The sequence below is a fragment of the Macaca thibetana genome, chromosome 4 (assembly GCF_024542745.1).
Source record: "Macaca thibetana thibetana isolate TM-01 chromosome 4, ASM2454274v1, whole genome shotgun sequence".
Classification (NCBI taxonomy): Eukaryota; Metazoa; Chordata; class Mammalia; order Primates; family Cercopithecidae; genus Macaca; species Macaca thibetana.
Window position 1 is genome coordinate 53,371,268 of NC_065581.1, and position 240,169 is coordinate 53,611,436.

Consider the following 240,169-nt stretch of genomic DNA (forward strand, 5'->3'; position numbering starts at 1 on the left):
TTACAAAGAAAACAAAAATTGACCAATGTGATTAATTAAACTAAAGAGCTTCTGCAGAACAAAAGAAACTATCAAGAGAGCAAACAGTGACCTACATAATGGAAGAAAGTATTTGCATAGTATGCATCTGACAAAGACCTAATATCCAGCATCTATAAGGAACTGAAACAAATTTACAGAAAAAAAAAAAAAAAAACCCCATTAAAAAGTGGGCAAAGGACACAAACAGGCCCTATTCAAAAGAAGACATGCATGTGGCCAATAAGCATATGAAAAAAGCTCAACATCACTGATCATTAGAGAAATGCAAATCAGAATGATATGAGATACCATCTTACCCCAGTCAGAATGGCTATTATTAAGAAGTAAAAAAATAACAGATGCTGGTGAGATTGCAGAGAAAAAGGAACATTTATACACTGTTGGTGGGAATGTACATTAGTTCAGCCATTGTGGAAAGCAGTGTGGCAATTTCTCAAAGACCTAAAAACAGAACTACCTACCATTCAACCCAGCAATCCCATTACCAAGTATATACCCAAAGGAATATAAATTGTTCTATCATAAAGACACATGCATGCATACATTCACTGAAGCACTATTTATAATAGCAAAGACGTGGAATCAATCTAAATGCCCATCAATGGTAAACTGGATAAAGAAAATGTCATACATACACATTGTGGAATACTACACAGCCATGAAAAATAGCAAGATCATGTCCTTTTCAAGAACATGGGTGGAGCTGGAGGTCATTGTCCTTAAAAAGCTAACACAGAAACAGAAACCCAAATACTGCATGTTCTCACTTAAGTGGGAGCTAAGTAATGAGAACATATGGACACATAGAGAAGAAAAACAAGTGCTGGGGTCTACTTGAGGCCAGAAGGTGGGCGAAGGGAGAGGATCAGAAAAAATAACTATTGGGCACTAATCTTAATACCTGGGTAACAAAATAATTGTACAACAAACCTCCATCATACAAGTTTATGTATATAACAAACTTGCACATGTATCCCTGAACTTAAACTAAAAATGATATAAAAAATTAGGCTTTTGAAAAATTTATGACATGAAAAAAACTCATTATGATTAGGTATTAATAAATAATGATGAAATAAAATGGTAAATTGAATGTGATCCTAATTTTGAAAAGCATTATTTTTCATAGAAAAATGTACTATCTTGGTATTATCTTAAATTAATGACGTTATAGATGACTTTAATTTTGTTCTTTTGTTTATTGTGTTTTTCAAAAATTTTATAATCAGAAGAAAACAGTTTTTTAAAAAAAGCAAGGAAGGAAAAGTAAATGAATCACCATTGATTCAGTTCCTTTGATAATGAAATAAAAGCCTCTCCATGGTTGACTGCAATTTCCGTACAATTTACTCTGGATACTAAAATAAAGAAAACAACGAGATACAGAAGAGATCAAAAGTCAAATGCGTACTTCTATGAAGAATCTCATGACACACCTTTTTTTTTTTTTTATAGACAATTCATAAAGGCTCATCACTGTGATGTTTTGTCAAAAGGAAAAGACCATGAAAGTTGCATAAAATTCTGTACTATTTCTTCCATGGAAAGAGAGTGGGGAGATAAAAGAAAAAGCCGAATCCTCTACAACAACTCATTTTTATCTTCTTTCTGGAGTTCATACAAGATGTCAAAATTAATCCAATCTGGGATCTTCTGGAGGGAACCCAAAATCCTTCTAACACCCACATAACATGATTACATGCATAAGCAAACATCTAACCTGCTCTTTAACAGTTTTAAGTTCCTTATCAAAGAGCAAAATATGAGACCAGAAACTTTGTATTCCCTGGTGGACCTTGAAACAACTCTCTGCTTCATTTTTGCTGGAAGTTAAAGGGGGAAAAAATAAATTTACCAAACTCTGTACAACACAATCCACATGGATGGAACAAGATTTTAGAGTTTAATTGATATTTATTTTTATGTCACCCTTTAATGTTTTCTATTCTCTCTGTGTACAGAATACATCAGCACAATGGTACATCTATATAACTCTCTCTCTCTATATATATATATAAAACACACACACACACACACACACACACACACTGGGGTGTGTATACTTGCATTTTTTTTAAATGATGGGGGTACATAAAAAACAAATTGGAGACCATCAGTCTAGACCAGAGGATCTCAGCCTCAGCCTTCAATGTGAAACATGTTGTAATTAATATTTTATTGATAATAGGAAAACACTGTATCAGTTTAGGATCTTAAACAATCAGAGCAGATCCAAGATTATCCCTTTAATGGAATGACTGTCACTTCTTACATAGTTTATATGCTTTCTTCAGTGGAAAAGATAAGCATACATCTTGCCCAATTTTCTCCAAAGCCCCAAATAAGACCTCACTATTGAGGTACTATCAATAATTAAGAAAATTGAAAATCCTTGTAATGCATTGTAGTTTCTCATTTCTTTTAAATGAGACATGTAGATAGATGTATAACAGGAATAAAGGAATAGGCAAAAGATGCATAAGTGGTTAATTAACAAGAACGATGCCATGAACACTTATATTAATAATAACAACACATATCATTACTAAACCAAAGCAATGATACGAATGAAATTTGCATTAATGCTAATTATACTAATGCTATTACTTAAAAATTCAACAGATGGAACATTAAAATGATTAAATAAGTTTTGCCTAAACTTATTCTTCAATTATATTACTTCTTTGCCTGATTAATATACCTGTGGAGAAATGTACTGAAAAGCAACTAGTCATGATTTTTAGAGTTTAAAAATTAGACTGGTCCTGTGTTTTACCATGTTTTTGTAGTTTTCAAAATTCTAAATGACTGACAGATATGATGGATAAAATGCTTTTATGAACACCAACTTAAGAGAAAAGATCTGGGGCACTATTTTCTTATTTTTTCTATAAAACGTTTCTAGATTTTTTCAGTATCTGGATAGATCATGAAAGAGTGTCATGATTGTGGCATCATCCATCATTTGCATTGTAGGAGGAAAAAGACAAGAATCTTAGGCCTATTTTTCAGTCCCATTTGAAGAGGTAATTCCTCCATCAGTATTCAGGAAATCCAGACTGCTTCTCCAGCTCTAGGTAGGTTATGTGGACTAGAATTACACAGGTGCTGATCGTGTCAGGACCTAGAGAGGCCCAGAGGTCAAGAATGGAAAGGGAGGCCAGGAGTGGTGGCTCCCTTTCCACCTGTAATCGCAGCACTTTGGGAGGCTGAGGAGGGCTGATCACTTGAGGTTAGGCATTCGAGACCAGCCTGGCCAACATGGTGAAATCCCATCTTTTCTAAAAATACAAAAGTAGCAGACATGGTAGTGCACACCTGTAATCCCAGCTACTTGGGAGGCTGAGGCACGAGAATTGCTTGAACCCGGGAGGCAGAGGTTGCAGTGAGCTGAGATCATGCCACTGCACTCCAGCCTGAGTGATGGAGCAAGACTCTGTCAAAAAACTCAAAAAAAAAAAAAAAAAAAAAAAAAGAGGAAAGGGAGAACTGTGCAATCAGGGACAGACTATGTCCACAGATAGATCAATGTGTTGACATTATTCAAAGCTTATTCAAAGACAGACTGGCTATTTGTCAGAATAGCATCCTAAGTCAACACTTTCAGCTACTCATGGTCTACCTTAGCCATTAATGGGATCACAAAACATGGTATTAAGGTGAGAGGTCATTTCATTCCATTTAGATCTCACAGTGGTTTTGCCAAACCTAGAAAATAGTATGTGTCAGAAAGGCAAAAATCAAGAACCAGAGGAAAAAAATCAATCTACATCAAATCAAACCCACCAACCAAACAACAAAACAAATAACAGGAGCTTTCTAGTCTTTGTACTCAAAATGGTGAACAGACGTTCCTCAGATCCACTGAGAAATGGCCTGAAGTTGTAATAATGGGAATTTAGACAGATCATAAATTTGGTACAGATGGAATGGAGAACCCAGGGGGTTAAAAGTCTCATTATAAATAGGAAAGCAGAGGTAATGGGTTGGGGAAGGTGGGTGAAGACATTTTCAGAGGAGAGTTAGTTAACATGGGAATGGGTTATTGATGGAGATTGTTCAGAGAACATTTGCTCTTAGCAGACATTAAAATAAGATGGACTCTCACCACTCTGGAGCAGCATAAATAAATTCTTAGGCCTCTCAAGATTTTGCAACTCTAGGATTATCTGTAGGGTGTAATTAAATATTAGTACCAGAGTTTTTTTAATGAAACGTCATGAAATGGACATCTCTCAGAAGTAGGTCTTCCTGGTCAAGATAAACCCTATTTTCCTGTCCTTAACAGGACCACATATGGACAGATTACCTAAGAGTTGTGATTTTGGGGACAATGAGAAATGCTCCTCATCTTTGGGAATTTAAGCAATGCTCCTCACCAAAGGCTGCATATGGTAATCACCTGAAAAGCTTGAAAAAGAAAAAATGGATGCTGCAAGACTTATACACTGAAAACTATAAAACATCACTGAGAGAAAATAAAGAAGGCCTAAATAAATGGAAACATGTCACGTTAACGAATTGGAAGGCTTAGTATTGTTAAAATGGCAATACTCTCCAAACTGATTCAGCACAATTCTGTACAAATCCAGGCTGGCTTTTTTTTTTTTTTTTTTTTTGGTAGAAATTGGAAACCTGATCCTAAAATTCATAGGGAAATGCAGGGACCCAGAATAATCAAAATAATCTTGAAAAAGAATAACAGGTCGGGTGTGGTGTCTCATGCCTGTAATCCCAGCACTTTGGAAGACCGTGGCGGTCTTCCACCAGAGGTCGGGAGTGCAAGACCAGCCTGACCAATATGGTGAAACCCCTTCTCTACTAAAAATACAAAAATTAGTGAGGTATGGTGGCATGTGGCTGTAATCTCAGCTACTTAGGAGGCTGAGGCAGGAGAATCACTTGAACTTGGGAGTTGGAGGTTGCAGTGAGCTGAGATCACAGCAGCCTGGGAGACAGGGTGAGATTCCTCTCAAAAAAAAAAAAAAAAAAAGCAAAGTCATAAGTCTCACACTTCTCAATTTGGAGCTTACGACGAAGCTACAATACTCTAAACTGTGTGGTATTTGCATAAGGATAGAGATAGATCAATGGAATAGAATCAAGAGTCCAGAAATAAGCCCATGCGTCTATGTGGGCAACTGATTTTTGACAAGACTCCTGAGACAATTCAATAGGGAACGAATAGCCTTTTTTGCAAACAGTAGTGGAGCAATTAGAGAATCCACATGCAAAAGAATAAAGTTGGACCCTGACCTCATACCATATATAAAAATTATCCCAAAATACACCGAAGACATAAATGTAAGTGGTAAAACTATAAAACTGTTAAAAAGAAAACATAACAAGATTCTATGAAATTAAAAAAAACCATGAAAAAATATTGATGCCTAGTCTCCACTGAGATCAATCAAATTCAGATGTCTAGGAATGAGGGTTGGGCATTTAAATTTTTCATCGCTTCCTGGTGATTTTGAAACACCATGAGTTTGCAATAAACCATCAGCCTGTTTTGATTGTGTATTTGTTGGCAGAGATTAACATGATTTTTGACTCCCATTGCACAAGTAGTTAATTTTGACTGGGGACAGACAGCAAGAAAAGGACTCAAGCAATCCTAGCAAAAATCAGAATTTACCAGTACCATAAACAGAGGAACATGTCAATTGCTACATTATATTCTAATGTGTGTGTGTGTGTGTGTGTGGTTTTGGTTTTTTTCTTTTTTTTTTTTTGAGATGGAGTCTCGCTCTGTCGTGCAGGCTGGAGTGCAGTGGCAGGATCTCGGCTCATTGCAACCTCCGCCTCCTGGGTTCATGCCATTCTCCTGCCTCAGCCTCCCAAGTAGCTGGGACCACAGGCGCCTGCCACCACGTCTGGCTAATTTTTTGTAATTTTAGTAGAGACGGGGTTTCATTGTGTTAGCCACGATGGTCTCGATCTCCTGACCTCATGATCCACCCGCCTTGGCCTCCCAAAGTGCTGGGATTACAGGCATGAACCACCGCGCCTGGCTATTCTAATGTATTTTTTACAAACAAGTTTTCCCTAGAGCTGTTCAGTTAGCATGTTCCCTCACATTCTCCGTGTTCCCTCATATTCTCCATATCGTAAGGTTTTTCAAAGGATGCAACATTAATGTAACATTGTCCTTTAATGACAGTGTCAGTATAACAATCTGTAAGGCCCTTCTTTTAAAATTTACTCCTGCTTCAAAGTTCCCCCTGGTATACCATGGTAGACCCTAGCTGTCACCCCTAGCTCTTTGGACCCAGGAGTAAGATGCAGCCTTCAGACCGTAAGTGGTCCAAATGGTGAGGTGGGAGTACTTTAAGTGAGTAGAGCCGAAACTGTTTCACTTAAGTGAAGGCAAGAACTACAACTGTCCAGTGGCTTTAAATTTTACTTTATCATTTGTTTAATATTCCCACTTAATTCCAAAAGGGAAGTTGAAGCAATCTATTTCATTGTTTGTCTAAGAAAGTAGATTTAGGCTCAGAGGAGGCCTGATAAGCAAAATATTAGGTTTCCAGCATGGTTCCTTATGCAGAGAAACTTGAGCCTAATAATTCCCCCTTAACCGGGGTATTATATATCATTTTGGAAAGTGATTGTTTTTTACAGGGTATAATCCTATGACGAGAAGCAGCAGGGACAAACCCATGCAGAAGATACAAACATAATTGCAAAGTTCTTGTGCACTCTACTGGGAAACACCTTTTTTTTCTGATAAAATGCCAGAATCATACACACATATGTTTTTTGTTAGAAAAGTTTTGTATATTTAAATGATAACTTTTCTGAAACATGTAAGTCTCTAAATAATGGGTTTCAAATGTTTAATCTGTTGTTAATAAGCATAGTGAATGAGATGCAAAACATGCTCCTGGGCCATGTCAGAGTTACACAAAATAACTCTATCTTTAACTTTACTACTTTTTATTCCATATAAAAAAGCATTTTAAAATTGAAGTGAGTAAAAGTAATGTTATTTATTAATACTTGAATCTAGGTGGCAGGTATAAGACTGTTGGTCATTGTGCTAGTCTTTGCTAATACTGAATTATATAGTTATATGAGTAATTTGGGGGTAGAGTCAATGGAAATGCAATTAGTATAAAATATTGAGGTAGTTTCAATATTGGGATGATATTGCATCTGTTGAATCTAAAATTACCCTAATAATAACATCAACTTAAACATTTTACTACAGACTTCTGGCCTAGTTGTGATGAAGTAACTAGTACCAGACATCCCTCCACTCTCAACAACCACAAAACCACGCATAATATATAAACTAACTATGATAAGACACTGGACGGCATTCAAGGAGGACTGTGATTCCTTAAAGAAGGGAAATAGGTAAGCTATACATAAAAAATGGCTTCACTATAAATTATCTCAAACATTTAAGGAAAAAATAATAATTCTACAACACTCATTTTAGAAACACTTAAAAGCTTAAAAAAAAAAAAGGTAAAGGAATTCTGAAAAAGCACAAAAAAACAAAAACAAAAACAAAATCAAAAGCCAAAAACCAAAGTTGGAGGATGTATACTATTATTAATTTCAAAATTGCTATAATGCCATGGTAATCAAGACAATGTGGTATTGACATAAAGACAGCCAAATAGATCACTGGATAGGAATACAATATAAGAATAGTCCCATATATTGATTTTTTTTTTTTTTTTTTTTTTTGAGACGGAGTCTCGCTCTGTCGCCCAAGCTGGAGTGCAGTGGCCGGATCTCAGCTCACTGCAAGCTCCGCCGCCCGAGTTTACGCCATTCTCCTGCCTCAGCCTCCCGAGTAGCTGGGACTACAGGCGCCTGCCACCTCGCCCGGCTAGTTTTTTGTATTTTTTAGTAGAGACAGGGTTTCACCGTGTTAGCCAGGATGGTCTTGATCTCCTGACCTTGTGATCCGCCTGTCTCGGCCTCTCAAAGTGCTGGGATTACAGGCTTGAGCCACCGCGCCCGGCCATATATTGATTTTTGACCAAGGTACCAAAGAAACTAAAAGGGGAAGGAAACACTTTCATCAAACGGTGTTGGAACAAGCTATCTATGCAGAAAAAAAAAAAAAAAAAAAAAAAAAAACCACTTGAAATTCATCCCTCACGCTAAACACAAAAATTGATTTGAGATGAATCATATTGCTAAACATGAAAGCTAGAACCACGAAGCTTCTAGAAAAAAAAAAAAACACAGGAGGTTATTTTTACAACTTACAGGTAGGCAAATATTTCTTTTTCAGGACACACAAAGCACTAATTGTACAAGAAACAAATTGAAGAAATGAACTTTCATCAACATTCAAAACTTCTGTTCATCAAAAGACACGGTTAAAAATTGAATAAGCAAGCTACAGATGGGAAAAAATATTCACAACATATACATTTGACAAAGGACTTGTATCCAGAATAAAAAATAGCTCCTGTGACTCAATAATAAAAAAGACAAACAATCTAATTTTTAAAAAGCCATCAAGGAGATTTCTGCTTCCAGAAAAATTGAGTAGACATACTTTTCCTTTATTCTTTCTGCCGAGGACAGCTAAAAAAATCCCTGTACGTTTTATATGAGGCAAAGAAAAGAAGACTCTGAAAGGTGGAAAGAAGGCAGACCAGCAGTTGACCTCAGGATCAGAGGAACAAGAGGGTGAGCTCCCTGGGCCTTCTTTTTGCTTCGTATACATATATCCCAGACTGGTTGCTTGAGAAGCCAGCAACCTGGAAATATCAATGGACACACACACACACACACACACACACACACACACACAACAATCACCTAGAAAAAGCCTGCTCACTCTTGCCAAAGGATCAGAAAGGGACAGCCTAGGGAGACAGAAAACTATTAGACAATAATGACTCTACTCCAGCTAAACACCACAGAAAAATCTGTGACCTCACCCCCATCCCTGCCTGCTAAGACCACCTGGGGACCCTACACTTGTGAGGTTATAATGAGGCACCCTACGCATCCTTCCTTCCTGCTTCCTCGCTTAAAGTGGTGTCAGAAATCAGAGAGCTGGAAAAAAAGTCCTGGCTTCACTTGACTGTCTGATTTGAGTTGTTCAATCTTTTAAAAAACCTTCTATGAATTGATGAATCACCATTTTAGCCTAAATAACTGTAACTAGATTTAACTGAGAGCTCTAATTCAACTTAAAACTCTTTTTTTCTAAGATCTAAACTCTATGTACTCTCTTATCTCAACTTTCTATCCTTCCATGCTTCTGACTACTTGATTCTTGTCTTGTCTTTAATTGTATCAGCCATGCTTGCCCCACTTCCTGTAGTGCCCAATCTGTATCCTATACTGCATCTCCTCAGTAATGCTTTTTGTTTAAATGACTTTTATTGAGCTATAATTTGCCTGCATTATTCAGCCCCTTAAAATGTTTAATTTGTTCAAATGTCTTACCATAAAAAATGATAGGTAAGCAAGGTGAGGGATATATATATAAAAATATGTATATATACATACATATACATATACATTTTTTTTTTTTTTTTTGAGACGGAGTCTTGCTCTGTTGCCCGGGCTGGAGTGCAGTGGCACGATCTTGGCTCACTGCAACCTCTGCCTCCCGGGTTCACGCAATTCTCCGTGCTTCAGCCTCCCAAGTAGCTGGGATTACAGGCGCCCGCCACCATGCCTGGCTAATTTTTGTATTTTTTAGTAGAGATGGAGTTTCGCCATGTTGGCCAGGCTGGTCTTGAACTCCTGACCTCAGGCGATCTGCCCACCTCAGCCTCCCAAGGTGCTGGGATTACAGGCGTGAGCCACTGCGCCCAGCCGGTGAGGGATATCCTAATTGGCTTTGTTTAATCATTCCACATTGTATACATAAATCAAAACATCATATTGTACTCTGTAAGTGTATACAATTATGATTTGTCAATCAAAAGTAATATTAGTAATACATTTTTTTAATGTAAAAAGCCAAACAGAACAAAATATACAATTTGATGAGTTCTAAGGCGTGCAAACACAAGTGAAACTACAGCTACAACCAATATATGAATATTTTCATCACCCTCAAAAGCAACATCTTGCCCGTCATCACTCCATCCCACCCTCCACCCTCAGCCCCAAGCTTTTTGTGACTGTATTTGCATTCTTACTATAGTTTGTATTTACATTTTTATGTCTGGCTTCTTTTACTTCTCAGAATGGTTTTGCATGTATGTTGCGTTTATCAGTAGTTTGTCTCCTTTTCATTGCTAAGTAGCATTCTATTGTACAGCTCGACAATACATTTTGTTTATCCACTCACGAAGTGAAAAGCATTTGGGCTGTTTCCAGTTTGGGTGATTGTGAATAAAGCTGCAATGAACACTCATGTATTTAAAAATGATGGCATAGAACAATATTTAGTGATAGGGAAAGATGTTCATGACCAATTGAATTATTAAATGAAAAAAGTTAAAAAATGAATCCTTTTTTGTAATAAATATATTTGCATAAATAAGTAAATACACAGAAAAAAAAATCCAAGACGTTAATGAGGGTTATTGCTGGGTGTTGAGATTATATGATTTTTAAGTTAAAAAACAAAGTGGGCAAAAGAGTTGAACAGGCACTTCACAAAGGAAGATGTGCCAATAAGCACATGAAAAAGCACTCAACATCACTAGGCATCAAGGAAATGAAAATTAAAGCACAATGAGATACCACTACTCATAGCAACAAATATGGGCAAGGATGTGGAGCCATGAGCACACTCATCCATTACTGGTGGGGATGTAGAATTATGTAAGCCCTTTGAAAATTGGTCTGGCAGTTTTTCATAAAGTTAAACATGCACCTACTCTATGACCTGGCAAATGCACTTCTAGGTATTTAGTCAGGAGAAATGAAAACATGTGGACACAGATAAGACTTGTACATGAATGTCCATAGCAGCTTTATTCATAATACTGAATACTCCAGGAAGAAAATCAGATTTCAAGAAACTTTATTCTTTTCTCTTTTCCCAGCCTCAGCCTCAACAAAAATAACAAACTAGAAACAACCCAAATGTCCATCAGCAGGAGAATGAATAAACAACATGGTATTTACATACAGCAGAGTTCTGCTCAGCGATAACAAAAACACAATAGCTCCTGATACATACGACACATGAATGGCCCTCAATATTGCTATACTGAGTGAAAGGAAGTCAGGCACAAAAGGGTGCATACTGTAAGATTCCATTTATATGAAGTTCTGAAACAGGCAAATGCAATCTATTGCAAAAGCAATCAGGACAGTGGTTTCTAGTGGGGCAGGGAGTGGACAGAGATTGACTGGAATGGCACGATGAAAATTGTGGGAGTTATGGCAATATTTTATATCTTAATGGAGCGTGGGTTAAACAGATGTATGTAAACTGTTGAAACTCGTCCAACCGTATATTTGAGACCTGTCACTTCACTATATAAAATTATACTTCAATAAAAATAAGGAAAATTAAAAAGAAACAAAATCAAAATATTTTTATTATGAAAGTTTTCAAACATACAAAAAAGTAGAACGTATACTGTACTGAGCACTCAGTCACATTTGAGTAATCACTTGCTACCTTCAGTTATTGGTAATAAATTGCTTAAGACATATGTCACAACAGTTCCATACATGTTTGTGAGCCAAGAATGATTGAATGTTCACTTTCTAATGAAAGGCCTTTCTTCTCCCCTTGACAGGTCTCACGATTTGGTAGTATTTTCTTGCCTTCTCAGAGTTTTCAATGGAATATCAGAATTTGAGTCATTGAGACTTATTGAATAAACTTGGTCATTTTCAAATATCAAGAGGGCGTCATCTTTTAGGGTTTTTCCACTAGTAAACATTGCCTTTTAGAAGAAAATGCCCAGGATTTATTCATTTATTCTAAAATAATCTCAATATTTTTGCTATTTCACCAAGCAAAGAATTACAACGATAGTTTATACTAATACTTCATCATGTTTTAGAAGATAAATAAATAGAGGGAATGAGGCAGATCTGGGTTAGAATACTGTTTTTTACCCATCATATTCTATGTGAATCTGAATAAGTTTCTTTTCTTTTTCTTTCTTTTTTTTTTTTTTTTGAGACAGAGTGATTTCACTCTTGTTGCCTAGGCTGGAGTGTAATGGTGCAATCCCAGCTCACTGCAACCTCCACTTCCTGGGTTCAAGTGATTCTCCTGCCTCAGCCTCCCAAGTAGCCGGGATTACAGGCCTGAGCCACCATGGCCGGCTAATTTTGTATTTTTAGTAGAGACGGGGTTTCTCCATGTTGGTCATGCTGCTCTTGAACTCCCAATCTCAGGTGATCTGCCCGCCTCAGCCTCCCAAATCGATGATTTGTTCAGAATTGGTTCTTTCCAGTGGGTTCCTGGTCTCCCTGACTTCAAGAATGAAGCCACGGACCCTCGCGGCGAGTGTTACAGTTCTCAAAGATGGTGTGTCTGGAATGTGTTCCTTCCAATATTCAGATGTGTCTGGAGCTTCTTCCTTCTGGTGAGTTCGTGACTTCAGGAGTGAAGCAGCAGACCTTCGCAGTGAGTGTTACAGCTCTTAAAGGTGGTGCCTGTCCAGAGTTGTTACTTCCTCCTGGTGGGTTCGTGGTCTCGGTGACTTCACGAGTGAAGCCGCAGACCTTCCAGTGAGTGTTACAGCTCTTAAAGGTAGTGTGGACCCAAAGAATGAACAGCAGCAAGATTTATTGTAAAGACCAAAAGAATAAACCTTCAACGGTATAGAAGGGGATCCCACTGGCTTGCAGCTGCTGGCTCAGGTGGCCGACTTTTATTCCCTTATTTGGCCCCACCCATGTTCTGCCGAATGGTCCATTTTACAGAGTGCTGATTGGTCCATTTTACACAGTGCTGATTAGTCCGTTTTTACAGAGTGCTGATTGGTCCATTTTACACAGTGCTGATTGGTCCGTTTTTACAGAGTGCTGATTGGTGCGTTTATAATCCTCTAGCTAGACAGAGAAGTTCTCCAAGTCCCTACCCCACCCAGAAGCCCAGCTGGCTTCACCTGTCACTGGGACTACAGGCGTAAGCAACTGTGCTTGGCCATGAGTAAGTTTCTTAATCTTTCTGACTCTCAGTTTCCACATTGATAGGCATAAGAATACTTGTTTCAAAGTGTCATAGTAAGGATTAAATACTGTCTGTGAAAATGTCTCATGTCTGTAATCCCAGCACTTTGGGAGGCCAAGTCTAGAGGATCCTTTGAGGCCAGGAGTTAGAGAGCAGCCTGGGTAACATAGCATGATCCTGTCTCTACCAAGAAAAAAAAAATTAGCTGGACGTGGTGGTCCACCTGTAGTCCCAGCTGCATGGGAGGCTGAGGCAGGAGGATAACTTGAGCCTAGGAGTTGTAGGATGCAATGAGCTATGATTGCACCACAGCACTCTGGCCTGGGTGACAGAGGGAGACCCTGTCTCAGAAAACAAAAATCAAACAAACAAGAAACAGAAAAAAGAAAATGTCTTGGCATATGCCAGGAACTTTTATATATTACTACCTTCTCTTAACTCCTTAATAGAAGGTAAGAAGGAAGAACATTCTTTCCTCTGTATTTCAGAAGTAGGTACACTCTTTGGGGGAATTTATACAAGTCCAATTTGAACTCTTTTACAGGTGAGGTTGGGAAGGATGGGTCAGGGTAGGTGGGGATGGGTGAGGGGTGAGATATCCTTACCTTTTATCTCCCTAGAACATCATGAATATTTTATAACTACTAATGATGAAAATATTGTTTGTACTCTCTATTTTTCTCTGTGAAAGAGTGTTTGGAAAGTCATTTCTTGTTGTTATGTTTGGTTTCTAGTGCTCCTTGGGAAGCATCGATCTTGGATTTGGCTGCTGTGTGGGAGACCAGTGTTCCTCTTAGCTGATGGTGGAGACTCACGTCAGTGCAGGCTGCAGCGATGACTCTCAAACTGTGAACAATGCTCCCCAGTGTGTGCTTGGGAGGGCCGGCATATGGAGAGCTCGCGGAGAGCCAAATGCGGGCTCTCTGCACTTCCTTCAGTTTTGTTTAAATACAGGATCCGGTTTGCCTTTGTCACCCCCTGCAGCACCACCAGGCCTCATTCACTGTGAAGCCTTGCCAGATCTCTGTAATAAATTACCTGGGAGGCCAAGGCGGGAAAAGAGGAAAGAACAAGGTAAAGCGCTTTGAAATCTGACTTTCTCCCTGGAGTGTTCAGTGTCGCCTATTCAGAAGGAGCAGGGTTGTGCTAAGGTGTGTGCTGGGAGCTTTGTAGGCTAAAGTTTGTAGGAAAAGTTTGGTTCATTTCAGTCATCACTTACAAATGTTTTCTATTAAGTGTTTAAGATTTCCAAACATTAAAACACACACACACACACACACACACACACACAGACACACACAGAGACACACACAGGTTCAGAGTATTTTTTAGAAGGCATTGGTCATTTATACAGTTTACATTTCACTAAATCTTTACAACAATTTTGCAAGGTAGATAATACTAGTATCCCTCGTTTTATACCGAGGAAACTAAGGCTCAAAGAAGCTCAGTGTTTATCTCATATCATACAGACAGTAAGGAATAAAACCAAATCCTCAACCCTGGCTTCCTGGCTCCATTTCTTTTCCTAGCAGACTGACCATCAAGGCTGAACATCCCTTTCAGTTCTTTTGAGAACAGAACTAGTTGGCTAGATGCGAAGAAAACAAGCTTTGGAGTAGTCTTCCCTCTGCACAGCCTGTGATATTGGGATCTAGTGAGTGACGGTGAGAAGTGGAGATGTATGAACGAGACCTGAGATGTTGGACCTGAACATCACAGCAACCACTTGCAGATCTAAGATTCAGGGCCAGCCATCAGTGAACTCTCCCAAGTTGGATCGTCTTTCACACATCTCCTTCCTGAGGTTACATCTCTTTTCCAGCCTGGGAGCAACCAATCAAGAGCAGAGAGCAAAGAAAAGCAGATACACAAATCATCTCTAGACTATGTTAAGGGTATCCCCAAAATGGGAAAGAAATTCATGAATGTACACACAAAATATCACAATTTTTTTTTTTTTTAGATTAAAAACACTGTGTCCCAGAAGTAAGGAGTAGAATGGTGGTTGCCAGGAGCTGAGGAGTTGGGGACACGGAGATGCTGGTCAAAGGTACAAAATTTCAATATGCAGAATGAACAAGTTCTGGAGAGCTAATGTACAGCATGGCGACCATAGGTAATCATGTGGTATTGTGACATTTGCTGGGAGTAGGTTTCAAATGGTCTCACCACAAAAGGGAAAATGGTAACCATGTGAGGTGATGTTTATGCTAATTAGGTTGATTGTGGTAGTCATTTCACAACATGTATGTATATCAAAACATCTCATTGTATACCTAAATATATACAATTTGATTTGTCAGTTATACATCAGTAAAGCTGGAAAAATGTATTCAATTCTGTGTAACAGATTGGGAAATTACATAGCCATATCTGATTATGAATTCAGCAAAGCTTTTAAATATGTTTTTATTTTACTACTCACAAGAGCACCTTGGTGCATTTGAAATTAAATTCTTCAATGTGGAGAAAACAAAACACTGTGTTCCACTGAGCACAAAGCTTGTTCAATATTTTTGTCAGCGCAATGTATTTTTGTTAGCAATGTTGACCACTGAAATGATTTCCTTAGCAGATAATTTTCCAGTAAACCTCCCACATCATTGTGAACTTCCTGTTCCCAGCTGCTCTTCCTCTTCTTAAGCCCCTCATTATAGGCAGTAGGAGAGCTGATAATCAGCAGAAAATTAAGCTGGCAGGGTGTGTGCTTAAAGGCATCAGTTTCCAAGGGAAGGAAGTGTTCATTTTGTTTTGTTTTATTTTGTTGTTAGGAAGCATTGCTTTTTACTTGTGTTGTGCCTTTTGAACTTAAGCATTATTTTTTGACAGAGACTTTTGGTTTAGTGCAGTTCTCTGTAACTGGACAGTACTCAATACAAATTGTTGAATTGAATGTTTAACATATGCTTCTCTTTGACCAAATAAGGAATATTTTATGGGCCATTTTTCATTTTAGATGAGCTTATAGGAATAGGTACTCTTTGGAAATTGGGGAAATTAGTTCTTAGGGACTGTAGTCAAAGTTTAAATTCTGGGTCTTTGAGCGATACTTTTAAAACAAGGGCCTTTGACCCTTGATTAAGTACAAAATGAGCACATAGCTAATGTAAACCTCTTAAATCAGTGGTTATCAGGCTTGGCTGCACAGTGGAATAACCTCAAGTGGGATGTGTTGGAGAATTTTTTTAAAATACTGCTTCCGGGTCTCAGACTCAGAAATCCTTGTGTAATTGGTCTAATCTACAGCCTGCCTTCAGGGTTTTTAAAAGCTTCCCAGGAGATGCTAATGGATAGTCAAAGCTGACAACCATTGTCTTTAATGAATGAACACATTTAATCAGCATGTACTAAGTACTAGGCACTGATGCTAGGCTGTTTCTGTTATCTGTCATCAATGTGGAAATTGGCACTCATAGAAGTTGATTTGTTTACCATCACAGAGCAGAAAACTGTTGAAGATGGAAAGCAAACAGCAACAACAAAACCTAACAGTCCTATGGTCTCCCCACACTCTTTGCCATTTACATCATAGTAGTTAAAAAATATGCTGGTGACTGCAGAAGCCAATGTATCAACCTTTAAAATGAAGAAACAATGAAATGAAAACTAACTTTGTTGAAGATTAGGACAGTGCTTGGGAGGGAATAAAACCTGAGTGCAAAGCCTGTTGGATATATGTCTACTTCTGCCATATTCTATTTTTCAAAACCCAGCAATATCTTCTACCGAAATGGAAATTGTAGACTAATGTTAACAAGGGCCCAATGTCAGCCCTCACTGAATTAGGCACCAGAGATGTGTTTAGCCGCTGAGAAGTGGGACCTGGGTAACCACCACAGAGAAAACAGGGGCTGAGCTGTCCACACAGTGAAACTCACAAGGCACATGATGGCAAAGTCAGTTCATCCAATGGCCCTGTTGTAAACTGGTAGGCCACAGCACTGAGATTGTGTATCAGTTACAGATATCCAAGCTGCTTTGAAATCCAGGGAGCAGCTAATCAGTTAAAAAGCATTGAACTGAGAAAAAACAAAACTTCAACCATACTCAACTGTGACTGTGATGGAGAAGCCCAGTGCCTGCCTGAAGGTGGTTTGTGACATTAATGTGTGTGTGTGCTGTGTAGGTTTGGCCTGAATAATCCCTTATTCACAGCACTATGCTTCAGGTGCCCCGTCCATGCTTCCTTCTTCTCTCTAAATTCTCCTCCTTCAAGGTCTTGCCTCCATCCTCAAACACTGTTGGTCCATCTGCTGATAAATGTATGGAATAAGCAGGCCTTGTAGACATTTTTAGACCTTATCTGGAGCAGTGAGAACTGCCTGTTTCAGAAAAAGATGGAGACAAAGGCAGATGGAGAAAGGGAGGCAGACACAAAGAATGAAAGTGCCAAATAAAGAAAGCGACAGGCAGGTTCTTGGAGACTGAGGTAGAGAAGCACAGACAGGATGAGACAGAGGAAAAATAAGGCAGAGACAGGGAGAACCCCAGCAAGAGAGAGAATAGAAAGAAACAGAGACAGAAACTCTTGAGAGAGCTAGGCAGACAGTTATGACAGCTTCAGTCAGTCAGTAATGGAGGGAGAGAGGAAGAGAGAGAGGTAGCAAAGGAAGTGAGATAGGAGACAGGGGTAGTCAAAGAGAGACACATTCTGAGCAGAGGCAGACAGGGTGAAAGGGAGATGGAAGTCAGCAGAGAGCTAATGCCAGGCGGGAGTATGGAAACTTTTATGTGCATTTCTCCTAGAGAAATGAGAAACGGGACTGGTTTGCCAGGAGAGACAGCCTTTCCAGTCAGGACTCTTGAAGTGTATGATTATAGTCATCCTAAATGGAAACGGGATTCCTTCCTCCCCAAGTCCATTCCTGCTCCATCTGGAGGGCAGTCTGCTGAATGTGGTTTTCTATGCCGGCATTCTGGGCCATAGGAGGGCCTCACAGAACTGCAGAATGTTGGAACTGAGATCTGCATGGTAGATGTGTGTTGTTTCTTGGCCAGTCCCTCTTCACTTACCCTGTTTCCAGGAACGGCCTCCAATGTTTGTGGGGGATCCACCCTTCCCCACTTTCCATCCCTGTGGTTTTTGTGGAGTTGACAGTCCCTCCCTACCACCCCGCATTCCGGGATCGTGTTCAACCCAGGACTGGCATATGATCCAGAGTGTCAGTTTCTCCTGTGGTCAGTGATTGGTTCAGGGATAGGGACATAACTCAAGGGAGGCAAATCACAGCCAATCAGTCTCATTTTGGAGGGTTTGTTTGGGCTTCTGGGTTTGCCTTCAAATCCACATTTGAACCATGGAGACATGTTGGCTGGCACTGGGGCTGCCATCTTGCCGCCATGCATGGTCTGAAATGAAGCCAAACACACGGAACAGCAGAGAGTAAAATAAAGAACAACTTGGTTCATGTGGCCTCTTTGGAACACTGTTCAAGCCGTTTCTAAAGTTAGAACTATCTCTAGATTTTATTTGCAAAAGCCAATAGAGTAACTTTTTGCTTCACAGTTTAAACCAGTTTCAGTTGGATTTTCTGCCACTTGCAACTAAATCCTAATTGATGTAACATCTTAGATACCATGTATCACCACATTTTATAGAAACTGAGTTTAAATAACTCATCTAAGACTATGGCTAGTTAGTGGCAGGATACGAACTAGGTTTTTTCTACTATGTACTCCCTCAAACCCACTCTTTTCAATTCTCTCCAGTTTATTTTATTTTTAAATTAAGATATAGGGCTCATTTCAAATATATGTTTTTACTCCAGGGACTTCATACATTCTAGAAACGCTAGCTCTAAGCAAAATTGCCACCTGATACGGTTTGGCTGTGTCCCCACCCAAATCTCATCTTGAATTGTGGCTCCCACAATTCCCATGTGTTGTAGGAGAGACCTACATGGGGTGGGTCTTTCCCGTGCTGTTCTCATGATAGTGAATATGTCTCATGAGATCTGATGGTTTTATAAAGGGGAGTTTCCCTGCATAAATTCCTTTCTCTTGTCTGCCACTATGTGAGACGTGCCTTTCACCTTCCACTATGATTGTGAGGCCTCCCTAGCCACGTGGAACTGTGAGTCCACTACACCTCTTTCTTTTGTAAATTGCCCAGTCTTGGGTATGTCTTTATCAGCAGAGTAAAAATGGACTAATACACCACACTAGGCAATACCTATGTTTGCTCAGCTATTTCCCCTTTCTGTGTGTCCTCTCTCCCTGCCTAAGCCACGGTAAGCAGAATATGACAGATATCATCGATACTTTTATGTGAGCTTCCATACAGAACATTTACCTTTTAAAAAAGAACAATAAAAAGATGCCAAATAAATAAATTTCTAATGCAGGAATTCCAAATATTGTAGCATGTGGTTAGAGGACATGCTTTGGAGTTGCCGAACCTTCTTGGAATTCTTTGAACTGTCAGTTCTGAGCACTAGGTCCAATATTTATTTATAAGATTATGAGAGAAATTACTGAAGAATCCTGAAATGTGTCTCTCATATAACAAAGTTTAGAGCAGTGGTTTTCAGACTTCAGTGTACATTAGAGTTACTGGAAAGCTTATTAAAACACAGATCAGGCCTGGCGCGGTGGCTCACGCCTGTAATCCCAGCACTTTGGGAGGCCGAGGCGGGTGGATCACTTGAACCCAGAAGTTTGAGACCAGCCTGGGCAACATGGCAAAACCCCATCTCTACTAAAAACACAAAAATTAGCCGGGCTACTCGGGAGGCTGAGGCAGAAGAATCACTTGAACCTTCTGCTGCCGTGGAGATTTCTGTGAGCTGAGATTGCATCACTGCATTCCAGCCTGGGCAACAGAGTGAGACTCGGTCTCAAAAAAACAAAACAAAACACAGATTGCTGAGCCCCATCCTAGAGTTTCAGATCTGGTGGGTCTGGAATGAGGCCTGAGAATGTGCATTTCCAACAAGCTCCCAAGTGATGCTGATGCTGCAGGTCCGGGCACCACACTTTAAAGATCACTTTTTATATGTAAGAATAAACTGAGAAAGGTCGACCATGTGACGTCAAACCTCAACACTGCTTTGCTACAGTCCCAGAAGTTAAGCCTCACCCAGCAAAGATATGGGCTAGGGCTCCTTGAGACACAGCCTGGGCAATGGAGGGTGGGGGCTGGTGTCCTGCAGGTGAACCCACTTGTGAATCACAAGCCAGACTACAGCCAGGAGTCCATGAGTGCTCGGACCGGCTGAGGCTTGGGTGGTGGGAAAACTTTTTGAAATACAAATTTAGGGTTTCCCCCTTTCCCATAATTCCTATTACTCTAGAAGCTGTCCTACCTGTGCTTCTTTCCCCCAACTCTCTCCATTCCAGGCCACAGCTAGAATAGCTCTATTCTCGTTGCATCAGGGAAGGGATGATGTAATACAAGTAAAAGAAGAAGTCTATTCCCTGGCTTTTGTATATCTAAGTATGCAGGCAAGCTGGCTTGTGAGTGTATGGACAGGGCACCACACTCAGAGGGGCTCTGAGCCTGGGGTTTAATGCTCCTTGGTGACAGTCTGGATATTTTTAATGCTTTAATCTTTGATTTTGTATCTTGTAAAATCCAATGGGACAATGGCATGTGCTCCAGGGGCTTGGAGTCTTGACTTTCCTTCAGTCTTGGCTCCCACTTCCTCCAGGAATGGGTTCTCTGCCACTCACTCCCCTGTCTCTGGGTGCCACAGGCCCTACCTGCTTGGTCTGCCTCTCCTTGAGTCCTGCTCTCTGTCTCCTTCAATGCCTGTCTGTGGCCTTTTGGCCCCAGGCTGCTGATGCCACAGCAATTTGGTAGACAATTCTGCAGACTCTCTTGCCATTTCCAACCCAGGGGCTAAGTGTGTGCAAGCAGGAAGGTTGCAATCCCTTGGTGTTGCCTGCCTGCCCTGGGTTGGTCCTGTGGGTCCATGGGAAGGGGAGACTGATTTTGTAATCCCCAACCTGAAATTTTCATTTTTCACCAGTTTCAAAAATGGCATAGCTGGCCTGAAACAGCCCGAGGAAACGTCTGCATGTTAGAGTGGCAGTGATGTAACAAAGTGTCAGCAATAACTCCACTGAGATTTTTCACTTTTCTAGTATTGCATGGCAACAGAAGACTCATCCTTTCCCCCTCAAAGAAGTAAAGAAATGAGCAGAGAGAGAGCTGGAACTACGGAGCCTTGGGTCAGAGATGACTTAGCCAGACTAAAGTCAAAATAGAAAGAGCGATGTCTCAGGGGATGCCAGCATGGATAGAGAGTGACTCAGACAAGGTGAATCCCACAAGTGTGTACATGGTGTAAATTCCATCTTGACAGATTAAATTCCTGCCATCAGATGAAATGGGGGTTTGAAGTAGAAAATAAGTTGCATTACAGAAAAATAAGGAATATTAAATTTCTTAGCCAGGCATGGTGGCTCATGCCTGTAAATCCCGGCACTTTGGGAGGTTGAGACAGGCAGATTGCTTGAGTCCAGGAGTTTGAGACCAGCCTGGGCAATATGGTGAAACCCTGTCTCTACAAAAAATACAAAAATTAGCTGGGTATGGTGGTGCCTGCTTGTAGTCCCAGCTACTTGGGAGGCTGAGGTGGGAGGATTGCTTCAGCCCAGGAGGTGGAGGCTGCAGTGAGCTGCAGTTACACCACTGCACTCCAGACTGGGTGACAGAGCGAAACCCTGTCTAAAAAAAAAATTTAATTTCTGCCACGCTTGCCCCCAAAATGGGAAGAGGAGTTTTCATGCGTTAAGAGCATGCAAGAAAAGGAGACCTCTTACAGGCATGAGAGCTAGGAGAGATTGGTCAGACCTGGCAAGAAACCACTGTTCAGGAGACTTAAAAGAGAGCTCTAAAAGTCAGCCACAAAGGCCAAATTACCCCAGGGGTCCAAAAACATAAAGACTGAGGCTGGTCAGAGGAAGCCTACCAAAGAAGCAGTAAGTATGGATGCACAGTTTTCTTATAAGAGAGCTGTGTAAATTGCTCTTTAGAATATTTTGTTGTATTACAGACATATGTTCCTTTTGTACTTATCTGGGAGGAAACTTTCCTTAAAGCCAAGTAGATAAATGGTTTGGAAAAAAAAAAAAATGCTGGTTGCTAAGGGCAATGCCGGGACACAGGGGAAAAATATTTGAAGAAAATTAACAAGAACTGAGTCTCAGAAAGACTGAAAAGAGTGAAGTGACCAAGAAGCCTGATTTTTATTGGAGAAAATTTTGTTTGATTGATTTTTTCTTTTGATCAATATCTTCTAATTTTTTCTTTTTATTGATATCTTCTAATTTTTCTACAACAAACATGCTTTAGTTGTGCAATTTTTATAAGCAGAGAGACCTCTACAGTGCAAGGGGACTCATAGTGCTTGTGGTAAAGAGGCATTTATGATTCTAATCTCCCTTTCTCTGCATTTGAGAGAAGAGAAGGAAAAAAAGGAGGAGAAAAAAAAAAAAAGACAGAAAAAAAACCCATAGTTTCATTTTCTTCCCCATTATCTGAGTCCAGACGTAAATGAAAGAACAAACATCTCCAGTGAGGAACCAGGAAGAAAGCAGAGGCAGGGAGGTCCCAAAGGGGACCAGGTCTTTAGAGGCCCAAATCCTACCCTTAGGAGCCCTCCTCAAGGAGTTACTGCAGACTCAATAACAGCCTACCTGGAGGATGAACCACAGCAGGTTACTGTGCTTTTGGGATTGTACTGGTGGTGACAGGAGATGGATTTTGTGACCAGACTAATTCCATGCCAATAAAAATTCTCATATAACCAAATACGTTCCAGATTGCAGTAAATAATACAAAGCTCAGATAAAACAGAAACCACTGCATTGAAAGTGCAGGAATGGTTCCCTGGAGCTCCCTGGAACTGGATTTGACTAATGGAAGGTTTTAACTTCTCCAATGAGTGCCAAACCAGCCATAAGAGAGAACTCCTGATATGAACGCAATGCATACCTGTGATAGACCAAGACAGAATAAGCCATTCCAAAAGCCGAAGCACCCAGGGAAAACCAAAAGGTAGAAGAGAAATACAGACTCAGAAAAAAAAAAATGGCATTTGATGACTCAGAGTAGATAACTGATTTGTTCTTAGGAATCAGGTAGGGTGAAAAGAGGTTCTTCAGAAGGGGGTCAAATCTTGACCCATTCGAGAGTGTACACGCTACTTGGCCAGGTGCCCTTCTGTATTGGGGTGGCCTCTATGCGAAGAGAACTGGATTCTGGCTCTCAGAAGCTCATATTTCCTCTCTGTCAGGGATCTTGTTTAGCTCATGATGGAAATTTTGTCCTCATCAGCATCAGTTTTCAAAATTCTACACACTGATACAAAATCAAGAGGGAGGGAAGAGTCCCTTTGGGATGTTTCATATCATGAATCATCAGTCCCTTCCTAACTTTCCTGGGAATTTCATCCACATACAGAGGTCCCATTGACTTCTGTGGTTCCTGTCAAAGCCAAATTCAAGGCTGGAAAAGATGAGCTGGAGTCAATTTCATGTTTTGGACTCATCAGCTAAGTTCTGTTGCAGTCGGGGGTCAGAGCAGCTTAGCTTTAAAGAGGCAGAAATAAAAGAGCTTGCTATTCAAATAGCTGGGGGTTTTTAGCCTGCTGATTGTAAATGGATCCAATGATTTACATGCAGACCATTGAGCAGGGGATGAATGAACAGCAGAGCTCTGCAGTGTCTTTTTAAATATGCAGTTCAGCCTGTTTTGGTGGTAAATGTAAACATGTGCAACTAAAGGAAGTGCTGGTGTCAAAAAGCCTTGCCAATTTTATTTTATTTTAACTCTACAACACACAAGGGAGAAACAGAGTTTAAGAAAGTTCATTCAAACGTGTGCAATCCAAATGCTTTCTAGAGACATAAAACATAGGGGTTTTGAAAGACTTCTCTGACTTAAAGATGCAATAAGAAAAGTTATAGTTTTTTATTCACTTAGGCTAAAGCCTCTCTGTATAATATTGCTCACTCTTCCAGGAAGAGAATGGAGGAAAATTGACCATGGCATAGTTATCATAAATTTGTCCCTTGGAGGCATGTGTTCTATGTTATCTGTAAATAAGTCATAAGACTTTGCTTCATTCACTCGTTCATTCATAGATTCACTTTGTTCATTCAAAGAACATCTATTCAGTCCCTTCTCTTTACCAGGCACTGTGCTAGGCACAGGACATACAAAATTAAATAAGATGGATTCAGTTTCATGTAAGATAGAGTAAGTAATATCTCTCCCACCAAATGCAGCTATAAAACCTGGATACATTGAGCAGGTATTTAAGTATTATGGGAAGCAAATATTAGCAGGTAGATTGAGGAAAAGACCATAATTTGAAGTACCACTAAACTGATGGTGAGCTTGTGACTTTTTTTCTTCTGGTATTCCCTGGCCTAGATTTAAGGCAGCCTAAAACCTAGACGTGAGCATTGCCAAGAACAGAGAGCGAGCTCCAGGAAAACCTTTTAGTCCTGACATGAGGAGTGCAAAAGGAGTCTCCTAAATTCTCCATTTTCTTTTGTCCTTCTTTTTCTTTTTTCTAATCTCTCACATCACCCAGCCTGTAATGGACGGTAGGCACCTACAACTCAGGGAGAGGAACTTCCTTTCTGATTGGAAGAACTGTGGTTCCCAAAGGGTGGCGCAAATGCCTGTTGTTTTTTTCTCTATCCTCCCACCACTTGGCGCCTGTATTAAAGAGTCTGACTCTATATTTGATGTTTGACTGCTGACAGCTTTCAAACCTCACCACTCCCCCTTCCCCTTTGGCCCCACATCTGGGCAGGCTGATGTAAGAGCTCAGCTACTCCCTTGGCACTGGATAGAAGTTCAAACTATGTAAGAAACTCTCACATGCAGAAACTCTCACCCAGCCTCGCCCGCTAGCCATCATAAAAACAAGCCTGTACTCTTTGTTGGCTCTCTCAAGCCATTTTCAGATCAACCTGGGGACTCTTTCTGCTTTCCTCAGAAAGCTTCATTATGTGTGTATAAACCTCTTCTTACTCTCTTGTTGCATGTGTGGCATCATTGATCTCAATATCCAAACTAAATTTTGTTTTGGGGAGGAGCCCATTTCATTTTGGTTGAGTGACCACAACAACCCTAGACACAGGCCCAGTTATGGGAAATGCAGAGCAGATTAGGCTCAAAGAGGGATACTTTAGGGAACCAGAATGTACCAGGGAGATCTCAGAGAGGAGAGAGCTGGGAAAGCAACCCCAAAAAGTTGTTTTACAACTTGAGAGTGGGTGCAGTGGCTCACACCTGTATTCTCAGCATTTCAAGAGGCTGAGCAGGGAGGATCCCTTGAGTCTAGGAGCTCGATACTAGCCTGGACAACATAGTGAGACTCTGTGCCTACAAAAAAAATTAAAATTAGCTGGGCATGGTGGCTTACATTTGTAGTCCCAGCTACTTGAGAGGCTGAGGTGGGAGGACTGCCTGAGTCCGGGAGTTCCAGGTTGCAGTGAGCTATGATCATGACATTGCACTCCAGCTTAGGTGAGACAGCAAGACCCTGTCCCAGAAAAAGAAAAGGCAAAAAAAGAAGGAGAGAAAAGAAAAGAAAAGAAAAGAAAAAGAAAAAAAGAAAAAAGAAAAGAAAGAAAGGAAGAAAGGAAGGAAGGAAAGGAAGGAAGGAAGGAAGAAAGAAAAAAGAAAGAAAGAAAGAAAGGAAAGGAAGGAAGGAAGGAAGGAAGGAAAGGAAAGAAAGAAAGAAAGAAAGAAAGAAAAGAAAGAAAGAAAAAAAGAAAGAAAAAAAAGAAAGAAAGAACAAACTTGGGCTTATTCCCAAATGGTGCATGCATAGATCTGACCATAAAAAGCATATCTTTAGACTTTGAGAACTGAACTATGGGAGAGACGTGGGTAACCACGTGCCAGACTGGCCACTAGGTGGCATATACATCAGCGGGATCTGCCTTGCACTGCAAAGCCTTTGCAAACAGAACTGACATTGAAGCTGCAACCCACAGAAGGCTGGTCAGAACTTGGAGCTTGAAATCAGCTGGTTTGACTGATGGCTAACACAAAAATGTCAACATTCCATCTGATTAAAATAACACCAAGAGTCTCATAAGATAATATTCAAAATGTCCAGGATATGATCCGAAGTTATTCAGCATACAAAGAACCAAGAAAATATCAATTAACATGTGTTAAAATTCACAAAATTCACAAATTGTACACCAAAGAAAGTCAGTTTTACTGTATATTAATTTAAAAATAATGCCATTTGCTTGCAGGAAGTACACAATCTAGTTAGGGAGATAGAATCATAAATGAATAACGATATGATGTTTAGAACCTTATGATGATTTAAAACAAAAACACGGATAGGATAATGCAGGAGCACAGAGGGATACCTAGCCCAGTCTGGGGTGTGGGGATCAGGAGGTTGAGATCAGTTTTCAGGAGGAACAGATGCTTTAGTTGATTCTGAAAGAACAAGTAGAAGAAGTTAGGTAAAGTAGAAGGTATTCACACCTAAATGAGGGGAAAAGTAGGGGTGGGAAATACAAACGGTTCTATTTTATTGGGATACTAGCTGACAGGCAGGGAGTGACAGAAAAGATGGAGGACGCCCCAGGACCAGGTCATGGAAGGCTTCAAATACCGTCTTATACCACATTTAACCCTATTAGAAATCCTACTGGGAATAAGTTCTTAGTTTTGTCAACATTAACATGATGGTCACGACACAATCATGGCACCCCTGTGGGCCTTGATCTCTCGTGGCAGAAACTATTGGTAAGCACCAGCATCTGTTTGGTCTTCTCTGTTTTGCAGCTTCCCTTGCAATGAGGCTGGCTGTGTGATCAATCCTGCCTATGGATGTGAGGGAAAGTGCTGCATGCCATGCTCTGGGTTTGGATGATAAGTATCCAGGGTGCCTTTCCAGAAGTTTGTTGCCCTTTCACATTGACCTTAGAGGCCATGTGTTGAAGGGCCATGAGACAAGATGGAAGGAACCTGGATCACTGAGTCATCACTTGACTGACCAGGAACATCTATGAAGTGGTTTGCACAAGTGTGCAATAAACTATCCTCCTGTTAAGCCACTGAGATTCCATACTTTGTTTTTTTAACACATTATAGCCCAGCTTATTTGACTAATAGTTTCTCCATCTCTTTTTCAAGAGCATGGATAGCCTTCCTCCAAAGTCTTTTCCAGCTCCGTAAATCCAACTTATTCTAAGGAGGCCCTCCTCCAGTCAGCTGGCTCCTTCCTGGTGCTTTGCTCAGGCTTCTTGGGATCTGTCCTGCCTGTGTTCTTCCTCTCCAGGATAGTTCTATATCTTACCTTGGAGAAGGATCATGACACCAGAGGCACTCAGGATTGGATAGGCTCTCAAAGCTCACCTAGTCTACCTTAGTTTCTAGTTCCCGAGTCACCTCTATAACATCCCTGCCAAGTGGTGGTCCAGGGTCTGGTTATTGAAAACCTCCAGTACTCAGAAACTCATTGCTTTGACCATACAAAAGTTCTTTCTCTCTCTACATTCTAAAAAGCACATTACACTGCCCATAATGACTAATCACCGTGGACTGCGCCTAAGTTCTCCTTATTTTACTTTTTAAACGAATAAATAGTGACTCCATTTAAATGAATGAGTAGTAATTGCATTTGACATATCTGAGCCTATTCCTGACCTCTTCCCATTATAGTGAGATTGTTTCTTTTTGTTTGTTTGTTTACACAATGGCTGTTTCTTTGATGAATTTGTGTGGCCTGTGGATGAATTCAGAAATTATCCTTTTTTTTTTTTTCGAGATAGAGTCTCACTCTGTCCCCCAGGCTGGAGTGCAGTGGCAGGATCTTGGCTCACTACAAGCTCCGCCTCCCGGGTTCACGCCATTCTCCTGCTTCAGCCTCCTGAGTAGCTGGGACTACAGGCACCTCCCACCACGCCTGGCTAATTTTTTGTATTTTTTAATAGAGACGGGGTTTCACCGTGTTAGCCAGAATGGTCTCAATCTCCTGACCTCATGATCCGCCCACCTCAGCCTCCCAAAGTGTTGAGATTACAGGCGTGAGCCACTGCGCCCGGCCAGAAATTATCCTTATGTCCATCAACTCCATGTGCCCACTAGCAGAGAGCTCTTTCTTTGAGAATATCTTGTCTGTAATGTCAAGGACAAAGTCCGATAATAAGTCATAGCTGTCCTGCAGTTCAAATCTTTGGAATCTTTAAGTCTCTATATGTCCACGGGAAATCTCTAAAACCACAAACATTTTTAAAAAGTCAATACAATGGAAGAAGAAAACAATAATGAATATCCTTATCTGGATGGAAAGTTTTAACATGAAAGCTTTTTGTAGTGAAGGACTCTCTGCTATACAGGCTATTCAGTTCATAATGCTGGATAATCAAACACAAAAGTACAAAAGGAAAAATTGACCTGGCGCATCAAAATTTCAAACTTATACCTTGCAAAAGGCTGCTGACAGCATGAAAATACAGACTGGAAGAAAACATTTGCAAACCACATGTGACAAAGGACTAGTGTTTAGAATATATAAAGAACTCCCAAAACTAAACAGTAAGAGAAAAAAATCCAGTTAGAAAATGGGCAAAAGACATTAATATAGTTTGGATATTTTCTCCCACACGAATCCCCTGTTGAAATGTAATTCCCAATGCTGGAAGTGGGGTCTGGTAGGAGGCGTTTGGATCATGGGGGCACATCCCTCATGGCTTGGTGCTATCTTCATGACAGTGAGTTCCCACGAGATCTGGTCATTTGAAAGGTGTGTGGCACCTCCCCTACCTTGCTCCTGCTTTTGCCAGTGAAGCGGCTGCTCCTACTTTGCCTTCCACCATGATTGTAAGCTTCCTGAGGCCTCCCTAGAAGCTGATGCCGGAGCTATGCTTCCTGTACAGTCTGTAGAACTGTGAGCCAATTAAACCTCTTTTCTTTATAAATTACCCAGTCTCAGGTATTTCTTTAAAGCAATGCAAGAATGGCCTAATGCAGTCATAAAGAGACATTTCACTGAATAGTGGCAAATAAGCCCACGAAAATCTCATCGTTAGCCATTAGAGAAATGCAAATTAAAACCACGATGAAGTCTTCTTATAGTGCAGCTGCCATTACTGCTGCCCTCTGCCCTCTGGCCCATCAATCTACCTGCAGACGAGCAGCCTGCACCTCTACAGCACATCGGTCACTGGCTCCCATAAAATCAAGTCCCAGCAGAGTGAGGTGACCTGAATCCTGGATAGGAAGCGTATCCAATACCAGCTAGTGGACATCTCCCAGGACAATGCCGTGAGGGATGAGATGCAAGTCTTGGTGGGCAACCCCCAGGTTGCCCCATCCCACATTGTCAATGGGGACCACTACTGTGGGGACTTTGAGCTCTTCGTGGAGGCTGTGGAACAAAACATGCTGCAGGAGTTCCTGAAACTGGCCTGAGTCAAGCTGGCCCACAGTTCCCCTGCTGGACTCCATTACTACACTCTACTTACAGCTCTCACCTGGCCATGAAGGACCTTGTGACCAACTCCCTGTCATTCCTAACTTGACCTTAGAGTCCCTCTCCACAACGCAAACCACTTCTCCTCCCTCTTTCTAAATGTAGTCTCCTCTTCTCCATTCAAAGGCAACATTCCTTACCCACTAGTCTCAGAAATTGTCTCAAGCAACAGCCCCAAATGCTGGCTGTCCCCAGCCAAGCGTGGGGCTGCCATCCTGTCTGGCACTGGCTGATGGGCACCCCTATTGGTTCCATCAGCCAGAACTTTGCCAAAGGCCCCGCAATGCCTCTCCCAGGAGGACCCTAAGGATAATTAAATGTCCTGTTCCACTGGAAAACACACATACACACACACACAAACATACAAAACAAAAGAGAAAACCATGATGCAATATCACTACACACCTAGCAGAAGGGCTAAAGTACAAAATAGTGACACCACCAAATGCTGACAAGAATGTGGAGGAACTGGATCACTCATTCATTGCTGGTAGGGATATAAAATGGTACAGCTGCTCTGGAAAACAGTTTGGCAGTGTCTTAAAAAACTAAACATGTACTTGTTACATAATTCCACTCAGAGACATTTATCTCAGGGAAATAAAAATGTATCTTCACAAAAGCTATCTGTACACAAATGTTTATAGCAGGTTTATTCTTAACAGCCCAAATCTGGAAACAATTCAGATGGTTAAACAAACTGTGGCATATCCATACAGTGGAATACTGCTTAGCAATAAAAAGGAATGAACTATTGATACATGCAATGACCTGGATGAATCTCCAGAAAATTATGCTGAGTGAACAAAGTTAATCCCTAAAGGTTGCTCGTAGTATGATTATATTTATATAACATTCTTGAAATGACAAAATTATAAAAATGGAGAACAGATGAGTGCTTACCAGAGGATAAAGAGAAAGTTGCAGTGGGTGGGGAAGTGGGTGTGGTTATAAAAGACCCACAGGAGGAAAGGATCTCTGTGGTGATGAAAATGTTCTGTATCTTGATGGTATCAATGTCAATGTCCAGTTTGTGATATTGTATTAGAATTTTGGAAGATATTAACATTGGGGGAAACACCACTGAGGGAAACTCTTTGTATTATTTCTTATAACTGCATATAATTCTGCAACTATCTCAATATAAAAAAATTAATTTTAAAAACACTCCCCAGCCAGGCACGGTGGCCCACGCCTGTAATCCCAACAGTCTGGGAGGCTGAGAAGGGTGGATCATCTGACATCAGCAGTTTGAGACCAGCTGGACAACATAGTGAAACCCCATTTCTACTAAAAATACAAAAATCAGCTGGGTGTGTGACAGGCACCTATAATCCCAGCTATTCGAGAGGCTGAGTCAGGAGTACCACTTGAACCCAGGAGAAGGAGGTTGCAGCGAGCCAAGATTTCACCATTGCATTCCAGCCTAGGCGACAAGAGCAAAACTGTCTCAAAACAACAACAACAAAACAAAACAAAACAAAAAAAACCCCACTTTTCACACCTAGGTTGCAGCCCATACCAATTAAATTACAATGTCGGGAGAAGAAGTTAGACATCAGTATTTTAAAAACATGTCCAGGTGATCCCATAGGCAGCAAATTTGGGAACCACTGAATTAGGCATCTCAGAAGCCTCTGAGATGTTTAAGAAGAGAAAGAAACAAAAGTTTTCCTAAAGTTCTCTTTATAGAGATATCTTTGTAAAAAGGAACAACATAGACACATCCTATTACATTTTGGCCATAGCCTCAGTCAGTATGAGGGAGAAGCCTGGACATTTCTTATTCATCTGACTTCACTAATTAAAAACTTAAGCCTAAAAGTCAACATTACTAACTACTTTGCTACTGGAATAATTTACCAAAAATGTTTTGTTTATTTATTTATTTATTTATTTTTTGAGGTGGAGTCTCACTCTGTGCCCAGGCTGGAGTGCAGTAGCGCGATCTCCACTCACTGCAACCTCTGCCTCCCAGGTTCAAGCAATTCTCCTACCTCAGCCTCCCCAGTAGCTGGGATTACAGGTGCGTGCCACCACACCCGGCTAATTTTTTCTTTTTTTAAAATTTTTAGTAGGGATGGGGTTTCACCATGTTGGCCTGGCTGGTCTCGATCTCCTAACCTCAAATGATCCGCCCGCCTTGGCCTCCCAAAGTGCTGGGATTACAGGCGTGAGCCACTGTGCCTGGCCCCAAAAATGTCTTAAAAAGCCATTTCATGAATAATGCAATTTCTTCCCCTTCATCTTCATTCCAATACAGTAGATTTACAGTTTCTCTTTCTGGGGTTTTAGCCAATGGTTGTCCAAAAAATATTAAATGGGAAAATTCCAGAAATAATAAGTTTTAAATTGTGCACCATTCTGAGTAGCATGATAAAATCTCACACCATCTGCTCCAGTCCATTTGAGATGAAAATCATCCCTTTGTCCAGCATATCCATGCTGTATATGTTACCCTTTGTTTAGTCACTTAGTAGCCCTCTTGGTTACCAGATTAAAAAAACATAGTAGACTGTAATACAGTTCAATACTATTCAGTTTCAGGCATCCACTAGGGGTCCTGGAATGTACTCTCCAAGGATGAGAGGGCTACTGTAATCTTTATGAAGTGTAGCCTGAGAGGTGAGCTATAAAAAGGCTCCTAGGTGTTCCACAGCCTGCGTAAGGTGCTACAGGTGTGTTGTTCTGTTTTAAAAGTAACACCTCATCTACACCTGGCTGGCATTTCAGATCCCTTTAATATTCACTCCCCTTCTTTCCAAGATATTTTCTTTTTCTTTTCTTTTAACACAGGGTCTCTCATGGAGTGTAGTGGCACAATCTTGGCTCACTGTAGCCTCATCCTCCAGGACGCAGGTGATCCTCTCACCTCAGCCTCCCAAGAACCTGGGACTACAGGCGCATGCCACCATGCCCAGCAAGTTTTTGGTATTTTTTCTAGAGACAGGGTTTCACCATGCTACCCGTGCTGGTCTCAAACTCCTGGGTTCAAGCCATCTGCCCTTTGGGGGCTCAGCCTCCCAAAGCTCTGGGATTACAGGCGTGAACCATCATGCCCAGCCCTTTCTAAGAAATTTCTTAGAGATCCCGCTTAAACTTGTTATAACAAGCAGCCCTCTTAGAACAAACTATAAAAAGAAAGGAGAGAGAAAGGGACTGAATCGTTTCTCTCATTAAACTTGTACCCAATTTGACCTTAACAGGGAGCGCGTCCTAATGCATTGTTGAGAGGATTTTAGAAGGTTCCTGAGTTGCCTATTTTCAAGTAGTATCACACTCTATTTTTCAGTCTAAGCCTTCTCTTGGAAGTTTTTCTTTTAAATTAAAAACATTGTTTAAAATGTGTTATCAGAGTAACATTAATGTAATGAGAAGAGGCAACCTTATCAGATAAGATAATCTGTTTTTCCTGAAGGATGCCATTTTCATTGCATTAGGGTTGTTTGCTCATAGAGACCTACAGACACATAGATTAACCCTGCACACCAAGTCTTCTTTCTCACCAAGCGAATTTTCTGTTTGATTTTTATACTCCAAGAATCACAAGTACAGTAGCATCTCCACGGGGACAAACAGAATAGGAAAGATTGAGTTATCCTTAATATTTGTTTTTTTTTTATTATTTTCAAGAAAATCTCTTTTAGAAAAGATGAAGTTGTTTTGTCCTTACATGCCAGTGAATGCATGTAAATCCATTTACCATAGAGAAGAACACAATTCTTTCACTGTTAAAGCCAAATAGAAGAGTCAGTAGTCATCTAAGACAGAGGCTCTTCTGGTCTTCAATGCACAGAAACATGTTGCTTTAAATTCAGTTAAGGGTAACCAACGAAAAACAAGCTACACACAAAGATTACCTCTCACCCCATCATGCAAAGTTTCCATTCAGCAACATCTGGAGACTGCACAGCCCATTTGATGTAAATAGAAGACTCAGAGGCAGAAACCATATTCAGCCCAGATTCTTTGTGAACATAGCTTGTTGCTGAACCAATTCACTCTGCTTCTAATTCACAGATCTTCAGCCCTAAGTAGCCTCATTTGGTTCTTATGAGGCACAGAGCTCTTTCCTCACCTAGGGCCTTTGCTTGTGCCATTCCTGCTGCCCGCATTGTGGCTCCCCTGGCTCCTGGCCTGCTGGCTCCCTCTCAGACTTCAGGTTTCAATTAAAATAACAGCCCTTCCCACTCCCCTTACTTCAGAGTTAGTCTCTGACTTGGCACCCTGTTGATTTCTGAGTCCTATTCCAGGGCTTGGCATCTCATAGTTACTTGTTGAATTAATAAACGTTAACTCCAAAAAATAATAATAAATACTTCCTCCAGTTAAAAAAGTAGATATTATACCATTTCTTAACAGAATATTAGTGACAAATAAAAACTGATCATCTTAGCTGGGTGTGGCAGTTACAACCACTTGGGAGGCTAAGGTGAGAGGATCACTGGAGCCCAGGAATTTGAGGCCACAGTGAGTTATAATCTTGCCACTGCATTCCAGCCTGGGCAACAGAGTGAGGCTGTGTCTCTTAAAAAAAAACCAAAAAGAGTGTATTTTAGTTAAACATACACATGCCTGTGGTCATCAAATACCAAGACTATAATGATTAGCTCAAGCCGTTGAGAAACAGAAGCTGCCTTCTAATGGTGACACGCAGTATGCTCAGGCAGAATTGTAAATGGGTGCCACATTGAATACCTGACCACTCTATTTCACAACTCTTCCTCCTCTGGATGCTTATATGCATTTATTGTCTATTCCATTCATCCATCCAACAAGCACTACTACTGCTTTAAGGCTCTTATGAACCTCTTCCACTAAATTTTAAGCTTCTGGAGACAGGGACAGCTCTTTTTAACAATAATGACAAATACTATTGAGTATCTGCTATGTGCTAGTCATAATGTTATGTGTTTTCCTGTATTAATAATGTATGTGATGGAGCTTTGACTTAAACCTGGACAGAATGACAGCAAAGCCTGCACACCTACACTTTTCTTAAACCTGGATCTGGGCCAGGCATGGTTGCTCAGGCCTATAATCCCAGCTCTTTGGGAGGCTGAGGTGGGCAGACCACTTGAGGTCAGGAGTTCAAGACCAGCCTGGCCAACATGGTGAAACCCTATCTCTACTAAAAGTACAAAAATTAACCAGGCATGGTGGTAGGTGCCTGTAATCCCAGCTACTCGTGAGCCTGAGGCGTGAGAACCGCTTGAACCTGGGAGGTGGAGGTTGCAGTGAGCCGAGATCACACCACTGCACTCCAGCCTGGGTGACTAAGTGAGACTCCATCTCAAAACAAAAACAAAAACAGAAAACAAACAAAAAGCCTAGATCTTAGCTGTTTGCATGATCTTTGGTGAGTTGCCTCAGTTTCCTCCTCTGTAAGATAGGGAGGATAGAGTATCTACCTCAAGGGTTGTTGTGAAGATTAAGAGAATTGATACTTGTAAAATGCTTAGAATAGTTCGAGGCACACAATAGGCATCATTAAATGTTTGTTGTTTGCTGTTGTTGTTATCATAACCATTATTGCTTAGAGGAAAGTCCCCTGTCTGGGAAACCCTCATTCCTTGTTTTAGCATGGAAAGCCCCATGTCCTTGGTAAAAGTTCAAAACGGGTCCATATGACAGAGAGTCAGCCTGGTCCGCTGGTGGTCACTCTCCACTGTCCTGCATCTTTTTCAGAGCCAACCTCTGAAAAACTGCCGCTTATGTTTTGGAATTGCCACCCTCCCAATATTTTCAGGACACTGTACTACTTAGCCAACAGGGTGTGTGGAAATCATACACCTTTTTTGCACATTCTTTTATGTAGTAAGCTTGTCCAACCCGCCTTATTTTGTTGTTGTTGTTCTGTTTTGTTTTGTTTTAGGCTTTTAGCAGCCTGAAGCCATGGTTTTTAGTTTCTGTCTCTAGTGAAGCTGAAAAGAGGGATGAGGAAGGGGCTTTACTGGCTCAGCCAGAAACAGAAACTAAGAACCCATGACTGTATTCTGTCTCTTTAACATCCCTGATTGTAGACCATCACTCTATTTTCCCCATTTCCTGTTAACTTTTATAATTATCTCTGAACTCTGAGAGAACACTATTTGGTGTTTGCAAATAACGTGCTAAAACGCCTTTCCTAGCTGAAAGAAACACTAGCATCTAGTGCCCCCTGCTGCCCTTTCATCGGAAAGGCAAGAAGAATGAAAGTTTGATTCATTGATAGTAAAAGTTTTACTTGTAGAGATTTCAATAGGAATCAGTATAAATATCCTAAATTATATTCACGTTTCATCTTTTCTTTGACCCTACTCCTTGACTTAGTTTTTTGTCTTGCTTTTGCGAACATTCATTTTTGCTTAATTATATTTTTCTCATTTATATTTGCTTTCCTTGAATTTCCTTTTGGTTGTTTTGCTTTTGGGAATTGAACTTGTCTTGGCTCTTTTTCATTTTGGCCATGCCTTGACACGGACCTGCGGGGGCGAGAGGCTGCGGGCTCGGCGGGCGGAGGGCGCATGGGAGCCTTTTGGCCCCGGGCCTGCACCTGCAGTCCTCCCGCGGGATCTCTGGGACCCTCTGCAGGGCCCTGGCTCTGACACGTTGCTAGAGGACAAACCCGCCGGGATTTAGAGCGCGGCCAATGGGACAGCGGTGCATGGCGGAGAATCGGGCAAAATCAGCCAATAAGCATGTAGTTTGGGCAAGGTGGGTCCGTCCCCTAACTCGTACCTTATGAAGTCCGGCAGCTGCTGCCACATAGCTGGGCTGTCCCAGGCTGAGGCGGTTACCCGTCTGCAGGGTGTGTTAGAAGCAAATGAGAGGAAGAAGCTCTTGGGGACGCCGGGCGCCACTGAGAACCCATACGAGGCCGCCCCAGACGGCGGGTCGCCAGGTGGGGACCAGAACGGCGCCAAGGCCGACCAGAAGAACGGCGGCAAGAACGAGGGGGACGCGGGATAGGTGCCGTGAAGTTGGCTGGACCTGTGGGATCGACGTCTGCGCCGTCCAGGAACCGCCCAGGAGAGAGAGCGGAGCCTCGGGAGGAGGATGTGCGCTCCGACCCGGGCAAGGTTCCCCATCCTTCCCTCCCTCCTCTCTCCTTCCCTCCACCTGGGCTCCGAGTCAGGATCTGACCGCGGGCTCTGCCCAGGAAGAGTGAGTTCCTTGAGAGTGACACCTGGGCGCCGGGGAAGACAGGCAGAGAAGAGACGACAGCCCTTTGATAAGAGGGTTTTTAGACTAACTTCCAGCTGTGCTGAGTGCATGGGGCCTGCGCCCTGAGAGGTTGCCTTTACTTTTCCTCTCCCAGCCTGGGGGTTTGCGGTGGTGTTAAGTTCTGTTAGGGCCAAGGTGGATGCAGTAAGGAGATAGAGTAGATTTGTGAACAGCTGTCGGAAGTAGAATCTTTGCAGACCCAGAGTGGGTGGGTGTAGACACTTTGCCATGGGTGGTGGCTTTATTTGTAATCCTCCCAGGGAAAGCTTTGGGAAATCCAGCCCTCCTAAACTCTTGGCTTGCTTGTAAGACTTTCTTGTAAGCGCATATCTGCGTCGTAAGACTTCTCGTGGCTATGTGTCTTATCCTACCGTTGGTCTCACCAACAAACCAGAGCTGGGATACCAGCAAACAGGACCCAATTTTTTTTTTTTACCACTTTTTTTTTTTTTACCACATATTTTATTTTACCACATATTTATTTTACCACATATTTTATTTTACCACATTTGAAGAGGTCGTTGACCATCTCCCCAAAATGAATCCCAGCACTGGAAGACCAAGAGGGTTGACCTTTGCTATCTTGAAAGGTGCAGCCTGTGTAGAGAAGGTAAGCTGTGTATTCCATCAAAGGTCTGTGTGTGCGGGGTTGCATTTCTAAGAGAAGGCATTCCTGGATCATGATCATTTTGTCTGAGCTGCATGTGGCCAAGTGCACTGGGGGAAGCAGAGTTTAGGAACTTGTTCCTGTACGGAGTAAGTGGGAAGTGAAAAGTATTAAATATATGGGCTGGAGTGGTCCAAGAAGAGGAGAGTGGACATTCAGTACCTGTTTCTGTGCCTGTTTGGGCCCCTGCACTAAATGCTTCACATATGAGAATTAGAAGAACACTCAAAGATGCCTGAGATAGGCATTTCAGTGCCATTTTACAGACGGAAAAACTAAGATGCGGAGAGGATTAAGCAACTTGAAGGGACCACATAGTGAGCAGAGCGTGGAACAGCAAGGATTTCAACCCCACTAGCCCAGCTTTATGTCTGGAGTAAGCAAGTCTTAGATTGGGACTGTCAGGCCAGGAAGAAAAGTCATAGCATGGACAAAGGCTCTGACGGAGTGAGGACCGTTTTATATGTGTTGAGGTAAACCAGGTGGATTTCCATTTTGGAGGAAATTGGGAAGTCAGGCTTGGGTAGAGAGTGGTGTGTTTGGAGGGCGTGAAATATTTTGTGCATCTGTATTTTGTGCATGTGTATTCCACCTGTGGTGGAATCTTGTGGCTCAGAAAGAAAGAACCTCCCTCGGGTAATGCTATTAAGAAATGCCAAAGAGAATTAGAACCAGAGTCTACCTAACCCCCTTCTCAGAAGAAATTGTTCAGGTTTTAGCACCAAAAGTCTTACATCTTGGAAAACTGCACCGTCCCCAGTTTTAATGCTAAAAGTCCCTCATCCTGGGAAATCCCTTAGTTGTGGTTTTAGCACTGACAGTCCTGCTTCCTAGGAAACTCCTTACTTCTGGTTTTAGCCCTGAACGTCCCCAAACCCCTTAGTCCTTAACAAATCTGGATTTGATCCACCTACGCTTCTATTGGAACAGATCCTAGATCAGGAGCACAGGCTGGGTGGCCATAGCATGGACCCCCAAAAAGCCACTGTCATGAAGAAATATTCTGTGAAGAAAATCTTTGCAGGGCATTTGAACTCCCAAAGCCACTGAGGAGAAGGTAAGGGAGTACTTTGGTGAGTTTGGGGAGGTGAGTTTCTCCCCAGGATATGGTTTATTGTTCCCCAGCAGCCACCAGTGGATGCTTTTTTCTTTCTTCCTTCACTGGTGGCGTTATCAATGGAGCTGCTTTCTCCTCCTTTCTTGCCTTTGGAGGGCCGCCTTTTCTGAGTTCCCTTTAGGGCCTGAGCCAGGGAAAGGCATTGGCCCTGAGCTTTGCCTGTGTTTCCAGATGGAGGCCAGTGACCTTTCAGTGGATCTGAAGTCTAACAAAAGACAATGTCTTATTTTCATCACACCCCAAAGAAGAGGAATCTGTGAGAAATATTGTGGAGAAATTTAACACTATCAGTGGAAGCAAGGTGAGGAGTCTCTGCCTCTATGTGCCTCCCCTCCTACCTCTGGAGTGGTAGCCCTTTGGTTAATGGCAACCCAATAGGGTAACCAACTATCCCAATTTTAGCACTGAGAGCATTGTGTCCTGGGAGACCCTTCCCTGGAATGTAAATAATCCTGGTTTTAGCAACAAGTGTGGAAAGTTGGAGGAAATGTACAAAACTCATAAGTTTTAGAGGGTCTGAAAGCAACATTGTCTTTAGTATCAAATGGATATGGCACAGGTTATCCATCATCTTTAATTGTTGTCACCCACTTGACCACTGATATTGGCAACCATGATTTGTAGTTCAGAATGGTCATCCATCCATGGTTGCATCATTCAAAGTGATGTGGCTTAAGTGTATATAATGAATATTAACAGTTCATCTTTGACTTTGCCTGTGGATTAATTGGTGTGCTTTGTAACTAGATAGTGCCAGTTTAATTTTTTAACATTGTGAATATTGTGACCATGTTTTCTAAAAGGTCAGATGAGAATGATTATAATATCAATGCAGCCATGATCCCATCACTGAAGAAGAAGGCTAAACAACTATGTAATTTTGATGATGGATGGAAGGACACATACTATTGAACTGGGAAGGTAAATAACCAAACAGAGCATACTGCATAATATGCAGAAAAAAATTTGAGATTGTACATGGTGGAGAAGGGGATGTGCAAGCACATGTGGAGAGCAAATCTCACAAGTAGGATGGGACGAGTGGATGCTTCTAAACCAATCGAAAATACTTTTGTTTCCCAAAAGACACCAATGTTCAGTCAAAAATAGCAACTGCTGAATTAGCATGGGCATACCAGGCAAACAAGCATGCATTGTCATAGCGTTCCTTTGATTGCTCTATGAAATTGAGTAAAGTTTCGTTTCCTGATTTAGGAATTGCAGCTAAAATACCCTCTGGACAAAGAAGAGGGGAAATTTTGATAACAAATGTGTTGGTCCCTTACAGTGTAAAGCGAATTTCTGTCATATCTCACCAACAATTCTGGTTTCTATAGTACATCAGTTTTAAGTAATATGCTGAATCATGGCAGCAAAAATATGTTTCCTCCAGCTGTTAGGTACTTTGACTTGAAAACAGAAGTTTCAAATCATCTTCTTCATTTCTATGAGGATTTTAATGAAACTGCTGAAATCATAAAATATTGTTGATATTTGTCTAAATACAAACTAGACTTAGCTCATCTATCTGCATATTTGTCAGACAGTACAGATGTAAATTTTGGCAAATTCTATTCAGTCTATAAACTTCTTACCAAAGAAAATGAAAAGATCTTATTCATTCAATGCCTTGTACATCTTATATACAGCACTGCTAAAAAGGGATGTGAGTTGCTTAAATGTGATATTGAGACTTTCATAATGAAAGCTTTTGGTTACTTTTCAATTTCCTCAAAAAGTGCTGAAGCACTTAAGGAGATTTTTGACTTCACAGAAATGGAAGGTGATAACCTCTTTAGATGTGTGCCTACAAGATGGCTGTCATTGCAGCGAGCCATAGAAAAGATGCTAAAATGTTGGCCTGCCATAAGACCATATTTTCAAAGGACAAGAATAATGTCCTTTGACATTGTTTGGGATCTGAAAGGAGAAAAAAATCCAGAATCTGAAGTGGGCCTTAAAAAAATCAGTAAGTCCCTTGTGACTTTGATTTTTATGAATCTGTCTCTCAAAAGCCAGGGTGCCCCTGGAAGAACTGAGACAAACTGAGTTTCTGAACATTTGAAAATGAGGAGCAGGCTCAAGATCCACAGGGTGTAACCATCCCGTGAGGCCCTGCCTTAGCAGCCAGTCAGTGAGGCTCTTCGCCTTCTTTCCCTTTCTCTGATTCCACCTATGTACAACTTATGAAAACTTGCATTACTATAGACTGGGAGTTTTTAAATTGGAAACTGTGAATCTAAAGGGGCCAGAGGATAGAAATCAGGAAATCTGAAAACTTCAATGGAGAAAAGTTTTCATTTCTTTCCGTCAGGAAAATAGGCAACAAACCACAGCAGTATTAGTACCTGTGTCTCTGTCGTCACTAGGAATCACAGATATCCATGTTACAGATATCTTAAAATATTTACGTACAGCACCACTTTGAAATTATGGTAATAATTAGATCCACCCCCTAGGTCTTGTAATCTTTAATATGCTAATAAAGAAACACATCTATTATATGACAGATTTAAATGTCTAACAATTTGATTTCAATAAAATCGCATTTCAATAAAATTGAAATTTGCATTTCAATAAAATTGGCTTCCTTTGCAATCCTGTGTATTGTATTTTGTGCGTTTCTCCAGACTGCCAAAGGGGTTGGTGACACATTGAAAGTTAAGGGTCTTGGCCGGGCGCGGTGGCTCAAGCCTGTAATCCCAGCACTTTGGGAGGCCGAGACGGGCGGATCACGAGGTCAGGAGATCGAGACCATCCTGGCTAACACAGTGAAACCCCGTCTCTACTAAAAATACAAAAACTTAGCCGGGCGAGGTGGCAGGCGCCTGTAGTCCCAGCTACTCGGGAGGCTGAGGCAGGAGAATGGCGTAAACCCGGGAGGCGGAGCTTGCAGTGAGCTGAGATCCGGCCACTGCACTCCAGCCTGGGTGACAGAGCGAGACTCCGTCTCAAAAAAAAAAAAAAAAAAAAAAAAAAAAAGAAAGTTAAGGGTCTCTTGTAAATTTGTTTGAGTTCTTTGTAGGTTCTGGATATTAGCCCTTTGTCAGATGAGTAGATTGCAAAAATTTTCTCCCATTCTGTAGGTTGCCTGTTCACTCTGATGGTAGTTTCTTTTGCTGTGCAGAAGCTAAGTGGGCAAAGGATATGAACAGACATTTCTCAAAAGAAGACATTCATACAGCCAACAGACACATGAAAAAATGCTCATCATCACTGGCCATCAGAGAAATGCAAATCAAAACCACAATGAGATACCATCTCACACCAGTTAGAATGGCAATCATTAAAAAGTCAGGAAACAACAGGTGCTGGAGAGGATGTGGAGAAATAGGAACACTTTTACACTGTTGGTGGGATTGTAAACTAGTTCAACCATTATGGAAAACAGTATGGTGATTCCTCAAGGATCTAGAACTAGATGTACCATATGACCCAGCCATCCCATTACTGGGTATATACCCAAAGGATTATAAATTATGCTGCTATAAAGACACATGCACACGTATGTTTATTGCGGCACTATTCACAATAGCAAAGACTTGGAATCAACCCAAATGTCCATCAGTGACAGATTGGATTAAGAAAATGTGGCACATATACACCATGGAATACTATGCAGCCATAAAAAAGGATGAGTTTGTGTCCTTTGTAGGGACATGGATGCAGCTGGAAACCATCATTCTTAGCAAACTATCACAAGAACAGAAAACCAAACACCGCATGTTCTCACTCATAGGTGGGAACTGAACAATGAGATCACCTGGACTCAGGAAGGGGAACATCACACACCGGGGCCTATCATGGGGAGGGGGGAGGGGGGAGGAATTGCATTGGGAGTTATACCTGATGTAAATGACGAGTTGATGGGTGCTGACGAGTTGATGGGTGCAGCACACCAACATGGCACAAGTATACATATGTAACAAACCTGCACGTTATGCACATGTACCCTAGAACTTAAAGTATAATAATAATAAATAAATTAAAAAAAAAAAAAAAAGAAAGTTAAGAGTCTCTGCTGCGGATCATGCATAGAAAGCTTTACAAAATGGATAAGGGGAATAGGCTTTCCTGCATCCTTACCTGGGCTGCAGCCTTTCCATCAGCTGGAGAAGGCAACAGCTAGTGCCTATGAGTTGAGAGGGCAGTGATCCCTTTGCGTAAGAACTATCCTGTTTCCACATATTCAAGGGTATGCAATTCCCATAATATACAAAGTTTTTCTTTAGGTTTAGGTGACACGCCTTGAGTAGGAATATCATGAGGCTGTTTCCAGCTTTGAGTGTGCTAGTGGCAGGGTGGAAGGGATCTGAGAGCATCTAGTCTTGGCCTATCTTAAATCCAGGCACTGAGGTCCAGAGGGGAGTTATTTACCCAGGTCACATCAGATGAAGATGCTGAAGTATTCCAAGAGGGTTTTAGTTTTATTCCAAATAGGATAAGTGTTCTGAGAGTGTGAGGAGAGAAGGGGAGGAGGCTGGGGTAAGGATGGACATAGAAGGGGATGGAAAAGAGTGCTGAGAGAACTCAGAACCAAATTTCAGGCTATCACTTTCTCCACGCCACATTCCAGTGCGTTGCCATCAACTCTTCTGTGACTCTTCAGGAATTCTATTAATTCCCCAGGACCAACTCAGACTTTCATAACTTAGATGTAGTTATATTACTTCCCTGAAGCACTTTTACGCACAAAGAATAGATGTAACAAACAAACGTCACAAGATTTAATTTTTGAGTTTCCTCTTTTATTCTGAGGAATTCTGCTGTAATTCTCAGTGACACAGAACCTCTAGAGCTACTTCACTGTGACAGCCTTCTTCAAATCTCCGAAGGGCTGTTACATAAGGAAGAGGGTTGGAGTTCTGTATTCAATCAAGAAGGCAGAAGAATAAGATGATAAGTTGCTACAGAGAGGCATAATTTAAAGTCAATTTAAACTGTAATCCCAGCACTTTGCAAGGCAGAGGTGGGAGGATTGCTTTGAGCTCAGGAGTTCGAGACCATCCTGGGCAACATAGTGAAACCCCGTCTCTACAAACAAAATAAAGAATTAGCTGGGTGAGGTGGCACACACCTGTAATCCCAGCTACTCCGGAGGTTGAGGCTGGAGAATCGCTTGAACCCAGGAGGCAAGAGGCAGAGGTTGCAGTGAACTGGGATGGCGCCACTGCACTCCAGCCTGGGCAATCAACTGAGATCCTGTATCAAAAAAAAAAAAAAGAGTCAATTTAAGGTTCATTCCTAGGATTGAGCAGATCGCCTTGGATTAGGCAAGATTTTAAGTGCTTTCCAACTCTGAAATTTATACCTTTCCCTGTAGATATCTAAGCCCAGCAAATCCTGGGCCTGAAGTTTAAAACTAGGATCCTGATCTCCCAACCACATTTAGATGATCCTATAGTGTAATGAAGGGTGCTTGGGCTTTGAAACCAGGCAAACTTGGATTCTGACCTGGGACAACTAAGTCACTGGACCTCACTGAACCTTAGCTCCCTCCACTGACAATGGGGACAATCTGCTGGAGGGTGTGTAGGAGACCTCGCGTTGCCTTTTAGAGGTTCTGGAAATGTCCCTTGAATGATGAATGGAGTTAACTTAAAAATCTTCGCCTTCTATCAGTCCCGCTCCGTCAGGCGGGAGGCAGAAAACCCCAGCCCTGGCTCCAGGACAGGGCCGAAGGTAGTATAGACGGAGCAACGGGTCCGGCTACCGCCGGGATGTCGCAGCGCAGGGCCTCCTGTTTGCCTGACCTATAGGCCGACCCGATTCAGCCGAAGGGAATGGACAGGGCAGAGCCCTGCAAGGCTAGAAGGGACATAGCGCATGCGCGCGGCAGGGAGGGCGTCTCCGGCAGGGAGCGGCCTCTGCTCAGCGCGAGACTGCCGGGCGCTGGGTGGGACAGCGCTGGCGCGGAGACTGCTTCCGGATTCCAGGTACCTCGAGTGGCGGCAGCTAGCCCCAGACTTCTGTCTTTTCAGCCGCAGTGAGGGCTCGGGGCTGCAGGTGAGCTGTGCATCCCGCAATGGAGACCTTCCTGCTCTGAATTTTCTTACAGAACCGCAGAAATATAAGGGGCGTTGCTTACCGGGCATCCCCTCCCCCGCGCCAAACCTGTACAGCAAACGATGATGCAGAGGACCTTGAGGGGATTTTGCAGGCCATCGGTCTTACCTCCCCGGTATCATTTTTCTCCTCCTCCTGGGAATTTCCCGAGTTTTTGCCTTCTGGTATCCCTAAATATCCCACCTATGCTGCCTCCTCCCTTCCTGGAGCTGGGGTGGTGGGGTGGGCTCATGGACCATTGCAAAATGCTTGGCAGGATTTTAACTTTCCCAGCACTACCCAGACCCCACTCGAAAATGTGCCTTTTGTGCCCTCCAAGAGCTCACGGGTAGGTAACTGTTATATCTTTAGCATGTGAAAATGCTTTTTATATAACAGTTGACTGAAAATCTCTTAGTTCTCCAAATTTTGGAGGATTTGGGGCGGTAGGCCTTGTTTTTTACCTAGTATAGTAAATCGTTTTGCTGCATTGCATCCCAGATGCTTTCTAGCCCTTCCAAGGCTTGAGCATCGCATTTGTGATGAGAGCGTGTGATGTGCTGTGCACATCCTCTCCCACCTTATCCCTTTCATGTTAACACAGCCTCTGGCTTTAATGTGTGCTTCTGGCCTGGCCACATGGCTCCGCCATGGAAAAGGTGATTCTTTTGTCTAAATATCCTCTCTGAGAACAGAACCTTCTTACAAGCATTGGGAGTAGATTTATTTTGCCTCCTTAGAACAACAGTCACTTCACTAAGGAGATTAAGGAGCTGCCTGTTTCCTGGCAATAAAGCTGTATTGGGTAGATCAGTTACAGAATGTTTTCAGGCAGAAGCTGTTCCTTTGGTTCACTCACTCGTTTATTCATTTAACAAGTATTTTAAGTACCTGCCTTGTGCACCCTCGGTTTGCCCTCAAGGAGCTTGGCTGACTGAGAGGCGAGAGAATCCCAACCAAGTAAAAGAGTATGGATCCTCAAGAGAAGATCGCAGGAAGAGCTGGGAGGCTCAGGATGGAGTGGAATTAATTTTCACAACAGCTACTTGGCTTTAGGAGACAATTAGGTCTAAAAGTTACACCTGATATTGAAAGTGCTCTCATAAGCCTCAGATCTGTATGTAATGGTGTTTTCCTGTGTGTTGGGCGTCTCAGACTGAATACATTCCAAACACGTCCCATCATTCCTAACCACCTCCCTCTTCCCCGCCCCGCACACCTGCTGCTGTTCCCATGTTCTCTGTCTCAGAGAATAACATGAGGCTCCCTGACTCCCTGCTTCTCCTAATGGTCTGAGCCAGATACCTAGGGGTGAGTCATCTCTGATTCACCCTTGACTTTCCCTTCCCTCCTCGAATTCAATTCTGCTGACTCTACCTCCTGAACCTCTGAAATCTGTCCACCTTCTCTCCATTCTCATTGCCATTTCTCTAGATAAGCCTACCCTTATCAACTAAGCTCTTGCTTACTTTACTGCAACAGCTTCCCGATGTATCTCCCTGCCTGACTTCACAACCCATCTTCACTACTGCAACTGGGAAGTGCTTGTTGGAATTTAAATCTGATTGTGAGGCTCCCTTTGGTGATCCTTCTCTGCCCCTAGGACAGAACCAGACTCCCTTTACAGGGCTTATGTGGGTGTACAGCCCTGTCTTTCTCACCAGCTCCCTCTCTTTTCACAAGCCCCTTGTACTTTTCATTTTGAGAACATGCTTTCTTGTGCCATGAGGGCCTTGCACACACGCTCCCTTCTGCCAGGAACACCCTTCCCTGCCACCCTCTTCACTTGACTTATGCTCCCCTGTAGGGTAAATGCACCTGACAGCAATAATTAAAGCATACCCTTAGAATGACCCTGTGTGGCAGATGAACCTGAATGCGTTTTCTGAACTAGGGAACCCAGGCCTGCCCAACCCAGAGATTTGTTTCTTGTCTATGAAGAACATCTGAGCCCTGCCCCACCTGTCCCATAGAACAGGGGCCATATGGGGAATTGAGGCCTTGAATTTTGAGTTAAATCAAGGTTGCCAGGAGGAGGTCATTGAGGGGAGGGTGTTAAGTGAAAATGCTACGTAAATTGCATGATGTTTGCAAGCGGCTGTTTTCCTGCCCAGCTCACCGCCGCTGGACTCCCTCCTCTGTATGAAAGCCCCTAATGAAACCCCATGTCTCACTTGCTGGCTCTGGGTCTCTTTTGGCCTCTTGAACCTGTTGCCTTCCTTATTGAGGTTAATAGGGGTTTGGCACAACATCTCTCCAAGGTCCCAGCTGGAACCCTGTGTTATCTGGGCATCCTTCCTTAGGCTCCCAGTCCTTGCTGGGTGCCACTCCTTGTTATGGTACCTACACCTCTCCTCTTAGGGCTCATTCACACATCTGCCTCCTACAGCTGTGTTGTACTGGACCAAGGCCATGTCTAAGCACTTACCATTGCTTCCTGCTGCCTTGCACAAAGAAAATGCTCAATAAATAGCTGTTAAGTTGAATTGAGTACAAATATATGTTACGATACTATGATATGATTCGTTAAGTAAATCATAAATTCACTCTACCTCAGTTTTCTCAGTGTGCTGAAATAGTAATAGCCTTACACACGTCAAGCTCAAAATAGATGTCAGGGTGAATGAGAAGAAGAATCATTATTATTGGAGCAGCTAATATTTGTTGAGTGCTCAGTATGTGCAAGGCACTGTTCTAAGTGCTTTATAGTATTAACTCATTTAATTCTCAGAACAATCCTATAAGGTAGATATTTTTGTTATCCTTATTTTAAAGTTGGAGAAACTGAGTTATTGAGTTTCCACAGCTAGTAAGTGGCAGTGTCAGGTTTGAAGGTAAGCATACTTTAGAGTATATGGTTAGCTCCTTTAGAAAGTAGTAAGTAGGACCAAACATGAGAAGTTCATGGGGCTGAACATTGTAAGTTACCAGATGGAACACAGTGCCCCGTGGTCACAACTTTAAGCTGTGAAGAGCATGTGATTGATCCAGAATTGAAAACTCTGAAGAACATGTTTGGTTTACATATTCACTTTTTTCAGCAGCTAACTCAGTTACCGGAGGTGATGTTGCATAGTGGTTAGGACTGAGACTTCCCCGAGTCAGAAATCTTTGTTTTGCTGTATAACCTTCGGGCATTGCTTGCATTCTCTGTGCGCCAGTTTCCTCATCTGGAAAATGAGGATAATCATGATAGTACATACCATAGGGTGTGGTCATGATTACATGAGTTGATACATGCAAGGCACCTAGAATGCCTTAGAATGGCACCTAACACATAGTAATTGATCAAAAACATTATAACCTCTCTTATTATTATTTGTTTAGCCATCATTCAGTCAGCAAACGGTTTTTGGACCCAGCTTCTCCCTACATGTTACATCCTACTGTACCACCTCTCGGGCACAGATGAGCTCTCCTGTTTCAGTTCTCCTTCCTGTAGATACTGAGCATTTTTTACTGTTGCCTCCTTTTTGGTGCTGTCATCTCCTGTGCCTGAGATTCCCTCCCCCATACCCTTCCTCATAGTAAGTTCTGGTTGATGACTTTGAGATCAGCTCAAAACTTCTTTTCTTCTTCTTCGTCTTCATCTTCATCTTTGTCGTCGTCATCGTCGTCATCATTGTCTTCTTCTTCTTTCTTCCTTCTTCTTCCTCCTCCTCCTTCTCCTCCTCTTCCTCCTCCTTCTCCTCCTCCTTCTTCTTCTTCCTTCTTCCTTCTTCTTTCTTCTTCTTCTCTTTTTTTTCTTTTTTTTTTTTGAGATGCCCAGGCTGGAGTGCAATGGCACAATCTCAGCTCACTGCAACCTCTGCCTCCCAGGTTCAAGGGATTTTCCTGTCTCAGCCTCCTGAGTAGCTGGGATTACAGACATGCACCATCATGCCACACCCGGCTAATTTTTTGTATATTTAGTAGAGACGGGGTTTCACCATGTTGACTACACTGGTCTTGAACTCCTGACCTCAAGTGATCCACCAGCCTCTGCCTTCCAAAGTGCTGGGATTACAGGGGTGAGCCACCTCGTCCGGCCCGTTTTTCTGTTCTTCTACATTAATTTGTTACCAGTTGCTGTGGGAGATAAAAGGCCCATTAACCTAAATGATAAGCAATGAGAAAATTGTAAAAATATGCAAGGAATCTCATGTACCATTCCTTATATTTACAAAGATAATTACCTTCCCTGTGAAGGAAATATAGATGTGAGAAAGCTCAGAAATAAAGGCACCACTAGGAATCTTAGACCTTAAAAAGCTGTATGGAACTCTACAACTCTTTTCATCTATTCTCTTAACTTGCAGGGAGAGTTCAGGGTGAGGGAGGGGCATGGTCTGAGGCCTGGTAGCCACATCTCTAGCCTGTGGCTGACACACTATCTACTGCATCTGAGAGAATTGTGGGCAGGGTTTCAGTGGGACTTCTCACTACTGGGTATGTTTCAGCTGCTGCTATGATGCACAGTAGGATGTCATTGTCATCCATCTAACTTCATGCTGGGGCTATATTGTATTCTCTAGTGATTTGCCATTGATTAAGTGTGGATGTCTCTGCTACCACAGAAGAGTTGTCTTGCAAGGAAACTAATGACAAAGCCATTGTTTAAACTGAATTATTCAATCTCTAAGAAGACATCCATCTGTAAAGAATGAGAGGACTACTATCCGTACAAACATAAAAGAATTACAAGATGGAGTTGTGGAAGTTAAGGAATTTAGAGGAGGAAGAAGCCATTTGCACCAGATCACTTTGATATACAGGCTAGAGTTAAGGAAATTAGGAGGTAGTTAATAAGGGTAGAAGTCAGGGAAGAAGATTCAAAGGGAGGTGGGGTACAGGGGATAGTCGGGCTTTTGGGGATGGACAGGGAGGGAGGACATTTCAGGCAGGAAAGTGAAAAGTGAAGATTGTAGTGTCACGGTTCAGTGAAGAGACCTGGCTGACCAGAGCAGAAGTTTTATTTGGGGAAGTAGAAAGAATTAAACAGCTGAGAGTATGGCAGATCTTGAAGACAGGCAGAGGAGAATCAGCTTGAGGTATCCCCCGGAGTGTGCTTAACAGTGATGAGGATGAAGGGGATAGTAGAGGGTTGGGAGAGGTGAAGTTTGAACCTCTTTTTTCCCTTGAGACAGGGTCTCACTCTGTCACCCAGGCTGTAGTGCAGCGGCACAATCATGGCTCATTGCAAACTCAACCTCCCGTGCCCAAGCAGTCCTCCCAACTCAGCATCCCAAGTAGCTGGGACCACAGGTGCTTGCCATTACACCCCGCTAATTTTTTGTATTTTTACTAGAGATGGGGTTTTGCCATGTTGCTCAGGTTGGTCTCAAACTCCTGGGCTCAAGCCAAATGCCTGCCTTGGTCTTCCAAAATACTAGGATTACAGGCGTGAGCACCATGCCTGGCTGAACTTCCCTTTCTTTAGTAGATTAGAGAAATTAATTTCTGTAATTCTGTGGAATGCCTTTGTATTAGTCATTCTCACACTGCTCTAAAGAAGTACCTCAGACTCGGTAATTCATGAAGAAAAGAGGTTTAATCAACTCAACCAGGCTGTATAGGAGGTGTGGCTGGGGATGCCTCAGGAAACTTACAGTCATGGTGGAAGGCAAAGGGGAAGCAAGCATATCTTCACATGGCGTCAGGAGTGGGAGAGAGCATGAAGGGGGAAGTGCTACACACTTTCAAACATCCAGATCTTATGAGAACTTTATCATGAGACAGTACTAGGGGGATGATGCTAAACCATTAGAAACCACCCCCATGATCCAGTCACCTCCCACCAGGCCCTGGTGGATCACAATTCAACATGGGATTTGAGTGGGGACACACAGCCAAACCATATAAGCATATCATTTTTAGATACATTCCGTCCCCAAAACTTTTTATTTTGTATAATCTGTCCTTTTCCCCTTGCTTTAGAATTGCAACCTTGCCAATGGACCTGATCGGTTTTGGTTATGCAGCCCTCGTGACATTTGGAAGCATTTTTGGATATAAGCGGAGAGGTAAGCCTAACCCAAATTTTCATGAAAGGGAATTAGTGGGGGGTTTGGAGGTTGTGCTAGGTCATCTGAGGGTCTGTAAGTAGGATGAGAAGCTAAAGATGCCTTAGAGGTGGCTGAAGACCAGCGTGTCATGGAAGGGATTCATGAAAGGAAGAGGCTTCTGTGGGGTTGGGCATTACAGAGTGTTCCAACCTGGGGGTTCTGGGCCTCTTTTCCACCACAAAACTTTCACTTCACTTCATTATCGGTTGCATAGTTAATTGATTTAATTTCCCTCAGGACCATTGCTTGTTATTAAATAAGGATTTTTTTTTTTTTTTTTTTTTTTTGCTTTACATAATCGTGATACCAAAAAACTGAGTTCTGTTGATCCTGTGTGTTGCAATGAAAGCATTGTTAAATATTCAATTATCATATCCAAAGTTGTCTTTTCACCTTTGTCCAAAAGAGGGGGAAAAAAACTGAGGTAATCAATTAAAGGGTTTTTATGGAGAAAAAGGAAAGGTCAAGATTTTTTATCTTACTTTTATTTTAGAATCATTTATAGTCATGATGTCTCCTAGTTATGTTTCATATATATATATGTACAACCTTTAATCGTCTTTCTGACAAACCGTCTCTTACATTTTAATGAAATTTTTTAAATGAAGCTTTTTATTTCAAAGGGTATTGTATTTGTGGCAGTGGTTGACTTGAATTTGAGTGAAAAAGCCAGGTCTGCATGGTTACCAGTTAGCTTCCTTCATTAAAGGCTGCTAAGAAGTCAAAGACCAGAAGCACAGTATAGCTCTTATAGCTGGGGGGCTAGCAGGGTAGAAATGACCATCATCTATGATTCCTTAAAGCCTATAATTCATCTTGGATTTTTGTTCATTGTTTCCATCTTAATGTATGTATTAGAGGTATGTATTTGAAGAAGAAAAAGATAATGGCACCAAAGTAAGACCTATAAACCAACTACTCAGAGGTTGACGTTTCATAATCTACTTTAAAGAGGACTCAGTTTAAAATGCTGATAAGATTGTTTTTGAAAAAAAGAATTTCATTGTCAAAGACAATGTCTAAATAACTTCTATTACAGAATAGAAAAGAACATCTGGGCATTTTTGCCTGTCTTTATGAGAGGTAGAAAGACAGTGGGCGGAGGGGGGAGAGAGAAAGAGAGAGAGTGTGTGTGTGTGTGTGTGTGTGTGTGTGTGTGTGTGTGTGTGTGTGTGTGTGTTGGAATGGAAGGAATCATTTTACTCTAACTCGCATCTCTTCAGTGTTTACCAGCTGGTGGGAACAAATGAAATTACATTAGCTGTGAGGTCTCTGATTTCAAGGGCTTGCTGTTGTCCACCTGCACAATATAGTTCCTTGGCCTCCTGCAAGAGCCCCCCACTAAGTGATCCTGGAAGCCCCCAAGGGTATTATGGGTTCACAAGGAAGCTCACTTTGTAGTATAATGTGAGTTAAAAGCACGGGCCACAGAATCAAGCATTCCTGCATTCTAGTCTTGACACTACCACTTACTAGCACTGATACTCAGGTGAGGTGTTTCAACATCTGGGCCTCAGTTCCTCACCTGTAAATTAATCTGTTAGGATTAAATAAGATGATGCATGGTACACATTTCACATGGTGCCTGGCATAGAATAAAGTTTTAATATTCTTTTTTTTTTTTTCTGCTGCTGCTGCTGCCCTGCCAGTGGGTGGTCTGTGAACCAATGAGGCATAATACCTTTTTCTAGTTTTGTACTCTAGTTTTATATTATGTTCTAAGCTGCCAGTGGCCCAAATGTCTTAGAATGTGTGTGTAAGGTGAGTTAACTCTCCTTTGACTTAGAGCTTCCCTAGGTATGAGTCCTATGTAGCTGGGCCAGGAGACCCTTCTACAGGATAGTTATTGAGAATAATCTTGGGTGGGTGAAAGATGTGATGTTGAAATGGTATTTGGTGGGAGGACATGGATGTATCTAAATCCTAAACTAGACCAGCTGTGAGACACAAGTGGGGTTAAAGGGAGAAGCTGATAGATTTTTATTTTGGTGGGGGTACAGTGGGGAGAGAGGGGAGCCAGTGGCGGGACACAGGATGCTGACCACTGTGCTTGCCTGGGCTCACCCCTCCTCCCAGGTAGGTCTCCAGAGAGGTGGATGACCAGGAAGACACTATGATATGGAGGCTCTTCTTAGGCCAGGTAACACTGAGTGCCCAGAGCGAAAGAGGGCCAGATGGCATTCCCTGCCTTCTCCCACACTAGGGCTGAACCAGACCTTACACCTTCCTACTCCAGTGGAAGGCAAGGGCACTGACACAGCCATCCCTCCAGAGAGGCTCAGGTGTGCTTGCTGGGCAGGCCGCTGTTCTGAGGACCACAAGAGCACCTGCAGGGAAGCTCCCAGAGGCATCTTTCAACTCCTTTTAAAACTCCTCTTCCAAGACTGCCCCACCCAGATCAGGCCTCCCAGGAAGTGGGAAGGAAAGAGTTTAGAGCTGCTTTTCTTGTAGCCCCCACTGTGGGGTACTGAGCTTGTTCTCAGGATCTTTGCTTCCTTCCAATAGCATGGCTTTCTTGTAAAACAGCTCATAGTCCTGCCACCTTCCTCAGGCAAGATGAAATTTCTCAAGAACCTTCCTGGTTCTTGCTGCCGGTGAGCCTGCCTCTGCTGTTTGCTGTCTGATCTCATCAAGACTGAAGTGTAGACACTGCCACTTTCTCCGCATACTTAAGTGTGTGTGTATGGTGGTGGTGGGGAGGGTGGGATGGGGTGATCCTAACAGTTCAGAAATCTTCAGGGTATACAGAAAAGAGCATCATAGAATCTCTAGGTGGGAAAACACCTTAATGGTCACCTAGTTGCGCATTTCAGAAAATATTTTAATCTCTTTAACAATATCCTTATCTGGTATCTTCTGCTTGAACATGAACCATAACAGGGATGCATTAAATCAGTATATATCAAGTGCTCCTATGTACCTGGCCCTGTGTCTCCCCCTGGGGAAACAGCAATGAGAAAAAAGAATGGCGCTCACAAGTGGGTAAGGGCAGACTGACATTCAATCCATGAACAGCATATAAACGTATGATCAGGAATAGTGGAAGACTATGATGGGGGTCCTCGTTCAGAATGGTGGGTCAGAGAAGTCAACACTTAAGCAGACATCCGAAGGTGAGCTGCACTTGGCCAAGTGAAGTGCAGAGACAAGCAGTCTGCACAAGGAACAGTATGTCTAAAAGCCATGAGGAATAGAGTTTGGTATATTCAGAGAACTGAAAGAAGGCCAGGGTTCCCACAATATAGCAAACTGGATTATTTTTCCTAAGAGCTTTGGGAAGCACTGAGGGTTTTTAATTAGGAGAGTGACCTGTCCAGATGTATGTTTTTTAAAAGATCATCTTACCATGTTTGAAGAATAGCTTTTGGGGGAAACAATGTGTAATTTAACATTATCTCCAACTGTAACATTCTAAGCCATTTTATATATATGTCATGGATGATTGACACACACACACACACACATATATATATATATATATATATATATATATATATATATATATATATATATATGGCATGGATGATTAACCCTGTTTTACAACTGCTAAAACTTAGGGAGGCTAAGTGACTTAGCCAGAGTCCTTTAGCCAGCAAGTGAAAGAATTAGGACTAGAACCTAACGTGTTTGTCTTCTCATTCAGGATGCTGCTCTGGTGTGTGTGTGCGTGTGTGTGTGTGTTGTGTGGTGTGTGTTGTGTTGTGTGTGTGGTGTGTGTTGTGTGTGTGATATGTGTGTGTTGTGTGTGGGATGTGTGTGTTGTGTGTGTGTTGGGTGTGTGATATGTGTGTGTTTTGTGTGTTGTGTTTATGTGTTGTACGTGTGTGTTGGATGTGTATGCATGCATGTGCTGCAGTGGTTTTTAACCCTGGCTGCACATTTGAATTTCCAATGGATATTTTAAAAATAGAGATACTTTGACCCTACCCCCCCAAGGGATTTTAACCCAATAGATTCTAAATAGGGTGAGTTCCATGAAGCAAGGATTGTGTGTGTGTTATTCATAGTGTCACTGGCATGTAACCCACTGTCCAGTGCACAGAAAGTGCTTGGTGTTTGTCACAGTGCTCTGGGGCGGGTGTATGGGTTGGGGGCTGGGAGTGTACTGGTGGGGTCAGTGCATGGGATAGGGACTGGGTAGCTGGGGTCAGTACTCTGGTTCTTCCTCTTTCTTGGTAGGGCCTCCATTAGTCCTTGAGTCCTGACATCTTGAGGCTTGAAGGTTTGTTAATTATTCAGTATGGAACCATTGCTTGGTTTGTATAGCACTTCTGTCTTTACCTCTATAAACTAAAAATACCTTTGCATCTTAGTTTTTATCATCACAACCTCATCATAAAAAGGAGGCAAGGAGAATAGAACAAATTTAAAAAGAAGGGCTTAGGAAGTTAAATAATTGCCCAAGACCATGCAATCAATGTCCAAGCCACCAGCACAAGGCAGGTTTTCTTATTCCCCCAAGTGACATCTGACCCCCTGCACTGCTGCGCCCACAGGGCTCCTCTGCCTTGCGTTTGGGTTCAGCAGGAAACAGTCATCTCCTAGAAAGTATCCATGAAGAGGTCTATTCTTAATTTGGCTTTGTCCAGTTACTGTGCCCAAGCAGGAATACATTTGAAGGTACCTGTATCATGCTAGAAGTAATGGAATGAATTCCTTTCATTTTGGGATTCTCTTTGTGAGCCCATGTTTTTTTCCCCTCCCAGGTGGTGTTCTATCTTTGATTGCTGGTCTTTTTGTTGGATGTTTGGCTGGCTATGGAGCTTACCGTGTCTCCAATGACAAACGAGATGTAAAAGTGTCACTGTGTAAGTAAGGCATTTTTTCCTGGTTACAGAGACTCAAACATTGGAGGTGGTGATCTTTTTTGATACCCTATGCTAGATATACCTGAACATATTTAGTCAAATGGCAAATGGCCATCTGCATGTGTTGAGGCTGAATACAACACTTACTCCTTTCTAGAAAGACCTGATAAAAAATGATGTTACTGCTACCAGGCCTTCCAACTGAGAAGAATATTTCTATAAAAACCTGTTACCTGAAAAATTGAATTACGAAAAGCAAGGAATTATTTTCAGATTTTCTGCTAACTCTCCTAAATGCATGTTTAGCATAGTTTTCACATTGCTGTGAGAATAACTAAAAAAGAGACAGCCTTGCATTGTTTCATTTAATTCACAAACAGCTTTTAGATTCTGCACTGCCTTAAGACTTAACCTAAAAAAGTAAGGCTGACACTTTTTTAGTTTCTTCCCTTGTTAAGCTTAATGGGAGAATATCCACAGAAAAAATGGAAACCTGTGTGTTTAAAGTCACCAGGACACTTGACTTTCATCTCACTTGAAAGAGATATACAGTGAAGGTTTAGAAAACTATGCCAAGGACATTTTCTCTAGTTGATTTATTATTCAAAGTGCCTTGGTCATGTATGGAAAAAAATATAAATGAAGACAAAATTGTTCTATATTTGAAGGAGAGAGAGATTTGGGTTTTTTTTTTTTTTTTCTTTAGTCATTTTTATAAGGGGGTAGGGATATTTTTAGTAATGAGGTTATGTTAGATGTATCAGCCAGATATAGTGATATTAGGATTTTTATTGATGTGCATTTAAATAGTTCACAAGTATTTGTTGTCAGTCATTTTATTTTTTATATCAATAAACAGTTTTTCTTTGAAAGCTGTTTTTAAACTGTGGCATTGATGTCCTAATCTCTTACATAAAACTACCTCTCCCTTCATAGGCACAGCTCTAAAAAGGCTGACATGATGCTTCTGAATAAATACTATTGCTTAGACTATTTAGTCTGCAGGCATCAAATTCTCCAAAATGGAATGCTACAAAACAAAACCAGTCTGCCTTCTTTTAAGTATTTTTTTATTAATCAGATCTTACTTGTAAAAGATACATTAACTGTTTTCTTCATATTCAGTTAACTGAACATTATTGAGTGTGTCCTGTGGGTCCAAGTGTACTACTTAGTGTTTCTGAGGGAAGTTGAATAAAGCTCAGTGCTAGCCTTCAAGGAGTGTTCTTTGAATAGAAATTTAGGTTAGTTAGAAAAAGACTCTTAGCTAGGCATGGTGGCTCATGCCTATAATCTCAGCACTTTGGGAGGCCGAGGCTGGTGGATCACTTGAGACCAGGAGTTCAAGACCAGCCTGGCCAACATAGCAAGACCCTGTCTCTACTAAAAATACAAAAATTAGCTGGATGTGGTTGTGCATGGCTGTAATCTCAGCTACTCAGGAGGCTGAGGCAGGAGAATTGCTTGAACCCGGGAGGCGGAGGTTGCTGTGAGCTGAGATCACGCCACTGTATTCCAGCCTGGGTGACAGGGCAAGACTCTGTCTCAACAACAACAACAACAACAACAACAAAAAAAGAAAAAAAGTCTTTCTCTTTTGAAGATATTTCAGGAATTGATTTTAACATGTTTGTTGACCCAGAAACCTTTTTGATGAGGTAGATTATGAAGTGTTTTTTTTGTTGTTGTTTGTTTTTTGTTATTTTGAGACGGAGTTTCATTCTTATTGCCCAGTCTAGAGTGCAATGGCACAATCTCAGTTCACTGCAACCTCCACCTCCCCGGTTCGAGCGATTCTCCTGCCTCAGCCTCCCAAGTAGCTGGGAGTACAGACATGTGCCACCACGCCCTGCTAAATTTTTTTGTATTTTTAGTAGAGACGAGGTTTCTCCATGTTGGTCAGGCTGGCCTCGAACTCCCAACATCAGGTGATCCGCCCACCTCTGCCTCCCAAAGTGCTGGGATTATAGGCTTGAGCCACTGGCCCACGAAGTGTTTTAATAGAGCACTTTATCTTTTCCAGACAATGGCAACTCAGTACCTATCCATTATAGTTGTAATGTTAGAAAGCTTTAAATGGTACCCACTGTTTTCCCACAAGCATGGATAACATGTTTGAAACTCTGGTTTATGAATTAGTTTGGTTTTCAGTTACAGCTTTCTTCCTGGCTACCATAATGGGTGTGAGATTTAAGAGGTCCAAGAAAATAATGCCTGCTGGTCTGGTTGCAGGTTTGAGGTAAGTAAAGCTATTTTGATCAATACTTTCCTGTGCTGTTGTTTTGAAGTGCTGAATTTTTGGGAAACATCAATTTTAATTTGAAAGATCAAAGTCCTTTTTGTTACAATAAGCATGACAGTAAAAACCTTAAGATAGCATGGATTCAGTGGGTCTTTGATATTGATGTACCCGTGAACATTCTTACTGGCTATGCATAGTGCTGCTGTAGTACGGAGTCACAAAGCCATACTGGCCTTTTTCAGAAGAAAGAGCTAAACTCAGCCTCATTTTTCCTCAGGATTCACCCATCTGCAACAGTAAATGTGTTCATTTAAATCTAATACTCAGTCCCTTTTAGAAAGTTTGACAGAGTGACAGTGTGATACAGTTATTTCAAGTTTTTAAGGGAGAGAAATTTAATATTTTTAAGAGTTTTTAAGAGGGAAGTTTTAATATTTTTTAAAAGATAAACAGAGCGCCTCAAGTTTCTCTTAATTTGATCCAGTAATTCTATCCATGAGATTAAGCATATCACCAAATAAAAATTTAGAGATAACATTTTACAAATTTCTCCGGAAAGTTAGCTTTATATGTTGAAAGCTATAAACATGTTTATTTCCTTCGATAGACATTTTCACTTTTTGGAATTTATTCCAAAGCAGTGAGATATGCACAAAGACTGATGTTCATTGTAACTTTATTTCCAATGGAAACACGATAGACTGAAAAATTAGGAACAACCTAACAGTTCACCAGTAAGGAGATGTTTGAATAAATGTTTTGTCCATTTAATGGAATATTGAGTGAGCATTACATTTTTATGTTTTCAAAAATGATTTGGTGGCATTGGAAAATCTTAGTGACATAAGTAAGGTATAAAAACAGGATAAAAAACAACCAAATACAGTGTGATTAAAAAAATGTTTGTGTATAAAAAAACAGGAAGGAAATACTTCAAACTATTAGTAGTGTTTTTCTGTGGGTGGTAGCATGATGAATAATTTTAATGTTCCTCTTTCTACTTTAGTCACACTACTACTTTTTCTACTCTAGTCACACTAGAAAATTCTAGTGTGACTAGAATTTTCAGGGAGGGGAGGAGGAGTGTGATTACAAAAGACAGCTTTCCAGTTATAGCCCTGTTCTAAAAGTGATACTTGGTGGTAGGAAGAATCAGAAGTAGGGTTTATGGGCTGGGTGTGGTAGCTCACACCCGTAATCCCAGCACTTTGGGAGGCTGAGGCGGATGGATCACTTAAGGTCAGGAGCTCAAGGTCAGGACCTCAAGACCAGCCTAGCCAACATGGCACAACCCCATCTCTACAAAAATTAGCCGTGTGTGGTGGCAGGCACCTGTAATCCCAGCTACTTGGGAGGCTGAGGCAGAATTGCTTGAGCTCAGGAGGTGGAGGTTTCAGTGAGCCAAGATTGCATCAGTACACTCCATCCTGGGTGACACAGTGAGACTTTCCTGACTCCCATCAGGAAAAAAAAAAAAAAAAAAAAAAAAAAGTAGGGTTTATGCATCCAGAAGGTGGCCTCAGTTAATAGAAAGTAGCTGAGATTAAATTAGTAACTCCCCCAAGTTGGTCCTTGATTATTTTTTCAAGTTGCTTTATTTTACTAGCTTTTGAAAGTTTGTTTCTTCCCAAACCTTTCTCTCATAAACCCTCATCCAAGGTTTTCAGGACAACAGGTTCTGATTTTTCCTTATTCATTTAGCGAACATTTTAAAGTGGCTAATTCAGTTATGTCTGGGATATTTTAATCCTCCAACGGGTTGAACTGGGAGAGTCCCCAAGCCAAGATTAGTAACACCAATGGATAGGCGAGTGCATGGCCCTTTCTGTCTTATGCCAGATAAAAGTGACTCACTCTCCCTTTGTCTTTGTTTTATTTTAAATCCAGCCTCATGATGATCCTGAGACTTGTCTTGTTGCTGCTCTGAGCATCTGGAGGAACAGAAAACTAAGTTCATGTCATCCTGCTGTAATGGGCAGAGCATATTTTTTTTGTATTTAAAAGATAAACTTCAATATGGAATGCTAGAAACACAAATAGCACTGTCACCTCTAATATGAACATTAGTTTGAGGTAGTTTTTTCCTAAAGCAAAAGTTTTAACTGTTTTCTAATTGTCAAGCGCTGTTTTCATTAAAAGTGTCTAATGAATCATGATACGCTCTTCCATTTGCTGTGTCTATTTTCTATATATTTGGCATTTTTTGAAAATTCCAAATACTCATGTCTCAAGTAAGCTTAAACTACAACTTGTCACATAAAGCAGTTCTTAAGTGGAGTTCACAGAATGCTAATGTATCTATTTGTCATTTGTGTTATATTTGATATTATTAGAAATTATACTTTTTCCATTTTAATTGTATTGCTGCCAGTGCTATTTTTTTCTTTAAAACATTTTATTCTTAGCACACTCTTACGTCCTAACAGAATGTATTCAGTATTCAAATAAAAGACATTTTGGTTCAAACCTGTTTCTTTCATGTTAGTTTTTCCTCTGAATACTTAAATCATCTTTGACATTTAAATGTTCAATTATTAACGAAAAGGGTTGAGAAGGAGGGTTTATTTAAGCCAACACTCTACTTCCTCAGGAGTAGATATTTTTTCTCTCTTAAAGAGTAACAATTCTGAAACAAAACCAATTTTGTTTCAAATTACCACTTTATTTTTAGGCATAGTTATAACTTTTAACGTCCAAGGCACTTTTAGGGTCCAAACTGAACATCAGGAAACCCGAATCCCAGCCCAATTCTTCCACCCATCTGATGCTCTTTGGAAGGTCATTTCCTTTCCCTCTGACTCAGTTTCTCATCCTTAAGGAGGAATTGAACTAAATGCTCGACCCCTTAGAGCTCTAAAAATCTATAGTTCCTATCCTGTTGGCTCTGTGCAGTGGTGTCATATTTCACACCCTTTCTTGAAGTGAAAGTGTAGGGTCCTCAACTGATAACAGCAGAGTTCATGTGGTTCTGTTCCATCGGTTACCTTTCCCAACTGACTTTCAAGGAGGTTGTTAAACTTTCAGTGATAAGTAATTCAATTAAGGGCAGAAAAAAGCTCTACCAGTTGAACTGACTAGGAAATCTAGATAAAATTCTTTGACGTACTTAAAACCCAATTTAAAGAAGAAGAAAAAAAATCCCTTGAATCCTAATGATGGCAAAGAGGTTGTTACCACAGGCAAGGCTGGAAAAAACCGTCATCATTGAGGTGCTCTGCTCACTCACTAGCTGTCAGAGATGATTGAGGAGAATCTTCAGATTCCGACTGACAGCAGCTTATAATAGTCAAAACCGATTATGATACTGAAGTAGAAACTAACTGTGAAATTGATCCTAGAAATACATGCCGTGTCTGCAGAATATTCTAGTGATTGAAAGTTTAAGAAACTAGTTTGAAGCTATGCTGTTCCCTGGACTTTTCCCAAAATGTGGTAGAAGTGTATGATGGTGATGTGTGTGCTTTTTGTTTTGTTTTGTTTTTAAAGAAATCTTTGACATTCATTTGCATATTTGTGATTTTACTCTTTTGCAATATGTAGAAGGATTCATATTTGGATGGTTCTGATTTATTGGTTTTTTTTGTCTTATGAAAAATAGAAAAGGCTGTCTAGCTTACAGGTATTAGGCAGTTTATGTCTTCATGTTTCATTACTTTATTACATTAACGTGGCTTTATGATATTTTTATGGGTCTGCTACAAATGCAGAGTGAAATATTTACTATGTTTCTTAGACTTCATTTGTTTCATTTGTTAATACTCAGCTACTATACTATTCATGTTTTTAAGAAACATACCACGTTCCAATTTAAATGTGTTCTTCACAGTCTCAATAGATTCTTCATCCAGTAGAGACTTCCTTTGGCTTCCAGGTTGGAGAAATTTATTAATTGTGGGGATGTGGCTGTTTCTGGCCTTGAATTTCTAAAATGCAAAAGAACCCTATCCATGAGAGAAGAATATAGCAAAACAAAGTAAAATGCAAATGAGCCACATTCTGGTGGAGGTGGGGGATAATTGGGATTTTCATACATTGTGTGGCATTGCAAAGTGATACTGCCACTTTGCAAGTTAGCCATATTTCTCAACCACAAAAATATTCATAGGCTATTACCAAGTGATTCCATTTTAAAAATTGTATCCTAATGATGTAATCTTAAATGTGGAAAAATCTACACCTACAAAGATGTTGTTGCAACATTATTTATAAAAACAAACATTCTAAAGCATCCCGGTATACAATAAAGAGAAGTCCTCATTTTTCTTATGCCAGAAGCATTTTTCATGTTATGTAATCTTTGAAAACATAACTTTAAGTGGCTGCATAGAATTCTATCCAATGAATGTATCCTCATTTATGTAGACATTTCTCAGGTATGAGACATTTAAGTTGTTTATGATTTTCACTATTTAAAATCAGGTTAGGCCGTGGCACCGGTGAAAGTGGCCACTTTGGCAGTGACTCATCCTCGCAGCTAATGGGAAACAAGCGTGTTCTAGAAAGCCGGAGACTCCAGCGACCCCTCTTACCAACATCATGGCAGTCCCAGGTTGCAACAAGGACAGTGTCAGAGCAGGCTGTAAAAAATGTGGCTTCCTGGCCACCTGACTTTTGAATGCTGCAACTTTCTCCAAGTAGACCCCAAAGGGACATAGTGAAGATTGATGAATAAAATGAAGAACTGAATAAATTGCAGGTATTACAGGAAAAAAATAAATGAAGAGGAGAAGAAAAAGCAAAGAGAAAATCAATTTTTTTAAAAAACAAAGCGGTCTTATTCATCCAGTTCCACTGAAGAGGACATTGCAAAAGAAACAAAAATATCAGAAGAAAAAAAAGAAAAAAAAGCCGGGTGTGGTGGCTCACGCCTGTAATTCCAGCACTTTGGGAGGCTGAGGTGGGTGGATCATGAGGTCAGGAGTTCAAGACCAGCTAGTCAACGTGGTGAAATCCCATCTCTACTAAAAGTACAAAAAAAAAAAAAAAAAAAAAAAAAAAAAATTATCTGGGCATAGTAGCTACTTAGGAGGCTGAGGCAGGAAAATCGCTTGAACCTGGGAGGCAGAGGTTGCAGTGAGCCAAGACCACACCACTGCACTCCAGCCTGGGCAACAGAGCAAGACTCCATCTCAAAAAAAATAAAAGAAAAAAGAAAAAAAAAAGTAAATCAAAAAAAGAAAGCTGGGTGTGGTGGCTCACACTTGTAATCCCAGCACTTTGGAAGGCAGAGGCAGGCAGATCACCTGAGGTTGGGAGTTCAAGACCAGCCTGGCCAACATGGTGAAACCCATCTCTACTAAAAATACAAAAATTAGCCAGGGATGGTGGCGGGCACCTGTAATCCCAGCTACTTGGGAGGCTGAGGCAGGAGAATCTCTTGAACCCAGGAGGCAGAGGTTGCAGTGAGCCGAGATTGTGCCACTATGCTCAACTTGGGGAACAGAGCAAGATATCATTTCCAAAAAAAAGGAAAAGAAAAAAGGAAAATCATTCTTCAACCCCTATTTGTTATGAATCCTCCGAAAAGTAACTGAGGCTTTAGCTTAAGCCATTAAATTTAAAGATTTGTTTAAAAATTATTTGCCCTTCCTTGGAATTTGCTATATATTATGCTTTGCAATAAATCGCAGCCTTTTCCATATAGACATTTTTCATGTGTGGTACCGTTATCCCTCTAGCAATATATTTTTAATGTGCTATGACTATAAAGTATTAAATCAGTCTTGTTACTTGATAGCCATGCCCCAAGTATAGCTATTTGTACATACTAAACATATCATTTTTGGTGTTTGTGTCTTTGTGTGTTTGGCTGTTATTATTACCTCCTAAGTTGATTGTAAAACGGCTTTACTACAGTCAACACAGGTAAAATCTACCTACCTGTTAATGAGTATTGCTGAATCAGGTGTCCACCTTCCAGTAATGAAGCTAGGTATGGGGTAATGTTTTACTCTTGACACTGAAAAATTTAATAGCTTTGTAAGATATATAAAGATAGTGAAATTCTGTACTGTTTTTTAAATCTCTAGGGTTTTTTAAAATATAGAAGATGAAACTGCTTAATGGTCTTGACTAGGACTTTTAAAATGAATGGTGTCTGCGGGAAGATGATCATGAAAACATTTAAACAAAGTTTCATTGTTTTATGAAATGCAGAGTTTCTAATAGCTGCCTCCTTTGTTTTTGTAACAATTAAAATATTTCTTTTTTGTTAAAAAGATTATTTTGAACATAATAAATGGAATATACATATAATCAAGAAAAGTTTCAAAAATAGACTCCATTGTAAAGAAATGAGGCAGACTAACAATGTCAAAACATGTTTATGATGTAATATGGGTCAGGTGCAGTGGCTCATGCCTGTAATCCCAGCACTTTGGGAGGCTGAGGCAGGAGGATCATTTGAGCCCAGGACTTCAAGACATCTGCTTTCTCTTATGTTACGTTTTAGTTTACCACATTATATTGAAGTTACCAGTCTATGCGCTTGGTTTCGCCAGGAGATAGCTGCCTTGAGGGCATCTTCGTATTTCTAGCACAGGCCTTAGCATAAAGAAGTTAGTAGGTTCATAAATGATGGTGAATGACTGAATGAAAGAATAAGTGGATAATACAAATCCATTCTCCCTGCAGTTCTTGGGAGCTATTTGGGTACCATTACCTGTAGCAGAGGAAAGCCCAAGAGGACACTGGGTTTGCACTCTTCGGTCATTAAGATAACTTCAGGTTGCTGTGTATCAGCCCAGCTCAGCCGATTGCACACAAGAAAATCTTGTCAGTGGTCTCTCAGTGCCTGCATGATGGTTAATAAGGAAAAGGCAGAGGATGAAGGACACACCTAACATATAATTTAAAGTCAGCTTGATTTGGCAGAAAGTCTTCTAGAAGTTAAGAGACCTGGCTGCTAATTTGTTCTTTGCCACTGGCTAGCTGTGTAAGCTCAAGCAAACCCCATTTCTCTTGGGCTTCATGAGGTGAAAGGAATGGATAAGAAAAACAAAAAAACAACAAAAAAAGAAAGGAATGGAATAGCTTAAATCCTCCGGACTTATTCTGAACATAGGAAACAGCTTTATCTCATGTGCTTGTCTTCTTTTCACCTTCTCTCCCCGTACCTATCCTGTGAACCTCTGTAGAGTGATTTTCGCACCACACCCTCCATTGGTGGCTCTTCCGGGGCTGATGGTATTTTCTCCTTGCACCATCTCAGGGTGTGTTCTTTGGTGTGCTGCTCTTTGGAAGGTACTGTGTTTGCAGGGGGAGTGTCATTCTCAGAGGGACCCAACCCTCATTTTTATAAGCAAATTGTCTTCAAATAGGGCTGTAAATTACGACTTTGAGTCAAAATTGATCAAATACAAAATGAAATGTAAGTTTGGAGGAGGTGGTCACTAAGGTACATTCCAGGCCGTAGACTTCATGATGTTTTGATACTTGAGCAGAGACCTGAGTACAGGTTCCAACTTTATTAGTTGTATGACATTGGGCAAGTTACGTTGCTGCTTTAAGATATAGTTGCTTCATCTGTAAATGAGGAAATAATTTATTCTTATTTACAGATGAAGCAACCACATGGTATCTTGTGGAGTTATTATGAAGATTAAATGGATTAATGCATGCAAATTGTATAGCACGGCACTTGACACTCAGTAAAGGTGAGTGATTATTATTATTAGCACTGTTCTTAGTGCAGTTACAGTCCCATTTTTAGTTATGAGAAGTCTGTGCTTCATTGTATCTTACAACAAAAACTTCATGCATTAGTTTACCACATGGTGGTGGTAAACATTCACTCTGTTGTCAGTATTTGTATGATAAAAGATCTTAAATTACATGCTGATTACAAAGGAATATATTATCTTTGAAATACTTTGGAAGGAAACAATATGGGGAAAACCTGGGGGTGTAGAATATTCACAGTTTGATCCAGTTGGAGCTAGGAGCTCACCAAGTGTAATTAAGGGAAAAGTCTAACTGAGGAAGTTAGGATATCTGTCATCTATGCCAAATACATAAGTATCAACGAGATAATCTATGTTACATGATTAGGCTCTAAAATTGTTGATCATGATAAATATATTCAAATATATGTATTAAATCATTTAATGAGAACTATTGTTATTCAACCCAAAAAGGATAGATTAAACCAGCATGGCAGGTGAGTTTGAAAAACTTATCTGGTTCTTTTTTCTTTGTTTTTACCAAGCCCTAACATTTTTCATCATCTTTTCCTAGACTTACCAATATTATAATCAATGCACCTGGAGGTGAAGCGCATTGATAACTAAAGAAGCCATCCAACCCTGACTAAGTGCAAGCTTTAAGACAGCATTTTACAGAAGTTAAAAATGCAGAGACATGAATGCTGAAGCATTATGTTTAAAACAATTTTTAAACTTTTAGAATACTCCATAGAATTCTAACCTTATAAACAGCCCTGAGCCCCAGGACTGTCCAGTGTATTTTAGAAATAATATCCATCCCCTCTCCCCCAGCTCTCCCATTAGTGTGGGATTTCCTCCTTTAGAATCTTATTTATTAGGCCCTATTTTAAAACAGGTGACTGAAATTCTATCAGCACCAGAACCACAAATAGTGCTGAAATTATGCATACAATTCTTTAAAAAATAAAATCCAGAAGACCAGGGTGAGAGGAAGGAGAGCAGATTTGTCGTATAACTGCAAGTGTGGGAAGAATTTTGGGCTTTCACAAAGGGTTTGGAGATCTTTACTGATAAAATTCTTTGTCTATTTTTACTATCGTTTGTTTTTCTCCCCCTTGATCCAAGCCATAAAGCAGGGCAGGAGTTGGTTGCTTACCTTCTCACAAACAGGGAAGAATCTTGTAGTGGCTTTTTCAAGGATGTATGCAAGATTCATCTCCTCTTCAGGCAGAGACAGTGGCAAGAACATAATCATGTTACTCAGGTCCTTCAAGCCTTCTACATACATATAAATCCTAGAAAAAGGATGGTAATTCAAAAAAAAGTTACAGATAAAGGGAACTCTCATTTCACGGGCCAAAGAAACATGTTAAGTAGTGCCTCAGTTTCACCCGCTTAGCTATCAAGTGTTCTCATGGAGCATTGTTCCAGGAGCTAAAGCCAAGCGTTTTCAGCAGCATACTGTTCCTTTAGATCCAACTGGGAGATAGAAAAGTTGTAGGATCAAAGTGTGTGAGCAATTATATGTATGTGACTGTCAATTATGTAAGACTAGTGTTAATAAAATACATACACACAAAGTATTAAAATAATCCCAAAGCAGCAAATTGGGCAAATATCATTTATGGCTATTTAGTTGTTGTAATAATAGATCACCCATGCTGCTATGGGTGATGCATGTGGAAGAAGAGGTAATAAGGACCTCTGCACTGCCAGACACATCTCCATCTGGATTGAAGGTTCTCAAACATCGTAGAGCAATTTCATAGAACACAAAACTTACACAAGTTCCCACTTTCCACCACCCACATCTCTGTTGCAGAATGTATGGAAACATGGATGTTATATTTGACAAGATACCATGACATAGTGAGACTACTGGTGTGGGCCTTGGGAAACTTTGGTCTGGGTCCAAGATGAGTCTCTTAATCTTTTTGAACCACAGTTCCTTTAACCTACAATAGCAGTGCATGTCTTAAAATGGCCTCAGATTCTTTGCTACTTCTCCTATTTAGAGTAAGTTTCATTCTCCCCTTGAATCTGAGTGGGCCTCAGAGACTTGCTTGGCCAACAGAATGTGAGGAAGTAATGTCCTTAGACTTGTATGTCTAGGACATAAGTCTCACAGCTTCCACTGGGTCCTCTTGGAACATTTGCTCAGAGGCCAACCAGCTACTATGTACAAAGTCCAACTACACTGAGAACCTCATGCCATGTGGAAGCCCAAGCTAGTCCTGTGAAGAAGGCATGTGGAGAGAGACAGATGCCCCATTAGGCCCATATGGTCCAGCTATATGGCAGATGTACTTGATAGCAATACCCTGAGAATGGTCCTGTGGTCTAAGAAGAATTTGTGTTTGGAGTTCCAAGCTAAGGAATCCAGGAGTGGCCCACCTAGAGATTCATTCCTTATCTATGAGGAGCATCTGAACCCCTGGTGCATCCCGTGGAATGCAGGCCATGCAAGGGATTGAGGCCCTTTGTTCTGGGTTACATAAAGGTTGCCAGGTGGAGGTTGCAAGGGAGAGGGTGCTAAGTGAAAATGCCATATAACCAGCATGCTTTTTACAATGGTAGTTGTTCTCCTGTCCAGCCTGCCACCACTGGACCGCGTTGTATGTAAGTCCCCTCAATAAATCCCAAGTCTTGTTTGCTGGCTCTAGGTCTCTTCTTTAGACTCTCATACATGGTGCCATCCCTATTGAAGTCAATAGGGATCTGGCATGACACCAGCTCTCCCAATCCAAGTGCCAGACACATGAGTAAGGCACTCCATGAGAGACTTGGAGAGAACCACTCGGCTGAGCCCTGTCAACTCAGCGCTGTGAGAGATCACATTCTATAGCAACAGATAACCAGGAGAGTACTATTCTGAGCATTAGGATTGTTGTGGGTTTATACGGTTGAAAGAGTTTTGAAATACAAAGTTTGTAACATGTACAAGGTTTTATCATAATAATATACCAATGAAAGCACTAATAGTAAGTAATTCATTTTCAGTTTATATGAAAGATCTATTTAAAAACTGTTTTTCATTAAAAGGAACCAGAGCTTCTTAGAGAAATGACTGAGTCCATGTCTGGAGCAGGAGATGTTCAGAATTAATTGGGATTATCATCTTATACCAGATAATAAGGAAGTCATCAGAGACCATTAGGGTCAGACCAAAAATTCCCATTGACTCCCATTGGCCAAAGGTAGGACAATTTGAGCACAAATAAGAATGATACCTGAAGTTAATTGAAACACATCAAAGATGTTTTGAATTGATGAGTTCATAATGATATGAAAACAACACTAATTAACAGGTCACTGCAAATGAACCAACTCATTATTTGGAAATAGTAAACAAAGGGAAAGAATCAAGCATTAGTCTTGGAAACTGTATGTCCAAGTAACCACAGAGTAGAAGAAAGGACGTTTTTTCTTTTTCTTTTTCTTTTTTTTTTTTTTTGTGACAGAGTCTCACTCTGTTGACCAGACTGGAGTGCAGTGGCACAGTCTCAGCTCACTGCAACTTCTGCCTCCTGGGTTCAAGTGACTCAGCCTCCCAATTACTGGTATTACAGGCGAGCACCACCACACCCAGCTAATTTTTGTATTTTTATTAGAGACAGGGTTTTGCCATATTGGCCAGACTGGTCTCAAACTCCTGGCCTCATGTGATCCACCTGCCTCTGCCTCCCAAAGTGCTAGGATAACAGGCATGAACCACCGTTCCTGGCCCTTGTTTTTCTTTTTTGTGTTTTATTTTGTTTGTTAGCCCCTTTCTTGTGTTAGCAGAAGCTTTTTTTTATAGAAATATTTCAGGCCGAGCACAGTGGCTCATGCTTGTAATCCCAGCATGTTGGGAGGCTGAGGCAGGTGGATCATGAGGTCAGGAGTTGAAGACCAGCCTGGCCATCATGGTAAAACCCTGTCTCTACTAAAAATACAAAAATTAGCTGGGCGTGGTGGCATGTGCCTGTAATCCCAGCTACTCAGGAGGCTGAGGCAGGAGAATTGCTTGAACCAGGACCTGGGAGGCAGAAGTTGCAGTGAGCCAAGATTGTGCCACTGCACTACAGCCTGGGTTACAGAGTGACTCCGTCTCAAAAAAAGAAAAGAAAAGAAAAAGAAATATTTCAGATAATAGATGCAGAAGGAATGTTAGCACTGAACACCAGTGGCTACTGATATCATAAAGAATAGACAAGCAGATATTTTATGTTTCCTAACAGAGGAACATAACGACACCAAAAGTAGCCTTGCAAAAACCACTAGAACCTGAATCTGATAAAGCCTCTAAACCCAACTACCAATTTATAAAAATACAGAGACAGCGGAACATGTTAAACTACACTGCAGGGAGGCTTCAGCAGAAATTTGGTTTCTAAGTCAGTGAGAAACTACTAGAAAGCAAGAGAAAGCTTTTGTTGAGATTTAAAAATACAAGATCAATTTTAAAATTTTTACTACATTGAAATGTTTAAAGCTAAGTTTCTGAAAACATGCATTGTTGAAATAAAACAATGGCTTCAGAAATTTATTTAAAACACATCTCATTTAGTAAAGATGGATTATTTGTTGTTTACCAATTAATGGTTTTCTAATTCTGTGCAATAATTTGCAGTTTAGGGTTGCTGTTATAAACCCCAGGTAAAATAAGACTTTTGTCAGTTTGTCGATGGGTCTGCCTATTGTAAAAGGACTGGTGCCTGCACCAAGGAATTTACTAATGTCTGGGAGGCCAGGGGGCAGAGGTTGGTGTGACCAGAGATTAATGAGGTAGTTTCCAACAACCACTTCCAGAATCAATTGCGTGGGGTTAGAATGCTCCTCCCTCGAAAATTTTGAATCTGTGTTCTGGTGATTTACTCTGTGTGCCACTTCCACCTTGTGGAGGGAAACACAAATTCACAAGAAAGTGGTAGATGTACTTTACTAACGTCTCTGCTTTAGTAAATAAAGAAACAATAAACAGCTAATAAAGAGCTAAATATAGAACCAGAAAATTAAACTGTGTAATTGGCCATGAATTAGTGATTGTCAAAGGTAAATTTTGTGTATAGAGTTTATTATACTAGTCTCTTTCCTTTGATATGTTAGATTTTTCTATAATACAAAGTTAAGAAACCAGAAAAGAACTTTCCATTAATCTATCAGAACTACGCTACACATGACTGCTAATAAGCTTAAAACTTTTTTTTTTTTTTTTTTTTTTTTTTTTTTTTTTTAAGTTTTATTCTAAGAAAGAAGTGATTGTTGTACCAGGCTTGCTCCTTCAGGTTCCCTCCATACAAGTCATACTTTGCAGCTATCTATCTTAGGATGGCTCTGGTTTCTACCAAATTCATTCCATGAGTTTCGACCATGGGCAAGTGTTGTCCATACATCAGGGTTCCACCTTAAAATACACAAAGGAAAGTTGGGTTATTTATTGTCTGTGATAGTAGTAACTGTTTTCTTTAAAGGTGCTACAAAATGGAACTATGTAATCAAATATTTTTAGAGGCCAAGTAAAAGGAGAAATATTTACCCATTCACTCCTACAAAAATGTGTAGAGTGCAAGAAAATGATGTTGAGTACTCTGGTAGGTACAAAGTTTTCTCTCTGGCCAAGAATTGTCCTTTCTCATTCCTTATTCTCCTTTCCTATGGTCACCCTCTTTTTACCTCTGAACTACCACAACTTTTATCTACCCAACATGCTCTTTCTGGTTGTTTTTCTGAAGCCATAAGCCTCTGCCTAAAACCTTTCGGTTATTCCCCATTTTCTTATAGGAAAATAAGCATAAAGATTTAAACTGCCTGGAATTCAAAGCATGTCTTTGAAGGTGCCTCCCTGCACCTTCTTCTACACATGGTTTCCCAACATTCTCCCACATCAGCCTTCCATGTCCTACCCCTCCCTTCTTGGAATCCCAGTGATCTCCCTTCTGGCTGACAGCTCTCTCTGCTTCGGGCTTACTTTTTCAATATTCCCAAGGAATCTTTGCATTAAAACCAACCAACCAACAGACCAGCCAACTAACCAACCAAGCAACTGTAACTAGAGAGAACAATCGTTAAATTTAAAAGACTGGAGGTACTTTCTCTCTTTCTCTCTCTCTGCCTCAGAATGGCAACAGTAAGGCTGGCTCTGCACTTTTCCCATTTAACACCTGAAGTTGAGGCAGTTCTCCCTTACATTGGTTTCAGGGTCTAGCTGGAAGACAGAACCATATCAGGTACTTTAGCACAGATCATTAAATATAAAGGAATGAACTGTATCTTGGGGAACCGAAAGCAACAAAGGAACAGTGCAGTATCATGAAGTTGGCAACTGCTAAAGAAGACATTATCCCCAGGGCAACAAAAACAAAGGAATGGGGTTGGAATTATTACAGCTTAAAAACTTGGAGGCAGGGCTCCTCCTAGTTGCAAGATCCAAGCACTATCTTCCTTATATGGAGATAGGATATGGATAGATACTGTTTACATAATTCTTACTGCTCTTATTTAGAATATGAGGGAGAAAGAGAGAGAGAGACTTTCATATTAACGGAGAGACCATCTCATCTCTTTGGTCTAACGCAACATCACAAATAACAAGGCGTTTATCTCACCTTGGATTAATTTCTCAAATTCTTCACGTGTTTCAAAAAGGTTTTCTTCAAATTGAAAAATGAAAGAATATAAGAATATGTTGCTATTAACATTTTTATTGTTATTACTGTTGATATCACAGAAAAGAATAGAAAGTAAAAGGCCTAACCACCAATTAAACCAATATTTCAAGTAAGTTATTGAACCCATGCTGTTGTTTTCTGGATCTTATGAAAGCAAGGAAGTTTTTAAATAAAACCAAATCAAAGGGTTGACTGAACTCAGCTGACTGAGAAATACCTATAGTCTACTATTGTGCAGATATAACTTGCCTGGTAAACTTTTCAGCCACAAATTGAACGCAGGCTGCTCCCCTTAATTGGCTCAGATAAGTTACTCTCTTCTAATTTCAGTTTCCTAACATGTGAAAATGAAGTTAATACCCACTGGTTGTGCTGTCATGATGGTTAAATGACACAATGTATAACAAAGACTAACTCCCGTCTTGGCTCAGTATTTCACCATTGTTACTTTTTTTCTCATAACTTTCCCTTGGGTGGTGTTTGTTGCCTCTTATTTCCAGTGCTAAAGAACAGGCAAATGTTTGATTGTCTCATTACATACCTTCTCTTTAAGACAAACAGGCTTAGACATAGGAATTAAGTTGCGGCTAATCTTGGAAGTTATTTGGTAACAATCCAACAATAAAACACAATTAACTTAAAAGATCCTTTGTTGCATATTTAAGGAAACATAAATCAAGCTATCTTTTCTTACTGCTCACAAGAGTTTTTACCAGTGTTATTGTTAGATTGTCACCAATTAACTTCTGGATACTTTCACTTGAAAATACATTTACCAATTAAATGTGTATTTTTTTTTTTTTTTTTTTGAGACGGAGTCTTGCTCTGTCCCCCAGGCTGGAGCGCAGTGGCCGGATCTCAGCTCACTGCAAGCTCCGCCTCCCGGGTTCAGGCCATTCTCCTGCCTCAGCCTCCCGAGTAGCTGGGACTACAGGCGCCCGCCGCCTCACCCGGCTAGTTTTTTGTATTTTTTAGTAGAGACGGGGTTTCACCGTTTTAGCCAGGATGGTCTCGATCTCCTGACCTCGTGATCCGCCCGTCTCGGCCTCCCAAAGTGCTAGGATTACAGGCTTGAGCCACCACGCCCGGCCTAAATGTGTATATTTTGTAGAGTATAATTTTAACATAAAATTGAAATACAATCAGTTTTCCTGTATTATTAATATTTTCTTGCATAGACATGTAAAAACCCAACAGAAACTGGAAAATATTATTTTTCCCAGATGGTATTCTATCCATTTTACAATAAAAAATAATCTGAAATGTTAAATTTTACAATTTGGAGTAATAAAAAATATTCAGAGAAGATGCCAATACATAGCTTCCTGGTCATAATTCCTAAATACTTAATGTTAAATAGTGTTAAACCTTGATGTCCTATCACTCTCATTCCTATACCTGAAGACTAGCATTAACTTCAACTCTCAAATATAAGAGCAAGAGACATTTCAGTCTCAGGGAATTCTGCCATTTTTATAAGACAAAGAAGATGGATGTAAAACTCTCTTCCCTTATTTATTTAAAAATATTTTCAATATTATTGCACAAGTGCTAAAACTCATTGTAGAAAAATGAGAAAATATGGATAAAATTTTCAGCCACCCATATTGGCCTTTTTCTAAAAATGAGCAGATATTTAGTAGACATGTTCTTTTCCTTATGACTATGTCTTAATGAACAGAAATGCGGCATTAAGAAATAGAAATTGGATGCTTACGGCTGGGCACGGTGGCTCATGCCTGTAATCCCAGCACTTTGGGAGGCTGAGGCGGGCAGATCATGAGGTCAGGAGATCGAGACCATCCTGGCTAACACAGTAAAACCCCATCTCTACTAAAAAAAAAAAAATTAGCCAGGCGTGGTGGCAGGTGACTGTAGTCCCAGCTACTCGGGAGGGCTGAGGCAGGAGAATGATGTGAACCTGGGAGGTGGAGCTTGCAGTGAGCCGAGATCGCATCACTGCACTCCAGCCTAGGCGACAGAGTGAGACTCAGTCTCAAAAAGAAAGAAATTGGATACTTGCTAAATTTAAAAATAATTTGTATGCAAGGGTAGAGTGTGAGTGTGAATATGGGGAGGGAGTTCTTCTTTATCCCCTCTGCTGTTTGTTTTGGTTTTGCAAAATAAGTTCTCTCTGGGTCTGCTTAATAATCCCCTATACTAGATGTTTTCTCTTTACTACCTTTGATGCTCCAAAAAACTTCCAACATTCAGAGAGAGAGTTGGTGGGTGGCTTTCTCTCTCTCATATTTTCACCAGAAAAAAAGGAAAGGCAGCGGCTGACATAATAATCTTGGAGCTCTTCTTAACCAAAGCTTCCCTTGATGCTTAGGAAGACCAGAGAGGTTAAGTGACTTGCCTAAAGTCTTTCAGCTAAATGATAGGAGAACCAGAGCTAGGCTGCCCTCTCACCGAGCCTACTACATCTTCAATATTATCATCTTGGCAAATGTGTAATTTTATGTAAATAATTATTATAAAAGGAAGTCATCATATTCCAAAGTTGATAACAAATATGAGAATATGAACAGGGATAACCAAGGTATAAAACAAAGCTTTCCCAAAAGCATTGTTTTCCTAAACATGCTTTGCTTTACTTATTTTTTCCTAAGCACAATTTGCTTACAACTTACAATATTTATGAAGTGTGATGAAAAATGCATATGTTTGTGATTTCAGTTTCTCCTACAATTTTTCATGTCAGGAACTCCGAGGTAACTTAGGCTATCTGATCTGGCCAGGCCCCAAGAACTCAGAGAGGCAGAGCTCAATCTCCAGTTCCAACAAGGGCTTTACCAGAGTAAGCCCTGAGAGGAGGTGGGCGGACCGCGGGACGGTGGCAGGTTGGAGGGGGTGGTGGGTTTGTGGGGAATAGGAGGTAGGCCAGCCTGCTGGCATTCACAATTCTAGATCTGGACATAAAACTATATGGGGTACATCCAGATTTCTCAGACTAGATGCTACCTGAGGAATTTTCTGCTACATTTTGATTGAGTTTCGCCAGATCACACCAAAGAGGTTTCCCTCCTGAACTTTTTATCCAAAGATAAGCAAAGCACAGCCATTTCAGCAAAATTGTATATCCTAGAGCATAGTTATTAAACTTTTGAAAGTTTACTCTGACTCACAACACAAGGAAATTTCAGGCTCAGGAGGTGGCTATTGGATACAGTCATGTGCTACATTTCAGTCAACCATGGACTGCTTATACAATGAGATTATAATACTATATTTTTAGTGTAATTTTTCTATGTTTAGATACACAAATACTTTTTTTTTTTTTTTTCTGAGACAGAGTTTCACTCTTGTTGCTCAGGCTGGAGTGCAATGGCACAATCTCAGCTCACTGCAACCTCTGCCTCCCGGGTTCAAACGATTCTCCTGTCTCAGCCTCCCGAGTAGCTGGGATTACAGGCATGCACCACCATGCCCAGCTAATTTTGTATTTTTAGTAGAGATGGGGTTTCTCCATGTTGGTCAGGCTGGTCTTGAACTCCCGACCTCAGGTGATCTGTCCACCTCAGCCTCCCAAAGTGCTGGAATTACAGGTGTGAGCCACCACGCCCGGCCTCACAAATACTTATTATTGCATTACAGTTGCCTACAGTATTCAGTACAGTAACATGATGTACAAGTTTGTAGCGTAAGATAATAGGCTATACCATAAAGCCTAGGTGTGTAGCAGTCTTTACATCTGAGTTAGGGAGAATAAACTCTGTGTTGCTCACATGACAAAATTACCTAATGATATATTTCTCAGAATGTATCCCATTGTTAAGTAATGCATGACTGTCTAGAATTTCCATCTAACTCTGACAAACCATAGTAATACCAACCCTAAGTCTAAAAAATGGTGAGGAATCAGAAGATCCAAGAAAAAGCTTCATACAGCTCAGAAAAGAGAATTGGCCTTTTATCGTTTTGTAAAAATTCTGTCATCAGATGAAGCAATGACAAATTCAGCTTTTAAAAAATCTATACTAAAAACTGTTTAATGACCTCCAAAGATACCGGAGTGTTTTTGATAGGTAGGCTTTGGATTCACATTGTCTTCTGTGCATGTTTTATCATATTTTATTCTGATCTAATGCTAATGCCACAATACCTAAACATTGAAATTTTGAAAACAATTATAAAGGAATGAACCAGTCTTCCTCCACGCCCCCCCCATCATTTGTCCATCCCTCATCTATCCATTTCAAAAAGGACAAATTGCAAAAACATAATATTGATTGTAAAGAGGAAAATACAGAATAGTACACAAAAGGAGCCATTTATGTAAATTATTTCCAAAGGCCCACAAATCAGAGGTTGGTGAGCACACATAGTAAGTGCAAAAATATAAAGACTGGACTGACTGGATAGAGGTTGCTTAAGTGGAGATAGAGGTGATGGTTCAATTAAATTTTAGACTTATTTGTTAATATAGTATATTTTAAACAAGATTATATTAATATATTAACTGTGGAGTTTCTTTTCTTTCTTTTTAGAGACAGAGTCTTGCTCTGTTGCTCAGGCTTGAGTGCAGTGACACGATCATAGCCCACTGCAACCTCAAACTTCTGGGCTCAAGCAATCCACGTGCCTCAGCCTCCTGATTAGCCAGGACTACAGGCATGTGCCACCATGTCCAGCTAATTTTTAAAACTTTTTTGTGGGACGGGGTCTTGCTATGTTTCCCATGCTGCTCTCCAACTCTTGGCCTCAAGGAATCCTCCTTCCTTGGCCTCCCAAAGTGCTGGGATTACAGGTGTGTACCACCACACACAGTTCTGCCTGTGTTTTTTATTTTTTATATTGAAGATAAATATGAGAAAATATTAATAATTGCTCATACCAGGTAGTGAGATCATGTTTGTTTATTGCACTATTCTTTGTACTTTTCTTTGTGTACTTTCAAAAATTTCATTTAAAATTTTAAAATTCAAACCAAAAGATTTTTAGAAAAAAAATGGTGATGAATCTTTTACAAAGATTTTTTTTGGCATTATTGTAGCATTATCAGATTACATAAAATTGTACATTTCACAAAATATTTAAATATAAACCATGTTCTGGGCTGCATTCATATAAAGTATCTCAATTTCTAGAAAACAAATGAACTTAGTGCCTTCTGTCAGGAGTAAAACAGTATATAGAACATTTTAGTGAATATCAAGTCATCAGGGTTACTTGCTGTCCCCATGTTAAACCACAGTGGAGCTGGACATAACCTTAAAGAACATTCCCTGCTCCTTCATCTTTGAATCTAAGAGACCATTTTGGAATGACTACAGAAACTTTTTTTGAATGGGTTACAGAAGAGGCTAATTCCTTATATTTACAATTAATATGCATATAGACAAAGATTTATTTTTGAAAGGTGTTTATGAACTTCAATAGCTTAGCTTTTAAGTATGTTGAGAACAGGAGTTTTTAAAAGTCCATTAAAAAATAGGAGACATATTTTTGGCAGTGAATGATATGCTCTTGTGTCAGTACCTACAAGTTTGTTCTTTACTTTTAAAGAAAATGATCTGTTTCTTATTATTCTTGAGACAAATGTAGTTAAATGAATGCAACACCTGGCTGGTAAGAATGAAGTGAGAAGAAGCAGACTTCCTTCCTTCCTTCCTTCCTTCCTTCCTTCCTTCCTTCCTTCCTTCCTTCCTTCCTTCCTTCCTTCCCTCCTTCCCTCCTTCCCTCCTTCCTTCCTTCCTTCCTTCCTTCCTTCCTTCCTTCCTTCCTTCCTTCCTTCCTTCCTTCCTTCCTTCCCTCCTTCCTTCCTCCTTCCTTCCTTCCTTCCTTCCTTCCTTCCTTCCTTCCTTCCTTCCTTCCTTCCTTCCTTCCCTCCTTCCTTCCTTCCTTCCTTCCTTTCTTCCTTCTTCCTTCTGTGCCTCCCTTCCCTCCTCCCTTTTCACATTTTTCCTTCTTTTCTTTGCTAACCATATAGAACTTTATTTGTATCATCTTGGGTGGGCTTAGTATCAGCAACCAGTTATCAAGTATTGGGCCTTTATTTGAAAAAACTATGTAATTCACAGCCCAATGTTTAAAGATCATGTGGTGAAAATTGCTTTTTTTTTCTGGGAATCATATAAAGAGTTTTCTACAACTTTTCCCTAAGTAAGTGCTTAATGACCCCAAGACAAAAATAATTTGAATAAATCCACATCTTACCTCTACTCTAGCTGCAGCCAAGAGCCATCGGATGGATTTCATCCTGCCTCTTCCATTGAAGTAGTGAAGCTGGGGCTTCCCCTCCATCCTTAAGGATTTCTGAAAATCAACATAGAGAGACTGATTGAGACTCTTCTGCACAGAGAAGCATAAATACAAGTTTACAGAGCAGCACAAGGTTGATCACAAAGCTGCGGACTTGCAACTCATGCCCCAAATTAAAGCTGCTTCTCAGCTACAAGGCTACTTGCATTCTGTGTTCTTTCTCACAAATGGAATTCATCCTCACAAATTGGTGTTCTAAATTTCTTGAAAAAACAAAACAAAACAAAACAAAAAACTAAATGAACAACTGGTATATTACTTTTAAATAGAAAGAGAGTGAGGAAGCCAGACAGGTGGAAGGAATTCAAGAGTAAGGCTGACCAGCTTTTCTTCCTGTATAAAGGGGTAAGGTTTTAGCGTACCAATCTTTTCTCTCTGTTTGTATACGGATCTTCCTCCCTTTCCAATCAAGACAAGCCCAGCCTGGAGAAACTGGGTGGAGTTAGAGGAGGTCGAAGTTTCACTTCGCAGATTAATCTTGGTATTTGAATTATTGCATCTTCTGAAACCTAGAATCAGTATTCAAGAGGATTTTCAAGGAGTCGCTGGGACTTCAAACAAAAGCACAGAGTTAGACAAAGTGTGCCTTTTCCTACCTTTTTTTTTCCTTTGGAAAGGTATTATGTTTTTTAGAAATATAACCCATGGTCATTTTGAAGAAGTTAAAACAGTACAGAAATATGGAAATTAAAATCCCCCCATCCCCACCCCAGAAGAGTCTATGAAGCTTGTGGGGAATGACGGGTACCCTTGGTTGGGTGCCAGGCTCTGGACATTCAAAGGCAGCTTGAGGTACCTGGAGAGGGAGTCCTGGGAAGCACAGGGGACTGTGAAAAGGGGTAGAGTGGCTTTAAAGGTAGAAGTGGGCCAGGCATGGTGGCTCATCCCTGTAATCCTAGCACTTTGGGAGTCTGAAGTGGGAGGATGGCTTGGGGCTTGGAATTTGAGACCAGCCTGGGTAACGTAGTGTGAACCATCTCTACAAAAAAATTGAAAAAATAAAAAAAAAATTAGCTGAGCGTGATGACCTATGCCCGCATTCCAAGTTACTTGGGAAACTGAGGCAGGCAGATCACTTGAACCCAGGAGGCTGAAGCATCAGTGAGCCAAGATCATGCTGTCAGAGGTGTTTGAACTAGAGCAACTCCATCTTGAATAGGGGCTGGATAAAATAAGGCTAATACCTATTGGGCTGCATTCCCAGACAGTTAAGGCATTCTAAGTCACAGGATAAGATAGGGGGTCAGCACAAGATACAGGTCATAAAGACCTTGCTGATCAACAGGTTGCAGTAAAGAAGCCAGCTAAAACCCACCAAAACCAAGATGGCAATAAGAGTGACCTCCGGTCATCCTCACTGCTACACTCCCACCAGCACCATGACAGTTTACAAATGCCATGGCAATGTCAGGAAGTTACCCTATATGGTCTAAAAGAGGAAGGCATGAATAATCCACCCTTTGTTTAGCATATCATCAAGAAATAACCATAAAAGGGGGCAATCAGCAGCCTTTGGGGCTGCTCTATGTAGTAGTCATTCTTTTATTCCTTTACTTTCTTAATAAACTTGCTTTCACTTTACTCTGTGGACTCGCCCTGAAATCTTTTTTGCACGAGATACAAGAACCCTCTCTTGGGGTCTGGATCGGAACTCCGTTCCTGTAACATCTTTCTGGCAACGCAGATGGGAGTATAGTGTGGAAACCCCAACCCAAAGGCTAACTTTGGGTAAGTGGTGAGGTCTGGTAACATCTTTCTGGTGACCCACGGAAGGGACAATACTGAGGAGACCTCTGACCCAAAGGAAATAAACTGCAGCACTGATTGGCTGACTTTGGGTAAGTGGTGGGGTACCTGGGTAAATAATGGCATTGGGTTAGAGGCCCAACTTAGGGGAGTTAGAACCGCTCCTAAGACAGAGTGGGTTAGAGGTCCCTCTTAATAAAAGACAAGGATACTTGACCAACCTTGGGTTAGAGGTCCAACTTAGGAGAGTTAGAGTGCTTTCTAAGATTTAGGGGTTAGAGGCCCCTCTTGGTAAAGTCCCTTTTGGCTAAGAATGGGTTTGGCACTATGGGACGTTAACTGCTATTCTCTTTGGATTAGTCTGTCTTGCACTCTTTGCTGATGGCTGTGGGTGACAGGATTAGGCATGCACAGGATCGTGGGACGTGGGGAGCTTTTTCTTCCCTAAAAAGGGAAACTTGAGAGCTGATGAAACTGCTGGAAAAAAATCCTTTCACTGCTGACAAGCAGCTGCCTGAACTTTTCAGTGTCAGCTGTAATGGGTGGGTCTTTCTCTGGCCTCCCTGGGCATTTCGCTCCTCGCCTTCCCCATCCTACCTCAGGCAGTGCTCTCGTTCTCAACTGGATAAATGAATGGTAAAAATTAATGTTTTTTTCTCTGTAAAGTTTTGATTAATGGGGAAAAGGATTTGCAAGGTTAATCTTAAGCTTTAGAAAATCTAGTGTGCTTTGTGTGTCTTTCTGCATTCTGTAATGGAGAGGAGTACTTTAGGCTAGAATGTGGGCCTAGGACCCCTATGAGTCTGCTGTTCAGGACACCCCAGTAAACTGGTCCTTATGACCAAGTTATTTCCTTGGGAGCTTGACCTTATAACCATGTGGCCATGCTTTTTCTTTTCACAATGGTGGCCTGGGTTCAGAGTTCAATTCCAAGCTTAGAGAATAAGTCCTTTATCTTATTCATGTGATATAAAAGAGATTTAATCATTTGGCTTAAAAATAAGTGCTTTAAATCAAATTTTTTGTCAGAAAAGTGAAAAGTGTAATGCCTTTTATTTAGTTCATGTAACTTAAGTAATCTTTGGGAAATAAAGGGAGTTTTAAAGATTATTGGTAAAATAAAAATGTCTTCAAAAATATAAACATTTGGTCTAAATTATGTAGGTCAGATATTAAATAAGCATTTATGACCTAAATGCTTTAAAGTCATAAACTGCTTCTTTGACTTTTGAAAATTGTTCAGTTTACCCACTTTGGAGCATTAGATTCTAGATAAGGCCTGGAGATATGTGGAAAGCCATGCCACCTAGCTGTGCTAGAAAGAGTCAGCCCTTATCTGCACTTCTGCCTGGTGTATTCTAGGCTAGGCTCCACACCTATTGCATAATTAAAATAGCTTACTAACCAGGTTTTTCACCAAAAGTAAATGTTTCTAAGAGTTAACATTGAATTTGTAATTAACACTACTGAAGAAACAGTTCTACACACAAGGCATATAGAATAGTGAAATGTGTTTTTGGTAAAAAAAAATTATAACAAGCCATGAGAATGTGGATTTTTTTTTGCCCAGATTAGAAGGTTAAAGGATTGTTTTAAGTTAGATAGAATAAAGCTGAAGGTTTAAGCAAGTTGTGGAAGTTTGTGAAAAATTAATCTCGTAAAAGAAATTCTGTGTGTGAACACATTGGCTAAAGTTAAAGGGGTTATTATTCAGTTTTTCTGTAAACTAAACATTGGAATAAAAGCAAAACAGGTTTTTCTTAAAGCAAAAACCTGCTTATGATCTGCTCCTTAACAAAAATTTGTAAGGGTTATAAAAGCTTTATGAAAATTTTTCCTTATGGTCAAACTGATTAAGATTAAATACATTTGTCTATAAGATTTTATTAAGAATTGAGATTGACATCAATAATGCACTAATGTAACAGTGACATTTGACTTATTTGGTGTAAAAGTCATACAGGAAGCATTGTCAAATATGAAATGGTGTTTGGTTTTCTTTGGGCTGTATTTGTATAAATGTGTTATTGGTATATGTATCAAAATTATGGAAAATCCTATAATTCTTATATGACTTAGTTTATGTTATTAATAATTATAATTGTCACATAAAATCAATTGTGCCACAGAGATAACCAAATTTCTTTGTCAATCGTGTTTCTGAATGTGGCTACCCTAAGACGTTTTGTCATCCACAAACAATTATTGTCTTGTTTTGGTCCTCTTTAGAAGGTGGTTTATAATCAACTGTAGAACTCTACCAGGTGTTCTTAAATGCAAGTTTCTGATAACTGTGGAAACTGTGACATTAAAATAGAGGAAGCAACTTTCAGAACTCTCATGGGGAGCTGAAATGTTCACAAATATCAAGCAAAACAGGAGATAACTGCATGGACTAAACTAATGGAAGTCTAAAGTAATCTTTTAAACTTTTTGCTTAAAATGTTGCTAATCCTTTGTTTTGTTTTTCAGAATCAAGGAAACTTTTCAGTTATTTATACCTTTCAGTAATTAAGGAAAATATATGCCTATGAACAAAACTTGAAGCATTTTATTTCTCTCTACCTAATTTCTCCAGAATTTGGAAACTATTTGTGAGTATTCTGAATTTATGGTGATATAGTTATTTGCATAACTGCAATAAAAATCTGTTTTCTTTTGCAACAGGAGATACTGGTTATTTTACCAAGGCTTTAACTAGAATTGTGTGTTTTCCTTTAAAGAATTAAACTTGCCTTATGGAGCCAATAAAAGTCCCTTGGGAGAAATGGCTTTATACCTTGTCTACACAGGGTTTCTGACCTGTGGTAAGTAAAGAATGCCACTTTCTAACAGGCCCAAGAGCCCTTTTTTGATTTTCCAAGCTATCTTGGAAACTCAAATTAGAGGAATTTACTCAACTCATAGGTATTTGACGGTACAAACCCATGGCAGGGCTCAGCTCTAAAAAAAAGTCTTATCTAAGTTTTTTTTTTCTTTTTTTTGAGATGGAGTCTTGCTGTGTCTCCCAGACTGGAGTGCAGTGGCATGATCTGAGCTCACTGCAACCTCCGCCTCCTGGGTTTAAGCGATTCTCCTGCCTCAGCCTCCCCAGTAGCTGGGATTACAGGTGCCCACCACCATGTCCAGCTAATTTTTGTATTTTTAGTACAGACAGGGTTTCACCATGTTGGCCAGGCTGGTCTCGAACTCCTGACCTCAAGGGATCCACCTGCCTTGGCCTCCCAAAGTGCTGGGATTACAGGTGTAAGCCACCATGCCTGGCCTAAGATTCTTTCTATTGAACAGAGTTCCATCAAAGCCAATTTAAAAAGAGCTAATGTGAAAAATAATTATTCTTGCTGCACTTTATACAAATAATCAGGCCAAGTATATATAAAGCAAATTGGTCTTACCATAATGTGTCTTCAGTAAAAATGGAAAACTGGAGAGAGAAATATTATGTTTCAAGAACTATGGTACACGTGTTATTAAATTCTAGTCTCATCAGTTGTTTTTATGTTTGTTTCTTCAATTTAGGCTATCCCTGCTTATTCTTGTGAACCAATCAGTGATCTCTAACTGCTGATCAGAAAAAACAAAAGGGATGGGCAACGTAAAAATCTGGATCACTATTCAAAATCTGGGTACATTGGAATCAGCTAGTGAACCCATATCAGCTTGGTTCCAACAGTTGCCCAGCTCATGGAAAGCCTTCTAATTTAGTTCACATGGGGTAATTTTACTTATTTTGCTTTACTCTTGTGAAATATATTGCTGTTGTACTCTTTGTGTGGGAATGCAGGACAAGCTTAGTGAGTGTTTTCTTAAATTGAACACTTACTAATCTTCCAGGTATCACCTTTTGTCAGAACTCAAGAATCATGAATGACCCTCACTATACCAATGCTTTCTGACTGAGCTCCTCTCTAGCCTGAATACAAGAGACCTTAATAATTAGGCCGGAACATCATTGCCCCTATTCAGCCTGAAGAAGTTACAGAAGATGGATCTTCCTCCCTCTGCCACCCTTAGGATTAAGGAAGTGGGGAAAGGTCAGAGGCATTTGAACCAGAGCAACTCCATCTTGAATACGGACTAGCTAAAATAAGGCTAAGACCTACTGCGCTGCATTCCCAGATAATTAAGGCATTCTAAGTCACAGGATGAGATAGGAGGTTGATACAAGGTAGAGGTTGTAAAGCCCTTGTTGATAAAACAGGTTGCAGTAAAGAAGCCAGCTAAAACGCACCAAAACTGAAATGGCAATGAGAGTGACCTCTGGTCATCCTCACTGCTACACTCCCACCGGCTTGATAGTTTGTAAATGCCATGGCAATGTCAGGAAGATACCCTATATGGTCTAAAAAGGGGAGGCATGATCCCAGCACTTTGGGAGGCCGAGACGGGTGGATCACGAGGTCAGGAGATCGAGACCATCCTGGCTAACACGGTGAAACCCCTTCTCTACTAAAAAAAAAAAAATACAAAAAACTAGCCGGGCGAGGTGGCGGGCGTCTGTAGTCCCAGCTACTCGGGAGGCTGAGGCAGGAGAATGGCGTAAACCCGGGAGGCGGAGCTTGCAGTGAGCTGAGATCCGGCCACCGCACTCCAGCCTGGGTGACAGAGCGGGACTCCGTCTTAAAAAAAAAAAAAAAAAGGGAGGCATGAATAATCCACCTCTTGTTTAGCATATGATCAAAAAATAACCATAAAAATAGGCAACCAGCAGCCCTCAGGGCTGCTCTGTCTACAGAGTAGTCATTCTTTATTCCTTTACTTTCGTAATAAACTTGCTTTCACTTTACTCTATGGACTCGCCCTGAATTCTTTCTTGCTTGAGATCCAAAAACCCTCTAGGGACCGCTTTCCTGTAACAATGCCACTGCACTCTAGCCTGGGTTACAGAGTGAGATCCTGTCTCAAAAAAAAGGGGAGCGTCTTTATCATATGAATGAGAGCGGATTTATCTTGCATCATAGCAACGCAACTGGCTGATTTTTGAAACAAGCACTTCTACACATTAAGAGCTCAGCAAAATTAATGAAGAAAAAAGTGAGATTGAAAATATTACTATTTTGGAAGACAGAATGAAAACAATTTGACCTAGGACTATCTGCTGCCTATTAGAATCATCCGAGGGGCTTAAAACACAGACATACACACACGCACACACAGAACTTTGGCCTCCCATACACACAACCTCAGCCCTATTCCAGAAATTAACCACTCGGCTCCATGTTCCAGAAACTGATCTGGAAGAGGACCCTGATATCAGTGGCTTCTAAAATCTTCCCAGGTGATTTTAACATGCAGCCATGATTGAGAACCACGGATCTGGACCATGATGAACAACAGCTGCTAAAACTACTAATAGGGAGCTTGACAGTGAAAAGATCAGGCTGACAACACTAAACACTGAGCATCATTAACAGGGGGACAACTAGACACGAGGGTCCCTCTGATGTGACACAATGGAAAGTATGCAGTGCTGCCTGAAAAGAACTCTTGTCAACATAGTTAACTTGGAATTCAGTCAAACTTCTAGATACCAGTTTATAGAAAATACAGGAAACAAAGGCACGCTTTAAGGATGCACAGTAAAATCAGCAAAATTTGTAGGTGGAGCTCAGCTGGCTTACTATTCACAATGGTCCCCAGGTAAGCAAGCTAAGGATCACCTGAGAGACTGTTAGAAATGCAGCACCTTAGCTGCCACCCCAGACCTGCAGAATCTGAGTCTGTAGTTAAGGACTTTATATGCATGTTTGAGCAGCACTGTTCTCTGGGCCTAGTGACGAATATGTTTCAAAGGACTTTCTACTTTTATATTTCCATAATAAATTTTTAAAAATTGAATGGAAAACAAAGAAGGAGGAGGAGCCTGTAGAGTAAAGAGATTTAAGAGATATTTCAAACGAATGCAAAAGGCAGACATTTTTTATATTCTGATTCCAACACGATGACTATGAAAATATATAGACAAATGCTCGTCAACTTACAATGAGGTTATGTTACTGGAAAGGGGTCTGGATCCAGACCCCAAGAGAGGGTTCTTGGATCTTGCACAAGAAAGCATTCGGGGCGAGTCCACAGAGTAAAGTGAAAGCCAAGTTTATTAAGAAAGTAAAGGAATAAAAGAATGACTACTCTATAGACAGAACAACCCTAAGGGCTGCTGGTTGCCCATTTTATGGTTATTTCTTAATTATATGCTAAACAAGGGGTAGATTATTCATGCCTCCCGTTTTTAGACTATACAGGGTGAACAAAGAGGTGAGCATTCTCAGAGGTCTCCTGAGATCTAAGGAACAGGTAGGTGAGAGGCTGCCAGGCTCAGAGCAGCAAGGAAGATATGCCTCTGACAGAGAAAGTCTAGACATCTGAGATTGTGGCCTATCTCAACCAGATGGGGCTAGGCAGAACAGCAAAGCTATGATGGCTAATTGTACATGTCCACTCAACTGGGCTAAGAGATGCTCAGAGAGTTGGTAAGATAATATTTCTGGGTGTTTCTATAAGGATGTCTCTGGAAGATATTAGCATTTGAATCAGAAGACTGAGTGAGGAAAATCACCCCCACCAATTTGGGCCAGCATCATCCAATCAATCAAGGGCCCAGATAGAACAAAAGGATGGAGGAAGGATGAATTCGCTCTTTTTGCCTGAGCTGAAACATCCATCTTCTTCTGACTTCAGACATCAGTGCTCCTGTTTCTCAGGCTTTGGGACTTACACCATTTAGTCTCCTGATTATCGGGCCTTAGTACTTGGACTGAATTACACCACCAGCTTCCCTGGTTCTCTAGTCTGCAGATGGTGGATCTTGGAACTTCTCAGCCTCCATAACTGCGTGAGCCAATTCCTATAATAGATCTCCTGTTATATGTGTATATGTATCCTATTTGTTCTGTTTCTCTGGGGAGCCCTGACTAATACACAAGCCATTGGATGGTATACAGAGCTGGGAACTGCTCTTCCCCTCTGTGGGAGGAGTTCATGGTGCTGTGGGTAGCTACAGCAGGACAAAAATGGGAGCTTTTAGTGTGCCTCTCAGGAAGAGGGGCAAATGCATGGAACCTCTGTGAGGTGGTGCTACAGCCAGAGAAATAGTATTGGGTTTGTGTCAACCTATTGTAGCCCATACTGAATGGCCTGGAAAATACTGATTACATGTTAGAGGCCTATCCCTCCCATCTCCCGCCACCCCTTCCGCCGCCCCTGCTGCCTAGAATAGAAGCATCTCAATGATCATGTTCTTTGGGGTTTTTTCAGTGTCTAAAAATGCCTGACTCATTGGAGGTTCTCTATGGTTGAATGGTGTGTTTTCAGTTGGATGAGTGGATGGGTGAATAATGAACAATGTTGTTAATAACTTGGACTGTTTGGATAATAGAGTTCACCAAACCTCCTGAGCCAAGGGTCTCCCTATGTAAGGAAAGAAGGGAGGAAAAAAAGGAGACATGAATAGAATGTGTCATTCACTTATTCAACAACAATTTGTTCTGTGCCACTAAGAACCAATGCTAGGCACTAGAGGAATAATGGTAATCAAATCCAGAGTGATCCTTGCTCTCATGAAGTTGACAGCCTGGTGGCCTACTGTGTGTCAGTCTGAAGTCACATAATTGCATAATAACCAGGACCAGGGGCTGGCCCCCCACAGAACTCTACCTATCTCTGTTCCTTGTCTCTGCTCCTCTCTGTTCATTTTCTTGCACGTGGCAAATGGACATTGGAAGCCCCTAAGTTTTACATGTTAGAGCTGCAGTAACTGGAGAGAGATCTGGTTACATCTCTTGACCCCAATTCCAAAAATGCAGGACTAGCAGCTGATCACCTCAGCTGGGATCTAGAGCCTACTCCTTAGATACCCATTGCCTATGAAGAGACAGAGGAATAGTGTTACAGTGGAACATTGCAATTCCTGTGGGAACTTCTAGGATGGCAAAGGAAGAGGCATAGTTACCAGTTATTTCTTTTTCAGGGAGGTATGGACACAAGGGGAATCTTGGACAGACAAAATAACAAGTGCCCTCTGCAGAGATGGAGAGAAAGATGTGGTGGGGTAGGCTACAGTGGCACACTGTGTCAGCTGGGGAAGAAAGGCTGAGAGGCACTGTGCCCTGAGGCTTCCCGAGGGCCATGGGCAGGCAGGGCCTGGTGCTTCCAGGCAAGTGTGTTGAGAAGTTCAACAGACAGATCTGGGTTTGAATCCTACCTGGCTCTTTATTTGCTAAGAAGTTGCTTCACCTTTGAACTTCACTTTCTCCATCTGGGAAATAGGAATGGTCATACTTACCCCCACAGGATTAATGCGAGCATTCAAAGGAAGAATATTCTCAAAGCACTGATCAAGTGACAGGCAAAGAGTAAGCACCCAATATATGACAGCTGTTGTTCTGATTTGGGACAAAGTCATCTCTACAGGGATGTTTATATCCCAAAATGATTACCTCTCCTTGTTGATAATTACGCTGGCCCAGATGACTGCATTTATGAACATTCTAGAAGGTGGATCAACCTTGATGATGATGTTCTTGATAAAGACCCTAGGTTGGAAAGATCATGTGGTGAGTTAGTTTGGGCATTGAGGAAATAAATTCTTACATTTTTGCCCACATGAATGTCTTTGAGGTGCCCCCAGCCAAATGGAGACTTTTCAGGAAATTAACTAAGATCCATAGTACATGTTATCTAATGTTTTTCTCACAACAGCTATGGTTTACTGAGCATTTGTTATGTAGAAGACACTGGATCAAGTAGACAACTTTGGAACCTCCACCCTGTCCACAGTGATGCCCCTCCTCTGAGAACTGCTCAGCCTCCCCCCACCTCCTGCATAGGGGTGGTGGGCTCCTGTCAGTCATGATTGTGATATATCAACCATACCCCAGCCAAGGTGGGCTTTCCAGGTCCATTGAGTCACCAATTGAAACTAAGTCCATCTTCATCCTAGGAAGTTGGCACTGAGACTTCGAGAAGCTGCATGTGTGACTGGAACTGAAGCACAATAACTCAGGGACTGTGGGACAGACATATTGTGTCACATGAAGAGAGGAAAAATTGATAAACAGAGTAAAACAAAACCAGTGGATAAAGAAAGGTGAGGAGATTGAAAGAGGGCACCAAGAAATGTAATTTCAGTACATCAATGCATGAAACTGGGAAGAGCCTTATGAATCAACTCTTCCTTGGATCTGGAAAGCATGTTGTTCATTATCTGCCAGCACCTATATATGAGAAATGAGTAGAACCTGCTCATTCATCAGTTGAATTGCTGTGCTACTTTCTCCAGGGTTTCTCTACAAGCCTAGTACTTACTCCCTAAACAGTGTTAGACAAAAGTGGGTGTGCATACCATCTGAATTGACTCCCTCCCCACCACCTGCCACTGCAGAGTTCTTATAGTCCAAGCATGCTCCAAACTCTGAGAAGAGCTATAGTATGATAGTTATATTGATTTTCATATCAGCCTTCTGATATGAATCTTTTAATCTTTTTCTTTTCCTTTTTTTCTTTTCTTTTCTTTTTTTTTTTTTTTTTTTTTTTTTTGAGACGAAGTTTTGCTCTGTCACCCAGGCTCCGATCTCGGCTCACTACAACCTCTGTCTCCCAGGTTCCAGCGATTCTCCTGTGTCAGCCTCCTGAGTAGCTGGGATTACAGGTGCCCAGCACCATGCCTAGCTAATTTTTTGTCTTTTTGGTAGAGATGGGGTTTCGCCATTTTGGCCAGGCTGGTCTTGAACTCCTGACCTCAAGTGATCTGCCCAGGTTGACCTACCGAAGTGCTGGGATTACAGGAGTGAGCCACCACACCCGGCCATTTTCTATTTAAAGGATAAAAACCTATCCCTTTTTGTAAGAAACACAAAAAACACTTCACTCACATATAACATGTCATAACCTTGCAGTGGGATAATGTCTAGAGACAACCAAGGATTCCATCCACTGTAGCCCCACGCTATTTATCACATTTCCATCTACCCATTGTCTCTCCAAGTTAATTTTCCAGTTAATGATTGACATTGTACAGATTGTTAAAATTGATTCTAAGCAATGTCCACTCTGGAAAGGAAATATGTTATATATGGAGAAAGAGATGAATCACTTCGCAAATTCACAACTCATCGAATATCAGAGAAATGAAAATGCTGAGACTTTGGAGTTGCAAAAGCCTGGATTTTGAGCTTCAAAATGTGCAAAATATATTCCATGTTCTGATTATCTATTGTGGCATGAAACATTACACCAAAATTCAGTAGCTTAAAACAGTCATTTAAATTTGCACACAATTTCGTGGTTTGGGAATTGAGAAGGGGCTCAGCTGAGTGATTCTTGCCTCAGGTCTTTCATGAAGTGTCACTCAGATGTTGACTGGAACAGGAACAAGCCAAAGGCTCGTGTGGGCTGAGCATCCAAGAGGCTTCCTCATCGGCTGGCAATGGATGCTGCCTTTTGGCTAAGAGTTCAGCTGGAGCTCTTGACTAAAGTACTCATCTATGGCCTCTGGACATTGCTTGGGCTTCTCACAGCATGGTGGCTGGTTCCTGGAGGAAGCGCATGGAGAGTGAGTGTTTGGAGACCAAAGCAGAAGCTGCAAAGCTTCTTCTGATCTAGCTTCAAAAGTCACAAGGCGGTATTGTCATCATATGCTGTTGGTTTTAAGTAAGTCACCAAGGCCAGCCCAGACCCAAGGGGAGGGAATTATATCCCATCTCTCTTTAGGAGAAAGGCCAAAAAATTTACTGCTATTTCCAATCCTGCAAGTGCCAAAAACAAATGATTTAGAAGAATTGGTGAACCGTGTAGCTACCTTCTGGAAATGAGGTAGAGGAATAGAGTTACACCGGGAAGGAAGAGACTTTAGACACTCAAGTCGATAGGAAAACCTTCTCTTTTCTCACATCAGCCTCGTCAAATTTTAGAGGAGGCAGATAAGACATGCCAGACCCCCAGTATAGTTTAGGGTATCTGAGACCATGGGAAACCTTGCATTACTTCTCGAAAACCCAGATGACTCACTAGCGTTAAGTAGAAATGCCTAGATGCTGCGCCTAGGCCGATAGGCTTCAGACAGCCTCAGAGCTCTCCTTGTTCCAGCAATGCACAGTTCCAAATGAAACAGACCTGGTGGTGGTAATGAAGTGGGTATTGCAGTCATCTGCAAAGACTATCACCTCGAGACTAGATGGGAATGAGAATGTCTTGGCAGGCTCCTGTGTGGACAGATGTCTGTTGAGGACAGGATAGGAACTTAGATGGAACCTTAGAAAAAATTGAGGGTGTGTGTTGGGGAAGAGACCCAACAGATTTAGTTGGGTTAAATTTGGTTTATGTTCCCTAATGAAATGGGACTCAAAATAGAAATGAAACTCAGTTTTAGAAATATAGTTGTGAACTGATTCATCTCTCTCTTCACATATAGCACAACATTTCGCTTTCAGAGTGGACATTGCTTAGAATCAATTTTAATAATCTGTAAAATATCAATTACCAAAAGAAAATAAACCACACAAGAAATGCATTTTTATCACAGGGAGCAGAGGGAATATAATCTTGTTTTGCATTCAAAAGTCTGTTCTTCACAACAAAATTCAGTTTTAGAAATATACAGTCTTTCACACTTGAATTTGCAAACTGATTCATCTCTCTCTCCATATATAACACAATGTTTCCTTGACAGAGTGGACATTGCTTATAATCAATTTTAACAATCTGTACAATATCAATTATAATAGAAAATATGCCACACAACAAATGCATTTATATTACAGGGAGCAGAGGGAATATTATCTTGTTTTGTATTCAAAAGTCTGTTCTTCACAACAATTTCTGAGGCTCTGATAGATCTGAGTTTTAGAATCCCAGAAAGATGGTCTGAATAAGATTTATTCTGAAAAAGCAAGACTGGCAGTGTTTTAAGCTTTTCTAAATCTTAACTTCTAAATCCAAGTGTCTAGCTTTATTGTCTGGATTAAATATTTCAAGTCAAAATGTCCTGACTTTTGGGTGCTTTTATTGAGTGTTTATATCCTATAATAAAATGAAGCTAGGTAACGAGTGGGTCATCTTCAAAAAGATGTATTATCATTCTGATAATTTGAAGAACATACAATTATATAAAAGTACAAATCAAAAACTAAGTAATTTATATGAAACGACTTCAATTAACCATGTAACCAAAAAAGACCTATAAAGAATTTAAATAAGCCAAGTACAGTAGCTCAGGCCTGTAATCCCAGCACTTTGGGAGGCCAACGCTAGCCAATCACTTGAGCCCAGGACTTTGAGACCAGCCTGGCCAACATAGTGAAACCCTGTCTCTACAAAAAAATGCAAAAATTAGCCAGGTATGGTGGTGAGTGCCAGTAGTTCCAACTACTAGGGAGGCTGAGGGGGGAGGATCACTTGAGCACGGGAGGATCTCTTACGGCAGAGGCTGCAGTAAACCATGATCACACCACTGTACTCTAGCCTGAGTGTCAGAGTGAGACCCTAGCTCAAAAAAAAAAGATTCAAATAAACTCAAAATGAAAATTCGTGAGAAACAGATTGCTGATTTATTTAGAAATATATTTTTCATAGTGTGTGTTCATATGTCTATTATTCTAAAAATAATTTATACATCTAGAATATAATGGTAAATCTCTAATCTATTCATTCAAATTAATATCTATTATTGATTTGAGGTAAGAGAATAATGAGAGTATTTAGCTATAACTGAACAAATAAGGTTAATTCATTTAAAATCATTTTAGTTGTGATTTTGGCTTTCATTTAAACTCTCGCTTTATTTTAAACTTAGGATAAATTGGAAATAATTCTCAGTATCTGTGACTTAAGTTTTAAGCATATAGTAAGCACATTCTAGAAAATTCCCTGCATTTTTAACAACTGAACTTATTTGCTTGAGATAAAGTGGTGACTTCCTCAGTCAAATGGCACCAAACAGAACTCCAAGCAATGGATATTAATAGAATATCATCTTGCACCAGCTTTCTCTAGCTCTTTCTTTCCTTTTGTAACTACTTCCAAATCTATCTTTTATTTAAGGGAAATTATTTTTAAAAAGACTCAATAGACCATGAACATCAATCATTTCCCTCTACCTATTTGCAGAAAAGGTGAGATAAGAAGCAATTACTGTGCATTTACCTTGTTCTAGCCAGAAGAACGTTAGCAGGCAGGCAAAGCTGCTAAGTAGGTAATTTCACAGCTTTCAAGTGTGCCTCTAAAGTAAAAAATCAAAGGCAGTAATTCCATCTTTAATGTGTGTAAGAACAAAAGGAATTAAATAGACCAGTAACTATATGCCTTTTAAAATTATGTTTATCCTCAGCCTAGGATTCTGGAAATGTATCTTCAGCCATCTTGGCATTATGCCTCCATTCTGCTTGGTCTACTCAAACTGGGTTTTAGTCATGTGGATTCTTGGGCAATTTCAGAGGAAGAATAAAGATTTTCCTTTCTATGAAAAAGTCAATTCAGTAAGCTAGCACACAGTACAAGCTCATGGTTCCTTGAATATTGAATACATATTTTCTGGTTTATAGAAAATCTTTATGTCCTGCTTGTGATATAAAGTGAGATTTCTTTGCTCCCACGAAGATGTTGCCTTGGCACATACTGTTCTCACTTAGAAAGGTCTGCACTTCACTATCCTTGCAGGACATTGCTTGGCACTAGTAACTAAATTGTTACCAACAGTGGAAAATAAAGCTTTGTAAAATAATCAGAGATAGCTAGATAAGCAAAAAAGTTAGCTTATTTAAACTGTATAGAAAAAAATTAAGCAAAATCAATTCTTTCTTTAAGAAATCTCAGTGACATGTTACATATTAATCCAGCATTTAAAAATTGTGAACCTTAAAACATGGAACTTCGTAATTCAGTGCAATTCAGCCCTTATGCGTTTGGTACGTGTTTTCTTCATGTATGTGTATGTGTGTGGACCATACGTTTAAGTGCAAACATGCATCCTTATACTGGAAGCTTCATTTTAAGAAAACTTAACATAAAAATACTAACTTATAAAACATGATATTAGAGGCAATTATCCACATTCACAGGTCTGCTTTTAGTTTTGAAATGATTTGATGAGTTTAAGGGGGATGCTCTTTGAGTATATTTAAATTGTTCTGTTAAAATGTTTTGATTGACATTTACTTTCTCTGTGAGCTGTACCTGGCAAATAGCAACCTCAGTTATAGTTATGAGTTAGTAGCTGCCCTGTTTATGTCAGCATAATTCATTTATTTTAGAAATTTTACCAACCTACTTATTGCTATGGTCTGAATGTTTGCGTCCCCCTAAAATTCATATGTTGAAACCTAATCTCCAAGGTGATGCCATTAAGAAGTAGGGCCTTTGGGAGGTGCCTAGGTTATGAGGACAGAGACCTCATGAATGGAATTAGTGCCCTTAGGGCCATTATAAATGAGGCCCAAGGGAGTTTGCTTGCCCCTTCTACCATGTGAGGACTGAGCAAAAAGGCATGGACTGATATGGTTTGGCTCTATGTTCCCACCCAAATCTCATCTTGAATTGTAATCCCCATGTGTCAAGGAAGGGAAGTGATCTGATCATGGGAAACAGTTTCCCCCATGCTATTCTCATGATAGTGAGTGAGTTCTCACCATATCTGATGGTTTTACAAATGTTTGGCATTTCCTCTGCTTGCACTTCTCTCTCCTGCCACCATGTGAAGAAGGTCCTTGCTACCCTTTTGCCTTCTGCCGTAATTGTAAGTTTCCTGAGGCCTCCCCAGCCGTGTGAGACTGTGAATCAATTAAACCTCTTTCCTTTATAAATTACCCAGGCTTGGGCAGTATTTTTATAGCACTGTGAGAACAGACTAATACACCGTCTATGAAGAAACAGGCCCTCACCAGACACCAAATCTGCCTGAGCCTTGACCTCAGACTTCTCAGCATCCAGAACAGTGAGAAATAAATTTCTGTTGCTTATAAACACCTCAGTTTACGGCATTTTGTTCCAGCCACTGAATGGACTAAGATACTTATCCACTAGACTCCAGAAAAGTAATTTAATGTATTTTGGCAAATCCACACACTACGACTGATTTTCAGTTTTTTCTTCAGTCTTTTTTGGTACAGAAGCAGATGGATTTTTCCTCATAAGTTCCAGTTATGCTTTCAAATAGCTGTAGTGTGGAACCATACCTCCCAAAATACTGTGTCTTCTGGGCAAAATCTGTATGGAAGAGGGCCAGCCATTGGATTCCCATTTCACCTAGAATAAAATCCAAACTCCTTAACAGGACTTAACGGGAGTGAGTCATCTGCCACCTGCCACCCCCCTCCTCAAGCCATGTCCCTGCCCTCTACTTTTCAGCCAAGCCCCAGGGGCCTCCTTCGGCTTGGGGTACACAAAGACACTGAGCACTTTCTCTCTTCAAACCCATGAAAATGCTGGTTCCTTTGCCCCAGAACCTCCCTTCCATCTCTTTGCATGCCTAGTTTTCTCTCAATTTTTATGTTTCCCTTACCATTCATCTAAAGTAAAGCTCTCCCCAGCTACTCTCTATTATAGTCTGATAATAGCTGTGTCCCCACCCAAATCTCGAATCGTAGTTCCCATAATTCCCATGTGTCGTGGGAAGGACCCGGGGGGAGAGAACTGAATCACGGGAGCGTTTTTTCTCATACTGTTCTCATGGTAGTGAATACGTCTCACGAGATCTGATGGTTTTATAAATGGAAACCCCTTTCACTTGGTTCTCATTCTCTCTTGTCTGCCGTAGTGTAAGATGTGCCTTTAGCCTTCCTCCCTGATTGTGAGGCCTCCCCAGCCATGTGGAACTGTGAGTCTATTAAAACTTTTTCCTCTATAAACTATCCAGACTTGGGTATGTCTTTTAATTAGCAACCTGAGAACAATCTAATTCATAGTCCCTGCTTAATTTCCTTCACATCCCAATCATAGGCTATAATTACTGAGATATTTATCACTTTTTCTTTTTTGTTTGTAGTCTGTCTCCTCCCACTACAATGCGAATTCCTTGAGGTCAAAGGCCTTTGTCCCATCTTGTTCAGCACTGTATCTCTGTCCTAGTGCAGCATTTTATAGATTAGAACTAAAAAAATTATTTGCTGAATCAGTGGATAAATGGAAAAGGCTGTTGCCAGTGATTCTGAAAACCTGGGTTCTAGGCTGATTCTACCATTGATCAGCTTTGTGACGTTAGATAAATTTCAACCTCTCTGAACCCCAGTGCTTTCATCTGTAAACTAAAGGGGAGCACTAGATGTGTTGAGTTTTGATGCTTGATTCTTCCTTCTTGGTTTCCTTACAATACCAGAACAACCAGTATTGAGGGCAGCCTTAGAAGAAAGCATGCACAGGTCTTGAGGTAGAACAATAGGATGAGGATGTATAATAACAGAATTTTAATCAGCTTCAGTGCATCCTCATCTCAGATGCATGAGTCCTGGCTTTCACCTACAATACCTAATAGCCACCTTCCTACTATGTGAGAGCTGCTTCTCCACCTCTACTGCCATCCTCTTCCATATCTTCCCCAATATTAGAATGACAAAACTGTCACTTCAGGATGTGGGGGCAGCATGGAAAGAAATACAGATTTAGAAAGACCCCTTGTTGGAATGTCCAGTATTTGTGAAGGTGTCATGATGCAGAAGATGTTGATACGGACTGGCAGAGAGCAGTGGGGAGAACATTTCAAGATAAGGAGTGGAGTGCAGTGAGTGGAATAGTGGCCACGCCATTTCAGAGATGCATCCAAGTTGCCCTGCTAAATGCTCTGTTCACTTGTTCACTGCCCAACGTCAGCCTCGGGAATCTTTTCATAGCTTTCTTCACAGGGCTGTGCTATGGAGGCAGGAGGGCTGTCCTTAATTACGTGTTATTTATTTCAAGAAAATCCTGGCCTTTTGACATGAAGCAGGACTGGGTGGGATCCATGTGACAACATGTTGGCAAAGAAGAGATATAAATCATGAAACTAAGAAAAAATGAGCCACAAGAAAATCGGAGCAGTAGTGCTTGGCGAAGAGTGGGAGACTGCGGCAGAAAGTTGCTGATGGAAAGGGAAGTTGGGCTGGTATTTGCAGCATAGAAGTTAAAGATAGACTGAGAAAAGACCTTGAAACTCATAGAACTAAGATGATTAGTTCATTAATTCAGAAATTAAAATTCAAGACTTTGAGAGAGGAAGGAGAGCTAGAGTGTAGACTACTGAAGTTTTGGACGTGAAAAGAAAGAAGGAAATAGCAAAAGGGAAAACTAGCCAAGGATAAAGAATTTTAAAAATTTGCTGTGGAGTGTTTGTTGGTTTCTTCTGAGTGTGGGTGCATGGCTAAGAAGGTTAGGACAGTGGAGACCTGGGCCGGTTTCTAAGTAGAAGGAAGCCTTCCAAAGGACAGAGGCAGCTGAGGAGACCAGCTGGAGAGCAGAGGGATTGTACAGCATGCTTATCTACATAATAAATTTGTGATCGTTTATTTCCATCTATTAGTTTTATTACTGTATTAGGGGATATAATTGACACTTTAAAATATATGTGTATTTTATATAATGTATTATATACAATATATTTTATATATATATATATGAAATATTGAGACCAGCCTAGCCAACATGGCAAAACTCCATCTCTACTAAAAATACAAAAAATTAGCTGGGTGTGGTGGTGGGCACCTGTAATCCCAGCTACTTGGGAGGCTGAGGCAGGAGAATCACTTGAACCTGGGAGAGGGAGGTTTCAGTGAGCTGAGATTGCACCATTGCACTACAGCCTGGGTGACAAGAGCGAGACACTGTCTCAAAAAAAAAAAAAAGTGTACAGAGTTAAGTGTACAACTGGATACATTTTTCGGTTTTGTTTTCATTTTTGTTTTTGAGATGAGTCTCCCTCTGTCACCCCCAGGCTGGAATGCAGTGGCGTGACCTCAGCTCACTACAACCTCCACTTCCTGATTTCAAGTGATTCTCATGCCTCAGCCTCCCAAGTAGCTGGGACTACAGGAGTGTGCCACCACGCCCAGCTAATTTTTGTATTTTTAGTAGAAACGGGGTTTTGCCATGTTGGCCAGGCTGATCTTGAACTCCTGGCCTCAGGTGATACGTCTGCTTCGGCTTCCCAAAGTGCTAGGATTACAGGAGTGAGCCACCATGCCCAGCCTCAACTGGCTAAGTTTTAACATACACATACACCTATGAAACTATCATCATAATCATGATAATGAACTTATTCACATCCTCATGCCCTTTGGAAATCCCTTTCTCCTGCCTGGTCCCGTACCACTCATCTGCTTTTTGTCACAATGAGTTAGTTTGCATTTTCTAGAAGTTTATATAAATAGAAGCATACAGCAGGTATTTTGTTTGTTTGGTGTCTTTCACGCAGCACAATTATTTTGAAATTCATCTATGCTTTTGTATGTACGCATTCCTTTTTTTTATTGCAAAGTAGTTGAATTCTTTTCCTGTGGCCACTGTAACAAATTACCACGAACTGGGTGGCTTAGACAGCAGAAATTATTCTTGCACAAGTCTAGTGGCTAAAAGTCCAGAATCCAGATGTCAGCAAAGCTGGTTCCTTCTTCTGGAAGCTCTAAGGGATAATCTGTTCCCGGCCTCTCTCCTGGTTTCTGGTGGCTGCCAGCAATCTTTGGTGTTTCTTGGCTTGTAGCTGCATCATTAGATTCTGCATCATAGAAATGGACAGTAGAAAAGGAAACAGAGAGACTCACGGATTAAGGTGAAGAGGATGAGGGAGTAAGAAAGAAAGACGAAATGGAATAAGTTGGAAGGGGTTAAAAGGAAGTGAGGTGAACTTTCCACTTCCGCCATTCAGTCAGCATTTTTTAAGTTGTTCTTTTGGCAGTTTACTCCAACTTGAATTTAAAATGTACGAGAAAAAAAACCTTTCAGTTCCAGCAAAGGGATTGCCCAACCTACTGTTAGTCTAACTCTGACTCCATGACTGAGCACCAGATGGCGCACTGCCCAGAGCCAAGGGACCTCCCTGGCGGCTGTAAAGAGTTCAGTGCGCAGCCTCAGCCACTCCTAGGCGACTTTCCACAATTGCAAATGAAACTGAGCCCAGCCTACTCAACCTTCCCTTCCTCTTCTAGATCACTGAGGAAGTCTACTGTCCCAATCATATGCCCTTTTTCGGAGCAAACTTCTCAAAAAGGCTGTAGGTAGCTGGTATTTCCACTGCCTCATGTCCCATTTTCTCCTCAACCCACTCCAGTCAGGCTTGTGTCCCCATCTTCTCTCCTCAGGTCAGCAGTAGCCTCCGTGGTACCAAATTCAATGCCACTCTTCTGTCCTCTTGCCTATCTGTTGGCCTCATGATGCCAACAAGAAAGCCACACTTTCTTGGACTTCCTTCTACTTCACTGACCCCTCCTCCTCAGATGCCTTGGCTGGCTCCACCCAGCCTTCTCTTCTCCACCTGCTCTCTCCCCCGAGGCGATCTCCTCAGCCCTTCTCTATCTTCAGAGGTGTGACTTCCAATACTAGGTCATAAAAGACATTGTAGTTTCCCTCTTGCTTCCATACTCCAGAGAAAGTTAGCTGCCATGTCCTGGGGACATTCAAGCAGTCCTACAGAGAAGCAGACATGCCAAAGAAGTGAGATGTATTGCCAACTTTCAGAGAGGAACTGAGGCCTCTGCCAACAGCCATGTGAGTGAGCCATCTTGGAAAGAGATCCACTAGCCCCAGTCAAGCCCTCCGCTGACGCAGCCTTTGTTAGTGACTTGATTGCAACGTCCTGAGAAATGCTGATTCACCACCCAGCTAAGCTGCTCCCAGATTCCTGACCGTCAGAAACTGTGTGAGATAATAAATATTTGTTGCTTTAAGTCCCTAAACTTCGGGGTGAGTTGGTATACAACAATTGGTAACTAATACACCCATACTGGCCTCATCTTTCAATACTTCCTCACCATGCTCCCAAACACCAGTGTACCTAAAACACACCCAACTTGTTCCTGACTAACACCCTGTCTCATTGTTCCCTCTGACTAAGACCCTCTCACACTGGATCTTCTGGTTCCTGTCATTCAGGACTTAGTCTTTCCTGGCATTCTCTGTCCCTAAAACAATTCAGGGAACAAAGTAGGTGCTCTATAAATGTTTACTGAATAGAACTATGAATAAAATACTTTAAACAGTATTTATTGGAACCATAATCCTTGAGAAGATTTTGTCGGTTTCTGAGGTTAAAGTCGAAATTTTTTTTCTGCTAGGTATGCTTAGCTGCCCTGTTGACTTAGAATGTTGCAACTGTATTCAAAGGTTCAAAGGACAAATATATTGAAACAAAGCTGCTGAGTGCAGAGGGAAGGTGAGTAAAGATTGGAGAAATATAGGAGGCAAGGCAGAGCAAAGTCAACACAGACTAAATTTGTGCTGACTCACAGCTGCCTCATTTAAGCAGCTCTAATTGGCAGAATGTTGCTAAAACATGTTTGTTCTTCAAGAATATCCCAGAAAACTGGCAAGTTGATATACCTAATGGCTCAAATATTGACCCAGTTCCCCCAGTGCAGAGAAATTAAGATCCACTTCAATTACATACACACACACAGACATATATATAAACTCACTATGAAAATGGTGGATGGTATAAATATTAAATACCAAATGTTAATTACTTCTTAACAAAAATCTTCATACTTTTATGTCACAGACTACCCAGGAATGATATTCATAATATTTAACATCTGGCATGGTAAATATATAAATCTGTATATATACCCAAAATTAAAAATAAATTTCCCTTTATTTTCTAACTACACTAAACTATATATAGCATAAAATGGATAACACTTTAGAGCAAATCAGTAATAAATTATCGTCATAATTTCCAGTCATTTATAAACTGTCCATGTCTTCAGGGCTACTTAAGTTGACAGTGGGTCTTTCTCTATGAAAGCTGTCAGCTCCTGTTGGTGCAGACTTTTCCTGCAGCTGTGACTCTCGTGACTCTCAGTGTTTTCCTAGATCCCTGTGCTGCTTTCTGCTCTTGTCTCCCAGGGGAAGTAGAGCCCCAGAGTGCTTCATCATCCCTTATGATGGCTTAACTCTTCCCCAGTTTGTAAATAGGTGATATGGTTTGGCTGTATCCCCACCCAAATCTCAGCTTGAATTGTAGTTCTCATAATCCCCATGTGTCATGGGAGGTACCATGTGGAGATAATTGAATCATGGGGGCAGTTTCCCCCATTCTGTTCTCATGATAGTGAGTGAGTTCTCGCAAGACCTGATGGTTTTATAAGGGGCTTCCCCATTCTCTGGGCATTCATTCTCTCCCCTGCTGCCCTGTAAAGAGGTGCCTTCCACCATGATTGTAAGTTTCCTGAGGTATCTCCAGCCACGTGAAACTGTGACTCAATTAAACCTCTTTCCTTTATAAATTACCCAGTCTTGGGTATTTCTCTATAGCAGCATGAGGACAGACTAATACAATAGTTATTTCATTAAACTCTCTTCAGCCACTCTTTTTGTTTGGTTGGTTGTTTTTTGTGTTATTTTTTGTTTTTGGGTTTTTTTTTGAGATGGAGTCTGGCTCTGTCACCCATGCTGGAGTGCAATGGCACAATCTAGGTTCATTGCAACCTCTGTCTCCTGGGCTCAAGCGATTCTCTTGCCTCGGCCTCCAGAATAACTGGGACTAGAGGTGTGTGGCACCATGCTGGGTAATTTTTGTATTTTTAGTAGAGACAGGGTTTTGCCATGTTGGCCAGGCTGATCTCAAACTCCTAACCTCAACTTATCCACCTGCCTCGGCCTCCCAAGCTGCTGGGATTATAGGCATGAGCTACTGCACCCGGCCTCTTCAGCCACTCTTTTTGAGAGGTCATTTTGCCACCTGCAGGAACCTTCTTTAATACAAATTTACATATTGACTCGTAATACTTTATATGCAAATCTTTTTCCTTGGGGTTAATTATGCACCCCTCAAAGGCTAGGATTATTATACCTTATTCATCTTGTATTCCCAGCAGCAACCATTATGAGGTAAATCTTATAAAGTTCACTTCAGGATAATAATAATAATAAGTTATAAAATATCTGTTGTAAACTGGGGAAGGCTGGGTATGATCAGGTTGAAAACTCTATTGCAGAGTGAGAGTACAAGAATCTACCGCTGGGATGTTTACCTGCTGAAGAGGAAGCAGGTAAATGTGTAAAGGGAACTGGGAACCTCTTAGGAAGATATCTTGGAATATCTTGGTTGGGTTGAATTGACCTAACCCTTAGTAGATGTAAAGGACATGAGCCATGAGTCCCACGTGTCTGTCTGCCCTAACACACCCAGTTGTGGCAAAGCTGACATTATGGAAATGTACAATCGGGACCCGTGCCCTGGGTCTAACCCCCTAGATCTTAGATTTTCTGGGGAAGCGTAAGTTATGGGCTTAGTACATGGCTGAAGCTAGAAATTGTTCCATCCTCATCTCTCCCGGACAGTGGCATGCCAGAGAAAAATGACTATATATCCACCTACATTTTGAGATCCCAGGCCTGAGGGATAGCAGGGAGGGAGACCTCCTCTTTCTTCCTGTGAAGGGCTAGAGAATGAAGATACTGGGACTCACATGGACAAATTGTGGCCAGTGTTTCAACCAAACCGCCTCAGATCATGAAGTCCATGGGACAACAGGAACTCCATGTGGCAGATAGCAGCAGAGACTGATAGAATTTTCTACTGATCTCAGGGCTACTTGACTCCTTGAATAGAATAAGCCCCTGTATTGTTGGATTTGATGTGGGTATTAATTAATTAGGAGGCCAGTAGGTTGAGATTTCCCCAGTGCTTTGAGTCTTACGTAAGCAAGCTAAAGCTCAACTCGGCATGAAGGTCATGTCCTAGGAAAACAAGAAACTTAAAATTAACCTATCAGAAACTGCCAACTAAATTCTAACTAGTGACTTTTCACCTTAACCAAGCAAATATTTTCTTTGTTTTGCTTCCATAAACACCTTTCCAAAATTTTCCACTCACACCCCCCTCAGTGAAGCCCAAATTTCTTGTGGTTTGGCACTGCCTGATTCATGAATGTCTGTCTGCTCAAAATAAACTCTTTAAAATTTTAATGTGCCTAAATTTATCTTTTAACATAGGAAAGAGACTCCCAGAGGGAAAGAATGTTCTTGCTATTCTAAGATGGATGCTTCAGTGACTGAAAATGAATATTTAAAAGCTGTGATTTTATTTTATGGATGCCAGTTTGGCAAAGCAAGGTATATACTTCCACAGCTCCCTCTTTTCTCAGGACAAAATCCAAACTTCTTGTCATGGCCTTCAAAGTCCCTAGGCCTGCAGGCCTTGTTCCCGGATCCTACCTCATCATCACTCCTGCTACCTTGCGCTTTAATGCTTCACTCAGACTGAGCGTCTTCTCTTTCTTTGAATACACCGTGCTCAGTCTCTTTCTTTTACACTATTAACCGTGCTGAGCCTCCATCAGGATTCCACCCTTGCTGCCCATCTATAGCTCTACCTCACATTAAATGTGTCCTTAGTATAATAAAAAAATCAGTTTCATACTCACATCAATGCCCTCTTTGTGTGGTTGGATGACAGTTTGAGTCGTGCATTCAGTTGCTTTGGATATATTGTGTCAACTCGATAATCAGAAAGAGACTCTTTATATGGGAACAAAGTAGGCCGGGCGCGGTGGCTCAAGCCTGTAATCCCAGCACTTTGGGAGGCCGAGACGGGCGGATCACGAGGTCAGGAGATCGAGACCATCCTGGCTAACACGGTGAAACCCCGTCTCTACTAAAAAATACAAAAATCTAGCAGGGCGACGTGGCGGGCGCCTGTAGTCCCAGCTGCTCGGGAGGCTGAGGCAGGAGAATGGCGTAAACCCGGGAGGCGGAGCTTGCAGTGAGCTGAGATCCGGCCACTGCAGTCCAGCCTGGGCAACAGAGCAAGACTCCGTCTCAAAAAAAAAAAAAAAAAAAAAAAAAAAGTATTTTTTCTAGTGACCTAGATGAGATGGTGTGAGGCAGTGTAGAAAGATTTATAAGATCAGTGTTTACTTTGTTAAAGGTTCACCCTCGTGACTCAACAGCTTAATTTGAGGTCCTAATGTGGCTTATATACTACATGGTCATTTCAGTGGCTCCCTCCCATTGAAAGGAATAGAGTCAAGTTAAAAACAGCCACTCCCACACATTTCAGGGCCGCAGGACTGCCTACTAGATTCTGAGAAAAATGGCAAGTCATCCTCTTATCACAAGGTAACTGGTTAATATGTTCTTTTTCAAGGTTGGCAATAAAAGTTTAACCAAAAATTTCAGCAGATTTTGTTCTCTTTACAAGTCAGTGGAAACTGGCTTTTTGAAGACACTCACTTTTCGTGACTTGGATGTAAGGACTAAGGCAGATGAGAAATCTCTGCTGGGAGCATAGCTGGGAGGGTACGTCTGTGAAGGGCAGGCTGATGGCCCTCTGGAAGGCTTCTCTTACTGGGTTGCCACATAAAATACAGGGCACCCAGGTAAATGTGAATTCCAGGCAAAGGATCAGTCATTTTTAGTATAAGTGTGTCCCAAACACTGTAGGAAACATGTTTATACTAAAAAAGTATTGCTTGTTTATCTAAAATTCACATTTATTTTGCTGTTCTGTATCTTATCCGCCAAATCTGGCCGCCCTATTTTTGTGTTCTTTCCTCTCTGCATTGCTCAAATCACCCTTCCTGGCCTCTGGGCCTTTGCACATGGTATTTGTCCTGACTGGAATACTCTACTTTCAGCTCCCACTGTGTTTTCTCTCTTGTGTCTTTCCCTACATTAATTTGACAAGATGTATTCAATATCAGATTTCCCCTTAGACCTTGAGCTCCTGAGGGCAGAGCCTTCATCTTGTTTGAGTCCAGTCCTCATTGTCTGGGACAAAACATGGACATCGTAGGAGCTCCGGAAATAAGATAGTTTTAAAATGTACATGGAAAAATTCTAGCAAATCCAAAAGTAGAGGGAATAATATAACAAGCTTGAAGGTACCCATGACCTGGATGCATCAGTTTCCAGCAACATTTCTTCATCTCTACCAGGTAGTGGATTACATTATGTTGGCTCCCAAGAAAGAGAGGTCCGTGTCCAAATCCTTGGGTCCTGTAAATGTGACCTTAGTTGGAAAAAGCCTCTTTGCAGATGAAGTTAAGGAACTTGAGATGAGATCATCCTGGAATATCCAGATAGGCCCTGAATCCAATGACAAGCGTCCCTGCAACACAGAGAACGGAAGACACAGACACGCAGAGGGTGAGGTGCTGGAAGCCCCAGGCAGAAAGCAGAGTGATGTGGCCACGATCCGTGAAAGTCCAGAAATGCCAAGAGCCCCCAGAAGCTGTAGGAGGCAGGGAAGGATTGTTCCCTAGAGCTTCCAGGGGAATGTGGCCCTCACACCCTGACTTCAGACTTCTGGCCTTCAGAATTGTAAGAAAATGCATTTCTGTTGTTTCAAGCCACCCAGTTTGTAGGAATCTGTGACAGGAGCCACAAGAAAATGATGCAAACTCCCGCATACTCCCTCCACTACCATGGGATTCTATTCAAGCAAATCCCAGACAGTATATCATTTCATCTGTAAATACTAGTATTCATCTCTAGAAAGGAAGAACTTCTCTTCTAAACATAATGACACTGTGATGTTTAATATGATAATCTCTTATCATATTAAAATTCTATAATTCCCTAATTTCCCCAGAGCTTCAGCATTCTAGTTCATGAAAGTGTCCCATAAAAATTTCTTAGCAGTTTGTTTAATTTGGTCAGCATCCAAGCAAGGTCCTTACAAAGAGTTTGAGGGATATTAGTCTTTTTTTTTAGAAATTGATGAATGAATAGAGACAGGTATAGTATGTGGGGGTTTGTGAGTTCTCAAAGCCCAGTCTCATATACCTGGGTTCTGGAGGTCCATAGAGTTGTGCATGGGTCTGTGCAGATGTTGGTGAAGAAGTACTGGGGACTCCGCAGGCCAAGCCCCACACCATGAGCTCACAGTACAGGGGAGCAGACACAGTGGCCCTCAGGTGTTACTAGAGGCTTCCTGGGGCTATGTGGAAGGCAGAGGACAGCCCAGCACTCCTGGGAAGCAATGAGGTGGTGTTAAGTGTGTCCACTGGGAAGAAGCTTGCCAGGCAGGGCTAGCACATGCACCCAGGCAGGAAGGCAAGAGGCCCCACCATGCTCAGAGGGTTGATTGGGCTGGAGATCAAGGAGTGAGGATGGGTGTGAGGATGTATTCTGTATGCAGTCAGGACTCACTGAAGAATTCTGTGATTTTTTTTTCTAATTTGCATTTTAGAACAACTACTCTGATTGTAAGTGAAGAGACTAGAGCAAAGTGAAGCTGCAGGTAGAAAGCCTGTGTGTCTGTCTGCTCCCTCAACCACGTCTGCCAACTGTGGGGAAGCTCACTCTAACAGGAGGAGAGCTCAAATTGCAGAAGTCCAGGTGTCCTGAGAGAGATTCACATTATAGGACCAGTATGTGGGCGGAGCTAGAAAGCACTCCTAATCGAAGCATTCTGGCACAGTGCCACACCAGGGAAAAATGATTTCGCATATAGTTATTTGTATGTAATTCACGTATACCATCTGTATCTTGGCAGCCCAGGCCTGAGTGGCACTGAAGGAACTGAGGGAAGGCCTGGGGCCCCACGGAGCCTTAAGGAGCAGAGTGAGGATGAGCCAGGAGCACATACACTGTAAGGGACAACAGGGTGGCCTGAGAGCAGAGGGTGGGTCTGTTTGCTCTTCACTATTTCCTCACCTCCTAGAAAACTGAGGAATCCGCAGCAGACAGAATCGTTATTTTACAAATGCATAAGAAAGAATGCTTTCATCAGAAATAAAATGACTGTCCAGGAAAAGAAGAAAATGTCTTTATGCCATTCCCCAGAATGGTAACTCTTCTCCTGCGCATACCTGAAAATGTCGGAAGCGCATTTCTACGTTGACATTTTAATAGATTGTATGAGAAATTGTTTGTTACAGGACAATTCTTGGAAAAGTCAAACAAACCACATAATTTATAGTTTCCTTTTTTACTGAATTTTTAATTCCAAGAAAATGGTTGGCTATGAGGAGATTGGAAATCTGAATTCACATCAGATCCTAATGAAAAGAAATCAATTTTAACTAAGTCGGCGAATAGGAGTTGTATTATTTAATTAACATATAATTGGAACGAGTTCATTAGCTTCACAACAGGCACAGTCAACACTTAGGTAAAGCACTTTATTGTTGCAAAACTTTAGAATATTGGTTTTGTATGTTCTTGGACTCCATGGCTGCTTTACTAAAACCTGAAAATCTTCCTTGATTCTTCTAAAGATTTTGCATTCATGGGAGGCTGCCTTGGGCTGCCAGGCTGTAGAAACTTCTTCACCGTGGGCAGGTTGCTGATTCTGGTTTTCAGGGCCTGTAATTCATAAAGCACAGCCTCAGAGTGAAGCCAAGGCCTGCCACCACCATTAACACGACCCAGGGAATCTGAGCCCCTCCTGCCAAAGACCAAGCGAGTCCCCTGATAAGAAGATATGAAGATAAGAGCAAGATATGTCCCCTGATATGAAGATAAGAGCAAGAACATGTAGCTCACTTTATTTTTCCCAAAGATGTCTTTAAGTTTTAATCAGTTCAGTCATCCCTATCTTGCTCCTTACATATTAATCCTGTAGATTAGTGACTCTCATATAAGACAAGAAAAAATAATGTGCCTGTGAGATATCAACACAGATCAGTCTCTAAGCAGAAGTAAAAATATGGGGAAATTAGTTGGGAAAGAGAATAGTTATAGAAAATATTAAAGACAAACCATGGGACCACCTTTTCTCAGTGAGCGATACAGTGTGGGGGGCAGAGTGCTGGAGAGCTGTGCAGAGGAACACAATGTCTGACAGCAGGAGCTGGAGCCCAGGGAGAAAACCAGATGGAAAGGGCCCTGCTCAGACTGACTTAATGCGGGAAGACAAGGGCACATATGGGATAAAGGATGTCACAGAGAATTCAGAAACAGAAACCACATTGAAATAGAGGGATGGGGAGAGGTGCTGGGTCCTGGGTCCTTCCCATGATAAAAGGCAAAATACTCTTTGTGGGGTAGCATGCACCACAAATTTCCTTTCCATAACAAAAGTGTTTTCATTCCTCAACATTGGAGCCTGGAAGCTGATTTTGGAGACCCTGGGGCACTGAAGGCCTGGAGAAGGCTGGGGTCAAAACATGGTCAGTCCCAGGACCCAGATACAAGATCCCAAGATGGGAGATGTGGGGCTGCCTCTCTGGGCTGTGAAATGGGTCACCTTCAGCAGAGGGAAGCTGGAGATAAGGCTGGAGTCAAGCTCTTCCACGTAGTAGAGAAGTTCCACCAGGTGAATGTCAGCCCGGCTCAGCTTGTTGCCAACAAGGTAGTCTTGTCCATGGCTCTTTAAGACCTGGAGCATTGGAGGAATCAGATCAGGAACACATGCCCACCCAGGCTGGGACCCCTGCTTCTTTCAGAGCCTCTCCAGCCTGACTTCCCCCACCTCTGTTGCCTTACTGCATGGGTGCAGAAATCCAGAGCTTTCTCCACATTATCTGAATGAATGAGAGAGTAAGAAGTGTAACTCTGCTCACTCCTTGGTTGGAGCCCAGGCTCCCATTTTCTCTTCTCATCCACATCACTGTGGCATCTACACCACCCACCCAGCTTGCTGCTTCCACATGGGCTGGGGGCATAGCACCCGCCACCACATGTTCTGTCTGCCCCAGGCCCTACAATGTGGAGCCCTCACATTCAGGACATGGCTCTACATTCTGCTCTCTCCCTCTTCAATCTCCCTTGGGCAGAGACTCCACCTTCATGACAACACTCTTCCCCCAGAAGGAGACTATTTCAGAGTCCTCATTTCTCCTTGTCTGCTCTCCTCATTCCCCGCTATATCTCCCTGGGATCTGTAGTAAACCTGGGTGAACCTGAATTCATCATCTTTCTTACAGCATTGACTCTCACTCCTGACTGGCACTATGTTATAATCTGCAAGCTGAAGCGTTTACAAGTGAACTGCACTGATGTCTACAACTTACTATAAAATGCATTTCGCAAAATCTTCCTCTGCATCCCGCAATCACTCTCCTTTAAAAATACCCATCTCTGAAACACTACAATATTCTCTGGTTGGGCAATTGGTCTCCTGTTTTCCTGCACATGGTACCAGAATGTTTTCTGATGGATCACTTTCATCATGTTCGTCTTCAATCAAAGTCCATGGGGTTCCATAGACTCAACAGCAACCTCTAGTGTGGTCAAGAGCCTTCCACAGCCCACATTCTACTTATGAACACGAGATTTTGTTGAACAGATAATTCCATGTTGTGGTTCAGTAAATTAAAATTTTACTGGAAAATTATAGCTTGGGTATAAGTGATACAATTGTTTCTCCAAGCCTATTTTCATAAAATGCCTTGAGAGTCAGAGCGCTGCACTGGTGTTCAGGAAGTCGCACTGAAAGTGAAGGTCAGTGTCCCAGGAAAGCCCAGCCACTATTTTTCTACTGGCCTCTAAACTCAGTTCCCCAAACACTGAACACTTTCACTTACTTTTTCAAAGGCAGGGAAATAGCGATTTTTTGTCTTCTCTTTGATCAAAGCAGTGTTGGCATCTTTATCCTCAGGTTGACAAAAGGGCAGAAGAAGGATCATTTCACCCAAATCTGCTATACCTTCTGTATACATATCAATCCTGAAAGACAAAAACAACCAAATGGTCAAATACCTTTCCTTAGATTTTATAGGTTTATAAAAATCTAAGAGAGTAGAGTAACAGGTGATGGCAAAATAATTCACCTCCAGTGAGTGCCTTTTATAGTCTAGTCATTATGCTCTGATTTTACAGGTATATTAACATTTATTTATTAAAACAACCTATCGAGGTAGATAGATCTCTAAATTTTGTTACACACATGACCTAATACAGGAAAAAAATCATTGGCGGTCACAGTCATGAGAGAAATTGGTGGAATCACTGCCAGTACCCACTGGTGCTGTGCTAGGATTGGTCATCTGAATTGTAGTTTGTTCTGTGCACGGACTTAGTGTGTGGCAAATGGTCAAAGATCTGCTTCGTAAGTAATCTTAAGAGAGTCCCTGGTACAGCCCTCTCATCCTTATTTCCTCGTTCTCTCTCATCATTTTACACCTCCCAGGGCTAATTCTATGTCCCATATTTGCAGTTCTTCCAATTACACTCATGAAACATGTTTCCACAGCCCTCTCCATGTGCTGTTGCCCAACTTTAGCCATGTGTGCCTTTCCTGAGACCCCACCTAAGAATCCCTTTCCTTGGTGAAATTCTCTATACTTTTTAAAACAAGAGCTTTATTCATGCATATTCACATACTATAATTGTCACATGTTATATTATACTATTGAGTGGCTTCTAGTGCATTCACAGAATTCTGCAAAAATAATCACAGTCTAATTCCAGAAGTATTTTTATCACACTGATAAGGACATCTGTACCATTAGCAGTATTCTTCATTTTTCCCCAAGTCCCACTCCTTTAGCCCCAGGCAACCACTAATCTACTTTCTACCTCTTTGGATTTGAGTATCTGGACATTTAGTATGAAAAGAATCCTATAATATGTGGCCTTCTGTGTCTTGTTTCTTTTATGTAACATGTCTTATGGTTTAATCATCTCGTAGCATGCATTGGTACTTCATTCCTTTTCATGACCAAATATCTTTCCATTGCATGGCTAAGGCGCATTTTTCTCCTCCATTTATTGATTGTTGATATTTGGGTTATTTTCACTTTTTGAATACTATGAACATTGTTATTTGCATTATTCATTTATGTGAAAGATATAGTGTGGATGTATTTTTGATTGTTTGGGGGTATACCTGTTAGAGGGTCATTGGAGTTTTTGAGGAGCTGCCAGCAGTTTCATTCAGGATTTATTTGGAATCATGCAGTCTGATCACAGCAGTAAGGAGACCCCTTGGCTTTGCTGGTATTGAATCAGTCTGGCTGTTTTTTCCTTCTATCCATGTGTCAAGGTAACCCCAGCATCCTTGGTGCCAGCCTCTACTAGCCCTGCTCAAGTATTCCAGTTGCTATAATTGGTTGGTAATTTAGGTTCCTGGTCATCATTCTCGGAATTACTGGGACCTAAGATTTGGCTTCTTTGCAGCTTTCCCTCCCCAGTCCTTCATCTACAGACTCTCAAATATTCTATGCCTGTCCAAAGCTATTGGCCGGAGTCCAGACTCTGAAGGTCTGAGCACCTGGAATCATGCTTCCCCATCCTCCTGAGTTCATGGTTCATCAGTGTTTGGAAACCTCTGTCAGGGTGCTGGATCCATAGGCTGCATTGTCTTTTACAATCACACTTGCCTGAACCCTCCCCATGTTCACTGTTCCCTCATCTCCATGGGACTCTGCAATACTGGACCTCAGTGTACACATCCAAGGCCCAGCCTGCTGCTGGTCTCGATGCCCTGCCACGGTCCCACCCACTCAAGGAAGGACCTAAATCACTCTGTGTTCTCTGTGGATGGAAGAACAGAAAATATACCGTACAGGGCTCTCTCCTTTATGTCTTTCCCGTAGAGGTTGTATTTGCTGGCAATGTAGTTGAGAATGGCTCTGGTCTGCACCAGCTTCATCCCGTCAATCTCAACCATTGGCACTTGCTGGAACATCAAATATCCATCTTTAGAAGGAAGAAAAAAAAGGAAAGTGAAATGTCTATGAACTCCACCCTTTCCGGATGAAAAATAACGGCTGTGGAAGTGACTAAATTTGTAAAATGAAGAAGAAATTATTGCCTGGTAAGATTTCACTTGAAACAACTTATTATTATTATTATTATTATTATTATTATTATTATTATTTTTATTTTTATTTTTTGGCAGAGTATCATTCTGTCACCCAGGCTGGAGTGGAGTGGCATGATCTTGGCTCACTGTAACCTCTGCCTCCCAGGTTCAAGTGATTTTCCTACCTCAGCCTCCTGATAGCTGGGATTACAGGCATTCACCACTGCACATGGCTAATTTTTGTATTTTCAGAAGAGATGGGGTCTCACCATGTTGGCCATACTGGTCTCAAATTCCTGAACTGAAATGATCCACCTGCCTCAGCCTCCCAAAATGGGGGATTACAGGCGTGAGCCACTGCACCCAGCCCAAACAACATTTTAAAAAAGTTTTGTGTAGTTCTTCTTTTTCTTAAGAAGCTTCCTTTTACTTTTTACCCATTTGTTTCATGTGTATTTTTATTGCCCCTCCAGATACATAGTGGGACTCTGGTATTTTTTGGGTTGATTTACCTTCATGGATATTTTAGGAAGAGATTGGGACAAGTTACAATAGGACTGGCAACAAGATGTGATTTAAAACAGGAAGTTCCCAGAGTAAGTCTCATGGTGTTTGTGACATTTAAGGCAGGTTCTGAGAGGTTTTTATGTAACGGTCCCTTTCTCTGGTCTTCAAAGTCTGCAATAGTGCTGCAGTGTTATCTTGTCATGCCCTCCCATGAGAGAAAAAACTCAAGACATTGGCCACATCTATTTCTCTTCCTTTCGTCTAATGCATGTTCTTGCGTGTGCTTGGATGGGGCGGGCTGTATGGGATCCTGTGCTGATGACCACAGCTCATTCACGGTTCCCTAAGTATGAAAACAAAAAAGGGCTTTCTCAGGGTGCAGGAGATCATTCCTCTAACAAATACTCTGAGAGGTCTGGTCCTTTTAGCCTGGAGAGAGTTGCCAGACTTGATCAAGGAGCCACATCCCTTCCATCTTAACCACTTTCTCCCTCTGCACCATGTCCAAATACCACCCCTCACACACATAGGCATTACTGGCTGCTCAAGCCTCCCTCTGTACTTCCTACTAGATACACTCATCAGAGGCACTTAGAGATTGATCTTACCATTTCTTAACTTGTCCAAATCTTCTGCAGATTCTAGAAATTTCTCTTCAAACTGGAAGCAGACACAGTAAATGGATTCTTGTTAGTTCATTCTATTATAGACTTGTGACCTTGAATGGCCCCTATCTGGTGCATAATTTGGAGAATATAAGACTTCTGAGTTTGGCAGGGTACCCAGAGGGGACTGGTCATGGCCATTTGGAAATTTAGACCTAATTCGCTGAGAGTAGTGCATGGGTCACAGCACGTAGCTGCTCAATCTTCTAGGTCACTTCACCTGCACCGTGATCTCATGGATGTCTATGATTAGGTCATGTTTTGAGAGGGCACGTCACTGGAGAAAAGGCACTGAGCAGTTCTCCGAGTTATGGTGTTGTCATATCTTAGGAAAGCCTGTGTCTCCAAGCGAGATCAGACCACAACCTTGTGTGTCCCCAGCATGGGGCGTGCCATGGGATAATGGCCATCAAATATTCTGCCACCAAGGAGCCTCTGCTGTAATTTGTATCGCCCCACTTCTCAGGAACCCTGCTAAGGGTGAAATAGGTCACCGCTGTTACACAGCTTTAACACTTGCAACTGTAATTTTCTCTTCTGAAGTTCATGAGACACAATAGGGTAAAATTCTCAATTTAACAAAGGAATGAGAGTCCCACACTAATATTATTTTTAATGAAAACTTCTAGTTTCTGATGTGGTTTTGTGGCACTGGGGAATGCTTGTGTATTCTAGAAGCCTGCCCCCTGATTTTAACCACGTGTTTATTTCTCTGCATCCTCACAGACATGTAGGCCGCCCCAGGGCAGGGACTGTGTCTGTCTTCTTCACTGTCTCCATGACCTAGTACAGAACCTGGAATTAGTAAGTGCTCAACCAAATAATTGCTGTGAATTTAGTCAATCTTCAATACGTAGTCTGTTACAATCCACTCCCTTCCGTCTTCATTTGTAGTTTGCGTTTTACCTCTAATTACAACCATTTAAAAATATTATACATTTTTATTTTTTATTGTCAAAATTATGAACATGAATAAATATAAACAGGAAAGCATAATGATTCTCCTTATACTTATCACCTAGAATCAATAATTAGCAATCAAAACCAATATGGTTTCATCTGTAAGCCCACCTACTTCTCCTCTTGTAATAATTCCAAAGAAATCCCAGATCTGTATGATTAATCCTTAAATACTTCAATGTGTTTTCCTAAAACACATTAAGTATTCTAAAGATAGCCATAGTACATCATCACACATGAAATATTAACAATAATTCTTCCATGTCATCAAATATTCAATCAATATTCATGTTTCTAATTGTTGTGTAAATGCCATAAATTATTTTTTACACTTTGTTTAAATTCTAATCCACTTAAGTTCTACACTTTGTGATTAGTTTCTTAAATGTATTTTAATATGTATGCTTTTAGATGAGAAGAAATTTTAAGAATTACTAGGTCAAATCTGTTCATCTTTTTCTTAATTACAGTCCATTTTTATTTAAGGCACAATGCTTCAGTTAGTAATCATCTCATAGTTTCTGTGGGAAAAGTATGTGATAACACAATTTTAAATCCAACTTACGATGACCTAACTCAGAACCTACCTCTACTCCAGCTGCAGCCAGGAGCCACCGGGTGGACTCCATTCTGCCCCGTGCATTGTAGTAGTAGAGCTTGGGTTTCTCTGCCATGATAGCAGTCTTCTGGAGGTTTCTCTAAGTCTGAATGAATGAATGAATAATTGAAGCCATAGAATAAAAAAATGTACTTTAGCATATATGGTTGAAAACTACCAAAAATACTGAGGTAGAACCTGCCTTCTTCAAGACTGGGTTGGAGGAGTTCCTGGAATGTTTTCTTGGTTCAGATGGTTACCCAGCAGTGACCACCCTCAGATTCCAGCAAACCAGTCTCAAGTCTTCATTGGCTAACTGTGACTTTTCTTGGCAGCCTAAGAGGTGAGAGTATGTGGTAATAATACATGTATAGGAGTTAATGGGAAGAGGAAGAATTAAAGGACTAATATTTATTGAAAATTTCCTAATGATCCTTCCTCAATGCTAGTACCTTTCAATTTTTTTTTTTTTTTTTTTTTTTTTGAGACATTCTCTCTCTGTCACCCAGCCTGGAGTGCAGTGGCGTGATCTCAGCTCACTGCAACCTCTGCCTCCTGGGTTCAAGCAATTCTCTGCCTCAGCCTCCCAAGGAACTGGGATTACAGGCAGCTGCCACCATGCCCAGCTGATTTTTTTTTTTTAATAAAATAATATTTTATTTTTAGTAGAGATGGCATTTCACCATTTTGGTCAGGCTGGTCTTGAACTCCTGACCTTGTGATCCACCTGCCTCAGCCTCCCAAAGTGCTGGGATTACAGACTTGAGCTATCACCCCCGGCCCCTTTCAATATTTTAAATCTTTAACCCTCCTTATAGTCCCATGAAATGGTTGTTATCTCCATTTTTTAGTTAATGAAATGGAACACAATGAGAAATACAATGTTCACAGTCACACTCCAGTTGGTGATAGACATGAATATCTACACCAAGGACTAAAATGAAGGCACGCCTGGAGGCCAGCTGGGTGAAGGCTCTGGGAATCCATGAACTGGCTGTGAAACCAGAGGATGTCACTGATAGGGAGGACTGTCAGGGAGCTAAGTCACTGTTCAGCTCTTTGGCTATGAGACTGCATTTGATCAAAACCAGAAATTAGGCCTCAGACTTGTTTGACTGTAGCTAGAAGATCCAAATTATTTCAACAGACAAAGAATGCTAATCCCTTGTTTCTTTTGGAATTCTGTATTCTAATTCTGTGGGGGGCATTTTGTTTTATAACCTGGAAGAAGAGATGTTGCTGCATTAACTTTGTAGGATATGGAAGGAGCTAGCATTTGTTCAATGTCAGTCACACACTGGTCATTCTTCTAAACTTCTCTTCATTTTATCCTACAAAAATCACCTAAGGTGAATGCTGTTGTTACTCTCATTTTACATTTGAGGATACTAAGGTTTTTAAAGTGACTTGCCAGAGTATATTATCACACATGAAATATTAACAATAATTCTTCCATGTCATCAAATATTCAATCGATATTTGATGGATCCATCAAATTCCTTACTTTGCAAAGGTTAAACTATTGACTCCCATATTTTAAAATGTAGACATTTAAAAGATTTTGATGCCTAATTTTAGTCATACCTACTTTTTTAGAAATACATTATTTGAGTCTGGTGGCAGTGGCTCATGCCTGTATGAATTCTTTGAAATCATACTGAATCAACTCACCTGTTTTGTAATTAGATATTTTGACATTGTACTTTCTATGATAACTCCAGGAGTAAATTCAGGTAACTTGGGAAATGGAAATAGCATAATTCAGCAGAATGAAAGGGAGAGTGAAGTTCACAGGAAAGCATGAGGTGTGCTTGTTTAACTGTTATGGACTAGAGTTCACAGTGTCGTAATTTCAATCCCCACACTAAACTCTCTTAGCCATTGATTGAGGATCATATTTCAAAAGGAAATGAAATTTTATCTTCATAATATTTTATCACAACACTCCTGCTGATAACTAACATACCACTTTCTCAATGTGAGGTTTCCAAGGGTCAGGCTAAGACTGGGACATAGGTTACCATTGAGCTATGTTGGGTCAACAGAAAATGAGAACCAGAGAACTCAAGGATTTGCCACGGGTCACACACACATGCTGCTCATTCACGGTCACTATTTAGGGAGTGTGTCTACCTTCTGCAACAACCCTGGGAAATGGCTCCTATTGTCCGAATTAAAGATGGGCACACTGAGTCTCAGAGGCAAAGCACCTGTCCCATGCTACACACTTGGTGAGTGCTGGGTCAGCCTGAACTTCTGATTGCAGGTCCAGAGCTTTTCCACTCCACCCCATAACCTGGCTCTCAGCTCCTGTCTGAAAAGTTGTTTTATATTTTCCTATTCAATGTATATTAGCCAACTAAATGTTGGAAGGAGAGGGCGAGAGGAGAACATCTAATTCCTGAGTTCCTCCTGTGAGCAACTTTTCAGGGGCTTGCTTGGAAGAAAAAATTAATAAAAGTGTGCCTTTCTCTTATTTTGACAACCTAAAAACCAGAGTGAGTTGAGGACTAGTATAACTGTATTTACATCAATTAAAAATGGGCTTGTTTTGAAAGGAATATAAGCTCTCATAATTCCAGAAGTAAATTAAAGGAGTTCCATCTCTGAGTTGGTCCCAATGATACTGTTTCTTATCAAAGAGAAGGGAGAATGAGATAAATCACGACTCCTCCCATTATGAGATTCATAAACGCAGTAGGTTGTTTAATCTCTGAGCCTCAATTTTCTCTCCTTAGAATCGAGTTAGTTATTTCTACTTTTGCGGCTTGTTGAGAAAGTTAAATGAGATAATGTACAAAAATTCATAGTAGGAACTCAGCAATGGGTTTTTGCTCTGGTCCCAGTGCTTGGAAGATGGGTGAGTCTCTGGACACATTGAGTAGCCCATGGATCCTCTTTCTTTGATCTATCTATCCATCAATTATTTTACCTATCAACAATCTATGTATATGTATCTATTTATAATCTCTGTCTACCCATCCATGTATGTATTGTTTTGTTCTATGTATCTATCTATCTGTAATCTGTCCCTTCATCATCTGTTATCTATCTTGTATCCATTTCTCTGGTTCTCTATATTTTGTCCATAGAACTCTAGTAGGAATAAGATTTCATATGAATCCAGACTTATATGAAATCTGTCGTATGATGGCTCTCTGTTTCTCTGTCTCTTTCTTTGCTTTTTAGCTCCTGTACAGAGGTTAATGATATTCATTAATCAGTCCATGTGGATTAACAGGAAGTTTTCAGTGAACGTCCAAGCAGTGGGGCGCATCAGTAACACAGCCTTGCTTAGTCCCATGAGGTCATGTAGTCCCATGGTTCTCAACCAGGGGGATTTTGCTCCTCTGCTCCAGAGGACATTGAGCAAAGTCTAGAGATATTTTGGGTTGTCACATCTGCAGGGAGGGAGAGAGGGCTACAGATCAGATAGGTAGAGGGCAGGGATACCTAGAAACATCCTAAAGTGGGCAGGTCAGAGCTCCATACAAAGAATTACACCGTTCAAAGGGCAGCAACAGTCAGAGCCTCTTTCTTAACTATCCTCTAGATTGGCCAGAAGTTGGTAGGACTCCAGAAACAGAATATGACTTGTCGTCGAGCTAATTAGTGGCAAAGGCTCAACTAGAATCTAGTTCCCCTGACATTCAAACTAATTTCCTCTAATTATAATAAACCTTAGTTTTAAATTTTCACAGCCAATATAGTATTACAGTGTCACAATTTACAATTGTGTGTTGATTATTTATACAGAGAAAGAAATTTTTGCATACATTGCCACTTCTTCCAGCACTGATTATTCTCAGATTGTTTAAAATGCTACCATTTCTTTTTTTCTCCTCATGTCATTGTTTCCCATACCATCAAATTCTGAGGCCCTGGTTTTCTAAATTCTTCATTTTTATACTTCTGTAAAAATGTATCCAACAGAAAAGAAATAAACAATTCTTGAACTGTCACCCAAACACACCAAGATGGCACGATATGAGTAAAAACAGATTTTTCCTTGTGCTAAGGACTCACATGAGCATATTTTTCTAGGAGGCTAGAGAGGAGGGTCTGAGGCAATGTAGAGAGATTTATAAGATCAGTACTTACTTTGTTAAATGCTGTTACTGTCGTGGCTCAACAACTGAATTCCAGGTCCTAATGTATTTATAAGCTTGTTGTTCCTTTCAATAGTTCCCTCCCACTGAAAGAAGGGTCAAGTTATGGAAAAGCAACTCCCACACATTTCATGGCCAAGGGGCCACCTACTGGATTCTAAGATGTGAGGCAAGTGATCTGCTTATCAGAAGAAACTGGTTAATATGTTCCATTTCAAGGTTGGCAATTAAAATTTAAACAATACATTCCACCTAGATTTTGCTCTTTTTGCAAGTCAGCAGAAACTGGCTTTTAAAGACACTTGTTTTCATGAGTTGGATGCAAAGACTATGGCAACTGAAAAACCTCTATTGTGAGCATAGCTGGGGGGTTTGTCTGTGAAGGGCAAGCTGATGCCACCCTTTACTTACTGGGTTGACAAATAAAATATAGGACATCCATGTCAATGTGAATTTCAGGCAAACAATCAATAATTTTTTAGTTATAGCTATTTCCAAACATGGTATGAAACCTGATTATACTGAAATATTCTTTATTGCTTATCTGAAATTCACATTTAGGTGAGTGTCCTGTATTTTGTCTGCCAAATCCGGGAACCTTATTTGCATGTGCTTTTCTCTTTACGCCACTCGAATTGCCCATAACGTAACAAATCTGAAAGTATCCATCACCTGGATTCATCAATTGCAAATAATCTTTCTTCATCTGTAACACGCAGGGCGTTATGTTGGCCCCCAAGAAAGATAGGCCCATATAGAAATCCCTAGACCCTGTGAACTTGATCTAATTTGGAAAAAGGCTCTTTGCAGATGTAATGAAGTAAAAGAATTTGAGATGAGATCGTCTTGGTATATCTGGAAAGGCCCCGAATCCACTGACAATTGTCCTCACCACAGACAGAAGAAAAGACACCAGACACAGAGGGTGATGTGCTGGAAGAGAGAGGCAGAAATTAGAGTGATGTGGTCATGACCCATGAAAGTCAAGAAAGACCAAGAGCCTCCAGAAGCTAGAAGACGCAGGAAAGGATTCCTGAAAATCACTTCTAATCCAAGCACATTGGCACAATGACACACCAGAGAAAAATGATGTTGCATATAGTTACTTATGTGTAATTCACATATACTATCTGTATCTTGGCAGCCCAGGCCTGAGTGGCACTGAGGGAACTGAGGGAAGGCTCATGCCTGGGGCCCCACGGAGCCTTGAGGAACAGAGTGAGGATGAGCCAGGAACACACGCCTGTAAGGGACAACAGGGTGGCCTGAGAGCAGAGAGTGGGTCTGTTTGCTCTTCAGTATTTCCTCACCTCCTAGAAAACTGAGGGATCCACAGCAGACAGAATGGTTGTTTGAAAATGCATAAGAAAAAGTGTTTTCATGAGAAATAAAATGTATGTCACGGAAAAAAAGAAAATTTCATTTTGCCATTCCCCAGAATGGTAATTGTTTTCTTGTGCAGAATGTCAGAAGTGAATTTCTACACCTGACCTTTTTATAGGTCATTTGACAAATGTTACAGGACAATTCTTGAACAAGTCAAACAACTCACATAGTCTACATTTTACTTTTTTACTAAATTTTTAATTCCAAGAAAATTTATGGGGAGAATGGAAATCTGATTTCATATCAGATACTAATGAAAATAAAGCAATTTTAACTAAATCTGGTCATGGATGTTTTACTATGTAATAGCATATAATTTTTAAAAAGTTTATTAACTTCACAACAGCCACCACCAACATTTAGATAAAGCAATTTATTGTTGCAAAATTTTAGAATATTCTTATTGCATGTTCTTGGCATCCATACCTGCTTTATCAAACGTTGAAAATCTTCTTTGCTGCTTCTAAGCCTTTTGCATCTATGGGAAACTTCCTCAGGCTGCCAGGCTGCAAAAACTTCTTCACTGTGGGGAGTTTGCTGATTCTGGTTTTCAGGGCCCGCAATGCACAAAGCACAGTCTTAGACTGAAGCCAAGGGCTGACACCACCATTAACACAACCCAGGGAATCTGAGTCCCTCCTACACAAAGACCGACTGAGTTCCCTCTATCAGCACCAGTATGGAGGCAGAAACAGCCACTAAGTGAGAGATGAAGATAAGAGGAAGAACATGCAGCTCATTAGCATTTTCCCAAACAATGTCTTTAAGACTTTATTCAGTTCAGTCTTCCTACCCTCTTTCTTACACTTGAATCTTGTATATTCATGACTCTTGCAGGAGACGAGAAAGAACAAAGTGCCTGTGAGATATCAGCACAGATCAGACTCTAAGCAGAAGAAGTGAAGATATGGGAAAATTGAGTTAGAAATGAAAATAAAAAATATGAAAGCAAACCATGGGGCCAGTTTTCCCATAGAGAGATATAGCGTTGGGGGGCAGCGTGTTGGGAGAGCTGTGCACAAGGAACACAATGATCTGGCAGCAGGAGCCAGAGCCCAATGAAGGAACCAGATGGAAAGGGCCCTGCTCAGACACGCTTGGTGTGGGAAGACAAGGGCATATTGGGATAAAGGGCGTCACAGAGAACTCAGCAGCAAAAACCACAGTGAAATACAGGGATGAGGAGAGATGCTGGGCTCTGGGTCCTTGGCATTACATAAAGTGAAATGTTCTTCTTGGGGTAGCGTGCACATCAAATTTCCTTGGCATCACAAGGAGGCATTTCCATGCCTCAGAATCAGGACCTGGAAGCTCATTTTGGAGACATGGGAGGTCCTGAAGGCCTGGAGAAGGCTGGGATCAGAATGTGGCCAGTCCAAGTGCCCAGATACTAGATACCAAGGTGGGAGATGAGGAGCTGCCTCTTGAGGACTGGGAAATGGGTCACCTTCAGCAGAGGGAAGCTGGAGATAAGGCTGGAGTCAAACTCTTCCACATGATAGAGAAGTGCCACCAGGTGAATATCAGCCCGGCTCAGCTTGTTACCAATGAGGTAGTCTTGTCCATGGCTCTTCAACACCTGAAGAATTGGAGGAATCAGGTCAGGAACACATGTGCAGTGAAGCTGGGGCCTCTGCTTCATCCCTGAATATGTCCAGCCTGGCTCTCCCTCTCCCACCTCTGCTTCCTTACTGGGCAGGTGCGAAGATCCAGATCTTTCTCCATGTTCCCTGATTCAGTGAGAGAGTAAGAAGCGTGGCTCCGCTCACTTCTTGGTTGGAGTCCAGGCTCCCATTTTCTCTTCTTATTCTACATCAGCTGTGGCATCCACAGCACCCACCCAGCTTGCATCTTCCACATGGGCCAGGGGCTTATGCCCTCTTGCAGCATGTTCTGTCTGCCCCAGGCCCTACAGCGTGCAGCCCTGGTGTTCAGTGGCTTTACACTCTATCTCTCTCCAGTCCCTCTTGGGTAGCGACTCCACCTTCATGACAGCACGCTTCTCCCAGGAGTAGACTCTTTCAGAATCCTCATTTCTCCTCATCTGCTCTCCTCATCTCCTGCTCTGGGATGTGAAATAAGCCTGGGTGAACTTTAATTCATCCTCTTTCTTGCAATGTTGGTTCTTACTGCTTTCCCTGTGCTATCATCTGCATGCCACTGTGTCCCGGAGTGAACTGTGAAGATGTCTGCAACTTACTTTGAAATGCAAAAAAAAAAAAAAAAAATTGTTTGACTGAGGCAAACAGGGGTGTAGTGACTGACATGTGATACAGCAAAGATAAAATGTTAACTTTGCTATTTAGATCCTTGGTGTATGTAAGTTCATAAAACATTTCTTTGGACTACACTGGATGTATACATTTTTTAATAATAAAAATTTTGAGTGATATGTGATATTTATTAAAATATCTCAGCAGATTAACATCATAAATAATAAAAGGAGAAATCATATGGCACCATTGATTTAAGATAATATTTTGGCAAATATATTTTCAGACTATGTATACATACAAAAGTATGGATAATTACTCAGTGCACAAAGAAAACAACTTCAATGCTCTATTGTAATATACATTGTTCAAATGCACATGTCATGGGCTCTTTGGTAGAACTGGTGGAATTCTTATTCACAGTCTATTTTTATACCATGCCTTGAGAGTCAGGAGCTCCATTAACATCAGGGAAGGCTTTTGGACGTGAAGGTCAGTGCCCCACCAATTCCCAGGCACTATTTTTCTGTTGCCTTATGTTATGGACTGAATGTTTATGTTTCCCAAAAATTCACACATTGAGATCCTGACTCCCATGTCTTTAGAAGAGATCCCTAAAAATATATATTCTTTCAAGCCATTAGTAGGTGGGGCTTTCAGGAGATGATCAAGTCATGGGGGTGGAGCTTTCATGAATGACATTAGTCCTCTTATAAAAGGGACCTTAGAGAACTACCTTGGCATGTTTGCCATGTGAGGACACAGCCAGAGATTGGATGTCTATGAATCAAGGAACAGGCGCTCCCCAGTTGTGAAATCTGCTGGCACATTGATCTTGTACTTCCCAGCCTACAGAGCTGTGAGACAGAAACATCTGTTCTTTACCTAGTCTATGGTATTTTGTTATAGCAGCCAAATTGCTAAGAAACCCTCTAAACTCTTAGCGCCCTTATAGACTAAACAGCTTCTATCATGACCTTTACAACAGTTAGTCAAATACACCAGCATTTGGTCAATAACTGCCAACTTCCCTAATTTTTGCCTCTATTTTCAATTTATGACCAACCACAGAAAGCAAAATATGAATCTCCAACCAATCACATAGAAATCCATGCTTCTAGTTAGCCAGCTTACAGCATCCCTAGGCCAGCAACCTGCAATCAGGGCATAACTTTTTCTACCATAAATCTCTCAGACTTTCCTGCCTACCTCTGAATCTCTGACAAATGCAACTGTTGGTGGCTGACTTCCTTTCTATAGCAAGCTCTGTATAAACACCCTTTGCTTATTCTCATTTGGATTGTCTTGGCTTCCACAGTTTTTCTGGAAGTTCCAACAAGGCATGGTCTATGTTACCCGTTGCCAAGGACCCCGGCCGTCAACCAGGTGCAGTATCCACAAAGGCTCCTCATGCCTTGTGGCAAGTCAGCACCTGGACTGAAATCTCTTCTCTTTGCAGTGAGCTCTTTGACTTTTTATTCTCAGGTTGGCCCTTGGTTTTGGTATTGGTTCTCATCTGCTTAGCCTCCTTTGTAGAATCAGGACTTTCTTTTGATTTCTTTTGTAGTCTTTCGTGTTACTGTTTTTTGTCGTGCAATCTAAAGGTGTTGTCATAAAAGAAGCAGCATAAGAGCAGAGGCCCAGAAGCCTGTTTTTCAAGATAGCCTCACAGTACATTAAGTTTGAGGTTCTCACTGGACCTCTTTCCATTCGTACAAACTTTGCTGTGGGTCACCCCTAAAACTGAATGAAGTTCTTCTCTCTTGATTTTTGGTTCTTGTTGTTTTACAAACTTGGCAGTGATCCAGACAGAAACATCACAGTTTCCACTTGGGGCAGAGTAGTGACTGTGACTTTAGGTTTACTTTATCCTTGTTAGGTGGCAATCCATACTGCTCACTGAATAATTCTCTATTGTAGTTTTGAGGCTCAAATCATGTAGCCACTGAAAAGCTGAAGAAATGCCTAGGGCGAGATCAGGGGAAGTGGCATGGAGCTTCCATGCCTTCCCTGGACAGTCCACCCTCCAAGAAGTTCCATGTGTTCAGCTATCCAGAAGCTCCCAGGTACAGTTTCAAAGACAGGAAAATAATGGCTTGTTGTTCCCCCTTTGATCAGGTCAAGCTTTGTTTCTTTTTCCTCAGGTGTATGCGATGAGTAATGAAGAAGCTTTTCACTCAAACCTGCCCTACCTTCTATATACATATCGACCCTGTGAGACGAAAATAACCAATAACCAAGGCTAAGTGCCTTCTGCCTTAGATTTTATGGTTTAAACACTTGAGACAATGGAGCATTAGGTGATAGCAAAGTAATTCAGCTCCATTGGGTGCCTTTCAAATGCCAGTCATTAGGCTATGATTTTTATAAATATATTTACATTTATTTCTCAGAACACTCTACTGTGGTAGATCTATATCTAAAATGTTTGTAATACACGTGACCAAATACAGGTACAAGAAACATCGGTGACCTGTCCAGTGTCACAGTCACGAGAAATTAGTGGAATCACTGCACATAACTACTGATGCTACAAATAAGGTTTGCTCACTCTGCTGTGGTTTGTTCTATACATAAGTTTAGCATGATTCATATGGCTGAAGACCTGCAATTTGACAGCCTCCCCAGCACAGCCACCTCGAACGTGTCCGTTTTCCTCTCTCCTCATACTACACATTCCAGGCTCGTTTTTATGCCCAACACTAGAAGTTCTTAAAATAGAAAAAATTAAAATAAATAAATGAAAAACTAGGAAATAAGGTATGTCTAAAAACTATATTATTTCAAGGAAATTAAAAAAAAAGAAATTCTCTCAATTATTTTCCATAAAACGTTGTTCCATTACCTTCTCCACATGATGTTGGCCAATTCTAGTCATGACTATGTTTCAAGACCTCACCTAATATTCCCATGGTAACATGAGAAAATTGTTTACATGGTAAAATTGGTAAACATGGTAAAATTATTCATATAAAGCCAGTGCATCCTATAGGATATCTTCTTTCTTCTCATTTCAAACTGTGTTTCCTACAAAACTTTTATTTGTTTGTTTGGTTGGTTGGTTGGTTTTTGTTTTTGTTTTTGTTTTTTGAGACAGAGTCTCGCTCTGTCACCAGGCTAGAGTGCAGTGGGGCGATCTCCGTTCATTGCAACCTCTGCTTCCTAGGTCCAAGTGATTCTCCTGCCTCAGCCTCCTGAGTAGCTAGGATTATAGGTGCACGCCACCACACCTGGCTAATTTTTGTATTTTTAGTAGAGACTGGGTTTCACCACGATGGCCAGGATGGTCTTGATCTCTTGACCTCATGACCCACGTGCCTCGACCTCCCAAAGTGCTGGGATTACAGGCATGAGCCACTGTGCCTTGCCCTGTATTTTATTTTTCTTTGAGACAGAGTCTTGCTCTGTCGCCCAGGCTGGAGTGCAGTGGTACGATCTTGGCTCACTGCAACCTCTGCCTCCCAGATTCAAGCTATTCTCCTGCCTCAGCCTCCCGAGTAGCTGGGATTACAGACACCTGCCACTACACCCAGCTAATTTTGGTATTCTGAGAAGAGATGGGGTTTCCCCATGTTGGCCAGGCTGGTCTTGAACTCCCGACCTCAGGTGATCTGCCTGCCTCGGCCTCCCAAAGTGGTGGGATTACAGGCATGAGTCACCATACCTGGCAAATACTTTTAAAATAACGGCTTTATTGACATGTATTCACATATCATAATTGCCACCCCTTTATAGAATATTATTGAATAATTTTTAGTACATTTACAGAATTCTGCATATACCATCACTGTCTAATTCCAGAACATTTTTATCACCTGGGAAGGCAGTAGCACATGCTTTGGCAGCCATTCCCCATTGTCCCCTTTCTCCAGCCCCTGTCAACAACTGATTTCCTTTCTGGACTCAAATGGTCTGGATGGTTCATACAAAAGCATTCATGTCACATGTGGCCTTTGGTGTCTGGTTTCTTTTACAGCACATGTTTTCAAGGCTTACCAACGTTGGAGCATGCATCAGTACTTCATCTCTTTTCATAGCCCAAGAATATTCCATTGTCTGCTACAGCACATCTTGTTCCTCCATTCTTCCATGGGTGGACATTTGGGTTATTTGCACCTTTTGCATATGATGAATAATTCTCCTATGAACATTTCCATGCATGGATTAGTGCGGATGTGTTTTCCTTTCTCCTGGATGTAGACCTGGTAATGGAATTGCTAGGTCATTGGTAACTCTATATTGGACTTTCCAAGGAACTGCCAACAAGGGAGGAGACCCCTCCTCCCAGCTTTGCTGGTGCAAAATCAGTCTGGCTGCTTAGGTCTGTATCAAATGCTTCACTTTAGGTAAGTCTAGTATCTTGGGCACCAGCCTCTCTAACCTTAGTCAAGTTGACCAGTTCATATAATTGGCTGGAAACTTAGGTTCCTGGTCATTATTCTTGGAATTAGTGGAACCTGAGATTCAGCTCTTTTGCAGTCTTCCCTCCCAATTCCTTCATCTACAGACTCTCAAATGTTCTATGACTTGGCCTAAGCTGTTTGTTGGAGTCCAGCCTCTGAAGGCCTGAGCACCTGGAATCATGATTCCCCATCCTGCTAAGTTCACGGTTCGTCAGTGTGTGGAAACCTCTATAAGGGTACTGGATCCATGAACTGCGTCCTCTTCTAGAATCACCCTCACCTGAACCCTCCCCATGTTCACTGTTTCCTCATCTCCATGGGACTCTGCAATACTGGACCCAGCATACTCGCCCAAGGCCCAGCCTGCTGCTAGTCATGATGCTCCTTCCACGGTCCCACCCACTCATGGAAGGACTTAAATCGCTCCTGTGTTCTCTGCTGATGGAAGAACAGAAAATACACTATATGGGGCTCTCTCCTTTGTGTCTGTCTGATAGATGCTGTATTTGCTGGCAATGTAGTTGAGAATGGCTCTGGTCTGCACCAGCTTCATCCCGTCAATCTCAACCATTGGCACTTGTTGGAAAAACATACTCCTATCTTTACTAAATAGAAAAAAAAAAGGCAGAGTGAAATTTCTAGGAATCCCACCCTTTCAGGATGAAAAAGTGTTGTGGAAATGACTAAATGTATAAAATGAAAAAAAAATATTGCCTAGCAACTGTTCAAATGAAATAGGAATTTGTTTTTAGCTTCTGGAAATGCTTTTTCTTATCAAGCTTTCTTTTGCTTTTTATCCTGTTATTTCATTTATGTTTTTATTCCCCATCCAGCTACAAAATAGTTCCCTTGTATTGCCTGTGTTGATTTATCTTCATGATATCTTAGGAAGAAGTTGGGAGAGACTGCAACAGGGCCACCAGCCAGATGCCATTTAACAGGGGAATTTCTCAAAGTAAGTCTCATGCCGTTGAAGACATTAAGTACAGTTCTGAGAGAAGTTTCTACATTGGCCCTTTGCGTGGTCTTCAATACCCCCATTAGACAGTGTGTGCAGGGCAGGCTCTGTGTTTCTTACCCCCTGGCTGCTACCCTGGCTCATGTCCCTCCTCACCCTCTGACCGGGACTTCCAACCAATTCAACACTGTCTCGTTATCTAAGCATACAACATTGCAAAGATATCACCTTGTCAAACTTATAAGGGAAACACATTCAAAGTGGACCTATTTCAACTCCTTTTGTCTAAAGCATGTCCTTGCGTGTCTTTGGATGGGGTAGGCTGTATGGGATCCTGAGCTGATGACCACAGCTCACTCTTGGTGCCAAAAGCAGGAAAGCAAGAAAAGGGCATCTGCAGGGTGCTGGAGATGGTTCTCCAGCAAATACAAATAGAAGTCTGGCCCTTTTTAGCCTGGAAAGCATTGCCAGACCTACTCTAGGAGCCCATCCTTTCCATTTTACGATTTTCTCCCTCTCCACCATCACCAACTACACCACTATACACGTAAGCATTGCCAGCTCTTCAAACCTCCCTGTGTACCTTCTACTAGATACCCTCCTCAGAGGCACATAGAGACTTGATTTTACTATTTCTTAATTTTTCCAAATCTTTTGCAGATTCCAGAAATTTCTCTTCAAACTAGAAGCAGAAACAGTAAATGGGCTCTTGTTAATTCATTCCATAGCACTGTAGACTTTTAACCTTGATGGCTTCTGTCTGGTACATAATTGGGAAAATATAAGATTTCTGAGCTTGGTAGAGCACACAGAGGAGGCTGGTGGTGGCCATTTTGAAATCCACACTAGATCATCAAGAAAAGGGCATGGATCACAGCACATAGTTGCTCAATCTTCTAGTTCACTTTACTTCCACCTTGATCACTCCCATGCCCCTGATTAAGTCATGATTTGAGAGGGGATGTCACTGGAGTTAAAGGATCATGCAGTTCTTCTAATTATGGTGTTGTCATATCTTAGGAAAGCGTGTGTCTGTGAGTGAGATCAGACCACAGCCTTTGTGTCCCCAGCATGGGTATGCCATGGGCCAATGGCCACCAAAGATTCTGCCACCAAGGGCCCTCTGCTGTAATTTACATCAGCTCAGTTTGTAGGAGTCCTGCTAAGGGTGAAATAGGTCATAGCTGTTCCACAATTATAACTCTTGCTATTACAATTTCTCCTCCTGGAGTATATGTGACACAATAGAATAGAATTCTCAGTTTTAGGAAGGAATTAAAGTCCCCACAGCAACATTATTATTTTTAATGAAAATCTCTGGCTTGCGACATGCCTGTGTGGGTTTAATATCACTTTTGTCATGTCCTGGCTTCTTGACTTTGGACACATTGTTGAATCTCTCTGTGTCTTAGTATCTAACCTATGAAGTGGGTATACTTATTGTACCTGTGTTATAGGTTGGTATGAAGATTAAATTACAAAGTCATGCAAAGCACTCAGAAAAGTAGCAAGTGTATAATAAGTGCTTATTAAATACACACTATTAAGATTCTCAGAGATGGCTGGTATTTCATATCATCATGAAAAAATTAAATCAATCTAATATTGATGAAAATATACTCTATTGTTGATCTAGATCCAGTGATTTAAACTTTGAAATAAATCACACCTTGTCCTGAGAGCAGTCACGTTGGTTGGAATGGCAGCCAGCAATCAGGCTGTCTCAATCTTATCAGCAGCTCTGTCTGAGTGGATGCAGGTATTTAATACAAATATGAAAACCAGTTATTGCATAACAATGCAGTTGACTTAATGGGCAGAATCTATAAAAATAAAAGTCAAAGTAGACACTTATCAAGATTTCCTGTATTTCACTGTTGATATGATCTGGTTCCAATCTTGACTCTGCCTCAAAATAGCTGTGTGATCTGGGAATCATCACTTAACATCTTTAAGCCTTAAACAGAATATTGTAATGTTTTCAAAATGCAAGATACAGGGCCTGACCCACATCCATCAAGTAATAAATGGTAGTGGTGTTTGCAGTGGTTACTTACAGTTTAATGGAGTTCTTTATGGTGATAGGTCAGGAATGTGGGGGTTTCTAGCTTGCTCCATGGAACAGAGTTTGTTGTGGATCTATGATCACACAGGACCAGGATCTAAAGATCATGAGGGGTGTGTGCCAGCAATTAATAAAGCGTCCAGTTCAGGAAAAATCTAAGGAACGGCAGATGGTCCTGCCAGGAAGGTGGCCGAGGTGGGGTGGGATTGGCAAGTGGGATGTGCTTGTGAGGCTGAGGACTGGATTGTGATCATCAACCTTAGGGCACTGAGACCCCAGAAACCTGAGCAAGGGCTGCAGTCAGCCCTGCCCCCGCCTTCAGTCAGGCTGGATGGAGACCAGGGAGCCTGGGTTCCTCCTAGCCTTGCCCCTCCCTCCCTCCTGCTGAACTCTTCCTGCCCGGGCTTTGAACACATCCCAGAGCTACAGAGCTGATGTCTGGGTTACAGTGAAACAGAGTGTTCATTTGTACAAAGAAAACAACCTGGAATGATAGTGTTCGGATCTTGGGGCTTATTTCTTCACTGGATTGAGAAAGGGTGAGGCTTAAGTCCCAAGCCTTCGTGAAGCAATGGAGAAAGTGCCGTCCCGTGGTTCAGGTCCACAACGGCGCTGTGAGGCTGAAGGGGCGCCCTAGAAGTTCCCTTCACAGGACGCCACCTCACCTGAAACCCTCCTTTTCAGCTGCCACCTGAGGGACAAGATCTCCTGAGTTTGTCCATGACTTACCCCCGAGGAAAACCCTCAGGCAGTTACTGAGGGACTCTGGTCTGGACTGGGAAGTGTTTTTCTCAGTGACACGTCTAGAGGGCAGTGCTTAGTGGAGTCCCACAGACACCTCCCAGCGTTTCCTGCTCAAACCCTGGAAGGATGACCTGGTAACACTGGGGATTGCTTGGGTGTTCTCCTGGAAGCTCCTGATTTTAATCACCTGTTTATTGTCTCCATTCTTATAGATATGTAGGCTACTTGAGAGCAGGAACTGAGTCTGTCTTGTTTACTGTCTACCCTCAGAACCTCACACAGCACCTGGCACTTAGTAGGTGCACAATAAAACAATCATGGAATTAATATACTCAGTCTTTAATGGGTTATTTGTTATAACCCACTGTCTTCCACCTCTCATGTGTGGTACGCATTTTAACTTTACGTTCACTTTCTGATATACATTTTATCCCCTTATATAAATTTGTGACGTATAAAATAACACAAAAGTATCACTACCTTCCTTGTATTCCTATCATAGAATCAGTAACTACCAATGTTAGTGAAAACAGTCAAACTGTAAAGTATTTGAAGATTTATTCTGAGCCAAATATGAGTGTCCAGTGCCTGTTGGGTCAGCCTGAACTCCTTCTGATTGCAGGTCCAGAGCTTTTCCACTCCACCCTGTAAGCTGGCTCTGCTTCTGTCTGAGAAATTGTTTCATGTTTTCCCATTCAGACTCCATTAGCCAACTAAATTTGGAAGGGAAGGGTGAGAGGGGGCCATCTGAATCTTGAGTTCCTTTCTGTTAGCAACTTTTCAGGAGCTTGATTGGAGAAAATAATAATAATAAACGTGTTTCTTTCTCTACTTTGATAACCTAAAAACTTGAGTGAGTTGAGGACTAGTATAACTGTATTTTCCTCAACTAGAAAATGGGCTTGTTTTGAAAGGAATACAAATGGTGAAATTCCAGTAGTAAATTAGAGTTAATTTACTCTTGGTCCCTGGGTGGTCCTAATTACTGTTTCTTGTCAGAGAGAAGGGAGACTGAGATAAATCACAACTTCTGCCATTATGAGGTTCATAGACTCAGTAGGCTCTCTAAATTCTGAGCTCAAGTTTCTCCTTTCAAAATAGGGAGAGTTATATCTATTTTTGAGGGCTGTTGAGAAAGTTAAATGAGATATTGTATATAAAATTTATAATAGGAACTGAATAATGAGAGTGACCTCCTGCCCCACTTCTTGGGATGTGGACGAGTCTCTGGGAACACACTGGGTAGCACATGGATCTCCTCTCTCTCTTTTAACTCTTCCTCTCTTAACCCATCAAGCTCTGGTAAAAATAAGATTTTACGTATATCAAGATTTCTTTTTGAATAAGGCATATAATGAGTCTCTTTTTTTAAAACTCCTGTAGAGAAGTTAATGATAGTCACTGATCCAGTCAACCTGGGTTAACAAAGTTTTCAGTGAAGGTTCAGGGAGGCCTGACCTGTCATTAACACAGCCTTGCTTAACTCCTAGACTGCAGCAGACCCTTGGTTCCCAGGTTGTTTTATAACCTGGAAAAAGAGATGTTTTATAACCCGGAAAAAGGCTGCCATGCCCTGCACCTGGTGGGCCTCTCTCCTCGGGCCAGGCCCAGCTCCCACCCACTCCCTGCTCTGAGCACTGTGAATTTATCCTGCTCCCAGGCCCACTTTGCATAAACTCCAGCGGTGTGAGAGCGAGCCCCACTGCTTCTCTCTCCAGCTATTCATAGCTCTTGGGCAAGGTCTCACTCTCAATACTAGATGAAAATGGTTGCTCCTCTACAGCATCCTGTTCCTTACCTGAAAATGCAGACATTTTGCTAATCTTTCTTCTATTACTTGTTTTCAGCATATTTTCTTCTTTTAAAAAGTTTCATTCAAACTGCCTAACACTCATTGAGCTGTTTCAGTGTCTCAAGCAATGATGATGGCTTATAGCAAAAAAAAAAAAAAAAAAAAAAAAATGGTTGGGTTTGGTCTCTGCCCTAAAGTGGTTTAGATCTAGTCAGAATAACAGGCTTCTGACCAACTGACAGAGCAGAATGTGCTTAGCAGTGATTTCACTTTAAAGGATTCCTAGCATTTTCAACCCAGGAATCATGATTCTGTTAACCAAGCAAATCAGAGAAAGGGGAGAAGGCTGCCAGGCTGAGAAAACTGAGGACTCTTGCCCTTCTGCCCAGTTGGGCTCCATCTTTCCAGGGTAGCATCTCAATCTGCAGGTTCAGTAGATTATGTACCTCCCAAATGTCTGCCTTCCTACCTTTCAAATTAGTATCAATCCTCATTCTTGTACAAACATTGCCTTGCAACATGCATTTCTTGTAATTTCAGTATCTTCTCACATGGGTGATGTATTAGTCCGTTCTCATGCTGCTATAGGGACCTACCTGAGACTGGTAATCAATAAAGAGAAGAGGTTTAATCAGCTCATGGTTCTGCAGGCTGTACAGGCTTCTGCTTCTGGGGAGGCTTCAGGAAAGTGACTATCATGGTGGAAGGTGAAAGAGAAACAAGCACATCTTCACATGGCTGACAGGAGAGAGACAATGGGGGGTGGCTGCTACATGCTTTCAAACAACCAGATCTCGTGAGAACACTATCACAAGACAGCACTAGGGGAATGGTGCTAAACCATTGAAAACCACCCTCATTATACAATCAGCTCCCACCAGGCCCCACCTCCAACACTGGGGATCATAATTCAACATGAGATTTGGGTAGGGACATAGAGTTAAACAATATCATTCCACCCCTGGCCCCTAACATTTCAAAACACAATCGTGACCCAATAGTCTCCCAAAGTCTTAACTCATTTCAGCATTAACTCAAAAGTCTGAGTCCAAAGTCTCATCTGAGACTAGGTAAGTCCCTCCTGCCTATAAGCCTGTAAAATCAAGAACAAGTTAATTACTCGCAAGACACTATAGGAATACAGGCATTGGGTAAACTCTCTCCTTTCAAAAGGGAGAAGTCAGTCAAAACAAAAGGGCTGCTGGCCTCATGCAAGTCCGAAACCCAGCAGGGAAGTCATTACATCTTAAAGCTTCACAATAATCCTCTTCAACTTGTTTGACTCTGTCTCACATCCAGGCTCCCTAGGCCTTGGGCAGCTCTGCACCGGTGGCTCTGCAGGGTACATTTCCCAGGCTGCTTTCCCTGGCTGGTGTTGAGCACCTGCAGCTTTTCCAGATGCATTGCGCAGGCTGTTGATGGATCTACCATTCTGGGGTCTGGGGTACAATGGCCCTCTTCTCATAGTTCCACTAGGCAGTGCCGCAATGGAGCCTCTGTGTGGGGGCTCCAACTTTTCCCTTCCCCACTGCCCTAGTAGAAGTTCTACATGAGGGCTCCACTCCTGCAGCAGGTATCTGCCTGGTCATCCAGGTGTTTTCTTAAATCCTTGAAATCTAGGCAAAGGCTCCCAAGCCTCAACTCTTGCTCTCTGTGCACATGTAGGCTTAACACACATGGAAGCTGCCAAGGCTTCTTACAGCTTGCATCCTCTGGAGCAGTGGCCTGAGACATATCTGGGGCCCTTTATAATCATGGTTGGAGCTGGAGCAGCTAGGACACAGGATGCCATGTCTCAAGGCTGCACAGAGCAGCAGGGCCCTGGGTTTGGCTCACAAAACCATTTTCCTCTCCTAGGCCTCTAGGCTGTGATGGGAGGGGCTGTCACAAAGCCCTGGACATGCCCTGGAGACATTTTCCCCATTGTCTTTGCTTTTAACATTTGGCTACTTTTGCAAATTTCCAAACTTTTGCAAAAGGAGCAGTATGTTAATAACTAAGAGTTTTGCAAATTTCTGCTGCTGGCTTGATTTCATCCCCTGAAAATGGGATTTTCTTTTCTACCACATGATCAGGCTGCAAATTTTCCAAACTTTTATGCTCTGTTTCCCTTTTAATATAAGTTTCAATTTCAGATTGATTCATTCAGATTCAATGACAGATTTCAGATCATGTTTTTGTGAACACATATGAACATATGTTGTTAGAAACAGCCAGGCTAAATGTTGAATGCTTTGCAGCTTAGAAATGTCTTCTACCCGATACCCTAAATCATCTCTCAAGTTCAAAGTCTCACAGATCTCTAGAGCAGGGGCACAAAGCCACCAGTCTCTTTTCTAAGGCATCGCAAGAGCGACTTTCACTCCCATTCCCAAAGAGTTTCTCATCTCCATCTGAGACCTCAGCCTGGACTTCACTGTCCATCTCACTATCGGCATTTTGGTCACAACCATTCAACAAGTTTCTAGGAAGTTCCAAATTTACCCTCATTTTCCTGCCTTCTTATGAGCCCTCCAAACTGTACCAGCCTCTGCCTCTTATCCAATTTTAAGGCTGCTTCCACATTTTCAGGTATCTTCATAGCAATGTCCCACTTTTCTGGTACAAATTTCTTGTATCAGTCCATTCTCACACTGCTATAAAGACATACCTGAAACTGGGTAATTGATAAAGCAGGGAGGTTTAATCAGCTCACAGTTCTGCAGGCTGTACAGGCTTCTGCTTCTGGGGAGGCCTTAGGAAACTTACAATCATGGTGGAAAGTGAAGAAGAAGCAAGCACACGACTGGCAGGAGAGAGAGAGTGAATGGGAAGGTTCACTTTCAAACAACCAGATCTCATGAGAACTCTATCAGGAGACAGCACAAGAGGGATGCTACTAAACCATTAGATAATACCCCATGGTCGAATGACCTCCCACCAGGTCCCACCTCCAACACTGGGGATGACAATTCAACATGAGATTTGGGTGGGGACACAGAGCCAAACTATATCAAGTGTCATATTTTTTCTTCCTGTGTCTTATTTTATAGCCTAGACAGGTCTCACATCCAGATCCAAAAGGAGGACATCACTGAAGCTCCTAATCTTTCCTTTATATTTTTCCTCAATATTAAACATTTATTCCAGGACATTGTTGACTTATATTCTAATGGCACCATACACATTAGCTGTATTCCTTTAGGTGCACTTTAAAAACTAGTTATAAAGGCCGGGTATGGTCACTCACACCTGTAATCCCAGCACTTTGGAAGACAGCGGTGGGAGGATCACTTGAGCCAGGAGCTTGAGTGCAGCCTGAGCAACATAGAGAGACCATGTCTCTACAAAAATAACAAATTAGTCAGGTGCAATGGTGTGCACCTGTGAGCCCCGCTACCCAGTAGACTGAGCTGGGAGGACTGATTGAACCCAGGAGGTTGTGATTGCAGCGAGCCATGATTGTGCCACTGCCCTCCATCCTGGGCCATGGAGCAAGACCCTGTCTCTAAAACAAAGCAAAACAAAGCTAGTTATATGCTGCAGTAATTATTTAGTTACTCTATCAGGAATTCTGAATATTAACACTTGAGAAGTCATGTAGTCTACAGATACCAAACCAGAAAATATTTTCTCCCATACCCCAGAGGGCATTCAGCAATATCTGGAGTGATTTTTGGTTGTCACATCAGGACAGAAGGTGCTGGGTAGTGCTTCAACATAGGTAGGTGGAGGCCGATGATGCCTTGGAACATCCTATCATGAACAGGACAGCTCCTGCACCCAAAGAATTACCCACCTCAAGGGGTGCCAAGGGTAAGATGAGAGACTTTTCCTTAGCCATTTTCAAGGTTTGCTGTGAGTTGGTTAAACCCTAGATAGAGAATGTGACTTGTCATCTAGCTAATTAATGGGAAAGACTGAATCAGATTCTAGTTTTCCTGACATTCAGAAATCGATTTATTCCTATTATAAATTAACCTTAATTTTGAATTTTCACAGCTATAAAGTATTACAGTTGCTTATATACACATTGTGTCCCCACTAAATTGTGAGGTTCCCAAAGAGCAGAGAGGTCTCACAGTATGTTTTAGCACAGTGTTTTGCACATGATAGTATTACAATATCACTGGTACTTGGATAGATCACATAGCAATGCTAGACATTTTAGCGGTCACAGAGATTTCTATAAATTTCATCTTTTGAACTTTCTTGATGAGAAAATCAAATGATATGGGAAAAATTAAATAATAGATTCAAGATAATGGATCAACCAATCCTGATTATCAGACTCAATTTTCTACAATTCAACCGAATTAATAAAGATATGCGTGTGGCTCACTGAGTAGACCCAGAAGGACTAAGGAAGAAGGAATTTGGAAAGAGCAAGGCTATCAGGCAAGTGTTTAATTAGGCAAAGGACAAGGATTAACAGGTAATTGTTGAATCGGGAATGTGAAAATTCACAAGAAGGGCATTATTGTTTTTAATTTTGTTAGTCCTTAATCTAAGTCATCTTGCTTTATAGAACTAAAAGTTCTAAAGACTTAGATTCACCTGTAAGTTCTAGATAATTGCTCTCAAAAGATTCTGCCTGCCTTTTGGAGCATAACCACCTTAAAGAAATATTGAAAAGCCAATGGCATCAACACTTGACAACAAATCACAAAGCACTTCCCGAAGGAAGCATTAATGTGTGATATCTACCATCAAGTTGTAAATTAGAATTCTGTTTGACAGGTGTTGGTGGCTCTTTTCTCAGCTGGAGATGGAGGTTTGGAGAAGCAACTGCAGACATGGAACTGTCCAGTTGTAGGCCACTTTTACCAGTCACTGGGAATTCCCGACTCTGTAATCTTGCCAAATGTAAGTTCACAATAATTGTGTGTTGATTACTTGTCTAGAGAATGTAACTTTAGCATAAACACCCACCTTTCCTCTGGCGATGATCATATTCTCAGATTATCTACAATGACATCGTGACTATTTTTTCCCCACATGGCATTAATTTTTCTACTATCATTAAATTCTCATAGTCTAGTTTTCTAAATTCTTCATTTTTGCATTTCTTTAACAATTGTGAGAGTTGTCAGAGTCAAAAGGAGTCAAAATGTTAGGAAAACTCTGACAAACAGGACTGAAAAAGGCCATAAAGAGAATGTTCTTACTCTTTTGTATCTGATAACAAAACAAACTAGGAAAAACACAACCTTGAACGAAGGCCATTGCAATCTTATAAAAGAATACTTCTGTTAGGACACTTGCCCATCAACTGCCTGTTTAAACTTGGCCTGGCATTACCCTTGTTATTGATATTTGTAGTGAATGATAAATATTTCAAAATGTTTATTTAATCCTCATTTTTTTCCTAGAAAAATATTTGTCTTTCTTAACTTCCCTAAATACATGCATAGTTTACTATGATAAACATATACCCATTACAATGCTTAATTCTCAAATAAATATCTTTTATTCGAAAGGCTCTCTGTTCATTATTTAAGTTGAAACAATGTATCCAAAAGCAGATGAATGCAGAACTTTTAAACTGTCATCCAAGCACACAGAGAAGGCATTAATATTAGTATAAAACAGATTTTTCTTGTGCCAAGGACACATTTCAAAGTATCTTTTTGTTGACCTAGACGGGAGGACATGAGGTAATATAGGGAGATTTCTAAGATCTAAGATTGGTATTTTCTTTGTTAAAGGCTGTCACGCTTGTGGCTCAACAACTTACTCTGAGGTCCTAATGTGGTTTATAAATTACATGTTCATTTCAATAGCTCCCTCCCACTGAAAGGACTAGAGTCAAGTTAAAAACAGCCACTCCCACACATTTCAGGGCCGCAGGACTGCCTACTAGATTCTGAGAAAAATGGCAAATCATCCTCTTATCACAAGGTAAATGGTTAATATGTTCCTTTTCAAGGTTGGTAATAAAAGTCTAACCAAAAATTTCAGCAGGTTTTGCTCTCTTTACAGTAAGTCAGTAGAAACTGGCTTTTTGACGACACTCACTTTTAATGACTTGAATGTAAGGACTAAGGCAGATGAGAAATCTCTGCTGGGAGCATAGCTGGGAGGGGATGTTTCTGAAGGGCAGGCTGATGGCACTCTGGAAGGCTTCTCTTACTGGGTTGCCACATAAAATACAGGGCACCCAAGTAAATATGAATTCCAGGCAAAGGATCAGTCATGTTTTTAGTATAAGTGTGTCCCAAACGCTGTAGGAAACATGTTTATACTAAAAAAGTATTGATTGTTTATCTAAAAATTCACATTTATTTGGGTGTCCTGTATCTTATCCACCAAATCTGGCCACCCTATTTTTATAGTGTTTCGTCTCTGCATTGCTCAAATCACCCTTCCTGGCCTCTGGGCCTTTGCACATGGTGTTTGTCCTGACTGGAATACTCTACTTTCAGCTCCTACTGTGTTTTCTCTATTGTGTCTTTCCCTACATTAATTTGACAAGATGTATTCAATATCCGATTTCCCCTTAGACCTTGAGCTCCTGAGAGCAGAGCCTTCTTCTTATTTGAGTCCTGTCCTTATTGTCTGGGACAAAGCCTGGACATTGTAGGAGCTCCTAAAATAAGATAGTTTTAAAATTTACGTGGAAAAATTCTAGCAAATCCAAAAGTAGAGGGAATAATATAACAAGCTTGAAGGTACGCATGACCTGGATGCATCAGTTTCCAGCAACATTTCTTCATCTCTACCAGGTAGTGGATTACATTATGTTGGCTCCCAAGAAAGAGAGGCCCATGTCCAAATCCTTGGGTCCTGTAAATGTGACCTTATTCGGAAAAAGCCTCTTTGCAGATGAAGTTAAGGAACTTGAGATGAGATCATCCTGGAATATCCAGATAGGCCCTGAATCCAATGACAAGTGTCCCTGCAACACAGAGAACAGAAGACACAGACACGCAGAGGGTGAGGTGCTGGAAGCCCCAGGCAGAAAGTAGAGTGATGTGGCCACGATCCGTGAAAGTCCAGAAATGCCAAGAGCCCCCAGAAGCTGTAGGAGGCAGGGAAGGATTGTTCCCTAGAGCTTCCAGGGGAATGTGGCCCTCACACCCTGACTTCAGACTTCTGGCCTTCAGAATTGTAAGAAAATGCATTTCTGTTGTTTCAAGCCACCCAGTTTGTAGGAATCTGTGACAGGAGCCACAAGAAAATGATGCAAACTCCCACATACTCCCTCCACTACCATCGGATTCTTTTCAAGCGAATCCCAGACAGCATATCATTTCATCTGTAAATACTAGTATTCATCTCTAGAAAAGAAGAAGTTCTTTTCTAAACACAATTACACTGTGATTATGTTGCATATAATTTTATCATATTAAAATTCTATAATTCCCTAATTTCATCAAAGCTTCAGCATTCTAGTTCACGTAAGTGTACCATAAAAATTTCTTAGCAGTTTGTTTATTTTTGTCAGCATCCAAGCAAGATCTTAACAAAACATTTGAGGGATATGAGCCAATTTTTTTTTTTTTTAAGAAATTATGAATGAATAGAGACAGGTAGAGTGTGTGGCGGTTTGCGTGTTCTCAAAGCCCAGTCTCATATACCCGGGTTCTGGAGGTGCATAGATCTGTGCATGGGTCTGTGCAGGTGTCACTGTCTGTTGGTGAAGAAGTACTGGGGACTCAGCAGGCCAAGCCCCACACCATGAGTTCACAGTACAGGGGAGCAGACACAGTGGCCCTCAGATGTTTAATTAGAGGCTCCCTGGGGCTATGTGGAGGGCAGAGGACAGCCCAGCACTTCTGGGAAGCAATGAGGTGGTGTTAAGTGTGTCCACTGGGAAGAAGCTCGCCAGGCAGGGCTAGCAGATGCACCCAGGCAGGAAGGCAAGAGGCCCCACCATGCTCAGAGGGTTGATTGGGCTGGAGATCAAGGAGTGAGGACGGGCGTGAGGATGCATTCTATATGCAGTCAGGACTCACTGAAGAATTCTGTGATTTTTTTTCCGATTTGCATTTTAGAACCACTACTCTGGTTGTAAATGGAAAAGAGACTAGAGCAAAGTGAAGCTGCAGGTAGAAAGCCTGTGTGTCTGTCTGCTCCCTCAACCACGTCTGCCAACTGTGGGGAAGCTCACTCTAACAGGAGGACTCAAATTGCAGAAGTCCAGGTGTCCGGAGAGAGATTCACATTATAAGCCCAGTATGTGGGCGGAGCTAGAAAGCACTCCTAATCGAAGCATTCTGGCACAGTGCCACACCAGGGAAAAATGATTTTGCATATATTTATTTGTATGTAATTCACATATACCATCTGTATCTTGGCAGCCCAGGCCTGAGTGGCACTGAAGGAACTGAGGGAAGGCTGATGCCTGGGACCCCACAAAGCCTTAAGAAGCAGAGTGAGGATAAGTCAGGAGCACACACACTGTAAGGGACAACAGGGTGGCCTGAGAGCAGAGGGTGGGTCTGTTTGCTCTTCACTATTTCCTCACCTCCTAGAAAACTGAGGAATCCGCAGCAGACAGAATCGTTATTTTGCAAATGCATAAGAAAGAATGCTTTAATCAGAAATAAAATGACTGTCCAGGAAAAGAAGAAAATGGCTTTATGCCATTCCCCAGAATGGTAACTCTTCTCCTGTGCATACCTGAAAATGTCGGAAGCGCATTTCTACATTGACATTTTAATAGATTGTATGAGAAATTGTTTGTTATAAGACAATTCTTGGAAAAGTCAAACAAATCACATAATCTATAGTTTCCTTTTCTACTGAATTTTTAATTCCAAGAAAGTGGTAGGTTAGGAGGAGATTGGAAATCTGAATTCACATCAGATCCTAATGAAAGCAAATCAATTTTAACTAAGTGGGTGAATAGGAGTTGTATTATTTAATCAGCATGTAATTGGAAAGAGTTCATTAGCTTCACAATAGGCACAATCAACACTTAGGTAAAGCACTTTATTGTTGCAAACTTTAGAATACTGGTCTTGCAAGTTCTTGGCCTCCATGGCTGCTTTACTAAAACCTGAAAATCTTCCTTGCTTCTTCTAAAGATTTCGCATCCATGGGAGGTTTCCTGGGGCTGCCAGGCTGCAGAAACTTCTTCACCGTGGGCAGGTTGCTGATTCTGGTTTTCAGGGCCTGTAATTCATAAAGCACAGCCTCAGAGTGAAGCCAAGGCCTGCCACCACCATTAACACGACCCAGGGAATCTTAGACCCTCCTGCCAAAAATCAAGCGAGTCCCCTCCATCATCACCAGCATGGAGGCAGAAACAGACACCCAGTGAGAAATGAAGATAAGAACAAGAACATGTAGCTCACTTTATTTTCCCCAAAGATGTCTTTAAGTTTTAATCAGTTCAGTCATCCCTATCTTTCTCCTTACGTATTAATCCTGTAGATTAGTGACTCTCATATAAGACAAGAAAAAATAATGTGCCTGTGAGATATCAACACAGATCAGTCTCTAAGCAGAAGTAAAAATACGGGGAAATTAGTTGGGAAAGGGAATAGCTATAGAAAATATAAAGACAAACCATGGGACCACCTTTTCTCAGTGAGCGATACAGTGTGGGGGGCAGAGTGCTGGAGAGCTGTGCAGGAGCACCAAAATGTCTGACAGCAGGAGCCAGAGCCCAGGGAGGAAACCAGATGGAAAGGGCCCTGCTCAGAGCGACTCACTGAGGGAAGACAAGTGCACGTTTGGGATAAAGGACGTCACAGAGAATTCAGAAACAGAAACCACATTGAAACAGAGGGATGGGGAGGATGCTAGGCCCTGGGTTCTTTCCAGAATAAAAGGCAAAATACTCTGTGGGGTAGCATGCACCACAAATTTCCTTTCCATAACAAAAGTGTTTTCATTCCCCAAAACTAGAGTCCTGAAGCTCATTTTGGAGACCTTGGGGCACTGAGGGCTGGAGAAGGCTGGCATCAAAACTTGGACAGTCCCAGGGCCCAGATACAAGATCCCAAGATGGGAGATGTGGGGCTGCCTCTCTGGGCTGTGAAATGGGTCACCTTCAGCAGAGGGAAGCTGGAGATAAGGCTGGAGTCAAGCTCTTCCACGTAGTAGAGAAGTTCCACCAGGTGAATGTCAGCCCGGCTCAGCTTGTTGCCAACAAGGTAGTCTTGTCCATGGCTCTTTAAGACCTGGAGCATTGGAGGAATCAGATCAGGAACACATGCCCACCCAGGCTGGGACCCCTGCTTCTTTCAGAGCCTCTCCAGCCTGACTTTCCCCACCTCTGTTGCCTTACTCCATGGGTGCAGAAATCCAGGGCTTTCTCCACATTATCTGAATGAATGAGAGTAAGAAGTGTAACTCTGATCACTCCTCAGTTGGAGCTCAGGCTCCCATTTTCTCTTCTCATTCCACATCACTGTGGCATCTACACCACCCACCCAGCTTGCTGCTTCCACATGGGCCAGGGGCATAGCACCCGCCGCCACATGTTATGTCTGCCCCAGGCTCTACAGCATGGAGCCCTCACATTCAGGACGTGGCTCTACATTCTGCTCCCTCACTCTCCAACCTCCCTTGAACAGCAACTCCACCTTCATGACAACACTCTTCCCCCAGAAGGAGGCTATTTCAGAGTCCTCATTTCTCCTTGTCTGCTCTCCTCATTCCCCGCTATATCTCCCTGGGATCTGTAGTAAACCTGGGTGAACCTGAATTCATCATCTTTCTTACAGCATTGACTCTCACTCCTGACTGGCACTATATTATAATCTGCAAGCTGAAGCATTTACGGGTGAACTGCACTGATATCTACAACTTACTATATAATGCATTTTACAAAATCTTCCTCTGCATCCTACAATCACTCTCCTTTTAAAAATACCCATCTCTGAAACACTATAGTATTCTCTGGTTGGGCAATCGGTCTCCTGTCTTCCTGCACATGGTACCAGAATGTTTTCTGATGGATCACTTTCATCATGTTCGTCTTCAATCAAAGTCCATGGGGTTCCATAGACTCAACAGCAACCTCTAGTGTGGTCAAGAGCCTTCCACAGCCCATGTTCTACTTATGAACATGAGATTTTGTTGAACAGATAATTCCATGTTGGGGTTCAGTAAATTAAAAGTTTACCGGAAAATTATAGTGTGGGTGTCGGTGATAAAATTGTTTCTCCAAGCCTATTTTCATAAAATGCCTTGAGAGTCAGAGCGCAGTGTTGGTGTTCAGGCAGTCTCACTGAAAGTGAAGGTCAGTAGCCCCAGGAATGCCCAGCCACTATTTTTCTACTGGCCTCTAAACTCAGTTCCCCAAAACACTGAACAGTTTCACTTACTTTTTCAAAGGCAGAGAAGTAGCGATTTTTTGTTTTCTCTTTGATCAAGGCAATCTTGGCATCTTTTTCCTCAGGTGGACATATGGGCAGAAGGAGGATCATTTCACCCAAATCTGCTATACCTTCTGTATACATATCAATCCTAAAAGACCAAAACAACCAAATGGTCAAATACTTTTTGCCTTAGATTTCATATGCTTATAAAAACCTAAAAGAGTAGAGTAACAGGTGATGGCAAAATAATTCACCTCCAGTGAGTGCATTTCAGAGTCTAGTCATTATGCTCTGATTTTTACAGGTATATTAACATTTATTTATTAAAACAACCTATCGAGGTAGACAGATCTCTACATTTTGTTATGCACATGACCTAATACAGGAAAAAGAGCATCGGTGGTCACAGGCATGAGAGAAATCCGTGGAATCACTGCCAGTACCCACTGTTGCTGTGCCAAGATTTATCATCTCCGTTGTGGCTTGTTCTGTGCATGAACTTAGTATGAGTCAAATGGCCAAAGACCTGCTTCCTAAGTAATCCTAAGAGAGTCCCTGACCATCTCAGCCAAATTCCTCATCCTCTCTCATCATTTTACATCTCCTAGAGCTCCTTCTATGCCCCATATTAACAGTTCTTCCAGTTACACCCATGAAACACGTTTCCACAGCCCTCTCCATGTGCTGTTGCCCAACTCTAGCCATGTGTGCCTTTCTTGAGACCCCACCTAAGAATCCCCTTCCCTGGTGAAATTCTCTATACAGTTACAACCAGTGCAAACTTTTCTTCTTTTGTGTCAAACTGGAGTTTCACAATACTTTTTAAACAAGAGCTTTATTGATGCATATTCACATACTATAATTGCCACCAGTTATATTACACTATTGAGTGGTTTTTAGTGCATTCACAGAAATCTGTAAAAATAACCACAGTCTAATTCCAGAATTATTTTTATCACACTGATAAGGACATCTGTACTATTAGCAGTATTCTTCGTTTTTCTCCACGCCCCACTTCTTTAGCTCCAAGCAACCACTAATCTACTTTCTACCTCTATGGATTTGAATATCTGGACATTTCATATGGAAAGAATCCTATAGTACCTGGCCTTCTGTGTCTTGTTTGTTTTATGTAACATGTCTTATGGTTTAACCATCTTATAGCATGCATTGGTACTTCATTCCTTTTCATGACCAAATATCTTTCCATTGCATGGCTAAGGTGCATTTTCTCCTCCATTTATTGATTGATGAATATTTGGGTTGTTTCTACTTTTTGAATACTATGAATATTGTTATTTGCATTATTCATTTATGTAAAAGATGTATTTTTGATTGTTTGGGGATATACCTGTTAGAGGAATTGCTGGGTCATTGGTAATACTATATTAAAGTTTTTGAGGAGCTGCCAGCAGTTTCATTCAGGATTTATTTGGAATCATGCAGTCTGATCACAACAGCAAGGAGACCCCTTGACTTTGCTGGTATTGAATCAATCTGGCTGTTTCAGCCTTCTATCCATATGTCAAGGTAACCTCAGCATCCTTGGTGGCAGCCTCTACTAGCTCTGCTCAAGTATTCCAGTCGCTATAATTGGTTGGTAATTTAGGTTCCTGGTCATCATTCTTGGAGTTACTGGGACCTAAGATTTGGTGTCTTTGCAGCTTTCCCTCCCCAGTCCTTCATCTACAGACTCTCAAATATTCTATGCCTGTCCTAAGCTGTTGGCTGGAGTCCAGCCTCTGAAGTCCTGAGCACCTGGAATTGTGATTCTCCATCCTCCTCAATTCATGTTTCATCCGTGTTTGGAAATCACCATAAGGTGCTGGATCTATGGACTGCATCCTCTTCTAGAATCACCCTTGCCTGAACCCACCCCATGTTCACTATTCCCTCATCTCCATGGACTCTTCAATACTCTTCAATACTGGACCCCAGTGTACATGCCCAAGGCCCAGCCAGGTGTTGGTCATGATGCCCTGCCATGGTCCTACCCACTCAAGGAAAGACCTAAATCATTCTGTGTTCTCTGTGGATGGAAGAACAGAAAATATACCGTACAGGGCTCTCTCCTTTATGTCTTTCCCATAGAGGTTGTATTTGCTGGCAATGTAGTTGAGAATGGCTCTGGTCTGCACCAGCTTCATCCCGTCGATCTCAACCATTGGCACTTGCTGGAACATCAAACTCCCATCTTTAGAAGGAAGAAGAAAAGGAGAGTGAAATGTCTATGAAACCCAGACTTTCAGGATGAAAAAAATGGTTGTGGAAATGACTAAATTCGTAAAATGAAAAAGAAATTATTGTCTAGTAAGACTTCACTTGAAACAGCTTTTATTATTATTATTTTTATTTTTTTGAGACAGAGTATCATTCTGTCGCCCAGGCTGGAGTGGGGTGGCATGATCTTAGCTCACTATAACCTCTGCCTCACAGGTTCAAGTGATTTTTGTGTTGATTTACCTTCATGAATATTTTAGGAAGAGGTTGGGACAAGTTACAATAGGACTGGCAACAAGATGCTATTTAAAACAGAAAGTTCCCAGAGTAAGTCTCATGGTGTTTGTGACATTTAAGGCAGGTTCTGAGAGCTTTTTATGTAAGGGTCCCTTTCTGTGCTCTTCAAAGTCTGCAATAGTGCTGCAGTGTTACCTTGTCATGCCCCCTCCGTGAGAGAAAAAACTCAAGACACTGGCCACATCTATTTCTCTTCCTTTGATCTAATGCATGTTCTTGCATGTGCTTGGATGGGGAGGGCTGTGTGGGATACTGTGCTGATGACCACAGCTCATTCCTGGTGCCCCAAGCACGAAAACAAAAAAGGGCTTTCTCAGGGTGCAGGAGATTGTTCCTGTAGCAAACACTTTGAGAGGTTTGGTCCTTTTAGTCTGGAGAGAGTTGCCAGACTTGATCAAAGAGCCACATCCCTTCCATCTTAACCATGTTCTCTCTCTGCACCATGTCCAAATATCACGCCCCATACACATAGACATTGCCGGCTGCTGAAACATCCCCTTGTATCTTCTACTAGATACCCTCATCAGAGGCACTTAGAGATTGATCTTACCATTTCTTAACTTGTCCAAATCTTCTGCAGATTTTAGATATATCTCTTCAAACTGGAAGCAGACACAGCAAATGGGGTTCCTGTTAGTTCATTCTGTTATAGACTTGTGACCTTGGATGGCCCCTATCTGTTGCATAATTTGGAGAATATAAGATTTCTGAGTTTGGCAGGGTACCCAGAGGGGACTGGTCATGGCCATTTGGAAATTTAGACCTAAATCATTGAGAGAAGTGCATGGGTCACAGCACATAGCTGCTCAATCTTCTAGGTCACTTCACCTTCACCCTGATCTCATGAATGTGTATGATTAGGTCATGTTTTGAGAGGGCACATCACTGGAGAAAAGGCATTGAGCAGTTCTCCAAGTTATGGTGTTGTCATATCTTAGGAAAGCCTGTGTCTCCAAGCGAGATCAGACCACAACCTTGTGTGTCCCCAGCATGGGGCGTGCCATGGGATAATGGCCATCAAATATTCTGCCACCAAGGAGCCTCTGCTGTAATTTGTATCGCCCCACTTCTCAGGAACCCTGCTAAGGGTGAAATAGGTCACCGCTGTTACACAGCTTTAACACTTGCAACTATAATTTTCTCTTCTGAAGTTTGTGAGACACGATAGGGTAAAATTCTCAATTTAATAAAGGAATGAGAGTCCCACACTAATATTATTTTTAATGAAAACTTCTAGTTTCTGATGTAGTTTTGTGGCACTGGGGAATGCATGTGTATTCTAGAAGCTTCCCCACCTCGTTTTAACCACGTGTTTATTTCTCTGCATCCTCATAGACATGTAGGCCGCCCCAGGGCAGGGACCGTGTCTATCTTCTTCACTGTCTATTTCCATGACCTAGTACAGGACCTGGAATTAGTAAGTACTCAACCAAATAATTGCTGTGAATGTAGTCAATCTTTAATAGGTAATTTGTTACAATACACTCCCTTGCATCTCTCATGTGTAGTTTGCATTTTTACCTCTAATTACAACCTTTAATTACCTCTAAAATGTTATGCATTTTTATTTTTTATTGTTGAAATTATGAACATGAATAAATATAAATAGAAAAGCAGAATGATTCTCCTTATGCTTCATACCTAAAATCAATAATTATCAATCAAAACCAATATGGCTTCATCTGTATGCCCACCTACTTCTCCTCTTGTAATAATTCCAAAGAAATCCCAGATCCGTATGATTAATCCTTAAATACTTCAATGTGTTTTCCTAAAACACATTAAGTATTCTAAAGATAGCCATAGTACATCATCACACATGAAATATTAACAATAATTCTTCCATGTCATCAAATATTCAATTGATATTCATGTTTCTAATTGTTGTGTAAATGCCATAAATTATTTTTTACACTTTGTTTAAATTCTAATCCACTTAAGTTCTACACTTTGTGATTAGTTTCTTAAATGTATTTTAATATGTATGCCTTTAGATGAGAAGAAATTTTAAGAATTACTAGGTCAAATCTGTTCATCTTTTTCTTAATTACAGTCCATTTTTATTTAAGGCACAATGCTTCGGTAAGTAATCATCTCATAGTTTCTGTGGGAAAAGTATGTGATAACGCAATTTTAAATCCAACTTACGATGACCTAACTCAGAACCTACCTCTACTCCAGCTGCAGCCAGGAGCCACCGGGTGGACTCCATTCTGCCCCGTGCATTGAAGTAGTGGAGCTTGGGTTTCTCTGCCATGATAGCAGTCTTCTGGAGGTTTCTCTAAGCTTGAATGAATGAATGAATAATTGAAGCCATAGAATAAAAAAATGTACTTTTGGTTGAAAACCACCCATAATACTGAGGTAGAACCTGCCTTCTTCATGACTTGGTTGGAGGAGTTCCTGGAATGTTTTTTTGGTTCAGATTGTTACCCAACAGTGGCCACCCTCAGATTCCAGCAAACCAGTCTCAAGTCTTCATTGGCTAACTGTGACTTTTCTTGGCAGCCTAAGAGGTGAGAGTATGTGGTAATAATACATGTATAGGAGTTAATGGGAAGAGGAGGAATTAAAGGACTAATATTTAATGAAAACTTCCTAATGATCCTTCCACCATGCTAGTCCCTTTTAATATTTTATATCTTTAACCCTCCTTATAGTCCCATGAAATGGTTGTTATCTCCATTTTTTAGTTAATGAAAGGGAACATCAGAGAAATACAATGTTCACAGTCACACTCGGGTTGGTGATAGACATGAATATCTACACCAAGGACTAAAATGAAGGCATGCCTGGAAGCCAGCTGGGCGAAGGCCCTGGGAATCCATGAATTGGCCGTGAAACCAGAGGATGTCACTGACGGAGGACCAGCAGGGAGCTAAGTCACTCTTCAGGTCTTTGACTGTGAGACTGCATTTGATCAAAACCAGAAATTAGCCCTCAGACTTGTTTAACTGTAGCTAGAATATCCAAATTATTTCAACAGATAACAAATGCTAATCCCTTGCTTCTTTTGGAATTCTGTATGCTAACTCTGTGGGAGGTATTTTGTTTTATAACCTGGAAGAAGAGATTTGCTGCATTAACTTTGTAGGATATGGAAGGAGCTAGCATTTGTTCAATGTCAGTCACACACTGGTCATTCTTCTAAACTTCTCTTCATTTTATCCTACAAAAATCACCTAAGGTGAATGCTGTTGTTATTCTCATTTTACATTTGAGGATACTGAGGTTTTTAAAGTAACTTGCTCAGAGTAAATGATGGATCTGGGATGCAGACTCACTGCTATTTAAAACCAAAGACTGCATCTTATTTTCTATGTTAGTGTTTCTCAAATATGCATGGTAATCTTTCAGCAGATTGTGAAACCGCATTACTTTAAAAAATAAAAAAGAAAAGAATATAATAGAAAATATCAGCGAGCATGACATGTTGAAGGGTAAGTAATATTTCATGAGTTGTTAGTTTCAGTTATCTGCATGTTGTGTGTATGGATGTTTGCATGTGTGCATGCTCACATGGTCATTGTAAATGGTTAGAGGTAAATTGACTGGACTCATCAGTGAAGTTTGATAGCCCTTGCTCTATCCCAGGCTGTTTGGGAGGTGGAACATAGCAGAGTATCAGAGAATGAAAACCAGTGGCTGCAGGGACAGATGCAACGAATTGTCTCATGAATGTGAATGGAAAGACACAGGACTCATTGAAAGCAGGAGTTCCAGTGCCAGGACTTAGGAACAGTTGCATTTTCTGTCCAAACTCCCAGCTCTGTTACTAAACATTAAGATTCTTCTTGCAAAGTTTTGTGGTTGCTGAGTGTGGAACAAAAATATACTTGCTTTTAACAACTAATGTATTTATTAATTAGTTTTTTTTTTTTTTTTTTTGAGATGGAGTTTCACTGTTTTTGCCCAGGCTGTAGTGCAACGGTGCGATCTTGGCTCACTGCAACCTCAGCTTCCCAGGTTCAAGTGATTCTTATGCCTCAGCCTCCCGAGTACTGGGATTAGAGGCACCTTCCACCGCACCCGGATAATTTTGTATTTTTAGTGGAGACAGGGTTTCAGCATGTTGGCCAGTCTGGTCTTGAATGCCAGACCTCAGGTGATCCACTCGCCTCTGCCTCCCAAAGTACTAGGATTACAGGAATGAGCCACCACACCCGGCCTCAACTAATGTATTTGTAAAAAAGTATGTATGACTAACATTAGGCATCAAAATATTTTAAATGTCTACATTTTAAAATATGAGGTCAATAGTTCAACCTTTGAAAAGTAAAGAATTATTTGAAATCATACTGAATCAACTCACCTGTTTTGTAATTAGATATTTTGGCATTCTACTTTCTATGATAACTCCAGGAGTAAATTAAAGTAACTTGGGAAATGGAAATAGCATAATTCAGCAGAATGAAAGGGAGAGTGAAGTTCACAGGAAAGCGTGGGGTGTGCTTGTTTAATTGTTATGGACTAGAGTTCACAGTGTTGTAATTCCAATCCCCACACTAAACTCTCTTAGCCATTGATTGAGGATCATGTTTCAAAAGGAAATGAAATTTTATCTTCATAATATTTTATCACAACACTCCTGCTGATAACTAACATACCACTTTCTCAATGTGAGGTTTCCAAGGGTCAGGCTAAGACTGGGACATAGGTTACAATTGAGCTTTGTTGGGCCAACAGAAAATGAGAACCAGAGAGCTCAAGGATTTGCCACAGGTCACACACACATGCTGCTCATTCAGGGTCACTATCTAGGGAGTGTGTCTACCTTCTGCAACAACCCTGGGAAATGGCTCCTATTATCCGAATTAAAGATGGGCACACTGAGTCTCAGAGAGCTAAAGCACCTGTCCCATGCTGCACACTTGGTGAGTGTTGGGTCAGCCTGAACTTCTGATTGCAGGTCCAGAGCTTTTCCACTCCACCCTGTAACCTGGCTCTCAGCTCCTCTCTGAAAAGTTGTTTTATATTTTCCTATTCAATGTATATTAGCCAACTAAATGTTGGAAGGAGAGGGCAAGAGGAGAACATCTAATTCCCGAGTTCCTCCTGTGAGCAACTTTTCAGGGGCTTGCTTGGAAGGAAAAATTAATAAAAGTGTGCCTTTCTCTGATGTGACAACCTAAAAACCAGAGTGATTTGAGGACTAGTATAACTGTATTTACGTCAATTAAAAAATGGGCTTGTTTTGAAAGGAATATAAGCTCTCATAATTCCAGGAGTAAATTAAAGGAGTTCCATCTCTGAGTTGGTCCCAATGATACTGTTTCTTATCAGAGAGAAGGGAGAATGATATAAATCACGACTCCTCCCATTATGAGATTCATAAACGCAGTAGGTTGTTTAATCTCTGAGCCTCAATTTTCTCTCCTTAGAATAGAGGTAGTTATTTCTACTTTTGTAGGTTGTTGAGAAAGTTAAATGAGATAATGTACAAAAAATTCATAGTAGGAACTCAGCAATGGGTGTTTGCTCTGGTCCCAGTGCTTGGAAGATGGGTGAGTCTCTGGACACATTGAGTAGCCCATGGATCCTCTTTCTTTGATCTATCTATCCATCAATTATTTTACCTATCAAATATCTATGTATGTGTATCTATTCATAATCTCTGTCTATCCATCCATATATGTGTTATTTCATCTATCAGTTGTTCTACCTATCTATCTCTCTGTAATCTGTCTCATCATCATCTATCATCTATCTTGTATCCATTTCTCTGGTTCTCTATATTTTGTCCATAGAACTCTAGTAGGAATAAGATTTCATATGAATCCAGACTTATATGAAATCTGTCGTATGATGGCTCTCTGTTTCTCTCTCTCTCTCTCTTTGCTTTTTAGCTCCTGTACAGAGGTTAATGATATTCATTAATCAGTCCATGTGGATTAACAGGAAGTTTTCAGTGAATGTCCAAGCAGTGGGGCACATCAGTAACACGGCCTTGCTTAGCCCCATGAGGTCATGTAGTCCCATGGCTCTCAACCAGGGGGATTTGGCTCCTCTGCTCCAGAGGACATTGAGCAAGGTCTAGGGACATTTTGGGTTGTAACATCTGCAGGGAGGGAGAGGGGGCTACAAATCAGGTAGGTAGAGGGCAGGGATACCTAGAAACATCCTAGAGTGGGCAGGTCAGATCTCCATACAAAGAATTACACAGTTCAAAGGGCAGCAACAGTCGGAGTCTCTTTCTTAACTATCCTCTAGATTGGCCAGGAGTCGGTAGAACTCCAGGGACAGAATATGACTTGTCATGGAGCTAATTACTGGCAAAGGCTCTACTAGAATCTAGTTCCCCTGACATTCAAACTAATTTCCTCTAATTATAATAAACCTTAGTTTTAAATTTTCACAGCCAATATAGTATTACAGTGTCACAATTTACAATTGTGTGTTGACTACTTATACAGAGAAATTTTTGCATACATTGCCACTTCTTCCAGCATTGATTATTTTCAGATTGTTTAAATTACTATCATTTCTTTTTTTCTTCATGTCATTGTTTCCCATACCATGAAATGCTGAGGCCCTGGTTTTCTAAATTCTTCATTTTTACATTTCTCTAAAGATGTATCCAACAGAAAAGAAATAAACAATTCTTGAACTGTCACCCAAACACACCAAGATAGCACGATATGGGTAAAAACAGACTTTTTCTTGTCTTAAGAACACATACTAGCATATTTTTCTAGGAGGCTAGAGAGGAGAGTGTGAGGCAATGTAGAGACATTTATAAGATCAGTACTTACTTTGTTAAACGCTGTCACTGTCGTGGCTGGTCAACTGACTTCCAGGTCCTAATGTATTTATAAGCTTGTTGTTCCTTTCAATAGTTCCCTCCCACTGAAAGAAGGGTCAAGTTACGGAAAAGCAACTCCCACACATTTCATGGCCAAGGGACCACCTACTGTATTCTAAGACATGAGTAAGTGATCTGCTTATCAGAAGAAACTGGTTAATATGTTCCATTTCAAGGTTGGCAATTAAAGTTTAAACAATGCATTTCACCTGGATTTTGCTCTTTTTGCAAGTCAGCAGAAACTGGCTTTTTAAAGACACTTGTTTTCATGAGTTGGATGCAAGGACTATGGCAACTGAAAAACTTCTATGGTGAGCATAGCTGGGGGGGATGTCTGTGAATGGCAAGCTGATGCCACCCTTTACTTACTGGGTTGACAAATAAAATAAGGGCATCCATGTCGATGTGAATTTCAGGCAAACAATTAATAATTTTGTAGTTATAGCTATTTCCATACATGGTATGAAACCTGATTATACTGAAATATTCTTTATTGCTTATCTGAAATTCACATTTAGGTGAGTGTCCTGTATTTTATCTGCCAAATCCGGGAACCCTATTTGCATGTGCTTTCCTCTTTACGCAACTCAAATCACCCATAATATAACAAATCTGAAAGTATCCATCACCTGGATTCATCAATTGTAAATAATGTTTCTTCATCTATAACATGTAGGGCGTTTTGTTGGCCCCCAAGAAAGATTGGTCCATATAGAAATCCCTAGACCCTGTGAACTTGATCTAATTTGGAAAAAGACTCTTTGCAGATGTAGTGAAATAAAAGAATTTGAGATGAGCTCTTCTTGGCATATCTGGAAAGGCCCCGAATCCATTGACAATTGTCCTCACCACAGACAGAAGAAAAGACACCAGACACAGAGGGTGATGTGCTGGAAGAGAGAGGCAGAAATTAGAGTGATGTGGTCAGGATCCATGAAAGTCAAGAAAGACCAAGAGCCCCCAGAAGCTAGACGACGCAGGAAAGGATTCCTGGAAATCACTTCTAATCCAAGCACGTTGGCACAATGACACACCAGAGAAAAATGATGTTGCATATAGTTACTTATGTGTAATTCACATATACCATCTGTATCTTGGCAGCCCAGGCCTGAGTGGCACTGAAGGAACTGAGGGAAGGCTCATGCCTGAGGCCCCACAGAGCCCTGAGGAGTAGAGTGAGGATGAGCCAGGAACACACGCCTGTAAGGGACAACAGAGTGGCCTGAGAGCAGAGGGTGGGTCTGTTTGCTCTTTAGAATTTCCTCACCTCCTAGAAAACTAAGGGATCCACAGCAGACAGAATGGTTGTTTGAAAATGCATAAGAAAAAGTGTTTTCATCAGAAATAAAACAGATGTCCAGGAAAAAAAGAAAATTTCATTTTACCATTCCCCAGAATGGTAATTGTTTTCTTGTGCAGATTGTCAGGAGAAAATTTCTACCCCTGACTTTTTGACAGGCCATTTGACAAATGTTAGAGGACAATTCTTGAACAAGTCAAACAACTCACATAGTCTACATTTTACGTTTTTACTGAATTTTTAATTCCAAGAAAATTTGTGGGAAGATTGGAAATCTGATTTCATATCAGATACTAATGAAAATAAATCGATTTTAACTAAATCTGGTCATGGACGTTTTACTATGTAATTAGCATATAATTTTAAAAATGTTTATTAACTTCACAACAGCCACAACCAACATTTAGATAAAGCAATTTATTGTTGTAAACTTTAGAATATTTGTATTACATGTTCTTGGCATCCATACCTGCTTTATCGAACCTTGAAAATCTTTGTTGCTTCTTCTAAACCTTTTGCATCTATGGGAAACTTCCTCAGGCTGCCAGGCTGCAAAAACTTCTTCACTGTGGGGAGTTTGCTGATTCTGATTTTCAGGCCCGCAATGCACAAAGCACAGCCTTAGACTGAAGCCAAGGGCTGACACCACCATTAACACAACCCAGGGAATCTGAGTCCCTCCTACACAAAGACCGACTGAGTTCCCTCTATCAGCACCAGTATGGAGGCAGAAATGGCCACTAAGTGAGAGACGAAGATAAGAGGAAGAACATGCAGCTCACTAGCATTTTCCCAAACAATGTCTTTAAGACTTTATTCGGTTCAGTCTTCCTACCCTCTTTCTTACACTTGAATCTTGTATATTCATGGCTCTTGTAGAAGATGAGAAAGAACCATGTGCCTGTGAGATATCAGCACAGATCAGTCTCTAAGCAGAAGAAGTGAAGATATGGGAAAATTGAGTTAGAAATGAAAATAGAAAATGTGAAAGCAAACCATGGGGCCAGTTTTCCCATAGAGAGATATAGCATTGGGGAGCAGCGTGTTGGGAGAGCTGTGCACAAGGAACACAATGATCTGGCAGCAGGAGCCAGAGCCCAAAGAAGGAACCAGATGGAAAGGGCCCTGCTCAGACACGCTTGGTGTGGGAAGACAAGGGCATATTGGGATAAAGGGCGTCACAGAGAACTCAGGAGGAAAAACCACAGTGAAATAGAGGGATGAGGAGAGATGCTGGGCCCTGGGTCCTTAGCATTATAAAAAGTGAAATGTTCTTCTTGGGGTAGCATGCACATCAAATTTCCTTGGCATCACAAGAGGAATTTCTATGCCTCAGAATCAGGACCTGAAACCTCATTTTGGAGACATGGGGGGTCCTGAAGGCCTGTAGAAAGCTGGGGTCAGAATGTGGCCAGTCCAAGTGCCCAGATACTAGATACCAAGGTGGGAGATGAGGAGCTGCCTCTTGAGGACTGGGAAATGGGTCACCTTCAGCAGAGGGAAGCTGGAGGTGAGGCTGGAGTCAAACTCTTCCACATGGTAGAGAAGTGCCAGCAGGTGAATATCAGCCCGGCACAGCTTGTTGCCAATGAGGTAGTCTTGTCCATGGCTCTTCAACACCTGAAGAATTGGAGGAATCAGGTCAGGAATACATGTGCAGTGAAGCTGGGGCCTCTGCTTCATCCCTGAATATGTCCAGCCTGACTCTCCCTCTCCCACCTCTCTTTCCTTACTGTGCAGGTGTGAAGATCCAGATCTTTCTCCATGTTCCCTGATTCAGTGAGAGAGTAAGAAGCGTGGCTCCGCTCACTTCTTGGTTGGAGTCCAGGCTCCCATTTTCTCTTCTTATTCCACATCAGCTGTGGCATCCACAGCACCCACCCAGCTTGCATCTTCCACATGGGCCAGGGGCTTATCCCATCTTGCAGCATGTTCTGTCTGCCCCAGGCCCTACAGCGTGCAGCCCTGGTGTTCAGTGGCTTTACACTCTATCTCTCTCCAGTCCCTCTTGGGTAGCGACTCCACCTTCATGACAGCACGCTTCTCCCAGGAGTAGACTCTTTCAGAATCCTCATTTCTCCTCATCTGCTCTCCTCATCTCCTGCTCTGGGATGTGAAATAAGCCTGGGTGAAATTTAATTCATCCTCTTTCTTGCAATGTTGGTTCTTACTGCTTTCCCTATGCTATCATCTGCATGCCACTGTGTCCCGGAGTGAACTGTGAAGATGTCTGCAACTTACTTTGAAATGCAAAAAAAAAAAAAAAAAAAAAAAATTGTTTGACTGAGGCAAACAGGGGTGTAGTGACTGACATGTGATACAGCAAAGATAAAATGTTAACTTTGCTTGTTAACTATTTAGATCCTTGGTGTATGTAAATTCATAAAACATTTCTTTGGACTACACTGGATGTATACATTTTTTAATAATAAAATTTTTGCGTGATATGTGATATTTATTAAAATCTCAGCAGATTAACATCATAAATAATAAAAGGAGAAATCATATGACACCATTAATTTAAGATAATATTTTGGCAAATATATTTTCAGACTATGTATACATACAAAAGTATGGATAATTACTCGGTACACAAAGAAAACAACTTCAATGCTATATTGTAATATACATTGTTCAAATGCACATATCATGGGCTCTTTGGTAGAAGTGGTAGAATTCTTATTCACAGTCTATTTTTATACCATGCCTTGAGAGTCAGGAGCTCCATTAACATCAGGGAAGCCTTTTGGACGTGAAGGTCAGTGCCCCACCAATTCCCAGGCATTGTTTTTCTGTTGTTATGGACTGAATGTTTATGTTTCCCAAAAATTCATACATTGAGATCCTGACTCCCATGTCTTTAGAAGAGATCCCTAAAAATATATATTCTTTCAAGCTATTAGTAGGTGGGGCTTTCAGGAGATGATCAAGTCATGGGGGTGGAGCTCTCATGAATGACATTAGTCCCCTTATGAAAGGGACCTTTAGAGAACTCCCTTGGCATGTTTGCCATGTGAGGACACAGCCAGAGATTGGTTGTCTATGAACCAAGGAACGAATATAACCAAACTGCTAAGTGCCTTCTGCCTTAGATTTTATGGTTTAAACACTTGAAACAATGGAGCGTTAGGTGATAGCAAAGTAATTCAGTGACACTGGGTGCCTTTTAAATGTCAGTCATTAGGCTATGATTTTTATAGTATATTTACATTTATTTCTCAGAACACTCTACTGTGGTAGATCTATATCTAAAATGTTTGTAATACACGTGACCAAATACAGGTACAAGAAACATCGGTGACCTGTCCAGCGTCACAGTCATGAGAGAAATTAGTGGAATTACTGCAAGTAACTACTGATGCTACAAATAAGGTTTGGGTTTGCTCACTCTGCTGTGGTTTGTTCTATACATAAGCTTAGCATGATTCGTATGGCTAAAGACCTGCCATTTACATAATCCCAAGACAGCCTCCCCAGCAGAGCCATCTCCAACGTGTCCGTCTTCCTCTCTCCTCATACTACACATCCCAGGCTCCTTTTTTTTTTTTTTTTTTTTTTTTTTTTTTTGAGACGGAGTCTCTCTCTGTCTCACAGGCTGGAGCAGTGGCCGGATCTCAGCTCACTGCAAGCTCCGCCTCCCGGGTTCACGCCATTCTCCTGCCTCAGCCTCCCGAGTAGCTGGGACTACAGGCGCCCGCCACCTCGCCCGGCTAGTTTTTTGTATTTTTTTAGTAGAGACGGGGTTTCACCGTGTTAGCCAGGATGGTCTTGATCTCCTGACCTCATGATCTGCCTGTCTCGGCCTCCCAAAGTGCTGGGATTACAGGCTTGAGCCACCGCGCCCGGCCCCCGAGGCTCCTTTTTATGCCCAATGTTAGAAGTTCTTAAAAAAGAAAAAAATAAAATAAATAAATGAAAAACTAGGAAATAAGGTATGCATTTAAAAGATATCCCTAAACAATATATTTTTTTCAAGCAAGCTAGTAATTTTCAAAAAAAAGAAGTTCTCTCAATTATTTTCCATAAAACACTGTTCCATTACCTTCTCCACATGATGTTGGCCAGTTCTAGTCATGATTGTGTTTCAAGACTTCACCATTGTTTACATGGTAAAATTAGTAAACATGGTAAAATTATTCATATATTTAAAGCCAATGCATACCATAGGACATCTTCTTTCTTCTCATTTCAAACTGTGTTTCCTACAAAACTTTTATTTATTTGTTTTGTTTGTTTGTTGTTGTTTATTTTATTTTATTTTTTTTGATACACAGTCTCACTCTGTCACCAGGCTGGAGTGCAGTGGGGCTACCTTGGATCACTGCAGCCTCTGCTTCTTGGGTTCAAGTGATTCTTCTGCCTCAGCCTCCTGAGTAGCTGGGACTATAGGTGCATGCCACCACACCTGGCTAATTTTTGTATTTTTAGTGGAGGCTGGGTTTCACCATGATGGCCAGGATGGTCTTGATCTCTTGACTTCGTGATCCACCCACTTCGGCTTCCCAAAGTGCTGGGATTACAGGCATGAGCCATTACGCCCAGTCCTGTATTCTACTTTTCTTTGAGACAGAATCTTGCTCGGTCATCCAGATTGGAGTGCAGTGGTGCGATCTTAGCTCACTGCAACCTCCACCTCCCAGATTCAAGCGATTCTCCAGCCTCAGCCTCCCGAGTAGCTGGGATTACAGACACCTACCACCACGCCTGGCTAATTTTTGTATTTTGAGTAGAGATGAGGTTTCCCCATGTTGACCAGGCTGGTCTTGAACTCCCGACCTCAGGTGATCTGCCTGCCTCGGCCTCCCAAAGTTCTGGGATTACAACGTGAGCCACCGTACCTGGCGAATACTTTTAAATAACAGCTTTATTGACATGTATTCACATACCATAATTGCCACCCCTTTATAGAATATTATTCAATAATTTTTAGTACATTTACAGAATTCTGCAAATACTATCACTGTCTAATTCCAGAACATTTTTATCACCTGGGAAGGCAGTAGCACATGCTTTGGCAGCCATTCCCCATTGTCCCCTTTCTCCAGCCCCTGTCAACAACTGATTTCCTTTCTGGACTCAAATGGTCTGGATGGTTCATACAAAAGCATTCATGTCACATGTGGCCTTTGGTGTCTGGTTTCTTTTACAGCACATGTTTTCAAGGCTTACCAATGTTGGAGCATGCATCAGTACTTCATCTCTTTTCATAGCCCAAGAATATTCCATTGTCTGCTACAGCACATCTTGTCCCTCCATTCTTCCATGGGTGGACATTTGGGTTGTTTGCACCTTTTGCATATGATGAATAATTCTCCTATGAACATTTCTGTGCATGGATTAGTGCGGATGTGTTTTCCTTTCTCCTGGATGTAGACCTGGTAGTAGAATTGCTAGGTCATTGGTAGCTGTATATTGGACTTTTCAAGGAACCGCCAACAAGGGAGGAGACCCCTCCCCCCAGCTTTGCTGGTGCATAATCAGTCTGGCTGCTTAGGTCTGTATCATTTGATACCTGCTTCACTTAGGTAAGCCTAGTATCTAGAGCACCAGCCTCTCTAACCTTAGTCAAGTTGACCAGTTCATATAATTGGCTGGAAATTTAGGCTCCTGGTCATTATTCTTGGAATTACTGGAACCTGAGATTCAGCTTCTTTGCAGTCTTCCCTCCGCAGGCCTTCATCTACAGAGTCTCAAACATTCTATGCTTTTTCCTAAGCTATTGGTTGGAGTCCAGCCTCTGAAGTCCTGAGCACCTGGAATCATGGTTCCCCATCCTCCTGAGTTCACGGTTCATCAGTGTTTGGAAACCTCTGTCAGGGTGCTGGCTCTATAGACTGCATTGTCTTCTAGAATCACACTCGCCTGAACACTCCCCATATTCACTGTTTCCTCATCTCCATGGGACTCTGTAATACTTGACCCCAGCATACATGCCCAGGGCCCAGCCTGCGGCCAGTCATGATGCTCCTGCCATGGTCCCGCCCACACACAGAAGGACCTAAATCACTCCTGTGTTCTCTGTTGATGGAAGAACAGAAAATGTACTATATGGGGCTCTCTCCTTTGTGTCTGTCTGATAGATGCTGTATTTGCTGGCAATGTAGTTGAGAATGGCTCTGGTCTGCATCAGCTTCATCCTGTCAATCTCAACCACTGGCACTTGTTGGAAAAACAAACTCCCGTCTTTGGAAAATAGAAAAAAAAAAAAAAGCAGAGTGAAATTTCTATGAATCCCACCCTTTCAGGATGCAAAAGTGGTTGTAGAAATGACTAAATGTATAAAATGAAAAAAAAAATATTGTCTGGCAACTGTTCAAATGAAATAGGAATTTGTTTTTAGCTTCTGGAAATGCTTTTTCTTATCAAGCTTTCTTTTGCTTTTTATCCTGTTATTTCATTTATGTTTTTATTCCCCATCCAGCTACAAAATAGTTCCCTTGTATTGCCTGCCTGTGTTGATTTATCTTCATGATATCTTAGGAAGAAGTTGGGAGAGACTGCAACAGGGCCACCAGCCAGATGCCATTTAACAGGGGAATTTCTCAAAGTAAGTCTCATGCCGTTGAAGACATTAAATACAGTTCTGAGAGAAGTTCCTATGTTGGCCCTTTGCGTGGTCTTCAATACCCCCATTAGACAGTGTGTGCAGGGCAGGCTCTGTGTTTCTTACCCCATGGCTGCTACCCTGGCTCATGTCCCTCCTCACCCTCTGACCGGGACTTCCAACCAATTCAACACTGTCTCGTTATCTAAGCATACAACATTGCAAAGATATCACCTTGTCAAACTTATAAGAGAAACAAATTCAAAATGAACCTATTTCAACTCCTTTTGTTTAAAACATGTCCTTGCGTGTCTTTGGATGGGGTGGGCTGTATGGGATCCTGAGCTGATGACCACAGCTCACTCTTGGTGCCAAAAGCAGGAAAGCAAGAAAAGGGCATCCGCAGGGTGCTGGAGATGGTTCTCCAGTAAATACAAATAGAAGTCTGGCCCTTTTTAGCCTGGAAAGCATTGCCAGACCTACTCTAGGAGCCCATCCTTTCCATTTTACGATTTTCTCCCTCTCCACCATCACCAACTACACCCCTACACACGTAAGAATTCCCGGCTTTTCAAACCTCCCTGTGTACCTTCTACTAGATACCCTCCTCAGAGGCACATAGGGACTTGATCTTACTATTTCTTAACTTTTCCAAATCTTATGCAGATTCCAGAAATTTCTCTTCAAACTGGAAGCAGAAACAGTAAATGGGCTCTTGTTAATTCATTCCATAGCACTGTAGACTTTCAACCTTGAATGACTTCTGTCTGGTACATAATTGGGAAAATGTAAGATTTCTGAGCTTGGTAGAGCACACAGAGGAGGCTGGTGGTGGCCATTTTGAAATCCACACTAGGTTATCAAGGAAAGGGCATGGATCACAGCACATAGTCGCTCAATCTTCTAGTTCACTTTACTTCCAACATGATCACTCCCATGTCCCTGATTAGGTCATGATTTGAGAGGGGATGTCACTGGAGTTAAAGGATCATGCAGTTCTTCTAATTATGGTGTTGTCATATCTTAGGAAAGCATGTGTCTCTGAGTGAGATCAGACCACAGCCTTTGTATCCCCAGCATGGGTATGCTATGGGCCAATGGCCACCAAAGATTCTGCCAAGGGCCCTCTGCTGTAATTTATATCAGCTCAGTTTGTAGGAGCCCTGCTAAGGGTGAAACCTTAAGGTCATAGCTGTTGCACAGTTATAACTCTTGCTATTACAATTTCCCCTCTTGGAGTATATGGGACACAATAGAATAGAATTCTCAGTTTTAGGAAGGAATTAAAGTCCCCACAGTAACATTATTTTTAATGAAAATCTCTGGCTTGTGACATGCCTGTGTGCGTTTAATATCACTGTTGTCATGTCCTGGCTTCTTGACTTTGGACACATTGTTGAATCTCTCTGTGTCTTAGTATCTAACCTATGAAGTGGGTATACTTATGGTACCTGTGTTATAGGTTGGTATGAAGATTAAATTACAAAGTCATGCAAAACACTCAGAAAAGTAGCAAGTGTATCATAAGTGCTCATTAAACATACACTATTAGGATTCTGAGAGTTGGCTGCTATTTCATATCATCATTAAAAAATTAAATCAATCTAATATTGATGAAAATATACTCTATTGTTGATCTAGATCCAGTGATGTAAACTTTGAAATAAATCACACCTTGTCTTGAGAGTAGTCACGTTGGTTGGAATGGCAGCCAGCAATAAGACTGTCTCAATCTGATCAGAAGCTCTGAGTGGATGCAGGTATTTAATACAAATATGAAACCCAGTTATTGCATAACAATGCAGTTGACTTAATGGGCAGAATCTATAAAAATAAAAGTCAAAGTAGACACTTAACAAGATTTCCTGTATTTCACTGTTGATATGATCTGGTACCAATCTTGACCTGCCTCAAAATACCTGTGTGATCTGGGAATCATCACTTAACATCTTGAAGCCTTAGTTTCCTCGTCTGCAAAATGGGAATAGAACATTTTCTTAAACAGAATATTGTAATGTTTCAAAATGCAAGATACAGGGCCTGACCCACATCCATCAAGTAATAAACGGTAGTGGTGTTTGCAGTGGTTACTTACAGTTTAATGGAGTTCTTTATGGTGACAGGTCAGGAATTTGGGGGTTTCTAGCTTGCTCCGTGGAACAGAGTTTGCTATGGATCTATGATCACACAGGACCAGGATCTAGAGATCATGGGGGGGGGCGGTGTGCTAGACATTAATAAAGCGTCCAGTTCAGGAAAAATCTAAGGAAAGGTGGGTGGTCCTGGCAGGAGGGTGACCAAGGTGGGGTGGGGTTGGCAAGTGGGATGTTCTTGTGAGGCTGAGGACTGGGTTGTAATCATCAGCCTTAGGGCACTGACCCCAGAAGCCCAAGCAAGGGCTGCAGTCAGCCCTGCCCCCGCCTTCAGTCAGGCTGGATGGAGACCCGGGAGCCTGGGTTCCTCCCAGCCTTGCCCCTCCCTCCCTTCTGCTGAACTCTTCCTGCCCAGGCTTTGAACACATCCCAGAGCTACAGAGCTGATGTCTGGATGACAGTGAAACAGAGTATTCATTTGTACAAAGAAAACAACCTGCAATGGCAGTGTTTGGATTTCTTGTGTGCTTATTTCTTCATAGGATTGAGAAAGGGTGAGGCTAAAGTCTCAAGCTCACGTGAAGCAATGGAGAAAGTGCCGTCCCGAGGTTCAGGTCCACACTGTGCTGTGAGGCTGAAGGGGCGCGCTAGAAGTTCCCTTCACAGGATGCCACCTTCCCTGAAACCCTCCTTTTCGGCTGCTACCCGAGGGTCAAGATTTCCTGAGTTTGTCCATGACTTACCCCTGAGGAAAACCCTCAGGTAGGGACTCTGGTCTGGACTGGGAAGTGTTTTTCTCAGTGACACCTCTAGAGGGCAGCACTTAGCAGAGTCCCACAGACACCTCCCAGCATTTCCTGCTCAAACCCTGGAGGATGACCTGGTAACACTGGGGATTGCTTGGGTGTTCTCCTGGAAGCTCCTGATTTTAATCACCTGTTTATTGTCTCCATTCTTATAGATATGTAGGCTACTCGAGAGCAGGAACTGAGTCTGTCTTGTTCACTGTCTACCCTCAGAACCTCACACAGCACCTGGCACTTAGTAGGTACACAATAAAATAATCATGGAATTAATATACTCAGTCTTTAATGGGTTATTTGTTATAATCCACTGTCTTCCACCTCTCATGTGTAGTATGCATTTTAACTTTATGTTCACTTTCTGATATACATTTTATCCCCCTTCTTATATAAACTTCTAACGTATACAATAACACAAAAGTATCACTACCTTCCTTGTATTCCTATCATAGAATCAGTAACTACCAACGTTAGTGAAAGGAGTCAAACTTTGTGAAATATTTGAAGATTTACTCTGAGCCAAATATGAGTGTCGAATACCTGAGACACAGCCCTCAGGAGATTCTGAGAATGTGTGGTCAAGATTGTGATTGTACAGCTTAATTTTACACATTATAGGGAGACATAAGTCATCAATCAAATATATATAGATGTATATTGGTTTGGTCTGAAAAGTGGGGACAACTAGAAGTGTGGGCTTCCAGGTTGTGTGTAGATTTAAAATTTATCTGATTGGCAATTTGTTGAAAGGGTTAAGTTACTATCTAACCACCTGGAATCAATAGAAAGGAATGTGTAGTTTAGGATAATAAGGGGTTGTAGAGAACAAAGTTCTCTACATCATGGAGATGAAGTCACCTAGTAGCAGGCTTCAGAGAAAATAGATTGTAAATGTTTCTTATCAGACTAAAAGTGTTTGTTCTGTTAGTAATTCCAAAAGAGAAGAGATATAAAGAGACTTGTCCAACCCCCCAACTTCCCATCATGGCCTGAATTCATTTTTCAGGTTAGCTTTGGAATGGCCTTGCTGAGAAGAGAGGTCCATTCAGATGGTCAGAGTGAGGGAGGGGGCTTAGAATTTTATATATGGTTTACACCAACTAAAGCCAATATGTTTTCATATACATGCCCACCCACTTCCCCAATCTTGTAATAATGTGAGGAAATCCCAAATATCATATATTCCATCCTTAGATACTTCAAAGTGTTTCCCTAAAACATAAAAACTATGGTTCCAGCAAACCAGTCTTAGATTCCAGCAAACCAGTCTCTGTGCCCATTGGTTAAATGTGACCATTCTCGCCATGCTAAGAGGTGAGACTGTGTGGTAATAATGCATGTACGGAAGTTAGTGGGAAGAGGAAGAATTCAAGAACTAATATTTATTGAAAACTTTCGACTGATCCTTCCTTCCCCAATGCTAGTCTCTTTCAATATGTTATATTTTGACTCCTCCTTAGAGTCCCATTAAATGCTTGTTATTATCTCCATTCTTTAGTTAGTGAAATGGAACATCAGAAAAGTTAAATGCAGTATCCACTATCACACTCCACGTGGTGATGAACTTGAAAATCCACACCCAGTACGAAAATGAAGATAGGCCTGGAACCCACCCAGGTGAAGGCCCTGGGAATCCATGAAGTGGCTGTGAAACCAGAGGATATCACTGACAAGGAGGACCAGCTCTTTGGCTGTTAGGCTGAATTTGATGAAAAGCAGAAAGTAGGCCTCAGGCTTGCTTAACTGTAGCTAGAAGAATCAAATTCTTTCAACGGACAGAGGACCCTAATTTCTTGTGCCTTTTGGTTTTCTATATTCTACCTCTTTGGGGTGCATTTTGTTTTATAACCTGGAAATACATGTGTTGCTTCATCAACTTTGCAGGATAGAAAAGGAGATAGTATTTCTTCAGCATCAGTCACACACTGGCCATTCCTCCACTTTTATCTTCATTTTATCCTACAAAAATCACCTAAGTTGAATGTTATTATTATTCTCATTTTACAATTGGTGATACTGAGATTTTTTAAGCAACTTTCCCAGAGTAAGTGGTGGATCTGGGATTCAAACCCATTGCTATTCAAAACCAACGACTGAGCCTTATTTTCTAAGTTTGTGTTTCTCAAATATGCATGGTAATTTTTCAGCGAATTGTGAAATCCACATATTTTTTAAAGAAAATAGGAAACAATAAAAAATGCCAGCGAGCATGACATGCTGGAGAGTAAGTAATGTTTCATGAGTTTTTAGTTTCAGTTACATGTATGTTATGTGTATGGATGTTTGCATGCGTTCACGCTCATTTGGCCATTGTAAATGGTTAGAGATGAATTCATTGCGGATCATCAAGGAAGTTTGACAGCCCTTGCTCTATCCCAGCCTGCTTGGGAGGTGGAACATAGCAGAGAACCAGAAAATGAAAACTGAGTGTACAGGGACAGGCCATAAATAATTGTATCATGAATGCGAGTGGAAACACACAGGACTCATTGAAAGCAGGAGTTCCAAGACTTAGAAACAGTGGCATTTTCTCTCCAAACCCCCAGCTGTGATATAACATATTAAGATTCTTCTTGCAAAGTTTTGTGGTCGTCAAGCTTGATACATTGGTACAAAAATATACTTGTCCTTACCAACAGATGTATTTCTAAAAAAGCATGTATGACTTGAATTTAGACATTAAAATCTGGAACTAAATAGTCTAACTTTTAGAAAGTAAATAATTCTTTGGAACATACTTAATCAACTCATCTGTCTTGTAATTAGAGACTTTGCACATTGCACTTTCCTCCCATTGGAAATGGAAATAGCATGATTCAGCAGAAGGAAAGGGAGAGTGAACCTCACAGAGAGTGGGGTGTGCTTTAATTGTTATGGACTAGAGTTCATAGACTGATTCAAATCACACACTTGCACCCTTAGCCATTACTGAGGATCCTGTTTCAAAGGGAAACGAATTATTATCATCTCACATAACATTTTATCATAATGCTCTTGCTTATATGTAACATATCACCTTCACAATATGAGGTTTCCAAAGGCCAGGCCAACACTGAGGCAAAGGTTACCATTGAGCTTCATTGGGTCAACAGAAAACGAGAACCAGAGAGGCTCAAAGATTTGCCATGGGTCACACACACATGCTCCTCATTCATGGTCAATATCTAGGGAGTGTGTCTACCTTCTGCAACAACCCAGGGAAGTGGCTCCTAAGAGCCTAATGAAAGATGGGCACACTGAGGTTCAGAGAGTTAAAGCGACTGGCCCACGCTGCACACTTGGTGAGTGTTGGGCCAGCCCAAACTCCTTCTGATTGCAGGTCCAGAGCTTTTCCACTCCACCCTGTAAGCTGGCTCTGCTTCTGTATGAGAAATTGTTTCATGTTTTCCCATTCAGACTCCATTAACCAACTAAAGATTGGAAGGGAAGGGTGAGAGGGGGCCATCTGAATCTTGAGTTCCTTTCTGTTAGCAACTTTTCAGGAGCTTGATTGGAGAAAATAATAATAATAAAAATGTTTCTTTCTGTACTTTGACAACCTAAAAACTTGAGTGAGTTGAGGACTAGTATAACTGTATTTTCCTCAACCGGAAAATGGGCTTGTTTTGAAAGGAATACAAATGGTGAAATTCCAGTAGTAAATTAGAGTTAATATACTCTTGATCCCTGGGTACTCCTAATTACTGTTTCTTATCAGAGAGAAGGGAGACTGAGATAAATCACAACTCCTTCCATTATGAGGTTCATAGACTCAGTAGGCTCTTTAAATTCTGAGCTCAAGTTTCTCCTTTCAAAATCAGGAGAGTTATATCTATTTTTGAGGGCCATTGAGAAAGTTAAATGAGATAATGTATATAAAATTTATAATAAGAACTGAATAATGAGAGTGACCTCCTGCCCCCACTTCTTGGGATGTGGATGAGTCTCTCTAAACACACTGGGTAGCACATGGATCTCCTCTCTCTCTTTTAACTCTTTCTCTCTTAACCCATCAAGCTCTGACAAAAATATGATTTTATGTATATCTAGATTTCTTTCTGAATAAGGCATATTATAAGTCTGTTTTTTTAAAGCTCCTGTACAGAGGTTAATAACAGGCACTGATCCAGTCAACCTGGGTTAACAAAGTTTTCAGTGAAGGTTCAGGGAGGCCTGATCCATCATTAACACAGTCGTGTTTAACATAGAGTTAAACAATACCATTTTACCCTGGCCCCTAACATTTCAAAACACAATCATGCCTTCCCAATACTCCCCCCAAATCTTAACTCATTCCAGCATTAACTAAAAAGTCCAAGTCCAAAGTCTCGTCTGAGACTAGGTAAGTCCCTTCTGCCTACAAGCCTGTAAAATCAAGAACAAGTTAATTACTTGAAAGATACTATAGGAGTACAGGCATTGGGTAAATGCTCTCATTTCAAAAGGGAGAAGTCAGTCAAAACAAAAGAGCTGCTGGCCTCATGCAAGTCCAAAATCCAGCAGGGAAATCATTACATCTTAAAGCTTCACAATAATCTTCTTTGACTTCTTTGACTCTTTGTCTCACATCTAGGCCATACTGATGCAAGGGGTGGGCTCCCAAGGCCTTGGACAGCTCTGCACCTGGGGCTCTGCAGGGTACATTCCCCAGGCTGCTTTCACTGACTGGTGTTGAGTACCGGCAGCTCTTCCAAATGCATTGCACAAGCTGTTGGTGGATCTACCATTCTGGGGTCTGGGGTACAATGGCCCTCTTCTCATAGCTCCATGAGGCAGTGCCTCAGTGGAGACTCTGTGTGGGGGCTCCAACTTTTCCCTTCCCCACTGCCCTAGTAGAAGTTCTACATGAGGGCTCCATTCCTGTAGCAGGCATCTGCCTGGCCATCCAGGTGTTTTCCTAAATCCTATGAAATCTAGGCAAAGGCTCCCAAGCCTCAACTCTTGCTCTCTGTGCACATGCAGGCTTAACACACATGGAAGCTGCCAAGGCTCCTTACAGCTTGCATCCTCTGGAGCAGTGGTCTGAGATGTATCCAGGCCCCTTTATAGTCATGGTTGGAGCTGGAGCAGCTGGAACACAGGATGCCATGTCTCAAGGCTGCACAGAGCAGCAGGGCCCTGGGTTTGGCTCACAAAACCATTTTCCTCTCCTAGGCCTCTAGGTCTGTGATGGGAGGGGTTGTCTCAAAGCCCTGGACATGCCCTGGAGACATTTTCCCCATTGTCTTTGCTTTTAACATTTGGCTACTTCTGCAAATTTCCAAACTTTTGCAAGAGGAGCAGTATGTTAATAACTAAGAGTTTTACAAATTTCTGCTGCTGGCTTGATTTCATCCCCTGAAAATGGGATTTTCTTTTCTACCACATGATCAGGCTGCAAATTTTCCAAACTTTTATGCTCTGTTTCCCTTTTAAATATGTTTCAATTTCAGATTGATTTATTCGGATTCAATGACAGATTTCAGATCATGTCTTTGTGAGCACATATGAACATATGCTGTTAGAAACAGCCAGGCTAAATATGGAATGCTTTGCAGCTTAGAAATGTCTTCTACCAGATACCCTAAATCATCTCTCAAGTTCAAAGTCTCACAGATCTCTAGAGTAGAGGCACAAAGCCACCAGTCTCTTTGCTAAGGCATTGCAAGAGTGACTTTCGTTCCCATTCCCAAAAAGTTTCTCATCTCCATCTGAGACCTCAGCCTGGACTTCACTGTTCATCTCACTATCGGCATTTTGGTCACAACCATTCAACTACTTTCTGGGAAGTTCCAAACTTACCTTCGTTTTCATGCCTTCTTCTGAGCCCTCCAAACTGTTCCAACCTCTGCCCCTTACCCAATTTTAAAGCTGCTTCCACATTTTCAGGTATCTTCATAGCAATGTTCCACTTTTCTGGAAGCAATTTCTTGCATTAGTCCATTTTCACACTGCTATGAAGACATACCTGAAATTGGGTAATTGATACAGAAAAAGGGTTTAATCAGTTCACAGCTCTGCAGGCTGTACAGGCTTCTGCTTCTGGGGAGGCCTTAGGAAACCTACGATCATGGTGGAAGGTGAAGCGGAAGCAAGCACATATTCACATGGCTGGCAGGAGACAGAGAGAGAACGGGAAGGTGCTACATGCTTTCAAACAACCATATCTCATGAGAACTCTATCAGAAGACAGCACTAGGGGAATCCAAGACAGCTAAACTATTAGAAAACACCCCATGGTGCAATCACCTCCCACCAGGCCCCACCTCCAACACTGGGGATGACAATTCAACATGGGATTTAGGTGGGCACAGAGAGCCAAACTATATCGGGTGTCATTTTATTTTCCTGTGACTTATAGCCTGGACAGGTCTCATATCTGGATCCAAAAGGAGGACATCACTGAAGCTCCTAATCTTTCCTTTATATTTTTCCCCAATGTTAAACATTTATTGCAGGACACTGTTGACTTATATTCTAATGGCGCTATACATATTAGTTGGGTTCCTTTAGGTGCATTTAAAAGTGACAGATTGGATTAAGAAAATGTGGCACATATACACCATGGAATACTATGCAGCCATAAAAAAGGATGAGTTTGAGTCCTTTGTAGGGACTTGGATGCAGCTGGAATCCATCATTCTTAGCAAACTATCACAAGAACAGAAAACCAAACACCGCATGTTCTCACTCATAGGTGGGAACTGAACAATGAGATCACTCGGACTCAGGAAGGGGAACATCACACACCGGGGCCTATCATGGGGAGGGGGGAGGGGGGAGGGATTGCATTGGGAGTTATACCTGATGTAAATGACGAGTTGATGGGTGCAGCACAGCAACATGGCACAAGTATACATATGTAACAAACCTGCACGTTATGCACATGTACCCTACAACTTAAAGTATAATAATAATAAATAAATTAAAAAAAAAAAAAAAAAAAAACTAGTTATAAAGGCTGGGTATGGTCACTCACACCTGTAATCCCAGCACTTTGGGAGAGGGCAGTGGGAGGATCACTTCAGCCAGGAGCTTGAGTGCAGCATGAGCAACATAGCAAGACCACGTCTCTACAAAAATAAACAAATCAGTCAGGTGTAATGGCATGCACCTGTGGTCCCAGCTACTCAGTAGACTGAGCTGGGAGGATTGAGCCCAGGAGGCTGTGATTGCAGCAAGCCATGATTTTGCCTCTGCTCTCCAGGCTGGGCCATGGAGCAAGACCCTGTCTCTAAAACAAAGCAAAACAAAGCCAGTTATATGCTGCAGTAATTATTTTGTTATTCTATCAGGAATTCTGAATTTTAATACTTGAGAAGTCACGTAGTCTACAGATTCCAAGCCAGAAAATATTTTGCCCCCATACCCTAGAGGACATTCAACAATATCTGTAGTCATTCTTGGTTGCCACATCAGGACAGAAGGTGCTGGGTACTACTTCAACATAGGTAGGTGGAGGCCGATGATGCCTTGGAACATCCTATCATGAACAGGACAGCTCCTGCACCCAAAGAATTACCTAGCTCAAGGCATGCCAAGGGTAAGATGAGAGACTTTTCCTTAGCCATTTTCAAGGTTTGCTGTGAGTTGGTTGAACCCTAGATAGAGAATGTGACTTGTCATCTAGCTAATTAATGGGAAAGACTGAATCAGATTCTAGTTTTCCTGACATTCAGAAACTGATTTATTCCTATTACAAGTAAACCTTAATTTTGAATTTTCACAGCTATAAAGTATTACAGTTGCTTATATACACATTGTGTCCCCACTAAATTGTGAAGTTCCCAAAGAGCAGAGAGGTCTCACAGTATGTTTTAGCACAGTGTATTGCACATGGTAGTATTACAATATCACTGATACTTGGATAGAGCACATAGTAATGCTAGACATTTTAGCAGTCGCAGAGATTTCTATAATTTCATCTTTTGAACTTCCTTGATGAGAAAATCAAATGATACAGAAAAAATTAAATAGAAAAATTAAATAACAGATTCAAGATAATGGATCAACCAATCCTGATTATCAGACTCAATTTTCTACAATTTAACAGAATTAATAAAGATATGGGTGTGGCTCACTGAGTAGACCCAGAAGGACTAAGGAAGAAGGAATTTGGAAAGAGCAAGGTTATCATGCAAGTGTTTAATTGGGCAAAAGACAAGGATTAACAGATAATTGTTGAAACGGGAATGTGAAAATTCACAAGAAGGGCATTATTGTTTTTAATTTTGTTAGTCCTTAATCTAGGTCATCTTGCTTTATAGGACTAAAAGTTCTAAAGACTTAGATTCACCTCTAAGTTCTAGAAAATTGTTCTCAAAGATTCTACCTGCTGTTTGGAGCATAACAACCTTAAAGAAATATTGAAAAGCCAATGGCATCAACACTTGACAACAAATCACAAAGCACTTCCCGAAGGAAGCATTAATGTGTGATATCTACCATCAAGTTGTAAATTAGAATTCTGTTTGGCAGGTGTTGGTGGCTCTTTTCTCAGCTGGAGATGGAGGTTTGGAGAAGCAACTGCAGACATGGAACTGTCCAGTTGTATGCCGCTTTTACCAGTCACTAGGAATTCCCGACTCTGTAATCTTGCCAAATGTAAGTTCACAATAACTGTATGTTGATTACTTGTCTAGAGAATGTTACTTTAGCATAAACACCTACCTTTCCTCTGGTGATGATCATATTCTCAGATTACCTAAAATGACATCATCACTGTTTTTTCCCCTCATGGCATTAATTTTTCTACTATAATTAAATTAGCTTTCTAAATTCTTCATTTTTGCATTTCTTTAACAATTGTGAGAGTTGTCAGAGTCAAAAGGAGTCAAAATGTTAGGAAAACTCTGACAAACAGAGCTGAAAAAGGCCATAAAGAGAATATTCTTACTCTTTTGTATCTGATAACAAAACAAACTAGGAAAAACACAGCCTTGAACGAAGGCCATTGCAATCTTATAAAAGAATACTTCTGTTAGGACACTTGCCCATCAACTGCCTGTTTAAACTTGGCCTGGCATTACCCTTGTTATTGATACTTGTAGTGAATGATAAATATTTCAAAATGTTTATTTAATCTTCATTTTTTTTCCTATAAAAACATTTGTCTTTCTTAACTTCCCTGAATACATACATAGCTTACTGTGATAAACATATACCCATTACAACGCTTAATTCTCAAATAAATATCTTTTATTTGAAAGGCTCTCTGTTCATTATTTAAGTTGAAACAATGTATCCAAAAGCAGGAGAATGCAGAACTTTTAAACTGTCATCCAAGCACACAGAGAAGGCATTAATATGAGTACAAACCAGATTTTTCTTGTGCCAAGGACACATTTTAAAGTATTTTTTAGTGACCTAGATGGGAGAACATGTGTAATATAGGGAGATTTCTAAGATCAGTATTTACTTTGTTAAAGGCTGTCACCCTTGTGGCTCAACAACTACTGTGAGGTCCTAATGTGGTTTATAAATTACATGTTCATTTCAATAGCTCCCTCCCATTGAAAGGAATAAAGTCAAGTTAAAAACAGCCACTCCCACACATTTCAGGGCCGCAGGACTGCCTACTAGATTCTGAGAAAAATGGCAAGTCATCCTCTTATCACAAGGTAACTGATTAATATGTTCCTTTTCAAGGTTGGCAATAAAAGTCTAACCAAAAATTTCAGCAGATTTTGCTCTCTGTACAGTAAGTCAGTAGAAACTGGCTTTTTGAAGATGATCACTATTAATGACTTGGATGTAAGGACTAAGGCAGATGAGAAATCTCTGCTGGGAGCATAGCTGGGAGGGTACGTCTGTGAAGGGCAGGCTGATGGCCCTCTGGAAGGCTTCTCTTACTGGGTTGCCACATAAAATACTGGGCACCCAGGTAAATGTGAATTCCAGGCAAAGGATCAGTCATTTTTAGTATAAATATGTTCCAAAAACTGTAGGAAACATGTTTGTACTAAAAAAGTAATGATTGTTTATCTAAAAATTCACACTTATTTGGGTGTCCTGTATTTATCCACCAAATCTGGCCACCCTATTTTTATGTTCTTTCCTCTCTGCATTGCTCAAATCACCCTTCCTGGCATCTGGGTCTTTGCACATGGTATTTGTCCTGACTGGAATACTCTACTTTCAGCTCCTACTGTATTTTCTCTATTGTGTCTTTCCCTACATTAATTTGACAAGATGTATTCAATATCCGATTTCCCCTTAACCTTGAGCTCCTGAGAGCAGAGCCTTCTTCTTATTTGAATCCAGTCCTTATTGTCTGGGACAAAGCCTGGACATTGTAGGAGCTCCTAAAATAAGATAGTTTTAAAATGTACATGGAAAAATTCTAGCAAATACAAAAGTAGAGGGAATAATATAACAAGCTTGAAGGTACCCATGACCTGGATGCATCAGTGTCCAGCAACATTTCTTCATCTCTACCAGGTAGTGGATTACGTTATGTTGGCTCCCAAGAAAGAGAGGCCCATGTCCAAATCCTTGGGTCCTGTAAATGTGACCTTAGTTGGAAAAAGCCTCTTTGCAGATGAAGTTAAGGAACTTGAGATGAGATCATCCTGGAATATCCAGATAGGCCCTAAATCCAATGACAAGCGTCCCTGCAACACAGAGAACAGAAGACACAGACACGCAGAGGGTGAGGTGCTGGAAGCCCCAGGCAGAAAGCAGAGTGATGTGGCCACGATCCGTGAAAGTCCAGAAATGCCAAGAGCCCCCAGAAGCTGTAGGAGGCAGGGAAGGATTGTTCCCTAGAGCTTCCAGGGGAATGTGGCCCTCACACCCTGACTTCAGACTTCTGGCCTTCAGAATTGTAAGAAAATGCATTTCTGTTGTTTCAAGCCACCCAGTTTGTAGGAATCTGTGACAGGAGCCACAAGAAAATGATGTAAACTCCCACATACTCCCTCCACTACCATGGGATTCTATTCAAGCAAATCCCAGACAGCGTATCATTTCATCTGTAAATACTAGTATTCATCTCTAGAAAGGAAGAACATCCTTTCCAAACACAATCACACTATGATTATGTTTAATATGATAATCTCTTATCATATTAAAATTCTATAATTCCTTAATTTCATCAAAGCTTCAGCATTCTAGTTCACTTAAGTGTCCTATAAAAATTTCTTAGCAGTTTGTTTATTTTGGTCAGCATCCAAGCAAGGTCCTTACAAAGCATTTCAGGGATACGAGTCCATTTTTTAAAAACATTAATGAATGAATAGAGACAGGTAGAGTGTGTGGGGGTTTGCATGTTCTCAAAGCCCAGTCTCATATACCCGGGTTCTGGAGGTGCATAGAGCTGTGCATGGGTCTGTGCAGGTGTCACTGTCCGTTGGTGAAGCAGCACTGGGGACACAGCAGGCCAAGCCCCACACCATGAGCTCACGGTACAGGGGAGCAGACACAGTGGACCTCAGGTGTTACCAGAGGCTCCCTGGGGCTATGTGGAGGGCAGAGGACAGCCCAGCACTCCTGGGAAGCAATGAGGTGGTGTTAAGTGTGTCCACTGGGAAGAAGCTCGCCAGGCAGGGCTAGCACATGCACCCAGGCAGGAAGGCAAGAGGCCCCACCATGCCCAGAGGGTTGACTGGGCTGGAGATCAAGGAGTGAGGATGGGTGTGAGGATGCATTCTGTATGCAGTCAGGACTCACTGAAGAATTCTGTGATTTTATTTTCCTATTTGCATTTTAGAACAACTACTCTGGTTGTAAATGGAGAAGAGACTAGAGCAAAGTGAAGCTGCAGGTAGAAAGCCTGTGTGTCTGTCTGCTCCATCAACCACGTCTGCCAACTGTGGGGAAGCTCAGTCTAACAGGAGGAGAGCTCAAATTGCAGAAGTCCAGGTGTCCGGAGAGAGATTCACATTATAAGCCCAGTATGTGGGCGGAGCTAGAAAGCACTCCTAATCTAAGCATTCTGGTACAATGACACACCAGGGAAAAGTAATTTTGCATATTGTAATTTGTATGTAATTCACGTATACCATCTGTATCTTGGCAGCCCAGGCCTGAGTGGCACTGAGGGAACTAAGAGAAGGCTTATGCCTGGGTCCCCACAGAGCCTTAAGGAGCAGAGTGAGGAAGAGCCAGGAGCACATGTCTGTAAGGGACAATAGGGTGGCCTGAGAGCAGAAGGTGGGTCTGCTGGCTCTTCAGTATTTCCTCATCTCCTAGAAAACTGAGGAATTAACAGTAGACAGAATCACTGTTTTGCAAATGCATCAGAAAGAACACTTTTATCAGAAATAAAATACTGTCCAGGAAAAGAAGAAAATGTCTTTATGCCATTCCCCAGAATGGTAACTCTTCTCCTGTGCATACCTGAAAATGTCAGGAGCGCATTTCTACATCGACATTTTAATAGATGGTATGACAAATGTTATAAGACAATTCTTGGAAAGGTCAAACAAACCACATAATCTCTAGTTTCTTCTTCTTATCAAATTTTTAATTCCAAGGAAGTGGTAGGTTAGGAGGAGATTGGAAATCTGAATTCATATCAGATCCTAATGAAAACAAATCAATTTTAACTAAGTCGACAAATAAGAGTTATTTATTATTTAATTAGCATGTAATTGGAAAGAGTTTATTAGCTTTACAAGAGGCACAGTCCACACATAGGTAAAGCACTTCATTGTTGCAAACTTTGGAATATTGGTCTTGCATGTCCTTGGCCTCCATGGCTGCTTTATTACAACCTGAAAATCTTCCTTACTTTTTCTAAACTTTTCACATCCATGGGAGGCTTCCTGGGGCTGCCAGGTTGCAGAAACTTCTTCACCGTGGGCAGGTTGCTGATTCTGGTTTTCAGGGCCTGTAATTCACAAAGCACAGCCTCAGAGTGAAGCCAAGGCCTGCCACCACCATTAATACCTCCCAGGGAATCTGAGCCCCTCCTGCCAAAGACCAAGCGAGTCCCCTCCATCAGCGCCAGCATGGAGGCAGAAACAGACACCCAGTGAGAAATGAAGATAAGAGGAAGGACATGTAGCTCACTTTATTTTCCCCAAAGATATCGTTCAGATTTTAAGCAGCTCAGTCATCCCTTTCTCCTTACATATTAATCCTATAGATTAGTGACTCTTGTATAAGACAAGAAAAATCAATGTGCCTGTGAGATATCAACACAGATCAGTCTCTAAGCAGAAGTAAAAATATGGGGAAATGAATTGGAAAGGAAAATGTTATAGAAAATATTAAAGACAAACCATGGGACCACCTTTTCTCAGTGAGCGATACAGTGTGGGGGGCAGAGTGCTGGAGAGCTGTGCAGAGAGGAACACAATGTCTGACAGCAGGAGCTGGAGCCCAGGGAGAAAACCAGATGGAAAGGGCCCTGCTCAGACTGACTGAATGTGGGAAGACAAGGACACATATGGGATAAAGGAGGTCACAGAGAATTCAGGAACAGAAACCACGTTGAAAGAGAGGGATGGGGAGGATGCTGGGCCCTGGGTCCTTCCCATGATAAAAGGCAAAATACTCTTTGTGGGGTAGCATGCACCACAAATTTCCTTTCCATAACAAAAGTGTTTTCATTCCTCAACATTGGAGCCTGGAAGCTGATTTTGGAGACCCTGGGGCACTGAAGGCCTGGAGAAGGCTGGGGTCAAAACATGGTCAGTCCCAGGACCCAGATACAAGATCCCAAGATGGGAGATGTGGGGCTGCCTCTCTGGGCTGCGAAATGGGTCACCTTCAGCAGAGGGAAGCTGGAGATAAGGCTGGAGTCAAGCTCTTCCACGTAGTAGAGAAGTTCCACCAGGTGAATGTCAGCCCGGCTCAGCTTGTTGCCAACAAGGTAGTCTTGTCCATGACTCTTTAAGACCTGGAGAATTGGAGGAATCAGATCAGGAACACATGCCCACCCAGGCTGGGACCCCTGCTTCTTTCAGAGCCTCTCCAGCCTGACTTTCCCCACCTCTGTTGCCTTACTGCATGGGTGCAGAAATCCAGAGCTTTCTCCACATTATCTGAATGAATGAGAGAGTAAGAAATGTGACTCTACTCACTCCTCAGTTGGAGCTCAGGCTCCCATTTTCTCTTCTCATTCCACATCGCTGTGGCATCTACACCACCCACCCAGCTTGCTGCTTCCACATGGGCCAGGGGCATAGCACCCGCCGCCACATGTTCTGTCTACCCCAGGCCCTACAATGTGGAGCCCTCACATTCAGGACATGGCTCTACATTCTGCTCTCTCCCTCTTCAATCTCCCTTGGGCAGAGACTCCACCTTCATGACAACACTCTTCCCCCAGAAGGAGACTATTTCAGAGTCCTCATTTCTCCTTGTCTGCTCTCCTCATTCCCCGCTATATCTCCCTGGGATCTATAGTAAACCTGGGTGAACCTGAATTCATCATCTTTCTTACAGCATTGACTCTCACTCCTGACTGGCACTATGTTATAATCTGCAAGCTGAAGCATTTACAGGTGAACTGCACTGATGTCTACAACTTACTATAAAATGCATTTTGCAAAATCTTCCTCTGCATCCCACAATCACTCTCCTTTTTAAAAATACCCATCTCTGAAACACTACAGTATTCTCTGGTTGGGCAATTGGTCTCCTGTCTTCCTGCACATGGTACCAGAATGTTTTCTGATGGATCACTTTCATCATGTTCGTCTTCAATCAAAGTCCATGGGGTTCCATAGACTCAACAGCAACCTCTAGTGTGGTCAAGAGCCTTCCACAGCCCATGTTCTACTTATGAACACGAGATTTTGTTGAACAGATAATTTAATGTTGGGGTCCGTAAATTAACATTTTACTGGAAAATTATGGCTTGGGTGTAAGTGATACAATTGCTTCTCCAAGCCTATTTTCATAAAATGCCTAGAGAGCCAGAGCGCTGCATTGGTGTTCAGGAAGTCTCACCGAAAGTGAAGGTCAGTGCCCCAGGAATGCCCAGCCACTATTTTTCTACTGGCCTCTAAACTCAGTTCCCCAAACACTGAACAGTTTCACTTACTTTTTCAAAGGCAGGGAAATAGCGGTTTTGAATTTTCTCTTTGACCAAGGCAGTCTTGGCATCTCTTTCCTCAGGTTGACACGTGATCAGAAGAAGGACCATTTCAGTCAAATCTACTATACCTTCTGTATACATATCAATCCTGAAAGACAAGCAAACGGTCAAATGCCTCTTGCCTTAGATTTTATAGGTTTATAAAAACCTAAGAAAATAGAGGGTCAGATGGTGGCAAAGTAATTCACCTCCAGTGAGTGCCTTTTATAGTCTAGTAATTATGCTCTGATTTTTACAGGTATATTAACATTTATGTCTTAAAACAACCTATCAAGGTAGATAGATCTCTAAATTTTGTTACACACATGACCTAAAACAGGAAAAAGAGCATCGGTGGTCACAGTCATGAAAGAAATTGGTGGAATCACTGCCAGTACCCACTGGTGCTGTGCCAAGATTTATCAACTCCATTGTGGTTTGTTCTGTGCATGAACTTAGTGTGAGTCAGATGGCCAAAGACCTGCCCCCTAAGTAATCCTAAGAGAGTCCCTGGCACAACCTTCTCAGCCGTATTTCTTGTCCTCTCTCATCATTTTACAGCTCCCAGGGCTCCTATGCCCCAGATTATCAGTTCTTCCAATTACACCCATGAAACGTGTTTCCACAGCCCTCTCCATGTGCTATTGCCCAACTTTAGCCAGGTGTGACTTTCTGGAGACCCCACCTAAGAATCCCCTTCCCTGGTGAAATTCTCTATTCAGTTACAACCAGTGCAAACTTTTCTTCTTTTGTGTCAAACTGGAGTTTCACAATACTTTTTAAAACAAGAGCTTTATTGATGTATGTGCACATACTATAATTGCAATCTGTTAAATTATACTACTGAGTGGTTTTTGGTGCATTCACAGAATTCTGTAAAAATCATCACAGTCTAATTCCAGAATTATTCTTATCACCCTGATAAGGACATCTGTACCATTAGCAGTATTCATTTTTCCTCAAGCCCCACTTCTTTAGCTCCAGGCAACCACTAATCTACTTTCTACCTCTATGGATTTGAATATCTGGACATTTCATACAAAAAGAATTCTATAATGCATGGCCTTCTGTATCTCATTTCTTTTATGTAACATGTCTTTATGGTTTAACCATCTTGTAGCATGCATCAGTAGTTCATTACTTTTCATGACCAAACATCATTCCATGGCATGGCTAAGGCACATTTTTCTCCTCCATTTATTGATTGATGGATATTTGAGTTGTTTCCACTTTTTGAATACTATGAGTATTGTTATTTGCATTGTTCATTTATGTAAGAGATGTAGTGTGGATGTATTTTTGATTGTTTGGGGATGTACCTACTAGAGCGACTGCTGGGTCATTGGTAATACTATGCTAAAGTTTTTGAGAAGCTGCCAACAGTTCCATTCAGGATTTATTTGGAATCATGCGGTCTCCTCACAACAGAGAGGAGACCCCAGGGTTTTGCTGGTATTGAATCAATCTGGCTGTTTCAGCCTTCTATCCATTTGTCAAGGTAACCGCAGCATCCTGGGCGCCAGCCTCTACTAGCCCTGCTCAAGTATTCCAGTCCATATAATTGGTTGGTAATTTAGGCTCCTGGTCATAATTCTTGGAATTACTGGGATCTGAGATTCAGCTCATTTGCAGCTTTCCCTCCCCAGTCCTTCATCTACAGACTCTCAAACATTCTGTGCCTTGCCCTACACTATTGGCTAGAGTCTAGCCTCTGAAGCTCTGAGTACCTGAATCACGATTCCCTATCCTCCTCAGTTCATAGGGTTTATGAGTGTTTGGAAACCTTTGTCAGGGTGCTGGATCCATGGTCTGCATCATCTTCTAGAATCACCCTCACCTGAACCCTCCCCATGTTCACTGTTCCCTCATCTCCACGGGACTCTGCAATACTGGACCTCAGTATGTACGCCCAAGGCCCAGCCTGCTGCTGGTCATGATGCCCTGCCACGGTCCCACCCACTCAGGGAAGGACCTAAATCACTCTGTGTTCTCTGTGGATGGAATAACAGAAAATATACCGTACAGGGCTCTCTCCTTTATGTCTTTCCCGTAGAGGTTGTATTTGCTGGCAATGTAGTTGAGAATGGCTCTGGTCTGCACCAGCTTCATCCCATCAATCTCAACCATTGGTACTTGCTGGAACAGCAAACTCCCATCTTTAGAAAGAAGGGAAAAAAAGGAGCATTAAATGTCTATGAAACCCACCCTTTCAGGATGAAAAAAATGGTTTTGGAAATGACTAAATTTGTGAAAGGAAAAAGAAATTATTGCCTGGTAAGATTTCATCTGAAACAACCTTTTTCCTTGTTTTGTTTTTTGAGACAGAGTCTTACTCTGTCACCCAGGCTGGAGTGCAGTGGGACGATCTCAGCTCACTGTAACCTCCTCCTCCTGGGTTCAAGCAATTCTCCTACCTCAGCCTCCTGAGTAGTCGGGATTACAGGCATGCACCAACGTACCTGGCTAATTTTTGTATTTTTAGTAGAGATGGGGTCTCATCATGTTGGCCAAACAGTTCTTGAACTCCTGACCTCAAATGATCCGCGCGCCTCAGCCTCCCAAAGAGCCGGGATTACAGGCCTGAGCCACCACACCAGGCCCAAACAACATTTTTTAAAAGCTTCCTGTGGTTCTTCTTTTTCTTAAGAAGCTTCCTTTTACTTTTTAATCTTGTTATTTCATTTTTGTTTTTATTTCCCCTCCAGATACATAGTGAGACTCTTGTATTTTTTGTGTTGATTTATCTTCATGGATATTTTAGGAAGAGGTTGGGACAAGTTACAATAGGACTGGCAACAAGATGCCATTTAAAACGGGAAGTTCTAAGTTTCATGGTGTTTGTAACATTTAAGGCAGGTTCTGAGAGGTTTTTATGTAAGGGTCCCTTTCTCTGCTCTTCAAAGCCTGCAATAGTGCTGCAGTGCTACTTTGTCACACCCCGCCCCAAGAAAGAAAAACCTCAAGGCAATGGCCACATCGATTTCTCCTCCTTTCGACTAGCACGTGTTCTTGCATGTGCTTGGATGGGGAGGGCTGTATGGGATCCTCTACTGATGACCACAGCTCATTCACGGTGTCCCAAGCATGAAAACAAAGAAAGGACTTTCTCTGGGGGTGGGAGATCATTCCTCTAACAAATAGTCTGAGAGGTCTGGTCCTTTCAGCCTGGAGAGAGTTGCCAGACCTGTTCAAGGGGCCATATCCTTTCCACTTTAACCACTTTCTCTCTCTGCACCATGTCCAAATACCACCGCCTACACACATAGGCATTCCCGGCTTCTCAAGCCTCCTTCTGTACTTCCTACTAGATACACTCATCAGAGGCACTTAGAGATTGATCTTACCATTTCTTAACTTGTCCAAATCTTCTGCAGATTCTAGAAATTTCTCTTCAAACTGGAAGCAGAAACAGTAAATGGATTCTTGTTAGTTCATTCTATTATAGACTTGTGACCTTGATGGCCCCATCTGGTGCATGATTTGGAGAATATAAGATTTCTGAGTTTGGCAGGACACACAGAGGGGTCTGGTCATGGTCATTTGGAAATTTAGACCTAATTCATTGAGAAAAGTGCATGGGTCACAACACGTAGCTGCCCAATCTTCTAGTTCACTTCACCTCCACCCTGACCTCATGAATGTGTATGATTAGGTCATGTTTTGAGAGGGGACGTCACTGGAGAAAAGGCACTGAGCAGTTCTTCTAGTTATGGTGTTGTCATATCTTAGGAAAGCCTGTGTCTCCAGGTGAGATTAGACCACAGCCTTGTTTGTCCCCAGTATGGGGTATACCATGGGCTAATGGCCATCAAATATTCTGCCACCAAGGAGCCTCTGCTGTAATTTATATCGCCCCACTTCTTGGGAACCCTGCTAAGGGTGAAATAGGTCGCCGCTGTTGCACAGCTTTAACACTTGTAATTCTAACTTTCTCTTCTCAAGTACATGGAACCCAATAGGTTAAATTATCAATTTAATAAAGGAATTAGAGTACCACACTACCATTATTTTTAATGAAAGCCTCTGGTTTCTGATGTGGTTTTGTGGGTTCAATATCACCATTTTCATGTACTGGCTTCTTGACTTTGGACATGTACCAAATCTGTGTCTGAGTATGCTAATCTATGAAATGGGTATACTTACGGTACCTATGGTATAGGATGATATCAAGATTAAATTGTAAGGTCACACAAAGCACTTAGAAAAGTAGCAGGTGTATAGTAGCTGCTCATTAAATATAAGTTATCTTTAGAATTTTGAAACTATACTTAGTTCTTTATCTACATCCAGTAACTTAAACCTGGGAGTAAATTCCACCTTGTCCTGGACAAGTCACTTTGGTAGAAATGGCAGCCAGCAACAAGACTGTCTCAATCTGACCAGAAGCTATGGGTGGATGCAGGTATTTAATACAGATATGAAATTCAGTTATTACATGATGATGCAGTTGACTTAAGTAGGCAGAATATGTCAAACCAAAAGTCTAAGCAAAAGTTCTCATGGTTTTTTGGACTTCAATGTTGTTATGATCTGGTTCCAATCTTGACTCTGCCTCAAAATAGCTGTGTGATCTAGGAATTATTACTTAAAATCTTCAAGCCGGCCGGGCGCGGTGGCTCAAGCCTGTAATCCCAGCACTTTGGGAGGCCGAGACGGGCGGATCACGAGGTCAGGAGATCGAGACCATCCTGGCTAACACGGTGAAACCCCGTCTCTACTAAAAAATACAAAAAACTAGCCGGGTGAGGTGGCAGGCGCCTGTAGTCCCAGCTACTCGGGAGGCTGAGGCAGGAGAATGGCGTGAACCCGGGAGGCAGAGCTTGCAGTGAGCTGAGATCCGGCCACTGAACTCCAGCCTGGGCGAGAGAGCGAGACTCCGTCTCAAAAAAAAAAAAAATCTTCAAGCCTTACATTCTTCATCTGCAATATTTTCTTAAATGGAATTTTGTAATGTTTTCAAAATGCAAGATACAGGGCCTGACCCCCATACATCAAGTAATAAACAGTAGTGACGTTTGCAGTGGCTAATTATACTTTAGGGAGTTCTTTATGGTGAAATGTCAGGAATTTGGGGGTTTCTAGCTTGCTCCATGGAACAGAGTTTGTTGTGGATCTATGATCACACAGGACCAGGATCTAGAGGTCATGGAGGTGCGTGCCAACAATTAACAAAGTGTCCAGTTCAGGACAAACCTAAGGAATGGTGGGTGGTTCAGGCAGGAGGGTGGCCGAGGTGCGGTGGGGTTGGCAAGTGGGATGTGCTTGTGAGGTTGAGGACTGGGTTATGATCATCAGCCCTAGGGCCCTGAGACTCCAGAAGCCTGAGCAAGGTCTGCATTCAGGCGGGATGGAGACCAGGGAGCCTGGGTTCCTCTCAGCCTTGCCCCTCCCTCCCTCCCTCCTGCTGAACTCTTCCTGCCCAGGCTCTGACCACATCCCTGAGCTACAGAGCTGATGTCTGGGTGACAGTGAAACAGGGTGTTCATTTGTACAAAGGAAACAACCTGGAATGATAGTGTTTGGATTTCTTGTGTGATTATTTCTTCATAGGATTGAGAAAGGGTGAGGCTTAAGTCCCAAGCCTTCGTGAAGCAATGGAGAAAGTGCCGTCCCGAGGTTCAGGTCCACACGGCGCTGTGAGGCTGAAGGGGCGCGCTAGAAGTTCCCTTCACAGGACGCCACCTCACCTGAAACCCTCCTTTTCAGCTGCCACCTGAGGGACAAGATCTCCTGAGTTTGTCCATGACTTACCCCCGAGGAAAACCCTCAGGCAGTTACTGAAGGACTCTGGTCTGGACTTGGAAGTGTTTTTCTCAGTGACACGTCTAGAGGGCAGCGCTTAGTGGAGTCCCACAGACACCTCCCAGCGTTTCCTGCTCAAACATCCAGGAAGATGGCCTGGTAACACTGGGGAATGCTTGGGTGTTCTAGAAGCCTCCACCCCTCATTTTAACCACGTGTTTGCTTGTCTACATCCTCATAGACATGTAGGCCGCCCCAGGGCAGGGACTGTGTCTGTCTTCTTCACTGTCTATCTCCATGACCTAGTATGGAACCTGGAATTAATAAGTGCTCAACCAAATAATTGCTGTGAATGTAGTCAATCTTTAATAGGTAATTTGTTACAATCCACTTCCTTCCGCCTCTCATTTGTAGTTTACATTTTGCATTTTACCTCTGACTACAGCCTTCTTTTAATATTATGTATTTTTATTGTTTTATTGTGGAAATTATGAACAAGAATAAAAATAAACAGAAAAGCGTAATAATTCTGCTTATACTTCTCACCTAGAATAAATAATTATCAACCAAAACCAATGTGATATTATATATAGGTGGGCATAAATAAATATATTTATGGTAAATAAATAAATATATTTATGCCCACCTACTTCTCCTCTTGTAATAATTCCAAGGAAATCCCAGATCCATATGATTAATCCTTAAATACTTCAATGTGTTTTCCTAAAACACATAAACTATTCTAAAGGCAGCCATAGTACATTATCACACATTAAATATTAACAATAATTCTTTCATGTCATCAAATAGTCAATATTCATGTTTCTAATTGTTGTATGAATGCCATAAATTATTTTTTACACTTTGTTTAAATTCTAATCCACTTAAGTTCTACACTTTGTGATTAGTTTCTTAATTATATTTTAATATGTATGCTCTTAGATGAGAAGAAATTTTAACAATTGTTAGGTCAAATCTGTTCATCTTTTTCTTAATTACAGTCCATTTTTATTTAAGGCACAATGCTTCAGTAAGTAATCATTGCATAGTTTCTGTGGGAAAAGCATGTGATAATGCAATTTTAAATCCAACTTAAGATGACGTAACTCAGAACCTACCTCTACTCCAGCTGCAGCCAGGAGCCACCGGATGGGCTCCATTCTGCCCCGTGCATTGAGGTAGTGGAGCTTGGGTTTCTCTGCCATGATAGCAGTCTCCTGGAGGTTTCTCTAAGCCTGAATGAATGAATGAATAATTGAAGCCATAGAATCAAAATGTACTTTAGGATGTGTGGTTGAGAACCACCAACAATGCTAAAGAACAAGCTGCCTTCTTCAAGACTGGGTTGGAGGAGTTCCTGGAATGTTTTCTTGGCCCAAATTGTTACCCAGCAGTGACCACCCTCAGATTCCAGGAAACCAGTCTCAAGTCTTCATTGGCTAACTGTGACTTTTCTTGGCAGCCTAAGAGGTGAGAGTATGTGGTAATAATACATGTATAGGAGTTAATGGGAAGAGGAAGAATTCAAGAACTAGTATTTATTGAAAACTTCCTAATGATCCTTCCTCAATGCTAGTCCCTTTTAATATTTTATATCTTTAACCCTCCTTATAGTACCATGAAATGGTTGTTATCTCCATTTTTTAGTTAATGAAATGGAACATCAGAGAAATGCAATGTTCACAGTCACACTCCAGTTGGTGATGGACATGAATATCTACACCAAGGACTAAAATGAAGGCATGCCTGGAAGCCAGCTGGGTGAATGCCCTGGGAACCCATGAACTGGTTGTGAACCCAGAGGATGTCACTGACAGGGAGGACCAGCAGGGAGCTAAGTCACCCTTCAGCTCTTTGGCTGTGAGACTGCATTTGATCAAAACCAGAAATTAGGCTTCAGACTTAACTATAGCTAGAATATCCAAATTATTTCAACAGACAGAGAATGCTAATCCCTTGCTTCTTTTGGCATTCTATATTCTAACTCTGTGGGGGAGCATTTTGTTTTATAATCTGGCAAAAGAGATGCTGCTGCATTAACTTTGCAAGATATGGAAGGAGCTAGCATTTATTCAATGTCAGTCACTCACTGGTCATTCTTCTAAACTTCTCTTCATTTTATCCTACAAAAATCACCTAAGGTGAATGCTGTAGCTATTCTCATTTTACAGTTAAGGATACTGAGGTTTTTAAAATAACTTGCCCAGATTAAGTGGTGGATCTGGGATTCAGACTCACTGCTATTAAAAACCAAGCACTGAGTCTTATTTTCTATGTTAGTGTTTCTCAAATATGCATGGTAATCTTTCAGTAGATTGTGAAATCCCACTACTTTTTAAAATAAAATAGAAAAGAATAGAAAATATCAGTGAGTCTGACATGTGGAAGGGTAAGTAATGTTTCATGAGTTGTTAGTTTCAGTTATCTGTATGTTGTGTGTATGGATGTTTGCATGTGTGCACGCTGACTTGGTCATTGTAAATGGTTAGAGATAAATTGAGTGGGCTCATCAGTGAAGTTTGATAGCCCTTGCTCTATCCCAGGCTGTTTGGGAGGTGGAACACAGCAGAGTATCAGAGAATGAAAACCAGTGACTGCAGGGACAGATGCAACTAATTGTCTCATGAATGTGAGTGGAAAGACACAGGACTCATTGAAAGCAGGAGTTCCAGTGCCAGGACTTAGGAACAGTTGCATTTTCTCTCCAAACCCCTAGCTCTGATATTAAACATTAAGATTCTTCTTGCAATGTTTTGTGGTTGTTGAGTTTAGGAGAAAAATATACTTGCCTTTAACAACTAATGTATTTCTTTCTTTCTTTTCTTTTCTTTTCTTTCTTTTCTTTTTCTTTTTTTGAGACGGAGTTTCACTGTTTTTTCCCAGGCTGGAGTACAATGACGTGATCTCAGCTCATGCAACCTCAGCCTCCCAGTTTCAAGTGATTCTCCTGCCTCAGCCTCCCAAGTAGCTTGGACTACCAGCACATGCCACCACACCCAGCTAATTTTGTATTTTTAGTAGAGACAGGGTTTCAGCATGTTGGCCAGGCTGGTCTCGAATGCCCGACCTCAGATGATCTGCTTGCCTCAACCTTCCAAAGTGCTGGAATTACAGGCGTGAGCCACTGCACCTGCCCTCAACCAATGTACTTCTAAAAATGTATGTATGACTTAAATTTAGACATCGAAATCTTTTTTATATACTTTAAATTCTGGGGAACATGTGCAGAATATGCAGGTTTGTTACATATGTATGCATGTGCCATGCTGGTTTGCTGCACCTATCAACCAGTCATCTACATTAGGTATTTCTCCTAATGCTATCCCTCCCCAACTCCCCCACCCCACTATAGGTCCCGGTGTGTGATGTTCCCCTCCCTGTGTCCATGTGTTCTCCTTGTTCAACTCCCACTTATGAGTAGGAACATGCAGTGTTTTGTTTTCTGTTCTTGTGTTAGTTTACTGAGAATGATGGTTTCCAACATCATCCATGTCCCTGCAAAGGATATGAACTCATCCTTTTTTTATGGCTGCATAGTATTCCTTGGTGTATATGTGCCACATTTTCTTTATCCATTCTATCACTGATGGGCATTTAGGTTGGTTCCAAGTCTTTGCTATTGTGAACAGTGCCGCAAGAAACATAAGTGTGCATGAGTCTTTATAGTAGAATGATTTATAATCCTTTGAGTATATACCCAGTAATGGGATTGCTGGGTCAAATGGTATTTCTAGTTCTAGATCCTTGAGGAAGCACCACACTATCTTCCACAATGGTTGAACTAATTTACACTCCTACCAACAGTATAAAAGCATTCCTATTTCTCCACATCCTCTCCAGCATCTGTTGTTTCCTGACTTTTTAAGGGTCGCCATTCTGACTAGCATAAGATGGTATCTCATTGTGATTTTGATTTGTATTTCTCTAATGACCAGTGATCATGAGCTTTTTTTCATATGTTAGTTGGATGCATAAATAGAAATCAAAATCTTTTAAATGTCTACATTTTAAAAAGTGGGAGTCAATAGTTTAGCCTTTGAAAAGTAAATAATTCTTTGAAATCATACTGAATCAACTCACCTGTTTTGTACCTAGATATTTTGACATTGTACTTTCCTAACTTGGGAAATGGAAATAGCATTATTCAGCAGAAAGGAAGGGAGAGTGAAATTCACACGAAAGTGTGGGGTGTAGTTGTTTAATTGTTATGGATTAGTTCACAGTGTTGTAACTCTAATCCCCACACTAAGCTCCCTTAGCCATTGATTGAGGATCATGTTTCAACAGGAAATGAATTTTTATCTTACATAATATTTTATCACAATTCTCCTGCTGATAACTAACATTTCACCTTCTCAATATGAGGTTTCCAAGGGTCAGGTTAAGACTAGGACAAAGGTTACCGTTGAGCTTTGCTGGGTCAACAGAAAATGAGAACCAGAGAGCTCAAGGATTTGCCATGGGTCACATACCCATGCTGCTCATTCACGGTCAATATCTAGGGAGTGTGTCTACCTTCTGCAACAACCCTGGGAAATGGCTCCTATTATCCGAATTAAAGATGGGCACACTGAGTCTCAGAGAGCTAAAGCACCTGTCCCATGCTGCACACTTGGTGAGTGTTGGGTCAGCCTGAACTTCTGATTGCAAGTCCAGAGCTTTTCCATTCCACCCCGTAACCTGGCTCTCAGCTCCTCTCTGAGAAGTTGTTTTATATTTTCCTATTCAGAGTATATTAGCCAACTAAATGTTGGAAGGAGAGGGTGAGACGGGAACATCTAATTCCTGAGTTCCTCCTGTGAGCAACTTTTCAGGGGCTTGCTTGGAAGAAAAAATTAATAAAAGTGTGCCTTTTTCTACTTTGACAACCTAAAATCCAGAGTGAGTTGAAGACTAGTATAACTGTATTTACATCAATTAAAAATGGGCTTGTTTTAACGGAATGTAAGCTCTCATAATTCCAGGAGTTAATTAAAAGAGTTACTTATATCTCTGAGTTTGTCCCAATGACACTGTTTCTTATCAGAGAGAAGGGAGAATGAGATAAATCACGACTCCTCCCATTATGAGGTTCATAAAAGCTGTAGGTTGTTTAATCTCTTTAATTCTTAGAATAGAGGTAGTTATTTCTACTTTTGGGGGTTGTTGAGAAAGTTAAATGAGATAATGTACCAAAAATTCATAGTAGGAACTCAGCAATGGGTGTTTGCTCTTGTCCCAATGCTTAGAAGATGGGTGAGTCTCTGGACACACTGAGTAGCCCATGGATCCTTTTTCTTTGATCTATCTATCCATCAATTATTTTACCTATCAGTAATCTATGTATATGTATCTATTTATAATCCCTATCTGTCTACCCATCCACGTATGTATTATTTTATCTATCATTCTATGCATCTATCTATCTGTAATCTGTCTCTTCATCATCTATTATCTATCTTGTATCCATCTCTCTATATCTCTGTATTTTGGCCATAGAACTCTAATAGGAATACATTTTTATATGAATCCAGACTTATATGAAATCTGTCATATGATGGCTCTGTTTCTCTCTCTCTCTTTCCTTTTTAGCTCCTGTACAGAGGTTAATGATATTCATTAATCAGTCCATGGGGATTAACAGGAAGTTTTCAGTGAACGTCCAAGCAGTGGGGCACATCAGTAACACAGCCTTGCTTAGTCCCATGAGGTCATGTAGTCCCATGGTTCTCAACCAGGGGGATTTGGCTCCTCTACTCCAGAGGACATTGAGCAAGGTCTAGAGATATTTTGGATTGTCACATCTGCAGGAAGGGAGAGGGGGCTACAAATCAGGTAGGTAGAGGGCAGGGATACCTAGAAACATCCTAGAGTGGGCAGGTCACTTCTCCATACAAAGAATTACACCGTTCAAAGGGCAGCAACCGTCAGAGTCTCTTTCTTAGCTATCCTCTAGATTGGCCAGGAGTCGGTAGAACTCCAGGGACAAAATATGACTTGTCATGGAGCTAATTAGTGGCAAAGGCTCTACTAGAATCTAGTTCCCCTGACATTCAAACTAATTTCCTCTAATTATAATAAACCTTAGTTTTAAATTTTCACAGCCAATATAGTATTACAGTATCACAATTTACAGCAATTGTGTGTTGACTACTTACATAGAGAAAGAAATTTTTGCATACATTGCCACTTCTTCCAGCACTGATTATTCTCAGATTGTTTAAATTACTACCATTTCTTTTTTCGCCTCATGTCATTGTTTCCCAAACCATTAAATGCTGAGGCCCTGGTTTTCTAAATTCTTCATTTTTACGTTTCTCTAAAGATATATCCAACAGAAAAGAAATAAACAATTATTGAACTGTCACCCAAACACACAAAGATGGCACGATATGAGTAAAAACAGACTTTTTCTTGTCTTAAGGACACATACTAGCATATTTTTCTAGGAGGTTAGAGAGGAGAGTGTGAGGCAATGTAGAGAGATTTATAAGATCAGTACTTACTTTGTTAAACGCTGTCACTGTCGTGGCTCGACAACTGAGTTCCAGGTCCTAATGTATTTATAAGGTCATTGTTCCTCTCAATAGTTCCCTCCCACTGAAAGGAGAAGGGTGAAGTTAGGGAGAAGCCACTCCCACACATTTCATGGCCAAGGGACCACCTACTGGATTGTAAGACATGAGTAAGTGATCTGCTTATCAGAAGAAACTGGTTAAACAAGTTCCTTTTCAAGGTTGGCAATTAACGTTCAAATAATACATGTCACCTGGATTTTGCTCTCTCTACAAGTCAGCAGAAATTGGCTTTTTAAAGATGCTTTTTTTCATGAGTTGGATGCAAGGACTAGGGCAACTGAAAAATCTCTATTGTGAGCATAGCTGGGGGGGATGTCTGTGGAGGGCAAGCTGATGGCACTCTTTTCTTACCGAGTTGCCAAATAAAGTATAGAACATCCATGTCAACGTGAATTTCAGGCAAATAATTAATAATTTTGTAGTTATAGCTATTTCCAAACATGGCATGAAACATGATTATACTGAAATATTCTTTATTGTTTATCTGAAATTCACATTTAGGTGGGTGTCCTGTATTTTATCTGCCAAATGCAGGAACCCTGTTTGCATGTGCTTTCCTCTTTGCGTCACTCGAATTGCCCATAATATAACAAATCTGAAAGTATCCATCACCTGGATTCATCAATTGCAAATAATCTTTCTTCATCTGTCCCATCTAGGTGGTTATGTTGGCCCCCAAGAAAGATAGGTCCATACGGAAATCCCTAGACCCTGTGAATGTGATCTTGTTTGGAAAAAGGCTCTTTGCCGATGTAATGAAGTAAAAGAATTTGAGATGAGATCATCTTGGTATATCTGGATAGGCCCTGAATCCAATGACAATTATCCTCACAGCAGAGTGAAAAGAAGACACAACATGGCGAGGGTGAGGTACAGGAAGACAGAGGCAGAAATTAGAGCAATGTGGCCACTATCCATGAAAGTCCAGAAAGGCCAAGAGCCCCCAGAAGCTAGAAGATGCAGGGAAAGATTCCTGGAAAGCACTCCTAATCCAGGCACTCTGGCACAATGACACACAGGGAAAAAATGATTTTGCATATAGTTATTTGTATGTAATTCACATATACCATCTGTATCTTGGCAGCCCTGGCCTGAGTAGCACTGAGGGAACTGAGGGGAGGCTCACGACTGGGGCCCCACAGAACCTTAAGGAGCAGAGTGAGGATGAGCCAGGAGCACCCGCCTGTAAGGGACAACAGGGTGGCCTGAGAGAAGAGGGTGGGTCTGTTTGCTCTTCAATATTTCCTCACCTCCTAGAAAACTGAGGAATCCGCAGCAGAAAGAATGGTTATTTTGCAAATGGTTAAGGAAGAACACTTTTATCAGAAATAAAATGACTGCAGGAAAAGAAGAAAATGTCTTTATGCCATTACCCAGTATGGTAACTCTTCTCCTGTGCATACCTGAAAATGTCAGGAGCGCATTTCTACATCGACATTTTAATAGATTGTATGACAAATGTTACAGGACAATTCTTGGAAAAGTAAACAAACCACGTAATTTACAGTATTTTTTTTACTGAACTTTTAATTTCACGAAAGTGGTAGGTTAGGAGGAGACTGGAAATCTGAATTCATATCAGATCCTAATGAAAAGAAATTAATTTTAACCAAATCAACAAATAGGAGATTTATTATTTAATTAGCATGTGATTGGAAAGAGTTCATTAGCTTTACAACAGGAACAATCGATACTTAGGTAAAGTACTTTATTGCTGCAAAACTTTAGAATATGGGTCTTGCATGTTCTTGGCCTCCATGGGTGCTTTATTAAAACCTTAAAGTCTTCCTGGCTTCTTCTAAAGTTATCACATCCATGGGAGGCTTCCTTGGGTTGCCAGGCTGTAGAAACTTCTTCACTGTGGGCAAGTTGCTGATTCTTGTTTTCAGGCCTGTAATTCACAAAGCACAGCCTCAGAGTGAAGCCAAGGCGTGCCACCACCATTTATACCGCCCAGGGAATCTGAGACCCTTCTACACAAAGACCAAGCAAGTCTGCGCCATCAGCACCAGCATGGAGGCAGAAACAGACATTGAGTGAGAAATAAAGATAAAAGGAAAAAGAAAATACAAGAGCTCACTTGTATTTTCCCCAAAGATGTCGTTCAGTCAGATTTTAATCCACTCAGTCATCCCCATGTTTCTTCTTACATATTAATCCTATAGATTAGTGACTCTTGTATAAGACAAGAAAAATCAATGTGTCTGTGAGATATCAACACAGATCAGTCTCTAAGCAGAAGTAAAAATATGGGGAAATGAGTTGGAAAGGAAAATGTCATAGAAAATATTAAAGACAAACCGTGGGACCACCTTTTCTCAGTGAGAGATACAGTGTGGGGGGCAGAGTGCTGGAGAGCTGTGCACAGAGGAACACAATGTCAGAAAGCAGAAGGCAGAGCCCAGGGAGGAAACCAGATGGAAAGGGCCCTGCTCAGACACACTTGGTGCGGGAAGACAAGGGGACATGTGGGATAAAGGACATCACAGAGAACTCAGGAACAGAAACCACACTGAAATAGAGGCATGGGGAGAGATGCTGGGCCCTGGGTCGTTTCCATGATAAAAGGCAAATGCTCTTCATGAGGTAGCATGCACCACACATTTCATGAACGTAATAAGAATCTTTCCCTGCTTGTGAGGAGCAAGACATAACAAGAATCTTTCCCTGATTGTGAGGAATCAGGGCCTGGAAGCTCACTTTGGAGACGTGAGGTCACTGAAGGCCTGGAGAAGGCTGGGTCAGAATGTGGCCAGTCCCAGGGCCCAGATATGAGATCCCAAGATGGGACATGTGGGGCTGCCTCTCTGGGCTGTGAAATGGGTCACCTTCAGCAGATGAAAGCTGGAGATAAGGCTGGAGTCAAGCTCTTCCGCGTAGTAGAGAAGTTCCACCAGGTGAATGTCAGCCCTACTCAGCTCGTTGCCAACAAGGTAATCTTGTCCGTGGCTCTTTCATACCTAGATAACTGGAGGAATCAGATCAGGAACACATGCACAATCAGGCTGGGGCCCCTGCTTCTTCCTGAGTTTCTCCAGCCTGACTCTCCCACCTCTGCTGCCTCACTGCATGGGTGGAGAGAACTGGAGTTTTCTCCATGTTCCCTGACTCATTGAGAGTAAGAAATATAACTCTGCTAATTCCTTGGTTGGAGCTCAGGCTCTCATTTTCTCTTCTCATTCCACCTCACTGCAGCATCCACACCACCCACTTGGCTTGCATATTCCACATGGGCCAGGGGCTCCGCACCTGCTACAACATGTTCTGGGTTCCCCAGACCCTACAGCATGCAGCCCTGACTTTCAGGGCATGATTCTACACTCTGCTATCTCTCTCCAATATCTCTTGGGCAGTGACTCCACCTTCATGACAGCACTCTTCCCCCAGGAGGAGACTATATCAGAGTCCTCATTTCTCCTTGTATGCTCTCCTTATTTCCTGCTCTAGGATCTGAAGTAAACCTGGGTGAACTTGAATTCATCCCCTTTCTTGAAACATTGGCGCTTACTGATTTCACTGTGTTATAATCTGCATGCCACAGTATCCAGGGTGAACTGCATTGATGTCTGCAACTTACTTTGAAATGCAAAAAAAAAAAAATTGTGTTTGACTGAGGGAGACAGGGGTGGAGTGACTGCCCCATGTGATAAAGCCCAGATGAGGAGATGTTAATTTTGCTGTCTAGGTGGTTGGTGTATATATGGTCTTAAAATATTTCTTTCAACTATTGTGAATATATAAAATGTTTCATAACAAAATTTTTAGTGATATGTGATATTTATTAAAATATTTCAGCACATTCACATCATAAATAATAAAATGAGAAAACATACAACATCACTGATTTAAGGTAACATTTTGGCAAATACCCTTTCAGACTGTGTATATATATCTAAGTGTAAATAATTACTTGATACATAAAGAAAATGCAACATCAAATGCTATATTGTAGCATACATAGTTCAGAGTCATGTATCATGGGACTCTTTGGTAGAACCTGTGAAATACTTCCTGACAGTCTATTTTTATACCATGCCTTGAGAGTCAAGTGTTCAATTAACATCAAGGAAGGCTTTTTGGACATGAAGGTCAATGTCCCACAAATGCACAGGCACTATTTCTCTGTTGCCTTATGTTATTGACTGAATGTTTATGTTTCCCCAAAATTCATATGTTGGGATCCTGACCCCCGATGTGATGCTGTTAGTAGGTGGGGCCTTCAGGAGTCATGGGGTGGAGCTCTCATGAATGACATTAGTCCCCTTATGAAAGGGACCTTAGAGAACTCCCTTGGCATGTTTGCCATGTGAGGACACAGTCAGAGATTGGTTGTCTATGAACCAAGGAACAGGCGCTCCCCAGATGTGGAATCTGCTGGCACATTGATCTTGTACTTCCCAGCCTACAGAGCTGTGAGATAGAAACATATGTTCTTTACCCAGTCTATGGTATTTTGTTATAGCAGCCAAACTGCTAAGACACCCTCTACCTCTTAGTGCCCTTATAGACTAAACAGCTTCCATCATGACCTTTGCAACACTCAAATATGCCAGCATTTGGTCAATAACTGCCAACTTTCCTAATTTTTGCCTCCACTATCAGTTTATGACCAAACACAGAAAGTAAATCTGACCAATCACATAGAAATTAATGCTTCTAGTTAGCCAGCTTATAGCATCTTCATGCCAACAACCTGCAATCAGGACATATGTTTTTTCACCATAAATCTCTCAGACTTTCCCGACTGCCTCTGAATCTCTGGCAAATGCAAGTGATGGTGTCTGACTTCCTTACTATAGCAAGCTCAAAATAAACACCTTTTGCTTATTCTCATTTGGGTTGTCTTCATTCACTTTCACAGTTTTTCTGGAGGTTGTGACAAAACATGGTCTATGTTGCCCATTGCCATGGACCCCAGCCTTCAACCAGGTGCAGTATCCACAAAGGCTCCTTGTGCCTTGTGGCAAGTCTGCACCTGGGCTGAACTCTTTTCTCTTTGCTTTGAGCTCTTTCACTTTTTATTCTCAGTTTGGACCTTGGTTTTTTATTGGTTCCCATCTGCTTACCATCCTTAATAGAACCAGGCCTTTTTTGCCTGTTTGTTTCTTTTCAGTCTTTTGTGGTACTGCTTTGTGTCATGCTATCAAGAACGGGCGCGGTGGCTCAAGCCTGTAATCCCAGCACTTTGGGAGGCCGAGACGGGCGGATCACGAGGTCAGGAGATCGAGACCATCCTGGCTAACACGGTGAAACCCCGTCTCTACTAAAAATACAAAAAAACTAGCCGGGCGAGGTGGCGGGCGCCTGTAGTCCCAGCTACTCAGGAGGCTGAGGCAGGAGAATGGCGCAAACCCGGGAGGCGGAGCTTGCAGTGAGCTGAGATCCGGCCACTGCACTCCAGCCCGGGCTACAGAGCAAGACTCTGTCTCAAAAAAAAAAAAAAAAAAAAAAAAAGTGTTGTTTGTCATTAAAAAAAAAAAAAAAAAAAGAGGCAGCACATAGGCATAGGCCCAGAAGCCTGTTTTTCAAGACAATCTCACCGTACACTGAGTTTGAGGTTCTCACTGGACCTCTGTCCATGTGTACAAACTCTTCTGTGGGTCATCCCTGAAACTAAAAGAAGTTCTTCACTCTTGGCTTTTGTTCTTGTCATTCTTTGAAATTGGCAGTGATCCAGGCAGAAGATTACAGTTTCTACTTGGGGCAGGGTACTGACTGTGACTTTAGGTTTTCTTTATTCCCATTAGGTGTTAATCCATACGGTTGGGTGAAAAAATCTCTTTTGTAGTTTGGAGGCTCAAATCATGTAGCCACTGAAAAGATAAAGACATGCCTAGGGCGAGAGATGGGACTCTGGAATACTGCACCTCAGTATACATGCCCAAGGCCCAGCCTGTTGCTGACCATAATGCCCCTGCCACGGTCCCGCCCACTCAAGGAAGGACCTAAATCGCTCTGTGTTCTCTGTGGATGGAAGAACAGAAAATATACTGTACAGGGCTCTCTCCTTTATGTCTTTCCCATAGAGGTTGTATTTGCTGGCAATGTAGTTGAGAATGGCTCTGGTCTGCACCAGCTTCATCCCATCAATCTCAACTATTGGCACTTGCTGGAACATCAAACTTCCATCTTTAGAAAGAAGGAAAAAAAAGGAGAGTGAGATGTCTATGAATCCCAGTCTTTCAGCATGAAGAAATGTTCACTGAAATGACTAAATTTATAAAACAGAAAAGAAATTATTGCCTGGTATAACCTCTCAAAGGAAATAGAATTTGTTTTTAGCTTCCTGTAGTCCTTCTTTTGCTTATTAATCTTCCTCTTGCCTTCTAACGTGTTATTTCATTTATGTTTTTATTCCTCTTCCAGATACATAATAGGTCCCTTGTATTTTTTGTGTTGGTGTATCTTCATGGATATTTTAGGAAGAAGTTGGGAGAGGTTGCTGCAAGCCCACCAGTCAGACGCCATTTAACATGGGAATTTTTCAAAGTAAATCTCATGGTGTAAAGACATTAAACACAGTTCTGAGAGAAGTTTCTATGTAGGCCCTTTGTGTGCTCTTTAATACCCCCACTGGACAGTGTGCACAGGGTGGGTGCTGTGTTCCTCACCCTACTGCTGCTGCCCTGGCTCATGTCCCTCCTGACCCTCTGACCTGGACTTCCAACCAATTCAACACTGTCTCATCATCTAAGCCTACAATGTTGCAAGAATATCACCTTGTCAAATTAATAAGAGAAATGAATTCAAGATGGACCTGTTTCAATTCCTTTCCTCCAATGCACGTCCGTGCGTGTCCTTAGATGGGGAGGGGTATGTGGGATCCTGAACCAACCACAGCTCATTCACAGTGTCGAAAGCATGAAAGCAAGGAGAGGCCATTCTCAACTCGCTGGGGATGGCTCCTCTAGCAAATACTCTAAGGGGTTTGGCCCTTTTAACCTGGAGAGAGTTGACAGACCTGCTCAAGGAGCCTCACCCTTTCTACTTTAACCACTTTTTTCCCTCTCCACCACCCCAACCACCACCTTTCACACACATAGACACTGCCTGGTATTAAAACCTTCAAGTGTACTTTCTACTAGATACCTTCGTCAGAGACATGTAGAGACTTGATCTTACCATTTCTTAACTTTTCCAGATCTTCTGCTGATTCTAGAAATTTCTCTTCAAACCAAAAGCAGAGTCAGTAAATGGGCTCCTGATAGGTCATTCCATAGCATTATAGACTTTTAACTTTGAATGGCTAATGTCTGGTAAACAATTTGGAGGCTATAAGATTTCTGAGTTTGGCAGTGCACACAGAGGGGTCTGGTCATGGCCATTGGGAAATTTAGACTAGATTCATCAAGAAAAAGGCATGGATCACAGCACATAGCCACTCAATCTTTTAGTTCACTTCATGTACACCCTGATCGCTCCCATGTCCGTGATTAGGTCATGATTTGAGAGAGGATGTCACTGGAGTTAAGGGATCAGGCAGTTCTTCTAGTTTCGGTGTTGTCATATCATAGGAAACCATGTGTCTCCGGGTGAGATCAGACCACAGCCTTTGTGTCCTCAGTGTGGGCTATGCAATGGGCTAACAACTATCAAAGATTCTGCCACCAAGGAACCTCTGTTGTAGTTTATATCACCCCACTTGTTAGGAGCCCTACTAAGCATGAGATAGGTCCTGCTGTTGCACAACTTTAACTCTTGCAACGACAATTTCCCCTCCTGGAGTAAATGGAACACAATAGAGTAGAATTCTCAATTTGAGGAAGGAATTAGGGTCCCCACAGTAATGTTATTTTTAATGAAAATCTCTGGTTTATGATATGGCTGTGTGGGTTTAATATCACTATTTTCATGTCCTGGCTTCTTGATTTTGGACACATTGTTGAATCTCTCTGTGTCTCAGTATCCTAACCTATGAAATGGATATACTTATGATGGTTTTGTTAAAGATTGGTATGAAAATTAAATTACAAAGTCATGCAAAGCACTTAGAAAAGTAGCAGGTATATAATAAATGCTCATTAAATACACGTTTTGGAACTCTGAGAGATGGCTGCTATTTCATAGCACCCTTTTCAAAAAACTTAAATCAAAGATCACTGAATATATACTCTCTTGTTGACCTGTGTCCAGTAATTTAAACTTTGAAATAAATTACACTTTCTCCTGAGAGTAGCTGGAATGGCAGCCAGCAAGATTGTCTAAATCTGATCAGAAACTCTGAGTGGATGCAGGTATTTAATATAAATATGAAAATCAGTTGTTACATAATGATGCAGTTGACTTAATAGGCAGAATCTATAAAAATAAAAGTTAAAGCAGATACTTACAAAGATTTTCAGGATTTCACTGTTAATATGATCTGGTTCCAATCTTGGCTGTGCCTCATAATAGCTGTGTGATCTGGGAATCAGCACTTAACATCTTTAAGCGTTAGTTCCCTCATCTGCAAAATGGGCATAGAACGTTTTCTTAACAGAATGTTTTAATGTTTTCAAAATGTATCATACAGGGCCGGACCCACATACATCAAGTAATAAACAGTAGTGGTGTTTGAAGTGGCTAATTATGCCTTAATAGACTTCTTTATGGTGAAATGTCAGGAATTTGGGGGTTGCTAGCTTGCTCCGTGGAACAGAGTTGGTTGTGGATCTGTGATCACACAGGACCAGGATCTAGAGGTCATGGTGGGGCGGGGAGGGGCGGGGCGGGGCGGGGCGGGGGGGGGGTAGGCGGGGGCAGAAAGGGTGTGCCAGCAATTAATCCAGCGTCCTGGTAGCAGGCTTCAGAGAAAATAAATTGTGTCAGGTTGGTCCAAAAGTAATTACGGTTTTTACCATTGAAAGTTATGTTTCTTATCAGACTTAGAGTCTGTTCTATCAGTAATTCCAAAAGAGAGGAGGGCATGTCCAATTCCCCACTTCCCATCATGGCCTAAACTGGTTTTTCAGGTTAGCTTAGTAATGCCCTTGCTGAGAAGAGGGTCCATTCAGATGGCTGCGTCTGGGGAAGAGGCTTAGAATTTTATATTTGGTTTACACCAACTAAAGCCAATGTGTTTTCACCTACGTGCCCACCCACTTTCTCCTTGTAATGATGTGAGGAAATCCCAGATACCATATATTTTATTCTTAGATACCTCAATGTGTTTCTCTAAAACAGAAGAATGGTTTTAAGTATAGCCGTAGTACATTATCACACATGAAACATTAACAATAATTTTTTCATGACATCAAATATTCAATCGATATCTATGTTTCTAACTGTTATATAAATGCCATAATTTTTTTTATAGTTTGTTTAAATCCAAGTTCAGTTAAGGTTCACACATTTTGATTAGTTTCTTAAATGTATCTTAATGTTTATGCTCTTAGATGAAAAGATATTTTAACAATTTATTAGATCAAATTCATCATCTTTTTCTTAATAACTGCCAATTTTCATTTAAGGTACAACACTTGACAAGTCATTTAGTAAGAAACATCTCATAGTTTCTGAGGGAAAAGTATCTGGTAAGGTCAATTTTAGATCCAATTTAAGATGACCTCTCAGAACCTACCTGTACTCCAGCTGCAGCTAGGCACCACCGGATGGACTATATTCTGCCCCGTCCATTGTGGTAGTAGAGCTTGGGTTTCCCACCATGATAGCAGACTCCTGGAGGTTTCTCTAAGCATGAATGAATGAATGAATGAATGAAGCCATAGAATAAAAAATGTTCATTAGGATGTATGGTTGAAAACCACCAACAATACTGAAGATGAACCTGCCTTCTTCATGACTGGGTTGGAGGAATTCCTGGAATGTTTTCTTGGCCCAAATTGTTACCCATCGGTGGCCACCCTCAGATTCTAGCAAACCAGTCTCACGTGCCCATTGGTTAAATGTAGCCATTCTCGTCATGCTAAGAGGTGAGAGTTTGTGGTAATAATGCATATATGGAAGGTAGTGAGAAGAGGAAGAATTCAAGAACTAATATTTATTAAAAACATCCTGGTGATACTTCCCCAATGCTAGTCCCTTTTAATATGTTATATCTTTAATCCTCCTAAGTCCCATGAAATACCTATTAGTATCTCCATTTTTTGGTTAATGAAATGGAACATCAGAGAAGTGAAATGCAATGTCCACAATCACACTCTAGGTGGTGATAAACATGAAAATCCACACCCACTTCACTAAAATGAAGGCAGATCTGGAACCCACCTAGGTGAAGGCCCTGGGAACCCAGTAAGTGACGAAGAAACCAGAGGATATCATGACAAGGAGGACCAGGAAGGAGCAAAGTCACTCTTCAGCTCTTTGGCTGTTAGGCTACTGATATGGTTTGGCTCTGTGTCCCCACCTAAATCTCATCTCAAACTGTAATCCCCATAATCCCCACATGTTGAGGGATGGACCTGGTGGGAGGTGATTGGATCATGGAGGCGGTTTCCCCCATGCTGTTCTCCTGAGAGTGAGTTCTCACGAGATCTCTTGGTTTTATAAAGGGCAGTTCCCCCTTCTCTCTCTCTCTCTCTCTCTCTCTCTCTCTCTCTCTCTGCTGCTGCTGCCTTGGGAAGAGATGCCTGCTTCCGCTTCACCTTCCACCATGCCTGTAAGTTTCCTGAAACCTCCCCAGCTGTGTGGAACTGTGAGTCAGTTAAAATTCTTTCATTTATAAATTACTCAGGCTCAGGGAAGTTCTTTATAGCAGTGTAAAAATGGACTAATACAGCTACGTTTGATCAAAGGGAGAAATAGGGCCTCAGACTTGCTTAACTGTAACTATGAGATCCAAATTCTTAACAGACAGAGAATCATAATTTTCTTGATTCTCTTAGAATTCTGTTTTCTACCTCTATAGGGTGCATTTTGTTTTATAACCTGGAAAAAGAGATGCTGCATTAATTTTGCAGGGAAAGGAAGGAGCTGGCATTTGTTCAATGTCAGTCACACACTGGCCATTCTTACAAATTTATCTTCATTTTATTCTACAAAAATCACCTAAGGTGAGTGCTGTTGTTAATGTCATTTTACAGTTGAGAGTACTGAGATTTTTTGAGTAACTTGCCCAAAGTAAGTGGTGGATCTGGGATTCAAATCCATTGCTATTCAAAACCAAAGACTGGCTGGGTGCAGTGGCTCACACCTCTAATCCCAACACTTTGGGAGGCCAAGGTGGGTGGATCACCTGAAGTCAGGAGTTCGAGACCAGCCTGGCCACATTGGTGAAACCTTGTCTCCATTAAAAATACCAAAAAATTATCCAGGCATGGTGGCGCACGCCTGTAATTCCAGCTACTAAGGAGGCTGAGGCACAAGAACCGCTTGAACCCAGGAGGTAGAGGCTGCTGTAATCCAGCTTGGGCAACAGAGTGAGACTCTGTCTCAAAAAAGAAAAAAAAAAAAAGATTGGGACTTATTTTTTGTGTTAATGTCTCTCAAATACACATGGTAATCTTTCAGCAGACTGTGAAACCCAATACTTTAAAAGTAAGATATAAAAGAATAAAAAATACCAGAGAGCATGACATGTTGAAGAGTAAGTAATGTTTCATGAGTTTTTAGTTTCAGTTATATGTATGTTATGTGTATGGATGTTTGCATGCGTGCAGCTCATTTTGGCCATTGCAAATGGTTAGAGATAAATTTATCGGGGCTTGTCAAGGAAGTTTGATAGCCTTTGCTCTCTCCTAGCCTGCTTGGGAGGTGGAACATAGCAGAGTATCAGAGAATGAAAACCGAGTCTACCGGGACAGACCATAAATAATTTTATCATGAGTTTGAATGGAAACACCCAAGACTCATTGAAAGCAGGCATTCCAGTGCCAGGACTTAGGAACAGTGGGATTTTCTCTCCAAACCCCCAGCTCTGTAATAAAATATTAAGATTCTTCCTGCAAATTTTTGTGGTCGTCAAGGTTGGTATATTGGTACAAAAATATACTTGTCTTTACCAACAGATGTATTTCTAAAAAAGTATGTATGACTTGAATTTGAAAATCAAAATCTCTTAAATATCTACATTTTAAAATGTGGAACTCACTCTAACTTTTAGAAAGTAAAGAACTCTTTGAACATACTTAATCAACTCATCTGTCTTGTAATTAGAGACTTTGCACATTGCACTTCCCTCTCATTGGAAATGCAAATAGCATGATTCAGCAGAAGGAAAGGGAGAGTGAACCTCACCCAGAGAGTGGGTGTGTCTGTTTAATTGTTATCAACTAGAGTTCACAGAGTGACTCAAGTTGCACACTTGTACCCTTAGCCATTACTGAGGATCATGTTTCAAAGGGAAATGAATTGTTATCTTACATAGCATTTTATCATAATGCTCTTGCTTATAAGTAACATATCACCTTCCCAATATGAGGTTTCCAAAAGCCAGACCAAGACTGGGACAAACTTGACACAGAGCTTGGCTGGGTGAACAGAATTTGAGAACCAGAGAGGCTCAAAGGTTTGCCATGAGTCACACACACATGCTCCTCATTCATGGTCAATACCTAGGGAGTGTGTCTACCTTCTGCAACAACCCTGGGAAATGGCTCCTAATATCCTAATGAAAGATGGGCACACTGAGGTTCAAGAGCTAAAGCGACTGGCCCACGCTGCACACTTGGTGCCTGTTGGGTCAGCCTGAACTCCTTCTAATTGCAGGTCCAGAGCTTTTCCACTCCACCCTATAAGCTGGCTCTGCTTCTGTCTGAGAAATTGTTTCATATTTTCCCATTCAGACTCCATTAGCCAGCTAAAGGTTTAAAGGCGAGGGCAAGAGACAAACATCTGAATCTTGAGTTCCTTTCTGTTAGCAACTTTTCAGTGATTAGAACAAAAAATTAATGAAACTGTGCCTTTCCCTGATATGACAACCTAAAAACCTGAGTGAGTTGAGGACTAGTGTATTTACCTCAATTAGAAAATGAGCTTGTATTGAAAGAAATATAACCTATGATAATCCCAGTAGTAAATTAAAAGAGTTAGGTCTCTGGGTGGTCCTAATTACACTGTTTCTTGTCAGAGAGAAGGTAGACTGAGATAAACCACAACTCCTTTCATTATGGGGTTCATAAACTCAGCAGGCTCTCTGAATTCTGAGTTTAATTTTCTTTTTTCAAAATAGGGATTGTTGGCCAGGTGTGGTGGTTCACGCCTGTACTCCCAGCACTTTGGGAGGCCGAGATGGGCAGATCATTTAAGATCAGGAGTTGAAGACCAGCCAGGCTAACATGGTGAAACCCCATCTCTACTAAAAATAAAAAAATTAGCCAGGTGTGGTGGCGGGCGCCTGTAGTCCCAGCTGCTAGGGAGGCTGAGGCAGGAGAATTTCTTGAACCCGGGAGATGGAGGTACAGTGAGCTGAGATTGCACCACTGCACTCCAGCCTGGGTGACACAGAGAGATTCTTTCTAAAATAAACAAACAAAACATAGGGATTTCCATACCTATTTTTGAGGGCTGTTGAGAAAGTTAAATGAAATAATTGATCTGGTTTGGCTCTGTGTCCCCACCCAAATCTCATCTCAAATTGTAATCTCTATAATCCCCTCATGTTGAGGAAGAGACCTGGTGGAGGTGATTGGCTCTTGGGGGCAGTTTCCCCCATGCTGATCTCACAATAGTGAGTTCTCGTGAGATCTGATGGTTTTATAAGCGGTGGTTTCTCCTGCTCTCTCCTTTTCCTGCTGCATTGTGAAGAAGGTACTTCCTTCTCCTTCACCTTCCACCATGATTGTTAAGTTTCCTTAGGCCTCCCCAGCCATGCAGAATTGTGAGTCAATTAAACCACTTTTCTTTATAAATTACCCAGTTTCGGGTATTTTTTATAGCAGTGTGAAAACAGACTAATAAAATAATGTGCATAAAATTCATAATGGGAACCGAGTAATGACAGTGTCCTCCGACCCCCACTTCTTGGGATGTGGATGAGTCTCTCTGAACACATTGGGTAGTACCGGGGTCTCCTCTCTCTCTCTCTGTCTCTCTTAACCCATCAAGCTCTGGTAAAAAAAAAAAGATTTTATGTATATCCAGATTTTTTTCCAAAGAAGTCATACAATGGGTCTTTTCTATAAAGCTCCTGTACAGAGGTTAATGATATTCACTAATCCAGTCAACCTGGGTGATATGGTTTGGCTGTGTCTCCATCCAGATCTCATCTTGAATTGTAGCTCTCATGATTCCCGCGTGTCACGGGAGGAACCCAGAGAGAGATAATTGACTCATGGGGGTGGGTCTTTCCATGCTGTTCTGATAGTGAGTAAGCCTCGCGAGATCTGTAGATTTTATAAAGGGGAGCTCCCCTGTACACACTCTCTTGCCTGCTGCCATGTAAGAGGTCCCTTTACTCTTCCTTCGTCTTCTGCCATGATTGTGAGGCCTCCCACCCACGTGAAACTATGAGTCCATTAAACCTTTTTACTTTATAAGTGACTCAGTCTCAGGTATGTCTTTATTAGCAGCATGAGAACAGACTAATACACTGGATTAACAGGAAGTTTTCAGTGAAGGTTCAAGGAGGCCTGACCCGTCGTTAACACAGTCTTGCTTAACTCCTAGACTGCAGCAGACCCCTGGTTCCCAGGTTGTTTTTTAACCTTGAAAAAGAGATAATTTATATCCCAGAAAAAGACTCCCATACCCTGCACCTGGTGGGCCTCTCTCCTCAGACTAGGCCCAGTTACCACTCACCCCCTGCTCAGGGCAGTCTGAGCCTTTCCTACTGCCAGGCCCCCTTTGCATGATCTCCAGCCATGCATGTGGGAGCCCCACTGCCTCTCTCCAGCTATTCATAGCTCTTGAGCAGGTTCTCACTCTTAATACTTGATGAAAACAGTCACTTCTCTACCCCATCCTGTTACTTACCTGAAATGCAGACATTTTGCTGATCCTTTCTCAATTCCTTGTTTCTGGAGTATTCGCCTCTTTTAAAAACAGTTTCAGTGTCTCAAGCAATGATGATGGCTTGTAGCAAAAAATATTTGGTCTGATTTGGTCCTTACTCTAAAGGGTTTAAATCTAGTCAGAAAAATAGCTTTGTGGGGCCAGGTGTGGTGGCTCTTGCCTCTAATTGCAGCACTTTCAGAGGCCGAGACAGGTGATCACTTGAGCCCAGGAGTTCGAGACCAGCCTGCGCAACATGGTGAAACCTCACCTCTACCAAAAATGCCAAAAAAAAAATTGCCTGGCATGGTGGCATGTGCCTGTAGTCCCAGCTACTAGGGAGGGTGAAGTGGGAGAATCACTTGAATCCAGGAGGTGGAGGTTGCAGTGAGCCTAGATCATGCCACTGTACCCCACCGTGGGTGACAGAGCAAGACTGTCTCAAAAAAAAAAAAAGAGAAAAGAAAAAAGAAAAACAGGCTTGTGGACAACTAACAGAACAGAATGTGCTTAGCAGTGACTTCATTTTAATGGGTTCCTGAAAATTCCAACCCAAGAATCATAATTCTCTTAGCCAAGCAAATCAGAGCAAGGGGAAAATGCTGCCAGACTCAGAAAAAGCTGAGGACCCAGTCTCTTCTGCCCAGGTGGGCTCCTTTTTTCCACAGTAGCATCTCAATCTGCAGGTTCAGTGGATTTTGTACCTCCCAGATGTCTGCTTTCCTACCCTTCAAAGTAGGATCACTCATCTGTATTTACACATTGCTCTCTGTAACCTCTTGCAACTCTCATTTCAGCATCTTCTCACATGGGTGCTGTATTTCTTTCCTGTGAATTATTTTATAGCTTGCATAGCTCTCAAATCTGGATCCAAAAAGAGGATCTCACTGAAACTCCTGGTCTTCCTTTTATAACATCTCCTGCCCCTCAATATTAAACATTTATTCCAGGCCGTCGTCGACTCTTGTACTCTAATGACATCATACATTCTAGTCAGATGCCTTTTGGCACTTCTTAGAAACTAGTTGTACGCTCGAATGACTATGTAGTTCTCCTATCAGGACTTCTGACTTTTAACACTTTGAAAAGTCATGCAGTCAAGTGATTCTAAACGAGGAGAGATTTTACTCCCCTATCCCATTCAGCAATGTCTGCAGACATTTTTGGTTGTCACAACTTGGGGGTACGTAGTGCTACAAGATCAGGTAGGTAGAGGCCAGTGATGCCTTGAAATGTCCTCTCATGCACAAGGCAGCTCTTGCACACAAATAATTACCCAACCCAAGGGATGCCAAGGGTGAGAGACTTTTTCTTAGCTATTTTCTAGGTTTGTCATGAGTTGGTTGAACCCCAGAGAGAGAATGTGACTTGTCATCCCATTAATTAGTAGCAAAGACTAAATTAGATTCTAGTTTTCCTGACATTCAGAGACTAATTTATTCTAATAGGAATAGCACTGCTATACATTTTAGTGGTCACAGAGATTTCTCCAATTTCCACTTTCGAGCTTGCTTGATGTGAAAATTAAATAATATAGAAAAAATTAAATAGAAAAATTAAATAATAGAATCATGAAAATGGGTCAACCAATCCTGATTGTCAGACTCAATTTTCTGCAGTTCAAGCAGAATTACTAAAGAAATGGGATTGTTCCACTAAGTAGGCACAGAAGGAGTAAGGAAGGAGGAATTTGGAAAGAGCAGGGTTTTCGGACAAATGTTCAACTGGGCAAAGGACAAGGATTAACAAATAATCATTGAATCAGGATGTAAAAATTCACAAGAAGGGCATTCTTGTTCTTAATTTTTTTCATCATAAATCTAGGTCATCTTGCTTTATAAAACTAAACGTTCTACAGACTTAGATTAACCTGCAAGTTCTACACAGTGCCTCACAGAAGATTTTGCCTGCCCTTTGGAGCATAACAACCTTAAAGTAATATTGAAAAGTCAGTGGCGTCAACACTTGGCAACAAATCACAAAGCACTTCCGGAAGCAAGCACGAATGTGTGTGATATCTACCATCAAGTTGTAAATTACAATTGTGTTTGGTAGGTATTGGTGGCTCTTTCCTCAGCAGGAGATGGAGATTTGGAGAAACAACTGCAGACGTGGCACTGTGCAGATACATGTCTCTTTCACTGGTCATTGGGAGTCCCAGGTCTGTGATCTTGCCAAATTTTCATTCGCAACAATGGTGTACTGACTGCTTGTCTAGAGAAAGCAACTTTGGCACAAACACCTGTGTTTCTTCTGGCACTGCTCGTATTCTCAGATTATCTAAAATGGCACCATCACTTTTTTTTTTTTTTACCTTAGATCATTATCTTTTTTCCTATTATTATATACTCATGCCCTAGTTTTATAAATTTTTCATTTTTACATTTCTGTAATGATCGTGAACATTATCAGAAACAAAATGAAGTTACTAATGTTAAGAAAACCTTGACAAACAGAGCTGAAAAAGCCATGAAGAGAAGGTTTTCATTCTTTTATGTCAGATAAGAAAAAAAGTTACAAAAAACATAATCTTGCACAAAGGTTATCACAGCATTATACAAAAAACTTCTGCAAGGACATCTGACCAGCAACTGCCAGTTCAAACTTGGCCTGACGTCACCCTTGTTATTGACGTTTGTAGTGAATGATAAGTATTTTATAAATTTATTTAATCCTTTTCATTGTTTTCTTAAAAAACCTTTGTCTTCCTTTATCTCCCTAAGTATATGCGTGGTTTACTATGTAATTTACTCATTACAAAACTTTATTCCCAAATAAATATCTTTTATTTTAGAGTCTCTTTCTGTTTATTGAGTTGACACAATGTATCCAAAAGCAGCTGAATGCACAACTCGAACTCTCATCCAAGCACACAAAGAAGGCACTGATGTGAGTATTAAACAGATTTGTTTTTATTGTGTGAAGGATACATTTAAAAGTATTTTTCTGGTGACCTAGATGAGAGGATATGAGGCAGTGTGAGAAGATTTACAAGATCAGTGCTTAGTTTGTTAAAGGCTGTCACGCTCATAGTTCAACAGCTTAATTTAAGGTCCTAATGCGTTTATAAGCTACATGTTCCTTTCCATAGCTCCCTCCCATTGAAAGAGATACAGTCAATTTAGCAAAAAGCCACTCCCACAAGTTTCAGGGTCACAGGACTGCCTACTAGATTCTAAGAAAAATGGCAAGTCATCCTCTTATCACAAGGTAACTGGTTAATATGTTCCTTTTCAGGGTTGGCAATAAAAGTTTAACAAAACATTTCAGCAGATTTTGCTCTCTTTACAAGTCAGCAGAAACTGGCTTTTTGCAGATGCTCACTTTTCATGACTTGAATGTAAGGACTAAGGCAGATGAGAAATCTCTGCTGGGAGCATAGCTGGGAAGGGATGTCTGTGAAGGGCAGGTTGATGGCCCTCTGGAAGGCTTCTCTTACTGGGTTGCCACATAAAATGCAGGGAACCCAGGAAAATGTGCAATTCAGGCAAATAATCAATATCTTTTTACTATAAGTATGTCCCAAGCACTGTAGGTAATATGATTATACAAAAATAGTATTGATTGTTCATCTGAATTTCATATTTACTTCGGTGTCTTGTATTTTATCTGCCAAATCTAGCCACCCTATTTGCATACTCCTTCCTCTCTGCATCACTCAGGTCATCCTTCCTGACCTCTGGGCCTTTGCACATGGTAATTGTCCTGACTGGAATGCACTACTTTCACCTACTACGGTATTTTCTCTACTGTGTCTTCTTACCCTATGCTGTTTTCACATGACGTATTCAATATCAGCTTCCTCACTAGACCCTGAGCTCCTGAGGGAAAAGCCTTCTTCCCCTTGTTTAATTCCATTCCTCATTGTCTGGCACAAAACCTGGTCATTGTAGGAGCTCCTAAAATACGAAAGTTTTTTAATTTACATGGAAAAATTCTAGCAAATACAAAAGTAGACAGAATAACATAACAAAGTTGAAAGTACCCATGACCTGGATTCACCAATTGACAAAAACCTTTCTTCATCTACACCATGCAGTGGGTTATGTTGGCCCCCACAGAAGATAGGTCCATATCCAAACCCCTGGGTCCTGTAAATATGACCGTATTTGGAAAAAGGCTCTTTGCAGATGAAGTTAAGGAACTTGAGATGAGACCATCCCGATATATCTAAATAGGCCCTAAATCCAATGAGAAGTGTACCCACAACAGAGAAGACAGACACGCAGAGGGTGAGGTGCTGGAAGCCCCAGGCAGAAAGTAGAGTGATGTGGCCACGATCCGTGAAAGTCCAGAAATGCCAAGAGCCCCCAGAAGCTGTAAGAGGCAGGGAAGGATTGTTCCCTAGAGCTTCCAGAAGAATGTGGCCCTCACACCCTGACTTCAGATTTCTTGGCCTTCAGAATTTCTGTTGTTTCAAGCCACCTTGTTTGTAGGAATCTGTGACAAGAGCCACAAGAAAACAGTACAAACTTCCCACTACCAAGGGATTCTTTTGAAGCAATTTCCAGACAGCATATCATTTCTTTGGTAAATACTAGTATTTATCTCTAGAAAGGAAGAACTACTTGTTGAAACATGATCACACAATTCTCTCATCATATTAAAATTCTATAATTTCCTAGATTCATCAAAGCTTCAGCATTCTAGTTCATGTAAGTGTCCCATACCTGCGCTCACAGTACAGGGGAGCAGACACAGTGGCCCTCAGGTGTTGTTAGAGGCTCAATGGGGCTGTGAGGAGGGCACAGAGAACAGCCCAGTGCTCCTGAAAAGCAACAGGGTAGACTTAATTGTGGCCACTGGGAAGGAGCTTGCCAGGCAGGGCTAGCAAATGCACCCAGGCAGGAGGGCAGGAGGCCCCACCATGCTCAGAGGGTTGATTGGGCTGAAGATCAGGGAGTGAGGATGGGTGTGAGGATGCATTCTACATGCAGTCAGGACTCACTGAAGAATTCTGTGATATTCAGATTTGCATTTCAGAAAAACTACTCTGGTTGTAAGTGGAGAAGAGACTAGAGCAAAGTGAAGCTGCCGGTAGGAAGCCTGTGTGTCTGTCTGCTCTCTCACCCACCTCTGCCAACTGTGGGGAAGCTCACTCTAACAGGAGAACTCAAATTGCAGAGCCCAGGTGTCCTGGGAGAGAGTAACATTATAGGCCCAGTAGGGGCTGAAACTAGAAAGCACTCCTAATCGAAGCATTCTGGCACAATGACACACTAGGGAAAAATGATTTTGCATATAGTTATTTGTATGTAATTCACATATACCATCTGTATCTTGGCAGCCCAGGTCTGAGTAGCATTGAGGGAACTGAGGGAAGGTTCATGCTTGGGTCCCCACAGAGCCTTAAGAAGCAGTGTGAGGATGAGCCAGGAGCACACACACTGTAAGGGACAACAGGGTGGCCTGAGAGCAGAGGATGGGTCTGTTTGCTCTTCAATATTTCCTCACCTCCTAGAAAACAGGAATCCACAGCAGACAGAATCGTTGTTTTGAAAATGCAGGAGAAAGAACGCTTTTATCAGAAATAAAATGACTGTCCAGGAAAAGAAGAAAATGTCTTTATGCCATTCCCCAGAATGGTAACTCTTCTCCTGTGCATACCTGAAAATGTCAGGAGCGCATTTCTACATTGACATTTTAATAGATGGTATGACAAATGTTACAGGATAATTCTTGGGAAAAGTCAAACAAATCATATAACCTACATTTCACATTTTTACTAAATTTTTAATTTCAAGAAAGAGACAGGTTAGGAGGAGATTAGAAATCTGAATTCATATCAGATCCTAATGAAAAGGTTTAAATTTTAACTAAGTTGGCAAATAGGAGTTTTTATTATTTAATTAGCATGTAATTGGAAAGGGTTCATTAGCTTTACAAGAGGCACAGTCAACACTTAAGTAAAGCACTTCATTGTTGCAAACTTTAGAATACTGGTCTTGCATGTTCTTGGCCTCCATGGCTGCTTTATTAAAATCTGAAAATCTTTCTGGCTTCTTCTAAAGCTTTTGCATCTGGGGGAGGTTTCCTTGGGCTGCCAGGCTGTAGAAACTTCTTCACCGTGGGCATGTTGCTGATTCTGGTTTTCAGGGCCTGTAATTCACAAAGCACAGCCTCAGAGTGAAGCCAGGGCCTGCCATTACCGTTTATACCGCCCAGAGAATCTGACCCCTCCTGCCAAAGACCAAGCAAGTCCCCTCCATCAGCACCAGCATGGAGGCAGAAACAGACACCCAGTGAGAAATGAAGATAAGAGGAAGGACATGTAGCTCACTTTATTTTCCCCAAAGATGTCTTAAGCTTTTAATCAGTTCAGTCATCCCTATCTTTTTCCTTAAATATTAATCCTGTAGATTAGTGAATCTTGTATAAGACAAGAAAAAATAATGTGCCCAAGAGGTATCAACACAGATCAGTCTCTAAGCAGAAGTGAAAATACAGAGAAATTAGTTAGAAGGTAAAATGTTATAGAAAATATTAAAGTCAAACCATGGGACCACCTTTTCTCAGTGATAGATACAGGGTTGGGAGCAGTGTGGTTGGTGAGCTGTGCACAGAGGAACACAATTATCTGACAGCTCCTGCTGGCCACCCTGGCCAGAGCCTAAGGAAGGAACCAGATGGAAAGGGCCCTCTCAGACTAACTCAGTGTGGGAACACAAGGACAGTCTTGGGATAAAGGGCATCACAGAAAACTCAGGAACAGACCACAGAGGAATGGGGGAGGGAGGAAGATGCTGGGCCCTGGGTCCTTTCCATGATAAAAGGCAAAATACTTTTCATGGGGTAGCATGCACCACGAATTTCCTTTCCATAACAGGAGTCTTTCATGCCTCAAAATTGGAATCTGGAAGCTCATTTTGGAGACCTGGGGGTAGTGAAGGCCTGAAAAAGGCTGGGGTCAGAACATGGCCAGTGCAAGGACCCAGATACTAGACCCCAAGATGGGACATGCGGAGCTGCCTCTCTGAAGGCTGTGAAATGGGTCACCTTCAGCAGTGGGAAGCTGGAGATAAGGCTGGAGTCAAGCTCTTCCACATAGTAGAGAAGTTCCACCAGGCTAATGTCAGCCCGGCTCAGCTTGTTGCCAACAAGGTAATCTTGTCCATGGCTCTGTAACACCTGGAGAATTTGAGACATCAGATCAGAAACACATGCCCACCCAGGCTGGGACCCCTGCTTCTCCCTGAGTCTTTCCAGCCTGACATTCCCACCTGTGTGGCCTAACTGGATGGTGTGAAGGTCCAGGCCTTTATGTTCCCTGATTGAATGAGGGAGCAAGAATGTGGCTCTAGCTCACTCCTGGGTTGGAGCCCAGGCTCCATTTTCTCTTCTCATTCCGCATCACTGTGGCATCCACACCACCCACCCTGCTTGCATTTTCCACATGGGCCAGGGTTTTAGCATCTGCTGCTGCATGTTCTGTCTGCCCCAGGCCCTACAGTGTGTAGCCCTGACATTCAGGATGTGGCTCTACACTCTGCTCTCTCCCTCTCCAATCTGTCTTGGGCAATGACTCCACCTTCATGACAGCACTCTTCCTCCAGGAGTAGACTATTTCAGAGTCTTCATTTCTCCATATGTTCCATAGACTCAACAGCAACCTCTATGTGATTCAGAGCCTTCCACAGCCCACGTTCTACTTACAAACAAAATTTTGTTGAATACAGAATTCTATACTGGAGTCTAGTAAATTGAAATTTTGCTGGAAAATTATAACTTGGAGATAAGTGGTATCTTTGCTCCTCTAAGTCAATTTTCATAAAATGCCTTGAGAGTCAGAGAGCTGCATTGGTGTTCAGGAAGTCTCACTGAAAGTAAAGGTCAGTGCCCCAGGAATGCCCAGCCACTATTTTTCTACTGGCCTCTAAACTCAGTGCCCCAAAATGCTGAACAGCTTCACTTACTTTTTCGAAGGCAGGGAAGTAGCGATTTTTTGTTTTCTCTTTGATCAAGGCAATCTTGGCATCTTTTTCCTCAGGTCGACATAAGGGCAGAAGAAGGATCATTTCATTCAAATCTGCCATACCTTCCGTATACATATCAATTCTGAAAGACAAAAACAGCCAAAGCATCAAATGCCTCTTGCCTTAGATTTTGTAGGTTTATAAAAACCTAAGAGAATAGAGGGTCAGATGGTGGCAAAGTAATTCATCTCCAGTGGGTGCCTTTTATATTCTAGTCAGTATGCTCTGATTTTTGCATGTATATTGACATTTCCTTCCTTCTTTCTCTCTTTCTTTTTTTTTTTTTGAGATGGAGTTTCCCTTGTTCTCCAAGCCGGAGTGAAGTTACACAATCTTGGCTCACTGCAACCTTCGCCTCCAGGGTTCAAGGGATTCTCCTGCCTCAGCCTCCTGAGTAGCTAAGCTTACAGATGCCTGCCAATATGCCCAGATAATTTTTGTATTTTTAGTAGAGAGAGGGTTTCGCCATGTTGGCCAGGCTGGTCACGAACCCTTGACCTCACGTGATCCACCCGCCTTGGCCTCCCAAAGTGCTAGGATTACAGGCATGAGCCACCATGCCCGGCTGCCATTTATTTCTTAAAACAACTTATCGAGGTAGATATATCTCTAAAATCCTTGCTATGCACATGACTAAATACAGGTACAAAGAGCATCGGTGACCTGTCTACAGTCACAGTCATGAGAGAAATTGGTGGAATCACTGCCAGTACCCACCAATGCTGTGCCAGGATAGATCATCTTTATTTTGGTTTGTTCTGTGCATAAATTTAGTGTGAGTCAAATTGTCAAAGACCTGCCTACTGAGTAATCCCAAGAGAGTCCCTGGCACAGCCATCTCTGTCATGTTCCTCATCCTGTCTCATCATTTTACATCTCCCAGGCCCACTTCTGTGCCCAATATTACCAGTTTTTCCCGTAACTCCCATGAAACATAATTCTACAGCCCTCTCCATGTGCTGTTGCCTGACTCTAGCCACATGTGCATTACTTGAGACCCCACCTAAAAGATCCCCTTCTTTGGTGAAATTCTTTACACAGTTACAACCAGGACATATTTTAGGAGACCTTTTTTTCTTTTGTGTTTAACTGGGTTTTCTACAGTACTTTTTAAAACAACAGTTTTATTGATGTGGAGTTACATATTATAGTTGTCACCCATTAAATTATACTATTCAGTCACTTTTAGTACATTTACAGAATTCTGCAAATACCATCACACTCTAATTCTAGAATATTTTTATCACCCTGATAAGGACATGTGTACCCATTGAGTATTCATTTTCCCTAAACCCCAAACCCTTTAGCTTCAGGCAACCACTCGTCTACTTGCTGCCTCTACGGGTTTGAATATTCTAGACATTTCATACACACAATCCTACAATATGTGGCCTTCTGTGTCTAATTTCTTTCATGTAACGTGTCTTTAAGGCTCAACTTTCTTGTAGCATGCATCAGTACTTCATTTCTTTTCATGACTAAATATTGTTCCATTGCATGGAAAGTGGGCTAAGGCACACTTTGTTCCTCTGTTTATTGGTTGATAGACATTTGGGTTGTTTCTACTTTTTGAATACCATGAAAATTGCTGTTATTTGCACTGTATGTTTATGTACAAGATTTGGTACGGACGTATTTTGATTCTTTTGGTATATACCTAGTAGAGGAGTTGCTGGGTCATTGGTAACTTTACATTAAACTTTTTGAAGTTTCACATAGGATGTTATTTAGCATCAGGCAGCCCTATGGCAACAGTGAGAAGACCCCATGGCTTTGCTGGTATTCTATAAATCTAGCTGCTTCAGCCTTGAATCAATGTGTCAGGGTAACCCCAGAGTTCTGGGTGCCAGCCTCTACTAGCCCTGCTCAAGTTTACCAGTCCATATAATTGGCTGGTAACTTGGGTTCCTGGTCATCATTCTTGGAATAACTGGGACCTGATATTCAGCTTCTTTGCAATCTTCCCTCCCCAGGCCTTCATCTACAGACTCTCAAACATTCTATGCCTGTCCTAAGCTGTTGGCTGGAGTCCAGCCTCTGAAGGCCTGACCACCTGGAATCATGATTCCCCATCCCCCTCAGTTCATAGGGTTTATGAGTGTTTGGAAACCTTTGTCAGGGTGCTGGATCCATGGTCTGCATCATCTTCTAGAATCACCCTTGCCTGAACCCTCCCCATGTCCACTGTTCCCTCATCTCCATGGGACTCTGCAATATTGGACCTTAGTATGTATGCCCAAGGCCCAGCCTCCTGCTAGTCATGATGCCCTGCCATGGTCCCACCCACTCAGGGAAGGACCTAAATCACTCTGTGTTCTCTGTGGATGGAAGAACAGAAAATATACCTTACAGGGCTCTCTCCTTTATGTCTTTCCCGTAGAGGTTGTATTTGCTGGCAATGTAGTTGAGAATGGCTCTGGTCTGCACCAGCTTCATCCCATCAATCTCAACCATTGGTACTTGCTGGAACAGCAAACTCCCATCTTTAGAAAGAAGGAAAAAAAAAAGGAGCATGAAATTTCTATGAATCCCACTATTTCAGAAATAGAAGACGATAGTTGAAATGACTGAGGTTATAAAATGAAAAATAAATTATTGCCTATTAACCTCCAAAATGAAATAGTATTTTGATTTTAGCTGCCTGTAGTTCTTTTTCCGATCTGATTCCTTTTACCTCTTAGCCTGTTATTACATCTATGCTTTTATTCCCCATCCAGGTACATAGTAGGTCCCTTGTATTTTTCTTGCGTTGATTTATCTTCATGATATTTTAGGAAAAAGTTGAGACAGGTTACAATGGGAGTGCCAGGAAGATGTCATTTAAAATGAGAACTTCCCAGGGTAAGTCTCACGGTATCCATGGCCTTTAAAGTAGGTTCTGAGACACGATTTTATGTAGAGGTCCCTTTCTGTGTTGTTCCAAGCCTACAATATTACTACAATATGACCTTGTCACATGACCCATGAAAGAAAACAACTCAAGGTAATGGCCACATCTATTTCTATTCTTTTCGTCTTATTAATGTTCTTGTGTGTCCTTGGATGGGGAAGTCTGTGTGGGATCCTGAGCTGATGACCACAGCTCATTCACGGTGCCCCAAGCATGAAAACAAGGAAAGGGCATTCTCAGGGCACTGGGGGTGGTTCCTCTAGCAAATACTCTGAGAGGTCTGGCCTTTTAGCCTGGAGAGAGTTACCAGATCTGTTCAGGGAGCCACATCCCTTCCACTTTAACCACTTTCTCCCTCTCCACCAACGCAACTACCACCCTACACACACATAGGCATCACCTGGTGTTAAATTCTTCAACTATGGCCAGGCGCAGTGGCTCACGCCTGTAATCCCAGCACTTTGGGAGGCCGAGGCAGGCAGATCACGAGGTCAGGAGATAGAGACCATCCTGGCTAACACGGTGGAACCCTGTCTCTACTAAAAAAAATAAAAAATAATAAAAAATAAAAAACTAGCCTGGCATGGTGTCGGGCGCCTGTAGTCCCAGTTACTCGGGAGGCTGAGGCAGGAGAATGGCATGAACCCGGGAGGCAGAGCTTGCAGTGAGCCGAGATCGCGCCACTGCACTCCAGCCTGGGCAACAGAGCCAGTCTCTGTCTCAAACAAACAAACAAAAAAATCTTCAACTGTACCTTCTCTACTAGATACCAGATACCCTCATCAGAGGCACTTAGAGACTTGATCTTACCATTTCTTAACTTTTCCAAATCTTCTGCAGATTCTATAAATTTCTCTTCAAACTGGAAGCAGAAACAGTAAATGGGTTCTTGTTAGTTCGTTCCATAGCATTATAGACTTGTGACCTTGAATGGCCCCCATCTGGTACATAATTTGGAGAACATAAGATGTCTGAGTTTGGCAGGGGATACAGAAGAAGTTCGTCATGGCTGCTTGGAAATTTAGATTAGATCCCTCAAGAAACAGGCATGAGTCAGACCATATAACTGCTCAATCTTCTTTTTCATTTATTTATTTATTTTGAGACCAAGTCTTACTTTGTCGCCCAGGCTTGAGTACAGTGGTGTGATCACGGCTCATTGCAGCCTTGATCTACCAGGCCCAAGTGACCCTCCCACCTCAGCCACCTGAGTAGCTGGAACGATATTTATGCACCATCACATCCAGCTAATTTTTTATTTCTATTTTGTAGTGCTGGGGTCTCACTATGGGGTCTAGACTCATTTTGAACTCCTGGGTTCAAGCAATCCTCCCCCATCGGCCTCCCAAAGTGCTGGGATTAAAGGTGTGACCCACTGCTCCTGGCCTGCTCCGTCTTTTAGTTCACTTCACCTCCCCACGGTCTCACAAATGTCCATGATTAGGGAGGGAACATCACTGGAGAAAAGGCACTGAGCTGCAGAACTGATGTCTGGGTGACAGTGAAACAGCGTATTCATTTGTACAAAGAAAACAACCTGGAATGGCAGTGTTTGGATTTCTTATGTGCTTGTTTCCTCATCGGATTGAGAAAGGGTGAGGCTAAAGTTTGAAGCCCTCGTGAAGCAATGGAGAAAGCGCCATCCCAAGGTTCAGGTCCACGTGGCGCTGTGAAGCTGAAGGGGTGTGCTAGAAGTTCCACCTCACCTGAAACCCTCCTTTTCTGCTGACACCCGAGGGACAAGATCTTCTGAGTTTTTCCATTACTTTCTCTGGAGGAAAACCCTCAGGCAGTTACTGAGGGACTCTTGTCTGGACTGGGAAGTGTTTTTCTCAGTGACACCTCTAGAGGGCAGCACTTAGCGGAGTCCCACAGACACCTCCCAGCATTTCCTGCTCAAACACTGGAAGGATGGCCTGGTAGCACTGGGGAATGCTTGGGTGTTCTAGAAGCCCCCACTCCTGATTTTAATCACCTGTTTACTTATCTGAGTCCTCGTAAACATGTATGTGGTCTGCCTCAGGGCAGGAATTGTGTCTGCCTTTTTCACTGTCAGTCCTCAAGACAGAACTTGGCACTTAGTAGGTGCACAACAAAATAACTGCTGACTGAATATGCTCAGTCTTTAACAGGCAGTTTGTTACAATCCACTCCCTCCCTGCCTTTATTGTGATTTATAGTTTATGTTTAATGACACTTAGTTTCTTATGTGCTTACCATTTTATTGTATAAATTTCTCATATGTATATAAAATACACATAAAATACAACAGTCCTCTTTGTTTCAATCATCTAGCTGCAATAATCCCCAACCCAAGCCAGTCTTTCATTTGTATGCCCAGCTTCTCTCCTCCTCTAGTCATAATATGAAACAAATCTGAGGCATCATATTACCTCATCCTAAATACTTTAATGTGTATCTCTGAAACATAACAGAAACATCATACCTAACATCACAAAATCACACTAAAAATTTAACAATAATTCTTTAATATTATCTAATATTCAATCAATATTCAGGTTCCTGATTGTTATGTGTCATAAGTTATATTTTATAGTTTGTTTAAACCCTAATGCAAATAAGGTCCACTCATTGTGATTAGTTGATGATTCTTTTCAAAATATATTTTCATTGTTCATGTCTTCTTTTTCATGTGCTCTTTGATGGACAGATTTTTAAAATTTCATTTGGTAAAATTTGTCCATTTAAAAAAAAATAACTGGGGATGTTTTTATTGGAGGCCAAAATATTCACAGGTCACTAGTATGGAAGTCTCTTGGCTTACTAAAACATTTTGATACAATCAATTAGGTCCAACTTCAGATGACCTAACTCAGAACATACCTCCACTCCAGCTGCAGCCAAGAGCCACCGGATGGGCTCCATTCTGCCCCGTCCATTGAAGTAGTGAAGCTTGGGCTTCCCCGCCATGGTAACGGTCTCTTGGTTTCTCTAAAATGAATGAATGAACGCATGAATGGATGAATGAATGAGTCTAGAGAAGCAAAATGCATGCTAGTATAGTATATATATGGTGGAACAACAGGAGTGTCTTCCTTCTTCTTAGCAGGATTGTTTTCACCTGTGAATTCTGTTTGCACTAGACAGGTCCAACACCAATGTGACTTCACAGGGTCCCTCTGAGATTCTGAGGCTTTCCTGTGTAAGACCTTTGTTTTCATTTATTTATTTTTATGTTGGTAATTATTCCAGGCACTACTAACTTGTATTATGTTCCAATCTGTTTGGTGACTTCATGTGCCTTATAAAAACTGTATGTTCTATTGATATATCTAGCTCTCCCCTCAAGACTTCCCAAATTATAGAGATAGAAGGGATCTAGCTAGCCCTTCCTCCAGGTTTGTGCAATTTGCCAACTAGCTAGTTAGTGTTAAAGTCTGGATTAGAACCTAGGTCTTCTGACATTCAGACTAGTTTCTTCCTGTTATGACTTATGATTGAATATTTACAGCCTGCGGAAGTTACCATTTTTGTGTCCCCCACCCCTCAAACTGTGAGCTCCTGGGAAGCAGAGAAGTTGTCATCGTCTTTAAGCACAGTGTAGCGCATTGCTCAAAGTTCAGTCCGTGCTTCATAGGATATAACATGGCTAGATATCTCAAGAGCAATCCTTTTTTTTTTTTTTTTTTTTTTTTTCGCATTTGCCTCATAGGGGTCGCTGTTTTAGAATACAGTGTATAGAGTAATTAAAAAACAAACCAGGGCTGGGCATGGTGGCCCAAACTTATAATCCCAGCACTTCGGAAGGCTGAGGAAGGAAGATTGCTTGAGCTCAGGAGTTCAGGACTGGCCTGGGCAATTAAATAAAGTCTCTATTTAAAACAAAAAAATTAGCCAGGATTGGTGTTCCACACCTGTAGTCCCAGATACTCAGGAGGCTGAGGCAGGAAGATCACTTGAGCCCAAGATGTTAAGGCTGCAGTGAACCATGGTCACATCACTGCACTCCACTCTGGGTGACAGAACGAGACTGTCTCAAAATTGACAAACAAAAAGTGTGGGGAAAAAAAAAAACAAAAACAAGCTAGGATTATGGCAATAAAAAACCAATCCTGATTATGAAACCCACCAATCTGCTGTTTAAAAAGAATGATCAAAGCAACCAAACTCTCCCACATAGTAGAAACATCATGACTACACAAAAAATTACTTTAAAAAATTGAGTAAGTGCTTTGGCAGGGTAGCCCAGGGTAATATTTAATTTGGCAGATAGGAAGAACTTGCACATAGAAGGACTTTACATATTCTGTTGGACAGGGAATATAACAGCTTAAGAGGGGGTTATTACTGTTCTTAGATCCACTTGCCTACTACCCTAAAAGTCCTATATATTTAGATTCACTTGCAATTTTGAGACTTTAAACCCTGTTTGCCCTTTGGTCCCAGATATGCTGAACAAGAAGGAGGAGGATGTGGAAGAAGAAGAGGCGGCAGAGGAAAAAGAGGGGGAGGAAGAAGAAAGAGGGCAAAGAGAACAAAGAGAAGGAGGGAAGAAGGAGGAGAAGAAGAAGGAAAAATAGCATGCTACTTGGTGCTCAGTCACAAAGTCACTTGTATGAGCAATAAACTAATCTGTGTAAAATCAATGATGGAAGTGTAAATTTAGATTCTGATTGGCAAGCATTGATGATTGGTTACCCATTTGGAAGTACCAGTTCTAGAGGAATACAACCATCCAGATGTATTTTCTTTTCACTGATCAAGTGGTGCTCCCACATGTGTGACCCTGCCAACTTTAAATCTAGTATAATTGTGTTTTGACTCCTGTATGAATCACATGAATACATGTTTTTAATAAACAACTTTACCATAAGCAAGCTGCAGCACGTCGCCTGTCACCGATGTGGTTGTATCTTCAGATTGCCCACAATGATACCATTCTCACTTTTCTCATATCATCAAATTCTTTGCCCTTGTTTTCTAATCGTTGAATATTATTTTTCTTTACCGACATGTCCTTCAGGAGCTAACAAACAATGCTTAAGTTGTCTCCTAAGCACACACAAAAGCAGCAAGGACATAAAGTACTCACACAAACTAACACATTTAAAATTGTTTTTCCTTAGTGAAGTAGACATGAGAACATTTATGAAGAGTTTTAAGGTCAATACTAACCTGATTAAAGTCCAGCTGGTCTCCGCTCAGCTTCTCAAGGCCACCTCCTGATGTGTATGTTAGCAGTTTTAATACTATGACAACTGCCTTCTGAAGAGGGTGGAGTCTAGTTGGGAGCGGCCACGCCCACACCACTTTAGTCTCCAGAGTTCCAAGCTCTGCTAGGAAGAAAATGACAGCAATTAATTTCAAGGCTATCCATAAAAGCACAACAAGATTTCAGATCTATTTGGCTGCCTCAGAAGGTCACTGGGGACCAGTATCCTGTAAACACTGCTTAAGGAGGATCTGGTTAAATAGGCTGCAGCTTTATGACAGATGATTAAACATTGTGGAGAGAGGAGGAAAGTGTCATAAGAGGGTGATGACAGGAAAGAGGATAGGGAGATTTGATAAAGAGCATAGAGAGATTGCCTTCTAAATTTGTTTAAAAAGACTAAATTACAAATAATGTCACAAAGTTTTATAGGCCCAAAGAATCTGGCTGAGTTGTCCTTGCCCTGGGCAGACAAAAGACCTCAGCTGCATTCCCTGAGGTCATTTGCAGATTTTTCTCTATGAAGTACAAGCTAGCCTTTCTCCCTAGCCCAAGGCTCTGCATGCTGTTTCTTCTGTTTGGCTCACTCTTTTCTCGCCTGCTCCCAGGCATCCTGTGCTTCCTCTATCACATCACTCTTTCTACACTCCCTGCGTGTCATGTCTGCTTTCCCTCTGTTGACTGTGAGCTCCTTGAGGCAGGGCCTCAAGTCCTGGTTGTCAGCCAAGTCCCCATGGCTAACCACAGTGCCTGGCATATAGAAAGGGCTTAATACATGTATATGTAATTTCTATTTTTCTAAAGGAAATTGTCTGACATACATAAATCTAGAAAGAACACTACAAAGCCTTGATGTACCCATCACCTTGCTTCAACAATTATTGACAATATTTGAAGCAAATATCGGACTTAGTTTTTTCCTCCATAATCTAATGTGTATCTTTTAGACTTTTGTGGGGGGGAGTTGTTTATGTAGCAGAAAAATTGCAAAACTAGTACAAGTTTCCCAAATACCCCTCACCCAGCATCCTCTAATGTTACCATCTTATGTAACCATAGTACAATGATCGAAACCAGGAATTTAACATTGATGCACTATTGACTAAACTCCAGGCCTTACTTGAATTTCGCCAGTTTTCCAATCAGTATCTTTTTTCTAGCCCAGGATCCCATCCAGGACCCCAGCACTGCATTTCATTGTCACATCTCCAATGTTACCTCCAATCTACGGCAGTTCCTCAGTCTTTTCTTGTCTTTCATGATGGCGGCACTTTTGAAGAGTAATGGTCAATTATTTCGTGGAATGTACCTCAATTTGGGTCTATCTGATGTTTTCTCATGACTCAATTGACGACACACAGTTTTTGCAAAATGTCACAGCAGTTGTTCCAGTCTCAGCTTATCATTTCCACACATAATTTCATATCCAAGACATAGTATGTCTTACTCATTGTGATCTTAGCCTTAATCCCTTGATTAAAGTAGTGTCTGCCAGGTTCATCAACTGTAATATTACTATTTATCCCTTTGGAATTCATAAATATCTTGTGGAAGATACTTTGTGACTATAAAAATATTCAGTTTCAAAATAAGCTTCTGCTCACTAACTTGAGCATCCATTATGGATCTTGCATGCAGCCAATATTACTATAATGTGTATCTGATAGTGACTTTCTATTTCCCTCTTTCCACCTACATTTAATAATTGGAATTCTTCTGTAAAGAAAAGTTGTCTCTTCTCCTTTATTTATCCTTCCATTCATTCAATTATTTTCTTAGTACAGATTTATAGATATTTTATTCTAAAGGTTATAATCTAATACCATCAATATTTATTTTATTGCTCAAATAAAGCTTTAGCCTGTAGGAGCTCCTTCAGATTGGCTTCTGTGTCTTTTATGACAAATCTCCTCTCTTATTGTGAGTATTTCCAGATACTTTCTGTGCCAAAGATGTTCCAGGCTTATCTTGTATTGTCTGTGCCCCAGCCTTGAAGTCAGCCAAAGATCCTTGTTTCCTTTTACTGGGGAAGGTATTTCAAAACTAGGATCTCGGAACTATGTGTACTCATTGCTTCTGGGTTTTCAATGCTTCTAGGCTCTCCCCAGTGGGAAATATATGCATGTATATTAACCCACACATACATACACTTCTGTAGGTATTTATATATCTACCTGTATAAATATGATTTAAAAATGAGTTCATACTGATACCTACTATTTCAGTTCAATAGATTCATTTAGCCATCTCCTTTCCTTATTTATAACTTCTCTGACAAGTGAGAAACCTGGCTATGATTATCTAAAATATACAATATTTGCATATTCGTTTAATCCTAGTACACAAAAAATAGCTGCAGAATTGCCAATGCATACCTCTGTGAAAAACAAATCTACTAACAAGAATACAGTATTTTTCTTTCTTTCTGTTTTTTTTTTTTTTTTTTTTTTTTTTTTTTTGGTCTTGAGCCTTACAATATCCAGTCAAAATGCTGTTTTCTATGGTTATTTAGGTCAGTTCTTTCCCCCTCCCACCTCCTTCAGTTTGGTTATCTATTCATTTGAAATGCTGTTAGGTTGTTAGTGTTTGTATATTCCACTTTGGGGTTTCCTTACATCCTGGTTGGTTTCAATTAATTACTTAGTTTTCCGGTATGCAGAACTTCACCATGATTCTAAGAGCCAGAGTTAAATGAAAAACTGTCTTTGGAGACACTGTCCCTCTCTGTCCCTAATTCCCCATTCCTAGTCCCTCTTTTTCCCACCCTTTTCTCACTCATCCCCCTGTAGATAACCAATCTCACTAATTTCTAACTTTCCCCTTTTGTTTTTCTTTTGCTCAAGTACATATTTTCTTATAACCCTTTCTTTCTTACATAAAGGGCAGCATACTATAATACTCTTTCGCACCTTGTTTTGTGTGGTTGTTGCCTCTCCCTCCACACACACACGCACACACACACTTAATGATAAATTCTGGAAATCACCTCCATCTAAGTTCATAGATGTCTTCGTTTATTTTTCTACAGTTGCAAAAGACTCCACCATATGAATGCATCATAGTTTATGCAAGCACTCTTTATTTATTTACTCATTTTTTTGAGACGGAGTCTTGCTCTGTAGCCCAGGCTGGAGTCCAGTGGCATGATCTCCGCTGTCCGCAACCTCCGCCTCCCAGGTTCAGGCAATTCTTCTGCCTCAGCATTCCAAGTAGCTGGGACTACAGGTGCACACCACCATGTCTGGCTAATTTTTGTATTTTTATTAGAGATAGGGTTTCGCCATATTGGCCAGGCTGGTCTCGAACTCCTGACCTCACGATCCGCCCACCTCAGCCTCCCAAAGTGCTGGGATTACAGGTGTGAGTCACCGTGCCTGGCCTGCAAGCACTCTTATATGTGTGGACATTTAGGTTGTTTCTAATGTTTTGGAATTACAAACAATGCTGCAATGAAGAACACCGTGCATATGCATTTTAGTATTGCTGGAGGTACACTTTAGTATGTTTCTTTAAAATGTAAGTGCTTATTTTCTAGACGTCATAATTTTATTCTACTATAACACTAAAAATTTATATTTTTTTAATTTTGTCAAATAACTGCATGCAAATTTCCTCAATTGTCTCATAAAAATTTCTTTGCCATTGGTTTATTTTTGTCAGGACCCATGCAAGGTCCATACATAGCATTTGAGGGACACAAGTCAGTATGTTTTGTAGAAATGGGTGAGATGCAGAGTAGGGCAGAGGGTGTGGGGATTTGTGAGGTCTCAAAGCCCAGTCTTATATCCTCAGTTCCTCTAAATATGTGTGGAGCTGTGCAGCTGTTATTGTTCTTTGGTGGTGCAGGAATGGGTACCCAGCAGGCCATGCCACAAACCCTGAGGTCACAGGAAAATTGTGCAGACACAGTGTCCCTCAGGTGTTAGTAGAGGCTCACCAGGACTCTGTGGAGGGCACAGAGGAGAGGCCAAAGCTCCCAGGAAGCAATGAGATAGGAGTTAGATGTGGCCAGTGGGACGGAGCTTGCCAGGCATGGCTAGCAAATGCACCTAGGCAGGGAGAAAGGAGGCCCTGCTGTTCTCAAGGGGCTTATTGAGCTGGAGATGAGATCGAGGAGTGTGGTAAGGATGCATCTTGCGTGGCATGGAGACTCACTGAAGAATTTGAAGAAAGACGATGATATTCAGATTTGTGTTTGAGCAAACCTACTCTGGTTGTAAGTGAAGAAGAGACTAGAGCAAAGCAAAGCTGCTGGCAGGGAGATCCACTGGGAGGACCCTGGGGTGGTGGAGATGAGAAACCATGAGGCTTTGACCCACAACGTGGAAGGGGATAGGAGAAGGAAAGAGATATGTGAGGTAGTTAGGAGGTAGAGTTGCCACGGCTTGGGTCCCATTCTGTTGGGCGTTGGGGGTTGGCAAGGAGAGAGAGTGGAGAGTGTGTCCTGGTCACTGGTTAGGACTCCTATAACACAGGCACATCACACTCATGGAGTGAGACAGATTGGTGTCAACTTCCACACCTGGAGCTAGCCCTGGGAAGAGCCACTCAGATCTGTTTTCCCCTGGGACAGCAATCCCTCCCACGTCTCTCTAAGGTAGAGAAAGGTCTGGGCAACTCTAGTTGGGCACATCAACTTCATTAGATGTGGCCGGAAGAGTTTAGTGAAATCAGCAACTGAACTGCAAGGCAGGTTTCTGGGAAGACACTCTGCCCAAACCTTTTTCCTGGGCATCAGACCCCCTATCCTGTACATCTGCCTTCTGGGCATGTTCACCTACCCACCTCTCAGGCAACTCCAACAGACCCTGTCCCAAACTGAAGTCAAGTTCCAATCTTAGAGATTAAAGATCCACACTGTTGGTCCACCCAGTTGCCCAGGCTGGAAATCCGCCGTCCACCCTAACTCCCCCATCTCCCTATGTGTCCTGCCATTTCCTTCTCAGTCTCTGTCCAGTCAGCAGGTTGCCCTCACTTCTGGCCCCATTGCTGCAGTGTCCTGCACACTGGACTCGGTGTTCTTGGGCCCTCTACATCATTTTCTGGCTCAAAACCTTCAGTGAGTCATTAATGCCCTCACGGTGAAATCCAAACTCAACAGAGTTTACAAAGCCCTGCATAACCCACCTTCTTTATTTGCCCAGCCTCATGTTGGCCACTCTTCCTCCCTAACCTAGCCATGCTCACCTTCAGACTTTCCTGCCCTCTTGCCCTCACTGCCTTTGCACAGGCTGTTGAGTGTTAGAACACACTCCTTGCATGTCTTCATTTCCACCTCCTCTCTTGGCTACCTCCTTCTAAACTTCTAGGCCACAGAAAGGCCACTGCCTGCTGGAAGCTTTCCCTGACATACCCACACATCCAGGCCTGGGTGAGGGTGTAGCTTCATGTCAGTGTAGTTCGCAAGCCAGTCTTGCGACTACAGGTGGTTCAAGCCTGTAATCCCAGCACTTTGGGAGGTCGAGGCGGGTGGATCACTTGAGGTCAGGAGTTCTAGACCAGCCTGGCCAACGTGATAAAATCCCATCTCTACTAAAAACACAAAAATTAGCCAGGCATAGTGGCAGGCACCTGTAATCCCAGCTACTTGGGAAGCTGGGGCAGGAGAATCTCTTGAACCTGGAAGGTGGAGGTTTCAATGAGCCAAGATCATACCATTGCACTCCAGCTTGGGCAACAAGAGCAAAACTCCATCCCCCAAAAAATAAATAAACAAATCATGGCACTGGCACTTGATACTGTGTGGCTTGGGATGAATTACTTGGGATGAATCAGTTTCCCCATATATACAATGGGGTGATAATAATACCTACTTCATAAGGTTGTTGTTAAGGATTAAACATTAAGTGCTTAGCTCAGGGCCTGATAGTATAAAAGCACGATCTGTAAGTCTTAATCATTACATATCTGCATCAATCATAGTGCTTCCCAAATGCCAAACTTTAATCCCACTAGATTGTAGATTCTGTATAGAAAAATAGAGATGCATACACATTTTCATAATTAACAATGGTTATCTTTGGCTCGTGGAATTAGAGGTGATGTGTGCGTGCATGAGCTCTTAAGTGCATGTGTGCATTTAGGTTTGGGGTTTTTTTGTGTGTGCAAGTTTTGTGCAGTAAGCTTGTACTATGTTTGACATTTAGAAAAAAGGTAATATTTTAAATAGGCAAGTAATAAAAAGAATCAGAATACTCAGTTGTTTCTACACTATGATTATCAGTATGAAGACTTGTATGTGCCTGGGCAAATACTGAGAGGAACACAGAACGAGAAAAATAATGTGTGTTGGGGTTATGAGATTATGGGTAAATTAATTTTCCCATCAAATGTACTGGAATTTTAGTATAGTATCATTTCTCATAGAAATTAATATAAATCAGAACAGAGATGAAGCAAAAGGGAACTTCCAGTAGAAAATGGAGGCAAGGAAGAAGAGATGAAAGGAAGAATTAGGCAGAAGGAAATATACTTGACCTAGACACAGATTTGTATACTTAACATTGCCAGCCTTATGCAATATGGAAGAGCACCGAATTACATTGCCCTGCATAGCACATTTAGTGCCTCCCAGAATATGCATTAGCATGGTGTGGACTGGCATAGGTTTAACTTTGCTTTACTTTAAATTCTATCAGCTTAGTGTCTCCTTATATCACATGAACGATACGTGAAGAGCACTGAGCTTTGAGTTCTAGGCTCAAAACCCAGCTCAACTATTCATTAAATTATGTAAACAAGGTAAGTTGCTTAGTATCTCAGAGCCTAATTTTTATTAGTAAAATAGAGATGGTAACACCTACCTCACCAGATTAGTGTGAGGTTTAAACGAGGTACTATGAGTAAAATAGCAGCTAATTATTAAAAACAGTCACCATTATTACAATTATTATTAGCATGTGTGTAGAGCTTTGTATGGACAGACAGGAGATGTGTGTGTAAGCAAGGCCCAAACTGCGAGACTCTCAGCCTCTGAGGCCGGTTGGCGGCCAGAGTGTTGGTTAATTGGGCAAAGGCAGTGTTTAAAATTCTGCGAGAGGCAGGTTGTGGTGGCTTACGCCTATAATCCCAGTACTTTGGGAGGCTGAGGTGAGTGGATCACTTGAAATCAAGAGTTCGAGACCAGCCTGGCCAATATGGTGAAATTCCATCTCTACTAAAAATACAAAAACTAGCTAGGCGTGGTGGCAGGTGCCTGTAGTCCCAGCTGCTCAGGAGGCTAAGACAGGAGAATCACTTGAACCTGGGAGGTTGAGGTTGCAGTGAGCCAAGATCATGCCACTGCACTCCAGCCTGGGCAACAGAGCGAGACTCCATCTCAAAAGAAAAAAAAGAAAAGAAAAGAAGAAAATATATTAAGTTTAAAAATTAACTTAAAATTTCAAAAAAGTACTCCAGCCTGGGTGACAGAGATAGACTCTGTCTCAATAAATAATAAATAAATAAATAAACAAAATAAAATAAAATTCTGCTGGAGACTTTCCAGGTAGAATTTCACAAAAGGAGTGTCTGGGCCAAGACAAAGATTCAGTTATCAGAAGTGCAATCCAAAGCAAGTGCAAAGCTAAAGACAAAATAAAACACAAAAATTAAGATACTTTGGGCCAATAAACAAAAACACCCAGTTGTAGGGATGGAGAGGGGGAGGGCGGGTCAGTGCAATCAACATAGAGACTTGTCTGCACCTACTGGGACTGGGACCTTGAAGGGACAGGCTGCATCCAGACAGCAGAGGCAATGGCTCAAAAAATAAATGGAATCCCAAGTTTTCATGAGAATGTGATCCTAGAAACTATGTTCTAAAGCAGGTTTTATAAATTAAAGTGTATTCTCCCATTAAAAACCATGTTATATTTATAGCTTTTATTTCTGACCAAGGACTTGTCATCAAATAATGCCTAGATACGTTCAATAAAATGTCATAAAAGAACAGATGAAGCAACTATGAATTTTCAAAAGAATCTATTGAGCTTCAATTTGTGTAAAATGCAAACCTGTCATCAATCCTGACTCCTCCCATAGATATGGTTAAACACAAGCACTATTTTGCTGGAAGAATCTAAGGAGTTGGTGGTCGGTTGAGTCATGTGTTTCCTCCATCTCTTCCTCACTCCCAAACCCAACCTTCCATCAAGTTTGCTGATTCTCTTCATTGTGTTTAAATCCATCTCTTCCTCCCCACACTTCTTCCTCTGCCCTACTTCTGGCCCTGTCATTAGTCACCTGAGTTCTTACGGAAGCCTCCTTCGCTGACCCTTGGTTTTCCCTATATATTAGTTAAGATGCTTTCAGCTTCGTATAAGAGAAAACTCAGAAGTGTTTTGAATAGCAATAAGAAAGATAACATCTCAGCAAGAAATCTGGAAGCAGGCCAAGTGCAGTGGCTTGAGCCTGTAGTCCCAACACTTTGGGTGGCTAAGGTGGGAGGATCCCTTGAACCCAGGAGTTTGAGACCAGTCTCACAATACAGCAAGACCCTGTCTCTACAAAAAATTAAAAAATTAGCTGGGCGTGTTGGCGCATGCCTGTGCTCCTTAGCTACTCAGGAGGCTGAGGTAGAAAAATCACCTAAGCCTGGAAGGTCGAGACTGCAGTGAGCCGTGGTTGCACCACTGCAGTCCAGCCTAGGGAATAAAAGCAAAATAAATCTGGAAGTATCTCTAGAGATGATTAACTTGGCAACACAACGTGATCCAGGACCCTGTGATTCCACTGAGTGGCTTCATCAAGGTTGTGACCTGTGCCAGACGAGGATCACCACAGCCTTCCCATGACACATTTTGGCAGGAGGGGGTTTCTCCTGAGCATGTCTTTTTGTGAGAAAGTGAAACTTCTCCTGCAAGCTTCTCAGCTGACTTCTCTCTCCTTTTAAGTCAAGGTTGTACATGGACACATAAACACATGACCATGATTGTCTTAGACTAATCAAAATTCAGTGATGGAACTGATTCCACGAGAGGGTGATGCCAGAACAAAACTGAGAAATGACTGTTACATGGGCCACCAAATGCGCCTGCTATCATTCACCTTCCTCACTGAGCTCCTCTGCACAAAATTCACTCCCTAGTGCAATCTAATCTATTACACTCAGATTTAAAGCCCTTCAGTGGCTCCTGGTGATTGAAGGCCCTCATTTTATGTTCTAGGAGCATAAACTTCAAAATATTTCTACACATGCCACTCTTTTCAACGCCTGTGCCTACATTATACCTCTTTTATTCTCATGCTCACATTGAGCCTTCCAGACTCTCCTGAAAGAGATAACCTCACTTCTCACCCAAAACTGGGCTAAATATCCCTAGTTAAAATCCCATGCAAGGCTTTACCCACCCACTGTGGAGACAACCACAGTGGTTGTTTAGGGCTGACTTTCATTCTGATTGTTTGGGTATCCAATTTGATTAGTCCCTGCCCTTCCTAAAATCTATTGTTAAGCACATTTTACATTACCCTACTCTTATAACACTCTTGCCATCCATCATGTCAATTATAATATTACATTAAAATTATCTGCTTATGTGATGGTTCTTTACTAAACTACAAGAGCATTGAGATCATGTGTATTATCTTATGGGTCTTTGTAGCTGCTACACCTTCCATCCAGTTGCCATGAAGTGAGCTTTCAATGACTTCATCTATCGTTATAGTGGAACCAGTTGCATACAAAAGGGTGAAGGAGAGGAAGGAGTCAAAAATGGTGCCAATGAGTGGAATAATTTTGATAGGAAGAAAGTTGTGTGGGGAGTGCCATTTGGGTGGGAACAAAAACTTTGTGGGGTAAAGATTTTGCCATCTGGAGTTTTAGGGGACGGCAGGACTGCCCTGACAAGATGAGGGGTTGGGGTCTATTTCAGAGTCCAGGAGTATATATAATGATGGTGTGGTCATCAATATAGAGAGGATACTGTAAAGCATTAGAAAAAAAATCTGTTAATCTCCAGCTGAAAACCTGTATATGTAGTGAAAATAGGGGTGAAGGTCTTAGCTTAGATGTCACTACTTCCCCATCCCCTCCTCATCCAGGCTTCCTACACCTGTTATGAACTCCCATAGGAACCTGTTCTAGCCACATCATCATTCTTACCACATAGTATTATTGTTATTATCATTATTAGTGGTTTGAGTATCTTCCCTATTAGACTATAAGCACCTTGAGGGCAGGGACCATGTCTACCTTCATCTCTACTGCATCCCTAGCCCAGCATCCAGCAAAGTAGGAAGCACTTAAGAATTTCTTTCTTTCTTTCTTTTCTTTCTTTTCTTTCTTTTCTTTCTTTTCTTTCTTTCTTTCTTTCTTTCTTTCTTTCTTTCTTTCTTTCTTTCTTTCTTTCTTTCTTTTCTTTCTCTCTTTCTTTCTTTCTTTCTTTTTCTTTCTTTCTTTCTCTCCTTTCTCTTTCTTTCTGTCTGTCTGTCTGTCTTTCTTTCTGTCTTCCTCTCTCTCCTCTTTTCCTTCCTTCCTTCCTTCCTTCCTTCCTTCCTTCCTTCCTTCCTTCCTTCCTTCTTTCCTTCTTTTTGATACAGGATCTGGTTGTGTCACCCAAGCTGGAGTGCTGTGGTGCGATCATGGCTCACTGCAGCCTCAAACTCCCATGCTCAAGCGATCCTCCTGCCTCAACCTTCCTAACAGCTGGGAGCACCAGTACATGCCACTATACCCAGCTAATTTTTGTTTTGTCTTTTTGTAGAGACAGGGTCTTACAATATTGCCCAAGCTGGTCTTAAACTCCTGGGCTCAAGCAATTGTCCCTCCTTGGCCTCCCAAAGTGCTGGAATTACAGGTCTGAGCCACCACACCCAGCCAAGAACAATTTTTTAACTGAATGAATGTTGAAAATAATTTTACTAGCTAAGACTTACTAAGTAGCTGCTTTTGTAGCAGGTACCATGCTAATTGCTTTTTCATGTATCATCTTGTGTAATCCTACTAATCCTCCTTTTATGCTGATAGCATTACCATCCTCACTCTACAGATGTGGAAACTGTGGCTTAGAAAGTTTAAACAATTTACCCAAGGTTAGAGCTAGAGAGGATAGTGGAAAATGAGCCTTCTCTCTTGAACACATTATACTGCCTTCCAATTTTAGTAAAGAGGTAGAATCTAATAGGTAATCCATGGGTCTATATTTATCTCAGTCCTGCACAATATTTTTAAAACATTTAAACTGTCAAAGTCAAATAAAATATAAAGATGAAGCTTTGGCTGGGTGTGGTGGCTCATGCCTGTAATCCCAGCACTTAAGGAGGCCAAGGTGGATGGATTCCTTGAGACCAGGAGTTCAGGACCATCCTGGCCAATATGGCGAAACACTGTCTCTACTAAAATTTAAAAAATTAGCCACGCATGGTGGTACATGCCTGTAATCCCAGCTACCTCGGGAGGCTGAAGCACAAGAATTGCTTGAACCCAGGAAGCGGAGGTTGCAATGAGCCGAGATCATGCCACTACACTCCAGCCTGGGCGACAGAGTGAGGCTCTGTTAAAAAAAAAAAAAAAAAAAAAAAAAAAAAGATGAAACTCTAAATTGAAGACATTTTATTTGTGAAGTAATAATTGTAATTTGAGGCATACACACAGAACGGGTGGTCTTCAGTATGTCCAAAGAACAAGGAGAGGGTTGGGAGTTTTATTAGAAAGGAAAATCTCAGCTATAGTTTTGCAAAAAAAGCTAATTGGCACTAGAGAAGTTTTTGAGAACTGGCAAGCTCTGATTAGTGAGTGATAGTGGTAAGTAAAATCAGTCAGAGTCACAGCAGGTTGGTTCGGCAGCCATTAGGTAAAATAGTCTTAGAGTTACAGCAGGCCGTTTCAGCGGCTGAGCTTGCGGAAAATTTAATTTTGGAGGCAGGTTCTATGTCTCCTGAGTGCTTTTTTACCCTTGGCTCTGATTTAGTTGGGTATGACAAGAATAACCCAATTTGTATAATAAACCTATACAAAACCAACCATGAAAATTGGGAAATTTTACATAAACATTCCAGATATCAGGCTTGTTTTGGAAAACTTCGGAAAAACTGGAGAAGTTGGGTAGGCTCAGCTACATCAGCAATTGACTGGAGCTGAGTAGTGGCGGCCTGCCTTAAGGGTCCTGAGCCCTGTCCACTACCCAGACTCAGACATGCCCCCTGAGCATCCACTGGGGCATCTCCACCCACTGGCCCACTTCATTTATTGGCCCACATGCACCCTGGGCCATTTTATATTGCAATTTTGGATCTATCAGAGAAGCCTCATAGTTCTTTTATTATTCATTTCCACTTTTCTTTTTCCTGAGAAGCAGAGTTCATTGGTGTTTTCGTTTTTTCAGTCTCTTCTTAGGTTTGTTTTTTTTTTTTTTTTTAGACATTACCTATTAATCCACACTTTTTCATTTTCAAATGAATTAACGTTCAAAAGTAAGAAGGCTGATTTCAAAATCCTCTCGGGGAGACAGCTACCTCATTACTCCAAAGTCACAACTCATGTCTAACCAGCAGCAAAGTCCATTCTTCCCTTCAGGCTGGTGGAGCAGCCTCCTCAGGTCCCGCCTCAGATAAAGCTATCTCCTCTCTTCCCTTGCAAGTCTCCAGTGGGAAGTCCTTCAGAGCAGTGCCTCATATAAAATAAACATCTGGAGATAGAGAGCTTGCAAAATCATAGACTCCTGAGCCACCACAAGAGGAAAGATTCTGGTTTAGTCATTGCAGATGGGGCTCTTGAGGCAAAAAAAGGCTTCTTGCATTTCTACCCAGAAGTTCTGTATCTAGACATATATCCAAAATAATTGAGGGCAGGATCTCAAAGAGTTATTAGTATTTCCGTGTTCATAGCATCATTATTCATGACAGCCAAAAGGTGGAAGCAACCCAAGTGTACATAGAAGGATGAATGCGTAAACAGGATATCATCATTTCTTCACGGCCTTTTGGCTAAGACCAAGTGTAGCAACAAGATGTTGTATATATATTCAATGGAATATTATTCAGCCTTTAAAAAGAAGGAAATTTTGATACATGCTATAACATGGTTGAACCTTGAGGATATTAAGCTAAGTGAAATAAATCAGTCACAAAAGAACAAATACTGTACGACTGCACTTACATGAGGTATCTAGAGTAGTCAAGTTCATAGAGACAGAAAATAGAGTGGTGATTTCCTAGGGTTTAGGGGAAAAGTAAATGGGGAGTTAGCGTTTAATGGGTGCAGAATTTCAGTTTTGAAAAATGAAAATAGTTCTGAAGATGGAAGGTAGTGATAGTAGAACAACAATGTGGAATGTAGTTAACACTACGGAACAGTACACCTAAAGATGGTTAAGCTGGTGGATGAGTGGATAAAGAAAATGTGGTATACATATACACAATTGATATTATTCAGCCATTTTAAAAAAGAGTAAAATCCTGTCATTTGCAGCAACATGAATGGAATTGGAGGTTCTTAAGTGCAATTAGCCAGGCACAGAAAGACAAATATCACCTGTTCTCACTCATATGTGGGAACTAAAAAATTTGATTTCATGGAAGTCAAGAGTGGAATGATGATTACCAGAGGCTGGGAAGAGTCAGAGGCAGAGATCAAGAGACATTGGTTGATAGTTACAAAAATGCAGTTAGAGAGAAGAAATAAGTTCTAGACAGGGCAACAATAGTTAACAACAATTTATCGCATATTTTAAAATAGCTAGAAGTGAAGATTTGTAATGTTGCCAATCTGAACAAATGATCTATGTTCAAGGTGATGGATATCCTAAATACCATGATTTGGTCAATACACATTGTATGTGTGTGTCAAAATGTCACATGTACTCTGTAAATATATATGATTATTATGTATCAATAAAAATGGTTAAGCTGATGTTATGTGTATTTTGCTATAATTAAAATTAATAATAATAAAAAATGATTTCCATTCTAATAAGGTCCCTGGGGATGCCAAGAGAGCTGGTCTATGGACCACACATTGAGTAGCACTGCTTTAAAGGATCACACCAACCATAGAAACATTGGCAATGTAAGCCAGTTAGCCCAGAGAGATGCGAGCTCCGTTCTTTTGAGCAAAGGGTGAAGCAGCATCTGAGCCACTGTACCAGAAGTTGGGAGACCTTCATTTTACTCCTGATTTTATCACTGGCTCACTCTGTGTTCTCAATAGGGCGAAGCTCTTAACCTTCCCGTGTGCTCATTTTTACATCCATAAAATGAGAGTTTGGATAAGAGTCTGGACCAGATGATCCCTACATTTCCTTTGGGCTAGGAGAATGCATAATTTGGATCTGCAAGTGATTCCAAGAGAGAGCTAAGGCTAGCCAAAGGAATGCCTGTGCTATGTGAGGCAGAGCAGGTCTAGGGCTGCCAGGCTTTTCCAGTCCTGGGGAAAAACAAACTATTCCCCATGGGGAAACTGGGTTCCTTCTGGATGGTTCTAAAGGTTTTAGATCAGTGTTCAGCAGGCCTGAAATCTGACAAGTGACCATTTGAACCTCTGATTCCAGTGTTTGGTAGCTTTCCAGAATGTGAGAGTCCAGTTGAGAGAGAAAGCCACAAAATGACTGTGAAGGATGCTTCTCTCCAGTATTTTTAGAGACACTTGCCAAGGTACATGTGAACAACAGCCTGGTTTTATCACTTCTGCCTGTTGTATTGAAAACCCAGCTTGTTTTCTCATATTACAACTGGTAACTAAAAATTCCAAATTCATTTCAACAAAGCATTCCAAAGAGAGTGTTTATTTCAATTTATCCCCCAACTACTACATGGTTCTAAGGAAGGAGACCAGTACTACTCCTGCTGCCCTCCTCCCCCAAACCTTGCCTAGTTCACAAGACAGGAGGAAAGAGAGAAAGCAAAAAGTTGGAAAGAAACAAAAGTAAGACAAATAGCCAGACAACCTTGGTACCACCACTCGGCCCCAGCAGTTAAAAAAGTAATAATAATAACATCAACACCTAAATTACTTGTGTTATCTCTAAATTCCAGACATTGTATGAAAAAGTATTGCAAAACTTTCTGTTCTGTTAGCTGATGCATGTACCCTCAGTTACATTTCCCATGCTTGCTGGATTTATTGTGATCTTTTCACGTGGACCCCTTAGAATTGTAAGCCTTTAAAAAGGCCAAGAATTTCTTTTTCAGAGAGCTTGGCTCTTAAGACACAAGTCTGCCGATGCTCCCGGCTGAATAAACCTCTTCCTTCTTTAATCCAGTGTCTGAGGAGTTTTGTCTGCAGCTCGTCCTGCTACATTTCTTGGTTCCCAGGCCGGGAAGCGAGGTGATTAACGGACGTCCAAGGCAGCCCCTTAGGCATCTATGCCTGCCCTGTAGAGCATCCCTGTGGGGGAATCCAGCCAGCCTGAGTGACACGGATCTTGAGAGCGCTCCCGGGTAGGCATTTGCCCTGGTGGAACACCTTGTCAGAGCGGTGCATGGCAGGCCCCTGCAGAGGATCAATGCAGTGGCTGAACAACAGGAAGGAACGGGCACTTTAAGTCCAGACATCTGAAACTTGGTAAGACTGGTCTTTGGAACTTGCCCACTCCATTTGAGTGGAAGTGTGGCCTGATCACCCATGGTGTGCCTGTACCGGCACTTTGGTTTTTGCTTTTGACTTGACTTGAATTGCTTGATACTTTGGTTTTTGTTTATGACTTGACTTGAATTGCTTGATAAACAGGCATGCCTTTATTAACACTTTGGTTTTAAGTTGGGGGGTCCTTGCTCCCAGAGCTCCCAAGATGGTGGCGGGCCACTTCCAAGATGGTGGCAAGCCTCATGTTCTCTGACCTGGGGTTCTTGGCCTCATGGATTCCAAGGAATGGAATCTTGGGCCATGCGTGAGTGTTATAGTTCTATTAGAAGCTGTGGGACATGGAAGAGACCCGTGGAACCCAGTGACTAGTGTTCAGCTCGATTAGGACAAAGCCAGGCACTTAGCCATGCAGGAACAATGACAAGCCTTTAGTCCGATCAGGAATGGCAATGGGCGCCTGGCTGAATCAGGAGCACAGCGGACACCCTGCTGGATCTAGAGGGATGGAAGTCAGCAGCGGGTCTGCTACAGCAGCAAACAACAGTGATGGATGGCAAGCAAAAGCTCAGCCCGAGCCGTAACAAACACGAAACAGAAGAGTGTGCAGTTGCAAGATTTAGTAGAGTGAAAACAGAGTTCCTATAAAATGAGAGGGAACCCAAAGGGGTTTACGTTGCTGGCTCAAATGCCTGGGTTTATATCCCTATCATTGTCCCTCCCGCTGTGCTCTCAGGCAATAGATGATTGCCTATTTCTTTACCTCCTGTTTTTGTTTAATTAGCATTTTAGTGAGCTCTTTACTACCTGATTGGTCGGGTGTGAGCTAAGTTGCAAGCCCCATGTTTAAAGGTGGATGCGGTCATCTTCCCAGCTAGCCTTAGGGATTCTTAGTTGGCCTAGGAAATCCAGCTAGTCCTGTCTCTCAGTGACAGGGGTCAGAGGACAGCCAGTGTACCTGTATCAAATACCTTTATATTGATTCTTGGTTAAATATAATATAGACAAAACCAGCATAAATTTAGCCCTGTTTTACAGCTTATTGCAAGAAAGCCAAAAGTAAAAGTAAGAGCAGCTTTGCCAGCAGACACAGAGTTAAAAAGGGAGTTGAGAAGCCAGTTTTGCAGGAGCCACCAAAGATAATAGAAATTCTTTCTCCATATGTCTCAGCCTACCCCCTTTACCGAGGCCAACAGCCCTCTCAGAAACCAGATTCAGGAGCTAACATGCCCCAGGTCTCACCTCAAAGGGGAGGATCGGAGTTTCAAGAGGCCAAGGAAGGAAGTCAAGATACTCAAGTGGGTCCTCTCAGATCTGGTCTTGCTGGAGCTATGCAAATGCCTCTCAGGGAGATGCGAGGACCTGTCTATTACAATGACCAGGCCCACATCCGGTGGGGGGGCAGCAGACTTTCATTTATCAGCCCTTTTCAACCATTGATCTACTAAACTGGAAACACCCTGAACCCGCCACCTTGCTCTGGCAGCTAGAGCCCTGTTGAGCATAACTGTGTAGAGGTGTTGGACTCAGTTTACTCTGGCAGACCTGACCTCCAGGACCAGCCTTGGGCATCAGCAGACTGGGAGCTATACGTGGACGGGAGCGGCTTCATCAACCCACAAAGAGAGAGATGTGCAGGATATGCAGTGACAACCCTGGATACTGTCGTTAAGCTGAGCTCATTGCTTTAATTCGGGCCTTAGAACTTAGCCAAGGTAAGACTGTAAACATTTACACTGACTCTCGGTATGCTTGTTTAACCCTCCAAGTGCATGGCGAATTATATAAAGAAAAGGGCTGGTTAAACTCTAGAAAAAAGAGGAAAAAGACCCAGAGAATGCAACTCAGCTTCAGTGTTTGCAGAGGTACCGAGAGGCACTTCTGCAGAGGCTAACAGTTAGTAGAAAAAAAAGCAATTGATATAAAAAAGATTTCAGAAGTGCTTCAAGGAGCTGACAAGAGCCTAAGTCAGTTTTATAAGAGGCTCTATAAAGCATTTTGACTTTACACCCATTTAACCTTGAGGCTGCTGAAAATCAGTATATATGAATACTTCATTTGTAAAGCAAGCCCAAGGTAACATCAAGCAGAAGCTGCAGGCATGAATACCACCCAGTCTATAAAAGTGGACACCAAGGTGTATGTTAACTGTGACCGAGGAACAAAACTGGAAAGAGCAAAAGCAACAAGCACGGCAGCTAGGCATGCCAAGGATTAAGTCCCTCTCCCCAGCTCGGTTCTACCTAAAAAAAGAAGGAGCCAGGCACTGGCGCTGGGAAAAGAGCAAAAGGAAAAGAAAGACTAAGAGTAAGTGTGAAAAAGAGAATCAGAAGAAAATAGGAGAGACAGACAGCAGTGCACGCGGGCAGGGCCCGTGCCATTGCCTGGCCCTGCCAACTGACTGTAGGAGCAGGAAGGGAAAAAAAAAATTAATTAAAGGCTTAAGAAGAAAAAGAAAAAGAAAAGGCTTAAGAAGAAAAAGCCAATCTGTTGGCAACAGCTCTTATAAAAAGAGAGATTAGCAATGTGAGAGGACATGGACGTGGATGTAGATGTAGAAGAAGTCAAGTTAGGCAAGGATTCAAGAGCCAGACAAGGCTAGACAGAGATTAATGTGTGAGATACAAAAAGAAAGGACACTAGAAAGATAAATGTTCAGAAGACAATGAGGAAAATGGCCAAGGCCGCAAGACAAACAGGCCATCGGCCAAGGGCTGCCGCACCTTGGAGGAACCAAATACTGATCTGATCAGGCTGGCAGGAGCTGAAGAATGTAAAGACTAGATCAGACCAGCCACCTTCTCATTAGGCTCCCAGGAGCCCATGGTCGTATTAAAAGTTAAAAGCAGCAAGATTCTGCCGTATCTGGATTCCAATTTCTCACTGACGGCTAAGCCACTAGATAAGAG

General features: G+C 41.5%; 3 protein-coding genes, 1 long non-coding RNA gene and 1 pseudogene across 20 annotated transcripts; 2 read left to right on the top strand and 3 right to left on the bottom strand.

Annotated features, from left to right (window-relative positions):
* Positions 1-21,345: 21,345 nt before the first annotated feature.
* On the top strand, positions 21,346-29,537 carry LOC126953383 (SH3 domain-binding glutamic acid-rich-like protein 3; annotated as a pseudogene).
* A 14,924-nt stretch (positions 29,538-44,461) lies between these two features.
* On the top strand, positions 44,462-60,193 carry TMEM14A (transmembrane protein 14A). Its single transcript, XM_050789294.1, has 5 exons — positions 44,462-44,594; positions 50,550-50,635; positions 55,384-55,485; positions 57,637-57,724; positions 59,615-60,193. Exons 2-5 carry the CDS (start codon positions 50,566-50,568, stop codon positions 59,652-59,654), a joined length of 300 nt encoding a protein of 99 aa, XP_050645251.1. The 5' UTR covers positions 44,462-44,594; positions 50,550-50,565; the 3' UTR covers positions 59,655-60,193.
* On the bottom strand, positions 59,424-92,628 carry LOC126953702 (uncharacterized). 3 transcript variants are annotated; one of them, XR_007725300.1, is made up of 5 exons: positions 88,923-92,628; positions 88,487-88,582; positions 70,642-70,777; positions 66,548-66,686; positions 59,424-64,520 (listed from the first exon to the last, which is right to left on the bottom strand). It is a non-coding gene; the product is annotated as an uncharacterized LOC126953702 (long non-coding RNA). The 3 variants fall into 3 exon arrangements; XR_007725299.1 differs by having other exon boundaries at positions 88,487-92,628; XR_007725301.1 differs by lacking the exon at positions 70,642-70,777 and having other exon boundaries at positions 88,487-92,628.
* A 14,236-nt stretch (positions 92,629-106,864) lies between these two features.
* LOC126953690 (glutathione S-transferase A3) lies at positions 106,865-221,880 on the bottom strand. 15 transcript variants are annotated; one of them, XM_050789278.1, is made up of 7 exons: positions 221,725-221,880; positions 219,433-219,540; positions 217,399-217,450; positions 180,582-180,714; positions 109,637-109,778; positions 108,358-108,489; positions 106,865-107,474 (listed from the first exon to the last, which is right to left on the bottom strand). In XM_050789278.1, the coding sequence occupies exons 2-7, from the start codon at positions 219,517-219,519 to the stop codon at positions 107,352-107,354; spliced, it is 669 nt and encodes a 222-aa protein (XP_050645235.1). In that variant the 5' UTR covers positions 219,520-219,540; positions 221,725-221,880; the 3' UTR covers positions 106,865-107,351. The 15 variants fall into 15 exon arrangements, with proteins under 15 accessions (XP_050645235.1, XP_050645228.1, XP_050645230.1 ...); XM_050789271.1 differs by lacking the exons at positions 180,582-180,714; positions 217,399-217,450; positions 219,433-219,540; positions 221,725-221,880 and adding exons at positions 111,620-111,752; positions 112,974-113,025; positions 114,578-114,688; positions 205,708-206,622; XM_050789273.1 differs by lacking the exons at positions 180,582-180,714; positions 217,399-217,450; positions 219,433-219,540; positions 221,725-221,880 and adding exons at positions 111,620-111,752; positions 181,903-181,954; positions 185,419-185,529; positions 205,708-206,622.
* LOC126952227 (glutathione S-transferase A1-like) lies at positions 120,518-140,883 on the bottom strand. Its single transcript, XM_050786641.1, has 7 exons — positions 140,863-140,883; positions 128,288-128,339; positions 127,172-127,299; positions 126,802-126,806; positions 124,367-124,508; positions 121,531-121,662; positions 120,518-120,661 (listed from the first exon to the last, which is right to left on the bottom strand). The coding sequence occupies exons 1-7, from the start codon at positions 140,881-140,883 to the stop codon at positions 120,518-120,520; spliced, it is 624 nt and encodes a 207-aa protein (XP_050642598.1).
* Positions 221,881-240,169: the final 18,289 nt, after the last annotated feature.

Coding starts and splice junctions, on each gene's coding strand:
- TMEM14A (XM_050789294.1), top strand. CDS start 50,566: ATGGACCTGATCGGTTTTGGTTATGCAGCCCTCGTGACATTTGGAAGC. Junction 50,636..55,383: donor TTTTGGATATAAGCGGAGAG/GTAAGCCTAACC, acceptor TTCCCCTCCCAG/GTGGTGTTCTATCTTTGATT. Junction 55,486..57,636: donor AGATGTAAAAGTGTCACTGT/GTAAGTAAGGCA, acceptor TTTGGTTTTCAG/TTACAGCTTTCTTCCTGGCT.
- LOC126952227 (XM_050786641.1), bottom strand. CDS start 140,883: ATGCGCTTCCGACATTTTCAG. Junction 127,300..128,287: donor TTTGGAAAAATTAAGAAATA/GTAAAATCAAGT, acceptor TATTTAGTAAAG/ATAGGAGTATGTTTTTCCAA. Junction 121,663..124,366: donor ATTTTCCTGTCTTTGAAACT/GTACCTGGGAGC, acceptor CCAATTCTTCAG/GTGTTGAAGAGCCATGGACA.
- LOC126953690 (XM_050789271.1), bottom strand. Junction 108,490..109,636: donor ATTTCCCTGCCTTTGAAAAA/GTAAGTGAAAGT, acceptor CCAATGCTCCAG/GTCTTAAAGAGCCATGGACA. Junction 107,475..108,357: donor CCAGCTTCCCTCTGCTGAAG/GTGACCCATTTC, acceptor TATGAATTACAG/GCCCTGAAAACCAGAATCAG.